We start from the raw sequence: 288,358 nt of genomic DNA on the forward strand, positions 1-288,358 counted from the left end.
CTGACAACAGTTACTATGCATCCAAGTTTTTGGTAACAAACTAAAATAATTAAATGTGTCTACACTTGATTAAGAACCCATTTCACTGTCATTTCCTGATGCTTACAACATTTTCCCTGAGATTCCTCATGTCTATCTCTGCAGGAAAGTTCGCATTATAACATAAAACAAATTGCCTGGAAGGCCTCAGGCAGTCACACCCTGCAGGGATTTAATTTTCTCCACTCCACTTTCTCCACTCTCTCCATTTCTCTAAAGGCCTGTATAGCTGTAGTTTATCTACAGGATAATAAGTACACTGATCACTAGCCACAAAACCCACCAAGCTTATTATTAAGTACTCATGTGGCCCAGAAATCTACATGAGCAAAATTGCATAGCTTCTAGAACCAGCTCCATCTGTGACAAATGACTTGAAATTCTATGACAAAAAAGTATAACTTCCACAATCATCGAGCAGACAGAGCTTATGGTATACTTTGTAGAACACTAACCATTTCTGCCCAATGTTGCATATACACAACAGGGTCCAAATGTGCACACCTGTGGGTCAGCCAAATGTTGATTAACTAAAAATTGCCCCATGCATTGCCTTCCTGTCCATGGTGAATCCCATATGTACAGAAACTGCATTGCACATAATCATTCATAAAACATGACTAACCTAGATATCATGGTTGGCAACCTTCAGTCTTGAAAGACTATGGTATAAGCTTATAACACCCGGTATTCCCAGGCGGTCTCCCATCCAAGTACTAACCAGGCCTGACCCTGCTTAGCTTCCGAGATCAGACAAGATCGGGCATGTGCAGGGTAACAGCTGCTACACGGTAACCTAGATATCTGACTCAACCTATATATGTATATTCAGAAGCGAACCTCACTGAGGTTAATGACATGTACACAAGGTTGCAGCCTCTGATTAGTGATGCCTGCACACAGTCAGCTTACTAGAAACATACATTCATTTCATAATAAATGAAAATTGGGACTTGATTGGGCCTATTCAACAAATGTTAATTGATTAGAACAGTGTTTCTTAAACTGTGGGTCAGGAGGACCCACTAGGTGGGTCATGAGCCAATTTCAGGTGGGTCCCCATTTCAATATTTTATTTTTAATAGATTAGACTTGATGCTACCATGGTATGTGACTGCATTTGAGGAAACGTTACAGACCAGTACTTTTAACAAGCTATATTCCTTTAACAATGATAGTCAATGGAACTTACTCCTGGGGACATGTGGGTAGCCTACGATTGTTAAAAATTTTCCTTCCTGATGATGTCACTTTCAGTCATGACATCACATCTGGTGGGTCCTGACAGATTCTCATTCTAAAAAGTGGGTCCAGGTGCTAAAAGTGTGAGAACTACTGCATTAGAAAACAAGTGCCTATGGAACTTCAGTCCATTTGTTACCTCATTTGTTTTCATAGTGAAGGGGTTGGGGGAATTACTTATAATACAGGCTGCCATATTTTTCCCCAGAGAATGATATTAATATTGCATTAGTCTGGGGCATTGTGGAGAATCTCTGACACATTAAATTTTTAAAGAAAAAAAGTATAATTCTGCCATGCTGCAAGGTGAGCCCCATATCACACTATGAAAATGAATAGGTAACAAAAAAATGAACAATGAACAATGCCAATTGTTCATTGTTGAATAAACCAATTATCAAAACAGATTATAATTTTTATTATGAAAATGAATGAAATCCCAACATAAAATAAAGAAGCCTTGCACACCCTTACTGTTTACCACATGTACAAACCCACTACTCAGCGATTGTAGTGGATTTTTACTGGCTGTAATGCTCAATGGCTATGTAAATCTGCTTAAGGTATTTTTCCTATGATTAAAGTGTTGCTGATTATAATCTAGCACAGCAGTTTTGTTTGTTGCTTCCAGCAACATCTGCTTTATGAGAAACAGAAGTCTGTCCATGGCGAAATGAAACAGTATCTTGTTCAGGTGTTGAAAAATCTCATCCCTCATCAGTATATCTAAATGGCATGGTGTGATGGAATGGGGGGGAAAAGGTGATATGGTTGTGGAAATGTTACAAAGTGGTGGAAACAAGGCGATTATATAGTTAATGCATTCTAGAGAGGTACAAAGTCACCATAAAGTTAAGTGGGTCATATTATCAATATTTTTTGACATTTGCATTCTGTAGCTAGAACTTGGACTTGCTAATAGAAAATTATGTTTCTAATTTCACACAAAATTCTAAAAAGTGAGATGCATATAGTTTTTAGTAGCCCATCTTTCCACGATGCCTGAGAAACTCCATTTTCTGTTTTCCACAGAGATTGCTACTGACATTTTAATTTGATAAAAACATGTGCTCGCATGTACACTGGGGAAATAAACTAAAAAGCAGAACTGAACTAAATTTGTAATGGACAAAGACAGTACAACCCTAAATCCTGCTGGACAAGGAAATAAGTCTGATATTACAGCTGTCTTTACTTAATGCTAGTCTCATTGCTTGATTGAGAGGTCTACTTCTTAAATAAGCCTTGAATACATGTAGATTAGATATATAGACAGACAAGTCTGTGGTCATATCTCATGCCAGGATGTGTGTGAAATTTTGAAGGTATCACAGATTTAATTTGCCCATATGTATGTAAAAAGTAATGAACATGTAGAAATGAAGCTGGGATCCATTACCGATTGCAGGTACTGGTACATGTATAGTTGGTGTGTGTGGGAAGCAACTCATACAAGCAGAGTAATGAGGGACAAAGAGAATATTTAGGACTATAAAAAGTACATTTAGTACAGCTTCCTGCCACAGCATGAGAACACCCAGCCACGTCCATCACAGACCAACTCACACAATTCAAACAGCACCTGTGACAAAATTGCTAACAGTTTTTATTAACTCTGTAATTGAAATTTCTTCCATCTATGCAGATGTAACATTCCTGAACTTCCAACATATGAAGTCTGTGAGCATCTGTACTTCCTCTCCATATGTCCTCTCTTTTTCTATGCCAATTCCTCTCTCCCTTACTTTTCCTTGAGCTAATCATGGCACGGTATTACAGTACCACTAATATTAAAGCTAACTATGGTTAGCTTTCAAGTCAGATTTTGGAATCAGAGAGAAGGAACCATGTATACCACCCCTGAGGTCCTTGGAGGAAGGGGGGCAAAAATGGAAAAAAATATAAAAATAAACCATGGTTAGAGTTAACATTTCAGCAGACATCATGCTGCATCATGGTTAGCTTTGAAAAGGGAAGGAATAGGATTTTTTTTTTTCTTTTGCATGATTAGGGAGAAGGGGGAAAGAGGCAAGAACTCTCATGAGTCTACAGCACACTCTCAATCTCTTAACTATAGGTTAGGACATTGTAATGCTCCCAGAATCTGTTTTATTTTTCTACTTAAATTACTAACATTTACTTTCCATTTACTAACCCAAAGGACTCTAACAAACAACTTAAAATTATAAGAGCCTGTTAAACAAAATACGTGCAAAAAATATAAAGTTTCCTTATTTTTCAGAATGCAGTGTTCATATGAACAAGAAGCTCAAGCTCAGAGCATGCTGTACTCGGGTGATTATTTGCATTTAATTAAAGAAAACCATATGTGCTACCAGAAGCACTGTCTGTCAGGCAATGACTTTCTCAGCAGATGGGATTATAGAGACAGAATAAATATTTTTGTGAGGAGAGGCATAAAGACTGCACAGCCCATTAAGAATGGAAAGGGGGGGGAAAATTGTGGTAAACTAAATATCAGTAGTTTACTTTCACATCATCTTCTGAAGTACTTCATAAGTACTTCTGCAATATCTGCACCATCAGTTCAATGGGATTAAGCTACTGCCACTTCTTTTTGCTGGGGTGATGTCAATGGGAATCAAGATACAAGTTCAAATCTTGTAAGGAAAGGCATATTTCAGGGACATGTTTACCTGTTAAATTCAAGGAACACCACAGGGTTGAGGCTTCAGTGAGCTATACGACAGACAGACATAAACACAAAATAAGAACTAAGGAATATTTTTCTCAGGATGGTCTGATCTTAAACAGCAAGCTAATCCTGGCTACAGGATGCAAGGGCTACATACTCGTTTCCCCGCATTCAACACAAAGGGAACCAAAATATGATACAGTTCCAGTTCCCTTCAGGCATTTATAGTCCGAGAGCTGTTAGAAATAGGCATGATGACAAAAAATGCAGTGTGGTTCCATAGCACTGAAACAAAACCTATGCCAAATACACAGTCCTGGAAATATTTAATCTCCAAAATCTAAAGAAGTCATAAGCTTTTGGAACCCATCCTAAGAACTGAATCATTTCAAGAATGCCTATAGTTTCACAAAGAAAAGGAAAGAGAACGTGGAGTTCAAAGGTAAAAGGAGCAAACAGCAGCAGATCTGCTTTAGTTTTAAAATTAAAGGTTTTATCAAAATGCTCTCGTACAGTGAATGAGAGAGAGAAGACGATTATGGCAGACTTGAACAGAAGGTTAATATTTATGAATCAAGAGCCTGGATGGTGTAGTGGTTTGGGAGTTGACCTGGAAGATCCAGGTTCAAGTCCCTGCTCACCAATGAAGCTTCCTGGGTGACCTTGTGCCAGTCACTATCAGCTTCACCTATGTCACAAGGTTGTTGTGAGGACAAAAAAGTAGGGGAGGAACCACATACACTATCCTGAGCTCCATGGAGGAAGGGCAGTATAAAAGTGTAAAAAATACATAATTTCGGGTTCCTGTTCACAGTCCTCCCTTTTGTGTTCCCATTGAAGTATGTCAATCATCTGATTATGTAACACCATCACACTGGTTATGGCACTGCAAATCCTAGGCAACTGTTGCAATAACAGGGGAAGATGTGGCTCTAAATGCACAATGGACACATGCCAGACAGTAGCTAGTATCCAGTCACAGCACCTTCGCAGATGTCCACAAGCGTCTGGGGCCACATGTCTTTTCTTCCCACCCATCCTCCCCCCCCCCCAGTTCCCATAAAACCAGTTATAGTACAGCTGCTCTTCTGAGATTTTTCCCTGTTTGGTTCTTAGTTGCCTACTTAAGGACCTGGGTTATATAAATGGAACCATTTATTTGAGAAAGAGATCAATGAAAGAACAAGAGTGCAACACGAATGACAATAAGGAGCAAGAAATTCCCCTGAAGTGTTCATTAGCCCAACCATATGTTCACAGAAACAGGAATGTGTTCTTTGGTGGCCCTCATAACAGAGCATCAAGCTGAAACAGAAAAAGTTTTGAAGCACTTCCTTTCTCTCTTTCAGCTCTTTCACCAACCGCTTTCAGAATACATTAAGGGCAATGAAGCTGCCAACTCACTCCAGCTACAATTACTAATTAACTGAGCAAATAGATTAAAAATAGGCTTGAGCAATCAAAGTTCTGAAATTGTAGAGAGAGTTAGGGCAGAAGAAAGGAGTTTTCTGGGCGGCCTCAATTGCCTCCTGCTGGCCCACTAATATTCTTGCCAACAGGTTTCAGCAATCTGAGTCCAAGAAATAGTCACATTCCCGTTACAAGGAGCAAAAGAGTTCCCATTAGCTTCAGCGGGGCACAGCAATGGTCCTCGGCTGTCCAATTCACGATAGACGCTGCTGTAAAGCACGACAGGCATGGAATAGAACAAGTGCCTCTAACAGCCTATACAACCTCAGACAACCAGTGCCAATACTCCAGTTGCATTATTTTCATTCCAGACATTCCTCTTCCCACTCTCTCTCCCCAGTGTCACATCCTAGAATCTGGCACCATTTCCCAGAACCAGAGACTTTCAAGCTCATCTTTATTTATAAAGGGACCTCATGTGCATTAGATGCTGTCCAAAAATAGACAAGTCTCTCTGCCGACAAGCTCACAATCTAAATACACAAACCAAGAGATGGAAGGAAAGTCGAAAACTTTGTGGTGGCTGGTGTTAGCATAACACCATAACACCTGAACAGCTGGGGTTCCGAAGACTTCTGTTAAGAAATCACTCCAAGGGATGTGGTCATAATGAAACACTTTATTTACAGGAACTTCATACTTGGACTGGGTGGAAAAGAGAGGTCCTACATGCTTGGTATCTATATGGAAAGGAGGAAGGGAGGATAGCCTGAGATTACCAATCTGCATATCAAAGAGAGCTTTACTGTAAGAGAGGAAAGCCTCATCTAACTAGCATCCTAGCTGTGCTGCCCCACTTCAGATGCAGGATGCTTTTGCAGGTGTTGCTGCACATTCCAACAGCTGGGAGAGAGAATAAAAGAAGGAAGGGGGGAAAAAACACAAAATAATTGAAAATGTTAGTTAAAAGAATTATGAGTCAGAATGTAACAAACAAAATAAAAGAGGGAAAGGCAGGAGAAGAAAGATGAATGTTTGATAATTTTAATAATCCTTTTTACTGATTTACACAAATCTAAAATGAATACAAAAATTCATAAAGCAATCACATTCAGTTCTGAGATGAATAATATATCGGATCATTGGGAGTTGCCTTATCCTATGCCAGGCCATTAGGTCAGTCCTGTACACGACTTTCCAAGGTTTGCCTCTAGCTTACTGCTCAGGAAGCAGTTAGCACCTTCAGACTGGAATAATGCATATAGACCCAACTCGATGCCATAGCTGCCATCTGGGCGTGCCACTAATGCCTGCTGCTCCTGCCACTCCTACCACATGCATGGTACAGGTTGGCTACCTAGGAATTACATCATCCCAGAGTACACTTTAATGCCGCAAGGGACAAGCAAATCATAAAGAGTACGCCTGGAAAATGCCAGGCCTCCCTCCAGAGAACTTTGCTGTCCAAAGCATTTCACACATTATGGAAACACTGATGATCCGTCACTGCCCAGTACCATCCCTGCTGGGAAATTACATGATAGGATGGTTCTAAGAATTGCTTTGACTAGTTTTTGATGTCAGGAGATGACTGGGATGGAAAGGGAAGAAAGCTGTTTGACCTTTACAGAGCAAACTTGAACTCCTCATTAGTAAGCCTGAAAAGTAAACCGTAAGACTCAGGGGTGTTGCAACTTAATTAGCTCAGAAAGGGGCTATGCTGCGAGCCTTCATTTAGAAATGCTCTTTGTAAAGTGCACTGAGACTGTGGAAATACATGTTATGGCTATTATACAGCACATTGCTTTTGAAAACACAAGCAACACCATTAAAATCTTGCCAAATGCCGTTTTAACATGTGATGGTAGCCTATTACCTAAGAACCCCTGAGCGTAGCTTCCTTCTGATGATCCACTGACAGCAAACTGCTGTGCTGCTGGAGATCACTGAAAGGGAGAAAAAAATCTTCAGGTTGCTCTAACACATAATGCTAACACTTGAAAAGGAAATAAAGAAAGAGCTAACAAAACAAAAAGGCAGTTGTGTGCGGAAAGATGGTTATACACCACTAATAGGCCAGTAGGCCCTGTGAGTTACTATAGCATCCCGTGGTTGGCTTCAAAAAGAAGGAGCAAGCCACAAGCCTGCTAGGAAGCCTCACCCACTACCTTACAGCACCCTGTCAAAAGCACGTCAGCATACTAAAGGACACCTTCTATTACGAGGCTCTTCTCCAAGCCTTCTCACCTTCTGAAGTGAGGCAAGTGGTGACAGGAGTCTTTTTTCACATTTTTATATACCACCTTTTGTTCAGTAAGCTCAGGGTAGTGTACATTGCTTCTCCCCCTCCTTTTATCCTACCAACAACCCTGGGAGGGAAGTTAAACTAAGAGACAGTGTCTGGCCTTAAGTCACTCACAAGGCTACATGGCTAAATGGCCCTTGAATGTGAGCCAAAATAGTCGAAGCCCAACACTCTACCATGGAAGTTTGCTAGTCTCCGCAAAGAGGCTGGAAAAAAGACAGATGGACAAAATGGACAGATGGACCTGGAAGCAGGCCAGAGAGGGCTGATGTGGGGACTCTCAGTTGGAGCAGAAGATGGTTAGCAGAAGAAGCAGATTTATTATTCTCTCTTGGATTGTTACACAAATCAGCCATACCAGGAAACCCTGAAGCAAAGTTCTTGCTTGAATGTGAGATCCAATTGCTTTATTGGCCAACAAAAATCTGGTCAAAGACCCAGGTTTGTACATTTGAAATTCTGTTCTTATGAGTCACTCCTAAGGTAACTGCAGGCAACCCCATTGCATGAACCCTATCAAACCACCTGTGGTTATTAGTCATGAGTCAAGGTGATTATTGGAACTTATCAGAGTTAGTCTGAAGGATGTGACCCTGGAGTTGTAGTTGGCAACCTTCAGTCTCGAAAGACTATGGTATCGCACTCTGAAAGGTGGTTCTGGAACAGCGTCTAGTGTGGCTGAAAAGGCCAATTCGGGAGAGACAATCCCTTCCACGCTGGGAGCAAGTGCAGTCTGTCCCTGGCCTGTCTCCCTGGCTATGGGCCTTCCTCCTTTGCCTCTTTGCCTCAGACTGTTGGCCAAGTGTCTCTTCAAACTGGGAAAGGCCATGTTGCACAGCCTGCCTCCAAGCGGGCCGCTCAGAGGCCAGGGTTTCCCACTTGTTGAGGTCCACTCCTAAGGCCTTCAGATCCCTCTTGCAGATGTCCTTGTATCGCAGCTGTGGTCTACCTGTAGGGCGCTTTCCTTGCACGAGTTCTCCATAGAGGAGATCCTTTGGGATCCGGCCATCATCCATTCTCACGACATGACCGAGCCAATGCAGGCGTCTCTGTTTCAGTAGTGCATACATGCTAGGGATTCCAGCACGTTCCAGGACTGTGTTGTTTGGAACTTTGTCCTGCCAGGTGAGTATCTTCAGCACTTACCCCCAATCCTGTCTGAGCCAGCCTGCTACAGACTTGTACAGAACTCTCCTTACATGTTATTGAATGACTTCTCTGCACCTGCTTTTGATTAGATTAATGGTAGGAAAGTTTCATCCTGCAGCTTAGGTTAACTTCGATTCTGTAGCATTTCTAACCCTCATTACAATTAAAGTAACAGAAGTGGAGAAACCCCCAATTTCTCCAAGACATTTTGCACCTTATTTCAGTTATTGCTGACAGGGCCTCTGAGAGGAAGCTTATGGGGGGGCATAGTTCCTTTTGGGCCCTTTCCCAAAGGGGGAGGGGAGGGTGAAGCAGAGCAATGGGAGGTTGATGACAGGGCAGGAAGAATTGGAGCAGGGAGGGAGCGAAACAGGATTGGAGGTGGTGACAGCTGGTCAACTGGGATTCCTAATGTGGAGCCCAAGTCTTCCCAGTCATGTGGCAGTGATAGCTAGATACAGTAATATGGAAACCAAACATACTCCTGTCTCTCTAAAATCTTTGAAATGCAGAAAATCATTGCAGAAAATTAGCATCATTGTATTTAGGCTCACATTAGAATGGAAAGTGCCCTGTGTACTAAAACTGCCTTCTGCAGCTGCTCTAGTACTGCAGCTGTATCCCTGAACTCCTATACACTCCTTGGTAAGCAGATCCACAAGCCAAAGATCTACTGTAGCAGACCAGTTTCCTCTCAGATCTGACACTGCATTAAGTAGTGTCATGTATGCATTCCTCAGCCCTGACATATGGCTTGCAGCAGAATCCACCACTGCTCGCCCACAGTAGCACTCCCAGCTTCCCACACAGGCCGTGAGTCCAGGTGAGATAGGAAAATGTGAGATCCTAGGAATTGCTGGGCCCCCTCTTTGATACTGGGCTCTGGTACAAATTACCCCCCCTTCCCCCACCCCCTCGTGGGCCCTGATTGCTGATAAATAACCACCATTCCCTCAGGATATCTGTAACAAGCACTAGTGTTTGGAAGCTAGCAGACACTGAATTCACCCAGACACAAGGCAAAGCAGTAAAACTCAACCTGTGAATAGCAGTTTCTTCAAGCGTCAGTACATTGAGATGACAAACAGAAGCCTCAACAACGCTCCCAATTTCCCTGAGGCAGGTTTTCATGGAGACATCTGAGGGCCAAATTTGACATGACATGCAAGTTCTGTGATTGGAACTTCTCATGTTGTTCCCTTTCTCAAATAGCAACTGCAAGGAGTGCAATTTTTATCAGATGCATGGGGGGGGGGAATGCAAATCTTCCCCACTCCACATACTAATAATGTTATAGGAAAAGCTATAGAAGCAGTGAAAATGGTGTGAGGAAAGAATGTGAGGAAAGACCCTTGCACTGTGCTGTGGCACAGATCCAAATTGGGGGTGAGAAGGCTGCCCTGTGGAAAAGCAAGAGAGGCAACAACTTCCACTGAACACTTAGTTTGGCTCTCAGAAAAACAAGAAGTAAAGTCCTTTTCTTCTGAAGAGCAAAGCAGGCATAAAAACAACCAAACCTGGCCCCACAGTCCACCCACAGACTTCTGAAATCTTGCAAGGTGATTTGGCGTCTCCTGGCAAGGTCTGAAAACGAAACAGACACTTTGAGGCTTAAGAAGGCAGCTGCTCTCACCAATTGTGTGTGTCAACAGGAGCCTTATTAGTATCAAAACAAGTCGAAGGGATGTTTCTTGGAATTAGGAAACGGTCCGAGTCATTCATATCCAACCAACTCCAAAGAGCCTGAAGCTCCAGAGGCTGCTCAGAAGTACAGCAGGAGGCGACCGAAACGAGATGCCTTGACTAACCCACACAGCAGCATCAGGTTAGGTTTCCTAGCAGGAAGGAAGCTTTTACCTCCACGCGCTTGTCATGCTGATCCCTCGCTGCCTGATCTGTTGGCACTTGTGCTTCTATTAAAAACCATAACCATGCCTGGATATGTAGCCTGGCTTATTAAAATGCATCTAGTTTTCTACAGACTGCTTACTAGCGTGTCTGGTTTTAATTAAATTGTGATTAAATTTGCCTGACTACTTATAAGCTTTCATAGAGCGTGCATCAGTCAATGCTTAATTTTCAGTCCTTTTCCTTTTCCTGTTCTGGTAGCAATGGGCAACGTGCCCTGAAATGCCACCCAATGCTGCCTCTACACTATAGGACGAAAAGAACAACAGTGCCTAACTGTGTTCCTTGCATGATTTATTCAAAATGTGGGGCTTCTGCCTTTATTTAAAAGGACAGCTTGAATGAATGAGCACCTTTGTTGCTGTAAATAAACCTGGAAGTTCGGCACTTCTGCATTTGAAGAAACCAGGCAAAGAGGAGTTGGATGATCTGCTTTCCACTTGCTTATAGCAGGCAGAGAGTGGATCAATGTGGTTCAGGTCTGTGGCAGGCTAGAGGAAGGTGCTGGCCTTTGGGTTGAAACACCCCTGCTGGCCATTCTCCTATCTGCCACTGATGCAACCCATATCAACTTACCGTACGAGTGGACCATCTCTGTCTTCACGGGGTTGTTCAGACTTCTGCCAGAGATTTAGCCTGGTGCTGATCTGAGTAGCCCCATTGGGCAGACTTCAGCATGACTTGGGGTAAGGGGAAAATATTCCCTTAGCCCAAGGAGACCTGCAGTCAACTCCTTACCTGTACTGGGCCATTCAGTCCAGCTGCACCAGTGCTAGTTAGGATTGAGTTGTCCATGTCATTAGATCAGAACCTTCAGGAATAGATAAGGTATCACAGCATAGGATGCAGCTGCTCTGTGTTCTTTCCTCTCCACTGGTGCTCCATATTTGCTGCTACTCTTTGATGTCTCCAGAAGCCTGCTTCCTGCCACCAGCACAAGTTTCTAAAACTGAAGGCAAAGAATGATTGAAAATTGTCTGAACCAGCCATTTTCAATCACTATGCCGTGGCACAATAGTGAGCCGCAAATGGCCTGTAGGTGTGCCACGGGAGTTTGGGGGAGGATCATTTATTAGTAGGGCAATTGGGAAATGTGAGCCCCCCCACCAACAGCATGGTGTGCTTTGTCAATTGGCAAAAAACTGATGGTGTGCCTTGACAATTTTAGTACCTTGTCAGTGTTTCATGAGATGAAAAGGGTTGAAAGTCACTGGTCTGGACAGCCAATTTTGCCTCTGCAGAAAACATGGATCAACTCCACCCATGGTGTTTTCTTCTTATTGACAGCTCCTTAAAATATGAGCGACCCCTAAAAATTATGAACAGGCAGTGATCCTAGATAGAAAGCAGCCCCAAAGGTAAATTACTATTCATTCATATTTGTGGGTGTTGGAACACTTTTACACATGAGTTTGGGATGCCGAATTCTTCTGGTGCATTTACATTTTTGGCCCCGAATAAGGTCAAAAGCCTAAGCTGCAATCACAGATGGAACTCAAGTTATAGTTTAATAAATGCCAATGACAAGGATACTGTGGAGAGTGGAGGATAAAGTCCTCTTAAGGAGAGCAGGAAGCTAAATGCATCATTCCTGTCAGGGTAAGAATTACACTGAGCAAGCAGATGGCTGAAGCTCATTATTGTGCAGGCTTGGAGAACTGAGGGGTGAAATAGTGGTAAATTAAATTAGTATTCACATGAAATGAATGGCAGGCTATGAGGAACGTCAAATGCAATGTTTATTTCATGGCACATTATACCTGCAATGGATGCGTGATGAAAGGCATTTAACTAATTTTGGTTAACAGCAAATGGGTTGCTAGATGGATGTGAACAGCCACCTTCCCTCATTTCTTTGCACATACAGAAAAGGGATGTTGAGTGTAACATTTGAGCAGCAGCAGAGGTGAAACAGACCCCTTAAATATTCATATACAGCCTACAGTGTCTCCAGAGGAAGCCCAAGATGGTTTTGAGCCTGAGGCAAAATATCCAGATATTGCCCTCCATGATGGTATAATATAACACCGTAATTGACAGTTTGCAGCCCCGTAATGGTACCTCAAAGTCTGCCACCTGAGATGGGCCACCTTACCCTGCCTTGTAGGGAGCACAACCCAGATTCCCTGAAGCAGACGCAGCATGACTTTTGGGAGCATGCCACAGAGTTCCAGCTGGTACTAGACTCTCTCTGCATCCGCCATTACCTTCACTGCCAGAAATCATCCCCTTTGCTACCTTGGTGGGCAAAAAACAATTCAAATTCAATTCAGGTCAACTTTCTCAATGCACCCAAATCCAACAAGCCACATCACACTCAGTTCACCTCAGCACCTGGTCATCCATGCAGCATATTTGGAAACTGCTAATTCAACATCAATGAGGAAGTTCAAATAGCAAAAAGATGCTTGTAACATCACACCTGGTTTTATTCTTCCTGCATTTACAGTTCTGTGCTAATTTAACAGCAGGGAAGCTTTCATGTATTTGTTTATCTAAAAACATATCTTTACCGCCTACCCTTCCCTTATAGGGATGCCCAAAGCAACTTGCAACAAATACATTAAAAGCACCATATGCGCACTAAAAATATAACTGCAATGAAAGTAGAAAAACTAGAGGCAAACAAAACATTCACAACAACAACAAAAATAATGAAGGGAGCAGCACACAAAGCACAGTGTAATCAACAAAAGGCAATAATAGAAAACCTAGAAAAGCTAAGCGGGAACTAAAGCTAACAGAAAACTTAAACTGACAAAGATTAACAGAAAAGGATTATGAGGACACCATCACACAGAAGGCCTGTCCCTTGTAGCTGCCAACCTGGCCTCAGCCGGGGGGGGGCATAAGCAGAAGGGCCTTCTCTATGACCTTAGGGGAACAGGCCAGGCAATATGTATACCTTTTGATACTTCAGTCCCAAATCATTAAGGGTTTTTAAGAAAACCAGTGCCTTTAATTGTGCCCAGAAATGAACCAGTAGCCTCTGTAGCGGCAGCTCAGAGGTTATTAAAGCACTATACCCCAGACACCACATGGGCTGCCTCATTCTGCACTAATTGAGGTTTTTGGACAGTGTTCAAGGTGGCTCCACATCGAGTGCATTAGTTGATGTCACCAGGGCATAGACCACCATGGTAAGGTACAAACAACTCAAGTATGACCACAGTTGGTACACCAGCCTTAGCTGAACAAAGTGCTCCCTGGTCACTACCTCTACCCCCTAGTGAGCCAGGAGAAGCAAAGAGTCCAGAACAACTCCAAGTTGTGAACCTTTTCCTGTAGAGGCAGAACAGATTGATGATCCAGCGTATGCATCATGGATTTTCAAACAAAGAGGACCTCTGTTTTGTCCAGATTTAATTTAATCCTATTCACATTAATCCAGTCCCCAGTTGCCTCCATGCAGTGCTACAGAATTTTGACAGCCTCCCTGGGATTAGATGACACAGGGTGATAGAGATGAATGTCATCCACATACTGCTAACAGCCAACTTCAGAACTCTGGGTGATCTTCCCCAGCAGTTTAATGTTACTGTTACATATATGGGACAAAATAGACCCATGTGGCATTCCACATGTCAGGGTGCAAAACAGGTGTCTGAAATCTGTCAGCCAAGGACCCAAACATCCCCCAAGTCTGCTGGTATCCCAGCAGGGTACCATGATTGAAAATAGTTGAGAGGGTCAGCAGGACCAGTAGGGATGCACTTTCCCTGTTTAGTCCCAGGTATAGATAATCTGCCATGGCAACTAAGGCTGTTTCCACCCCAAGGCACGGTCTGAAAATGAATTGAAAAGAATGCAGATAATCCTTCCAATCTTCTGGAGCTGACACCCCAACACCTGCTCACTAACCTTGCCCAGAAATTGGAAGTTGGAGACTGGCTGGTAGCTATTCAATACAATGTTGTGCAGGGAGGGCTTCAGAAGGGGGGAGGGAACCACAGCCAGATTTAAACCATTTCTGCCCAATGTTGCATATACGCAACAAGGATCAAAGGTGTACACCTGTGGGCTGGGCAGATATGGGTTAACACTGCTGACACCCCCTCTATCAGAGATGAATTCATCACCCTGTCTCATCCAGCCTCCCAATAAGCTCCCAGGCAGCTCTAATAAGCTGAGCTAGGCAAAGGTCCAACAGGCAGGTTCAAAGAATCTTGCCTGCATCTTCAGGTTGCATAAGCTAAAACGAGTCCAAAATAACAAGACCAACAGACACTTTGGGGACCGCAATTGGACCCAAGAACATAAAGTCTGACAGATGCAAGCAGTGTTAGCTGCAGAGCACTTAGCAAATTGATCACGGTGAGCAACCAAGTTATTTATTCTCACCCCCTTGAGAAACCAGATAGAACAAACTTTGAACAACCCAGAGAAGCTCAGCTGGGTGGCCCTCCACAGACACAGTGATGGAAGAGAAAACAGCCTTCTTTGCTGCCATCACCACCACTGAGTAGGGAGCTCTTACCCATGTTTGATTGAACTTGTCCCAAGTTTTCTTCCAGTCACTCAAGGCATTTGCCCCACTGTTTCATTGCACAAAGTTCTCCAGAAAACCAGGTAGCTCCACGGCAGTGGCTGTTCAGGGGCAATCCACAGCCCTGGTAGTTTCCTTATTCCAGGGATCCACCAGAGCATTCGATGAGTTGCTGTCTCTGACAGCTGGAAAATCCCCCCGAGCCATCAGGAATCTTTCTGGATCCACAAGGGGACACACCTCTGCCTGGATACATTTCTCTCTGGATAACAACAGCAGAATAGGGGTAGCATATTTATTCTAAAAGTTAATCAAGACCCAGGCACATCTTACTTCCTTAATGACCCTCCCCAAAGCTGCAGAAGTTGCTATTAATCATTTCTTTCAAACAGTTTAAAAAAAATCAGATCTGGACTGACGGAACTGACAAGTTATCAAGCAACGGGACTATCCAATAGTTCCCATCCCTGTTTGCCCCCCGCAAATCAATATGACTGTTACAGCAGATGCCAAATTAGACAAGGCAAATCTCAGTTTCATAACTCAGCCTCTGTACCTGGTGCAAGGCAGAATTGTCAGCTCATCTGTCATTTGGCTGACTTACCCACTGGCTTGTCACACTAATGGGGTGTTATATTTTGATTATTATCTAAATTTCTTTCCCAACACCTGGTATCATTCTCTTTTGTTTACCCTGGCTCAGCCTCATGAGGCTAATAATAGATCATTCCGCACAGTTGTGGATTCAAATGCATTTCTTTAACTTCCTACAAGATCGGACACAAAATCAAAAACCAGCTGAGGACTGCAACACAATTTACACAGACATCCCTTGCTTCCACTCTCTTGACATTCCGTGGTTTGCCGTCAAAATATGAGGCATCAAGGCATTTATCACCCCCAGATACACATTCTATCAACTACTGAAAAAAAATTTCTGTAACTTCTAAAAAGGATTCTAATGTCAAAAGCTTACCTGCAGGCTGTGATTATATAATGAGTAGGGCAATGCGTTCTGAATATGCTCCTGAGTGCTCCCATAAACTAATGCTTTTCTGGCCGAAGGCTGAACCTTGGCTACCAGGACAATTTCTGGTGCCAATTTCTGGCTGCACTTTAAGCTCACACACCTACAAAGGTGATCAAAATACCTCAACTTCTTCTAAAACATATCTTACAAACAGAAAGAGAAATCATTCTCTTCCAAGGCCTACTCAAAGCTTTCCTTTGAAATTAGTCCTTGTTTACTAACAATATTGTATCCTGTCTCCAGTTACTATACAACCTACCAGGAATGTGATGTATTCATTTTCAGGCCTGCCCAGTGGCCCTGAGTCTTCTGTTGCCAACATTTCAAGTTTAATATCTCTGCAACATAATTTTCAGCAATACCAACCTCCTCACCTCCCCCATTTAGGTTACAACCAACACGCACAGAAATAATCTACCGGTACATCTCCAAAGCACCACTGGAGTGGATACACAGCACTTTATAAGTTAACGTAAAAGGAAAGGGGGGGGGCCTTTATGCTAGCACATGTGCATTGCATGTGGAAGGTACTGTGTTAAATCCCTGGTGTCTCTGGTTTTTGCAAACAAGTTACAGGTAGCAGGACTGAGAAAGAATCTTGTCTGAGCATTGGGGGAACCACTGCCATTCACTGTAGAATTCACTGCCATTCACTGGGTTAGCTAGCTAGATCAGCATAAATGCAGCTTCAAGTATGACTTGCTACAAGATGCTGGACAAACACAACAAGTTCCTAGAGGACAGGTCTATTGATGGTTACTAGCTATGATGGTGATGCACTACCTCCAGGTTCAGCTGCAATATGCTTCTCAATACCAGTTGCAGGGGAGCAATGGTGGAAGTACAGGTGGAACCATTTTATGTGTGGGGCTTTCATTCCCTGAACCTCCACAATTGGGAAAATTCATGTGTTGCCTAATCAGACCCTGAAATGAGGTGATTTTACACAAATTGCATAGTTATGCAAATTGTGTACAGTTAAGCAAACAGTGCTACAGCCTGACACTTTCAGATGGAAGAAAATTAAGGCAGAGGTTGTCAATCATTTCCCCTGCTCTTTACTCAGCCCTCACCTGTTGCCCACTGTTCCCACTTGTTTCGCAGGTGGGATGCTGAGCTTTTAAGAGCCCGGTTCTATGCATTTCTACTCAGAAGACCTATTAGAATCAATAGGACTTACTCCCAGGAATGTGTGGGTAGGGTTGTAGCCCTAGTCCAGTTCTTTGCCCGCCTGCTTAGAAGTAAGTTCCATTATAGTCAATGGGGCTTGCTCCCAGGAAAGTATGGAGAGGATTGCAGCCTGAGAGCCCAGTCCTAAGCCTGCCTACTCAGAAGTAAGCCCCATTCTAGTAAATGGGGCTTACCCCCAGGAAAATGTGGATAGGATTGTAGCCTAAATCTAATGTTTTGGATTGCTGGGAAGAGTTGCTTGCTGGTCTGTTTTGTTTCCGTAGGCTGGAGCATAGAGAGCCTGCAGCATCTCAGTCTGAAGGAGGGGGGAATTAAGCAAACATGCCCTGAGTTTTTTAAAGCAATCTCCTGTGTTACTACTGCATCAGCCCCTGTCTGTGTGAGAGAGAGAACCAGAGCGAGCAATCCTCCTTGCTACACCTGTTCTGGCTACTGAAGTTTTTCCCTTGGCTTCTCCTCTTCAGCCTATTTGATGGCTCAGGGGCTAAAGGAGTCTTACTGTTCCTTCCCAAGGCACTCTTCCAGAGCCTCTTCCATTGCTCCAGGGCTATTTCTGTGCCTGTGCAAGGCACAGACTTTTTTCAGTGTTTTGGGCTGCCTTGAGACACCAGCACAGGGCACAGGTTTGTGAGACTTTGAATCCCCCCCCCCCATTCATGCTGAGATAAATCTGCAAATAAAAAATCTGTGTATAAGAAGGTTGTACCTGTATGCTCTTCTCTTCTGCTTATGGGCTTCCAGAAGTTGCTAGTGGGCCACTGTGGAAGACAGGAGGCTGGACTACATTGGCCATTGGCTTGATGGAGCAGGGCTTTTCATAAGTTCTTATGCTCAAAATGAATCCCTGTTCCAAGGAGGCTACTATCATGAGCAAGCTGGATATAAGAGAGGCAAATATTACAGCAGCAAGAGGGAGAGAAAATGGTAACAAATGCAGTTGACACTTTTGTACGATACTGACAGCAGCTGGTGTCATTTCATCAAGTAGGACAAAGGAAAAGAAGACTATAGAAACAGAGAAGGAGCATTGGACTGGGAGATTTTATCCTGTCCTTCACACGCGTGCATTTGCCCTCCCTTTTGTTTCATCTTTCATGCACATATGCCAGTAGGGAGAGCCCCATCCCACCCCAGCTTTGTAAGTTCCATGCCTGCATATGGACACTGATGGTTACAGATGCATTCTATGCAGCAAGCAAATAGTAAACAACTCTCTTATCTATGTAACCATTCATGGCTTTGTCAGTCAAGTTCTCGCTATATCTACCGTTTCCTGAATTTACAGATTATGGATGATTTCAGGTAGCTTGGTAACAGCCCATTCATATAGTGATAATTAAACTGTGCAGGTGTTTCCTTCCCCATTGAAGGGTAATGCTCTTAGTCAGCAAGCCTAGACTTTCCTGGGAGTAAACTCCATTGAACACCATGAGAACTGCTTTTGAGTACACACACACACACACAGAGGATTGCACTGCTAGGAGATGAAATGTTCACTTCCTGGTGAGTCACCATGTGATGAACCTTCAGAACAGCCTGGCTGATGTGCAAGAATTGTAACCATCATGTATAAACTTTAGATGTCTGAACCCAAACATACCATACCACGAACATATCATTAGTACATTCTGTATGGCTCCAATGGCAAATGCATTATAAGCTAATAATTTTGTTGCAAAGAGATAAGTAGCAGGATTCAGTAAAGATGACCATTAAGTTCGGGCAGGGTGAGGGAAAAGGACCACCCAGGACTCAGGTGTACACGTATTAATATGTTCATGGGAAAATAGTGGCAGATGAAATTAGAAAAACAAGAGGAAGTCTGTTTTAATGAACAAAGATGTTGTTCATTCTTCAGGTGCATGTTGTAAAAGTAACCAGTACTGGTAAAGCAGCCCATCCCTTAGCTCATCTCTCGCTTGCACCACTTATTTTCTTGCATGCTGGCACCAAAGTAACATTAAACGTAATCAGCATTTAGATTTCTAGCACACACTATTCTGGAATTTACCCCCTCTTCCAATCCAGTTCTTCTGCCAGTCCTCGTATCAATCTCCCAAAGTTGCCAGTAGCTGTTCTCCGTATATTGTTCCAAAAAAGGTGGCACATTGTCAGGATAAGAAGGTTGCCTTTGGCATATTTTTAAATCTAATATAGAAGTCAAGCTTATGGGAAACTGCTCACAAATGCAGTTTGTTAGCCAGGTTGATTAGGATAGCAGAAAAGCAAATAGCAGAGTGGGGAAACGGAAGAACACTCTCTTAACAATAAAACTACAACCAACACCAGTCTGGATAATGTCAACCTGCCCTTTTACACTTTGCAGTTTAGTAACTCTGTAACCCAGTGGCCCTCATATTAGAAATCACAGGATTGGATAAACAAAGCAAAGTCCAGGAAGTGAACAGGGGGTGATCAAAGGCCATGCTGCAGGAGCAGGGAAATATAGAAGACAAAGCGGTAGTGAGTTACCAGGCTCTTAGGGGACCATTTCCAGCACAGCAGGCCATGGGACACACTCTAACAGTATTTATGAAGGAGCTGCCTGGGTGGTTTCTCTTCACTGGAATTTTCCTGCCAGTGATTTTGCTTCTGTTGCTGCTTATTGCCTACCTCAGGATCAAACTGATGGAGGGTGAGTCAGACTCCACAGTGGGCACTTAAGGGTGGGCATGTGGGCAGAACTATTAATAAAAACAGTTTTGATTTGAATTTAACTGATACAGTAATTTAGGTACAGGCTAGAAAAGTAATTCAGACCTCTTTTGGTTTCTTAGAAACACTTCCCCACCATATTGCTAGTAACTGAGGTTATCCTCAGCACGGTTTCCCAGCACACATCCCATACATTTATCTTTCCTTCCAATAACATATCACATATTAAGAACATAAGAACAGCCCCACTGGATCAGGCCATAGGCCCATCTAGTCCAGCTTCCTGTATCTCACAGCAGCCCACATATTGTCAATATAATTAGGTTATCATGGGTTCTGGTGGGTGAGATCTAGTGCAAAGTACTAGTTTTATTACATTTCCAAACCAAAACAGAGCTACACAGACTCATGCTAAATATCAAATGGTTGTACAGGTGCCTCTGTTCTAGCCACCACTAGATGGCCCCTGATGCATTTGGCCAAATTGCAGAGTCATAGTTCTATAGAATAGTTGTGATTTAAAAAAATAGGGTCTAAAGGCCCAATCCTATCCCAACTTTCCAGTGCTGGTGCAGCCATGCTAGTGGGGCATGTGCTCCTGTGGTGGTGGGGCAGTCACAGAGGCCTCCTCAAAGTATGGAAACATTTGTTCCCTTACCTCAAGGTTGCATTGTGACTGCAGCAGCGCCGGAAAGTTGGATAGAACTGGACCCCAACTCTCTTGCACCAGTATAACACACTTGAAGCTGCAAATGTTTGCTGTATATACAGCAGTGATATCCATACCAAACCAGTGGTGGTGATATACCTGCATCTGCACTTTTAGATTTCCATGTGTATCATCCACTCTGTATGCCTGTGCTGTAGAAAACACCGGTGTACATGAAATAAGTAGGTTTGCCATGTTGGGGGGGGGGGTTGCCATTAGTAGCTAACCTAACTCACTCTCACTCATCAATAGAGTTTAAGGTCATGATGTTAAAAAAAGGGGGGGAAAGTAGCACTGTGTTTAGACCAGCCTAAATAGAAAGCTTTTCTATATGGCTTCAAGTCTCCCACTCCCCAGTTTATTTTTCCAATTCAGATTGAGCTGTGAATATCATTTATGCAGATATTTCTTTGACATTCAGAAATCAACACAGAAAGCTTGGAACTCTGGCCAAAATCTGACCTTCTGCGCTCAGTTGAAGCTACAGCTTCTGTTCAGCTGGCATCAACAGCTCTCCCTCCAGAACAGCCATGCAACAGGACTTAGTGCTAGGACTGGAGGGGGAAGGAGACAGGCTTGTTGGTCATAACTGCACATGCTGGTGAATGAAATTGGAATATTCCTGCCTGTTATCAATTCTCATAATTGTTTTCTTGCCCCTGGACCAGTTTGGCATGTTTCTGTTGCAAGCAATTTAGAAGAAACATGAAACTATATAATCCAAAACTTTGTACTATCTTTCAAATAGATGGCAGTTTCTTCATATGTAATCTTAACCATAATTTAATCTTCATACGTAAGCACTACTCATCATGTTCCTCAAGATGCAAAATGGAATGGTACAATTATGTGCATACTGGAACTTTCCTCTTTTTTATGCTTGCTTGCAATCTAAAACTGGCATTTTTTAATCAGTGAATTAATACAAATCCTGACAACTTTAAGTGAACATGTTGTTTTACAGGAGGTCCCTCCAGTCAACAAGGAAACATTACTGTACTCACTGCCTTTCAACACTCCTGTAAGCAAATTAACACACCATTTTTATTCTTTTCAGTGAACAAGGAGCTATCCCTGGCCTATAATTCCACAAATACAGTCATCCATTACAGCAAATGCAACAAGATAAAGGAGCTCTAAAAGGAAGCTGAAACCATCACTAAGAAATTGGTAACGTTTTAAGGGGGTTCACTTCAAGAAACAGGCTCAGAACTACTCTACAAATTGAACAGCAGCTTAGTGTTAGGTAAAAAAGAGCAACAAAATGTGACAATTTGATCAAAAGATGTATAAAATGAACCCACTCCTGTCATTTTAAAAAGGGTTTGTAAATATTTACTCTCTTACACAAGACCTACTTAAGTGATGGATTTCTATGGCTCATTCAGGAAATTGATTCATGCATTGTATCCAACTATTTGAAACATCACACAAAAGATGGAAACAAATACAGGAACCCTTTGTTTTACACAAATATTATGTTCAAGAAACAGCATGCATATACTCTCACCTGGAAAATAAGCACTGTCTCTTTAAAAATTACAAGTCACAGGCAGGAACTGAAACCAATGGAGGGAAAAGCAGCTCAGGCATGGATTTAGTGAGTGGAATGGCAGGTGGAACTGCCTTCACCATTTAAAACTTTTTTGGTTTTGGTTTGCAGACCATGTAAAATTGAATTTGCACAAGTCAACTGCAACTAAGATGGTAGACACTTTTCTACTATTACCCCATTTTGAAGCCTCTCTCTAGTACCATGAGTACTAGAAATACAAGCAGTGAAATTATGAAACGATGCTTCTGTGTGAAAGAGAAAAGAATTCCCACAAGAACAGGAGATGACAACTAGAAATATATAAATGCCTACTGCTGCTTATTTGTATCCGATGAGCGAATGCACTTTTGGCTTTATATATTCTTAGGATGTGACGAGATTTTATTTTAAATAGAAAGGACAGTTAATTTGTAATACTTCAGTTGCAAAGGATAAAGATGTCTTCCCTCTAGGTTGAGTGATCCTTGTTGGAAACATAGTATCTGCATGGAATTGTAGTTCCATGTGAAATAGCGCTTGTGAAATAGAACTGTTCCCTTACTATGGACCTCTTCCATGTAATAGGGTTATGATAGTGAAATGGACTCTAAGCACATTGGTGACAAGAAATCCCTCCAAAAACAAAAACACTTATCTCTCCAAAAACAAGGTATAACATTACAATGTTTTTAAAATACTTTGCAGAATAAGCTTCTCCACCTTGTAGCTACTCTGACAGGGAAAAGAGAGGTTTTTTCAACCTGAGATTCAGATACAGAATTATAAGACTGAGACACAATCCTAACAAGGTCTACTCAGAGATAAGTCCTATTTTGTTCAATAGGGCTTACTCTCAGGAAAGTGTGGTTAGGATTGCAGCCTTTAAACTATACATACTGGCTAAATTCTATTTAGACTTTATTGTTCCTCAGCAGTTTATAAATTAATTCTCAAAACGAAGTGATGAACTTTTGGCCAAGGAACACACCTTTGCCAAGTCAATATTGCATACTCTTCCTTGGATTTGGATTACCAAATCCATTTGGCTACCTAGAAAGTCCCTTAAGGCCTCTATCTATAAAGATCAATAGCAGCAAGGAATTTTGATACTAGACATTTAATAATAGGAAAGCTTCCGAACAACTGAAATGTTTAATTCCCACATGGTACGTTTTACAAAATGTCTTCCAACCGTGTAGTGATAAAAGGCTTAAACTTTCTTTTATTGTGCTTTTTGGTGTCAAGCATGTAGCGAAACATTTAGAGAATAAACAAAATTTTATTTTATAACAGTATTACAGAAAGCAAAATATCACTTAATACAACTTTAAGCTGCTATATATTTAACATGGCATCTTAACTATACACAAAGTGAACAGTGGAAAAAATAGACACAGTTAACAGGTTTTCATACAGACCACCTCAGAGGCAGCCTCAACCCATGGAGGTGGCTCCTCTCCCAAATAAAAGAATGGACCATTCTTGCACTCCTGGTTCCTTACTGTCCTCAAAACCTGTATAGTCATCAGGAAAGCTACCTGAAACAAGATAACTGCTCAACAGAAATGTCAGTCAACAAAGACAATGAGTTTTAATGCAATGCAAGCATTCTGCACGTGTATTTGTATAATGAAAGTGTCTGACATTTAACATGTTAAGAGAAAAAGCACTAAGGTTTTAAGCTGCCTAGATTATCTCTTTGGAAAGGGAGCATGTCCTTCCAACTTTATCTGGAATGTTGCAGACGATGAATTGTCCATGAAGGAATGAAACAATGGCACTGTAATGCAAAAAAGATTACCAAAACAGTGCTCATTCGGCAGAAACATCTTTATAACTCTCTCTCTTCTATATTGTACCAGCACCAGCTCCCCTTGGAAAGTGGGAGACCCCCAGAACAGAGAAAGTTACAAGGAGTTTGTACAAAATCCATACAAATCAAAGTGAAATTCTTAATTTACTTTTCTTGCCAAGTTACAGGAAAGCTTTGTTTTGTTTAATACAAAAGAGCATATTTCTTATATTATTTGACACATTTTATTTACCTGAATAATCTGAAAAAACTAAGTTATTCCAGTAAGAGACTTTGAAATCTTTGAAAAGATTATATCTAAATTAGTCAAAGATTCTCTCCTTCCTGCATCTTACACTTGCTCAAGCGAACAGTGCTTACTAAATAGTTTTGTCCACTTTCATGTAATCAAGAACCCAGTTATATAAAAACGGAAGGGAACTGTGCAAAATATAATAAATCTCTAAACCTCATAAAAAAGCCAAGAATGTTAAGAAGTGGTTACAAAAATAAAGTAAATGGCAAAGGACCAGAGAAGATAAGGTTTGGTATTGGCAATTTGTTCTGAAGATGCTTGGTTATTGTTGCCTGGCTTGGTGAATTCAGTGGAAGTGTGGTGGGACTACCAGGGTGGAATGATCAAAGTTCTTCATATTCACAAATCACGCTTTCGAAATCTAAAAAAGGCAAGCAATAAAGAATAATGTGAAACAGTTATCATAAATGTTGACAGTTGCTTAAAATCCTGTCAAATGAATTGCAATAGTAGCTAACTTTTTCTCCAAGAATCATTTTCCTTTTACAAACCATGTTTGCAAGATACATTTTCCTAGCCTTGAGAAACACTAGTCTCTCCCTAGAACAGCAGTGTTCCCCACCCATCTCTGTTCTTCAGCTTAAGGAAAGTTCTGGGGAACTGGCCATACACACAATCTTCAAACTGGGAGTAGAGCCTGCTGGTTACAAATACATTCTAGTGCATCAAGAATATCCTCATCAGCACACTAGTCTTGAGTCTTCAAGTATCACTAGACCTACTGGCATCATGGAAATGTTGTTTGCCTATGCAGACATATCCCAAAGCCTAGAAAAAGGTTTGAACCTGAATGTAGGTGATGGAGTTCTCCCATTACTCCTGCTACTCACTCAAACAGGAATGTATGGCACAGAGGGGCTAATCCCTGCTATTCTGGCTATAACCTGCTCTAAGGTCCAACCTAGGAATCCTTCTGGCATATGGGAATCATACTTGATATTTAGAACATTTATGTGCTCATTTTTAACACAGAAGTTATCAAAATGTTTATATAGCAAAGGAATAAGAAAATGGTCCTTTGCTCCAAAGGAGCTTACAATTTTAAAAAAAGGACAAAAGAGAAACACAAGCAAACAGCTATGGGGAAGAGGGAAAGTTGTTTTCCTCTGGTCAAATATAAGATATAAATAAATATCACTTAAAAGTGCCTCTTTGCCTACTTAGCACTATTTAGGGTTATTTCTCAAGGCTGGTCTGTGCTCATATCTAGTTGTACCCCAGGCCCTAGACTAGGCTCTGGTATCAAGTTTCCCATGCTACCTCCTCCCCCCCCCCCCCACTCTATAACAGTAGCATCAGGAGAACTAGGAAGTCCCCAATCCTTTTTTTTATTATTAAATTGCCTATTAACTGCCTGGGGCTCTGAACTGGCTGCCTAACTTACAGGTTTTGGGGCTTCCTTGCTGCTACCGGGGTTATTCAAGGTGGGTAGGGGGCTTGACTCTTTCACTACATTAAATGCAAGGCCTAGAATCAAGAGTGTTCAAGTTAAGGGCAAGCATACAGTATAAGATAAGTGAGGCTTTTGACTTCTGGTGGAACAGAATCCCATATCCCATCTTTGTATATTACAAAGAGTTTATCAAAATCCATAATCTAAAGCAGTGGTTCTCAAACTTTGTGGGAGCTTTACTCCCAAAGTTAAGTTTTTGCAAGAGAGGGGCAAGGGCAGCAACGCTATCCCCAGGATCATGTCACTAAGGAGACGGCGAGGGGAGTCCTTTTACTTACTGTGTGTTAGGGCAAGCAGCAGGAGGTGCGAGGAACCCCGTGCAGCCCTCTGCAGGGCTCCCCAAAGCATGGAATCTTGAGAAAGAGCAACCACAAGCCACCTCCTAACTGCAGTCACAAACCAGAGGTGGCTTGTGCTTGCTATTTCTCAAGATTCCAAGCCTCCAAGAGCCCTGCGGAGGGCTGTGCGGAGCTCCCTGCACCTCCTGCTGCTTGCCCTAACACACAGTAAGTAAAAGCACCCCCCTTGCCTCCCTTAGTAATGCGATCCTGGGGATCACGTTGCTGCTTCCCCCCTTCCCCCACCCCTTAAAGGGATGGGGGAAGCGTTACACAAACTGGTGGGTTGTGACCCAACAGTTTGAGAATCACTGATCTAAAGTATGAAATAGCAGAGTTTGTGAAAATTTGTGTTGCTCTTTATTTAAAGCACTTGTACACTGCTTGTCCAACAGTATATAAATAATGTGGCCAGAAGTTTAGATGGTCTGCTCTTCTTTTAAAACAAAGTCCCAACCTGGTATTCCAGGCAGGATCACAGAACATGTACGTATGACAACAGTAAATTTAAGTAATGTTTTTGAATTCTTGGGCTCAGGCCATGCTGTACCTGGAGGATTGTGGATTTCTTACCTTATTCTCCTTCCTCTGCGAGTTCTGTTTCCTTATGTACCACAACTCTTGTTACAGACATGTCAGGGTGCTGCTCTTTGGCTTCTTTAATGGCTTGTGCCAGTGCCTACAGAAGTACAAATAATTACACACATGAAAAAGGAAGGCTAGTTTGGTAAGGTAACAGCTAGCCTGGCTATGAGCACTATGCCTTCTAAACCTATTTTGTTTTGGATGGAGAAGTGAACTAATAAGAAAATGTTGCACTCCAAGTCACTGACATAGCCTAATGCCACCACCTAGTAGAACTTTGCAGTTCAGGAGCACTGGTGCAAACATTTCTATGGTTCTGCAAATGATGGTCTCTTCAACTAATAGTATGATTAGATAGCTAACACAGCATGACAAAGCCCTAATAATGTCTTCAGCCCAAATACATTGAGGATACTCTCTGACTCCAGTGGAGTTGAATAAGTTCCACCTTATTCAGATAGTCTGCAAGGCATACCAGTGCAACACATGCTTACACTGCCCATGGCCCAGCTGTCTCTTTAAATTGCTCCTCATGGTGAGTGCCTCTAACTGGTGAGCCATTTTGATGCTTATTAATTTCTGAGTGCGCAGCAGTGCAATGACTGGAGGTTCTTGACAAGCTTAAAAGTCATGTCTGTATGCACTCGTCTTCTTTCATTCTGAACTTATGGTGTAACTTGCAATACTCATTGGAATAAGATGCCAATTCTACCAAAATGTCTTAAAAACAAGCTACCTGTGATACATTGGGAAATGTCTATATTTATTATATTCAGTATTCTTCAGCAACATGCAGCTTCATTTAGTAATAAAAATATTTACTAGATCACAGGAAATTTTGAACAAATTTTCATCTCTTTTAAACAAAGATGATACAACTATTCTGTCATTGTCACAGTGACAGAAGCACACACATCTTCTATATTTACTCCTTCCTGCAGTTGATTAAATTTGATCTACTAGCAAAACAAATTAAACTGCACTTATTCTTCCAAACCAGCAACAATAATCAATGGTGCCCAAGTCAACTATCTGTGGAATATTACTGCAGCATCAATCTAATGTCATCGTTTGGGGGTACCATCCAGAGAGTGGCAATTTAGATTTTGAGATTCTTAATTCTGATAAAGTTAATGTATAGGCTGGTGGAATCACTGAGCAAGACTAGGGTGCTTGCCCTTTCCCTCAATCAATTCTCTCCTTTCCAGGCCTTGTCAAAATCCAATAGTTAGTCTCGGAGTCTAGGAGCAAGCCCAGATGAATGGAAAATGTCCTGGACAAATCAAATAATTGTACACCCCCCCTCCTGCTGCTGATTCTCCATTACAGATGTTCCCTTTTCACTTCTGTATGTGTTATCACAGCAATGATAGGTTTGGGAATATATATTTGCTATGTATAGTTCTGCTCTGAGACTACAGTCAATTGGGTCTCTTCCATCATTTACTTACAAATGTAACCACCGGGCAATTAGCAACTTTCCCCAAAGACCTTTAGATAACACAGTTTGGAGGAAAACAAAATCGATGACGATTTTGCCTTGACAGATGAAACAAAGAAAATGTCAACAGAAACTAAACCAACAACTGCCACTCATTTTATACTTACAATGCTAACTTTCATGATAAAATCCTACAAGATAGCATTAAGACAAACAATATTTTTTGTCTTCCTTAAACATTTTTAGTAGTTGAGCATAGAGGCTGTGGTTAGAGTAATTGTTCAGAATATAAGAAAATAGAAAGAATTAAGGGTAAGAAAAAGCCACGTACTCAAGAGTTAGTTCTTAATCATATTAATCACTACGTATCATTTCAGTCTCACTATTTTATTGTTCATGTAAGGTATACTAAATATTGTCTTGGTTTTATGGTTAAGGCTTTTCTGCTCAACGTTGCATATATGCAACAGGGACCAAATATGTGCACCTGTGGACTGGGCAAAAATGGGTTAAGGAGGGGAGAGAGAACTTAATCTGACATATACTGAAGCAAAGATCTCTGACCTTTCCAACTCCTCCAGCCATATTTGAGCCTGGGCAGACATTCCTGATGCCTAATGCTAAACAGCTCTTCAATTTAATTTCAAGCTGTCACAAGCCACTTGCCACAGGCACATCAAAATGCAAAATTAAATTTACTCCGAGTCTTTGATAATTACAATTAAATATTGAAAATTAAATCCCTGTTTCATCATTTGTGAATGTATGATCTATTCAGATCGGTGCAGCTTCACAGAAGAGGGCAGACAAAAATTAAAATAATTCAGTAGTTGTTAATGATTTGCTGCTGTTTTTCCACTCTGAGAAAGTCTTTTTGTAAATGAGATGCTATGCAAATTAGCCAATGGTATTACAATGCAGTTGAGTTTTTCTAGCTCTGCTCATTTTTTTAGTAGCTTAAATTTATCTTTTTTTGACAGGTGAAAAACTCAGCTGCCTTATGATGGGCAAAATCCTGAAGATGAGAGTAGTCAGGTGTTCCATTTCCTCACCTGGTCATGGTCAAGGTCTGCATCTCCAGTGATAACAATCCGCTTTTCAATTCGGGTTTCTGACACACCACCTTTCACTGTCTACAAGTTTTACAAAGAAAAAAATACAAAATACAGTGTTTAGAGTGATATATTCTAATCCTCTACCAAACTGAATTTTGCCCTGGGAAAATTGCCATGGTAAAAATGTTTCATTCCCAGCATTCTGCAGGTTTGGAAAAGTGATCAAGAATGTAGTAGAAATGGCAGGAAACCCATCAATGCATGAAAGGCTAGAATGCCCACCTAACATGGGCACCATGTTAGGTTAAGTGGGCACCTGGTTAGGTAAAGTGATATCTGTTTCTCCAACCCCCAAGTTGCTCAGCACCATTACACCTTGCATTTATCCTGCTTCTCTTCAACAGGGCTCCTTTCATTTTTCAGCTTGCTTTACCAAGTTAAAGAACTACGCTATCTGCTGTTTCTGGGTGTGCGAGCATTGGAATTCTGTTTTTATTGTAGTTTTGCTTTTGTTTTATGTTATTTTAATTATTTTGCTGTATACCACTTTGAAGATATTTGCAGAAGAGTGGTGTACACATTTTGTTGAAGGACTTGGAAGATAGTTTAGGGTCCAAATATACAGTGCAATAATGTGCAATGTAGTAGTGTGCTCTGTTATTTTCAAAGGGTGTGTGCGCACAAGAAAGAAAAGATGAAAAATCACAGCAGGTAGAATCTCTATTCCTGCTGCAGTTCCAATCCTAATCACACACCAAGTGCTCTAATTACATTAGAAATCAAAAGGCCTCATTTGCTTTCAATGGAACCTTTCGCCCCCCCCCAACAAAAATAAAGTGTGGGGGGGGGCTCATCAGAACTGCAACAAAGGCAAAGTGCTAAGGGGCTCTTCCCATAATTTCCTCATTTCATGCTCCCACTACTTAAAACACACACTCATAGACACAGACAGCAAATTTATCATAACGTGTAGTTTTGCAAAAATTCTGAACTGACATTGTAAAGATCATCACAAATTAACCAAAAAACATATAGATGGGGAAAGATGGGCAACATATAGATGGGCATTATCCCAACATATAGGTGGGATATTTATGAAGTATTATAGCAATTTACTTGTCTTGAAAGAGATGAGAATTGCTATTCACTGTGGTTATTTTACCTTAGTGATATGTGTAGTTGTGGTTGTAGAAACAGATTCTGATGTGATCGTTTGAGCGCTTAACAGTACACCAGCATCACCACTATCAAACTGCTAATCAAAAAGAAAGAACAATTCTCATTAACAGAGAAACTCAAAGCACCAATGCTTACATTATTTGTTAAACAGAATTTGCTTGCATTAAGGATAAACACTTTTTTTTGTTCTCCATGCCACCTTTGGTGCATTAGTGGAGTAGCAATTCTGAAACAGAAACTAGAATAAATGCCATCTAACATTGTTTAGTCATCATCATTTAGTCAGCTTCCAAAAAACTGCCATCAAGAGGCAGCATGCAAGTTGTGTGTTTACCTGCAGAAATCAGACCTGGTCATCATTATTCATGCTCTGGTTACATCCATATTGGATTACTAGAATGTGCTCTACATTATACTGCTTCTCAAAAGCATTTTAGAACTTCATTTGGTTTTAAATGCTGCATCTTGACAGGAGTAAGATGTTTTGATCTTATATACCAGTGGTTCCCAACCTTTAGGAGCCCAGGGACCACTGAAGCAAAAATTGGAATCATCGGGGACCACATGCAGCCCTCCACCCCTAAAAATACAATTAAGCTTATAATAAGATTAATCAATCAATTACCTAACGCCACCCCTGCACACAAAAAAATAAATATGTAATTACAAGAGAAGATTAATTACTAATCTGATTGTTTGGCTTCCCAATACTGGGAAGTGAATCTAGCAAGCAGGGAAGGAGAATGTTAATCTTATATAGATTAACATATAGACAGGCAGTCCTCCTTTAGGATGACCCTGACTGCACAATCCTGCGACTTTTCACAGTTGAAGTCCCCAACAGGAAGCAGCCACAGCAGGAGCTGGCGAGGGATGTTACAATCCTATCCACACTTTCCTGGGAGTAAGCCCCATTGACTAGAATGGGGTTTACTTCTGAGTAGACGTGTCTGGGATTGGGCTCCAACACTGCAATCCTAGCCACACTTTTTCTCCAGAGACCTTCACAGACCACCTAGCAAGGTCTCGCAGATCACCTGTGGCCCGCAGACCATGGGTTGGGAACCCATGCTATATACCCTTAAGCTGTCACAGCTGTATGGGATACCAATTTAGTTCAAGGCCAATTCAAACTGCTGGTTTTAAGCACCTCAGCAGTCTGGGGCCAGGATACCTTAAGAACCCCCTTGATCCATATGAACTTCCTCAAGAGCTTTGTTCCACAAGTGAGTCCAACAGTTTATCATTCCATCAGATGAAACATGGCAGGCAGGGACAGAAGACAAGACCTTTTCAAATGCAGCACCTAAATTGTGGAATGTCTTCCCCAAAGAAGACTGTATATCTACCTCACTGCTTATCTAAAACTTTTATGTAAAACTTGGCTTTTAAAGCAAGTCTTTCTGTGCTGCTGAATTGTCTTTGGCTAATAGATTCCGTTCTTTTGTTAGCAGCCATTTATTGTGTATTGTTTTTCTGTACTAACTTTTAAAATTTGACATTGTAAGCTAGCTTGAGGGTTAACAACAGAAAGGCAGGGTATGCATGTTTTAAATAACATATGACATAGTGGTGGAAGTTCCCAAAGATAATGGTAATTGATAATCATAGTCCTGGTATAAGTACTATAACCCTAGGGATATGATTTTTTTCAGGTACATATAGCCACTTGATCTCTTACACTAAGCTTAGAAGTATTGTTGATGCATCCTAAATGACATAACAGCTGTACCTGGGGAGATTCATACGTGATCGTTTTAGTCTCTGTCTGAACAATCGGTACTTCCTTGGTAGCGATTTCAGTTCTCTGTGAAGCATCTGAAATGGTCACCATCTCAGTTTTAACCACTGGAGGCTAGTGTTCAGAAAGACAAAGGACTATGAATTCAAAGTTGTAAAAGCACATAGCAAGCTATGAACAAGCTCCAGACCACAAAGTACTTAATATGTTTTTAAAAATATTCCTTAGAACAGTTTGGAAACCCAAAGCAGGAGATGAAAAGCATAACACTCACAAATGTCCTGCCTATAAAACATAAGGATTTTCTATTGCCGTAGAAGATTTTCCATGTTAAACATTGATTTTACATACATCAGTAGCATGTATAAGTAGTAACAACTCACAACAGGCAGATAATATTTGGAACATTTGAAGCATCTGTGTGTCTTTTAAAACCAGGTGTATGCTATGGCTATGCTCTCCATTGTTTGAAATTCACTGTTGATGTATGGCTTTAAAAAACTGCTAGGTGTTGAGACTGCTGTTTGCAATTTTTAAAAACTGCATTCACACAAAAGAAGAACCATAAATAGCCATTTCTCACCAACACATGTATCTGTCAGGTACACCAGATTAAAAAAAAAAAGAAAAAAGAAGAACAAGTAGCTGCTTCAAAGGTCATCATCTGAACAAATATATAAAGAAAGTCTTTTGGCAAAAAACCTTTCACATTTGAAACAGCCTGGGTATTAAAGCAGGTTCTTCAATATATTACTGATATATTTTGGCATTTCTAAGACCAAGTAAAACCTGCTCTTATGTACCCAAAATAAGTTCCTAGGAAAGCAATGCTGCAAGCCATCTCAGAAAACCTTACCCATGATAAATATGGCAATTTCAAACATAGTGAGGGATTTATGTTTGCAACACTAATAAAATGAATTCTGACTCTGTGGCGCAAGGTTGAATTACATAACCTTGGCAAACACCACCATTCTTCCAGTTTCATGATTTACACACCTGTGAGCAGTGCACCTTTCTGCCCCATTGCAGCTAGGGAGCAGCCACACATGCAACCCTCCTGGATGAGGAAATGAACCTGCAAGTGGGTGCTGCCCATAGGATTCCACCCTGATTCAACTCCCAAGGATGCATGTGCATTGCTAAAAATCTCACAACAATGCAGATCAAATGTCTGGGAAATAAACAGTTGCTGTAGGCACAACTGCTATGTGACAGGGTTGAAGATTGGGACTTCTGAATGTTGCTTCACTTTCCACCTCACAAAGTAGCCATTATGCTGTATGCCTTTGCAGTCACAAACGTTAAACATTTTCTGCAGCAAGTTTTAAAGGACCACAGAACAGTATTTTAAAATAATCTGCCTTCAAATACTCTAGTCTGCTGTTACTTGTAATATTTTGCTATTGCTGTATATTGTCCATTTGTTATACTCACGATAAGCTCTGAATGTATTAAATTCAGAATATAAATTACACAGGCCTACAAAATTGAGGGTCAGAAAAGTTTTTCCCAAACTTTATGGTGGTTTGATATGAATTTGGAGTGCTGATTCCAAAAATGGCATCCGTTTGTCCTATCACGTCTAGTTTGGAGATATAGTATAACCTCATTTGTGAATGGTTCAAGCAGCTTCCTCATGAGGAAGCCATGGTGTGGGCTTCCTCATGAGGAAGCTGCTTGAACCATTCACTAAAGAGGCTATACTATATTTCCAAAACTAGATGTGATAGGGGAAAACGGATGCCATTTTTGGAATTCGCACCCCAAATATACCCAGGAATTGGTGTAATGTTTAAGGAAGCAAAATATATGTTGACCTGTGTTATTAGATAGGTATCCTATGTTTGTACAGTATTACAAACCATGGATAAGTGTCTATATCAAGTATCTAGGGAAAGAAGGTAAATAAAAACAACTGTGCTTGGCCATTTTCACCTCATGCACAAGATGAAACTTTATGATGGCAATTGTTAAGTTACTGTTTGGTCATAAAAGACTAACAAAATAGACAGGACAAGACTCAAACACTAACACATGCAAACAAAAGCAAAACATGAAAAAGTTAAAATAACGTGATGCAATCCCAGTAAAGTTTGATGTACTGGATAATCAATCAAACTAGTAAAAAGTAGCAAGAATTCAGAAGACGTGACTGTAGGCAGAATTTGACTACAAAGCAATTTCTCCCCCTTCCAGACCTCAATCTTTGTGAAAACCTGAAGAGGAAAAAAAGGCAAAGATATTCAACCCTAAAACAAAATTGCTAAACTAGTGGCCCTTCCTCTTCTACCATTTACCTCTGAGCAACAAATTATTTGTGGTGAAACATCAATGTCAATATGCGAAGCCTCTCCATTTAGTTTGAGCTGCTCTTCTTTCAAGTCTTGATTATCCAGTTTCATTAGGTTTGTCTCCCCAGATGCCTTTTTGGGTACTTCATTTGCTTCGACTAAAACCTGTGTATGTTCAACAATTACTTGAACTGGGTTGACTTCTCTTGAAATTTCCACACACACAGTGGTCGGTGCTTTGTGTTCTTCCTCCTCTTTGGTACCTTCTTTTTCTTCTAGTTCTTCTTTTATGGCATCCGGAGCCATCAGTTGGGGTGGCCGATATTCTCCTGCTTCATCTTCACTCTCACTACTACTGCTGCTGCTATCAGATGATGAAGAGTCCTTTTTTGCTGGATGTTCTGTCTTCTGGGTCTCCTCACCATCAGAGACAACAACTTGTATTTTACCCCTGTTGGTGTCGTCTGTGACTACTGTCTCTTCTATCCCAACCTCTGCCTGCTTCTTCTGCACTACGTTCAGAGTCTCATGTGAACTCTGCACAAAACAAATGGATGAGGAAAAACAAAAAGTAGGACATATGAATAAATAAAATAATGAACACAAAATTAAGTGATGGGTGTTTCAAGTCGTATGAGGAACAAAGATGGCCATAATAGTTAAATGAAAAAAGGAAAGAAAGAAGGATGAAGATTTTGAAATGTCAGCATTGAATGGACTATGGCAAAATAGTTGAACCTTAATAGTCCTGCTGGCTCCAATGGAAGGCTCTTCTGTTTTGGGAGCAAACTTCTGTGAAGCAAAAAGCAACCAGAAGACACATATAAATAAGTGTTTCTACACTTGTTGACAAGCATTTGATTTTATCATTTCACATAATAGTACAAAGGAACTGTACACCAACAGATATGACACAGTTATGTTAAAGCAGCACAGAAAACACACACTGAAAATAGACTACGTATATTTTTTAGACTACAGAGTTGTAAAGATTGCTACACCTGGTGGACTCATTAAAAACAGCATATTTCCTCACCTTTTTGAAATGTAGATGGCATTTAGCAGTTGGGAATAAGCATTAAGAGTTTTTGCATATTTATTTTAGCTAATTTATCTAGATACTTTTCAACTGAAGTCTTCCTTGAGATGGGGCAGGTTTGACAGTGAAATAAATATTCTGGGTGGTTTTTTTTTTTATAAACAAGCAATTTGTTCTATATAAATTGGAATAAAGTGCTATCAAGTGCCTGTAAAAACTAATACACTGGCCAAGGTCTCAAACCAAAGATTCAATAGCAACTATGTCTATGTATACCAAACTACAATTTTCTAACGTTATTCTGTTTTAATTTATCATTTTATTTTAGGGATTTGTAACCCTCTTTTCTGATAACACAAATGAGAGGGGAAAAAGGCAAAAAAAAAAAAAATGCCCTAATAGTATCCTTTAGGTAATCTTAAGGTATTCTAATAAACTAGTATCAAACTCTTCAAGAAACTGGGCATCTGAGGAACATGAAATCTGACTGTACAAGTGTAGCATTTACTCTATGGAGTGCAACTGGCAAACAGACATGTAAGGAATAGACAGAACACTTAGAAAGCCATATAAATATTATCATACTACTCCAAATAAACTGAAACTAGATTTAAAATGCATTATGAACTATAGTCAAGACAAACTGATTGATGCAGATTTTAAAAGCTAAAGAAGTCACATGCATATAAAAATGGACTAAGAAAAATGAAAGATAAAAATGTAGCAATTGCTTTTATTAAACCCAGCACAGCATGTGTGACTTAATTTGATTTTACTAACTAAAGTTGGTTCAGCCACAGCTGACAATTTCAAATCAGATTAATGTAAAAAACTATCAGTTTTGAAGGTCTATGTCTAAGAAGCACCTAGACTTCTGATGATATGTTCTTAGGCAATTTTCATTAATACTACTGAGTTAACTTCTTCACCAACTACTGAGAACAAGATTAGGGGGTGTTACAATAAAGTATAAATGCTTAAGATTCAGCAAACCATGCCCACTGCACATGGAGCTGTGGCCAGTACTGAAATGATGAGGAAAGCCCATTCATGCAAGAACTACAGATACATAGCAGAGCTCCCATTAGGCTCTGAATCAGGCTCAGTGTTTGTTTGGCCTAACTGTAGCTTAGAATCCTTTATCACTGTACACAAAATGCAAACTTAATCTGGCACATTTAAAGAAAGCCCTACTTGCCATTTATGGCTTTATGTTGTAAAAAGGAAATGTGGAAAAGCACCTCAGGCAGCTGAGAGAAGGGTGAGGCAGAAAGCTTTTCAGAAGATGCATTATCTTTCACAGCAGTGCCCTCTGCTGTCCATGAGGTAGCTGAACTGAAGGCAGTTTTCATGCTAGTGGAAAAACCCTCTTTACTAAATAAAATTGATGCTATCTCCTCTTCTAGGCTCTAGACAAGTTAAAAAATGAAAAGCAACGAATTAACAGCAGAAGACAAAACAGAGAGACCTACAAAAGAAAGAAAACATCAAGCAAGAAATGAAACAGAGGACATGAAGAAAAAACGGAAAAAAGAACATTCAAACACGTTTCCCTAAAAAAGATATAATACACATTCTACATTTAAGTCAATTTTTTTAAAAAAATTAGTAGCTATATTTAGGAGTCTGCTATTATATACTTTGCTCACTTTTACTGCTTTTAAACATCATGTCATATTAAAACTAAATGAAATCCCAGTGAAAAACCTTTCTGTAGCCACTAAATCTAGCCACTAAAACTAGATTGTTTTCAAGCTTTCAGAACTGCAGTTTAACAATTTCATAATTGTATTATGAATACAATTTCATAATGAATATTTCATAATTTCATAATATTCATAATGAATATTTCACACCAAATATGAAGGAAAAAGCAATACATCTTTGGCAATGCAACAAACCACAACTGCAAGTGAATTGAGCAGTTTAGTATTGCTTAATCTTCATGGGCTTAATCTACTGTGCCTTTACATGCAAATGTACACAGCACCAGCCCCTGCTAGAAACATTCAAAACACAGTGTTCAAAACGCTTGATTGCAAAAAGCGAGGGGGTGAACTGCTGGGGTATGATTTGGGACAGGGTGACAGTGAGCAGAAAAAGAATCAAGTGTCTCTTTCTCTCACCATTTGTAGGTTTCAATCCTCACTTTGAAACCTGCTGTTCCAATACTAAAGCTTCAAGACAGCATTTGCATATAATTTGTAGTCTGTCATTACACAATTCTAAGTTAAAAACTACAGCCATGTTGTGTCAAAGCTGTTAAGAGTAAGTCCCACTGAATACAGTAGGACTTCTGAGTAAACTCATATAGGCTTAGGCTTGCTCCGCTAATATATCTAGGGCACTTTTGAACAAGAAACACAGGAACGCTTTTAAAAGGATGCTATTCACCCATAGCACTTCAGGCAAGGTACTTGCGCCTCCCATAGTAGCCTCCTGCACTGCATGCTGCGCCATTAAGTAAGGTTCCACAATTCTTGATGTATGGATTTTTAGAGGGCTTGGGGAACTGACTCAGTGTGGAATAGATTAGGAAAACAGCTTGTATAACTGTAGGATACAACTCAGAAATTATAAGTGTATTATTAACCTATACTCTGACTGTTAAAAGGTCCTGTGCATGCTTTCCTCAGTATTTAATAAAAGCAGAACATATACTATATTTATGTGTTTTTTTCAGCTTAAAAACATCCTATTATCTCCTAGAAGTCTGCTCTAGAATTCACAATGCTACAAAACAGAGTCATGTTTAAAACAGTGGTATCTACTATGCTACTGCCTAGCTGCAGTGTACACAATATGTATATACGTGTGCACATGTGTGTAGACAAGTGAGAAAAAAAGAAAAAGTGAAGAAGAGAGAGAGGTACTTGTCCTGTAGCAAAATTCTAAATAATGAAATGACATATGACAGCAACTGAGTTTGTCCTAACACTACGTTTACCAAGAAGGGACACTCCCCCCACCCCCAATTTGTAACTCAGCAACAAATATCTTCAAAATCTAGAACTGATGGGTTTAATCATTGGACCACAATTTGCATATTCTATCATACAAGTATTATCTAAAGCCAGAAAGTAATTCTTTCATTACACAGATACTAAATGATATCAAAATGTAAAAGACAAATTTATGTTTTAATGTTCCAATGCCTAATAAAAATTTTTGAAATTGAAATTGTTTTAATGTACAAAAGATATCACTACTGGAGTTATATTCTTACATGGGCACAATAACTGCTTCAGTTGCAGATTGCTCCCAGGGCAAAATGGATTCTAGCATTGCTGCTCAGTAATTTGGTAGATTTCAGTACTACTGGAGACAAATTGGCAACATAATATTATTTCACCAAAATAATTACTTGTTATTGCATACGATGTCCCTGCATAAAGCCATGAAATTCATCAATATGAAAAATCCCACCCCTTTAAAATTATATGAACAATTTTACATAATTAAGTCACATATGCTGTATTAGGAGACACTGGTATGAAAACCTGATGATCTAATCCCTTTTTACATCTTGAAAAAAAATTAAAATTGCTGATTTTTAAGCTGAACAGCCAATTCTAAAAAGGAAAAACTTCAGCATTTATTGCAACTTGTTACCTCTTACAGAAATCTTAACACATAATAAAATCTATCACTAGTTGTGAGCACACAAGAATCTGAGTAAGCACGTTTACCATAATGAAAACAAAAGTAAGTGTTTTCTACAGTACAGTGGTGCCTCGCATAACGAAATTCGTTCCGCGAGTCCTTTCGTTATGCGAGTTTTTCGTTTTGCGAAGTGCGTTTTCCCATAGAAATGCATTGAAATTTAATTAATGCGTTCCTATGGGCAAGAAAAGTCAGAACAAAGTCAAATTTGGTTTACAAAGTGTTTATTAAGTGCTCTTTAAAGGCATACATACTGTACTGAGGATTTCAAAAACGGGGGGGGGGGATGCTGGGTGGGGAGCTTGAAGGCTGTAATCCTGTGTACACTTTCCTGGGAGCAAGCATAATGGGACTTACTTACATAAACTGACATGAGGATCCTCCCCTTACTAGGGCGAACAGGGATCATAAACTGACATGAAGATGCTCCCCTTACTAGGGTGAACAGGATCATAAACTGACATGAGGATCCTCCCCTTACTAGGGTGGACGGGATCATAAACTGACATGAAGATCCTCCCCTTAAAACAAACCAAAACGAAACAAAACAAAAATTCGTCTTGCGAAGCACGGGTCATAAAAATTCGTTGTGCGAGTTATCAAACTTCGCAAAACGGTTTCGTTCTGCGAGTTTTTCGGTGCGCGAGGCATTCGTTATGCGAGGTACCACTGTACTAGCATAAACAGATTAAGAAATAAACACATGCAGTCAGAAATGCATTAGGCTCCCTTGATGTTAAAGAATCAGTGTAGACAGATAGATAAATTACAGAAAGATTGAAGGAATCCTTTGCAACAATGGCTACAATAGATGAATAAAATCACTTTTTTCTAGTAGTATATCTGATGAGCAATACCAAAGAGAAGCTACAAATTATGATACTTTAGATCTGGCAAATTAAAAAGAAACAAATCATTGTGAGCAAATCGCATTTGCTACAAGGTTTATTCTGACATTCCAGATAGAAAAGAATAGCCAGTGTGGCAACCTTCAAACCGTGAAGGAAGTATATGACCTCCACCATACTGGTTAGAAAGTCACTGCATTGCTAACTAACAAATATTCTCCAGGCAGAATTAATAACCACTTTTAAGGATCTGCAAGCAGTAGTGCTATCTGAAATAGAAGACTAAAGGAGACCAGTTGAGTGAATGACATGGGCTGGCCTCTAAACTAATTATGCAATAGGGCAGAAGTGTCAAACACAAGGCTGGGGGAGCTCTTCATCTGGTCCCTATGATAATGGAGCTTTCTCAGTTTCGCCATTAGCTGCCCTCAGCTACTGAGCTATGAAGTGATGCCCCAGCAGAAGTAAGGTTGCTGAAAAGGCGGCCACATGATAACTGAACTCTCCCAAATCTTGAAAATATGATCAAGAGTTGCATATTTTCTCCTCTGCTTTGCAGCTAATGAGTTCCTAAGTGAGAAAAAAATGGTTTTTCCCTCTTGGCTCTCACATGCTGAGAAGGGTTAGACACTTTAAAAAGAGGATTCTAGCAGTTAAGCTGTTGAGATAATTTCTTAACTCAGATTAACACTCCTTAAACCAAACTTCTTGAAGTGACTGTTCAATCTTGCAGCACCTGCACAGAAAAGGCAAGCCAAACTCATTTCCTACCTCACTGTCCAATGGGACCCTCGCATGTCAAACAGAGTGTCTGATGAAAGCACAGTCCTCTTGGGACTAAGACATTGGAGTCAATAGCCAGGCATTCTAAGAACAGCACAAAGTTTGCCACTGTCCCAAGACTGGCTGGGTACAAGCTGAATTGCCATATCCAATTTGGAAATACTAGCAACATAAATATATTTTGCATATCAAATGGTGGCCTTTAAATCCTCATTTCTAGATCAAAGCAGTTACAGCATTAGCAACTGCTGTATTCTCTGGAACTAGAACTGGAGGACGCTTGAAAGGAACTCAACATTACTATCCTCCAGTTCTCTACTAACAGAATGAATATAACTGATGTCAACTTACATTCAGGGTGACAAAACTCCAAGCATGAAAAAAAATCAACTGAGTCTCAAAATCTGATAATCATATCTATTATTTTCAGAGTGTGATGCATCTATGGTGTTGACTTTAACCTTGAAAAAAGGATGTTAGCTAATGTATTCCAAAGTTGATGTCACAACCACAGAACCAAAATGTTTCATAAGGGCATTATCCAAAATTCCATGTAGTATCATCTGCAGTTTCCTTCAGCAACCCATGAGCCTCAAAGCCCACTCCTCCCTTTTGATAGCACCTTGCACAGGAAATCTTTTTCTGTATTTGTGGAAATTAACAAGGAACAAGACAAGCACTAAGCTTTTAAAAGCATGAAAGGAAGTTAATCACAGACAGAATATAAAAAACACCTCTGAGAATCACTGGCATGGACCTGAAATTTCACACCACCACCACTACCCCACCCACAACGTTAGGAGGTTAAGGCAGAGGTTCCCAGACATCCTCTGTTCATAGCATACCTACAGTCCTCAGTAATGTTTTCATGGTGCTCCTACAGTTCTGGTACTGAGTTTCCCTTAGACATTTAAAATATCCTGCAGTGCCCTTATAAGTTTGCTGTGATGCTCCACAGCACCACAGCACAGTTGGAAAATGTTAGACCATTATTACAGCAGGACAATCAGACTAATAAAGCACCTGCTTTACTGGCACACCCAGGGGCATATTTTGGCAGAAACAAGTTATTTTTTCCCAGTAGAAAATACTCTTATAAATCAGGTACTACCCAAGTAGTAATTTTTTCCTCCCTGCATACAAGATGTAAACTACTACTGATTCTAAAACTCACTAGCATATATTTAAAAGTCTGGTTCAATGGAACAGACTTATTTATGCATTGAGCATAATTTATGCTATACAGATACTTTACTCACCTCACAAACAAATACCACCATCTGGATGGATGATAGTACTGAAAAAACCCTTCTCTTAAAAAATAAACATTTTACAGTGGAAACGTCTTGGTAAAGTCTATGAGGATACCTGGGAGTTAGTCAGTTGAAGAGCATTGCCGTAATATAGACAAATTAAAAAGTTGCATTAGGAAAGTGTGGAGATTAGTGCCACTGAATGACTCATTCTAGATTTTTGGTCAGTCAATTTGTGAACTATGTTTACCCTCATTTACTGTAAATGGGGCAACAATAAAGTCTGTTACTATTCTATACCCTTTATAAAAACTATAAAGTTGCATTGTCTTGGGCAGTTTCTTTACTTGTACTTTATTGTCTTAAACGCCTAAGATTTTGCAAACAAAGCAACATACACTGTTAATGAGCATTAAGAACAAACAAATTTCATATTAGCAGACCTCTTATTTTTATAAAATATACATTGCAACTGTTTTCTTAACTCTGTGACTATGCATGCTAACAAGGGTCTTTACTGACATACCCCTTGTGTCTGCAGAGACAGAGGTGTGATACGCCGCTTTTCCCATTCATTGGGGCGTGGCTCAGGTGTTGATTCCATAAAATTGCGCTTGAGTTCACTAATGCTAGCCTGATGCTTCAGTAACTCGTCCTGGGTCTTATCCAGGTCCTAGCAATGTGTAATGTAAAAAGAGCAGGACAATACATGACAAACACAAACCAACTTAAAACAAACAAGCCATGAAAAGTGCCTGGCATTTAAAATCCAAAAGGAATTTGCTAATTTAAATGGTTGAACTTATTTTTTAGGATAGGAAATTTCCTATTCTTATCCCTGCCATGTTGACACAATATAAATATTTTCTAATACTTAAAAGAACAAACATTGATTTTAATTGTTGCTGGCTTTTGCTTAAAAGCAGATACACATGATTAGGGGTCTCACATCCCTAGTATTTTTATATTATATAAAATATAAAAATCTCACATTTTTAATAATGTCATTTTATATTTTAGGTTTAGATAACATGAATTGAATGACACTGACAACAAAATTTATGAGGATCAGAATAGTTCCATGCAAAAGTGCCCTGTACCACCTTTTATGCTCCCCTTAAAGTTCTTGTGCTACCTGCATGCATCCTGCCATAAGAGGAAGTAGCTGAACAAATGTACAGGAAGCACAGGTTCATATCAACCTAACCAGTGGGTCCAATCCACCAAGAATTCTGCTATAGCACTTCCACTGAAGCCTGGCACTAGTCTCATGAAAATGAATGCACTGCTGCATTTTCCATTGTGAAGTGATGCTGCAACGATGTCCATAATGAATGCACCTGCAACTTTTACCCAAAGAAGGATTTGGCAGAAATTCACTACTATGGAGCAAGATTCAGCTAGAAAAGCCAGATGTATCCCTTGCCCCAGTCTCAAACATCTATGAATTTAGTGTGATGGGAGGGTGACATAACTTGTGGCTGCCATTGCTTCTATGGGGAAAAGTATAGTGATAGTGTTATATTAGATATAACACATAATATATCTATGTGTCTATATATATCTATGTAATATATCTATGAAGATATATTACATAGATATACCCTCTATGTAACAGGTCAATACATAAACACACTGACTGCTACAGGAGAAGTAACTTGTATTATTATTTGCTGAAAATGGAGAAAAAACTAGTGGGGATCAACACCTAGCAAGCTTCCAGCTGTGGTTCTCTCTATGCAAGAGGCTGATGTCCACAGTTGCTTTTAATTGACATGTTATTCTTAATGACAGAGAACTACAAAATGGGGCAAAAAACTATAAAAGCTAATTTGCAGGCTGTATCTGAAGTTGCCTCGGGTCTCACTTTCTGTTCTAATATAAAATATGTTATTCAGATTAGTTTTTAGGCCGATTCAGCTATGTTAAGGCTCAGTTTTCATCTTAGCCACAAGTGTAATATAGGTTATGACACCTTGCCACATCTCTATTCTTTGTATTTCCTAAAGCAGTGGTTCTCAAAATTCCTGGGAGTTTTACTCACCACATGCTTTAGTAAAAATAAAGGATGGAGTAGGGCAGCAAGACAACATGCACATCGGAGAAGAGAAAAAAACAGAATGTGGCAGGAGAGACAGGGAAAGAATGAAGCTGGGGTCTAAAGTGAGACTAAGGATATGAGAAGTTGGGATGAGACCGCATAAAGGGGGGGGGGCATTCTGTTGATGGAAAGGGGGCTGGATGTGTCTGTATAGCTGTCAATCAGTCCAAATCCTGTTTGCAGGTCTCTGCTAAGCACAGGATGCTATCAGAATATAAAACTATAAATGTGTAAATACAAAAGCGTCCACTTAAAAAAAAACCTAGTGGATGTGCTTATACTGAGAACTTACTGAAAATTTAACCAATTGGCACATAATTTTATCATAGTCTGAGCCTTATTTTTATTTTTTTAATAGCATTGGATTGAGACCAGGCACCTTTCTTGGATTTATTTAAAACAATGTTATACCGTATGCTTTATGGCATTTTAGTGAAGTTTATATGAAGTATATACTCAGTTACCAGAAGCTGCCAAAAAGCAACAGAACGTATTAGTAAGGTTACTGTAAGTCTGCAGATTTTCATGAAATATTGTCATATGTACATAAATAATAGATCTAATCTAACAGGAGGAATAGCCCCATTTGGATGACAAGGCTCATCCCTCTTGGATTACATCTCGTTAGTTTGCTTACAGTTATATTGCAACAGTTAAACCATATTATCTAATTGAGATGTCAAAAGAATCTCAGATCAACTGTGCGTAAAACAGCTATTTTTTCCTGTCAAAAACACTTATCAAATTATGCCTCAGAGTACCAAGGACTACAACAAAGGTGAATCCGGAGGAAAGCATAATTTTAATATAAAGTAAGATTCAGTTGTCTAGAAACCATGGAGAAATTTTTGAAATGGTTGTCCAAAAGATACATTTCAGGCAGAGAACTCAAAACTTTCTAATTTTAACTTCACTGTACCATTTCTCTTTACTCACATTTCCAGCTGTGTGTAGGAAATATGTGGCATAAGTTGTCTCAAAAATACATTTTGGATGATGCGTCCACAAATAAGATTATGGAAAGCTCTAACATTTGATAGAAATCTTAACATCTAAACAGGGCTATAAGTCCCAATCTTCACTGTAACATATCTACCAGCTACATTCTTATAATTCATTTACTTATAAAGTGACTAAGATTTTCAGCATGCATGTCCAAGTTGAACATCCCCATGCACTTCATGCACCGTGCCTAGAGCAGCCTGCAAGTGACCTCCCATCTCATGCAGCCTAGCAGCCCATGAGAACAAAATGTGCTCCTTTAGTTATACAAACCTCCAACATTAAATTGCTATGTCTGACATAAATGTTTTCCCCATCTACTCTCAAGGGGTATGTCTGTGAAATTAAAGTACACACACAAAAAGACATAAAAAAACTCATGATCAGCAAACACAAACATGAAGTGCTTAACAGCTTAATCAATAGGGCTTTAAAATTATACTGTGGGTGGCCACTATGCAAACATAAGCTACAGAAGCCTCAAGCACCAACAGTAGCAGGCAATAACTAGGTTTAAATTGAAAGTATCATCCACCTTCTTCTGAATGTCCTCTTCTTTTGTCTCCACCTATGCAATGGCACCACCAAGGACCAGCAAAAGAAAATACTCATTAGCAACACTACTGAAGCAACACAGAGGTTTTGTTTGTACCACAACCACTCATTATCAGCAAAGCAAACAGGTGCTCCATTAACAAACCTTGATTGTTTTGGCTTAAGATGCAGCTCAAGTTATTAGATCACTGTGGTCTTTTACTTACACCACTGAAGAAGTGGCTGAACTAATTTTTGGTATAAGTGAAGTAGAAGATTTGTCTGTTATTCTACATTACTTTATTTCTTATCAGCAGATATTTTGAAATAGAAGGGAAGGAGAGTAGCTTCAATTTTGATCATACAAAGTCATTCACTGCGATAACAATACAATTAGAATTAAATACAAGCAGAGTGTATTTTCCTCCAATTCTTTTGGGGGAAAAAGGTGTTTGTTAAATTAGATACTTCTTCTTTGATGCAAACCATACTTTGTTTTCATATCTGAGTTGCCCTTTTTTGCCAGATATTGCAAAATTTGTATGTTTTAAATGCATTATTATTTTATTTTCATATCTCTCTCACTCACCTGAAAGAGCATATTTTCCTATACTGTGCAACCACATTTCTAGGGTTCATTTTTGTTATCTTCCTTATCTGAGTTTTAGAATACTCATTATTAAATGTATTTAACAATTAAATGAGACAGCACCACACAATTAGGAGCACTGAAATCAGGCATAGGTATTGGACTGAGCATATGAAGCTGCACTATGTCATATGATCTTAGTTTCACCTATCACAGTACTGTCTATGGACTGGCAACAGGTCTCTAAGGATTCAGAATGTAGCTAGCATGTTGGATCCTGAGTTGGAGTGAAAGCTTTCTCTGTCCTATTTCAGGAGATTTTCCCCATCACCACCCACCACCCTCCCCCCACAGCCTCTCCATCCTACCTCCTTCTAGAAGGTTCCACAAGGTTTTTCAGGGGAAAGGATGCAGAAGGGGGTAGACAAATTTATTTGCATGAGTTTCTTTCTATTCATAACAACAACCCAGTATCTTCAATGAAGTGTATCTATCCATCTGAATTTATGATTTCTTCACTACAAAACGCATCCCATCTTATTGTCTGTGTTTAGGAATTATCATATAGCTGTTTTTGTCTGGGACATAGTTATGACTCCAATATTGTGAACTGTAGACAGATGCTTCACAACAATTATTTCAGTGTTTTAAGAAGGCAGAAGTTTCAGCTTTCAATTTTCATTAAAGTTCATAGCAAGTACTTTAAACTGCATTGTTTGTCATATGGAAAACGCTTCCAGCGTAAGTAGTCAAAGCACCAGGTACCTTAAAGCTTAAGAGCAAAATTAATAAAATGGTTTTTTACAAGTTAGATATTGTACATGCTACTCTTTCACTCAAGTGCTACCTTTCACTCAACATTGAGTACTTTAATGTACAACATTTGAGTACTTTAACTTTGGGTAAATTGAGTGCCCAAACCCCGGCCCTGGGGCCACATGTGGCCATCGAGGTCTCTCAATGTGGCCCTCAGGGAGACCCCAGTCTCCAATGAGCCTCTGGCCCTCCAGAGATTTGTTGGAGCCTGCACTGGCCCAATGCAACTGCTCTCAGCGTGAGGGCGACTGTTTGACCTCTCGCATGAGCTGTGGGATGAGGGTTTCCTCCACTGCTTGCTGTTTCACATCTATGATGCAGTAGCAGCAGCAAAGGAAAGGCCAGCCTTGCTTTGTGCAAGGCCTTTTATAGGCCTTGAGCTATTGCAAGACCTTCATTCATTCATTCATTCATTCATTCATATAAGTTCATCTTTAATATATTCATTTATGTATACTTATGTAAATGTATTCAAATTTTAAATGTAAATTAATTCTTTTTTCCCCCGGCCCCGACACAGTGTTAGAGAGATGATGTGGCCCTCCTGCCAAAAACTTTGGACACCCCTGATATATAGCATGATGGTACTATTCGTACATACCATGGTTTTCACAATTTTGGTCACTAATGTTCTTAGCTTGTTGCTCCCCCTAAAGCTTGTTGCCTAGTGCAATTGCTATCCCAAGCACCTGCTACTTTTTTTTTTACTTCATGGGTGACACAGACTTGTAGTACTAGTCTTTCATATATTTACTTATTGGTATTAAAAAAAAAAGGAAGACTTTTTAAAAAGGGACTTGGAATGAATTATGGGCAATTAAGAAAAGCATAAAAAGTTAAAAACAGTGTTCCTGAATTCTGTGCCTAATGGCCAGTTAACATAACTGGGAGCTCCCTTATGTTCACCTCAAGCATTGTTCAACTCCAGCAGCACCTCCATCAATGGATTCATAAAGAGGCATGTTTAAGCAGCACTTCCAGGTGGCAGGGGTAGCATACAGGGGCAACTGTTTTGCCAAATCTCTATCATCCTGTTTGAAATGGCTATAAGTAGTACAGTATGCCATGTGTATTAATATATTCTAGAATCTCTTTCTTTAAATTCAGTATCTGGTGAATAAAATTATATACTCGTATAATCTTTTTTTAAAAAGTGACTTGAAATCTTACGTTAAGAGTAAGTATCAAAGGAGATAAAATAAAAAATTGAAAATCTACAGCCTCAAATATGCAAGATTGAATTTACCTCTTGGTATTCCAAAGCAAATCTACATGCAAATGGTATTTAGGTAACAAAATTACACACACCTCCTCTTCCTCAGCTTTGTCTTTTAGGTCAGTGTCATTAGAGGCAGTCAGAGATGTTGCCTTAGGTTCCAGGTAGCAGAGGGATAGGGCGACAGGAAGGGACAATGTGAGTGAGAAAGGAACTGACTGGAAAGCAGAAAGAAGCAGCACAAAAATGAGGAGGAAAAAGGGAATGAAGGAGGAAGAAGTAATGGGAACATAGTGTTGAAGATCAGGTGGAAGGAAGGAGATGCACAGTGCAGGAAGGCTAGGAAAATTAATGTAACCATCCTCATCAAGCAGAGAAGGGAAACTGAAAGGAAAGCATTTGCCCAAACTAAGTAGAAAGCCAGACACAATATCTTTGTAACCAATGCTTTTACAAGCTCCTCTCTGTAGGGCAAGAGGAAGACAATGGCCAGTCACCAAGATATTCATGGGTTCCAAGGTATCAGTAAGGAACTTCTCTTCCTTTCTGCCATACACTGGTGTTTCTAACACAAGACTGCAATCCCTGCTGTCTGAGGGTGCATACACAGGTTTACCTAGATAATCATCCTCTGAAATGTCTAAAAACATGTCCATTTCAGGGACAGGAGGTAGGTTTGGGTGACAGGATGAAACTGAGTGAATGGGAGGTGAAGACTGATGCATGCATGCAGACTGAAAGGAGAGGAAAAAAGTCAAAACACATATGTAGATGAGATCATGTCATAAATGTACATTTGTGGGCAGAAGGAATACACAAGGGGAGGAAAGAAAATGGTTAGTGAGAACATCTACTTAAAGTAGGGATAGCACTACTATTATAAGTAGATACTGCAAATAATCATAAGTCCCATGTTTTCAGATCAGTGAACATGTAATCTAGATGCCTGGATCACCAACTCAACCAGCTTTTTGGTTAATTTTAGCCTCCTTGTAAGGGCTATGCTCTATTATTTGGGACTGTAGTAGTGCAGTCACAATAAATGGAAACACACAGACACTGAAGCTTTAACACAAAGTGGCCAGAGAGACAGCAGCATATGAGGACAAACAGTGTTTAAGATTATTGCTTTCACCACAGTTTTTCCCTTGGACGCTAAGGACCCCAATTTACAAAAATGTTTTTTTAAAAAGACATGTTTATATTTAACTGCCTAATCATCAAATAGCAAAATAAAAATATTAAATATCCGCACAAAATATTCAGCAGACTATGACCTGAAGGTAATTTTCTTGTACATTTCTAAGGGTGATGCCTCTTATGATTCCATGTGCCAATAAAGGTATTGAAGTGTGTGTGTGAAGTGTGTGTGTGATTCCATGTGCTCCTGAGCACCACAGGCAAACATTAGATAACCTGATGAAAAATTTGAACATCCACATTCACACACATTCAGTTCTACATCAGTTTCTTATTGTGATGTTTAAATCACCCATATTAACTCTGAAAACCAATACAATTGTCTAACAAATACAAATGTGCACTTTGCCTAGTTAGGTGTTATTGTACACATTCATAGCATAATATGTAAGTTGTATAAAATGAAATACAGGGAGCAAGTCTGAATACATCATAATAATGATTTATTTTATTTATTTTTCACATTTTTATACCACCTTTCCTCCAAGGAGCTCAGGGCGGTATACACAGCTGCTCCCCTCCTTTTGTCCTCACAACAACCCTGTGAGGTAGATGAGGCAGAGAGAAAGTGACTGGCCCAGTTCACCCAGGAAGCTTTGTGGCTATGGGGGGATTCGAACCTGGATCTTCCAGGTCTAAGTCCACCTCCCAAACCACTACACCACCCTGGCTCTGTGAATTAAAAATACACATTGATTTAAGCCTCTCTCATTATTGTATAGAATAAGATGTAGAAACCTCCAAGCAAGGCCAAGTATCAAGCTGTTCTAGAGCAGTTCATTACCAAGCGTGTTGCCTTAGAATAAGGCTGCATATGTCGTCACCACAGCAAACTCTGCCTCTGTAGCTAGTTCATCTCTAAAGATTATTCAAGTATTCTGTCCTATAGCAAAGGTGAAAGGCAGTGCACAATCTCTCCCTCCACTGCATGGGTTGGTTCATCCTAAGCCCCACCCATACATAGATAGGGCAGCCAGTGCATAAACCAAGCCGCAGATTATAAGTTAAAGTCACAAAGCAACTCTACTACAGCTGACAAAGCAATATTATGGTTTGTTAATATTCTAGGTTGAATAAATTTCTAAATCTATTACTTCTACAAAATTGAAAATGAGCATCAAGCAATCATACCTTTCCATCTTCTAACTGTGGTATTTTAGCTATGCCTCCATCCTCATCTCTTCCTTCGCCATCTTTTAATTTGGACTGTCCAGTAGCTTCCAAGATTCTATCACCAGCAGATCCCACAGCTGTAGCAGAGAAGTCTTTAAGTAGACTCTGGTCTGTGAAACCTACTGGAGCTACAAGAAAAATTGTTTAAATCCATTGTGTGGATTAATTTGTGCAATATTTACCCAGATTTTTATAGGGTAAAGATGGTTGAATAAATCTGGAAGTTCAGGTGGATTCTGAATTCAACCATGAGAACTGCATACATAACGTGTCAAAAAAAATGTTTGGACAAACAATTCTGCTCTGCTACATACATTTAATGGTTTTGTGAACAATATAGAAGCTAGTTCTGAATGGTTCATTAATTACTATGCATTAATATTCTGTACTATTTATTACCCCACCCTTAGTTCCTCTTCCCTCTCAACTCAACTCACCCTTCTCCCCCCAAGCTAGAAACCTTTGATTATTTTTGTTGTCCTCCTTTGCAGTTTTTTTCCTCGTAAAAAGTACAAGATTTTTGTGCCTTTTTCCATGCTATTCTATTGAAGATAGCTCAAATAGTACCATAACCTGTAGGATCCTTCTATCAGCGATATGCACAACAGACATTCCTGGCTTTCTTCCCTACAGTGGCTAGTACAGCACTGAGGAAGGGAAGAGATACAAGAATCACTTCTACCAGCAATATGCATATATGCCTGGTTTCTCTCCTTGCAGCATCAAGGCAGGGAGATAAAATTGAAAAATTTATATACCACCTTTCCCATGACTTAGTAAATCCCCAAGGCAGCTTACACAGCTCCATAATAAAATCTGCACTGTATAAAAGCAATAAGTAAAATCATTTCTCTCTCTCTCTCTCTCTCTCTCTCTCTCTCACACACACACACACACACACACACAGTAGAGTTATTGGGTGGGGGAAGGGTGTAACTAATTGGTCCAGAAAGAAGCAGTCAAGCCACAGTAGTATTACAGTGGTGCATATATCAACCCATCAACCAAACACCAGGTGAAACAGATATGTTTTGAGAATAAAGAGATACAAAGAGAGAGAAATAAGGGAACAAACGGAGGAGATAGAAGAATAATTGGAAGAGACAGGTGCATGGCAACTTTTTTTCAATTACACAGAGCTTTTAATACAGCTGTGCAGCTTACAGGGAATTGTGGTCTTGCAATCCTACACTGGTCAAATACTAGTATTCAGGAGTCATACACTGGATCCAATCAGTTAGTAGTGCCATCTAAAAGCAGTATTAATCAACAAGATAATCACCAATTTTGACCAGATTCTCTTACCACCATCAAGACTCCTGGAGACACGTTTGCTGGAGGTGCGTTCAAAGAACGGAGCAGGTCTATCTATGAGGTTGCTAGCCTGCCGTGTCTGTGCCTGGGTACGCCCACTGTAGCGGAATTTGGAACCCAATGTCAGGAACTTGGCCTTTGGTGGCTGTTCTGGTGATACAAGCCTACAACACAGAATCATTATATTCAGAGATATTTTTGTGATGACAAAACTATTCCCCCTCCTGGCCCAAATCCACTGACATAAGGCCACTTGGATTTGTACCAGCAATTTTGCTTGTGTTGATCCAAGTAGCCCAATAGCGGCTGCTGGGGCAAGGGAATGAGCGTCCGCTTACCCCAAGGAAGCCTCCAGCAGCCTCATCTCCCTTGCTGGATGCAGTGGAGGCTGCACTGGCCTCACCTGCATTAGGATTGGGCTGTCACTCTTCTCCCCTCCCCACACTCAGTTATTTACAGCTGCTGTTTGTCTACAGTATCCAAGGAGCACTTCAGAGATCAAATTATTTTTAAAACCAGGATGAGCAGTTCTGTGGATTTTCTGTCTATACGTATCAGTGAGAATAGGAATTTGTAGAACAGCAAGAGCAGCATAAACATTTAAGCCACTCCTCCTGTTGCTCCACTGCCAACTAAAATCATTCCCTTGAAGTTGTTTTTCTTCCTGCAGAGAGAGACATATGGAACCCATATCCAACAGTTAAGAAATACGGAAAAAGTTTACCTATAAAAAGTATGATGCTCTACACAAACTTTCCACAATCTTTTCGCAGCTCGATGATTTGGCAGCTTGAATCCAATAGTACTCTCAAACTGTTCCAGCTGGAAAGATTCCACACACCAAAGTTAACACAATTTCTGAAGAATGTTGCTAACAGTCATTCAATTGCATAAAACAACATTTCTCACTTCTTAAGATTAGAAATGTTTTCAATCCCAAAGGCTCCAACTCAACTGCACACAATAACTGTACTTCCTTGAGTACAGAGAACACACACTAGTAAAAGTGTAGCTGTCTTGTAGCTTTTGTGACTACCCGGCAAACAATGTTTCAAATTATTTCAATTATATTTTCTAACCAGTGAAAGAACACTTCTGACCATTTTCCTATTCCTCCTCCTATATTAAAAAGGCAATATAAATATTGTACAAAACTGCTTCATTTTACATAGCAAGTTTGTTCAAAGCTGTTCATCTGTTCATAGACTGAGATCACAACATGTCCTGCTATGTATACATCCTTACTGAATATATTCAAGTGTCCATGCTCCCTGCACTTGCATGGCAGTCCTACGCACATGTATCTGTAAAATACACATCTATGGGTTTTTTAATTTTATTGGTGGCCCGAGAATTTAATTATTCTGATTGTGTATTACTAGTCTAACATTTTCTGTAATCTATTGGAAGCCTTAACATAAGAACATAAGAACAGCCCCACTGGATCAGGCCATAGGCCCATCTAGTCCAGCTTCCTGTATCTCACAGCGGCCCACCAAATGCCCCAGGGAGCACACCAGATAACAAGAGACCTCATCCTGGTGCTCTCCCCTACATCTGGCATTCTGACTTAACCCATTCCTAAAATCAGGAGGTTGCGCATACACATCATGGCTTGTACCCCATAATGGATTTTTCCTCCAGAAACTCGTCCAATCCCCTTTTAAAGGCGTCTAGGCTAGACGCCAGCACCACATCCTGTGGCAAGGAGTTCCACAGACTGACCACGCGCTGAGTAAAGAAATATTTTCTTTTGTCTGTCCTAACCCGCCCAACACTCAATTTTAGTGGATGTCCCCTGGTTCTGGTATTATGTGAGAGTGTAAAGAGCATCTCCCTATCCACTCTGTCCATCCCCTGCATAATTTTGTATGTCTCAATCATGTCCCCCCTCAAGCGTCTCTTTTCTAGGCTGAAGAGGCCCAAACGCCGTAGCCTTTACTCATAAGGAAGGTGCCCCAGCCCCGTAATCATCTTAGTCGCTCTCTTTTGCACCTTTTCCATTTCCACTATGTCTTTTTTGAGATGCAGCGACCAGAACTGGACACAATACTCCAGGTGTGGCCTTACCATCGATTTGTACAACAGCATTATAATACTAACCGTTTTGTTCTCAATACCCTTCCTAATGATCCCAAGCATAGAATTGGCCTTCTTCACTGCCGCCGCACATTGGGTCGACACTTTCATCGACCTGTCCACCACCACCCCAAGATCTCTCTCCTGATCTGTCACAGACAGCTCAGAACCCATCAGCCTATATCTAAAGTTTTGATTTTTTGCCCCAATGTGCATGACTTTACACTTACTGACATTGAAGCGCATCTGCCATTTTGCTGCCCATTCTGCCAGTCTGGAGAGATCCTTCTGGAGCTCCTCACAATCACTTCTGGTCTTTACCACTCGGAAAAGTTTGGTGTCGTCTGCAAACTTAGCCACTTCACTGCTCAACCCTGTCTCCAGGTCATTTATGAAGAGGTTGAAAAGCACTGGTCCCAGGACAGATGCTTGGGGCACACCGCTTTTCACCTCTCTCCATTGTGAAAATTGCCCATTGACACCCACTCTCTGCTTCCTGGCCTCCAACCAGTTCTCAATCCACGAGAGGACCTGTCCTCTAATTCCCTGACTGTGGAGTTTTTTCAGTAGCCTTTGGTGAGGGACCGTGTCAAACGCCTTCTGAAAGTCCAGATATATAATGTCCACGGGTTCTCCCACATCCACATGCCTGTTGACCTTTTCAAAGAATTCTATAAGGTTTGTGAGGCAAGACTTATCCTTACAGAAGCCATGCTGACTCTCCCTCAGCAAGGCCTGTTCGTCTATGTGTTTTGAGATCCTATCTTTGATGAGGCATTCCACCATCTTACCCGGTATGGATGTTAGGCTGACCGGCCTATAGTTTCCCGGGTCCCCCCTCTTTCCCTTTTTAAAAATAGGCGTGACATTTGCTATCCTCCAATCTTCTGGCACCGTGGCCGTTTTGAGGGACAAGTTGCATACCTTAGTCAAGAGATCTGCAACTTCATTCTTCAATTCCTTAATAACCCTTGGGTGTATGCCATCAGGGCCCGGTGACTTATTGATCTTTAGTTTATCAATGAGGTCTGAAACATCTTCTCTTTTAACCTCTATCTGACTTAACTCCTCGGTTAGGAAGGGCCATTCGGGCAGCGGTATCTGCCCGAGGTCTTCTGCCGTGAAGACAGATGCAAAGAACTCATTTAATTTCTCTGCCATCTCTAAGTCTCCTTTTATCTCCCCTTTCCCTCCCTCACCATCCAGAGGGCCAACCGCTTCTCTGGCGGGTTTCCTGCTTCTAACATATTTGAAGAAGCTTTTATTATTCCCCTTAATGTTGCCGGCCATGCGTTCCTCATAGTCTCGCTTGGCCTCCCCTATCACCTTCTTACATTTCTTTTGCCACAGTTTATGTTCCTTTTTATTCTCTTCATTAGGGCAAGACTTCCATTTACGGAAGGAAGCTTCCTTGCCCTTCACAGCCTCTCTAACTTGGCTGGTTAGCCATGCGGGCACTCTCCTGGATTTAGTGGAACCCTTCTTTCTTTGCGGTATACACCTCTGCTGGGCCTCTATTACTGTTGTTTTAAGCAGCCTCCATGCACTCTGGAGAGACTGGACTCTTTTTACCCTCCCTTTCAACCTCCTTCTAACCAGCCTCCTCATTTGAGGGAAGTCCGCCCGTCGGAATTCAAGGGTTTTTGTTAGAGATTTGCCTGGTATTCTTCCCCCAACGTGCACGTCAAAACAGATCGCAGCATGATCACTGTTCCCCAATGGCTCAGTAACGTTTACATCTCTAACCAGGTCCTGCGTACCGCACAAAATTAAATCCAGAGTCACCTGTCCTCTGGTGGGCTCCGTGACTAGCTGATCTAAGCCACAGTCATTTAGCACGTCAAGAAATCCGGTTTCCTTATCGTGACCAGAACACAAATTGACCCAGTCAATATGAGGATAATTGAAGTCCCCCATGATTACAACCCTGTCCCTCCTTGTCACCTCCCTGATCTGTTTCCTCATTTCAAGGTCCCCATCCGATTTCTGGTCTGGAGGACGATAGCACGCCCCCAGTATTACATCGCTGCACAAGCCTGGTAATTTAACCCACAGAGATTCTACGGTGGAGTCGGACCCACCTTCAATCTCTACTTTGCTGGATTCTATCCCTTCCTTAACATAAAGGGCCACCCCACCTCCAACACGCCCCTGCCTGTCGCTCCTGTAGAGTTTATAGCCCGGGATTGCGGTATCCCACGGATTCTCCGCATTCCACCAGGTTTCCGTTATGCCCACTATGTCAATATTTTCCCTTGTCACCAGACATTCCAGTTCTCCCACCTTTGCTCGTAGACTTCGGGCATTCGCATAAAAGCATTTATACACGGAATGCCCCAGGATGGGCTGCTTATTCGTTCCTTTGTCCCCGCATCCTCTCATTGTGCCAAACCGTCTATCACATCCCATCACCCTACCTTTCCCAATTTCTTCTCCTACCCTGCCTTTGTCTTGTTGTTCTCTAGACTAAGCCTTGTCTTGTTGTTCTCTAGACTAAGCCTTCAGTCTAGATGCGTAGTTCCCAAACTGTGTGCTGCAGTGATCTGGGGCGGTACATTGAACTCACAGGGGCACCACGGGATATCTTAATTTTTTAAGGGAAACACAACGACAGGACTCTAGGAGCTTTGTGAAAAGTTACTGAGAACTGTAGGGGTGACATGAACAGAGAAAGTCTGGTCTAGATTATGAAAAATATTAAAATACATAATCAAAAAACAAAAAAATAATGTATTTAGATGTGACAGCCACAAGAACAGTGAGTGCTTGCTTCAAAGATTTTTCTACAACTGTTCTAAGGTCAAAGGGGCAACTTACTTCTAAACTAAATTATGGCTTGCCACTTTGGCAGCACAGATTCGACCAGCAAAAATTAGAAGAACCTTCTTATAAGGAGAGTTCTTGCCACCACACACATATAGTGTCTGTGGTTCATAGCCTATTATATATTTTTAATCAAATATTTAACTATAAGCATTTTACTTGTAGTGTTGAACACTGCATGCATTAGCATTACTAAAACTAGTGACAGTAGTCCACAGATTCATTTAAAAACCAAAGCAAGTGGATGAACAGCAAGTTAGAAGTTAGACTAAATAGCTAGTATAAGTTTCCTTCAAGTATCAACCTGAAATGCCTCCTTTTCACATACTTCAGCAGGTTTCAAACTTCTATTCTGCTTTCAACAACAAATACTGTACATTTCAAATGGATCTGACAATTGCTCCTGAAATATGAGGCAGCTGGAAAGCAAAGTGCTTTTGATTCATTTGCTGAAGTGTACTTCATGGGAAAAACATACGTGTCAGCTAATACCACCTTTGGTTTATGGCAGTGGTTCTCGAACTTTTCTGGCCCGCGGCTCCCCTGATCCTTATGGTCATTGGCCACGGCTCCCCATTATATCACCTCACCTCAGTTACCCCCAAAATGAGGATGAAAGTGTTATAATTATACACTAGAAACAAAAAAACAGCTGCCAGCACTGAGGTTGCAATCCTAACCACACTTACCTGAGAGTAATCCCCATTGAACAAAATAGACTTACTTCTGAATAGACCTGGTTAGGATTGTGCCCTGAGTTTGTTAGCAGCATACCTGGGGGGTTTTGGAAAGGGAGGGGGGAAGTGATGACTTTGCTGGGGGAGGGGAAGACTTTGTTTTGTGTGTATCTGCTAATTGCAAACTGATGTGACACTGAGACCCAGAGACTGTTTGGCTGCAATCCTAACCTCACTGGGAGTAAGTCCAATTGAACACAACAGGACTTACTTCTGCGTGGACCTAGCTAGGATTGTGCCTTTTGTCTTTTAATAGCAGCCAACATGGGAATTACCCCCCCCCCTCCAAAAGGAGACAGGAGGAAAAAGGGGGGTGGCTGAAAAGAAATGGGTATTTTTATATTTTAATCAATTTTTGAACTGATCTTAACTGATCAAGAGGTGGGTTTTTTTTTCCTTTTTGGAAGGGGGAAGAAAAAGAGAAAGGTGAAGATCCTTGGTTAAGCTGACACAGACCCCAAGCCTATGTAGGTCTGCTCGGCAGTAAGTCCCATTTGAGTCAATGGGGCTTACTCCCAGGAAAGCATGGATAGGACTGCAGCCACACAGAGCAAGATTACAACTCACCGCCAAAGCAGATGGGGGTGTGCTCACACACATACACCCCAACATGCACATGCCAACCCTATTCCCCCCAGGCAAGACAGAGGAATGCAGGCTGTGGCATTTGGACACCCCCCTCTCCACCAAGAGGAGGCTGGGCTCCCTCCTTCCCAAGAGGAGGAAAGCGCTGTGCTGCCTGTACTTACTCTTCCCTCCCAGCTTGAAGGCTGCCAGGAGTACACCGCTGCCCAGCCAGCCTTCTCTTGGTTTGGCGGGGAGGCTTCACAACCTCCCCCCTCCATGTTTCACAGGTTCCCCACCTCACCCCCCACGTTTCCCCCACGTTTCACACACCCTCCCTACCTCACACTGCCCCACCCAACTCGTTCACAGCTGCAGAAAAGCAACAAGTAGGGAGGCAGCACATGCAGCTGAGCAACCCAAGATGCCCGAGGGCTAGCCATACCTCCCTAGGGAGGCCCATTGTACAGATTGAATACCTCAGGTTTATGGTAAAACTTCTCTATCATAAGCTACCTTTAGCATAAAACAAAACTCTAGACCTCCCCAAATAGACCTCATTTACATAAAATTACTACTGTGCAGCATGTGGCTTAAAAACAAATTACCCTTGTTCTGTCTTGTTAGGTCTATCCAGATATTAGGAAAATGCTGGCATATTGAAACTGTAATATCACCCAAGATGGTGGTATGTCCTATACCATATGGTGCAAACATAACCCTAAGTTTTCAACTGGAACCACTAAAAGACTGGCCTGTATTTTCACATAGCTTCTGAGCTGTGGTAGAAAAGTACTTACCTCAGTTGGTCTCACTTTAATATAAAAGTTACTGCGTTTGTAAGAAATCTTCAAAATTTTGGGCCAAGCAAAACGGTTGATTCGGAGTCTGTCCTTGTAAATGTGTAGCCCATTGGCACACACTCCTAACATGATGTCCACACCTTCAGAATCCTATCAAGACAATTGTAGAAACTTTTTTAAACTAAACATAATGGGAATTCAGAAAGAAAGACAATGAAAACAGCAAGAGAATAAGCTAAAGTTCTCAGCTTGCAGGTGATCCCCACCAGAAATACATAATGTCCCACCAGTTTGGGAACTGCTGATCTAGATGGAATAGAGAGCCAGCATGATGAAGTTAAAGGATTAGACATGGATCAGGAAGATCCAGGTTCAAATTCTTGTTCAGTCAGGAAGCTCAATAAACAACTTTGGCCAGTTGCTATCTAGTCCATCTATTCCATATTGCAGGGCTACTGCGGGGATTTAAAAAAGAAGGGGAAAAGCCACATATGTCTGCCCAAGTTTCTTGGAGGAAGGGCTGTATATAAAGATTAAAAATAAAGACAAATTCATTATGATTGGAGTGATGCAAATAATAGAAGTTTGAAGGACCTGCAAGAATTTTCCGTCAGATTGATTTTCGAGGTCAAAAACAGCACTTGCTTCCTTGCCCCACATCTTATGCATTCAGCAACGATGATTTTTGGGTACTTGTGCTTTTGGATATTGTATGTCTGCATTTTAAACTTAAAAAAAAATGTAGAGGAATACCTTGGCATGGTGTAAATCCACTCCATACATGGCAAGTCTCTTGGCGTTTTCTAAGAACTGGGCATCTGCTTGCGCTGGTGTCAAGCCTCTGGAAGTATGAAGAGACAGAAAAAAGTTAAGCTAAAAATATAATAATCAGAATTGGCTTCCTGGATCACACTTAGGTCTGTTTAGTCCACTGTTATGTTTCGCAGTAATGGGCAGCCAGATACCTTTAGAAAGTACACAGTGGTGGCAATCTTACTTCCCTGAGAGAAAGCAACATTGAAATCAAGGACACTTATTCTGAAGCAAGTATAAGTCTAGGCTGTAAAACATGTTGAGACATACTTAATAATGGCTAGTTTGTCAGCTGTAAGGCAATCGAAAACCATTTAGTTTTTTAGAAATGCAAAGGAGTCTTACCATTTTAAGTACTTGCTTACTTTTTCTAAAAAGACTTATTCTAAGCCGGCAGGTTGAGTCAAAGACTGTCATTGCTACTCTGCAAGATTCTGTCAATTTCTTTCTCCAAGTTTTTCCTAACACAGAGTGTACCTTCTTTTCAATTTTGAAATTCTGAAATTCAAAATTGAAATTTCAATTTTGAATCCTTACGAAGTTAATTGGTTCCCCTTCCTACAAACACTACTTCAGAGTGATTTGGTCAGCCTTACATAAGAACATAAGAACATAAGAACAGCCCCACTGGATCAGGCGATAGGCCCATCTAGTCCAGCTTCCTGTATCTCACAGCGGCCCACCAAATGCCCCAGGGAGCACACCAGATAACAAGAGACCTCGTCCTGGTGCTCTCCCCTACATCTGGCATTCTGACTTAACCCATTCCTAAAATCAGGAGGTTGCGCATACACATCATGGCTTGTACCCCATAATGGATTTTTCCTCCAGAAACTCGTCCAATCCCCTTTTAAAGGCGTCTAGGCTAGACGCCAGCACCACATCCTGTGGCAAGGAGTTCCACAGACTGACCACGCGCTGAGTAAAGAAATATTTTCTTTTGTCTGTCCTAACCCGCCCAACACTCAATTTTAGTGGATGTCCCCTGGTTCTGGTATTATGTGAGAGTGTAAAGAGCATCTCCCTATCCACTCTGTCCATCCCCTGCATAATTTTGTATGTCTCAATCATGTCCCCCCTCAAGCGTCTCTTTTCTAGGCTGAAGAGGCCCAAACGCCGTAGCCTTTCCTCATAAGGAAGGTGCCCCAGCCCCGTAATCAGCTTAGTCGCGCTCTTTTGCACCTTTTCCATTTCCACTATGTCTTTTTTGAGATGCGGCGACCAGAACTGGACACAATACTCCAGGTGTGGCCTTACCATCGATTTGTACAACGGCATTATAATATTAGCCGTTTTGTTCTCAATACCCTTCCTAATGATCCCAAGCATAGAATTGGCCTTCTTCACTGCCGCCGCACATTGGGTCGACACTTTCATCGACCTGTCCACCACCACCCCAAGATCTCTCTCCTGATCTGTCACAGACAGCTCAGAACCCATCAGCCTATATCTAAAGTTTTGATTTTTTGCCCCAATGTGCATGACTTTACACTTACTGACATTGAAGCGCATCTGCCATTTTGCTGCCCATTCTGCCAGTCTGGAGAGATCCTTCTGGAGCTCCTCACAATCACTTCTGGTCTTTACCACTTGGAAAAGTTTGGTGTCGTCTGCAAACTTAGCCACTTCACTGCTCAACCCTGTCTCCAGGTCATTTATGAAGAGGTTGAAAAGCACCGGTCCCAGGACAGATCCTTGGGGCACACCGCTTTTCACCTCTCTCCATTGTGAAAATTGCCCATTGACACCCACTCTCTGCTTCCTGGCCTCCAACCAGTTCTCAATCCACGAGAGGACCTGTCCTCTAATTCCCTGACTGTGGAGTTTTTTCAGTAGCCTTTGGTGAGGGACCGTGTCAAACGCCTTCTGAAAGTCCAGATATATAATGTCCACGGGTTCTCCCGCATCCACATGCCTGTTGACCTTTTCAAAGAATTCTATAAGGTTTGTGAGGCAAGACTTACCCTTACAGAAGTCATGCTGACTCTCCCTCAGCAAGGCCTGTTCGTCTATGTGTTTTGAGATCCTATCTTTGATGAGGCATTCCACCATCTTACCCGGTATGGATGTTAGGCTGACCGGCCTATAGTTTCCCGGGTCCCCCCTCTTTCCCTTTTTAAAAATAGGCGTGACATTTGCTATCCTCCAATCTTCTGGCACTGTGGCCGTTTTGAGGGACAAGTTGCATACCTTAGTCAAGAGATCTGCAACTTCATTCTTCAATTCCTTAATAACCCTTGGGTGGATGCCATCGGGGCCCGGTGACTTATTGATCTTTAATTTATCAATGAGGTCTGAAACATCTTCTCTTTTCACCTCTATCTGACTTAACTCCTCGGTTAGGAGGGGCTGTTCGGGCAGCGGTATCTGCCCGAGGTCTTCTGCCGTGAAGACAGATGCAAAGAACTCATTTAATTTCTCTGCCATCTCTAAGTCTCCTTTTATCTCCCCTTTCCCTCCCTCACCATCCAGAGGGCCAACCACTTCTCTGGTGGGTTTCCTGCTTCTAACATATTTGAAGAAGCTTTTATTATTCCCCTTAATGTTGCTGGCCATGCGTTCCTCATAGTCTCGCCTGCCCTCCCCTATCACCTTCTTACATTTCTTTTGCCACAGTTTATGTTCCTTTTTATTCTCTTCATTAGGGCAAGACTTCCATTTACGGAAGGAAGCTTCCTTGCCCTTCACAGCCTCTCTAACTTGGCTGGTTAGCCATGCGGGCACTCTCCTGGATTTAGTGGAACCCTTCTTTCTTTGCGGTATACACCTCTGCTGGGCCTCTATTACTGTTGTTTTAAGCAGCCTCCATGCACTCTGGAGAGACTGGACTCTTTTTACCCTCCCTTTCAACCTCCTTCTAACCAGCCTCCTCATTTGAGGGAAGTCCGCCCGTCGGAATTCAAGGGTTTTTGTTAGAGATTTGCCTGGTATTCTTCCCCCAACGTGCACGTCAAAACGGATCGCAGCATGATCACTGTTCCCCAATGGCTCAGTAACGTTTACATCTCTAACCAGGTCCTGCGTACCGCACAAAATTAAATCCAGAGTCACCTGTCCTCTGGTGGGCTCCGTGACTAGCTGATCTAAGCCACAGTCATTTAGCACGTCAAGAAATCCGGTTTCCTTATCGTGACCAGAACACAAATTGACCCAGTCAATATGAGGATAATTGAAGTCCCCCATGATTACAACCCTGTCCTTCCTTGTTTCCTCATTTCAAGGTCCCCATCCGATTTCTGGTCTGGAGGACGATAGCACGCCCCCAGTATTACATCGCTGCACAAGCCTGGTAATTTAACCCACAGAGATTCTACGGTGGAGTCAGACCCACCTTCAATCTCTACTTTGCTGGATTCTATCCCTTCCTTAACATAAAGGGCCACCCCACCTCCAACACGCCCCTGCCTGTCCCTCCTGTAGAGTTTATAGCCCGGGATTGCGGTATCCCACTGATTCTCCGCATTCCACCAGGTTTCTGTTATGCCCACTATGTCAATATTTTCCCTTGTCACCAGACATTCCAGTTCTCCCACCTTTGCTCGTAGACTTCGGGCATTCGCATAAAAGCATTTATACACGGAATGCCCCAGGATGGGCTGCTTATTCGCTCCTTTGTCCCCGCATCCTCTCATTGTGCCAAACCGTCTATCACATCCCATCACCCTACCTTTCCCAATTTCTTCTCCTACCCTGCCTTTGTCTTGTTGTTCTCTAACCTCCCCATCCTCATCCACCCATAGGGATGAGGAGTCCCGAACCGGATGCCCCTCGGCTCCTGTCGGCCTTCCCCCAGGGATCAGTTTAAAAGCTGCTCTGCCACCTTTTTAATGTTATGCGCCAGCAGTCTGGTTCCATTCTGGTTCAAATGGAGCCCGTCCCTCTTGTACAGGCCCCGCTTGTCCCAAAACGTTCCCCAGTGCCTAACGAATCTAAACCCCTCCTCCCTACACCACCCTCTCATCCACGCATTGAGACCCCTGATCTCCGCCTGCCTAGCTGGCCCTGCGCATGGAACAGGTAGCACTTCAGAGAACGCTACCTTTGAGGTCCTGGCTTTCAGCTTCCTGCCTAAAAGCCTAAATTTGGCCTCCAGGACCTCCCAGCTACACTTGCCCACATCGTTGGTGCCGACATGCACCATAGCCGCTACCTCTCCCCCAGCACTGTCTACTAGCCTGTCTAGACGAGAAGTGATGTCCGCAACCTTCGCACCAGGCAGGCAAGTCACCATGCGGTCCTCACATCCGTCGCAAACCCCCCTCTCTATGTTTCTAATAATCGAATCCCCCACTACAAGAAGCCCCCGACCCCCCTCCCGCCGAGGAGTATCCCGAGTGCGCTCGGATACGGGCCCATCCCCTGGAGAAGGGATCCCCCCTAGGGGATTGTTTCCCTCCTCTCCAGGATGACGTCCTCCAGTCCCGAGACTTCCCACCCGGGCAGCCGAGGAGCTGCACGCCTGAGGTTGGGACGAAGCCTGATCGTCCCCGGAAGTCTCCCCACGGTCCTCCTCTGGCTGCCTGCGCTTCTCCAGGTTGGCCACCAAGGCTTCAAGGGAGCGGACGCGTTCCCTGAGAGCCTGGAGCTCCTTGCACCGAGGACACACCCATGACTTATGCCCCAGAGGCATATAATCATACATGTGGCACTCGATGCAGAACACTGGATAGCCCCCACCCTGCTGCTGGCTGTCTGACTGCATAGCTTTTTTGTTTTTTGACTGCAAAGCCTTCTGTATCTTTAGCATTTCTGCTTACAACCCAAGCAACAAGGAAACTTAAAAAGCTTGCTGGTTGAGCCTTATACAACCGTATTATTCATTATAGTTGTCAGAGGAAGAAAAGGCAATTGCCTGAAAGAATACTGCAAGTGCTTTCGAGGAATCCTGATGAGAATAAAGATATTGATCCAGGAACCAAAGAACTGGCTGCTCATGCAAAGGAGCTTTCCCATTGCCTTCTTTCCTCTGCAGTCCTTTGCACTTCCTGGAGATTGAGGGAACACTCCAGAATAGCATGGAATGTGACATAGGGACTTGAGGTTAGGGAGAAATTGGATCCCATTCTCCTTGTGCCTGCAGAAATTGTAAGCAAAGGGTACTCTGATTTTTTCCAAGTGATATTAACTACACAAATCTGATGCTCCACAGTACACAATTCTTGTAAAAGTTTCCAAGACAAGAATGCCTGCTAACTGGGCAATCAGGCATCTTTTAATGTGGTGTCCTCATATTTAGCAAGGGGACAGCAACTGTCCTTCACCCCAGTATGGCATTTACTCTAGTGGTTGTTGCTAGTGTCTCTTCTGCCTCTTCTTTTTAGACTCTGAAACCATTCGAGACAGGGAACTATTTATTGATTCATTTTGCCTGTAAACTGCTTTGTGAACTAGTGAACCACTTTTGTTGAAAAGTGGTATAAATAGTCTTAATAACAGCAATGTATTGGTTTAAAACTTACTGATTAGTTATCATACTGGCCAAATATGCTGCGATATTACTTCCAAGTAAAATTTAAAAATCAATATAGTTAAAATGCAAGCCCTGTAGCCACAGCTACAAAGTTCATTGTGAGGATGGATGACAGCAGATTATGATCTCCATGTACAAGGGGAGTTTCCATCTGTATATTTCCATCATAGTATCTTTTAGTGCTGTTTTTACTGGCTAACTCTATGGATCCAACCTTTGGCTGACTTTTGAATGAAGGTCTACTAAGTATCTTTAACAAAGAACAAAACACTCTTCAAGCTTGAGCCTTTCCAAATGTTTTAAGGATTCCAAATGAAATTAAGCATTTAAACAAACACAAAGGCGTTCCAGTTATTCAGATTCTACCCACTATTACATGTTACTAACAAAAGAAAATGAACACAATTAAAATGGTCAAAAGTGACATACTTGTGTGTTTGGTGCAATTCTACTACTTTCTCCTCCATCTCTTTCGTTTGGTTGGGTGCAAACTGGAATTCCCCAATGTAATCACTGTTATGCTCCTCGGGATCATAGTCACCTAGTTCAGCTTGCAGAGCATATGAACCAAGAAGTGCATGAGTCACAAAAGAACACGGTAGCCGGCCAGAAGCAATATCCTGACGAAGCTGTAAGCACAGGAAGTACCTGAAAAAGATGTCCTCTGTGAGATAAATCTGCCTTATTTTGAACTTGACATGGAAGGTAATAAATTATAGGCAATTCTCCCAATTTTAAAAATATCAAGCAGCACCCAGACTTATGGCACAGTGATGTGCCATTAGCATAAGCTCCTTCCATGAATTAAATTTCCACTCATGTAAAATGTCCATGCATGAATAGAACTCTTCTTCCATTCATATAAGGAGCATCTGCCAACAGTATGCCTCTGAACCAAACATCTGGATGCTACCCCATGTAAAAATATCTTTAACAGGAGCAAAAGACCTAGCATGGGAACCTTTTCCTCATTTTATATGTCTTGTATCTTTCGCAGAAGATTTAAGCTTGGTTACACAAGCCTATTTTTATGTTTTTTTAAAATGAGTTTTAGTCACTAGGCGAGAAAATCCACATGTTTTGAGCGACAGATGACAAGCAATACATCTAAGAAATAAATCTTTTTGGCTTTGTTAATATATTCATACTATAAGCATAGAAAACTATAACTGTATCTTTCAGAGTTTTTCAAAAGTCCTTATTACTAATTCAAGGGCAAATCACATTATTACATTCCCCAGGTAAAACAAAAAATAAAATGAAACATAAGAACACACTTGACAGTATTGAAAAAACAATTACTAAAATCCTGACAAATTGGTACAAAAGGAAGGAATGTAAATACCCTTACAATGCAGCTGACTGAAAAGCTTAGTTGTAAGCATGCAAGAAGCTGGTTCAAAGTCAAAAGTTAGTTTCACTCCCAGTTTGGGGTAATGTTTCTAGTAGGGGTTCCAGTGCAAGCTTCCAGGTATCCATGGCAATACTGTACCGGATTCATATCTTTTGAGGACAGAGCATTCCTACTTACAGGAGATATCTTTATTCATATCAAAATATCCTCAGTAGTTTGAAGTATTTTCAGCATAGGAAATGCTACACCCCTTCCTTACCCTTTCCATGACCAAAGTTGTTTGAACATTTGCCACTGATCAGGTGTTCCTTTTGTTCCCGTTCCTACTTTTGTCTTCTTCCCTCAACAAAAAGCCCTAATAGGTAGTGGTTGTTTTTCCTGACTATATCTAAAATAATCTTTAGCAATATACACTTCTGCTTGCTACTTTAATTTTCTCACCATCCTAATCCCAGGAGTTACCTTAGAATCAAAACTCAAGAGATGTTACAAGGAACTAAACATACATCTCAGTACAGAGATACAGACGACAAATAAGCTGTGCAGTTGTTTTACCTTGACGTGATATTCTTCTACACTTACACAATTAAATCCACAAATTCTTTTATGACTCTAAGATGTATACTTGATTCAAAATCAAGTAGTAATGCATAATAACTTACCTGGTGATGTCTTCTGTTAACTGCGAGGGATCAGGAGGATAAAACTTCACATTAAAGGTGAATAGCCAGGGCAAATCTGCAATTAGGCAGTTTCAAAGGAATGTGAAAAAAACAAGAATATGCATATTGTATGCAGAAAAGATTGTACTGTACACTGAAAATTACACTGACACACTTTTGCCAAACCATTCACCTCTCCCACTGCACCAATCATTTCATTTAAATTCCTACACTAGCTTCCGGTCTGCTCCTAAGTCTAGCACAAACTCCTGGTTCTTAACTTTGAAGTCTGCCATGGCTTTGATGTTCTGCTCTCATATCCTGCCTGCCCTGCTCCTAACCTTCATGCCATCAACCTGAGTTGCCTGGAAGTTTCCTATTCCTACATATGCTTTGCCCTTTCTCCCTTGCTGCTCATTATGCCCATAACCCCCTTACAGATCTACACAATGCACCCTCTCTTGTTCTCTTAAACTCCCTCCTCAAAACCCCATTTTCTGTGAAACTTTTCACACTATTGTTTTGACTCTTTACCCTAGTGCAGCTAAGCGTTTACTCATGAGTAGGTGACCTTGCCTTGCTCCATCGAAAAGGGCAGGCTGAGAGGACTCCAGCTCAGAATGGTCCTGATCCAATGAATGCAGCCCCCAAAATGTTTTTTTCACATTCCTTTGAAACTTTCACTTTCCATAGTGCTCCGTGCATTTTTTCTTTCTGGTTTTTTTGCCATGACTTTTGAACGAAAGGAGTGATTTCAATTCTGTTTTTTGCATTGCATTCCACTGGACAATCCACATCCAACAGTGTATAGTACAACAGGGTAGCTCCTAATGCTGCGATGTTAGCGCGTCCCCCCAGGGCACGTTACCCCCCTGGCGTGTCACCCGGTGCAGACCGCATCCCCCCTAGCGACACCAGTGGAGGTGGGTATCTTGCTGTCTTGTGTGCTTCCTGGGGCATTTGGTAGGCCCCTGTGAGATACAGGAAGCTGGACTAGATGGGCCTATGGCCTGATCCAGCAAGGGCTCTTCTTATATTCTTATGTACTTTGTTACTTTATTTTTCTGGGCAGCTCCTTGCATGAAAAGTTGCAAATTACAGCTTGTGTTCTCCCTCTCTCTGGATGGCATGGCCAAGGGGACTGACTGACCACGGCTCCTAGAGGAATTGGACAGGCTCTTCATGCAAGGAGCTGCACTCCTTCTGGTCAACCTGCACAGCAATTGGAATTGGTCACTGAGCAAGTCCTTCCTACTCTGTCAAGAAAGTAGACCCAACAAGCAGGAAAAAGCACCTTTTAATTTTTCATACTGTATTGCTCAATTAAAAACCATAAGTCAATTGAACGTTCCCTCGTCATTCCCTCTAATAGCAAAATTGGTGGCACTGTGCCAATCAACTTGGCAATAAAACAGAACTATGGTCCAACAAGAGGAAAGTGGCTAAATATTTTGTAGGGAGGGGAACCCAAAAAGGTATGCAGAAGTTCAAGACCTCCAAAAAATGTCTGAATCAGTTACACAACCACTTTTTAAACATTAGTGTCTGAACTGGAGCTGAAGCAGGGAATAAAAATACTAAAGAACCAGAACTCGACTCAAAATTATAGTAGTTCGACTCCCTGCTCAGAAAGGGAAGAAGTTAAAATAAAAATGTAAAAAAGAACAGGAATAAAGGAACTGGAACAGAACTGCATGTACTGCTTCATTCTGCTCTATAACCATTTGCTCTGTTCTGAACTTACAGGGAGCTGCTAGTTTATTTTTTTAAAATTTACAAGAAGTCAGGGGGATCGAAACCGGGAGACAGATGGAGGGGAGGCTTGCATCCTGACTGTATTCATTCTAAGTTCTCACACAAGGCAGAAGTACATGCATCAGTTTTTGTTTTTTTAGCAAATCAGGTACATAAGGGAAGTCGTCCCTGCCTCTATCTCCTTTCCTGTCCACTTTCCCTTCACTTGGGGATCCATTCCCACTGCACCTCACCCCCTCTCCTTCCTTCCTTTTATAGCTCCTCTTTCCACTGAATGCTTACGAATGTATTGTCCCATCACTACGGCCAATTCACTGTGCGCTGGACAGGAAATGGCAGAGCCCCCTGCCCAGAGTGGATGTGTTGCCGCCACTCCTTCTTTTAAAAAAAATGCCTGTTGGTTGGTGTTGAGCAGAAGACTGCGGGTCAATGACTTTGGGTAGCAGGTCAGATCTGGCCCACAAGTTGCCAACCTTGGCCTACATGCATTCTTCAATCTTTTCATGAAATCTATGTATTTACAGACATTCAGGTTATGAATGTGTGACATGAATATGCTTTGTTGGGGCTTTGAAGCAAGTGCAGCTGTGAAGACAACAGGAAACAAACAATTGCAGCTGCTTGGAGACAATTCGAGCAGGTCAGTAACTTTGGAAATAGTGACCCCTTGCTGTGGCAACAGGGAAAAACAGCTCAACAACAATAGATAACATTGAAAACCTGAAACATTGAAAACATTGAAAGGCCAGCTTGATAGCAGTTTAGGGGTATTGACTACAGCACTTCAGTTCGTAACAGACAAGCGTGGTGAATACAGTTTAAGTAGGCAGCTAACTTTAAAACAGAAAATGTGTTCCTCATTAGTCAGCATGACCAGAAACACAGAAATACTTACTTCGAATTTGCCTTTTGATTTCTTTCAAAGGATCAAGCCAATTCTAAAAAGAAATTTAAATTTAAAATGAAATTAATGACAAAAGAGTTGCATTTTATATTTTATAAAACTCTGTACAATGATAGTTACTTGTTCTAAAATCAGTCTCAACATGTCTGAAATAATTTACCAGGCTGTGATACAATTAATAGTTTCTCTTCTCATCTTTTTATTAGTTAATCAAAAAGGTACTGTTTTTCTTAACATAACCTTTGTAAAACTGAAAAGGAATCTAGATATTTAACCAATTTTTTCAGAAAATTATTCCTGGCACAGCATGCAATTTATTCTCATTTAGCATCATTAGAGCAATAATAGAACATCATGATTGCACAGAATGACCTCCTACATATTTGCCTACAATGAATGAGGAGCTACTGGACATATGAGACATTTCTCTCACATTCCACCTAAAAGAAAGACTATCTTTTTGTTGTGCAGTGGTTATTTGTGTTGCCAAAGATAATAAAATGGAATCTGATAAGGAAGTTTAATATATTGTATCTGTTGTTCAATGCAATTTTGTTCTCAGCAAACACAGTGAGCCCTCAGTATCCACAGGGGTCCATTCCCAGGTGCCCCCCCCCCCGAAGATACCAATTTCTGCAGAAGCAGAAAGCCCTCAAAGGATGGATCCAGAAGGGGTCTTCTGGTTATTTAGGAGCTCTCTGTAGCCATCCTGAAGCTATCCACAGTGGTCCTCTTCCACTGAGGAGCTGCTGCTAGCTGCCTGGTTGCACTCAGGATGCCACAGCAGCTGTTTTTGGCGCCGTGGCAGCCCTGTTCTCCCGGCAGCTCAGGATTGGGCTGCAGGTTAGCTATCCTTACTCCCAATGATTCCCTATAAATGGATTCAGTATCTGTGAGATTTACATTTACTGGAACCTATCCCCTGTGGATACTGAGAACTGACTACAGTATATATGATTTGGCTACCTAACAAAGTCCTGTGTTATGCTTCTAAATACAGTTATAATAGTTTTAAGCAGTTCTGAATGCCTTTGATTTCTGTTAAAATGAGTAGGATAAAAAAGGGTGGTTTATTTCTACCATGTAATCGATTTTTATAGTATGACAGCATACAAAATTTAACAGCAAAAGTATATACAAATGCATGGGATCGCAGCCAATGTGGAGTAAGTTCAATTGAATTCAATGGGTTTTACTTCTGAGTAGAGATGCATAAGATTATGCCACTAGATTCTGAACTGAGTGGGACTATGTAGCTGAATATTCAGTGCCATACTCTTGTCTGGATCACGGCTACATACATCATCATCAAAATGACTGCCATTGCAAAGATAAGAAAACTCATTTTATGATGTAAAGCTCTCTTTGGGAAGTTATTGGCATAGGTTACAAACAAGTCCTTATGGTTCAAGATGAAATTCTAATAGTTTTAGGCAAAAAATAGAAAAATTTGAATAGCACACACACTGGAAGTGAAGGATTATGAAACTGATTGGTTACTTACTCTGCTATGCAGGTAACAATTTTAGCCTGCTCTACTTTTGGGTAGACTCATATGGAAGCAGGTAGTCTAAGATACCCGGGGTCCAGACTGTTTACGGTAGAGGTTCCCAAATGTTCTCTATACACGGTGCCCTTGGTGTCTTGGTTATTTTTTCATTGTGCCTCTACAGTTCCATTGCTGGGCAGTGGCATAAGAACATAAGAACAGCCCACTGGATCAGGCCATAGGCCCATCTAGTCCAGCTACCTATATCTCACAGCGGCCCACCAAATGCTCCAGGGAGCACACCAGATAACAAGAGACCTCAACCTGGTGCCCTCCCTTGCATCTGGCATTCTGACACAGCCCACTTCTAAAATCAGGAGATTGTACATGCACATCATGGCTTGTAACCCGTAATGGATTTTTCATCCAGAAACTTGTCCAATCCCCTTTTAAAGGCATCCAGGCCAGACGCCATCACCACATCCTGTGGCAAGGAGTTCCACAAACTGACCACACGCTGAGTAAAGAAATATTTTCTTTTGTCTGTCCTAACCCGCCCAACACTCAATTTTAGTGGATGTCCCCTGGTTCTGGTGTTATGTAAGAGTGGAAAGAGCATGTCTCTATCCACTCTGTCCATCCCCTGCATAATTTTGTATGTCTCAATCATGTCCCCCCTCAGGTGCCTCTTTTCTAGGCTGAAGAGGCCCAAATGCCGTAGCCTTTCCTCATAAGGAAGGTGCCCCAGCCCAGTAATCATCTTAGTCACTCTCTGTTGCACCTTATCCATTTCCACTATGTCTTTTTTGAGATGTGGCGACCAGAACTGAACACAATACTCCAGGTGTGGCCTTACCATAGATTTGTACAACAGCATTATACGTAATATTAGCCGTTTTGTTCTCAATACCTTTTCTAATGATCCCAAGCATAGAATTGGCCTTCTTTACTAATAGCTAATAGCATAGCTAATGATCGTATAGACAGTGGTGTTCGGTATCGCCTTTTAAACTCTTAACACATCGTTCCCAAACTGTGTGCTGCAGCACCTTGGAGCGCCACAGCAAACTCACAGGGGCGCTGCAAGGTATTTTAAATTTCCATGGAAACCCATCAACAGTGGTGTAGCTAAGGGGATGCAGTGCGTAGCAGTTGCACCAGGCATCAAGCTTTAGGGGGGCAACAAACTGAAATTGACACTAATAACCAAAATTGTGAAAAACTTGGTATGTATAAATAACATCATCGTGTTATATATTATTGGAAAGGTAATTTAATGCAGAATGCAATGAAAAACCATTTCATCAAAAGTCATAACCAATTAACTAGAAAATGAAAACACAACTGCCTTATGGAACAAAAAGTGGATTTCTTTAACTCAAAATTGACCTTTGAGACTGATTGTTCTGAGAACCAATTACATGTTATTATATTATTGACATGTTGCAATGATATTATTTTGCAGCATGGAACCAATAATGTATTAATATGATCAGCTCTCATTTTCATGTATCATAATACAGTTACCCCTGCTAACTGAGTAAAAAGGCACTTTTTCAAGTGGCGCTCCTCTTATACGTATTTAGCAGGGGGAGAATAACCATCCCTCTTCACCCCAGCACAGTGTCTCGAACCAATCAAACTTTTTTATTTATTTACTTAATTAAATTTGATTTTGTCTGGGGGGGGCAACAAATCTTCTTCTTTACCCCAGGTATCAGATAGATGCCTTAGCTATGCCATTGACTGGGTGGGTGGTGAGCTGAGCTGCTGGGGGGAGGAGGTGGGTTCCCCCCCGATTTTCACTTTTGAAAAAGCCTGGGTGTGACATCACATCCGGTTTAGAAATCACTTCTGGGGCATCATTTTGAGCTTGACACCATTTATTAACACAACAGATGAGCTTCATCATATTCCAATATTTCTGCTTTTGTTTTGCAGCAAAGACATCAGGCAGTCCCTGCCAAGTCTGAACAGTCTTTGGTTACATAACGGCTTGTAATTCTACCAGTCTATTACTGCTACCCATAAATGCATCTTGGCTAAACTATTATTTGTGTTGTCAGTTGGTACTTGCTTTGAAAGAACCTCCAAGATGTGAATCAATCTTTTCTGGAGCTGTGTTCCAGTCGCCTCCGGAGGCTCTTCTGAGGCCCCTGGGGGCCACGCACAACCTCCATGAGTCTCACAATGGCCTCCAGTGGTCCTAGAGAGGCACTTCCTGTTTTCAGACAAAAACTGGAAGTGCCTCTCTAGGACCTCTGGAGGCCATGCTGAGGCCTATGGAGGCTGCACACTGAATCCTCAGAAGAGCCTCCAGAGATGACTGGAGTACAGCTCCAGTCACCTCCGGAGAACTGGCCTCTGAGACCTTCAGAGGCCTTTCTGAGGCCCACGGAGAATGCACGCAGCCTCCACCACCTCGGAAAGGCCTCTGGGCGCCCTAAAAGGGTACTTCTGATTTTTGCCCCAAAACAGGAAGTGCCCTTCTAGGACCACCAGAGGCCATTTTGAGAACAGCTCTGGACGCGACCAGAGGAAGGCTTTAGTTGTATTTGGAGCTGGGTGGAGCCCAAATTTCGATTGACTTGGTTCCATGCGAAATTTGGTATTTTCGTGGGTTCCAGGAACGGAACCCTCGCAAATAACAAGGCTCCACCTGTACAAAGTAGTTCAAAGAAGTCTGTAAAGCTCCCCAAATGCAGACACATACCATGGTAGCATTGAGTCTAATATATTAAAAATAAAATACTGAAATGAATAGGGACCCACCTGAAATTGGTTCACGGCCCATCTAGTGGGCCTCAACCCACAGTTTGAGAAACACTGCATTAGAGAACAGTTCTAATTTTCTAGGCAGAAGAGAGAGCCTGGCATTCAGTTTGTATACCCTGCAGTTGCAATCTAGCACAACAGCTGGCTCATAGATGGGTGGCCGTGATAAGTGTACAAGAATAAGAAAAATACATCATCCAGCATTTACTGGACTGTAGGTCAGAGCTCTGTGGCATTTTAATCTTAGGAGGCAATGGTCTCAGCAGGAAAATATGAATCAGGTGTATATATGCACAGGTGCCAAGATGTGAAAAAAATTACAGCTTACGCTGCTTACTTTCCAGGGGGAGGGGGAAGGTTAGAAACGTCATAGATTTTGTTGACTGTTTCCTTTTTCTTTGTAAAGCTGTAGTTTTGAGAGGATACTGTGTGTTCTTCAGCATCAAACAAAACACTGGCATAAAAAAGTAGGAAAATAAAAGCAAGAAACAGACAATTTTAAATATTTGTTTGCTAAAAGCCGAGCTTATATAGAAGATCTGAAATTTAAAAATCCTATCTGAAATCTTGCAGAGCTGCTGCTGGTCAGCATCAACCATACTGAGCTAGATGGATCAGTGGTCTGACCCAAAACGGCAGCTCACTGTTTTCAACTTCCGGCTACACATTGAGAAAGGAAGTTGCATGCATATGACTGTCACACTGTAAATGCTGAAAGGCATTTCATGCATGCGACAGTCCCAGTGAGAGCATGCATGTTTCATTAGGGTCAATGGGACTATTCACAACATTTCGACAATTGTTTCCTTCTGTGAAAGACTCACTAAACTTGGGATGTTCAAATATATATTTCCGAAGAGACTTTGCCGTACGAATTCCTCTAAAATTAAGCCATTGGTGATGGGATTTGTCAAGTGTATGCAACAAAGATTCTTTGGAAAGATATTCTTGAATATCCCAAGTTCAAACACATTTATTCATTTTCCTGTCTTTCAACTGACAAGGCTTCCTTACATAAAATTAAACAATGGGACACCATTACAACGGGTGCCCCGGGAGAGGGGGTATATATTTTATTGGCTTCTTTTCTCTTCTCCCTCACAGGAGAGTTGGCAGCTCTATGATCTTTGCGACAGGGAAGGAACACAGCTTGAAAAGTCAGCAATTCCTACATGGACTTCATAAGCTCCCATTCAGAACTAAAACAAAGCAAACTTTTCTACTTACCTTCTGATCTGAGTGGTCTTGATACAACAAACCAAAGTAGTCCTTTTCTAGTAGGTTAAGATGTTCACACACCTTGTCAAATAACACTTGTCCTTTCACTTTTTTCTGAAAGTTAAAGAACATCAAAAAGAATAATAGTCAGCAGAACTAAGTTTTCACAACTTAACAAAATCAATAATGTTTTTTAAAAATGTTGTTCTTGAAGTACACTGCTAACACAAAGTATAGTCGGTCAGTGTTTATCTCTTTTGTTCCATTCAATGGCAGAAAAACAAACTTACTCAAGCAAGAACCTGATCACCAAGATGTCTGAAAAGTCTGCCACTGCTGCAGAGGAAAACTGATAAAGCAGTTGTTTTTTGCATTCCCAAAACTGACATGCGCCTCTAAGGACCAATGGAAAACTACAATCAGTTCCTAAATGTACATTTAAAATCTTTCAGTAAACAGTGCTGTACTGCATCAGGATACTTATTTGTCACAGTCAGCAGTGTAATTTAGTATTTGCTTTTTTGAATTCGAGTATTAATCACTTGCTATTCGGATAAAATTAGAGACTGGTCAATATTTACGTTCTCAGTAAATAGGACAACACAGTTTAATAATTTTATCCTCTTACAGACACTAGCGCAGCAAGTTACATCTTCTTTCACTACTGAAACACTTTTGACATGCTACTGAAACGGTTTTGTGGTAACAAAAATTACAAAGTAAGCAAGCAGACAAGATTTCAGTAGTTTTGTTTTTGTTTGTTTTGTTTTTTTCCCCTTTCTAGACTGGCAATCTCCATATAAATTTTACTGACAGGAAATTAAAGAGACAGCAGATGGGCATCAGGCTTTTTGCCACTGTTTATACTGCATTGTATCTTAGCAGGGAACAGTTCTGAATTTCCATGTTTGCTTTCAGTTTACAATCAAGGACAGGGAGATCAATCTTTCCAGTTTTTAAACATTCTTTCACAAACAGGATGATTCTGCTATTGGCACACTTAAAGAAGAGCAGCATGCCACTTCACACTTCCAAGCAAGCCCTATATGCCTATTCTGCTATTTATGACATTTAGCAAAGTAGCCATAACATGACATTTTTGAGACCTGGCAGTTGAAAAGCATTTTTGCAATTGCTTGTCCTGCAGATTTCAGTAGACGCCACTGCAATTCCACAGAAACCCCATCAACTGCTTATGTGTAGGCTCTTGCGACACTAAAGTTATTGTGCGTAGCAGTCAGCAACAGAAAGCTCACAACTGAACAAGCACGCTCTGCTCTGTAAGCTATGTACTACGCTGTGGTTGTGAGCTACACTGTACAAATACAAAGGACAAGGGGAAAAGGTATGCAATGCCCCTACCAAACACAATAAATGCATTGTTTATCTCTTCCAAAAGGAATCAAAGCACATTCATATGGGTCTGAACTGCTCAATTTATATCCTAGCATTTACAGTTTGAGCTTGATGGTTCAATGTTACCTCTTATCAGCAAAAACACAAGGAATATTATGTAGTTAACGTATGCCAACAAGTACTCCAGAATACAAGCAAAATAAAATTCCAACAATGATATTCAGGTATGACAAAAAACACAAAATCCCTTTACCCTTGTTTTTTGTTCTATTGAGGCATTGTGTTTTATTTTCCATAGAATGGATAAAATTAAAATCCAATCCCCTTTTATAATTCTAATTATATTTATTGATTTAACATATTTATACCTTGCCACCCCCTCCTGATTAATGAGACTCCCAGCAAGGCTCACAAAAAAATACAGAAAATAAAAATTACCACAAGCACAATGATACAATTATACAAAAATAACTACTTAAACCAGTAAAAACAAAACATTAGCAAAAAAATTTATTGAGACATGACTGAGATAATTATGTATGGGACGGACAGAGGGAAGTTCTTTGCTCTCTCGCACAACACCAGAACCAGGGGACATCCACTAAAATGGACTGGCAGGAGAGTTAGAACAAAATGAGATATTTTTTACCCAGCAGTAATTAATCTGTGGAACTCTTTGCCACAGGACATGGTGGAACCTGACCTATATGCCTTTAAAAAGGGATTGGACAGATTTAGGGAGGAAAAGTTCATCACAGATTACAAGTTATGACAACTATATTCAACCAAGTTTTAGAGGAAGCTGGAGTACGCGGGTCCTTGGTCTGATCCAGCAGGCTCCTTCTTATGCTCTCTGGCCCAGCAGCAATACCATCTCTTGCACCTTTCCCTGTACAAAAATCACCCTCTGAAAAACAAGCCCAGTCTTAAGGTTAAATACAAACAAGTTGAATCGTTACCATCTATGAAACAAATTGAGTGGAGTCAAGTTTACCATACTAAAAAACAATGGGAAAAATCTGGTATCAAGCACTAAAAAAGAAAATGACACAAATGTCATAGGTCAGCGTTTCTCAAGGTATGTCCTCCACCATACCACTTCACATGGTCCACCTACTGGAACTATCACAGGAAGTAACTGATGATGACATCATCACCAATTACTTCTGGGCTGAGAGGCCAGATGTGATGCAACAAACACCAGTAAGAGGCTCAGGTTCGATGGAAGGGCTTTTTTGAGCATGTAAAAGCATGCTTTGGAGCTCTGCCCACTGAGCTGAGGCTCTTACCACTGTTTGTTGCAACATGTTCCTGGTCTCGCTGCCTGGTAGGTGTCCAGGAGTCCTACAAGTACCACCAAACACCACTACAAGTAGCACTGATGGTACCCATACCACTAGTTGAGAAATACTGTCATAGGTTGTATTTTTTTTTTTTACTGGGTTCCGTGTTCAGTAAATTATCATAAGCACTAGAATTCAGGAGATGCCCTCTTGTATAATCATCAGGATCATCCACAGGACCTAAATGGGGAATTTTGTATTTTTATTTTATGCTCTCCAATTAACTTCCAGTGTATTCAGTTCTCAAATGTATAACTGTATCCAGAGTACCATAGATATTTTCCATCTCACAAAAAAAACTATTTTGTCTGGTAACTTACATACGAAAAGTTCTGGAAGTTTATCATCCAATCCTACCCATATTTACTTGGAAATCAGTGCCATACAGTTCAAATTGACTTCTTACCAGGAGAGCCAGCCTTTCCCTAAGTGATCTTGCTTAGTGTCCTTGTATCAGTGATATGCAGTCAGGGGAGACAGAGCCTCACCTCATCCAGCAAGTTAAAAAAAACAAAAACCCAAAAAGTGAAAAAGAAAACATAACTTTTGCCTTTCCCAAGCTGCTTCTTTCTGCTCCAGCACACAGTCTGTTTAAAGCAGCGTGCGCGCGCACACACACACATGCATAGAGGGAACAAGAAGAACTACCAGTCCACTCAGTCACTATGGTGGCTTGTAAAGGATAGAACAGGCAGGGATGCCTGAGCAAATAAAGCCAACAAGGAGGGCTACTTCAATTCACCCAGTAATAAAGACAGAGCTTGAGTCATCAGTCACTGGAGAGGCAGCAGGCAGAGTTGCCTGCAATGGGTTAGGCTGTAATCATGGGAGTCTTACAATAATAAAAAAAAGAGGACAGCAGGTTTCCGATCAAAAAAATAGCAGGATGCCAGCAACAACAAGTTCTGGGGAGGCAGCAAGAAGTTGTTCCTATTCTGCTAAAAAAAGCCATGAAAAAAGCAGGGAGCCTACGCAAATGACCACTCTGTATTGCACCAGGAGAAGTAGCTTTTCGGCTGCTTCAGGGGGCCTATGCTAAGTGAGCAGGCATTGCCTCCCTGGGCCTGGACTTCACCACACACGACTGCCTTGTATATGTATAGAACTGGTCCAATGAAAGTCCGTCTCTTGTCTCAAACTGTATGTAATTGAGTTGCCTAATCACCACGCTCCTTAGGCTTTATAAATACTGTATTTTGTTGTCAACCAATAGGTTTTGTTTAACTGATTACATGCTTTTTCAGAAAATACATTAGTTCCAAAGTGGGAAAAACCTTGATTTGAATCCACCCTTACTAATTATTTAAATAAGACCAGAACTGCTAGATTAGTTTAAAGATCTATCTAGTCCAGTGTCCTGGACTATATACAGTTATTTTTTTTCCTTACAGGAAAAGCAGCCAGCTGAGTAAGTGTGAAGAAAAAAATGCAGTGGGGAAAGAATTTAGAACACCCTCTGTCTGACTGCCTTCATCCACTTATGCAGTTGCATTTTGTCTAGAAAAGGAAAACAGGGGAGGGGAGACTACATGCAGCTTGGTGTCACTTGTAGTTTGGCCTTTGATATGAACACATGATGCAGAAAAAGAAACCAAGAACGATTGGTTTTACTTCAAAATAAAGCATGAAAAATACAATACCAAATCAAGTATTACTAGTGAATAGAGATGAGACTTAAATCGTTTTAAGGCTTTGTTTGCTTTTGTTTAAAAATCTATAAATAAGATGGACATTAACACAGCTTCTGTGAAAACTGCATCACTAGGTAAAGGCTGCTTACTGTTCAAACAACGTTATACATTTTAGATAGGTCAGGAGTTTTATTAAATCATAGTTCTTATGGTATTTGAATACTTAATTCTTTATAGGATAGCAAGTGCACTCATCTACTCCAACTGAACAGAATCTTTAAACACTTATGCCCACTTCAATACATGTCAGCTGTTCAGACATGCATAAAATATGGTCATGTAATCATCTTTTAAATGCCTTTTGTCATAAAAGTTTAATCAGCTCAGCTCCCCAGTGTAGAAAGGCTCCAATGTAACACTCATTTGCTTTGAACACAAAGTTAGTATTAAGTCAGCTCTTCAAAATCACATGGCATTCTTCAGACTAGATAAATATTCACAAAACAATTAAGCACTTAAAATGATTTACTGTAAAGCTTTTTGGCATATTCTACATCAGAACAATTACATCATCCCAACAAAATACTAGACATCTTAAATCAATTTTCAGAATGTGCAGTTTATCAGGGCGTTGGACACTCTTTTTCAAAGTATTTTCTATTCTTGTTTATAAAGCGTGCCTCATATGCCACTGAAATCCAGTGACTCTAAGTATATATGACTAAAAGTTCTTATTAATTCCCTTAACATAATCATTTAGTTCTCTTCCATGAAAGTGATTGATGGGAGAGCAACCATCAGTGTATTTGACAGGGGGGGAAAGCTATGGGTAGAAGACTGGAAACTGAAAGATATAAGGGAAAAAGTGACCACTGCTGGCTCCACAGAATTCAAGTCAAATCTTCCTTTTTAACATTCCAAGTTTCTTACTAATATTGCTCAAAAGACAGGAATGTACAGCAATGTACATTGTTTACTACCCAAATGGAGTGAAGTTTGGGACAAGTCTACATTAGATATTTACTGCAGATCAGTACCAGTTTCACAAGTCTTCTGACATATCACTGAAACCCCAGTGGATAACAAAGCACAATCTGTACCTCAATCTATCAGCTCCCCCCGCAAAAGCTGTGTACATGCAATATATTGTTGTAAATTAGCTGAAGCAAGAGTTCTTGATTTTCACAATACTCCAGATTGCTCAGATTTAATCTCAGTATTGGCCCTGATGAAATTTCAGAACGGAACAGAAAGTTCTGCAGAAATCCTCTCCATATACTTTTCCTCTCACTTGGGAGAAGCAAATACAAGCTTACTCCTCTAGATCAGGAGTCTCCAAACCCTGGCCCAGGGGCCAGATATGGCCTGTGGCAAGCCTCTATCCGGCCCGCAGCCAACCTCTGGTCCTCTGAAAGCCTCTGGCTCACTCAGCCAAACACAACTGGAGCTGTGCTCTGGTTGCATCTGGAGGATGTTCTGAGGACAGCCTCCTCAGTCCTTAGAACACCTTTTAAAGGCATAAAAACATCACTTCCTTTTTCCCGAAAAAAACTGAAGTAACTTTTTGTACTGTCTGAAGGCCTTAGAAGGTTTCCTCCCTAGCCCTCAGAACACACTCTGGATATTTCCTGTGATGGGCTGGTTCTGAGATATTTACTCCTGTATACTTAAGTCGGCTGCTTGTGGTGTGGGGGAATGGGAGTCCCTTTAAGTGTGTGCTTTATTTTTGTGGTGTGCATTGATGCTTTTGAAATTTTGGAAATTTGAGTCCATTCATTCATTCATCTAAGTTCCATTTCTAATGTATTTATTTAAATAAAAAATTCCCAGCCCTCAACACTGTGCCAGATATTTGATAAGGCCCTCTGGCTAAAAAGTTTGGAGACCCCTACTCTAGATGGGGTAGTATCCCTCTGAAAGAGCAGGTTCACAGCCTGAAAATCCTCCTGAATCACATTTGTCACATTTCACCTGGTGGCATCTGTGGCAAGGGGGACTTTTGCTTTGTCTGGTGCACCAGCTGTACCAGAGTCAATTGGATCTGGCTATGGTGGTCTGTGCTCCAATGACACCTCACCTAGACTATATGATGAACTCTATGTGGGGTTAACCCTTGAAGATGGTGGTTTATTTAAATATTTGCATTTTATCTTGTATTTTTTTTGCTGTACTTGTATTTTTTTTTGCTCTGGGACTCAGGAGGGGAGATGGGGGATAGGGTCTGGTGACAGCCTCTGCCACTGTCCCCGTCCCCACCTCCACTTAAGCCCAATCCACTCCCCAGCCTGCCCACCCTCCTTCCACCCCCTCCCTGTCTTCACACCACTTAGAAAAGCTTCCCACTGAGTAGTGGTTTCCTTACTGCCAAGTACTCCTCTTCCTCATCCCACCAGCACAGAGGCCCAGTACCTGCCTGTGCTGGCCTCTCCGCCGACACCTCCCTCATTCTGGCCATTGTAATGTGCCTTACGGCATGTTTCCAACAGTCCAGCGTTTTGGTGCTGCCCGGGCATAGGATTGGGCTGCCCAATACCTATCAATATGCACAGCATGCCCAACTCTACCACTTAGCAAGGTTGGGCAAATGGCAGTAATCATAGATTGTTAAAGGTACAAGAGACACCTTGGCAGGACTCCTTTAAATACTCACGGTGCCCCACAGCTACACAGTTCCTAATATACCCTCTTGGCACTCAACCGGCCAGTAGGAAGGTTGAGTTAAAATAGTGCACTGAGGCCACTGTCTTAATAAGGCAGTTGGTTTTTCTGCAAGAGCATGTGCTGTTCAAATTCTCTTTCCAGTGACCTTCTAGTATTCAGAAAAGTGAACAAAGATGAATTAAGTAGACATGGATGTGTGCTCTCTTGCAAGAGGAGCCAGTCCAGCTCCTCAACAAAATGCTCCATTACATTGCATCACAGCAGTTATGCCACAAGTAAGAGCATGCTACCATGTTCCATTTAACTCTGACTAACTGCACTGCAGAATCCTGGCAAAGCAACAGTGACAATTAGGGCACTCTCAGGAAACACACTGCTTGGAATGTTTTATACAAGCTGAGAATTGGCGCTTCCTCGCCAAAACAGCATGCCTCCATCCCACCTGCCGCTTTGTTCAGGCAGTGCACATGCTTCGACCACTGCTATTCCTTCTATATTATCCTTCTTTTTCTTCTAGCACTCAAGAGATGAGCAGGGTAGTGTTTTAAGGATCTGTTGGCAGAAAAGGAAGAGAAAAATGCGGGGGAGGGGAGAGGAGGATGAGCCAGGGCAGATCTCTCTCCGAAAGCATGGCAGCTGACTTACTAAGTAGCATCTCGTACAAGATAGGTTACATGGAAAACACTGCCCAACAAACTTTTAAGGTACAAGCGGGGAAAAATTATCTGCTGGTAGAGCGGTGCTCAGTGACCGTAAATTGGAACTTCTAAAATCAGTTACTTTTCTACGTTCAAAGATTACAATATCTTGACTTCCATTTTCCCACAACATTTTTAGATATTATGGAATAGCAACATTTTAATATTAATATATTAATATTTCTAGATAAACTCTGCACAAGAGCACTTCAGCATTTAAAACAGAATATGCAAGAGTCACTCTTCTGCACTAGTGATTCATGACAAACTCAAAATTAGAGAAAAGATTAAGCTGAGATGTCAAACTAATTTTTTTGAACTTTATTAACAATGTAACTTTTAAATAATTGAGATCTATAAGCAAGGGAAAGATATCACTTGTGACCAAGATTGTCAGAAGTCTTTAAGGCTTATTTTAAAAGCACAACATTACTATGCAACCATTGTTAAACTTAAGTGTTTTAAATATTGCTTTTTAATCTGTCATGTTCTTCATCAATAAGCTTCTAAAGTAGATCTTGGTAGTTAAATCCACTACCTTAACTCTTTTTTTTTTTTCAGAAAAGTGTCAGCAGTATCATTTGGGTAACAAAAATGCAGCTCTGGGTAGGGACACAAAGAATGATCAATCAATAGAAATATGATAAAACAGAGAAATCCAGACAAAGGATTTAGGAAGCCTCCTTTCAGATGCCATCAATAATTTAAGATGAGTATTTACAGCTTTAAAGAATTCTAAAATAAGATCATGTACATAATGCACTCAAAAACCACATTAATATTGTCACAAACCATTGAATTATTTAAAGATGGCAGTGGCCAGCTGGTTTCCACTATTATATTTCTCTAGTAAATTTTTATGGTAAAATAATTACTAGTTTTACAAATCAAGTTGCTTCATATCCAACACATCAAGTTATATTCTCATAGAAGGTGCTTTAAAATAAATGCAGCCTCCGGCAAATTCAGAGTACAATTACTATTGAAATCAATAATTCAACACCACATTGTGGAAAGTGCCTGTCCTCCCTATACATCTACATGGAGATACAACAGATGAATAGGGCCTCTTCACATAAAATCCACATTCCAAAGGCTCGCTCCACTCAGTTAATTCCCAGATTTTATCCAAAGCAGTGGTTCTCACACATTTAGCACCAGGACCCACTTTTTAGAATGAGAATCTGTCAGGATCCACCGGAAGTGATGTTATGAGTGGAAGCAACATCATCAAACAGGAAAATTTTTTAACAATCCTAGGCTGCAATCCTACCCACACTTACCCAGGAGTTAGTTCCAAGTCTAACGTTAAAAATAAAATATTGAAATGAATGGGGACCTACCTGAAATCGGCTCGCAACCCACCTAGTGGGTCCCAAGCCACAGTTTGAGAAACATTGCCATAGACACTCGCCTCCAAAATTTCTGCCAATAAATCAAGCTTAGATAATCACCTCGCCTTATCTCCAAGGTCGCTCAGGGGGCTGAGTTTTCATCTCTGAAAAAGTTGCCTTTCAAGCTGCATTGCTTTTCAAGCACCTGAGAAGCAATGCAAAGATAATCAGAGGGCCACTAATCTCCAAGGCAACCCCTAGAAAGCTCCAGCCAGAGTTAACCTTTTCACTGCTCCCAAGACTTTCACTGAATTGAAGCAAGCCTTGTTCTCTTTAGAAGACTCTGCTGTAGCCTCCTTTCATTTTGCAAATGCATTTTGTAGAGGCCTGTTTTTTTTAAACACCAAGATGTAATCCTCGTTTTCATTTGAAACAAAGTCCTGGGCTACAATTCAGCAGATGTGGACCTGCCATAGACTTAGATGGGGCAAAAAGCCCCAGACACGAGCCTTTAGGACCCTGCAGTGGGCTTCTTGAGGCTCCCGACAGGGTCGGAAACTTTCCATATTATGTTTCAGCTTTTTTTACTGTGCTGGTTTTCAATCACTGATTGATACATGAATTGATGACCAAAAACAAGCTATTGGTGGGGCTTTCACAGTCAACTAGCTACCTCCCCTCCTGCAAGGCATTCTGGAGCACTACTTGCCTTTTTCTGCCATTATTCAATTCTTTGTCAAGCACCCCTAAAGGTCCTGTCGAGGGCCCGTGGGGGTACATTTAGCCCAGTCTGGGAACCACTGTTCTACTGGTATATTGTTTACAGTGCGCTTTGATAGTGTTTACAAAAAGGTTGTGAAGACCAGAATTTAAGAAGATAAAGAATAAAAATGTATCTTATGATCTTTTACTATATTTCTAATACATTAGAGACTGTACAGTTCTTAGGTAACAATTACTGGTAGGTTATTTTTCAGGATCTGGCCTCACGTAAAATCAGACAAAACTATAAGACATGCCCCTTAGTTTAAGCCCTGACTTATCCATAGAAAATTCCATGATTTTGGCTCAAAATTTTGACCCCGACTTATCTGTGAGATCAACTCATAGGCAAGTGCCTGCGATAACTGGGCCTGTGTGTTTTACTCAGATAGACCCTGTTCAAACATTACACTCCACATGGATGTCTAAAAATATTGGCAACGGAGATATAACTGGGAAAAGCCTCTAGGAAGACTCAGACCTTTAGCTCATGTTGAACAGCAGGCAATTTTCACCAGATATCAAGAAATCAGTATGAGAACCTCAGCTCCACCCCAAAATCCAGCTCAGGAGTCTGACTGAAGTAGAATACAGTAGCAATTCTAATTTAAATAAATCAGACAAGCAGTGAAACCGACAGTATGATGCAGTAGACTTAATGCAGACCTTGAACTAAGTTACCCTGTGTTCAAATCCCTCCTCATTTATAAAGCTCACTGGCCTCAATCTGAACTAGGAATAAAAAATATCCAGGAAACAGGCTATAGTATATCAGTCTTTAACTTAGCCAGGATACCAAAATACATTATTTTTTAAATGCTCAACAATTCCATCAGTATTTATACATATTCTTAATTATCAATATCAGCTATTAGCTCCTCATCCCAAGAAATATCCTCAGCCATCATGAAATATACCATTTGAAGCCATAAGAGATTAGGTTAGTGGAACAAGTTATTCTGTTCCCACCTTCTCTCCACAACTGCTTCAGATCCTTAGCAGACTTCAAACTTTTTCCCAAAATTTATAAAGCATTCATTTTGACACTCAACATCCTACCCATATAACTAAGGTGGTTTAATAAAAATTAGAAGCTCTAGAGCTACACCAAAAAATGTTTTTGTGTAGCACACAATGGCGTTATTTTTCTTCCACCCATTCCTAAACCCACATCCCCAGGCTTTTCTCATACTAAGCCATACAGAACCCACCAACCATTCACTGATGAGCACTGGCTCAAGCTGGAAACATTAAAAGCTTTTTCTAACTACAAAAGGATTATAGATTGACCGTAACATCCCTCTACTTTTCACATCTATATTGGACAAGGACAGCATCAGTCAGGATAGCATTCAATCAGTACAAATTCCAATTTTAGATACTCTCTAAGACTTTTTTTTCAAAACACTGTACAGAGTATTAAGCAGCATAATTTAATCTTACATAATACGTCTACATAAATAAAAGAAATCCATTTTGAAGCTATTTTTAGAAAAAAAGTACTGTCTCTACACTGGCCTAGAACGTACTACTCCTAATTCCTTAGCCACAATTAAGGGACTAGGAGCAGATTCAGAACCACAATCTCTTCTAGCCCCTTCTTTCATGCAAACCCCATCTGTCAGTTTCAATTATTTCTACATCACCACCATAGCTTACTGTTATTAGAATCACCCAGAGCTGGTTCTTCACCATGATTGTTAACCAGTTCCAACCCTTGTTCAACTGTGAACCCTGGTTCTATGCTGACCAGCTGGTCCATCAGTGGATTTTTGCCAAATGACTAAACCTCATCAGTATTTGGTTCAAATTTTTTTTTCCTGTAAGAGTTGGGATTAGAAATCATCTTCTTAAAATATAGTGGTCTTGGAGGATAACTTCTCAGAGATATAGCTGTAGGAAGAGAGCAGTTTACTTAATATTAAGACAACTCTCTTGTCTGTTTTACAGAAAGTCAATTGCATCTAGCTATAATATAAGCAATATATGCGACCAGACAGTGTGGAAGGCCTCAAGGAGTTTAAGCAGATAAATAACCAAAAATGAAAGATAAAATCCATTCAGCTCAATTAAAGATTGGCCTAAAACTGTCATTTCCCAAGAGGTAAAAGTTTTTGACATTTGCCTTGAATAAATATATTGAAAATAGGTTTGTAGTCACATATATGTCAAACACTTCCAATACTCAATAAGAATATAGATTTTTTGTTTGGGTGTATAAGAGAAAATGGAATAGATATGCCACAACCGTTATGTAAAGCTATGTTTACAAAAAAAGCTAGCTACTCTGATAAGGAGATGCCCCTGAGCCAGAGCATCTGGGGACAACAGCAATAAGCAAGTAGAAGCTGCTGTTTTCTGAGGATGCCTTCTTTGCAATACCCTTGAGGCAGGAGAATGCCAGTACTTATTGCCCCCATCCCAGCAGTCGATAAAAACACAACCCACTAATGTTAGGCAGCAACATAGATCTTGAACATGCTAAGACTGGCCTGTTATTAAGAATCCTTAAAATAGGCACATTTAAATAAGCCACTAAAACATAAAGAAGTTGATCTCATTCAAAGCCACAGTATATGCTTTTAAGAGAACATCAGATTACCTATGAATACTCCGAGATGAATAACTGACCACTACAAGAAAATGTTGCGATACATTTTCTCCTCCTCCCCCAAAATAGGGTAACATTGTTTACAACACTGGTTCCCAACCTGTGATCCATGGACCACAGGTGGTCCACGAGACCCTGAGAAGTGGTCCACAAGGTCTCAGGGGGGAAAAAGATAGCCTTTTATCTCTTCTAGTGTCTTGCTGAGCAAGCACTCCCCATGGACCACCAGAGGGCAGAGAATGGGCTGCCCCGCAGCTAGCAACAAAAGCAGCAACTCACAAATCACCTTTATAAATAATAAGTCTAATGAATCTTCTCTCATTTTTACAAATTGCATTTTTTGTGTGCAAGGGGTTGGATGAGAGGGTTGCGAGGGGTCTAATACTATTCCAATTTTTGCCTCTAGATTCCTATAGGTTGGGAACCACTGTTTAAAACAGTGGTTGATTTTTAACTAAATGTAGTAATTACATTTACTCAGAATCCCAGGTTAACGTTGCCACAATGCAAGTTTTTGCCCATTTGCCTTTGACTTTCCAAGTACTCAGTTGTTTCCTGAATTGATGGCACTTAAACTCAGACAGTAAGTTATATTTAAGAACACAAGGCTTTAAGGAGATTGTAGGATCTCCAACATAAATCAGCTGCCTTTAAAAAATATGTATTTTAATAAAAATATTGTTTGACTTAAAGGCATACAAAGACAAAGTTTAAAAAGGTCACAGTTGCTTCCTTAGATGCAACGTACAGATGTGACATAGTGAACACCTCAGCACCCCTCCGGCCCAGCACAGCTTTCGCACATGATCTTTACAGGCAATACACAAATCCAAGAAAGGTTAAATACACACACACCCTTCTCAAGTAAATTCTTAGCCTATCCCTAAATAGACATACAGGACTGAAATAAGGGATATGATTTGGACTGAACACAATGATGGGGAGAGTGAAATACTGCCTTTTCAGCATGACTACACTGCTTAAAATTGTCCTTCCCCACACCATACCACACCCACAAAATATTCTATCAAAAGATCCAACCACATCTCAAGCATGTCTGCCTTGACCCTCAGAATGTCTCTCTGCTGCAGAGCCAACCTGCCCCTTAGATATTTTAGCGATTAAATCAGACAAAAGTTGGATTAAAAAAAAAACATCAGGTCCCTGTAGGATCACTTTCAGGACATAGCTGCAACTAAATCTTTTTACTAACTGTCCAGTTTGAGAAAATGTTTGCTCACCTATGCAAAGGAAAAAGCACAACAAGATCAAAAAGCAGGGGCTTACAAGAACTGAAATAGGATCACTGACCTTAATCTACAGAGGAGAGGTCATAACTGTAACCTATGTGCCTAATCTGCTGTTGACATATGGTTAAATTCTGCAGGTCAATAGATTTAAGATGAGAAGCTCAACCACGAGGTAGGATGAAAGGAGAAGGGAGGGAAAAATGCTATCTATCTGTACCATCACCTTCCTGCTCTCACTGATGCCAGCATCCTTGAAAGATCAGCAAGACCATGGAGGATGAAGATGAACAAGAACTGAAAAAAACAAGTTTTGCCCTTGGCTCTTTATGTTATATCTGTCACCTGTACAACTTGCTGCTCACATCATATTCGCTTTTCTTCTGGCTGGAGAAGGAGATGCTAAAGTGTATCTAGTGTCCTAGCTCATCACTCCTTGGTAGTTACATAGTCTCAACCTCCCCCAGACTCAGCCACCATCACAGTCAGCTGCAAGTGCCACCACTCCAGGGAAGAGTCTTCCAGATGGCTCACATCTGGGCATGCCAAGAACAGATATTTTGTTCAGGACTGTCACACTTTGTTTATTCACTGTTTATGAATAGGAGGGGTGTCACAGGATGTTTCCTGCCCATTGTCCCTCTGCATTTTCCCTGTGCTTAAGTTGTCAGCAGTAAAATCTGACTGAACACTGAAGTACAGCAGCAGTTTTGGATAGTTAGTGTTACTTTATTTTTTAGTTAAAGAAAGATGAGATCATGCCCAAGTTCAACAGTCCAAAATAGAAACAGGAAGGGTCAGCGTTCAGTGTCCTCAGAATGCACTACTGTCTTACTGCAGTGTCAAAACAGCGTCACACTGGCTACAAGCAGAATGGCTGATGCTGCTACAAGCACACCTGAAATTCCCCGTTCTACAGAAATCTGTGTCAGTAGAGTATGACGTTGTTGATTCTTCTGAACCTCTCAACAGCTTTCAATACCATTAATCATGGTACAGGCATCCCCCCCGTATCCGTAAGGGTTCCGGAATGGAACCCCCAAGGATTCATGAATCCATGGATACATGAGGATGTTCCCTCCCTTTGAAGGTGAGGGGACTCTGCTCCCCTCGCCTCTGGAGGGTCTTCTGAGCCCAGCAGAGGTCAGAGCATCTACCTGCAGCCTCTGCTGGGCTCAGAACGACTGCAGGTACTGGAAAAATGCTATTTCCGGTTTTTATGAAAAACTGTGACATTTTTAATGCCTTATAAGACATAGGGAGACCTGGGGAAGCCCTCAAGGGTAGCTCCCCTTGCCTGGAGGGGGCATGTATGGGGTATCCCTGCAGACCTAATCCACAGTTAATTGAAATTGCACATACGGGATTCACAAATAAGGGGTGGCTGTATACTTCCGGCTCACCTGGGGGGGCCGACAGGACTGCATCCCCATGAATGGCAATTCCACTCACACAGTAAGTGGAGTGGCACTTCTCCCTATAGCAATTTCCCTGTAAGGTGCTGCAAGGTTCCATCGAGTTTCCAGGTATCTTGTCCCCAAGCTGCTTATCCATGCAAAACCACTGAAAGTAATCATTCAGGAACTGCTGTGTGGCATCATCAGTATCCAGATGACATCCAGCTCCTTGACTATTTTAACTGACCCACACAGCAGTTGTCCTGAAGAGGTACTTGAAATCAGGGATTGACTGAACTGGTAGACAAAGAAGCTAATTCTCAGTTGATGCAATGCAGAAATTTGAAGGGAAACCTGATGGTGTCACACTCCCCTCCCAACGGATAAGATTTACAGTGTGCCTCTATTGCCTAATTGGGTAACAACCAGAAATGTTTTGCTTCATTTGGACCACCAGCTGTCCAGAGTATTCCGCAAGGATAATCTGATCACAGGATGAATGTCCCTTAGTAATTCTGACTGACCTACCACAATATGTTATGAAAGCTACTCTTGAAGAGCACTCAAACTCCAGTTGCTCCAGTTACAGAGCTGTTTACCGTTTCCAGGCTCAATTCAACAATTTGGTGCTTACTCTTAAAACCCAAACATGGTCTTCAACCTAAGTAGTTGAATGGCTGCCTTCACCCAAACTGCCCTCTTCTCCAAAGTCATTAGGATGGTCCTGCTCAGGGTATCTGGTTTTGCAACTGCAAGTAGTATGAGAACAAGCAAAGCCTTTTCAAAAGTAGAAGTTCTGCTGTGGCACTCCCTTCATGAGAAGGCCAGGTCCCTAGTGAGCTGTGGAAGGCTGATAAACACTTTCTTTTCCAAGAAGGTATTTCAGAAGTCATCTTCAATTCTATTTGATCTACTTATGAGCTATGTTCTCTAGCTATTTTGATCCACAGTTGTTTTTGATCATTTACCACTTCATTTATGAACAGTCAGGGAAACTATTGCTATGTCTGTAAAGCCTACTCCTTGTTCTCATGACCAAGCTGCCTAGTTTCTGCTGAGAGAGACCATACTGGGATTGGTGGGAAGGAACACTGTGTGTCTGAGGAGCTCCCACAGATACACACAAAATGTTAGTACTGTACCTTATCTATGCTCTGGAAAGCAGCTGAAATAGGGAAAAATACATTTACATGAGTTTCAGTTATAATCTATACAGCATCTCAGATAATGCTAGCATTGAACAAACTGTTACTAACCACTCTGAATTTTATGGGGAAAAAATATTTGTTAGCTCCCATGTTAATGAAAGCATGCTGCACTTACACCTTTCTATCCATATAAAATGTCTTTAGGTGGCTCACTCACCTCTAGGTCACAACTGTATTCTGTACCATCCAGGAGCACCACTTTACATGGAACAGTTCTGATTTTCTTAGGAGTTTTCTGAAGCACTTTCTGAGCGTTGACTTCCCCTGTCTGTACCTCTTTGGTTTCCCTTTTGCCTTCCTCTGCATCTTTGTCTTCCTGTTCTTCAGAAACAATTTCACTGTCTTCTTCAGCAAGCTATGCAAGAAAATATGTATTAATGTACAGTAAGACTATATATACAAAACAGTATTGCAAATTAGGGCTATTAATATATCATCTTGCTGATAATTTTAAAAAGAAAGCAAAAATCCCCTTACAAATGCAATAGAAAACAGTTTAGACGGTCAATTTTTTAATGTTCATTTCTGATTTGATACTACAATTGCTTCTTGAAATTTCAGTGTTATTGTTTTTGGCACTATGAACCCAATATGAAAGGCTACTCTATGGATCAATTGATTTGTCCTTATCAAGTACAAACTGCATTTCGTTTCTTTATACATGTGGATCACTCATCATAAGGAGATGAGTTATCCACACACACTAAAGAGCCTACCACACCAATTTGTGTAATAAATGGGACAGGGCAGGGTGGTAGGCTTGGGTATTATGTATGAATTAATCCTAAAATAACTTTAAGCCATTAATGTGAATCCCTAGCTAAGGAAGAGAATGAGTGAAGCAGAGGAAGGTACCTTCTCAATTGTCTCACACCACTTATGGAACACTTCCCAGAAAGGTTCACTCAGTGTCCACTTTAATGTTATTTCAACACTGGTAAGAGCATTTTATTTTTCCAGGCCTTTTGAATTTATTTAATTGATTTTTATCCTGCCTTTCTTCTGGTGAAGGGCATTCAAGTCTGCATATACCATCCAATACACAATTCAAACAGTAATCAAACAATAAGAACAATTTTAAAACTCCACTGTATCAGTTAAAGCTGTCAAATCAATTAAATTTGTAATTTCTACTTTTAAGCTTATTTTAATTATTTTGATATTTTATCTATTTTACTCTTTGTTAGGTACTGTAAGTTGCCCTATAAACCAGGGGTGTCAAACCCATTTCAAACAGAGGACTAAATAGCATTCAATATGCCTGCTGAGGGTCAGAAGTGATGTCATTAGGCAGAAAGTGATGTCATTAAACAGTTCATAACAAAAAAAGCATTTTCTCACTTAGGAACTCAGCTGCAATTGACAGAAGAGAAAATATGCAAATCCTGATCATATTTCAAGATATGGAAAAGCCCAGTTTTCCTATGGGCTGCCCTTTCTGCACTGCTGAAGCAGCTGAGAGCCTGAGGGCCAGATAAAAAGCTTCCATGGGTAACATCTGGGCCCCGGGCCTTAAGTTTGACACCCCTGCTATAAACTAAGGTTTTACAAGCAGGCTATAGTTTATGTACAGGGAGGAGAACAAACTGCCTCCAGGGAGGTAACTAGAGCCTCCAATTTGCCATATGTCTCTAGTAAGATAGTATGTAAAAAATTACAGAACAAGTTAGCTTACTGAACACAGTAATCCCCCTCCAGAACTTCTGCTTTATTTTATAGGAGGAATCTTTTCATCTGTTTGGTGTGAACCAAAAGTGGTTATTTTGTTTAATTTTCCTTGATTGCCCTGAGTCAGAACCAAGCATAGCAAAAGTCCCAAAATCAATTTATCTTGTAAACAAAACATTCCTGGGGGAGAAAACAGTAATTTTGGATACCATTTGTCTAGAATTTTGAGGTACTTTCCTAGTCTTAAGAGGATGTGAGTTCTTTATGATTGCCCAGTGTTTGGTAAACAACTCTGCACAATTCTTCAACACCCTCTGCTATTTCAAGTGTTTGGATTAAATTCTGGCACTGAAAAACTACCAAATTCAAGCTCTGGATCGGTTCTAAAAGGGCAGAAATGCCTCCCCCTTTCTTACATGTAGCATTAGGTTTTTGAGACTAGAAAACATTTTACATATGTGGCAACCTCTGTATTCCAGGTCTGGTTGAAAGGCAGTCTGCATGTGTTCAGAAGTGTTTTATCAACATACTATTAGTTGGAGCTCTGGCAGTGGAAACAGGTGCTGTTGCTGTCCTTGCAAATTAAAGCTGCAATCCTACACCCACTTACCTGAAGTAAAGTCCCATTGAACAAAATGAAACTTACTTCTGAGTAAACCACATAGGACTGTGCTATAAGCCTTTAATGGGGGGATTGTTCCTTTCAAATTGCAACACTACTCCTTGATCTGCTTTAAAAAAATCTGATTAAGTGGCCTGTAACCCCAAAGACTTACTGCATACACTCGCCTACAAGTTGAAAAACTTATGTCTAAAAATTGAACCTGAAAACCTGGGTCAACTTATACACAGGTCAATACAGCGAATAAAGCAGAATCCTCTGGGAGCCTTAGCAGCTGTCTGGTGAACTGGGCTGAGAAACAGGACATAGGTGGTTGAGGAAAAAGAAGAATTTTTACTAGTAATTATGGTATTCAGAGGCAGCCATATTAGCTTCTTCTCCAGACAAGAAGAGAAGTGAAGACGCTTATGGGAATTGTAGTCTGTATGAGGGCTGCTGTTATGGAAGTGCAGCACTTACACCTCACAAAGCCTCCTCACAACTCCCACAAGCACCTTCATCCCCTTTCCAGTTTGGAGAAGAAGGGAAAATGCCTCCTTTTTTTCCTTTTAGCTGCTGCCTCAGAACAGTTCCTGGTAAGTCATTTTCAAAGCATTTCATATACCCCACAGTTTAGGGGTCTGGCTTTAGAACACTAGGATGGAATCCTTGTTTCCATTTGAAACAAAGTCCCAAGTTACAATTCAGTACACCATTACTTAAGAATATAACCCATAGAAAGCAATAGGTCTACTTCTGAGTAAATAGAGTTGCAACTATGTGTAGCTGCGCTTGCTCATACTCATTCCTTGTTGCTTGTCTTTCCTCTGTGAACTGAATTGCACACTCCCAGTTATGCATTTTATGTTGCATGTTACATGTTGAGCCTCTGCTTAACACACCAGGCACCTTAAAGAAGGATTTCTTAATAGTTCTACTTTTATGTTGTTTAAAAAAGGTTGTGAAAACCAGAATTTAATAAGTTAGTGAATAAAAATGTATCTTAGGATATTTTACTAAATTATTAATATATTAAAAACTGTACAGTTCTTAGGTAACAATCACTGGTAGGTTATTTTTCAGGATCTGGTCTCAGGTAATATCAAACAAAACTATTCAGGAAACCCCCCTAAGTTTAATTCCTCGCCTGACTTATCTGAAGGTCATAGAAAATTCCATGATTTTTTGGCTCAAAATCTGCCCTCAACTTGTCTATGAGATCAACTTATAGGCAAGTAACTGTGGTACACAGAAACAAATATGTTAAGCTTTAAAGTGCTACAAGAGTCTTGTTACAGAAAGGTATAGAGACATGTACTGAACCATTACAATACTACAGCATTTTTAGAAGTATTTTTACATCCACATGTGGGTGGAGTTTAGAAACTTTTATGGACTCATTTTCAACTGTGTTTTCAATAAATGGTAGCTATAAGTATATTATGCAAACCATTTCCCAAGATTATGGTTTGTAGGTATATTTCTTGTATTTCTACAAACATGTAAATACTGCTTAAGCAGCTAAGTAAGTAATCATGATACACAGACTTTGTACAGTACAATAACAGAGTGATGCTCAGAACTCAGTGGCAACAGAAACAGAGCAACACTGTCTTATGCAATCTACTTCTATTAGCTAATGAGAGCCAGCCATTTCAGAAAACAGAAAATAAAAGCAACCTATAAGTACCTTGCTGAAAGATTTGACTTAATGGATCAGACCAAGTTTTATCTAGTACATTCACATCCCACTTTCAACAATGAGATGTGCAGACATGAGATGTGTACCTTTTATTTATATATGGATGTTCCACTTAGTTGTGATGGTTAACAGACATTGATAGCTCAATTTGTTGTGAGCAAGAAAAGGGGCCGCAATCAGGAAAACCACAGAATGTGTTACTATCCATCTGTCAATTGGGTCTGCAATGAGGGAAGGGCATAGCACAGACTCAACTGGTTTTCATTATCACAGCCTGTTACTTCACACAAACAAATAGTATAAATTTAGTAAGTTGAACATGCGTGATTAGGGATTTGCCATGGAAAACCACAACTAGGACTGAACAGGAGACAAATCTATTAATTAATCAATTAATTACTTTTAGTGTGGAGATCTTATATTTAGCAGATGGACAAATGTTATTGACAACATTTAAAAGAGGAAACAATGCAGATGTTTATATGTGAATATCCCTGCTGGGATAAGTAGAAAAGTGATCAAGAATAAAAAAGCTAATATTATATTGCTCCAATATAAATCTTTAATCTGGAATTTGAAATACTATTTACTGTTCCAGTTCCAAAGCTCTAGGACAGGGGTTAGCAGCCTTTGCTGGTTTAGGGCTGGACGTTCGGCAATGACATCTGAACATTAGGTGATTGTGTCACTGCCAAACTTTCGGGTTGCCAAGCTTCTGGAAGCGGCAGTGTGGAGCTCAGCTTGGGAGGCAAAGCTTCTTGCCTAATTTGCTGCCATGTGCAAGTGGGGCAACACCAGCATGCACCAGGATGCTATACTCTTTTTTTCAATTCTCCCCACCCCTTTTCTCTCCTCAGGCGTACACTAACTATATAGTTGGCATGGATCTAAGCAAACCCATAGGTCACAGGGAGCCTTAAACAGAAAATATTTTACTTTCTTCCAGCAAGCCCGCCGATCGCCCATTCACTACCACCACCTAATGCAGTGCATGCTCCATCAGCACAGTTGCATTGTTGGTAATGGTGAGGGATAGGATTGGGCAGTAAAATACTTCATGTCGGAACTTTCATTCATTTGCTTTAATTTCCAAAATGTACCTGTGCTGCAGCACTACTGACAGGAAGTATTTCTTCTTTTTTGTCCTCTGCTTTAGCTTCTCTCCCATTCTCAGCAACTTCTTCTAATTTTCCCTCTTCTGGAAGAGAACATTCACCCTCCTCTGCTACCGTCTCTTCTTCAGATGCCAGCAGTGTCTTTTTCTTAGCTTCATCTTTGGGTTCAGCTAAGCTGTATGATTTTTGTTTCTTAAGCCATGGAGGAATGAAACGCGAAATGCCCTTTCCTTCCCTTGATTTACTAGGGCTACTTTGGCTGACTGGAGTCTGGAGAGTAGGAGTATCTTGTTCTATTTCGGATGTCTGCTCTTTTTGACTCTCTGGTGCATCCCCAGCATCTTCCCTTGATGGGTCTGTATCCAGCTTCTCTGATTCTTTCACTTCCGTTCCTGAAACAACTTCAGTTGTCATGGTCACAGGATATGCTAGAAATATAATATATATAATTTTTAGAAGTGATACATTTTTAAACTGTCAGCTCTTTCAGATCCTAACTAAACCATCTAACCCCAAAATAAGGATTGTCTTTTGCTATGCTGACCACTAAAACTTGAAATAGTTCAACCAACGCTATACGAATCCTATCTGCAGATTGGAAACAAAAATACAAATTCTGGCAGCTAACCTTCTACAGCGGGGGTGCCCAAACCCCGGCCCTGGGGCCACTTGCAGCCCTTGAGGACTCCTCATCTGGCCCACAGGTAGCCTCCAGTCTCCAATGAGCCTCTGGCCCTCCAGAGACTTGCTGGAGCCCTTGCTGGAGCCCACGCTGGCCCTATGTAACAGCTCTGTGTGAGGGCAACTGTTGGATCTCTCACGTGAGCTGTGGAATGAGGGCTGCCTCCACTGCTTGCTGTTTCACATCTGTGATACTGCAGAAGCAGAGAAGGAAAGGCCAGCCTTGCTTTGTGTAAGGTCTTTTATAGGCCTTGATTGACCTTCATTCATTCATATAAGTTCCATCTCTAATATATTCATTTATGTAAATATATGTAAATTTATTCAAATTTGAAATTTAAATTAATTTTTTTTATTCCTGGCCCCTGACACAGTGTAAGGGAGACGGCGTGGCCCTCCTGCCAAAAAGTTTGGGCACCCCTGCTCTACAGGAAACATTTTGATTATCTGAGCTGCTTTGGAGAGATCCAGTGCTGAGTAAAATAGCACCAGCATCAAATTTGTACAAACCTGTGTGATCAGGTGCCTCAAACCTCCAGCTTGTTCAAGGTGTAATTAAAATGAACTATTACTTCTAAGCATTTTCAAAATGTTAGAGCTCATGGAAGGTACCTAAAATCAGAAGTGCTTCAGCTTTTCCATCCAGACTATACTGTAATGACTTTCTAACCCACTATAGCATTATTCCTCTTAACAAGGTGAAACCTGGAATACTGGTTTATAAATAAACTATTTGCATTGAATATCTTACTTCACAAAGTGAGACAGTTTGGGTATGTAACTTCAGATTAGACTCTTTAAAAGTGAAGACCCTCAACAATGCACTCCAGCTCCTAACAGGTGCCTGTTTAGAGTTCCACCCAGCCTAGGATGCAGGGGAGGGCACCAGGACGCAGGTTGTGTGCTCCCTGGGGCATTTGGTGGGCCACTGTGAGATACGGGAAGCTGGACTAGATGGGCCCTTGGCCTGATCCAGTGGGGCTCTTCTTATGTTCTTATGTTGTGTTATTTGGAGCTTGATGAAGCATCTTTTTAAAATCTTCCTCCCTACTGAAGTCGTCTCCCACTTTAACTGCTAGAGAAATCAGGTTCAGGGCTGGCCACCAGCCCCAAACCGAAGCACTTTGCTTACTAGATGGCAGTGTAGAATTTGAGTGGAATAGGTGTCCTTATTCTTGTCCTCTTTCCTGACACACTCTCAGTTAAATTAGATCGGTGTCTAATTGTGAAATTAGACCTGATAGAGGTTTAGCGTTAGTTATAAACAGCAATTGAAGCATGAAATAGGAAAAAACAACAGAAGTGCAAGAGTGGTTGAAATTTTGATTCTGTGCGAGGCAGCATCAAATGTTGCCAACCTTCCCTACATGCCTCGCAAACCCAGAACACAGCTATCTAGAGCCTGCCCCTGTGCCTTCTTACCTACAGCTCTGGCATGGCTGCCGTTCACTGTGCCAAACCATACTGATGCCGAGGAAGATAGGCCATGCCAGAGCTGCAAGTCAGGGAACAGCCTCTAGGTCACTGTGTTCCAGCTCTCCATTCTACCTGGCTGCTTAAGGCAGCAGCTTCCCCCATTTCTCCAGTGCCAATGGAGGAAGAAGTGGGCCACCACTGACCCAATTCACTTCTTAAAGAGAACTGGAATTCGGTAAGTGCAGGCTGGAAGGCAGATGCAGGAAGCCCTTTATCAGGTAGCAACTCCCCGCAATTCAGTGTGAGACTTTCAGTCCACATCACAGGCAGGCCAGGCTTCAGCAATTTGCTCCCATCACAGTTTTGATCCTGATCACACACCTTTTCCTGTGTGCTATTTTTAAATGTAAAAAATTTTCACTAAAAGTTGATGAAATTATTTTAAAATATTTATTCTCCATCTTTCCTTGTAAATGGAAAATCCAAGGTAGATTACATATGTAGTTTATATGTCTAAACAAGTAACAGCCAGACACAATCACATAGGACTGAACTAAAAAGCAGAGAGTAAGAACTAAAGGCAGTCAGAACAGAAAAATTCTCTTTAAAACCCAATAGCACCAAGACAACAGTCCTGATCTCATTTGAGAGAGAGCTGATTTTCATATTATTTAACAATTCTACCCCATTTCCTCCCTTGCAATGCAGCACCCAAGAGAGCTTATAATAAAATACTGAATAAAATGCAAGAACACCTCAGAGAAACAAAAAGCAGCATTTCCCAATTCCACTAGCTGGCTCCCACAAGAAAAAAGGCCCTGTCATGAATATTTGCAAACCACACTGCCCAGGGAGACAACATCTATAATGAACTCTTGAAGTGACCCCAAAGAACAGGCAGATTTACATAGGGAAAGATTACCTTTCACGTACCTAGATCCCAGGCCCTTAAGAGTATTATATGACAAAGCCAGCACTCTGAATAGTGCCTGGAAAGCATACTCTTAATTTATATGCTTCTCTGTATAAAGTTTAGAGAGGCTCTAAACTACTTTATGTATAAACTATAACCATACTTTTGCATGAAACTGTTTTGCTTCCAATCAGATAGTAGAGTTTGTAATCAGAGAACGAGTGTGAATAAACAATAATTGTCATCTATGTATCATTAGTGCTATTCAAAGTCAAATTCCGTAAGCCAGGAGATAGAATCTCAATGCAAAGTTTTGGATGCATCTGTTTTATGCTTAATACTGTCAGCCACAATTACATTATCTCATTGCATTGTTGAACAACTACAAAGAACGTGAGAGGTACTGTGGCTGAGAGGTAGAGCACCTGCTTTGCATGCAGAAGGTCTCATGTTTAAAGTATGGTACTGAACAGCCCAATCCTATCAGGTGTCAGCCCCAGCAGTGGTGATGGACAACACAAATGTGCCAAAAGGCATGTTTGCACCACCCATGAGTAATCAGCAATGGTGAAAAGGCCTGTGCCATCCACTGATGCTGCAGAAGAACTCCTAGTCACTGGTGGAAAGGATGTCAATGCTGAGCAGCATGGGGAGGGCAGGGGAAGGTGTTTCTGGGCAGAAGAGGGTGGAACAGGGGTGGGACACTCCCGGGAAGGGAGCGGGACAGCTGAATCCTTACCTCCCTCTCAAGCTCAGAAGCCCAACATGAGGCTTCTTCAGTCTGTGCCAGCTAAATCGCTGGTGCTGCCTCAAGAGCCCCGCTGAGCAGATTGGGATGAATGTTTCCTTCCCCCAAGGAGACCTCCTGTCTGCTCAGATCCAGCACAGTAAACATTTGGAACCAACACTCCTGTGCTGTATGGGACTGGCCCTAAAACTCTAAAGCATTGTTTCTAGTCAGTAGATACAACACAGAGCTAGATGGCCCAATGGCTGCTTCCTTGATTCCTACGCAATGTATTGATTAATTTGACAAGGCACTCTGACGGGCATACTTGGGGTTCCTGGTATGCTTGGTGTTCCTAGAAGCCTCCCATTCAGCTAGCCAATTGCAAAAATGGACTAATTCCTGAAGCCTGGATACCTCAATAAGTATTTTTTATTAGCTTGAAATATTATAATTGCCCAACTAGTCTTTAAGCCAAATCAAACAAAACATTGCTCCCATTTCATAGCTTTAACCACTGATCCAAATACTTAACGAGTTTGTAGCTTTTGCAGTGCTCCAACAAACTAAGATATACCTTTTAGCATTTCAATATAATGTTACCAATGTTTATTTAAACAAACATTTAAACCCTGTCTTTCGTCTTCAATAGAGAGATGGATAGACAGGCTTACAATCAAGTTTAAAAAACCAAAACAATAAAATTAGATAAAACAAAAACTAAAATAGTCTTAAGAACAAAAGCACAAACAAGTACAAATTAACTGCTTGCTGAAACAGAGCTGAAAATCTTCCAGGATTTCTTCTAAGTTCAATGGAGAAAGCCCTCTCACGCTTCACTGCCACTCATACCTCTGGACAGAGGCAGAATACACAGAAAGGCTAGCTAAATACTGAAGCCACGGAAAAGATGATAATTTTGGGAAAGATTAAAATTTATTTATTTGCAAATTTATATCCTGCTTTATCTCCCTGGAGGGCATTCAAATATCTGCAATAGTGATTGTCATATAAAGCCTAAACTTACTGTTTAGCAGCATAAAATGCATCATTTATATAAAACTATTTGGCATACAAAGGACATTTACAAGTATAAAAGTCTTACTTTTGTACATGTACTTTTATACATGTACATTCAAATGCACCCACAAGAAAGCTGCAACTACTGCACCCTATGCTACCTAAGTGTATCAAATTTTTGCCATGTGAGAAGGAAAAAAACACAAAAACCACAAATTTGGTAATAAACAAATATTTTGTAATAAACAAACTTTGTACAGAAACTAAAGTATTGCAACGATTAAAGATTCAGCTAGTAACATGTTTAGATATAAAGGTTGACTTTGAAATTATTGAACCCTTATACATGAAATATTTATTATGGACAAAATGTGATGCTTGCAAAAAAGCAAGAAATATGCATATCAAACCAAATACTTCATCCCACCCATTCTTTTCTAGGACTTCACATTCTATTATTGAAATGCTCTGCAAGTGTTCACTCTGTCCAGTTTCAATAATTCTGCAAAATCTGACGGAGGTGTTATCAAAGTTTATGATTCCTTATTCCCTTACATTTGTCCACCTGTCTGTTAGTGCTGCAAGACAGTGCATGGGAGCATGTATTGGAAAACTGCTGTTCTGCATCTTATTCTTTCCTCATCCTACAGTAAAGTCTAATAGTAAAAAAAAACCATTTGATGACATGCAGTTCTGCTCCATTTCTCTATAACTGCACTAATTTTGCATTAGTAAATTTACAGCAGAAAATAAGGACAGTGATGCAGGATTGCTGTTTTTGGTGACAGCACTTTCTATAGTTAGAGAAGGGGTGGTCAAACCACAGCATGCCATGTGCCACTTTTTATTTAGAGAATATTGAACATGCCACTTCACCTTAACACTTTTAGCTATTATCACAATAGCTAACTAGAGCCTCCAAGTTCAAGGGCAGTATTGAGTGCCAGAAGGTACAAAGCAAGAAACACAGGAGGGCTGTTTTCTATTTGAGATTTTCCAAAGACACCTGGTTGACTGCTGATGACACCAGAAAGATGGCCCTCATGGACCTTTAGTTCAGCCCAGCAGGTCTTTTTCCAAGGTTGTTATAATGTGGCCCAGCCCCCGCTCACCTTCTCATCCTCAAAGATTATCTTAGCTGGGATCTCTTTGCAGATATTTTCCTGAAGATGGTATCTCTGCCTGGTTGGGCCACCTGGACCTTGCTGATCTCATTGGCCACCTCTATACTCCCAGCTTCTACTGCCTTCTACAAGCTGCCCTTCGCCTCTTCAGCGCTGTACCAATACTGTTCTTTATTCATTTTATTTACAAATTTATATCCCTTTTATATCCTTCCCAGGCATTCAAATCAGCTTCTCCGGTGAGTGACCCACCAGGAATCCTCCCAGCAGTATACAATAGTAACAGCCCTCCCCTTCTCACACTGAACCTCATTTGCCATTTTGTTGCTCAATTACCCAGTTTGGAATGATTCTCTTATTATACAGTTGGCCTGCACCTTATGCAGATTTTACTTGTATGAACAATTGACAAACAAAAAACAGAAAAACAACCATTTAAATAGGGGCAGGCAATTCCACCTACCATTTCACTTACAGTTACATAACCCCTTATCTGGACATCTGAAATATGGTCTAGTCTGAAACCCAGACATTTTTGTCCATGACTTTTTTTTAAACTTTCTGTAGCATGAACACTAGAGGGTCTTGTGCTCATTCCTACATACAGTACAGATTGTAAATTCTATTCTCTGCTATGTGGTGTGTACCTGAATAGACATTGCTTAAAAATGTCAGAAGCCAGCAGACGTCCTTATGGGCAACAGTGAAAAGAGCAAGAGGAAGCATTTCTCATATTTATGCAATTATTCTGAAATCCGGACACCTTCCTTTCCCAAATAGAGGTTCAACCAGCAAAAAACACTGACTGTTTTATACACTGATTTGACTCAACACAAATGGCCACTGCAAACGAGAAGGAATGTGCTGATCCCTGGAGAAGGGGGAAAATGCACCCCTTTAAAATCACAGTTTAATGGCTTTTCTTAGTGTAGAAAGACAGTCATGCAAGTGATTACAAGTATAACCTAATTATCACAGATTTTTTTATCTCAATGCAATGAGAAGGGTTGAGAAGAGCCCTTTAAATTAAAGGAAAAAAGTCATTTAACAATAGCCTTGTTAATGCGAGAGGGCAGCCAGCTGACAATCCATCCATCAGTCATTCTCTCTCCAAGCAGCTACAGCTTCACTCCAAGGCAGCAACCCCTCCCTTACCACTGAGCACATGAAAGAAAGATAATCACTTCATACTAGTGAAGAGAGGGGTTGCTGGCTGGGAGTGAAGCCTTTCTAATAGCCTGGAGAGAGACTGATTGATGGATTGTCTTCTTAATGACTCTATCTTACATCACAAAAGTCAGCAAGGCTGTTTTTAAATTGCCTAGCAAAGGGACATTTTTAAAAAAATGGATTTGCTTTAATGCGTTTTTTGCCATCCACTGTGAGTTCTGTAAGAACGTTCGTGGAATAGTGAGACTCAACCTGTAGTCTGGCTAAGGGATACTCAACCCTAACTAAACATTTGTTCTGCAGTAAGCATCAGATCAGAGACTGAAGCTGCTGTTCCCTCAGTAAGTTCCCATGTGCCTCTTTTAGTTTTTAAAGACACAGTATGTATTTTTTTTTTGCTGTAAGGGTTTTTTTCAAGGGAACTTTTAGTATACATGCTTTGGCTTTAAGGCACCAACTCTGGAAGCTAACCTTCACATAACATGTGAGCCAACTGTACATTGTTCTTACTGGTGGTAATTATATAACCACACAATTTTTCTTTTGAATAACTAATCAAGTGAAAACCTGCAGTAGATTGAATAACTACACTTGGTTCAATAAAAAGCCTGGAAAACTCAATCTTAAATCACTTGAGAGGTAAAATAGATCAATGTTTTGCTAGTAGTTGAAATTGAACCTTCAGAGGCCGTGGTGATTTCAAACAGCTGACCATGAAATGCAATTCCACAGTCCCAGCCAGCATGGTTGGTTAAATGAGCATATACTTACACCAAACAGGTTCAATAGATTCCCACTGAAATAGAGAAATTACTGTAATGCATTCATTGTTGTATTTGGAGCCCAGAATAATGTTTTAGCATATGTCAAAATATTTTCCTTATGTATGAAGAACAGACTTCTAGTATGTTCTCTAGCAGCCAGAACTTTCTTTGATGTTAACTCTGCAGCCAATTCTATCCCCAAAATAGTAAGCAACCTTATGATTGAAAAAGGGTTACCATCTTCAGAAGCGGTTGCTGGAAAAAAAGCTTGAAAAGCCTTGCTATGCATATGGAACCTCCCCTGTATACTATTATTTCTTTGGATTAAGGTCATTATCAGTACTGACAGCCAACTGTCCATTTGTGAAATGTTAACCAAAACAAAAAGGAAAATCAACAGTAAGCAGAAACAAAAAATTGCTCTCCCCCCTCTCTGGCACATATAAAACATCCTAAATCACAATGTTTTTAACTGAGTTTAAAAGTGTTCCTTCCAAGTTCAAGATTTTATGCAGAACCCTACATAAACATGAGAAATAAGAATGTGCGAAACTGATCCTGTACGTTTGAAACTTAAGTATACAATACATCAGTGGTTGTCACACATTTAGCACCAGGACCCACTTTTTAGAATGAGAATCTGTCAGGACCCACCAGAAGTGATGTCATGACCACAAGTGACACCATGAAGCAGGAAAATTTTTAACAACCCTAGGTTGCAATCATGCCCACATTTACCTAGGAGTAAATTCCACTTAGTATCACTGTTAAAAGAATATACATAGTAGCTTGTTAAAAAAAAGCCTATAACATTTCCCCAAATGCAGTCACATACCATGGTAGCATCAAGTCTCACATATTAAAAATAAAATATTGAAATGAATGGAAACCCACCTGAAATTGGCTCACGACCCACCTAGTTTGAGAAACACTGGTCTACATTCAAAAGAACTTTTGAATACTATTGTCTCTGTGCTAAATACACAAGAGTCTAACATTCCCTAGAAATGATGTGCCGAGAGATGGTTGTCTGAGCAGGAATTGTTTAATGTAAGAATTATATTACACAAACTAATTTAGCCTTGATATTCCAAGAAGTATAAGAAATATAACAATCTGATAGATTTTTAACATATTAAACTTGTGTACTCTTGACTCCTGCCAAAGATAAATGCTTTTTTTCAAAAAGTCAGGTTATACTATTTTGAAGAGGGAACCTGCATTAAGATCAACTCTTGAAAACATACTCTAATTCAGTGCTTCCCAAACTGTGGGTCACGACCAAATAGTTGGTGGGTTACGAAACCGACAAGCTGAGAGCTGACTAGGAAAATAGCCTAGGAAAAGCCTAGCCGAGTTATGCTGAGATATTCCACCTGTTCTTTGGCCGCTGTCAGCCTGTGTGGGAGGAAAATGGAGGCCAGAATGTGATACCAGATCATAAAAGATCCATCTGAAATGTTGTGGTTCTTGAAAGACAGAACCTTCTTCAATTGTAAAAAATCCCTATTGGGATTTAGTATAGACTGCCTATGTAAACCACCTTGAATTAAAGTCTGAGGAGAAATCTGACGACCAAGAAAGGCAGTATATAAATATCTGTATTAATTATTATTATTATTATATATTGAGCCCTATAGAAAGTAGAACTAAGCAACATGCACACATTTACTCCCAAGTAGGCAAACGTGCCTCTGTTCACTTTGAACAGCAGGCCAAGAGGAATGCAACACCATCAGAATAGTTCCGATCCAATGAACATAGGCCCAAAAACACTTGAGAAGTCCCATTTCATACACACGCACCCCCAGCTGACAGGGAAAGTATACTGAGCCTTATGGAAACTGATCCACATGTACATATTTGTTCATTAGTAAGCAAAGATGCCTTGGCTCCTATCAAAGGCCAGGCAAAAGGGAATGCAAGGCTCAACAAATGCTCAAGTAGGCAGCCCCTCCAACAATGTTATCTATCATACAAACCAAGATAATGTGAGTCAGGTCAGCAGGGGAGGATAGCCCTTGCTTTCCCGATAGCAGAGTGGCTCAGGAGCATAGGAAGACAGCACAAGAAGCAGGCAATCCCAAATAGAGCCAGAGAAGCAGACATTGGCTTGTTTGTTGCAGAAGCATGTATTGGTAAAAGGAGCAGGCAGAAGAGTAGTCAAACAGTTCAGAAGTCAGGGATACAGAGAGGCACAGTCACAAAAAGCACAGTCCAAGTCAGAACACAAACCAGCAGCACAGTACACAGAAACTCCCACCACAGCAACCCACACCTTGATGTCTGCACTTACCCCATAAATACCGGGGTCAGCCAATCAGAGTAGGGTGACCTCCTAGTCACAAGACAGTCTTGTGACCCACTCTGATTGGCTGTCCAGTGGTGCATTGTACCACTCCACCATAGCCTACATGACTCTGCACACATCTGTCCCCAAGTCACGTGACTCCCACCTGTAACAGGTGCAGCTGATTGCTAATCAGCATACAGTGCTGCTGTTCCTTTAAGTACATTTTATACCAGGCCTGGACATCAAGGCCCCTCCTGCCACATCCTGGCTTATAACAATTCAGGGCCTGGGGTGCCAAAGGCCTGACAATGTGCATGTGAAGAAAAGCTCTACAGAGCTAGTAAAAGCAGCCAAGTTTCTCTGAAGTGGAGTCTCTAGTTAAGCTCCCTAGGGAGGCATGGCTAGCCTCCAGGGGTGTCCTGAGGCATCTCAGGAAGAGAGGTGGCCACAGCTGCTCAGCTTAGCTGCCTCCCTACTTGCTGCTTTTCTGTAGCTGTGAATGAGGTGGGTGGGGCAGTGAGGTGGGGAGGACTTGTGAAACATGGTGGGGGAGCCTCCCCACCAAACCTAGAGAAGGCTGACTGGGCAGCTGCAGAGGTGCTGCATCTTATCAGCACAGGGCACACTCCTGGCAGGCTTCAAAGTGGGAAGGAGGGAGCCCAGCTTGCTTTGGGGGGGGGGTGTCCAAATGCCACAGCCTGCATTTCTCTGTCTTGCCTGGGGGGAATAGGGGTGGCACCTGCATGTTGGGGTATATGTGTGTGAGCACACCCCCATCTACTTTGAGGTTGAGTTGTAGTCTTGCTCTGTGTGGCTGCAATGCTATCCATGCTTTCCTGGGAGTAAGCCCCATTGACTCAAATTGGACACTGCTGAGTAGACCTACATAGGCTTGGGGTCTATGTCAGCTTAATCAAGGATCTTCACCTTTCTCTTTTTCCTCCCTCTTCAAAAAAGAAAAAAAAGCCACTCTTGATCAGTCAAGCTTTATCTCCAAAAATTGATTAAAAAATAAAAATACCCATTCCTTTTCAGCCATCCCCAATCCCCCTTTTTAATAATAATAATAATTTATTATTTATTTTTATATACCGCCTTTCTGGTCATCGGATTACTCCTCTGACTTTATTCAAGGCGGTTTACATAGGCAGGCATTTCTAAATCCCTCAAGGGGATTCTTACAATCATAGAGGTTCTCTCTTTCAAGAACCAACCACATTTCAGAATAGATCTTCCTGGTTTGGTCTCACTTCTGGCCTCCAGTTCTCCCACACAGGCTGACAAGCAGCTCCATCTCTCACACGGAGGGCAGCCAAGACCTTCTTGCTCACACCAAGAGCAGGTGTAATCACTCAGCTTGGCTTGTCAGCTGCTTCAACATCTCGCCATTCTCAGGTGTTCAGGGAGCTGCCAGTGTCCTTGAACTGGGTACCTTCTGATGTTATCTTTGGGCTAACGGAGGCTCTACCCTCTAGACCAGACCTCCTCCACCCAATCTGAGTGGGTCTGCTCTTTCCCGCATTTCGCAAACTGAGCCAGAGAGGAAAGTGGACCAGCAGGGAGGAAAACAGTATGGGGAAGATCAAAGGAAGTCAGTGGAGGGGGTGGGGAAGGAGTTGGACCAGACCAGGGAGAATGAGGGGGAAGACAAGAATTTGGAGCTCAAGGGAATGGACCACAACTAATTCCTAGTAAGCTAAACAAGCATTATATTAAAGTTGATATAATTTAATGGATTTAAGACATTTTATCACTGTATTTAATATTAGAAAGGCTCTCCACCACTTATAACTTTTAGTTGAATATTCAAACATAACACATAGCTACTTAACCATTTTTTATTTTGCTGGGTTTGCTAAATCAAATAATTACCAGAACTCCAACAGCTATAGTGCAGTTTTAAAATTTATTCTCTTATATGCAAGCAATTTAACATTTTCCACTGGAATAGTTGTGATATATCAAAAGGTCAAATTCAAGTCAAAGGAGACAACTGCTATCAAGTCATACAAGATTACCAGAAATATGTATTCACGAACTAAAATCTTATTCAAATGAAGACTAAAGGAGCCTTCTGTAATGATTATCACATGATGAACCATGCTGTGAATCACAGCAGTTTCATTACAACGATACCCAAACACTGAATGGTATACATTTGTAAAAATTCAAAAAAAAAGGAACAGCAAAAAAGAACTCATGTTTTTCAAGTTGCAAAAGTGTTTATGCACACATTTTGTAATTCAGTTCCATACAATTTGCTGTCAGAAATGATCATTCGGGTAGCCTAATTCTCAATGAAATGGGTAGAGTAGTAAGAGGGATTTGGGTACATAAGAACATAAGAACAGCCCCACTGGATCAGGCCATAGGCCCATCTAGTCCAGCTTCCTGTATCTCACAGCGGCCCACCAAATGCCCCAGGGAGCACACCAGATAACAAGAGACCTCATCCTGGTGCCCTCCCTTGCATCTGGCATTCTGACATAACCCATTTCTAAAATCAGGAGGTTGCGCATACACATCATGGCTTGTACCCCATAATGGATTTTTCCTCCAGAAACTTGTCCAATCCCCCTTTAAAGGCATCTAGGCTAGACGCCATCACCACATCCTGTGGCAAGGAGTTCCACAGACCAACCACACAATGAGTAAAGAAATATTTTCTTTTGTCTGTCCTAACCCGCCCAACACTCAATTTTAGTGGATGTCCCCTGGTTCTGGTATTATGTGAGAGTGTAAAGAGCATCTCCCTATCCACTCTGTCCATCCCCTGCATAATTTTGTATGTCTCAATCATGTCCCCCCTCAGGCGTCTCTTTTCTAGGCTGAAGAGGCCCAAACACCGCAGCCTTTCCTCATAAGGAAGGTGCCCCAGCCCCGTAATCATCTTAGTCGCTCTCTTTTGCACCTTTTCCATTTCCACTATGTCTTTTTTGAGATGCGGAGACCAGAACTGGACACAATACTCCAGGTGTGGCCTTACCATCAATTTGTACAACGGCATTATAATACTAGCCGTTTTGTTCTCAATACCCTTCCTAATAATCGCAAGCATAGAATTGGCCTTCTTCACTGCCGCCGCACATTGGGTTGACACTTTCATCGACCTGTCCACCACCACCCCAAGATCTCTCTCCTGATCTGTCACAAACAGCTCAGAACCCATCAGCCTATATCTAAAGGGTATCAACAGGCTACGGCAGTGATTCCCAAACTGTGACCTGTGGCTCCCCAGGGAGCCACTGAAAGCAGCAGCAGAGTCGCAGAATCCCTTGAAGTCTTCCACTTCCTCAAAGCCAGCATTCTCAGAGGAAGAGGAAGGTGGAGACCACAACATTCTCTCCACTTTTTGGCTTCCTGGCTCTGCCTTAGCCTGGTTGGGCTTCCACTCCTGTTATTTTACTTTCAGCTTTTTGGTGCTATTTTTAGCAATAAAGGTGTTCTCACAATGGCAAACTGCAGGAAAGCAGGTGGGAGGATAAGAGATTGACATTCTGAAAGGCTAACTATGACCCCTCCTCCAGGAGGCAAGAGCAAAGCGCCTCCTCTGGTAGTGGGCATCAGGTTTTTCTGGTTTACAAAGGTAAGAGAATTCTAGTAAAACTTTGCGTCCGCACCTTCCATCGCTGGCGTCAGTGGTTGCCAAAAGTCTGTTGCCGTTGCGAGGGAGATGCAAATATTTCTCTTTCTGAAGAAACAGAGAAAAAAGTGGGAAAGGAGCGGGGACAGCTGAGGATTAAATGGCCAAGCGGAGAACAAATGATGCTACTTGCATGCATTTGCCTCACAGTGCCACCAAGCTGAGGTTATGAGTGTCGAGAGAACTGGATGCTCAGCCAGACATGCAAGTGCTGGAACTGCTTTATCCGCCTGCCGTGAAACATGAGCGCAACTGACTGGTGGAAAAAGAGAGGCTCTAATTGGTAGCAGACACAGAGCTGCCACTGACAGTTGCACTCAAGTCAGTTGTGCCCCCCCACCAGTCAGTTGTGCTCATGTTAGCACTTGCACGTGCTTTTTGCACACACTTCTTCCTTTCCCTTTGCAGTGAAATCCCAGTGTGCATTTCTCTAGCAGCAGCACAACTTGATTACCTCGTTAGCCAGACACCACCAGGAAGGAAATTCTGTGGCCTAAGTAAGCCAGACTCTTACTTCTTTAGGTCACATTCTAGAGCAGTGGTTCACAACTTGGGTTATGTGTACCCCCAGGGGTACTTGCCAGAACCTTTAGGGGTACTCAAGAAAGAACTGAATAATGGTGGGAAAAGGTAGATCTGTATTAAAATGCCTTGCAGGGCTGGCAAGGCAGGAAGAAAGGCAGTTAGCTGGCTGTGAAAGCCCCACCAATTACTAGTTTCTGGCCATCAAATTGTGTATTATCAGATATGGATCAGTAGTTGAAAACAAATTTGAAGTAGAAGCATCTATATTAATTACAAACATTCTGCTAATATGAGGGGTACAATTTATGGAAAAAGGCTACCAAGGGGTATGCACATAAAAGAACATTGGGAACCACCGTTCTAGAGCAACAAGCAAACACACTGAACTCCCTTCATCCCAATTATTTTCAGGGATCAAAATGGAAGTACTACAGAGGCTAGGCTTACCCCACCTTTAAAAGAAGCAGTGGGGATCAGTAGGTCAAGGGAGCCATGGGTCAAAAGAGTTTGGGAACCACCCTTCGCATTAATATAACTCTAGGAACTGAGCGATCAGCATGGCACAAGGATATCCACACAGACGGAAACACCAATTCCCATAGGCTGGCATATGTCACTACTAACTATAAGTAGCAATGATAACCAAGTATTGTAGGAATTCTTCCCCCATAATATCAGTCCTTGTGCTATTTGGATGCCTAGAAGCACCCAGATGAAGAGTCCCTGAGGGGAAAAAAAAACTTTCAGGATTCTTTCTCCCTTGTCTTATTTACTTATTTAAGAACCCACTTGATCATCAGTTAAATAGACGAACAGGCCTTGCTGAGGGAGAGTCAGCATGGCTTCTGTAAGGGTAAGTCTTGTCTCACAAACCTTATAGAATTCTTTGAAAAGGTCAACAGGCATGTGGATGCGGGAGAACCCGTGGACATTATATATCTGGACTTTCAGAAGGCATTTGACACGGTCCCTCACCAAAGGCTACTGAAAAAACTCCACAGTCAGGGAATTAGAGGACAGGTCCTCTCGTGGATTGAGAACTGGTTGGAGGCCAGGAAGCAGAGAGTGGGTGTCAATGGGCAATTTTCACAATGGAGAGAGGTGAAAAGCGGTGTGCCCCAAGGATCTGTCCTGGGACCGGTGCTTTTCAACCTCTTCATAAATGACCTGGAGACAGGGTTGAGCAGTGAAGTGGCTAAGTTTGCAGACGACACCAAACTTTTCCGAGTGGTAAAGACCAGAAGTGATTGTGAGGAGCTCCAGAAGGATCTCTCCAGACTGACAGAATGGGCAGCAAAATGGCAGATGCGCTTCAATGTCAGTAAGTGTAAAGCCATGCACATTGGGGCAAAAAATCAAAACTTTAGATATAGGCTGATGGGTTCTGAGCTGTCTGTGACAGATCAGGAGAGAGATCTTGGGGTGGTGGTGGACAGGTGGATGAAAGTGTCGACCCAATGTGCGGAGGCAGTGAAGAAGGCCAATTCTATGCTTGGGATCATTAGGAAGGGTATTGAGAACAAAACGGCTAATATTATAATGCCGTTGTACAAATCGATGGTAAGGCCACACCTGGAGTATTGTGTCCAGTTCTGGTCGCCGCATCTCAAAAAAGACATAGTGGAAATGGAAAAGGTGCAAAAGAGAGCGACTAAGCTGATTACGGGGCTGGGGCACCTTCCTTATGAGGAAAGGCTACGGCGTTTGGGCCTCTTCAGCCTAGAAAAGAGACGCTTGAGGGGGGACATGATTGAGACATACAAAATTATGCAGGGGATGGACAGAGTGGATAGGGAGATGCTCTTTACACTCTCACATAATACCAGAACCAGGGGACATCCACTAAAATTGAGTGTTGGGCGGGTTAGGACAGACAAAAGAAAATATTTCTTTACTCAGCGCGTGGTCAGTCTGTGGAACTCCTTGCCACAGGATGTGGTGATGGCGTCTAGCCTAGACGCCTTTAAAAGGGGATTGGACAAGTTTCTGGAGGAAAAATCCATTATGGGGTACAAGCCATGATGTGTATGCGCAACCTCCTGATTTTAGGAATGGGTTAAGTCAGAATGCCAGATGTAGGGGAGAGCACCAGGACGAGGTCTCTTGTTATCTGGTGTGCTCCCTGGGGCATTTGGTGGGCCGCTGTGAGATACAGGAAGCTGGACTAGATGGGCCTATGGCCTGATCCAGTGGGGCTGTTCTTATGTTCTTATGTTCTTAAATACTGTTTTATTTGTGTTAAAACAGTATGCACTGCTAGTAAGTTATGCTGAAGTGTGTCAAAAGCTTGGCATATGTCCATACATATTAGTCCAGTATTTTGCTTGTGAACAAGTTGACAATGATTTCATACACAAGTTGAATTTTTTGATGTTGGAAAGCATTAATTAGATGTTGGAGCCAAATACCTCTGACCTGTGGGGAAAGCTTTTGGGCCACCATACCACACTAACGAGAGAGATTAAAACATCAATGCATTTGTATCAAAATATTGCTGATCCTTAACTGTGCTAAAGCATTAACATTTATGTTAGGGTTGTGATTAATGGCATAACATCAGAGCTAATTCAGATATTTTTAAATAAAAATGAAAGGTACTAAAGCTTAGGTTTTAAAGTGAGACACAATGTCAAAACTGAGCATTGGAAGAGTTAGGACAAAATACTATTTTACCCAGCAGGTAGGGGGGTGGATTCAAGATGGCCACCTGGTAGGATCCCTGCTACTGTGCTCCTGCTTTATGCCCTGATATTTCTCTTTAGTTGGATCCTTTGATTCTTTTTCCTCCTCTGGATGCTTCCTGAGTCCTGGTAGAGCAAAACAACACTACCAGTTGTTTCCAGTCTGCACCCTTGTCTTTGGATTACAGTGGATTTTAAAAAGCTGCTTCGATGGGGAAGAGGAGAAGGCATAAACACTCCCCTGGACAGGGCAACTCTCCTATCAAGTCAGCCAAGCAGCTACGTCTGGAGGATCTCCCAGCATGGTCAGACACAGTAGGTGAGCTCATGAATCTCGCTTCTCCCAACAGATATGAAGCTCTTCATGTTTCCAAATCAGAGGCAGAGAGGAATTATCAGTCTCCCCTCAGTCATACTGGCACAGCGTCAGCCTGCCCTCCCTCACCCACCCTTTCAGCTCCCTCTCCACAGGATAAGCAGTCATTATCTCAGCAGAACGATCCCAGTAACTGCTTCTTGACCTTGTTGGGCGATTACAATATTATCATTGGAAACACGCTCCTTTTTGTATGTAAACAGCTTAATACTATTCTTGCGCAGCTGGACTCACTTCACAAGGCCATTCAACCGCCTTTACCTTCCCTCTCTGCTCAAGCTTTGGGTCTGAACTTTAACAAGCCAGGGGAAGCTGAACTGCTGGGGCTGCGTGAGAATCTGGATTGTGGAGAAGCTGCCTATTGTTTGTTGAAAAATCAGATACTGCTGGAATTCCAGGATTCTCCCATTCATAAGGGGCGCTGGGCCAATAAACTGAGGGCAAAAGACTCTCTATGCAGATTATTATACCTTGATCCATCTCAGGCTGACTGTGTTGATCTGCAGGAAATCATAAAACTCCCTTGGATTCCCCAGTCTCCAAATTGGACCCGGCTTCTTTTGAAGTTTGGCACCTCTCAGATCCCAGGCCAGCTGCATGGGAAGAGTTTGTTTCTTCGGTCCTTTGGCATTTTCTTGCGGAGGGTGTTTACCGACTTGATTATTAAACCTCTGCTCCCAAGGTACAAAATGCAGCCTCCCCCTCCTCTCCTTCCATCCAGCCTTGCGCAGGCTGGCTCTGTGCCCAGTCACTGGAGGAGAGATCATCGTACCCAGAGCGTGGGAGTTGCCAATTGCTTTTCTCCTGATTCAAGCCCCTTGGTGCTGCCTTGTGCTAATGAGTTAAGGTCTGCAGCTGACTCTCTTGGAAATGCTTTGCTTCACCTGAAGTCTTCACTGCACAAGCCACAGGCTTTTGCTTTCTCCCAGCCAGTTAATTCAACAATTGGCTGTTCAACTGGTGCAGCTTCTAATAGCAAATGGCAGGTCCAGCCTTCTGGCACTGGCACCGAACCTCAAGCACCAGACCAGGCACATTCTTCGTTGATTTCTGAGATGATGGGAGCTCCGTCACCCTCTGTCTGCATACCCCCCCTAACTGGAGCAGATGAGTCTATGGATAGCTCTCCTTCTGAAGCCTTTAAGCCTGTGCTGATGAATGAATCAGCCAGTGAGGTGGACTATCTCAATGGAGTGGGTTTGCAGTGCCATTCAACTAACACGGAGGAGGTCCTGCATCATGTTGTGGCTATCCAACAATTGCCTAGAGACTCAGCCCAGGTCTTGTCATCTTCCCCAAGCTCATCACAGCCTAATATGAACTCCTTATCTAAAGCCCTGGATGGGGTACCATCAGGGGCAACATCTGCTGCTCCCTGCGATGAGGAATTGGAATCAGCTCTTGTGTCCTGTAAAGCTTTGCCAAAGATTCCTGGCTCCCACCTACCCTCCAGGTTCCTTGGGGACATAGAAGTGAATGACCAAAATTCAGGTTCAGCTAACGCAATTACTACTGCCCTCCCAATGCATTTACCTACTGACGACCATTCACTCATTGCAAGGGCGCTCCCAGCCCCCAAAGGCCCCTTGTCAACGGAACAAGGCCCTAGGGCAGATCCTCCTGCATTGTTGGCTAAAGATCTGATAATGGAATTACAGCTGGAGGGGGATGACATTGTGGAGGGTGCCATCAGCGCCTTTAAGGAACTCACAAGACCAGAACAAATAAATATTATCAGATCCCTGGACAGGGTTAAAGCAGAACTTCTCAATTATAATACGGAAACTTCGACCTATGAAATCCATTCTCTGACCCTTCCAGTGCCAGCATCTGCTCATCAATCTGCTTTAGAAGTAGCCACTGAGGCAATTCCCGTCCCTTATTCCAGGGATTTTACACCTTCTCCGGTGACCAACTTAGCCCTGAGTAGCTGCATGTCTCATCATCCTTCTGGCGCTGAGTGTCCATCAGGAAGCAAAGATTGACTAATTAATGCTTCTCCAGCCCCTGCTACTTCTTCCCAACTAAAAATTCTTTCCTGGAACATTGCAGGGTGGAAGAATAAGAAAAATGACAGTGGTTTCTTAAGCTATCTTAGAACCTTTGACATTATTCTGTTGCAGGAGACATGGGCTTTGGACCATCTGTATATCCCTGGCTACAAGGCTTTTGTAGTACCTGCAACTAAATCCACCTCTAATGGTCGTCCTTTGGTGGGCTTAGCCAGCTTTGTACTGAAGCAGTTTAAGTCATGCCCTCTAGACATCATTCCAGGCTGTTGCAAGATACAAGCACTGAGGGTGTCTTTTGCAGACATTGACTTAATTTGCGTCAACACTTATATCCCTCCTTTGCTTAATAGTTTACAAAGGACCCAGCTCTGGAATGATCTATCATCATGTATGAATGACCTCAAGAGGGCCCACCCCCATGCTGAAATTCTTTTGCAGGGCGATTTAAATGCCAGGGTGGGAAATTCAGCAGATATCTTTCGCAGAGCCTGGGATGTGGTTGATGACAGCTCCCTCCCCCCCATTTGCGCATTAAGCAGGCGGTCCAAAGATGCATACTATAATGCTAATGGTATGGCCCTTGCTAAGTTTTCCATCAGCTCTAACATGATCTGGCTCAATGGTCTAAGAGAGTTCCCCAACGCTGATGAATTTACTTTTGTATCCTCTCGTGGTGCCAGCGTTGTGGATTACATTTTAGTTTCCACTAAAATGAAACATCATGTGAAAGATTTTGCCATTGGGGACCTAACCCTTAGTGACCATCTACCTTTAATCTTGGTCCTTGACCTCCATTCTGGGAGTGTTCCATCACAAGCTGAGATGGATACAAATCCAGAGGGTAGGTATAAAATTGTGGCTAATAGCGCCCTTTCCCCTAATTTCCATCGTCTAAGTACGGAACCAGCAAGCAGAGATTTTTTATCAGCCATTCTACAGGATCCGGATCCTCTTGTTCAAATCAAATCCTTTGAAGGTTTTATTGGTCACGTTTTTAAGGTTTTGAGTACGAAGCCTAAGTTGGTTGAATCCTGTGGTGCATTTGACAAAAAGGATTGGTTTGACAGTGAATGTAGGAATCTTAAGGTGTGTATTAGGGCTTCTTATTTAGATTTTAGAAAATACAATGACTCCAAGTGTTTGGTTAAATACTCTATCCTTAAAAAACAACTAAGTGTTTTATTGACAGAGAAAAAGAAAAGGTTTGTTTTAACTCAGTGGAACAAGCTGCATCAAGCAATTCAACAAAAAAATAATAAACAATTTTGGGCAGTTGTAGCAGGTTCGTGTAGATCAGAAACATACGACCCTGCTATTATTCCATCATCTACATGGGTTCAACACTTCACAGACATTTTTTACGATAAGAGCAAATCCCCAGACGCCTACCCTGACTTTACCTCTGTGGATCTGCCTATCTGGCCTCCTGTGACCCCTGAGGAAATTAAAGAACTAATTATGCAATTGAAGCCAGGGAAGGCTGCAGGTCCAGATGAAATACCACCTGAGCTTTTAAAAGGCGATCCGGAATGGTGGGCCCAGTTACTTGCCCACGTCTTTACAGTGATTGACAGTTCTGGCCTATTGCCCAATGTCTGGCTTACAGCGACAGTTATTCCTATCCATAAAAAGGGTGACCCTACCACACCAGGAAATTTTCGGCCCGTTAGTTTGCTTTCTGTAATAGGTAAGATTTATGCTAAATATCTATGCAATAAACTTACTCTCTGGGTTACTTCGCAAGGCATCTTAGGCCCCGAGCAATCTGGCTTCTGTCGGGGCAAATCAACTTTGGACAATTGTTTGATCCTATCTCATTTGGCCCATAAGCAGGTTAGGATATGCAAGGCTCGCCTTTATGTAGCCTTCCTTGATCTGAAAGGTGCCTTCGATTCTGTGGATAGGGAGCTTCTTTGGTCCAAGTTGGAAAACATGGGGATTGATAAAAGATTGTTGCTACTGATTAGGTCCCTCCATCTAAATACTTCATGCAGGGTTAGACGCTCCTGGAGTGGGAATCTAACTCATTCCATCGCTACCAACAAAGGGGTCAAACAGGGCTGTGTCTTGGCCCCCATGCTTTTCAATCTGTTTCTAAACGACCTTGCCCCATCCCTGAAGGAAATAGATAGCCATTGCCCGAAGCTTGGCGCAAGCCAAGTGCCGCTACTTCTGTATGCGGATGATGCAGTACTGATATCCCGTACTAGGATTGGCCTAAAACGTCTGCTGAATCGCACTGAAGAGTATCTTCTGTCCAACAAATTGCAAATCAACTATGCTAAATCTAAGATAATGATATTTGCCAATAGATGGAAGGCTTTTAAGTGGTCTTGTAATGGCAATAAAATGGAGCAGGTTAAGCATTTCAAGTACCTGGGAATCAACTTCCATTACAGGCTCACTTGGGCTTTTCATCGTAAGGCAGTGCAGAACGCATCCAAACTGGCGTCCTCAGCTATTTCCCGTTTCTTTTTTACCTGCGGCAATGGTTATGTTCCAGCTGCTCTGGAGGCATTTAAGGGAAAGATTCTTTCCCTGGTCCTTTATGGCTCTCCCATCTGGTATAAGGCTATTACCCAACCATTAGAACGCATTCAAGCCTCCTTTCTGCGGAAGATTTTGGGTTTACCCAGGTGCGTTCCCTACTCGGTTCTGTGTCTTGAGGTGGGGTTAATTCGGCTAAAGACGACTGCTTGGCTTAGATTATTGAAATTTTGGTTTAGGACTTTATTTAACCCTACCCCCTCTGGTCTAATGCTCCAATTATTGTCGGATTCAGTCCTGCCATTAGAGATCACTGATCTTCTAACCAAGCTCAAGTCAATAGGGCTGGACACTGCAGAGCTAGGCATGATTGGGTGTGATGCTGCTTACAGAATCGTCAAAGAAAGAATTCTTGACATCGAACAACAAGAGCTGTTTAGTGCCGCCAGAACCACATGCTCTCCACTCTATCTCCATGTTCCAATCAGTTTTGGGAAACTGGCCTCCTTCTTTTATCACTTGGAGTGCCCACAGGCTCGGAGAGCATTCACACTTGCAAGATGTAATGCTCTTCCATCAGCCGTGTTATCGGGCAGGTTCAGTGGTATTCCCTACTCGGAGAGGAAATGCAAGTGTGGTAGGGATTGTATTGAGACCATAACACATACCCTTTTCTACTGCCCACTTCATGATGTCTCACGCAAGAAATATCTAGGCCCTTTGCTAACTAGGATGCAGGGCTGGGAGGACTCAATCATGCTTCAGTCTCTCCTTTCCACATCTGACTCTGAGACCCTTGATAGGGTCGCTGCCTTTTTATCTGGGGTAATTGCCAGGCAGAGCTCTGGAACTCTGGGCAGTATGTGAGGAAAAGACTGATGTCTATGTTGTGGTGTCTTTGTATATTTTTGTTTTGTTTTGTTCTTTCTCTGTATTTTATGCCAATAAAGGTCTACTGAACTGAACTGACCTTTAGTTCAGCCCAGCAGGTCTTTTTCCAAGGTTGTTATAATGTGGCCCAGCCCCCGCTCACCTTCTCATCCTCAAAGATTATCTTAGCTGGGATCTCTTTGCAGATATTTTCCTGAAGATGGTATCTCTGCCTGGTTGGGCCACCTGGACCTTGCTGATCTCATTGGCCACCTCTATACTCCCAGCTTCTACTGCCTTCTACAAGCTGCCCTTCGCCTCTTCAGCGCTGTACCAATACTGTTCTTTATTCATTTTATTTACAAATTTATATCCCTTTTATATCCTTCCCAGGCATTCAAATCAGCTTCTCCGGTGAGTGACCCACCAGGAATCCTCCCAGCAGTATACAATAGTAACAGCCCTCCCCTTCTCACACTGAACCTCATTTGCCATTTTGTTGCTCAATTACCCAGTTTGGAATGATTCTCTTATTATACAGTTGGCCTGCACCTTATGCAGATTTTACTTGTATGAACAATTGACAAACAAAAAACAGAAAAACAACCATTTAAATAGGGGCAGGCAATTCCACCTACCATTTCACTTACAGTTACATAACCCCTTATCTGGACATCTGAAATATGGTCTAGTCTGAAACCCAGACATTTTTGTCCATGACTTTTTTTTAAACTTTCTGTAGCATGAACACTAGAGGGTCTTGTGCTCATTCCTACATACAGTACAGATTGTAAATTCTATTCTCTGCTATGTGGTGTGTACCTGAATAGACATTGCTTAAAAATGTCAGAAGCCAGCAGACGTCCTTATGGGCAACAGTGAAAAGAGCAAGAGGAAGCATTTCTCATATTTATGCAATTATTCTGAAATCCGGACACCTTCCTTTCCCAAATAGAGGTTCAACCAGCAAAAAACACTGACTGTTTTATACACTGATTTGACTCAACACAAATGGCCACTGCAAACGAGAAGGAATGTGCTGATCCCTGGAGAAGGGGGAAAATGCACCCCTTTAAAATCACAGTTTAATGGCTTTTCTTAGTGTAGAAAGACAGTCATGCAAGTGATTACAAGTATAACCTAATTATCACAGATTTTTTTATCTCAATGCAATGAGAAGGGTTGAGAAGAGCCCTTTAAATTAAAGGAAAAAAGTCATTTAACAATAGCCTTGTTAATGCGAGAGGGCAGCCAGCTGACAATCCATCCATCAGTCATTCTCTCTCCAAGCAGCTACAGCTTCACTCCAAGGCAGCAACCCCTCCCTTACCACTGAGCACATGAAAGAAAGATAATCACTTCATACTAGTGAAGAGAGGGGTTGCTGGCTGGGAGTGAAGCCTTTCTAATAGCCTGGAGAGAGACTGATTGATGGATTGTCTTCTTAATGACTCTATCTTACATCACAAAAGTCAGCAAGGCTGTTTTTAAATTGCCTAGCAAAGGGACATTTTTAAAAAAATGGATTTGCTTTAATGCGTTTTTTGCCATCCACTGTGAGTTCTGTAAGAACGTTCGTGGAATAGTGAGACTCAACCTGTAGTCTGGCTAAGGGATACTCAACCCTAACTAAACATTTGTTCTGCAGTAAGCATCAGATCAGAGACTGAAGCTGCTGTTCCCTCAGTAAGTTCCCATGTGCCTCTTTTAGTTTTTAAAGACACAGTATGTATTTTTTTTTTGCTGTAAGGGTTTTTTTCAAGGGAACTTTTAGTATACATGCTTTGGCTTTAAGGCACCAACTCTGGAAGCTAACCTTCACATAACATGTGAGCCAACTGTACATTGTTCTTACTGGTGGTAATTATATAACCACACAATTTTTCTTTTGAATAACTAATCAAGTGAAAACCTGCAGTAGATTGAATAACTACACTTGGTTCAATAAAAAGCCTGGAAAACTCAATCTTAAATCACTTGAGAGGTAAAATAGATCAATGTTTTGCTAGTAGTTGAAATTGAACCTTCAGAGGCCGTGGTGATTTCAAACAGCTGACCATGAAATGCAATTCCACAGTCCCAGCCAGCATGGTTGGTTAAATGAGCATATACTTACACCAAACAGGTTCAATAGATTCCCACTGAAATAGAGAAATTACTGTAATGCATTCATTGTTGTATTTGGAGCCCAGAATAATGTTTTAGCATATGTCAAAATATTTTCCTTATGTATGAAGAACAGACTTCTAGTATGTTCTCTAGCAGCCAGAACTTTCTTTGATGTTAACTCTGCAGCCAATTCTATCCCCAAAATAGTAAGCAACCTTATGATTGAAAAAGGGTTACCATCTTCAGAAGCGGTTGCTGGAAAAAAAGCTTGAAAAGCCTTGCTATGCATATGGAACCTCCCCTGTATACTATTATTTCTTTGGATTAAGGTCATTATCAGTACTGACAGCCAACTGTCCATTTGTGAAATGTTAACCAAAACAAAAAGGAAAATCAACAGTAAGCAGAAACAAAAAATTGCTCTCCCCCCTCTCTGGCACATATAAAACATCCTAAATCACAATGTTTTTAACTGAGTTTAAAAGTGTTCCTTCCAAGTTCAAGATTTTATGCAGAACCCTACATAAACATGAGAAATAAGAATGTGCGAAACTGATCCTGTACGTTTGAAACTTAAGTATACAATACATCAGTGGTTGTCACACATTTAGCACCAGGACCCACTTTTTAGAATGAGAATCTGTCAGGACCCACCAGAAGTGATGTCATGACCACAAGTGACACCATGAAGCAGGAAAATTTTTAACAACCCTAGGTTGCAATCATGCCCACATTTACCTAGGAGTAAATTCCACTTAGTATCACTGTTAAAAGAATATACATAGTAGCTTGTTAAAAAAAAGCCTATAACATTTCCCCAAATGCAGTCACATACCATGGTAGCATCAAGTCTCACATATTAAAAATAAAATATTGAAATGAATGGAAACCCACCTGAAATTGGCTCACGACCCACCTAGTTTGAGAAACACTGGTCTACATTCAAAAGAACTTTTGAATACTATTGTCTCTGTGCTAAATACACAAGAGTCTAACATTCCCTAGAAATGATGTGCCGAGAGATGGTTGTCTGAGCAGGAATTGTTTAATGTAAGAATTATATTACACAAACTAATTTAGCCTTGATATTCCAAGAAGTATAAGAAATATAACAATCTGATAGATTTTTAACATATTAAACTTGTGTACTCTTGACTCCTGCCAAAGATAAATGCTTTTTTTCAAAAAGTCAGGTTATACTATTTTGAAGAGGGAACCTGCATTAAGATCAACTCTTGAAAACATACTCTAATTCAGTGCTTCCCAAACTGTGGGTCACGACCAAATAGTTGGTGGGTTACGAAACCGACAAGCTGAGAGCTGACTAGGAAAATAGCCTAGGAAAAGCCTAGCCGAGTTATGCTGAGATATTCCACCTGTTCTTTGGCCGCTGTCAGCCTGTGTGGGAGGAAAATGGAGGCCAGAATGTGATACCAGATCATAAAAGATCCATCTGAAATGTTGTGGTTCTTGAAAGACAGAACCTTCTTCAATTGTAAAAAATCCCTATTGGGATTTAGTATAGACTGCCTATGTAAACCACCTTGAATTAAAGTCTGAGGAGAAATCTGACGACCAAGAAAGGCAGTATATAAATATCTGTATTAATTATTATTATTATTATATATTGAGCCCTATAGAAAGTAGAACTAAGCAACATGCACACATTTACTCCCAAGTAGGCAAACGTGCCTCTGTTCACTTTGAACAGCAGGCCAAGAGGAATGCAACACCATCAGAATAGTTCCGATCCAATGAACATAGGCCCAAAAACACTTGAGAAGTCCCATTTCATACACACGCACCCCCAGCTGACAGGGAAAGTATACTGAGCCTTATGGAAACTGATCCACATGTACATATTTGTTCATTAGTAAGCAAAGATGCCTTGGCTCCTATCAAAGGCCAGGCAAAAGGGAATGCAAGGCTCAACAAATGCTCAAGTAGGCAGCCCCTCCAACAATGTTATCTATCATACAAACCAAGATAATGTGAGTCAGGTCAGCAGGGGAGGATAGCCCTTGCTTTCCCGATAGCAGAGTGGCTCAGGAGCATAGGAAGACAGCACAAGAAGCAGGCAATCCCAAATAGAGCCAGAGAAGCAGACATTGGCTTGTTTGTTGCAGAAGCATGTATTGGTAAAAGGAGCAGGCAGAAGAGTAGTCAAACAGTTCAGAAGTCAGGGATACAGAGAGGCACAGTCACAAAAAGCACAGTCCAAGTCAGAACACAAACCAGCAGCACAGTACACAGAAACTCCCACCACAGCAACCCACACCTTGATGTCTGCACTTACCCCATAAATACCGGGGTCAGCCAATCAGAGTAGGGTGACCTCCTAGTCACAAGACAGTCTTGTGACCCACTCTGATTGGCTGTCCAGTGGTGCATTGTACCACTCCACCATAGCCTACATGACTCTGCACACATCTGTCCCCAAGTCACGTGACTCCCACCTGTAACAGGTGCAGCTGATTGCTAATCAGCATACAGTGCTGCTGTTCCTTTAAGTACATTTTATACCAGGCCTGGACATCAAGGCCCCTCCTGCCACATCCTGGCTTATAACAATTCAGGGCCTGGGGTGCCAAAGGCCTGACAATGTGCATGTGAAGAAAAGCTCTACAGAGCTAGTAAAAGCAGCCAAGTTTCTCTGAAGTGGAGTCTCTAGTTAAGCTCCCTAGGGAGGCATGGCTAGCCTCCAGGGGTGTCCTGAGGCATCTCAGGAAGAGAGGTGGCCACAGCTGCTCAGCTTAGCTGCCTCCCTACTTGCTGCTTTTCTGTAGCTGTGAATGAGGTGGGTGGGGCAGTGAGGTGGGGAGGACTTGTGAAACATGGTGGGGGAGCCTCCCCACCAAACCTAGAGAAGGCTGACTGGGCAGCTGCAGAGGTGCTGCATCTTATCAGCACAGGGCACACTCCTGGCAGGCTTCAAAGTGGGAAGGAGGGAGCCCAGCTTGCTTTGGGGGGGGGGTGTCCAAATGCCACAGCCTGCATTTCTCTGTCTTGCCTGGGGGGAATAGGGGTGGCACCTGCATGTTGGGGTATATGTGTGTGAGCACACCCCCATCTACTTTGAGGTTGAGTTGTAGTCTTGCTCTGTGTGGCTGCAATGCTATCCATGCTTTCCTGGGAGTAAGCCCCATTGACTCAAATTGGACACTGCTGAGTAGACCTACATAGGCTTGGGGTCTATGTCAGCTTAATCAAGGATCTTCACCTTTCTCTTTTTCCTCCCTCTTCAAAAAAGAAAAAAAAGCCACTCTTGATCAGTCAAGCTTTATCTCCAAAAATTGATTAAAAAATAAAAATACCCATTCCTTTTCAGCCATCCCCAATCCCCCTTTTTAATAATAATAATAATTTATTATTTATTTTTATATACCGCCTTTCTGGTCATCGGATTACTCCTCTGACTTTATTCAAGGCGGTTTACATAGGCAGGCATTTCTAAATCCCTCAAGGGGATTCTTACAATCATAGAGGTTCTCTCTTTCAAGAACCAACCACATTTCAGAATAGATCTTCCTGGTTTGGTCTCACTTCTGGCCTCCAGTTCTCCCACACAGGCTGACAAGCAGCTCCATCTCTCACACGGAGGGCAGCCAAGACCTTCTTGCTCACACCAAGAGCAGGTGTAATCACTCAGCTTGGCTTGTCAGCTGCTTCAACATCTCGCCATTCTCAGGTGTTCAGGGAGCTGCCAGTGTCCTTGAACTGGGTACCTTCTGATGTTATCTTTGGGCTAACGGAGGCTCTACCCTCTAGACCAGACCTCCTCCACCCAATCTGAGTGGGTCTGCTCTTTCCCGCATTTCGCAAACTGAGCCAGAGAGGAAAGTGGACCAGCAGGGAGGAAAACAGTATGGGGAAGATCAAAGGAAGTCAGTGGAGGGGGTGGGGAAGGAGTTGGACCAGACCAGGGAGAATGAGGGGGAAGACAAGAATTTGGAGCTCAAGGGAATGGACCACAACTAATTCCTAGTAAGCTAAACAAGCATTATATTAAAGTTGATATAATTTAATGGATTTAAGACATTTTATCACTGTATTTAATATTAGAAAGGCTCTCCACCACTTATAACTTTTAGTTGAATATTCAAACATAACACATAGCTACTTAACCATTTTTTATTTTGCTGGGTTTGCTAAATCAAATAATTACCAGAACTCCAACAGCTATAGTGCAGTTTTAAAATTTATTCTCTTATATGCAAGCAATTTAACATTTTCCACTGGAATAGTTGTGATATATCAAAAGGTCAAATTCAAGTCAAAGGAGACAACTGCTATCAAGTCATACAAGATTACCAGAAATATGTATTCACGAACTAAAATCTTATTCAAATGAAGACTAAAGGAGCCTTCTGTAATGATTATCACATGATGAACCATGCTGTGAATCACAGCAGTTTCATTACAACGATACCCAAACACTGAATGGTATACATTTGTAAAAATTCAAAAAAAAAGGAACAGCAAAAAAGAACTCATGTTTTTCAAGTTGCAAAAGTGTTTATGCACACATTTTGTAATTCAGTTCCATACAATTTGCTGTCAGAAATGATCATTCGGGTAGCCTAATTCTCAATGAAATGGGTAGAGTAGTAAGAGGGATTTGGGTACATAAGAACATAAGAACAGCCCCACTGGATCAGGCCATAGGCCCATCTAGTCCAGCTTCCTGTATCTCACAGCGGCCCACCAAATGCCCCAGGGAGCACACCAGATAACAAGAGACCTCATCCTGGTGCCCTCCCTTGCATCTGGCATTCTGACATAACCCATTTCTAAAATCAGGAGGTTGCGCATACACATCATGGCTTGTACCCCATAATGGATTTTTCCTCCAGAAACTTGTCCAATCCCCCTTTAAAGGCATCTAGGCTAGACGCCATCACCACATCCTGTGGCAAGGAGTTCCACAGACCAACCACACAATGAGTAAAGAAATATTTTCTTTTGTCTGTCCTAACCCGCCCAACACTCAATTTTAGTGGATGTCCCCTGGTTCTGGTATTATGTGAGAGTGTAAAGAGCATCTCCCTATCCACTCTGTCCATCCCCTGCATAATTTTGTATGTCTCAATCATGTCCCCCCTCAGGCGTCTCTTTTCTAGGCTGAAGAGGCCCAAACACCGCAGCCTTTCCTCATAAGGAAGGTGCCCCAGCCCCGTAATCATCTTAGTCGCTCTCTTTTGCACCTTTTCCATTTCCACTATGTCTTTTTTGAGATGCGGAGACCAGAACTGGACACAATACTCCAGGTGTGGCCTTACCATCAATTTGTACAACGGCATTATAATACTAGCCGTTTTGTTCTCAATACCCTTCCTAATAATCGCAAGCATAGAATTGGCCTTCTTCACTGCCGCCGCACATTGGGTTGACACTTTCATCGACCTGTCCACCACCACCCCAAGATCTCTCTCCTGATCTGTCACAAACAGCTCAGAACCCATCAGCCTATATCTAAAGGGTATCAACAGGCTACGGCAGTGATTCCCAAACTGTGACCTGTGGCTCCCCAGGGAGCCACTGAAAGCAGCAGCAGAGTCGCAGAATCCCTTGAAGTCTTCCACTTCCTCAAAGCCAGCATTCTCAGAGGAAGAGGAAGGTGGAGACCACAACATTCTCTCCACTTTTTGGCTTCCTGGCTCTGCCTTAGCCTGGTTGGGCTTCCACTCCTGTTATTTTACTTTCAGCTTTTTGGTGCTATTTTTAGCAATAAAGGTGTTCTCACAATGGCAAACTGCAGGAAAGCAGGTGGGAGGATAAGAGATTGACATTCTGAAAGGCTAACTATGACCCCTCCTCCAGGAGGCAAGAGCAAAGCGCCTCCTCTGGTAGTGGGCATCAGGTTTTTCTGGTTTACAAAGGTAAGAGAATTCTAGTAAAACTTTGCGTCCGCACCTTCCATCGCTGGCGTCAGTGGTTGCCAAAAGTCTGTTGCCGTTGCGAGGGAGATGCAAATATTTCTCTTTCTGAAGAAACAGAGAAAAAAGTGGGAAAGGAGCGGGGACAGCTGAGGATTAAATGGCCAAGCGGAGAACAAATGATGCTACTTGCATGCATTTGCCTCACAGTGCCACCAAGCTGAGGTTATGAGTGTCGAGAGAACTGGATGCTCAGCCAGACATGCAAGTGCTGGAACTGCTTTATCCGCCTGCCGTGAAACATGAGCGCAACTGACTGGTGGAAAAAGAGAGGCTCTAATTGGTAGCAGACACAGAGCTGCCACTGACAGTTGCACTCAAGTCAGTTGTGCCCCCCCACCAGTCAGTTGTGCTCATGTTAGCACTTGCACGTGCTTTTTGCACACACTTCTTCCTTTCCCTTTGCAGTGAAATCCCAGTGTGCATTTCTCTAGCAGCAGCACAACTTGATTACCTCGTTAGCCAGACACCACCAGGAAGGAAATTCTGTGGCCTAAGTAAGCCAGACTCTTACTTCTTTAGGTCACATTCTAGAGCAGTGGTTCACAACTTGGGTTATGTGTACCCCCAGGGGTACTTGCCAGAACCTTTAGGGGTACTCAAGAAAGAACTGAATAATGGTGGGAAAAGGTAGATCTGTATTAAAATGCCTTGCAGGGCTGGCAAGGCAGGAAGAAAGGCAGTTAGCTGGCTGTGAAAGCCCCACCAATTACTAGTTTCTGGCCATCAAATTGTGTATTATCAGATATGGATCAGTAGTTGAAAACAAATTTGAAGTAGAAGCATCTATATTAATTACAAACATTCTGCTAATATGAGGGGTACAATTTATGGAAAAAGGCTACCAAGGGGTATGCACATAAAAGAACATTGGGAACCACCGTTCTAGAGCAACAAGCAAACACACTGAACTCCCTTCATCCCAATTATTTTCAGGGATCAAAATGGAAGTACTACAGAGGCTAGGCTTACCCCACCTTTAAAAGAAGCAGTGGGGATCAGTAGGTCAAGGGAGCCATGGGTCAAAAGAGTTTGGGAACCACCCTTCGCATTAATATAACTCTAGGAACTGAGCGATCAGCATGGCACAAGGATATCCACACAGACGGAAACACCAATTCCCATAGGCTGGCATATGTCACTACTAACTATAAGTAGCAATGATAACCAAGTATTGTAGGAATTCTTCCCCCATAATATCAGTCCTTGTGCTATTTGGATGCCTAGAAGCACCCAGATGAAGAGTCCCTGAGGGGAAAAAAAAACTTTCAGGATTCTTTCTCCCTTGTCTTATTTACTTATTTAAGAACCCACTTGATCATCAGTTAAATAGACGAACAGGCCTTGCTGAGGGAGAGTCAGCATGGCTTCTGTAAGGGTAAGTCTTGTCTCACAAACCTTATAGAATTCTTTGAAAAGGTCAACAGGCATGTGGATGCGGGAGAACCCGTGGACATTATATATCTGGACTTTCAGAAGGCATTTGACACGGTCCCTCACCAAAGGCTACTGAAAAAACTCCACAGTCAGGGAATTAGAGGACAGGTCCTCTCGTGGATTGAGAACTGGTTGGAGGCCAGGAAGCAGAGAGTGGGTGTCAATGGGCAATTTTCACAATGGAGAGAGGTGAAAAGCGGTGTGCCCCAAGGATCTGTCCTGGGACCGGTGCTTTTCAACCTCTTCATAAATGACCTGGAGACAGGGTTGAGCAGTGAAGTGGCTAAGTTTGCAGACGACACCAAACTTTTCCGAGTGGTAAAGACCAGAAGTGATTGTGAGGAGCTCCAGAAGGATCTCTCCAGACTGACAGAATGGGCAGCAAAATGGCAGATGCGCTTCAATGTCAGTAAGTGTAAAGCCATGCACATTGGGGCAAAAAATCAAAACTTTAGATATAGGCTGATGGGTTCTGAGCTGTCTGTGACAGATCAGGAGAGAGATCTTGGGGTGGTGGTGGACAGGTGGATGAAAGTGTCGACCCAATGTGCGGAGGCAGTGAAGAAGGCCAATTCTATGCTTGGGATCATTAGGAAGGGTATTGAGAACAAAACGGCTAATATTATAATGCCGTTGTACAAATCGATGGTAAGGCCACACCTGGAGTATTGTGTCCAGTTCTGGTCGCCGCATCTCAAAAAAGACATAGTGGAAATGGAAAAGGTGCAAAAGAGAGCGACTAAGCTGATTACGGGGCTGGGGCACCTTCCTTATGAGGAAAGGCTACGGCGTTTGGGCCTCTTCAGCCTAGAAAAGAGACGCTTGAGGGGGGACATGATTGAGACATACAAAATTATGCAGGGGATGGACAGAGTGGATAGGGAGATGCTCTTTACACTCTCACATAATACCAGAACCAGGGGACATCCACTAAAATTGAGTGTTGGGCGGGTTAGGACAGACAAAAGAAAATATTTCTTTACTCAGCGCGTGGTCAGTCTGTGGAACTCCTTGCCACAGGATGTGGTGATGGCGTCTAGCCTAGACGCCTTTAAAAGGGGATTGGACAAGTTTCTGGAGGAAAAATCCATTATGGGGTACAAGCCATGATGTGTATGCGCAACCTCCTGATTTTAGGAATGGGTTAAGTCAGAATGCCAGATGTAGGGGAGAGCACCAGGACGAGGTCTCTTGTTATCTGGTGTGCTCCCTGGGGCATTTGGTGGGCCGCTGTGAGATACAGGAAGCTGGACTAGATGGGCCTATGGCCTGATCCAGTGGGGCTGTTCTTATGTTCTTATGTTCTTAAATACTGTTTTATTTGTGTTAAAACAGTATGCACTGCTAGTAAGTTATGCTGAAGTGTGTCAAAAGCTTGGCATATGTCCATACATATTAGTCCAGTATTTTGCTTGTGAACAAGTTGACAATGATTTCATACACAAGTTGAATTTTTTGATGTTGGAAAGCATTAATTAGATGTTGGAGCCAAATACCTCTGACCTGTGGGGAAAGCTTTTGGGCCACCATACCACACTAACGAGAGAGATTAAAACATCAATGCATTTGTATCAAAATATTGCTGATCCTTAACTGTGCTAAAGCATTAACATTTATGTTAGGGTTGTGATTAATGGCATAACATCAGAGCTAATTCAGATATTTTTAAATAAAAATGAAAGGTACTAAAGCTTAGGTTTTAAAGTGAGACACAATGTCAAAACTGAGCATTGGAAGAGTTAGGACAAAATACTATTTTACCCAGCAGGTAATAAAGCTGAGGAACTCCTTGCCATAGGATGTGGTGATGGTGTCTGCCCTGCAGATGCTTGTGCAGGGCTCCCCACACACCAGGACGGCTGCTGCAGGGACTGGTGAATGCATCCCAGTCCCTGCAGCCCCGTTAGCAACGTGATCCTGGGGATCGTGTCACAGCCTCCTCCCTGCCTCTTCGCTGCCCCCGCCACTTAAGGAGGCAGAGGCCAGGACCTTCAGGCTGAGGCGTCGCCCCAGTTTGAAAACCACTGCCCTAAGTGGACATCTTAAAGCACTCCTGAAAGATAGACATGGAGTGTGTATGCCTTTCTGTAGACTTTGAGAGTGTGTCTTGTTTTGCAGTCTCCAATTTAACCATGTGATCCCCAACAGCCAACTGTCAAATCTTAATTTGCTCATTTTAGCCTTATTTCACTCAAGTGTGTTCAGTTTATGAACAGCAGTCAACCACATGCCACAGTCAGGAGAGAGCCATTGCAAAGTTGCTAGAAGATTTTTGTTTATCACAAACAAGTTGTTCTGACATTCCAAGTCTAAGAATATTTGCTAACATGTTTTGGTTTGAATTCACCAAAAGCTACTTTTTCCAAATAAGACAGAAGAAACACATCAGTATTGGGTTTATAATTCCGCAATCTTCAGGACTTCTGTCTTAAACTGAGGTGCTAGTCCTGTGGTGCTCAATATTTAATGCATCTCTGAAAGGTTGAATTTTCAAACAAAGTGTTTTCTGGTTATAGAAAATAATCATTCCATGTTGTTATAAGAACAGCATTAAAACAAAAAACAAAAACCACACACCGCTACATCCCAAAAAACATAACTTACAGCACAACCCAAGGAGTGTCTGCTCAAGAGATGTCCAATTGTGTTCAGTAGGGCTTATTCTCAGGAAGTTGTGCATAGGATTGCAGCTTCAGCTAGCTTTGATGTAAGCCACAGCAATAAATTCATCCTGAGTGAACATTTAGCCAAGCACACGTGGCATAAACACTTTGGTTCAGAGCAGAAGTATACATCTATACAGCCAGTGGTGGACCAGGGTTTCCTTGGCATGAGAGACATAGCTCTTAGTCTAAGTCCTGAGGAGGTATAAACAAATCCCAAGAAACTCCAAAGCAGATGGTCACAAACTTGATGAACTGCTCATGAAGGATCCAGTCCCAAGGATTAAGAGTTCAAGGGCTGATCTAGTTGATTTAGACACTGTCTTCTCTTTGATGACCAGGGTCCTCAGGAAGGCCACATCGTTCTCCACCCAATCAAAGAGCAGGCTAACTGACAAAGACCAGAAGATCTTATTTCACCCTGTTGGCTGATTTAAGGAAGTGTGGACATACTGTCAGAGTGGATCATTGTTTCTCTGTTCCATATGGTTTTTTGGACAGGCAAGACAGGCTCCTTGGACCACAATTCATGCTAACCTGTCCCCAAAACCACACCCCTAGCCTCACAGAACTGGCATCTGTGGAATTATTCTTCTGCAAGGTTCTGCCTGGAGAAACTCATGGCCAGAATTAACATTTGTCTAGCCACCATGCTAGAGATGTATTGAGGCTAGGCAATGGCATTGCCAAGGGCCAAGACAGCCTCCTCCTCATTGTGTTCGGTATTTACACATTCCATAGTTGTTAGGTCCCAGACTGGTGCAACATTCTGGAGGCACTGCTATCAGGACAGAGGTCCCTGCAGGTCCCTATAAGTTGACCTTCTTATTTCCCACTGTTCTTATAATAGACATGTCTCCTGGATCCATGAGCTTGGCAGTGGAGTGCCTAGAAGCTCGGGCTGCCTGAAAGGGTTTCTCATAGCGTTTACGGCCTTGACACTGGTTTTGCTGCAATCTGCACAGGTGTTACTCCTGAACCACTGTTTTCTATGTATATGGCTATACCCTGTGTTTTGACTTTTTGGAGAGGCTGATGGCAAACACTGTCCATGCACTCCCCACATAAGCTGTCACCCTCTAATCTGGTCACTGTAAGCATTTGCTATGTGGCTAGAGGTTCCATCAATGGTTGTAGCCAGAGGAACCTCATGAGGCAATAGCAGTGGCCTTGGACTTGTCGGCATAGGGTAAAGAGGCAAGTTGCATCACAGAGATTTGAAAGTGTTTGCCTTCCTATTTCTGACAGGATCTCATCCTGAAGATGCTTTTCCTAGATGAATGATGCCTTAGACCAGGGGTCTCAAAACATTTCAGCCAAAGGGCCACATGAAATATCTGACACGGTGACAAGGGTCAGTAAAAAAATATAAAATGTAATAAATACATTAGAGATGGAATGAGTGACATTAGAGATGGAATAAGTAAATGGGCTAAAAATGTCCAGAATTTCTCGAAGCACAAACACAGCCCAAGAAATAAAGCACACACTTAAATGGACCCCCATTCCCCCACTTCACAAGCACAGCTTTGGTTGCATTTGGTCAACTGGGCCAGAGGCTCTCAGGGGATCAGAGGCTGACTGCAGGCTGGAAAGAGGCTACATCTGGCCCCTGGGCTGGGGTTTGGAGACCCCTGCCTAGACACCTTAGACACCAGTGACTTGGTGGCTACCACAGCTTGTCAGTGATTACAGCACCCTTAGTAATCCTCTTTAGGATCACTTGTAAGGATTAGAATCCTAAGAATCCTCCAATGGTTAATCTTCCGCTGCAGAGAGGAATCTTGCCAGATCACAAGCCAGCTCATCAACTAAACGGATTCAGAACTTCTTGCAGTCCAAATTGAATACATAAATATGGTAGAGGACCTTGCTAAGCAGGACACCCTCACAAGGTGCTCCCAGGATGCTGTGAAGGTCCTCATTAAGACTGGAGAAAGGGAAACCCAATTCTGGGTCTTGGTATCCCAATGGAGGCTCAGACTTGGTTGCAACATCTCAGGGGAAGAGAACTTTCAGCAATTTGGTTGGAAACTTCGGGAAGGGTGAAAGTGGAAACAGGCTAATCATTCTTCGTATCTTGGAGGTCTTCATATCTGTGTGGCTAGCAAAGAAAAGCAGCAGTGCTTCCCTTGTGACAGATCTGATGTTTGAACTTCATGTGTTTCCACACATCTCTGACACTGCAGATATGACTGAGAAAAAGTTCAGATGAGGAGACCGCATCAAAGGGCACTTTTTGGTTCAATATTTTGAGTGGCATGATAGTACAAGTGTGCCCTAGTGGATAACTGAATCTGTGGATATCAGGGAATGCCTCCCACCCTCTGGAGGCGATGGGATGCCAGGCTCAGAATGACTCAGAGCTCAATCCTGGGCTCAGTGCACTGGCTCATCACTGGCACGCAATGTTGCAAATGTGCCATAAAGTACATCTGCAGGTCATACTGCCGGGTGAGCACCAGTGGTAGCCCAGCACCGGGCTACCACCGGGTGCTCAGCCAACCGCCACCACTCGGTGGTTCTGCAGACTGCTGAGCAGCAGAGAGGTAGGTGGGGGCATGGGGGGAGGCAGCGTTCTGGGGAGGCGAGCGGAGGATGGGCGAAGGGCAGGGAAGGCATGCCAGAGGGAACGAGTGGGGAGGGAGGGAGGCAGAACCGGTGGAGCTTTGCTGCACCGGATCCAAAGCCTACAGGTAGAGCTCACCACCTTACACAGAGGCTCTTGATTCACCACCCACTTTTGGTAAGCTACTGCACTTACCTGGGGAAAGGAAACAAAGTCCTCTTCTCCCAAGGTGCTGCCGCCAGCTGCCTTGGGAGTGCAGGATGCGGCAACAGCCATTTTCAGTGCCGCTGCAGCTGTGCACCCCAGACAGCTCAGGATTGGTCTGCCCGAGAGGAAAAAAGTGACTTTCAAAAAGTTTTTTGAAAACTGGAAGTCGCTTTCCCCCCCCCCTCTCAGTGTCATTCTGAGTCCAGCAGAGGCCACGGGAGGATGTAAGCAGCCTCTGCTGGATGCACAAGACCCTCCGGACAGCTCCCCTGGCCTCTGGACGGGGCACGCACAGGGACACATGTTGAGGTGGTTCTGCAGACCCAATCTACAGATAAATGAAACAGTGAATACAGGATCCACAGATATGGAGCGCCCCTATAGATGCTAAGATTGATGCAAGCAGGGAGCATTGGGACTGGTGGGTCTGGGACCAACAGACAGAGATGGGTGAAACGCTTGTATCCTAAAACAGCACTGGGGTACCTGTACACCCAGGAATACTAAATAAGAAGTTCTAGAGATAAAATGGAATCTGTGACTGTGTAGAGGTCAATAGCTGCACTGGATTTTCTGACTGTTTCCACCAAAGAAGGTATCTTAGAAAGAGTTGATATGCAGCCCTGTTGGAAAAGGTGCACTTTCAAAACCAATACCCAGAGCTGCTGGCTGAACATCCGTTTTCCAGCTCTAATGGGTTTGCTCTCATTTTTGTCCATGTTTCAGCTTGGAAGACATGTACACAGGAAGGTGAACTGGAAAAACTGTGCCCAATAGCCCCAAAGATGCGGAAGGTGGAGTGTGCGACATGCCCTCCCCAGGCAGTCTCCAAAGAGACCAGATCCTGAGGAAGGGACTGATACATTCTTTCATCAGAAAAGACCAGAATAGAAGGTGAGTGTACTTCTGTGGTTTAGATTCACCACCTGCAGGGACAGCTCCTGTCAGCAGCAGCCATACCAGCAATTGAAAAAAAAACAACTGTCATACATTTGTTTAAAATATTTATCTAAAATGAGATATAAAAAACCTAATTATACAGAAGCACTTCACCACACAATTTTTTCAACCTCCAGTGAATCCCTTGATGATGTAAATAACTAGAAACTCAAGTTAAACTAAACTAGTATCACTAGTGATTAAAGGTTGCATTAACACAGCCTAAATGATACATCTATTGCTTAATTCAACATTAATAATAAATTAAGATGACATCTTACAGTTTCCAAGAGATAACTAACTCAAAGGTTGTTGCTAATAAGTTCCTAATTTATCTCCTCCCCTAGGTCAATACGTATGGATAGGACAAGGTCGAGGCCTCTACATTATGCACTTGATGAGAATTCTGCAAGGCTTACAGTTCATTTCAATTTTAGTTCTTTTTTTCTATATGAATTTATGTTGACATCCTACAGTTAATGCAAGACAGACGATTTACAATCCTGTGACAAAGCAGTTCTCTGCCCACAGCTGATTTCAGAATAAGACCTCATGACTAATGAGAAATCAACACAAGTTACAGATTTCTTGTTCTGCTTTAAATTTAGCAACTGTCAATATATCCATTCAAGCCCTGACAAGAAAACAATCGCATGAGGACCAAAGTTAAACAGTTAAGAAGAAAATCTTATCTTCAGAATATCTTGGTTGCAACATTTTTTTTTCAAAATGTTAACAAGGCCACCTTCTAGATCAGTGATTTTCAAACTTTTTCATCTCATGGCACACTGCCAAGGCACTAAAATGGTCAATGGTCAGCTTTTGAACAATTTGCAAGGCACACTGTGCTGTCAATGGGGGCTCACACACCCCAATTGTTCTATTGAAAAATGACCCTCTCCCAAATTCCCATGGCACACCTGGAGACCATTCATAAGAACAGCCCCACTGGATCAGGCCATAGGCCTATCTTCGTAGTCCAGCTTCCTGTACCTCACAGAGGCCCACTAAATGCCCCAGCATTTGCCCCAGGGAGCACACCTGATAACAAGAGACTTGCATCCTGGTGCCCTCCCTTGCATCTGGCATTCTGACATAACCCATTTCAGGAGGTTGCACATATGCGGCACACCAGTGTGTCAAGGCACAGTGGTTGAAAATGGCTGTTCTAGATAGTCACTGTAAGTAGTGCTTTGCTACTGTGTGAGAAATTTATACAACGCACAAACATTTTTGCAATCAGGAAGAAAGATTTAAAAAGAATTCTAATGAGTCTACCTGACATATTTGTTTTAAGCATTTTAGGGTCAAGCTACACATGACATTAAGTGCATCATTGTATCTCTGCCTTTTTAAATTGCTTGGTCTACATTTAAAAAATGTAAGCAGCCACAACCACAACGTTAGGGAAAAACATGTCAGGGAACATGATCTGGCTTGGGCCTATCCCAAGAAAGGGTTGATTTCCCTGGAGCAAGTAGCAAGCAATCATGTGACTTTCTAGAGCAGTGGTTCTCGCTCTTTCAGCTCCGGGACTCACTGCAATTCTACCAACACACACCCAGGAGTAAGCCCCATTGGCTATCATTGTTAAAAGCATATAAAGAGTGGCCTGTTAAAAGTACAGATCTGTAACATTTCCCCAAATGCAGTCACATACCATGATACCGTGTTTCCCCGATAATAAGACACTGTCTTATTATTTTTTTTGGACAGAAAAACACCAGAAGGCTTATTTTCAGGGGAGGGCTTATTTTAATGAACATTGACAGCAATTTTAATAAACAGGTAAATGTGAACAAATCATGCCCCCTGAGTTCTTCTTTTATCCTCCATCATGCCCCCTGAGTGCTTATTTTATCCTCCATCATGCCCCCTGAGTTCTTCTTTTATCCTCCATCATGCCCCCTGAGTTCTTCTTTTATCCTCCATCATGCCTCCTGGGTTCTTCTTTTATCCTCCATCATGCCCCCTCACTCCCACTTACATACCGGGTTTTTATGTTGTCCTGCCTCAGCTCTCCTCCGCGGCACTGCTCTCAATGGCGCCAGCAAGCAAATCACTGGGGAAGAACAGGATGACACGCTCACTGCTGCAGCTCTGATTGGATGCAGCTCAGAGCGCGGCGTGCGTTTCACCCGGGGGGGGACGGTGCATACAGAGGGTACCGTAATGTAGCGTGTAGCGCAGGGGATCACCTTCACTACAGTAGCAATCTCAATAGGGCTTATTTTCGGGGGAGGGCTTATTTTAGAGGAATCTTACACAGTAAGGGGAGGGCTTATTTTCCGGATAGGTCTTATCATCGGGGAAACACGGTAGCATCAAATATATTAAAAATAAAATACTAAAATGAATGGGGACCCACCTGAAATTGGTTCGCGACCCATCTAGTAGGTCCCAACCCACAGTTTGAGAAACACTGTTCTAGAGTGATTGATTGGTTCAGCTCTTGGTAGGCTGCTGAGGGCTAGTTAAGTATAAAGAACCACTCCTTTGGAAAGAAAGAGCGCCTGATTACTCCTCCTTGAGATGAATGCCTGCCAGGTCACACCAAGGCAGGCAAGTAGCAGCTCTGTTCTCAAGCTGTAAGTGTAACTTTTGGGTAAACATTAGCAATTAATAATAATAAGTTATTAATCAATCAATCAATTAATTAATTTAAACAACATTTAAGACTGCTGTGTATTGTCCACATTTTGTGCCAGTTTTTGTTCTTTTGCATATTTCTGTAACTTAAAATTCCTAAATAAAACTGTATAACTTCTGTACTCTGCAGGGTATATGAAGGGTTTGGGAATGTATCTAAATTCAGTCTTGGACATGTAGCCGCTACCATATAGACACCCTGTTTAAGCTACTGTGGGACGCTAGGGCCTCTGGCCAGAGCCAAGCCACAGGTTGGGTCAGAAGTTACTTGGTGTTAAGTAACCCATTGTATTATTGGGATATTTTTTCTGTATTCCAAGTTGGAGTTATAGAATTATTAGCTGCTCAGGGTTAATTGTTTATTGCCCTGGCTGATCATTAATAGATCAGGTGAAATTGACAGGGCCTCAAGATAGATATTTGCTCTGAAAGTGAAACTGCCGTATGTGCCAGTGGCACACACTTCCAATGGCAAATAGCAGCTGCAGCAACCAACCATGAACCAGACTGGAATTATGGGAGGGAGAAAGTGCTAACTCCCTCTTTTCCACTTACCACCATTCTAGTCCTTCCCCTCTAGTCATTGGTATTTCAAAACAAACCATAAGATGGAATAGCAATGACACATTTAATGCCACATATCGTTTGAACCTTAGGTGCAGACCAGTAGGTAGAGCAGAATATACTGCACATGATGCAGCAACATCTAGACCAGGGGCAGCAATCTTTTTGTTTAAAGGTGCTGAGCGTTCGGTGGCTACGTCAGAAGTGGCCTGAACAGAGCTCAGCTTGGGAGGCAACACTCCCAAGTCACTGTGCATTGAATTGGGAATGGGGGAGTCCAGAATTGCAGAGTCCAAGTACTGCTGCACTCAGGACTCTGCAACCCCAGGCAGGTGGCTCCACCATTCCCTGTCTGGCACACAGTGACTTGGACAGGCAGCTTTGCCTTCCAAGCTGAGATCCCCATGGGCCAGATGACTTCAGCTGGACGGCCATAGGTTGCTGACCCCGATCTAGACCCTATTGCATCATAAGTCAAGACTAAATTTCAAAACATCTCTAAGATTTTGTTTAGTTCACACACAGTTTTATTCACCAACAACAACTAGGTTCTATTAGTTCTCAGTTATATTTGTCTACACAGTGTTTCTCAAACTGTGGGTCGGGACCCACCAGGTAGGTTGCGAGCCAATTTCAGGTGGGTTCCCATTCATTTCAATATTTTATTTTTAATAAATTAGACTTGATGCTACCATGGTATGTGACTACATTTGGGGAAATGTGACAGACCTGTACTTTTAACAAGCTACTATGTATATTCTTTTAACAGTAATAGTCAATGGGACTTACTCCTGGGTAAGTGTGGGTAGGATTGCAGCCTAGGATTGTTAAAAATGTTCCTGCTTAATGACATCACTTCTGGTCATGACATCACTTCGTGGTTCATAACAGATTCTCATTCTAAAAAGTGGGTCCTGGTGCTAAATGTATGAGAACCACTGGTCTATTAGCAAATAGAGGATATGCTCCTCAGTACATTTGTCTTCTTAAAGACATTATTAAGATTCATTTTTAAAGGGATTCAGTTTGGCTACCCTCTCCCATCCCTTGCTAATCATAAGAAACATAAGAAATGAAAGTTGAATGTTTAGAGTCAACCACCACCATAACAGCTAGTTTTCAGAAGTAGAGCAAAAGCTTAAAATAGAACGAAATATGGCAAAATTGAGGATGGGGAGATAACAGGCAGAACTTGTCGTTTGAGAACTCTGCAAATAGATGTCATAGCAATTGAAATTCCTATTGATTGGGCAGGTTAGGGGCACAGCTAAATTGTAAGTTGGATTTCTTCTTCACGGATTTACCAAATAAGGTATTTGGAAGTGCAAATGCATTTAAAACACAAAACAAAAACCATGCTCATTTTTTATACACAAAGATTGTTTCTTGCCACTTATAAATCCTGAGGGCTAATTAAATATAGTTTGGCCCCTAAGTACTTGCCTGTGTACTCTAACAAAACTCGTTTTGTTAAAAATCAGCCTCCCCCCAGGAGGGGTCCTCCTACTGACACCAATTAGAGATCTCCTACAAATAACAGCCATAGGAACCCCCAATCTGAATGAAAACTGCAGAAGGAAAAGGGCTAAAACCTCTCTCTGCCATGCAGTTCTCTCACATTGATTTTTTAATTTAAAAAAAATGACAAGCAAGGAAGGTCTACAAAACACAAGATAAAAGTTGGGCCTTAAATCAAGATGAACACTACTAGAAGCCCAGTACACTTGCAGAGCTTTAGTTTTAAGTTATATTTGAAGTATTCTTTCGAAGAATATATTTCAGTATCTCATTCATATAAAGAGAAGGACAAAGAGCAATACTAAAGTTATTTGTTTTCTTAAACAGGGAAACTAGTAGGAACATTGGATTTTTGAATATGATTGTACAGTATTTTCAAGCTGGATGGTTTGACTATTAGAATCTTTGTGTTGGCCTTCCATTTCTTCAAGGGCTCACTAACTGATATTTATCCTGTAGATCTACTTTGGAAGAGAAGGGAAAGTGCCTATACTGTTCATAATTCTGCCAATCACACAGGAATCTTTATTATCAATTTGGAAATGAGTGAAGGTGTTTGATTAAAAGTCTACCTCTTTTTAAAATCAATCAATCAATCAATCAATCAACAGTATTTATATACCGCTTTTCAACTAAAAGTTCACAAAGCGGTTTACAGAGAAAAATCAAATAACTAAATGGCTCCCTGTCCCAAAAGGACTCACAATCTAAAAGATGCAAATGAATACCAGCAGACAGCCACTAGAACAGACAGTGCTGGGGTGAGGTGGGCCAGTTATTCTCCCCCTGCTAAAAAGAGGAGCACCCACTTGAAAAAGTGCTTCTTACCCAATTAGCAGGGGTTTTCCTTTCTCAAGTAAAAGGTTTAGCAGAACCACACAAATGCATTTTCATGGTACTGCAATTATATTGGGCTAGCTCAAAATAGATATGTGCTACTATACTTACCTCAAGATCTCAAGCATAACACAATCTCCAATCATTTTTGAAGACTTTTCCAAGTGTTATATAATATACTCAGCATTTTGAACACTGCAAGTAGATATTTGTTTTTGGAATGTAGCCATATCCGCAGTCATCTCTAAATCAAGCCCTTCTTGCTCGTAAGATCTGGAAAGAGATCTGGAATGTTTCTCACAAACATGAGAAAATTTTTCACATTTGTGACCTAGAATTTTGTAGTACATCTTCAATTTTTATTTTCTCTACCTAGTAAAAACTATTAGTGTAAACTGTATAAATCAGTTTAAATGCAGACACACATAGTGTCCAAGGACATGCATTGAAACATTTTGCATACCATTTCAACAATTGCTAAGAGCAAAAATAAAATTAAAAAAAATAAAAATCAGTGTACCAGCAACATTTCTTAAATTTTTTACAAAACTACTTACGCAAGTAAAAGGAAACAAACTAAAATCAACAGGAAACAATAGTGCAACTTACTGACCATACAGCACTGTGCTGACAGCTATTTGATGCAGTAGTTTTGGCCAGCACATTAAAAGTCAAAGGTTGGACTGCAAACCAACTTGCTTCCTCCACTTTCAAGGACTATCTGCTTCATAATCATGGGGGAGGGGAGGAATCTAACATTACATTCTCCATGTGTGATTAACAGTGAATACAGAAAAGGGAAATGATCATGCAGAAGGAACAGACGGAGTTTTGGACATGACTAGGAAGACTTGGATTCAAATTGTCACTCAGTGCACCTCATGGCTGAGCAGACTTTCAGCTAGTAAGCAACATACTTTTCCTCAGGGATTGTTTATACAGTCCCAAGAGTCTTGGAGAAAGTGCAGGATATATTAGATTAGCCAGAGCTATGAATTGTAACATTACCATCTCACAAAGACATCCTATTGCATTGTAGGAATCTGTCCCCAGGAACATATCTTTATCTATGAACAGTACAAAATGAAAGTTAACTTCTTATTCTAGGACAGTATCCAATAACATATATGTAGCCTATTTTGGCCACTCCAACATTTGAGCCTACCTCCTCCCATTCCAGATCTCTTGTCCTTGAAAGGTGCAAGAGTTTATTTTTAAATTAAGGCTGCAATCCTATATAAACATATAAACTTGTGTACAACGGGACTTCTAAGCAAACCTGTCTAGAACTGTGCAGTAAGGCAGTTTGTTGCAGAAGAATAAGCTGCTAGATCAGTTTCCCAGCTTTCTCAACCAGTTGTACTCATACCACCGGTTGTATCTGAAGTGGTCTCCTATGGTACACATGGTACCCCCAGACCCCTGCCACCTGGCAGGGAGACCAGCAATGCAGTGTGACAAGAAGCAGTAGGAGGCTCGGCTTGGCGGGCAGAGCTCCAGCGTGTGCTTTTCATGCGCTTGAAAAAGCCCTCCTATCCACCCTGAGCCTCTTATGAGTGTTGGATGCATTGTGTCTGGCCTTCCAATCCGGAAGTAACTGGCGATGACATAACCATGAGTTATTTCTGGTGGTACTTCCAATAGTTTCATAAAGTGAAGTGGTATGGCAGGGGACAAGCATAGAGAAACGCTGTGCTAGATGATCCTATTCTATGTCCCTTCATTTAATCATATTTGCTAAAAAATGACTGCTGAGAATGATCATATATGCAATATGTTCTGCTGCAGGCTATATAATTCACAGCAAATAGCTATAGTTGCTTAAGACTTTATAACTGCCCATATTTCCTGTTGCTATGAATGAGAAGGGGAAGACTAGTAAAGAGAAAACCATGGAACCTCATACAGGATGTTTATACAATGGTTTGTTGCCATGTAGGTATTGGAATTAACATAGAGTGGCTAAAAATAATTAAATTTTTTAAATTATGGTTAAATTCCAATTACAGAATCTTTCAAAGATAACTGGTTGAACATGAAATGTGAATTTACTATCAGCAGCTTGAAGCACATAGAAAGTTGAATCATGACCATTCAAATGGATTGGCTCAATCTAGTCAAGTGCAAGTACAGTGCCCTTAAAGGAAGAAGGCCCCACCCCAATCTTCATCATACGGAATTCCAAGGCAATTTGCTTTCTAGCTTCTGAACTTGACATTATGCTTTCGACAGTTTCAGGAGGCTCATCCAGCCATTTCAGAGCACACAAAATATTATTATATTAGCCTACAAAGAAGTCACATCTAGAAATTTAGAACGTAGTGACAGTACATCAGAAGCTGAAATGCTAGGACACTTAGTTTAGTCACATTCCAGGAGTGCTACACTGCCACATATGCAACATGTCTTGCTTAACTTCATTCTTACTGTAAACAGAGTCAACAGATGCAGAATTTTATGGCAAATTAGGCTCTTCGTAGTATACATTGCCTTGGGGATGTGCTTGAATTTAGAAATTGCAAATAGTTTCATTTTACAGTACATGGACACCATGTACACATGATGGTTAGAGACGCAGAAAAAGTGCTTTAAAAAACTTCAGTGATGCACGATCCTATAAACTTGAATCTCAATCTCAATTGTACATTTTACACTCATTGTAATTTGCAAGAGCATATGCTGAAAAGCTGCAAGGGGGAAAGGAAAAAAAGACAGAGGTCTGTGAAATGAAGCTTTTTCAGCCAATACTGGATATATATCAAGGATTTGGCAAACCCACTCTTCATTAAAGCAACAATGTTCGGCCTGGAATGCACCAGTTTTAAATTATCAGTTTCTGCTTATTGTTTTTAGATAGAACAATTATATTAACCAGTCTGGTCAATATTTTTTAACAATCCAGTGAAGTACAGATAGTCAGATGTTCCTATTATGAAATTACATGACAAAAGCATACAGAGCAGAGACAGATTTGTTGCAGTTAAATATGAAAGAGGTAAACAAGGTATATAGTCCTTCAAGAGGAACAATATAGGTTATAGCCCATTTTAGCGTTTGATCCTGTTGTACATCACCTTGAGCACAGGAAAATGAGACTAAGCATTATTTAAATATGAACAACACTTGTCAAAACTTGAAATGAGAGACTAGTTTCCATCATACTAGTTGCCATAAAAAAAATCAAACTAAAATATGCTTTCAATATCATACATGCATTTAATGGCTTTAATTCCCATATTTCAGGTATTCAGCTCAAAAAATGATTTTGCTCAACTACAAGCTGATTGTTTTTATATCTTACATAATTTTTAATATATTTCATAATTTTTAATATACTGTATATTGCATTTTTTTAAAGAATAATTTTTATTTATATTTCTACACACACACACACACACACACACACACACACACACACACACACACTCCTCCCCAGGAGCCTACAGTTTCATTCATCACACACACAGACCCATGGCAAGTGTTTCACTGCCCTCCAACAAGTCTGATGAGATCCACTTTCTTTCCCAATTTTGGAGTTGGAGAGGCTGGTGGAGAATAGCCCTAAAGTTGCACTCTATTTCAAACAGCACCAAAACACAATCTTCAATGGGAGGCAGGATGGGACGTGCAATGGGTTTCCTTTTTGATCTGTTCTTCAGATGCACTCTTGTGTAAAGAGCAACTGCTAGAACAATTCAAGTCTGGAGCTGGGGAAGTAAAGGGAACATCATCCCTAACCTTGCACAGCATGAGAGATCACAGCCCTGGCAATCATAAATTGTATGGTCAGTCAAAACACATGGACTGCTGTACTGTTTAACATTTCCTGACATATGCCAAGTTTTTATGAACAATGAGAGCATTTTAACAATCATCCATGGATGTACAACAGCCCACACTTTATCTAGCCTTCATAAACAGTCATTTTGTGATCATTAACAAACTTGTCCTTCCCCTATGGCACAGACAGAGGGCTGAGGGAAGGGGTTAGTCTTTTACCAGTCTGAGCCTGAGACACTTTGAAAGCAGCAAGACCTCAAAAAGTCTGGAACAAAGTCCAACTGACCCAGATCCTTCTCCACATGCACATGGCAAGATAGGGACAGGGTAGAAACTGGATTCTCCCACGTGGTACACACATACACAAACACAGACATACACCGGTACTATGTAATGCAAAAATAATATGTGGAAATGGAGAACTCACTTTGTGCTGAGGCACCCAAGGATAGGCAATCACCATATATTTATAACTGTTTCTGGAGATCTAGCAACTAGATTTGTGGATTCATGGGTGCACCCCTTAACCTTCAATTTTGAAAATAACATAAAAGGGAGTTTGAAAATCACTTCTGGAACGGTCAACCGTTTCTAAATCTTTCCTATGTGTGTATATATATTGTTCATACACAGTCCATCAACATCATATGTGAATATGCACACAACTATGTTGTATACAAACAATAACTTTTCAGAGACTTGGTTATAGATAGTAGAGTTGTCACTGTTTGCAGTACAAGTATTCATTTTTTCTTGTTCCACCATAATCTCTGGAGACACTGGTTCTGTAATGTGTCCAGCAATACTCAAGAAAAGCCAAAATAGCTCCCAGCAGGACAAACTGCACTGCTCAGTAGATATATATACATGCTGGTATGCTTGAGCATCTTTTGGATAGTGTGAATGACAAATAGCTCACTCTTTCACTACCACCACCCCATCTATAACAGTTTTAGAACTATTTCATGAAGATGAGTGAAATAGTCTTTCCATTTTAATCTGAGTTCATTTTAGAACTGACTTTACCACATTTTCTAAGATGACAAAATGAAACACGGTGATAAACAATGGCAAAGAAAATTTGCTTACCACTGTGTGAAACACAATGAGATCATAGATGCAAAAGAATGAAAATATTTACTTCCTGGAACTGAAAATCATTTAATTATCTGTGTTGACAGACCATATGCCCCAACCATCAGAACACTGTAATGACACTAGGCAGCTAGAGAACTATGGCTAATTCACTGCCGAATCATGTATGTCTTATAAATTCAATTCTAAATTAACTTTGGAACAGAACTTAAATGGAATTGTATGTAGGTACTTGACACACTACATTATTTTCATAACTGGAAATTAAATGCACACCCAAGTCATGGTATCTATCTATAAATATACAACACTCAAATAGCAAGGAACCTTTCATTCAACAAAGTTATTCCATTGTACATTCAGGACCAGCACATGAAGATAGCAGCAACAGGCTCTATAAGTGAAAGTAAGTTATGTACTTAGCATTAACCAGAAGGTTAACTTTGGTTTAAAAGTTGGGGCGCATATGGGGAAGAGAAGGTAGTTCCACGCAGTTCCATTTCCAGAACTACACAGCTTAAAATGAAAGGGCATGTATTAAAGGGCAAAATTCGCACATTTTAACCCAAAGATATATCACAGTCACAGAAAGCTCTAAGCATGCTTCCTTCCCCACCTCTCCTTTCACAGCTTCATCATCCCAAACAGAGCTCCGCCCTGGTAACAGAAATATACCATCTACCTGGACACCACTTTCAAAAGCCTTTGCATGGCTTTTGGTTAAGAAATCACTTTTCTGTTGAATTTTGGGGTGGCTGGGTTGTAACTGTATCATAAGGTAGGCAGATGCCATTCAGAGGAAGCCAGTTTGTGTTATTTTAAGCTGGTCGGTTGACTTTATTCTTTTCTGGTACTCCCCACTCATTTTGGATTTTTATTTGGATTATGATTTTGAGTTTTTTAAAATATATTTTTATTGCTGCTAGCTGTCCAGGATTGGTGACAAGAGGTAGAATATGAATTCTGAGAAACAAACAAAACAAAGCTACTCCTGAGTTTTGTTGCTCTTACAAAGTTTCTTACAAAACACTATCCCGTTCAGCAGGAAAGCTATGTGGTAAACACACATATGGCACTCCTGGCTCCAAAGGTTCCTGAAACCCCCACTGACCCATTCACACTATGAGCGTGGCCTCCCCATCTATAAGAACTTCATAATTGAAACATAGCTGCCTACATTTACTTAAATTGAGATAACTATGAATATAGTAAAATAAAGAAACAAAATAAGGAAAGCTAATGGTGTGGTTGAAGCTAATATTTTCTAGGAGGACACTCTCCTCACCCCACCTGCCCTATGTTATACCCCTCACAATATCCCAAATAGGACCATCCTACTTTAGACTAGACAAAAACTACTAGATTACAAATGATGCCTCTCCATAGCTGCCAAAATAAGTTCCCAAAGAGGGTGCAAAGAACAGGCTCCGAAACAAGTGAGTTGCGGTGAGCTGCCTTGTGTTCCTTTAACATTCCCCAACCACCACTCTTTGGAGGAAGGCTACTGCCAAAAAGTTTGTTTTTCTCCCTCCCACCTTTGGAAAGAACAACAGAGAAGGCTCCAGATCTCTGGCTCTACAGCTATTATTATTATTAAAGTCTGTGTTATCCACAGACTTGATGCCACACCAAGAAATGCAGTGACACACTGTTTATCCCCCCCCCCCAAAAAAAAAACTAGTGTCACAGTTTAGGAATGTCACTGACAACACTGCTAGGGTCCAGCTACACAACACCTAACTGATTCAGCCCAATCTTGTGCCTATCAACTCAGACATAAGTCCCATTATAGTCAATTAGACTTACTCCCAGGTCAGCGTGGATAGGATTGCAACCTCCAGCTACAATCGCATACACGCTTTACTGGGAGCAAGCCCCACTGAACATAATGGGACTTCCTTTTGAGTAGACCTGCTGAGGATTGGGCTGTCAGGCTGCAATCCTACACCAGGGAGTAGGTCCCGTTTCACACAAGGGGACTTACTTCTGAGTAGCTGTGCACAGGCTCGGGCTTTTAGGCCATGGCCCCCCGAGTGCCTGAAGGGCTCTGCACGGGAGAAAGAGGGATCCCAGGACAGTCGGGGATGGGGTGGGCCAGCCCCCCACAGGTTGCTGCCGTGCACCCCTCCCCACCCACACACACGTGTCGCAGACTGCGTGTGTGGAGTGAGCGTAGGAGGGCGCAAGCGAGGGAAATTTGAACCAGAAAGCACGCAGGCGACGACCACAGCGCGGCGAGAGGCCCGCCTGCTCTGATGCCAGCGGAGGCGGACCTTTTACTGGGTCGGCCGGTTCTGGAGGCGGCTTTCCACCCCACGAGCCGCACCCCACGGCTGGAGCGGGGCAGGAAGTTCGCGGCCTGCCCGCCCGCTCCACGCAGCTCCCAGGGAAGGAAGCGCTTTCCCGACAGCAGCAGCCCGAGCGGACGCGCACCTTCCTCGGAGCACAGCCCCGCCCTCGCGCTCTGCAACAAGCCCGCCCGGAGAGGCGCTCGAGCGAGCGGAACGGAGGCGGCATCTCCTCCTCACACTCCCCGCAGCTCGATGCCTCCACTCCCCCGGCGGCGGGAGCGAGCAACAAACAGGAGCCTGGCTGGGCGAGCCGAACCGAGCCGGGCTCGGGGCGGAGACATGCGAGCCGCCACCCCCGGGGGACCGGCCGGCGCCCGACTGAGAGCCCAGTCCGCGCCTAGGCGGGTCTCCTCGGAAGTCCCACCGCAGTCAACGGGGCTCGCTCCCGAGAGAGCGTGGGCAGGGCTGCAGCCGGACTGAGGCGCCGGAGAGGACCCCGAGCGTCGCCTGGAGCCGCTCCCTCCCCAGCGGCGGCTGAGGGAGGCGCACTCCGCTCCCACCGCGACGGCGGAGGCCACGATCCCGGCCGCGCTTACCCGGGAGTAAGCCCCGCTGTCGAGAACGGGGCTTACTTCCGAGCAGACGTGCCCAGGACGCGGCTCTGACCCCGCCGAAGTGTGACCAACTCTGCCGGGCGGCGCCTGCGGGGCTCCCCACCCGGCTTCCTACCGTCTCCGCTCTCCTCGCCGCCCCGCGCGCCGCTCCCTCAGTCTCATTCGAAATTGAAATTCCCTGGCCGCGGCCGTCAGCGCAGCCCGAGCCTCCGTCGCCGGCCCCGCCCCCTCCGGCCTCACCGCTCTTCCTGCCAATCGGGGCGCCCGCCAGCGCAGGCCCCGCCCACTCCCTGCGCGTTCTGCTCTCCGCCCATCAATCACAGCCCGGCTCTGGCGCACCGGCCCCTCCCGCCTCGCCCGCCCCCTTCCAAGCCGCGACCGCGAGCGTCGGGCCGGAATCCTCAAGCGCTGCCTTCGCGCCAGGCAGTCCCGCTCGGAGTCCGAGCGTAGGCTGGTCTACTCGGAAGTCATTCCTATTATAGTCAGTGGGGCTTACGCCCAGGAAAGTGTGCATAGGGTGACCTCGGGACATCCGTTTGGGCTCCTGTTCACCGAATTAGGGCGCGCTGGGAACCGAGGCTGCAAGCCTAGCCACACTTTCTGTGGCTAGAATGGGGCTTACTTCTGAGTAGACATGCCTAGGAGTGGATATGTGCAACATTGTGGTTTTAGAAGTAGGCTACCTCACAATGCCAAGTGCAAGGGAGGTCACCAGGATGCAGGTGTTTTGTAATGTCTTGTGTGCTCCCTGAGGTATCTGGTGGGACACAGTAACAGGAAGCTCAACTAGATGGGCCTTTGACCCAATCCAGCAGGGTTCTTCTTATGTTCTTACTCTATTTAGATTGAAGTAAGAGCCACTATCTTCAAAGGGCTCAATTATTTTCAAGTAAGTGCTGTTCTTTGCACAGTGAACTTTCACTTAAGTGTAAATGTAAGTAAAATTAAAAGTTTGCTAAAAATGAAGATGTTTAAATAAAAAGTTACTTAAGAATAATCCTCACTGAAATTGGTAGAACTTACTTTTGAGTAAATATGTGTTATTTCATGTGTACCTAGGATTAGCTCTAGGAAAAACACCATTAAAAATATTCAACTCCCATCACAATGCTTGGGTAAGCACATTAGACTTTGAGCAGTGACATGTAAGGGCCCAATTGTATCCAGCTTTCCAGCACCGGTGCATCCAAAATGCAGACCTGAGTTATGGGAACAAATGTTCCCATACTTGTGAGGAGGCCTCTGTGATTGTCGCCCCACTACAGGATGCAGTGCACACCTCATTTGCATGGCTACACTGGTCTTGGAAAATTGGATAGGATTGGGCTCTAAGATACCTTTATTTTTGCTGTCTGCTGAGTTAAACCTTTGGACTTCACACCTAGCAACAATAATGTCTTCATAGTTTCTAAAATGTGCTGTGCAGCCCAATTCTATGCATATGTATGTGAAAGTTAAATCCCATGTTCTAGTAAGTTCCAGCTTGTGGGAAGGCCTTAGCACTGGGGTTTCAAATATAAGGCCAGATGTAGCATCTGGAAGTTCTTTAATTGGGCTCTCCCAGAGCCACCCTTTCAGCAGCACTGCTTCTGCTGAGACTGGGAGGGAGAGATGGAAGGAAGCTACAGAAGGCAAGGAACACTAGAGGGGAAGGAGCAGACCAAAGGGGGTGAGGAAGAGGCTGCTGAGGTACTGGGGGAGCCCAATTATCACACAGGCCACTCATTCAGCAGTACTGCTTCTGCCAAGGCATCGCTTCACAGATCACCTCTTATCTGCTGATCTGTGAAATGACACTGTGTGATAATTGGGCTCTTCCATATTTTGAAAATATGATCAAGATTTGCACTTTTTCTCTTCTTTGATTTGCAGCTAATGAGTTTCTGTGTGAGAACAAAGTTTTATTTCCGTCCATTGTCTGTGTAATGACATCACTTTCTGCTTAATGATGTAACTTCTGGCCCTCAGCAGACACCACTGAATGTTGTTCGGCCCAGTATATGAAATGAGTTTGACACCCCTGCTTAGCAAAATGTAAGCCCCTCACATCCTCACTCTTTTAATGGGTCCAATCCTAAGTACACCAATTCTGTCCAGAGAAGTGGGCAGAGAGATAGCACCTGTTCTTAGGACGTATTGGATCTGTTAGATCCCATCCCAATCTCCCCAGAAAGAAAAAAACTACCTCTCCCTCCTTCTCTGGATGGCACAGTGGTGGGGATTGGATGCAACAAGCCAATTCCTAATTTCTACACACCTAGGGGAAGTGGACTGGTGAATGGTTTAGGGCAGTTGTCAGCTCCTCACTGACAGCTTTTGTCAGCTTTTCACAATGGAGAGAGGTGAAAAGCGGTGTGCCCCAAGGATCTGTCCTGGGACCGGTGCTTTTCAACCTCTTCATAAATGACCTGGAGACAGGGTTGAGCAGTGAAGTGGCTAAGTTTGCAGACGACACCAAACTTTTCCGAGTGGTGAAGACCAGAAGTGATTGTGAGGAGCTCCAGAAGGATCTCTCCAGACTGGCAGAATGGGCAGCAAAATGGCAGATGCGCTTCAATGTCAGTAAGTGTAAAGTCATGCACATTAGGGCAAAAAATAAAAACTTTAGATATAGGCTGATGGGTTCTGAGCTGTCTGTGAGAGATCAGGAGAGAGATCTTGGGGTGGTGGTGGACAGGTCGATGAAAGTGTCGACCCAATGTGCGGCGGCAGTGAAGAAGGCCAATTCTATGCTTGGGATCATTAGGAAGGGTATTGAGAACAAAACGGCTAGTATTATAATGCCATTGTACAAATCGATGGTAAGGCCACACCTGGAGTATTGTGTCCAGTTCTGGTCGCCGCATCTCAAAAAAGACATAGTGGAAATGGAAAAGGTGCAAAAGAGAGCAACTAAGATGATTACGGGGCTGGGGCACCTTCCTTATGAGGAAAGTCTACGGCGTTTGGGCCTCTTCAGCCTAGAAAAGAGACGCCTGAGGGGGGACATGATTGAGACATACAAATTTATGCAAGGGATGGACAGAGTGGATAGAGAGATGCTCTTTACACTCTCACATAATACCAGAACCAGGGGACATCCACTAAAATTGCGTGTTGGGCGGGTTAGGACAGACAAAAGAAAATATTTCTTTACTCAGCGTGTGGTCGGTCTGTGGAACTCCTTGCCACAGGATGTGGTGATGGCGTCTAGCCTAGACGCCTTTAAAAGGGGATTGGACAAGATTCTGGAGGAAAAATCCATTATGGGGTACAAGCCATGATGTGTATGCGCAACCTCCTGATTTTAGAAATGGGTTATGTCAGAATGCCAGATGCAAGGGAGGGCACCAGGATGAGGTCTCTTGTTATCTGGTGCTCCCTGGGGCATTTGGTGGGCTGCTGTGAGATACAGGAAGCTGGACTAGATGGGCCTATGGCCTGATCCAGTGGGGCTGTTCTTATGTTCTTATGTTCACTGTTGAATGAGCAACCAAGCAGTGACAGCAGCAACCTGCTGCTCATGTTTTTACTCTTGGTGGTAGTACTTAGCCCAATCCCTACTGCAGCCCAAAGAGAAAGAGCAGGTGAATGAGTAGAGGCTTTTGCTTATTGAAACCACTATTTTCCTGCTTTGACTAGTAGGCAAGTAACTGAGCAGCACCTGGGCTGTGCCACCTACCATTTGTGACTAGGAAAGAGGGAAAGAAGAAGGAGTTTTTGCTGCCCTCACTTAACACAGGCGGCCTCAGTATGGCATACAAACATAATGTAGGGGCCCAACCCTTCCAGGGAGCCTTCTGTTTGTCATGGCTGCTGCTATTGCACTGACAGTGGCTCCAGTGGCTCTACTGATAAGTCCACTGGATTCATTGGGACTTAAGCAGCTGCTTATGAGCCTGAGTATTAACACTGACCCTATTCTGAATTGTGCTTGCTCAGAAGCTTCAGCTAGTGCAAAATGTGGTGGAGTGGATTCCTCTCTACACTGGTTTCCTACGGCATTCTGGGCTTAATAGGATGGCGGTTTCACTCTCCAATGCCTCTTTCCATGTACCTCACTGTGATCCATATCTTTAGCTATGAGTCTTGGAGGAACTGTCTTTGTGGCATGTGTGAATGCTGGGGTCTCAGATGGAGACTTTATACTCTGCTTTATAACACACACTCGTGTAATACCACTTTAACTGTCACATGTTTCCTATGAATGTGTAGTTTACTGAGGTATTATAAATTCCCCATTAGTGGACCCTACTCCCCCTCACACAACTACAGTTTCCAGGGCCCCTTGTGAGAAAGAAATTACTGTGGTAGCAGGATGTAGGTAGTAGCAGATTTGGGATGAATAGTACCACAAATCTGCTGCCCCCTCATATGCCATCGAGGCACACCGCTACAGGTCACCTCATGGTTGGGCTGCGCTGTAATTTTAGCACATTCATTTTTTGTGTTTACTGAAGCACAGTTGTGCATTTGATGGTTCAGAAGTGATTAATCCTGAGTGGCCATGTACAGTAGTATTTGTCCCAATTTGTACTCAACGTTATGTCAGTACAGCCTCTACCTTTCTGTTTTTCTTAAGGCATAAAGAAGTTCAAGAATGGCAAAAAAAAAAAAAAAAATGGTTCTCCAGAAGAAGCAGCCTTTTCTCTAGTAGCTATCATTAAACTCTAAAGGTACATAAAGAACAACAGAAGGACTTGTTCCTCTCACCACAGTTTTGCTTTGTTCTACTTCTGCAGCTGCGGCTGCCAGTGTTTTTAACACCAGTGGATTGAGTAGGTTTAATTGGCACGGTGTTATAAACAACTGGAGCTCAGGGAGCTGTGTCTCAATTAGGCCTCCCAAGGAACCGACACCATCAAGATGTTTTCCTGTATTAGACAAAGCCAGAAAGAAAAGACTGAATGCTTCCCCCTTTTTTTCCTACAAATTGTCCTTCTTAGCTGTCATAGAATTTTAAGCTCTGACATCCCTTCCACACTCAGATTTTAAATCCCATCGGAAATTTATTCTCATGTTATACGGGCATTTCTCTTGTGGTGACCCCGTGACATACGCTTATGTAAAGTGAAGACAACCATGGCAGAAAAGTAAACAGTCTAGCTGTTAGGATTGTTGGTTTAGATGACAATGCTGTCTCCTTGCGCATCCATGGGTCTGATTTATACTTCACCAGTGAAGAATTTATGAGCTGTAAAGAGCTTTTGGTAACTGCTCCTTCCTCACAACCCTTACTATAATAAATATGTTTAAATTAGCTACTAGTCCTTTAAAATGGTGGTCTCAGCGTAGTCCCATAGATTCCAGTGACTTTATTCCTGAGTTTGCAGATTTGAGACTTCGCTATGCAAGCCATTAAGACCATTAAGCCGTTTCCCATTAAAACAGGAAAATGTTCTTAACCTATGAGATACAAACCCCAATCCTATGCATGTCTATTCAGAAGTAAATCCCATTATAGTCAATGGGGTTTATAGCCAGCCAGGTAAATTTCATGTACTCTCAATCGTGGTTTTGTTCTTATTCTTTTTATGGACAACATAACAAGTGCTTAAAGTCTGCCTTTGTCTGTATATTGCTAAAAATGAGAGAAAAATATTTTAGATTCTTATCTAAGTGGGTTGTTTTCTCTACTTTTTGTCACTTGGCAGAAGCTAGTCTATTATATAGGTAGCATAAATATGCGCAGTTCTACTACGGAGTGGAGAAAAAAGGGAAGGAAGCAAACTCCAGTGTGCAAATAATATATTGCATAGTTTATCATGAAAATGTACACATGTGAGTTAACTAGCATGTATTCTAATTAGCTGTGATGACCCTCACCTGAGCCATGAGACTTACAAAGTCACCACAGCTAGTGGTACATAGCCTTTGACTTTTGTTGTACTCCTGAAGGAAGGAATCTACCCCAAGATATGTTGGGCTCACAGACTTCCCTTTTCATAATAAACTTTTTTATTATTAATACCCCTTGGAGTTTATCTCTCCCTTTTTTACTCCAGTTTCTCTATGAACCTCAGTGGCACTGGTTTTTAGTATAATGATCATTTTCAGGTCTTCTCCGGGTAACATTTTCTTAACAACAGTCCACAGAGTGGAGTTCAAAACAGTTGCAGGACAGCCCGCTTTCAGAACCACATCCTAGTAAGATGACACAGGGCCCAATCCTATCCAATTTTCTAATGCCATGCAGTGGGGCATGCACTGCATCCTGTGGTGGAGGGACAGTCACAGAGGCCTCCTCAAGGTAAGGGAACATTTATTTCCTTACCTTGGGGCTGCATTACAGCAGCACCGGTGCTGGAAAGTTGGATAGGATTGGGCCCACAGATAGCAATATAACACAGTCTCTCCTCACTTGTGTGGGTAGTGCTGCACAGGAAACAAAACAGTGCTTGTGCCAGGTCTTCATGCATTATTCCATCGCTTATCAATGAAGTGCTACTGGCCATAGCAGACAATGTGGTTATATCTTATGTAGCAGTCTTTAGTAGTGTCTGCAACAAACTGTTTAAGCTGAATTACTTAAAAATGATTTATTCTTATGGTGGATATGCCAGTACCATACTTTATGCTGCTCCACAAGATGAAGGGCTAGGCTCCTATCATTGGTGCCAGCTTCATCCCCATGCACAAGCACCAGAACCTACCATGTCTGCTACACTGAGTGGCAAAAGGTATTCATGTTGCTAAGCCAGCACTGTGAGGTAAACCATAATTCACACAGCCGTCCCCACAAAGGAAGGGCTTCTGCAGGCTTGGGAAGGAGACTGGGGCCTCTAGCAAAGCCTTACACTGCACCCTAAAAATTAGCAGCAGCCCTGTGTCTCAAGGTTTGGTATAACCTGGAATACAAGGGAATAAAACTGCTTTGCTTTACCTCACTTGCTTGGGATAGATAGAGCATCCCATTTACCTGCTACAGCTCAAATTTCCTCTTGCAATGTAGAGGCCAATATGAGGATATAACTGGAGTAGGTGGGTGGAATTCAGTCAAGTGAATTGATTTGAAGTTCAGGCCATTGGATACCAACAGTGTGGAAAGTCAAAAGCAATTGAATGAACAAGATTATTTACTAATAGAAATATTTTTGATACCTTGAGGTAATTGCACTACCTCACATAAGCCCTGTAGGGCACCCTATTTCATGGCTCAAAGGTGGGGCCAGTTTTCTAGGAAGTGTCTTAGAATGTGAAAAGGAATTATGATGTCTCATCAGTGCTTTCTTTGTGTGTAAATTGTGGGGTACAAAATAGACTCAGGCACACCCATAGCTTCCAGCTGCAGGATATAAATATGTGGAAATATGGATAGCATCTTAATTTTCAAACAAAGGTGCACTGAATCAGAGGTTTATGCAGATTCTTCTAATTTCCACATAGCTCATTATTACTAGTAGCTGTAATCATGTTATGACAGCAACAAATGAGCATTTGTAATTATTAAGCATTGCTCATGGCAATGTTGGATAATTGTTCAGGAAGAATTTAAGGTGTTGTTTTGACTTGTAAAACTGATGTAAAGGTTTTAAAGCTAGTTATCTGAGATGATGCTTTTAAGCAGGGTTTTAAAGAATCATATGTGGAGAGAGACCTTTTATCAACAGAGAAACAGCTGGCCGAGTGTCTTGATGTTAAAAATGTCTTCCATTTCCTCCCCATCTATCAAAATCCAGGTTGTTAGCCTTCATAGTATTGGGAGAGTATTTGTATATACAATGTACTGTGTACTTTGTATCATTGTTTGGTATACTTAATAATATTGGAAAAGAATGTGGGAATGTAAGGCATTTTACCATCTAGTTATTTTAACAATTACCAATTTTGATCCAACCTTCTTCTTTTTTTTTTTTTAGGCTTCCGTGGTCCTTTAAAGTCTAAGATTTCACCAATTGTTTTATAATTGATAAATATTGCAGCCGCAGTGAAGTTTCTTTTTTAAAAGATATCAGTCCAGGGATGAAGTACACAAAGGACTTAGACTTAGGGCCTGTATACATGTTAAAAATGTCACGTGGTAGTTGTCCCCATGTGATCAACTATTTACAGTATATGCAGTAGTAGTTCCCCATGATGATCTTGTACTACAAAATCATCTCCACCCCAAAAAGGTTGTTTTGAAGATAGTTTTAATTTCATTTGATTAAAAAAGATATCTTAATTTTGAGGCAATCTGTGGATCCATTGCAATTACAAAGAATGTTCTGATGATCTACTTTCAGCAACAGCTACCACTAACTGAAGGGAAATGAAGGCATGTGGGATGGCTTCTAGACATATTGTGAAATATCACAATTTTTTTTACATGCATATTGATTTTCATTTTGAAAAAAAGATTTGTTTTGTAATGTTAAAACTGGGCAAAAATGTCCTTCAAACTTTTACATATGAAGCGTACAAATAATAATGTGAAGTACAGTATAAGCACACTTGTTTGTGGGACTGGGATTTCAGAATACAACTAATTCATTTATGATCAATCTACCCGGGAATTCTAACTCTTTAATAAACAGGGTTTTCTCACTCAGTAACTATGTATGTTCTAGAGCTTCTTATATGAGAGGAACTGTTGCAAAAGCTTAAAGGCTGCTTGCCCTTCAGTGTCTCCATTAACACTATTATCTATTTCCTAATCAATAGTATGAACATTAGCATGGCTTTGGGGTCTGTTTGCTGCTGTGTATTTAAATAACTTTAAATAACACTAAATCAGCCTTGAGGTTTGAGTGAGTCAATTCCTGGGGAAAATGGTGATTGATATATCAAATACATAGCAACCAGAGTGGCCCCTTCACAGACTGGGACTACAGGAGAGGGGCTCAGTATGCCCTGCCCTAGTCCCAATCCAGAGTGCCCACCCCACAGCTGCTGTTTACCCTGAGAAGAAAACCCTATTACAGGGTCAGATTCAAGTACAGTTTAGTTTTTAAAAAATTACATATAAGCATATTCGAATTCAGCATTGCTTAACATAATGTTTAGCTTGACCTTCAGCAGGGAAAGGCAGTCTAAAGGCATAATTGGTTGGTGGTATTTTTGTTGCTCTTTGTAGTTTTTATCCTTTATATGTATGTCATTAGTGGTGTTGTTGCAGCTGTAGTAAGGCAGTGGAATTGTATTTTTTGACCTCACCTGCACTGGCCTGCCTCTTAGCTGGTAATTCCCAAATGTCATTAAATCTGTACTAGGGCTTCCCTGCATTAGCATGGATTACCAGTGTTTTACTATATATGTTGTGAGTTTGACTGGATTGTTTTCTGTGAATGAGTGGTCAGGGTTTCAACAAAAGAATGTTCATGTTTCTTGGACTGTTCCCTAAATAGGCAGTCCTCTAAATGACAACGGTGTGATCTCAGACTACACCTCAGCAGGATGGATGTGTATATAAGGGTGTAAGATGCAACAATATTAAATAAATCGAAGGGGTGTGTGTGTCAATGAATTCTAGCTGGCATGAGCTAGGTGCAGCCTTGGAAGATGGTATGGACAAGTTACCATCTGGGTACCTACTGCCTGCTGCAGGAGTGCCTATATGTTTCCTCTTACAATCTGCTCATATTTTTTAAAAACTAAATAAGAAGTATATATTACAGATGCACTGCTAAATCTACAGTCCAAAGAATCTAAACCCAGAATTAAGCCCCTAGAACAGTGTTATTCAAACTGTGAGGCTCGGCTCGTTAAGGAGGCACCAGGAGCTGAAAGGGGAGGCACGGGATGACCACTCAAAGTGATACAGTCACACCCCTGGGCAGAATATGAGCCCCTCTTTTGCCCATCTGCGCTTTTTTTAAAGCAGAAGAAACAGGAGTTGCTCAGCTGCGAGAGTGGCTGCTGCCACCCCACCCTCTTCTCCTTCCACTCTGTGTTGCTGCATGTTGTTTGCAAAGCTCTTCCACTCCAGCCCCCATCTGGCAAGTACCGAGCATGCTCAGTTTGCAGTCCTTGCCCTTGCTGACCATCAGAAAGAAACCCTACTTGATCCTTGTCTGGTTGGTTCCTAGTTCCCAGCCTGGGATTCTAATCAAAGTGAAATCTCTCTTTTCAACCCCTCCCTCTTCCACTCCCCCCTTTTGATCTCCAAACCTTCCCACTTTCCTCCGCCTCCCCTTAAAGTTTTTCCCATGCAGTTGGCAAAGGGGGAGGGGAGAGACAAGCACACACTTTACTTGGCCAGGAGCAGAAAAAGGGTACTGTTTTTAAAGTGATTTATTAATCTTGTTGTTTGACTGAAGAGGAGAGGCTGTATTTTTAAAGTGATGACTCTTGCTACTTGAAGGGAATAATCAGTCATTGATGAAGTGATTGCCAGCCCAATCCTATCCACACTTTCCTGGGAGTAAGCCCCATTGACTCTAATGGGACTTACTTCTGAGTAGACATGCATAGGCTTGACCTGTGCATCTCTTAGTATAGGAGACAAATCGGCCTCCTAACCAAACCCTTATCAGCTCTGATATATTTTCATGGTCTATTTTTGTTTTTCCCAGCAGCTGCTGGAAAAATTTAATTAAATTAAATTAATAAAGGGTTCAATCCTATCCAAGGAGAATGGGAGAAATGACTAGTTGGATTGGGGTCCACAGGGGTGTGTGTGTGTAATGTTGGTCAGACTGGTTGTTCACAAAGTTCATTTGATAAAACAGTTCTATTGGTATGCTTACAAAGTTTAAAAAAAAATGAGTCTTCCTGGACCAGACAAAATCTACCTACTCCAGTATCCTGTCTCCAACAGTGATCAGCAGCTGATCATTTATAAAGCATGTATATTGCTGTGTATTAATAATATATTTTTAAGATCTGCATTTAATTAATGATACGATTAATATAATTAATACTAATATTTCTGGCCACTTTCTTTTTAATGATGTCACTTCCAGCCCTCAGGAACATGATGGGGAGTCATGGCCAACAGCCACGGGGGTCAAGGGAGCCACTGGCCGGAAAGGTTTGAGTACCACTGCCCTAGAACATCTCACCATTTGGAACTTGAAAGTGCATAAGAGCGAAGTGTATTTAATGTGCTGTCTGCAGAGCATGTAGAATTCAAGTGAAACTCTCTTGGCAGCTTCTTGTGCTATCAGTCTGCCCAACCTGCCTATTCTTTGAAATTGCAGAGAATGACTGTATATTGGCTGCATTGATGTGACAATTTAAAATCTACCGATTATTCCAGAGACAAAATTGCGGTCCTTTCAGACTGAAGAGGGGCTCATAATGATGTTTCTGTCTTTCTGTTTTCTGAAATCAAAATGAATCAGTGCAGGCTGTTCATAGCTCACACGCTTACGGTTCACAGAATACTGCACAACAGTGGCAACAATTTGCCATAAGTACGCTTTGTTTACTTTTTTGTTGAAAAGCGCTACTGAATACAAAAATTCTTAATACTAATTTGTAATAGTTATATGAACCCTAACATTGAGGGGCCTTTTCAGTTATCTGGTTTGAAAACAGTAGAGATAGAATATTGGGCAATGTGGACTTTCACCCCAGTGACTCTTTCCTTTTGCAGAAATTTAGTTGAGACAAAGTCAAGGTTCAACTGTTTATGAAGCCACTTATTTTCATAAATGTATTTTATTCAGCCAATAAACATGTAGATGAATTATTCGTACTTAAAATGTAACAGATGAAAATGCGCAAATCAAACTTGGCTCCCGTACTTTCCTGAATCCTTTTTTTTAATGAATTCCTAGTTAGAATCATGTCTTCCTAATTGCATGCATTCATTGATTCTTTTATTGCTCAGTTCACAAAAGCACAACTGCCTTTGTCCAGTGTCTCATTATGGATGCTCATGCTACCAGCAAAGCTTGTCCCACATGTCTTTGATGCCTCTAATGCAACCCCTAAAATATTTAATATGCAAGCACCCCAGTCTTGTTGATTTAACTTTGCCAGTAACCTTGTACTTTGAAGTGAGCAGCATTGAAGTATAGAAAAGATGTTTCCATTGATCTGTACTAAGTCACTTTGATCTTAGACCTATTTTTGTTTGACCCATGTGTCCCCTGATTCGTTTACTTGGTGCTGTCTTGATTGCCATATTCTAGTAGAAGCAGATGTCTTTTAGCAGGAAATCAAAATGGTATCTTGGAAAGATAAAATGAAATTCATTTAGAAAATCGAGAGGTTGGAATGAGCACAAAGTGGTTTGATGCTATATGAATTTGGCATATTGTTCTGAACTGAGTAACCCAGAAACTTGCTGAAATCTGAAAAACACACACACACACACCCAAATCCCTGCTGTTTTAACTTTTTGTGGAACTAGGAAGTGATTCTAATGACACTCATAATTTGTTTCACCTTTTATTCTCTATGTACATACTAGTTCATCTCTGCTGCAATAATACTAGCTCTTTCTGAAATATTATTCAAATCTGATCAAAGCTAGATGGCCGTGTTAGAACAAAATACATAGAGATAGTAAGCGCACAATCCTAACCAGGTCTACTCAGAAGTAAGTCTTATTTTGTTCAATGGGGCTTACTCTCAGGAAAGTGTGGTTAGGATCGCAGCCTAAAAGAATTACCTTATTGATTGACCTAATAAAAATACTGCAAATTTTATTAAAATTGCAGCCCAGTTCTATTATACTCTTACAATTATTCTGCAAGCATTAAATGACAGGTTAACTGCCTTACAGCAGTTATGTATAACATCCTAGTCATGTACAACAATCTGTCAGCATGTGGAGTTTTGTGCTGCTGGAGTACTTCCAGGAAGGCCAGAGCCTTCCCCCAAGCGAAGGAGAATCATTGCAGACCCACCAACCCAGCACAATGGTGGGAAGGGATGGACAGTGGAGGGTGGAACAGAAAAGCAATGGAGGTGGAGATAGGAGCAGATTGGGTTCAAAGGGAGGATGGGTTTGGCAGCAAAGGTGGCTTCTGAATCCAAACCCCCTTTCCTGACCTGGTCCTGCATCCTGTATATACCTGAAGTTGCACCAGCAACTAGACTCTCCACACTGTGGAGGCTTTCCCCTGTGTAAGGAAACAAACATTCCCTTACCCATTGGAGACCTCCTTGACTACTCCTCCCTCAGGATACAGCACAAGCCATTTTGACTTGAATAGGATTAGGTTGTCAGAATGATTTATGCAGACATAGGGTAAAGAAAGTTATACAATGGATTCTGTTTATCACAACTTTATTCACTGGAAGTGGTAGTTCTGATTTTGTGCAGACCCGTGGAAAGGTGGTTAAGGGGTGTAAGGTCATTCATTTTCTTGATTTCTCTTCTTTGGGAGCATGTGTAATGAGTGGGGAACACCTCTGATGACATACCCCTTCTCCATTTTAATATGGATCTGAACAAAATCAGCACTGCTAGTTGGAATTACTTGTTGTTTCCATCATACAGAAGGTGCCTGTGAAGTCTTCTAATATGTGCTACCAGAATGCAGTGGAAATGCATCTGAGCAGCATTGCAATTGCAAACATAAAATAATCTCTAATTGGTCAGGCCTGAGTCTAACAAATCTGACATTAGTAGCAATGATTGCTATTACTACAAGCCCTCCAGAAGTACCCATGCTCCCACTTACATATTCAGGGTGATAAAATGAGTTGAAACAGTTCACTTCTGATGAATGGATGATCAGCCTTAATGATAGTTTAGAGTTTTACATAATATATAAATAATTTACAGAGCCCTCTGTGATTAAGAAAGCATGTCCAAATGCTTTGTTTGGCCATCTGTTCAAATGTAAGCACTACAATAGTTTAATTACAGATTGTTGCCAAATCAGAGGCCACACTCATAGGACTCATTAGCATGTTTAGTCTGTTTAACATATCTGAATACCCATTAGGGCTGTATTAGTCACTTCAATTGCATGGCTCCGCTGGAGAGGGATGAAGAAACTGTTCATAAAAATAAATAAATAAAATAACAGCCCAGTCCTAACTAACTCCCCCCCCCCCAATGAAGCAGCACATTCGTTTTTTTACCTTGGAGTAAGCCTCTACTTGGACCTGTGCCAGCTCTTAGGCTGAAGCAACTCCTAGTAGACCTGAGAAGGTGGATTGATGCTGGGAAGGGGGATAAGAGGTCAGCAGAACTGCCACCAATAACCACCTCTTCCCATCCTCAACATAGACCCTCTCTGCCCCAGTTCCCACCCCATTCCACCCACCCCTGCCCAACCCCCACACCAACTTAGCTGTACTGGGGCATCCTTGAAGGCTGCTGCCATGTGGTCACTGTGGCTTGCCATTCTGGTGGCAGCCTTTTTGTATGTGACAGCATGTAGCATTTTGTGATGCCGGAAAGACTGCTGCACCGCCAGAACCAACTTCTCCCAGCACAGCAGCCTGTTAGGAGTGGGCTGTAAATAAAAGTGAGTTCACAAAAATTCTGGATATCATTTTGGGTCCATGTCAAAATATTCCTGATTGCATTAGTTCCAGTGGTCAAAGAGAGAAAGGGAGCAGGGGTCAAATCTGCTCAGAATGGCATAAAAGCCTTCTTCCTAATCCCAGAAATGTAGGAACCAACTGTAGTCATTTAGGAATGAAGGAATGACATCTAACCCATGCTGATTTCTCAAAATGCTGAAATCTTTGTGGACAAGCTCTGGAACTGAACTCTGGCTATGTTGTGGCTATGTTGTGGTTGTTAAATCTGTTGAGTTGGGCAGACTAGTATTACAACTGAGTAACTCCAAATATGCAGAATGTGAAACATAAATACCAATCCCATGTCCTGCTGGATCCAGTGTTGTCAAGACTTGAATCCACAGCAGGTCCTGGACCTGGGACTTGAAGGGAAGCCAGGTGCAAATTCAGTCTGTGACCTACAATCCAATGCTGGTTAGAGGAAAGAACTACAAGAAACTAGCTTCTGAAGAGCAATTCACTGAAGTCATGTGATACTTCTTGACCTCTCTATAAGTTTCTGGTTCAGGCTGCTCATTGATTTGAGCAAAGAGGGGACTATGCGCCTTATGTTCTCTGTAGAAGACCACCTTCACTGTTGTGCTTCCTTGTCCCATCCATCTTGATAGGAGTTGGCTGTGCTTCATGACGTGGCACATCCTTGTCCTGAATCATTTCCCAGGTCATTTCAATTGAGGGAACCGAATGAGACATACAAAGGAATATGCATGAAGATCAGCTGCTTCCTCTAAAATGCAGGAGGACACTACACACAGAAGGTCTATGCAGGTATTAAAGCACAGATGGCATTCTGGATTGGGGCAATATGAGTGCAATCCACCAAGCTCTGTTTCAGCTCATTAGCCCTTCATTTTAACAAAGTGTGCTTATATGCTTTCCTAAAGCACAAACAGCCATTAGCATAGCTGGCTAATCTGATTAAGTGGGAAAAGTGCTGAAAAGACACGTCAGTGTAGAGCATTAAAAATCAGCTCTCTTGACAAAACATCAACAAGAATTCTTCTCTAGAGAGCCCCTTCTTCTTTATCCTTGGATTTAACTATGCAGATCTCCCTCTCTAGGCACAGCCTTTGTAAACCTGTCAACTTTGTTGTCACACCTAAAAATATGACTGAATACAGCTCAATGATTGTATCACTGTAATCAACTCTGAGATGTTTAGACATCTCTCAATTCCTTGTCAAAACAAAGGGGGGAGAATCCCTTTTCACTGATAGTCTTAAATGACTCATTTTGAAAGAAGAACTTTAGCTAATGTGTAAAATATAGACACATTCAAACACACTCCAGTGGCAGTGACCCATTACAGTACTATCCACAATAGCTGCGGCTGTGTGCGTTTGTGTGTGCTCAAATCTCAAAGCACTACTCTATGGAGTTTCTAAGTGATTAGTGCAGAGTATTATTGCTTTCCACCATCTGGCTGTCTAATATGGAAACACCATTAAAGAAATGAAATGAACTATAGAGATCTCGGCATGGTAGACACAGCACCCTGTTGTGGAGCCACAGAATGAAAGCTAAGCCAAGACCCCCTCACAATGTGAGACATTTTAAAATGTAACTTGTGGTTGCAAACAAGCGTCCTTTCTGTCCATCTCCACTATAATGACTTGAGCGTTTATTACCCCCGTGTACTTATATATCACTACAAAAATGTCTCAGCATTCAAAGACTGCCTGGATATTTAGCAGGCAAGGAGACTATAGTGTTAAATCTGCTTTTGAAGAGAGCGGTTCAGTTTCTGACCTTGCCACAGCTAGTTCATGTCTCTCGTGGCTTTCTGAACACAGAGTCGTCCATGTTTTAAAATCTTTTTATTTTCTGATGAAAGTGACATAAAAGAACCGTCACAAATGTAAAATATTAACTGCATTGCATTTTAACCCACCAGCTCTTCTGCAAGTCAGTATACTGTATATCCTTGTGAATAAATATCCCTTTATAAGCCGGAACAAAAGATATGCTTCTTCACTCTAGTAATGTTACCCAGAATAAAGAGCCTCAGAAAACCTCCCAACCACAGAATACAAGCTTGTGTTGGCAGAGAAAGAGTGAAAGTCTATCCATTTTCCTCTTTATCCTTAGTGTAGATGCTGTGTCAGGAAAGGGAGTCTGGAATTAGAGTCAAAAGACTACAGAAGGAAAGCAATTCAGTGCTGAAGGTGCAAAAGGTATAGTCTCTCTTCTTGACCAACATGCCATTGGCCAACCAGTGGGTATTTGGAAAACCAGCTCTCTGCTTTCACCACCTTCTCCTGCTGAGATACCGTATCTCACAGTTATGGGTAGGAAATAGTGCAGGCAGAAAGAAAACCTTGCTAGTGAATAGTGGATTTGAAAAAATAAGAACATAGGTCACTATGATGGTCCATTATAAAAAATTCCAAAATCTCAACCTAATTTGGGTTGGTCCTAGAAAAGGTATTAACAGTCTATGACATTTGCATTTTTAAAACACCATTTTGTGGCTAAAACATCAACTTCCTTTTCCCTCTGAAATGTCTTGTGGTCCAATCCTATCCAACTTTCCAGCACTGATGCAGCCCCAAGGTAAGGTCTCTTACCTTGAGGAGACCTCTGTAACTGCCTCCGCTTGCAGGATGCAGCGCATGCCCTTTTGGCACAGCTGCATCAGCCCTGGAAAGTTGGATAGGAATGGACCCTTAGATGTCTTGGTGCCTACACTTGGGGCAGAAGAAATCCAGATACTTTGGCTCCAGCAGCACTGCAAACTGTGCCACTGCAACCGAAGGCCCAGGCTTAAGAGCACTTACTATGAAAATCCACAGTGCAGAGGTGTCATGTTGAATTAGCAATGTGCTGTATTAAGTAGTCCAAGTTAAATATAATCCTGCGCTATATTTGTGCCTGCCTGGGCCTCCATCCCTAATAGGCCAGATGGCATGTAGCTGCTTCTTGCTGCTGCTAACTGCTGACTCTTAACTTCCACAGACATTGGCGATTCATCCCTAATGTGTGTATTCCTGCTAGGCTGTACCTGAGTCTGTGTCGCTTTCTGCTGTATATGGAGCAGACAGGCACTATGACATAAGTGGCAGCTTTCAGTACAACTATCATGGCCACTCCACTACACTGCTTCACTTTCCTGCATCACTTTGTTGAATTCCCAGAGCTGGAAATGATGTCTACGAGTTGTGAAGTCCATGGAGAACAGGTCTCAATCACAACTCAGAACTGTGACAACCTACGGATTGTTTATGGAGCCTTCAGGCATAAAAATCACCCTATATGGTTTGTGTATATGCCCATATATGGTAACTGCAAGGCTCCTGTACCAAGCAATATCACCAAATTAATAGTGATTGACACTGACGTTGTGACATTTTGGCCCAAATCCTAACCAGCTTTCCAGCACTGGGATAGCTGTGCCAACAGGGCATGTGCTGCATCCTGCAGTTGGGTGGCAGTTACAGAGGCCTCCTCAAGGTAAGGAAATGTTTGTTGCCTTACCTCAGAGCTGTACTGCTCTTACCTTGGTGCTGGAAAGTTGGTTAGGATTGTGCCCTTTACAGCATTTTGATTTACTCATCAGGCAACTCCAACCAAAATGTCACATGCATGTCTGTAGTCCAAAGGTTAACAGAAGACTTGCACTTTAAGGGCTCTGCAAGGGCTTCTTATAATTTGGTTGTTTGTATGCTCCAGGCTGCAGGGTGAGAGTGGAGGCTGAGCTGTCTACTCCAGTTTGCATCTACTGTTTCTGCACCTACTATTTATATCATGAACATATAACATCCACATGAAACTGGAAGTAAAATGAAATGAGAACTAGTGTACCGCAGTGGCTATGAAACAGAGCTGCAAATCAAGATTAAGTTGGTTAGCATCTTGTCTCTGCCATGAACGGACTAGGTGGTCTTAAGCAAGTCCTCAACTTCATTTTCCAACTGAAATATGGGGATAATGCTACTTTCTTACCGTACAAGGTTGTTATAAGGATTACATAAAATAATACATAGGATGTGCTTTGTTTGTGCACTTAGAATACTATACAAAAGTGTTATTATGAAATCCAAGCCTAAGACATGTGTATTTTTGACGCTACTCTGCTTTGGCTCATTGTATCTTTTGCTAAAGCAGTGTGTGGTACTGCCCAAATCTGCTAAACCTAGCTTCTTCTTATATGAAACATGAGGGTCAAAACTAGATTCTTCCTTCCTCAACTTCTTCTACTTGCTGGTCCATGTTTAAGGCCAGTCCCACAGCCTTTAGTCTCTTATACTAGGAGCCAGGGGTGGACCTGCTCTCTTTAAAATCCCACCCCATCCCTCAATCTCAGGTCTTTTTATACACACAGGAGAGATTCCTAAACACTAGGATAGTGGTTCTACAGTCCTCCCAGCTGCAGTTGCCAACCAGCCAGAACGTTAGTGGTTCCTTAATACAACAGTGTTCTGCCACCTAACTATTACTGGCTTGAAAAGCCAGGTTTCACAAGGCTTCATGTATCATCCAACAGGTTCTGCCAGGCTCCACACTTGATTTGTCAGGCTGTACCCCTGAACTGATTCCACCCTAGTTTTCCATGTACATCCTCGATGCACTGGGTTCTCCCTTGGCTTTGCAAGGGAACCATCAAACTCTACTCTAATTCCCTCTGTTCTAGCTGCATTCAAGGGGCATTAAGTATTTCTGAGATCAACACCTGGCAACCCTAGTCTCAGCACAGGGAACAGTCTTGCTTCAACCATGAAGCAAAGATTCAAAGGATGTTTAGGCACAGTAGCTCTCATTTTGCTCATGAGGCTGAGAGACAACGGCCTCCCTCAGGCTAGCTAGTAAGGTCCTCCTGACTCCGCAGATATTGGAGTCTGCCAGTTCCAATATGCTAGCCTCTGGACTAAATACAAAATGTCAAACATAACTAACCTCTTCCGACATTTAAGGTGTTTGACTGCAACGTAAGACACTGAACTGTTGTAGTAATAGTCATTGACAATAGTAATAGTCATTGACATTGATTGTAGTACTTATACAAGGAGTTGCTTTTGATCAGCACAGTTGTCATGTGTCCTATGTGCAAGACTGAGTTGCACATTACAAACAAGCACTGGGGGGACAAGAAGTAACACTCGTAGCATTTTTGCACAGGCTTGTATGCCCAGATTTTCCCTAATGTGGAGAAGAATGGTTTGCATGCATAAGAAAATGTCATATATGGGGGGCTCTTTTTATTGTAAACATAGAACAAACTCCTACGGCATGCATTGTGTATTAAAAAGAAAAAAAAATTCCACAGATGAAGGACATGAGAACCAGTGGAAATCAGCGGAATGATGCAGATGGTAGGAATGATGCAAGCCTAACCTCTGTTCCACAGTTTGACCTTTTGGCTGGGAGGGTGGAAATAAGAGGGGCCAAAGTGAAGGAGGCAGAAAATGAAGCCAGAAACAAGATAGTAGCTGCAAGGGAAGAATGGTAAAACTGCACAAAAGCAAGCAAACAGGCAAAGGCTGAGAACACAGCGCTCTGCAAAAACTCACACTGTGGCAGCTGGTTTTGCAACTGGGATTCAGAATCCTAAAACAATGGTTTTACTAGTTTGTCAATATGCACTTTTTCCATCTGGAACGGCACAGAGTTTGGAAACAGTTCTGCATTCCTCACTAGCCTAAAAATCCCAGTGAAGTCAATTAAAGGCTTTTTTGGGGGGAAGGGGGCGGGTGCGTGTGTGTGCGCATGCACAAAAATGCTAAATTGCTCTTTGGTTGGAAAGGAAACAGCTAAAGGGCTTTCACATCTAGCTGACATGATTTGTTTATGCTGGTATTGCTTTTTAACTACTTGTTTGACATGTTTTTTCAATACACTGTTTCAATCAGACTACTTTAGACAAACGAGAGATGTTGGATCACTTCCATCAAAATTGCTTTTTGCTCTGGCTCAAAAGCCCCAAACGTGTAGCTGGATAAGAGGCATTTTTTTTCTTTCACTACGCTGTGTCTCAGAATGCATGAGAATTGCAGGCCTCTGTGAGGTGTTCCATTACATTCTGCTTTGGTGAACGGCCTCTGATAATGTTCCTCTGAAACTTGCATCCTTTTACTAGGAGAGGTACGTTTTCTTTGGCAAGGGAAAGAGACAAAAATGCAGTATCAGACATCTCATTTAAGTCATTTCCTGCTTTGTGCTTGGATTGTACAGCAGTGCAATGTGGCATCCTGAAATGGTGTCCAAATGTAGAAAGTATAAGTTATGTGCATTGTGCCTGGAGGTGTAATAAACCTTGCTGTGCTCTGCTGATAAAAATTCCATGGAAATCCATAAGGCGGTTTGCTTTGTGTTTTTGGATCTTAAGCACACACAGCCTTTGTAAATGATTAATGCTGTTGACCAAACAGAGTGCCTCCACTCTAACAAGATTACATATCTGAAAAGTCACATGGCCCTGCATCACAATTGAATGCATGGCCACTTCTCATTTTCAAAAGAAGATAAGATGACTTGCTCTGAAGAGTATACAATACAACTGATTGTCTTCTTTGGCGGAGGTGAAATATATGCATAATAACAGGGTGTCTAAGGGCACTTCCAGGTGTTTAAATCTGGGATTGTCACATTTTGTTCACTCACTTTTTACTGTCAGGAGGAGAAAGGTTTCACATGACATCATCATCCATCTTCCTTTTCCCTGTGCTGAAATAATCACGTTTATTAATGGGGAAAATCTGAAGAGTGGCTGTGTAGTGATTACGTGTGAACTACTGTTCCATTCTGTTTGACAGGCGCATATCCAGATATAATAAAATACAACAGGAACATGAAAAGTACAAACACACTACATCTACTGCTGAATGGAAGGAACATCACAGATCCAAACATGGCTGCAAGTGGAAAAGCAATGACTGGTTGGCGCTCCAGGGAGCATGTCTGGAAATACCCTCAGTAAATACACAGGTGTGAGGTAGAGAGGAAATGACCTGAAGTTGGAGATAAGCAGTGAAGTGGCCAAGGCTGTGGATGGCACTAAATGTTTCCAGGTGGAGGAGTCCAGAATGGATTGTGAAGCATTCCAAAAGGAACTCTCCAGATTGGGGGTGGGCGGGTGGCAAAATGGCAAATCCATTTCAATGTAAGTGTAAAGTGATGCACACTGAGGCAAGAAATCAACATTTCACATATATAGTGATGGGTTCCAAGTTGTTTCTGATGGATCACGAAAGAAACCTTGGGGGTGGCCAGCTCAATGAAAACATTGACCCAGCATGTGGTAGCTGTGAAGAAAGCCAATTCCATGCATGGGGTTATTAAAAGAGAGATTGAGAATAAAATGTCCAATATTACTATACCATTGTACAAATCGATTGTCAGGCCGCACCTGAAGTAGTGTCCAGTATTGTGTCTGATCACCACATCTCAAAAAAGAACTGAAAAAAGTGCAAAAGAGAGCAACCAAAATGTTTACTGGGTTGGGGGCACCTCTCTCACAAGGAATGGCTACATTTAGGGCTGTTCAGAATAGAAAGAAGGTGCCTGGGGGGATATGATTGAGATCCCAATCCTATCCTCCCTCCCACTAATGCAGCCATGCTTAAAATGACCATGCTATATCCAGTGAAGGGGGGGAGCAGATCATGAGGAGAAGGGTCAGGGAGGCTTGGAAAAGAGGGATAGGATTTGGCGTGTACTATTGCCAGTGGATCCACCCCCTCTTGATGCCTCCCCATCCCTGTTCCTAGATGGGCCCTTGGCCTGATCAAGCAAGGTTCTTCTTATGCTCTTCTTAAAATGTTGGGGAAGACTCTTGACACAAAAGATCCTGATTAATGAGGGCTCACCAGTCTGACCTAGGGCCCAATCCTATCCAGCTTTCCTGCACTGGTGGAAAGCAATGCAGCCCAGAGGTAAGGGTACAAATGTTCCTTAATATTGAGGAGGCCTACCTCCCCACCAAAGGATGCAGCACACGCCCCATTGGCATGGCTGCAACGGCCCTGGAAAAGTGGATAGGATTGGGCTCCTAGTCATTATATTAAGTAGGAACATCCCAACAATTCTAATTAGCTCATGTATAACACTTTGAATGCTCACAGTTCTTCAGGAGTATTATCTTATTGCAATCTTCGCAATAATCCTGTAACATAGGTCAGTATTATTAATTCCATACTGCAGATGGGAGAGCTGAGAAGCAGTGGCTTGCCTAAGGCCACCAAGTGAGCTCTGCTGCACATACTATAAATAAAGCTCCTGCAGCACTTAACAGAAATCCAAGGACAGGCGTACCCGTGGCTAGTTCAGTGACGCACAGGAAGCTGTGGTATAGGGTTGTGGGTTTTTTGACCAATCCTGCCTGGCTCAGAGAGAGTTGCAGAAGACTGTTACGTGGCACAGCTGTACTTTGGAGACAGGAGAACAACGCTGACATGCCATAGCTGTTGGCTGCGAGTGTGACTACAACAGTGAGACTCTCTGGCCAATGCTGGGAGCCTCCAAGCTGCTTGGTTTTGCAGCAGATCAGGTCAGATAAAATGTACTGAAAGTAATACTGTAGATTGTGTACATCCACCTTATGCTTGGAACCAATCATGTGATTTTGACAGTGTAGCTATAGTGTGTCGAGGGCTAACAAAACTGGGTTAAGCAATTTTTAACGTCGCAATTATGAGAATTCAAAGAAAGCTTCCTCCGGGGTCAATTATGGCATATACTCAAGATTAATTCAAGCGTATTAATTTAATGATTTTATAAACCACTGTTTTTCTACTTGCAGTCAAGATTGCAACCTTACATTCTACTCTTGGTGCTTAGAAATGTTTTGATCCCATTCGAAAGGTCCAAAGGGGCAAAATAATTGTTTCTAAGGTGTTGCTATGCACTTGATATATTTGTATTATCTACATTTAACAAGACCGTCATATTTATGTATTGTTGTCTGACTGATAGCCGACTTGCCATTCACCTGGCCTACTTTTTCTAAGCATCTTTTTGGTTTGGATGAGTCTCCTTTCCTCCAGTGGCTTTTAAAAGCCCCTTTCCCTGCAGTGTTATGTAAAGTGTGCCAGTCACTGTAATGGAAGTTGACTCCTCCCTTTGTGATCAGCAGTGACAGTTCATGTGAACTCCTGTGAACTCCAAGGTTCAGCCTTTCATACCAACTCTCATGAGCCACCTTGATGCTTTAATTTGTGTACAGACTTCCAAACAGCACGGATTAAAGAAACGCTGTGTGCATTTTATACACACACACACACACACACACAGAGGCCTGCAGATGTATGATTTGGAGGAGTCACTCTATATCTGAAAAGTAGGGGATGTGTGGCTTCCAACATTACTTTTTTCCAAAATGGAGTTTTAATTTCATGCCGTAGCTTGCATTTTTTGAAAGCATGATGGTCCCCTGCCATGCATACAAACATGTGGAAAATCTGCTGACATGTGTTAAGGTAATCCAGGGCTTCTCAAACTAGGGCATTGCAACACCCCAGCCTGAGGGCTCTGGCCTCTACCCCCTTAAGGGGTGGGAGCAGGGGGGAGGCAGCAACGCGATCCCCAGGATCGTGTCACTAAGGGGGCTGCAGCGACTGGCATTTACTTACCAGTCCCTGCAGCAGCCTGCTGGGGGTGCGGGGAGCCCTGTGCGACCCTCCGCAGGGCTCCTCAGCCTTCATAAAGTGAAAGCAAAGCGATTGCGCTCCGCTTCCACTTTCTGGAGGCTGGGGAGCCCTGTGGAAGGTCACGCAGGGCTGTCCGCATCCCCAGGAGGCTGTAGCAGAGACTGGTAAGTAAATGACAGTCCCTGCAGCCTCTTTAGTGATGCGATCCTGGGGATCACATTGCTGCCTTCCCCATTTCCCTGCAAGGACTTACTGTGGTCCTCAAACTCCCTGAGAGTTTGAGAACTGCAGAGGTAATCCATAGATCACTGAAAAAAATCCCTGTGCAGCAGACAGGCAGCCCAATCCTAAAGGTGTCACTGTCCGCTGGGTGCAGTGGCACTGCATCTATTGGCAGCCGCCAGCTGCCAGAGGTCTCCTCTTCTTTCATCCCCTTCCCCCAGGGAAAGGCCCAAGCCCCACAATGGTGCTTCTCAAGTCTGCACTGGTTCTTGTGGCAGCCCACACTTGAAAGATTCCACGTGGGTCCAGAAGGTCCCACCCCCTCCCTCCCCAGTTCCCACCCAGTTCCTCTGGTCCTGCCCCCCCTCCAGCCCCAGTTCCTCCCTCTGCCCCTTTTCACTTTTGAATGGTTGCATGCATTTCATATGTGAAGAACAAGGAGCAGGCACAGATGTGTTGTAGTTGCAGTACTGTGATGATCTATCTTGTTGATTTTTTCCCCCCTCTGTTAAAAAACTGGAAACACTGAAAGAAACAAGTTTGCATTTACCCCATCCCTGTCCCAAACCATCCCTCTTCAGGAACTTGCTAATCCTGTCTAGTTCGTCCTCCCCCTTAACATGTAAAAAGGACTTAAAAGCTATCCCAATTCACTGCTGGTTGCTTGTGACTGGCCTTGCCACTTTCCCAGAAAGATATCTCTTCCATTAGCTTTCTTCCTCTGGAGAGAACATCCTTTGTAGAAACTGTAATTGGTTCCATATGAAGGTTCTCCCCCTTCTTATTTCCAGTGTCTTATTAACTCCTTCTTTCCTTCTCAGGTTTCTGGTGTGGCTACTAGCTGTAGTTTCAGGAGTATGGTAGCAAAATTGATGCCCCCAAAACAACTGGTGCAAGCCAGATAGCCTAAAATTAGGTAGTAAATATTCTTTAACAAAAAACTGACATCACTATCTATTTATATTTTATAGAAAAAAATATTCCTTAACTAGTTGAGCCAGACCAATATTAGTATGTTTCTTTGTAAATCCTATGTCCTATGAATCCTGCTTGCCAGATGTGGCTTAGCCATTTTCCTACACAGTGTCTGGAAATAATTTGCTACAAGCAGGGGCCCTGGGACAAGAAATACTACCAAGGATCAGTATGAGCCAAGCTCTCATGAGAATTCAGTCCAGTTTTCAATGCCAAGAAGCCCACCCCTCCAACACTTAAAAAAATAATAAAGATGAGGGTGTCTTTAAGCATGTGCCAAGTTAAATTTTCCTTTCACCAATAACACTATCCTGATCCTATTCTGCTTGATTCAGTAGGCAGGTCACATGGCATGACTTAAGGTAACCTTGAGGGTTACTGGTCTTTCAGAGGTACTGAGCCACTATACTCCCCAGGTTGAAGTATCTACTTGTACTCTTCAATCAAAAGAAATCTAGTTTAAAATCATCCAGATACTGAGGGGAACGAAATCATGCACATTGCTATAATTAGAAGTAATTGTGTTTTCACATAATAGTTTGGAAAAACTACGATGGTAAACAGAAAGGGAAGCATAGAACGGGTGGACAGTGGCAACAAGCAAAAGAGCCAAAAGATAGACAAACCAGTTGAAGATCAGGAGTTCTGCTTTTGGCCACTGGAAGACCTGCCCACTAGAGGACTGTGACCCTCCCCTGGCAGTATGGTTAGCTAGCTGCCACAAATGTGTGTCCATCCAAAAGTAATCTACATATAGGATGATACTACTGAGGCTTAGAGCATCCCAAAAGATTGAGCTGGTCTGTGTCCCTTAAAAAGGGCTCAAGAAAAATGCAAATCTAAGGTCCCAAAGAGTCAGGATGGGAGTAAAAGGGTAAAAAAGAATGTTAAAGTAGTGATCTTAAAAAGTAGTTTAGTTCTGCAATTTGTTTAAACACTAAAGACTGCCAGAAGGACCTCCCTGCTGAATCATTGCTAAGTGTGGAGTCATTGCCACTTTCCTTTCCAAGTCTTACTTTTGCAGGGAGGAGATTTGTATCAATCCTGATTTATTCTTTTAAAGTTAGTCATGAATAAACTTTATATATAGACTGCTTTCTAACCACTTAGGATCCTTCAGAATTGGCTTTTAGAATATAGCATCTTATTTAATTAAAGGGAAAATATTATTGAAAACCAAATTCTTAAGTTCCTAAAAGGTTAGATAAATTCAGGTAGGTCTATCACCAGTTATGAACTAGGACAGCTACATGGTTCCTCCAAGTTCAGGAGCAGTATGCCTCTGAATACAAGATGCTGGGTTACAAACAAACCCTTCATCCTTTGAGTTTCCTAGAAGGATTTGATTGACTACAAAAGGAGATAAAATGTTGGAACTTTGGTCTGATCCAGTTGGGCTGTGCCACTGCATGTGGAAAGTCATGCAACTGAATATTTTAGACAAAAGTGTTGGACAAAAGTTAGACATTACAGAGCAATTTTTGCCTAAACCAATCACTGATGTCCTAATTTTGTATGCATATGGAGTTGCATTGAATCATGAGCCCCCCACCTGCAATATGAAATGATATGGCACAGATATCCAGGTTACAGCACAGATACCTAGTGGGGAGGTGGCCTTGGGCTGGAATTTTCTGAGTAATGCCTTAAGGACTCATATTTGTGGTTCACACTTTATGCACCTGCTGTAGTGAACACAACTGCCCCACACAACAGCGTGGTGTCAACCCTTAGACTTTTGCCAATACCTGACCACAGAGACTTTGCATCTTTCACAGTTTCAGGAAGAAAGCTATTCATTGGGCCTCCCCACTGGTATTCATCATGATCCTCACCCTAGCAGAGGAGGATTTGTTCCTATGCTTATACTTTCTGAGGAATGCAAGAGCCAGTTCTGCTGTTTCAATGAGCAAATAGCAGGCCTGCAGGACTAGGATACACGAGTAGCAAAGGAGTTGCAGGAGACGAGGGCTGTTGTCAGAGGATAGCACCACTGAGAGAGCTGCCAAGGCCCCAGCACTTCAGGAGGGGCCAGCAGCAGATGCCCATCAGCTGCTGCTGAAGAGCAGTAACAACAACTGGAAATTTGGGACTGCTAAGGTGGGCAGGCCCATCTCCATTGTGCTTCTGCTGGTAGCAGTAACACCAACCGCCTACCCTGCAAGCAAGGGGTAGTTCAAAGGAGTAGCTTTGGGGTCATAATGGGAATTGGACCCCAGATGATGTAGGAAAGCAAGCAGAGGCAGTTGCTTCTTGGTGGTTGAGGGGGAATGACAAGATGCTACCATCCACTCATAGAGGATAAGGCCTCTGCAGCTAATTCACTCACTCGTTAGGTTGAGTGGCCAACCCTGTTGCAAGAAGCAGCTGCCCATTTAGCTTGTTTGCCCTCTCTGGATAGCAACACAGGCAGGATTGGGCCCATACACAGGGTTACCAGATACCAAGGGGATAGAGTGCCTATACCTTTAACCATTGTGTAGAAGAGGGAATTTTGGCATGTGCAGCTCAACATGGAAAGGTTTAAAAAGCTGTTCCTGCCAAAATTCCCTCTTCTATACAATGGTTAAAGGTATAAGCACTTTGTCTCCCTTTGCATCTGGTAACTCTGACCTTAGGGCTCAATCCTGCTTAAATTCTGTCTAAAAAGAGAGTAGAGGGGGTGACATTCTCCACTGCTTATTTGCAGCTGCCCAAGCAAGCAAGAGAGGAAGGGGGGAGGGACCACTGCTTCTGCTCTCCCACTGTGCCCACCAGGCCACACAGAGACAGCTGTTCCTTGCAGCTGCTGCCTCTTCCCTTCTCTCACCCTCTCCCCTTGGGCAGCGGGGTTGGATTGGGTTCCTCGGGAGAAAAGGATCAGGCTGACTGTGGTAGCCTGAGCCAACTTGCTAACTGCAGACCTAAGAGCCCAATCTATGCATCTCTACTCAGAAGTAAGTTCTATTATAGTCAATGGGGCTTACTCCCAGGTAAGTGTGCATAGGATTGCAGTCCAAAAGCCCAATCCTATAGGGCTTCACATATAACCAATGAATTAGTTTAAGAATGACTCTTGTCTCAGTGTGAAATCTGTAAGGAAAATACAGAGTTCAGGCAGAGTACAGAGGATTGCAGATTTTGAGCCCAATTCTGGGCAGGTCTACTCAGAAGTAAGCCCCATTATAGCCAATAGGGCTTACTCCCAGGTAAGTGTGCATAGGATTGCAGTCCAAAAGCCCACTCCTATGCGTGTCTATTCAGAAGTAAGTCCCATTATAACCAATGGGACTTACTCCCAGATAAGTGTGCATGGCATTGCAGTCCAACAGGACTCGCTCTCATTGCAACCACTGCCTGCGGGGTGGCAGCCAAAGAACCCAGGCGGGTGCTAATCACGAGCCCGATTGTGGCTCCCGACTACCGCGTTGCATGCTGGGATTTGTAGTTTCCCGAGTACCCCGGCACGCGAGGGCGTAACCCCCTCCAGCCTCAACAGCCTTCCAACGTTCGGGCGCGTGGTTTGTTTTGGGCCGTCCGCCTTTCCGTAGCTGCCTGCTTAGGACCTCTGCAGAGAGGCGCGAGCCGGCGGGCCATGTTGCCGGGGCTGCGGTGGCTCTTTCGCACCGCTCGGTTCCTGGCAGCAGGGGCGGGTCGCGGTCTCCGAGTCCCGCTCGGCCCGCGGGGCTTCAGGCAGGGCATGGCCGTGCAGGAGCGCTCGCCCTGCCAGGCGGAGCCCGAGGAGCTGAGCGGGGAAGCCACCGGAGGAGGCGAGGACTCTCCCCCCGGAGGAAGCCCCTCGTGGCCGCAGCTGAGTGGTGAGGAGCCCGCAGAGAAGCCGCTCCCTCCCCACTCCCCCTGACTCCCCTGGCTGGTCTCTGGTCTGCTCCATCCCAGAGCTGGCTGCATGTGGGGAAGCTCCATTGACCCAGGCAGTTTTGGGCAGGCACTCCCCTCACCACGTCCTGTTCCTCCTCCAGTAAACATATATACCTCCCCTTTTAACCCATTTCTGCCCAGCCCACAGATGTGCGCACACCTTTGGTCCCTGTTGTGTAAACGCAACGTTGGGCAGAGATGGCTCAAAGCGGCTCAAAAAGCTGCCCAAACAAAGCGACACAGTAACACAATACAGCACAGTACCCCCGTTTTCAGTGTGTGTGGATTCCCCAGGGCACAGTTGCTGGGCAGTGGGTGCCGGCAGTGGCCCTGGATCTTGCACATGGAGAGGTGCATCAACCAGATAAACAGGACACTGCTGAACGGTGTAGGAGAGAAGGAAGCCCCTGCACCTGCTGCAGTCCATGAATGTTCAGCCTTGGGCCATGTGCAGCACAAGTCTGTATTGGGTTTACTCAGAAGGAAGTCCCACTGTGTTCAGTGGGGCTTCCAGGGAAATACAGGATTGCAGCTTTAAAATCTTAAGAAGATCTTGCCGCATTTATGAATGTGTTTCTGAAGTGGCTGTTTCTGGCCTTGATTCAGCACAGAGGCATACTCAACCACAATGTGTATACAGTGGGCTCTCCTTATCCACAGGTTCGGAACCTATGGATTTCACCCAACATGGGTTCCTATCAGGAGTCCTGAGGGTCCACAGAGGACCTCAGGACGCAACTAAAAGTATCTTCTGGTCCTGTCTGGAGGTGTTCTGAGGCATAGGGAAACTGCCTGTGGTTTTCCCACACCTCAGAATGCCTCTGACAGGCCTCTGGGTGAGCTTCTGAGGAGTTAGGAGGCTTCTGTGCAGTTCAGAACACCTCTGGATGTGACTGGAAGGCACTTTCAGTTATGTCCAGAGGTCCTTTGTACCCTCCCCATGGATCTCAGTGTCCAAGGGTTTGATATCCATGGGGGAAGATCCAGGAAGATCCTGGTGGATACTGAGGTCCAAGCTGTATGTTTATAGCACCATCAAAACTTTATGTATGACTAATTCTGAACCTTAACAAGATATTCTGATGTATCAAGGAGAAGGGCCTGTAATAGACAAATCTTCAGTTACGTAATAGAGTGTGCTTCAAAGGAGAGAAAAGGAGTAGTACTACAGGTTGAGCTGTTACATGAAAATCCCCCCTTTTGTCTTTTAGCCTTTGATTTTCCTTGATGTCCTTTGATTTTCTCTTTCTATACCTTGTTATGCTCTGTTATGGATTCTAATTTCATGCAAGCTAAACTGTTCTCCCAGCGTACAGGCCACATTTCCAGGACTCTGGTCAAGCCACAAGCTCATTGTTAGTTTACACAACCTCCCCCCCCCCCCCAATAGTCACACATTCTGGGAGGAATTGTTGTGTCTTAATCAAATCACCATTTAAGCATCTTCTGCAATAGTGTATGCAAACTTGAACTGCCTTCCATGAACTCCCTGTATTTTGGTGTTGAAACTCTGTTTCTGATTCATTGTACCTACATCCTATATTTTTTCCACACAGTCTTTGTTAAGTTCCCCTTTCTAAGAAGTCAGTCATCAACCCCCTGATTAACTTTTGCTGATAACTGTTACCTACATTCAGATCCCCATTTAGACTTCAGGTTACTTGTGCATATTTATTTATTTATACAGGTATTTATATACTGCCTTTCTTTGGTAATCAGATTTCTCCTCAGACGTTAATCCAAGGCGGGTACTTCCGGTTGTTTCAAACTGGCAGCCTCAGATCTTCAGGCATACAAGGCGGCAGCTCTACCAACTGAGCCAGACCTCCTGCCCTTACAAATGAAAGCAGTACTCCAAGCACCCAGCATTTAGTTAAGCAACCAGAAATCAATCTGTCTTCCAGCTCAGCATGTAGGCACTATCTCTCAACCCTTATAAGAGAGGTCTTTCTCTCTCCCTCTCTCTCTCCCCAAGGTCCAACTCTTGTGTTATGTCAGAGTGTCCTCTCCACAGGACTCTCTCTCTCCTTCTGACTGCTCTACAGGACAGGTAACTATCCTTCACCTTGAACTCTTTCACTTCTCTCCCCATCTTTAGATAGCAGCTGAGGTTGGCATAGCAGGGATCCCTAAAATACTTCTCTACAACCCCCTTCCTCTTTCTGATTTCTTCCGATGCACCAAATACACTTCACACTCCACCACTATGAAAGCTAAGTACACTGTATTCAGTTATTAGGAGGACCAGGAAACATAGCCCTGTCATTCCTCCATGTGCATTATTTTTATCTTTGTTCTTTTGTAATAAAACCATAATCTTTTATTGGAAGTTATTTTTCTCTCAGCCTCCTCTTTAAGCAAAAGGGAATTTCTTTGCATTACGCCATCTTGTTATCCAGCCTAAGGTCCTGATGTTCCAATAAGGGCAGTGTAATAATTCCCCTAAACAAAAACATCCCTTTTTGGTAACAGAGCATCCCAAATTTTAAATGCTCCAAAATCTGAAACTTTCTGAGGGCTGACATGACACCACAAGTGGAAAATTTGACTCCTCTTGTGACGGGTCTGTGTCAGTCAGAACACAGACACAAGTTCATTCAGTGTCCCCAAGGGAAAAAAGACCTTTCAGCCTCCTTCAGCTGCAGTATATCTTTTCTGCGTACACCCAGTTTCCCCCACGTCCACATATGTGTAATAAAATGGCACATGTGCAGGCTTAATGTGCCAGTGGCAGATTCTTTATAATGCCCCACATGGGGCCAAGAACTATATGTATTGCTGTGTTTTATTTTTTGCTTTGATTTATTTATTTATTTTTGTTTATTCTCTGCTCAGTGGTATAAAGATATTGGGTCCCAACCCGAAGATATGTATATGAAAATATTCCAACTTCTGAAATCTGAAACATTTCTGGTCCCAAGCATTCCAGATAGGGAATACTCAATCTCTAGCACTGTATCCTCTGATGTTTAGTAGGGGGAGAGCAACTATCCCTCTTCATCCCAGCATAGTGTTTTTTTCTATGAGTAGTAGCCGCTTGCCGGTGATTCTTTTGCAGCTTTGTAGGTTGTGGGCCCTTTTGGGACAGGGAACTATTTCTTATTTACTAAATTGTTTTGTAAACTCTTGGTTGAAAAACAGATGCTGTAAATATAAGCCTTTTAATAACAATAATTTGTTTAGTATCAGTGATTTGCTAGGTTATAATAATAGTTAGCATTATATAGCATTTTCTGAGTGTGCAAAGTGCTTTGCGTATATTATCTTAATGTTTTCCTTATAACAGCCCTGTAAGGTGAATATTGCACCTTAGGTGGCTTGCTTAAAGTCACCTATGGTGTTTATGGCCAAAGCAGTCCTGATTTGCAGCTGTACCCATTTACCATTCTGTCACACTAATTTAGGTGCCTTAGAGGCTCCAGCACAATATAGGCCCTTCCCTGTGGATTTGGAATCTACATTAGAACAAGATCTGAAGGCCTTGCAATAAGGATTGACAGTTGAGCCAGGAGTATCAAATGGCAGTAAAGGGGCAAGTAGGAGGAGGGTTTGTGCCAAAGAGAACATTCATACGCTGTACTTGCGATATGTCTAGTACAATAACCTTTGACGAAACAGCTGGTGGGAAACAGGACCATAAAAAACCCCAATTATTTATGCATAATTAGCATAGAAGAATGAGTAAATGTTGTTCCATGCTACTGCTTCCCTGCTCCAAGCTGGCTCTTAAATGTCCAGATTGACCTAACTACTAATGATTTAATTGTACACAAACTTTTATTTATTGTATTCATATAGCCAAAACTTTCTTCAATATGCCTGGGGTGGGTGCAAAATGATTTTTCTTCTGTCTTCACAAATACTCTATAAGGTGGTTTAGGGCTAGGAAAAGTTTATGTCCCATTGCATTGGCAGTGCAGACAAGCCATTTTCATCCAACATTCTCCCCCTGCGCTTAGTGACCATATGAGAGGAGAGTAGGATTGCACCTACTAGTCATGTCTCCCAATCCAGTATACCCACTGGAAATACACACACCCGCTCACTGTGTTATGCATTTGTCTGCAGGAGGCAGCACTGAACATGTAAAAAGTTTTCTCCGAATAATTTGGGTGTTGCAGGCCTGATCGCTTTTCCCTCCCCCACCACATTCATTGAAGGATGTTGTATGAAAAAGGACAACTGAAAAGGAGTATTTTACTGCTGAAGTAACTATTCACTGCTCTTTGCAAGAGGGGTATGAACACACCTGTGGATACAGTCCCTCCAGTTCTAGCAGTACTTAGCTGACTTGTTTTAACAAAGCTACTCCAGCCACATTTCCTGGCAAAGCAAGACACTGGTTTTGTTACATATAGGCAGTGAATTAGTTTAAGAATGACTCTTGTCTCAGTGTGAAATCTGTAAGGAAAATACAGAGTTCAGGCAGAGTACAGAGGATTGCAGCTTTTGAGCCCAATCCTGTGCATGTCTACTCAGAAGTAAACCCCATTATAGTCAATGGGGGTTTCTCCTAGCTAAGTGTGGATAGGATTGCAGCCTCAGTGTTAATGCCCGAGAACCATAATAGAACATTAAGGGACCTGTTCTCCAAGTCTTCTTCCATTTACATGTCAGCAAGTAGTACAGCAAGTTACAACCAAAAATTATGTCCTGAGGTAGGTGTTTCTGATCTAGAAAGAATTGCACCTACAATTGGTTGATCTGCATCTCTGCCCAACAATATGACTCACTTGTTTATCTCATACTCTAAAGAATTTCCCTGGTGGTAACTCCTGTCTCGCATATTACTACAAACTATTATGTCCAAATTTGCCTGGTTCTTTGGAGATCAGTTGTCTGTAGTGTTCATGCTCAATTTGTTTTATGGTAAAAATACCTACTTGATTCTGTTGCAAGCAGAATCTGCTGCAATCCTATTCACCTGCAGTTTTTAAACTCGGAGTTTGAAACCCACAGTAAGCCTTGGCGGGGGTGGGGAGGAGGCAGCAGAGGCAGGGGGAAGGCAGTGACGCGACCCCCAGGATCACGTTGCTCAGGGGGCTGCAGGGACTGGGGTGCACCTTCCAGTCCCTGCAGCAGCCGTCCGGGGTGCCTGCAGGACTCCCCAGGTCAGGGAAAGTGAGAGTGGAGAGATCATGCCTCGCCTCTGCTAAACCAGAAGTGGAGCGCAATCTCTCCACCCTCACTTTCCCTGGCCTGGGGAGCCCTACAGGCACTCGTGCACAGCTCCCTGCACCCAGGGATGGCTACTGCAGGGACTGGAGGGTGCACCCCAGTCCTTGCAGCCCTGTCAGAAAGGAAAGTGGAGCAATCGCGCTCCGCTTCCAGTTTAGCGAAGGCGGGGCACGATTGCCCCACTCTCACTTTCCCTGACCTGGGGAACCCTGCTGAAGGTTGCGCAGGGCTCCCCGCACCCCTGGGAGGCTGCAGGAGGCTTGGGCAAGTGTACCCAAGCCCCTGCAGCCCCCTGAGCAGCGCGATCCTAGGGATTGCGCCGCTGCTTCCTCCCTGCCTCCTGGCTGCCCCTGCCCCTTAAGGGGAAAGAGACCAGGACCCTCAGGCTGGGACATTGCGACACCCCAGTTTGAATACCACTGCTATACACGAATGGAAGTTGAATCCCATTGAATTCAGGAAGGGCTTACTTCTGAGTAATGCATGCACTGTTAGCTTTTTTCCCTGTTAGGTAAAAGTGGATACTGTATTTTGTTAGACATTTTCAGGCAAGTACCTTGTCCCGTCCTGTCTCTGCAGTTGCCCATGAAATTAACTATAGGCCATTCAGTTGACAACATTGCCTTTTGCTCTTAATCCTGGCCAATATAATAAGTTATGCAAAGGCAAATTCAACAGGAATCCTTGGCCAATCATGTTTACCTGATGACTAGCTATATGATATGCATGCTTACAAATGTCTGTTACATTCACACATTACAGTTACAAGTTTGCACTGAAAACTTTTTAAACATTTCTGTGCAAAAAATGCTTCTATGAATAAATTGGTGGTGCATAGATGCTTTCCTGTACAGAATTCTGTTCCATAGAGGCAGATTCGGATACTGGTTGGCAGAATATACATAGTTATGTGGATAGGACAGAATGGATTTCTACATGATGTTGGCATGATGATTTCACCTTTATGTGCAGAAATAGATGTGCATGTCTGTTTACCAATTTGTAGGGGATTCTTTTTTTTGTGTGGTGTGAGTAGGCTTCCATGCAAGTTTTCACACAGTGAATGCAGAACAGTAGACCTGCCTGTTTTTCCTGACTGATAAAGGATCCTGTGTAGTTATGTGTGTGGAGCGGTTCCACAGCTGCACTGACCCTACCACATGGAGGGTAGAGTTGCTGGATCAGAGATCCTGCCTTTGGTATCTTACACAGCCAAAGCAATATTCTGAAATACCATTTTTTAAATTCACTTTGCAGTTAACAGCCACTTATTTATTTTAAAAAAGTCTGTCCCATTCTATCAGGCAAAAGCCATAATACAGTAGTTTCTGCTTTGTTATTCTTCCCTTGCTGCTTTATGCTGAAGCCAATTAGCACTTAATCAGGTGACATATCTCCCCTAGCACCATGGTAAGGTATCCAAGAGACACTATCCAGGGCACTAATAACCTGCATCAAGTTTTTTTTCCCCTCACTTATTTTTACTCCTCACTTTACTCCTCACAGACAGTGATTTCTTTGCATGCCACAAAAACATAATGTGTCTGTCTGTTGCCGAATCCCCCCCCCCAATTAAATTTGGAATGTCTGCACTTGCCTGTGGAGATTTGAAAATACAGTACTGTATACTGGTCTGTGGTAATGAGGTATTTCTGGATACATTGAAGTTCCTGTGTGAGGCTTCTTTACAGTACACAAATATAATTGTGTTGTCTTTCCCATGAGATTGCAATTGGCAGTTTTCATATGCAAGTATTTGTTTTTGAAAGATATTACCAGATTTTTTTGAAAACTTTTTTATTTTTCAACATTACGTATTCATTTTATGCCTACAAATTGACAGAGCTCTGAGACAAATATGTTAAATATGGTTGTGTAGGTAAATGTATGGCGAATTATTAAACCTAATTGAAGGTCCAATCCTATGCGACACTCCAGCACCAATAGGGGTAGCATCAGGGTTCAGCCAGTCTAGGCACTGAGTTTGGGCCCATGCCCCTCAGAAGGTTCATCTGGCTTTACAAAAAACAAAATGGCTTTAACAAATACCTACAAATAATAGTAGAAAAGAGCAAGCAGTTAATGAAAGCAGCAGTAAAATAATACGTTCCACCAAGTAAAACATTAAGCCACAGAATAAAAAAGCTTACTTTAGTTAGATTTATGTCTGTGGTATGTTACAGCACAACAGCTCTCTTTCCATTGCTGGTGCTCTGAAAATTACAGGTTGGCAGGAAAAGGAATAATGTTTTAATTACGGTTATAGGAGTAAGATGACTTCTAAGTAACCTGTTTTGTATATGGCTGACAGAGGCCGATTCCACCCCCAAACCAATAAAACACTGATAAGTAACAGCCCAATCCTATGCATGTCTACTCAGAAGTAAGTCTCATCAGAGTCAATGTGGCTTACTCCCAGGGAAGTGTGGTTGGGATTGGGCTGTGAGTTAGTTAGCCGTATATAGAAGGGGCAGGGGCTTGGCCTGGGTTAAGAGGTTTGAAAAGCAAAGCAACAATGTCAGAAAAGAGATCTTTGCAGTTACATGCACATTATTTGTGTGTTTCAAATGGGAAACCAAGGCACACCGATGTGTTATTTTGGGGCAGTTTAATGAATTGTATTGAATGCTAAAACTGAAACCTAACATTGTAATATAGAAAAACAAGCCATTGCTTTGTGAGTGCCTCTGGCATTGTACTTGAACCATTGCCTTGTAGGCGAGCAGTGAGCCTGGAACAGAGTTTTATTGGTGATGATTTCATCAGCCTTGAAATCTAAAACCCAATTCATTGTTTCAAATGTATTCCAGATGGCTGTCAAATGGTGGGGCGGAAGGAAAAGCTCAGAAAGGAACCACACTGTCCTGATGATTCCATAAACTGCTTGATGATGGAAATGCCCTTTGCCAGAGCAGACTCTGAGAGTGAATTTAGTTGTAAGTAAAGTATACAGTAGGTTTCAATCCAGACTGGGTAGTTGACTTTAAGTTAGATTCCCATAGTGATGTAAACATGTATATAGAAATTTATTTGGGCCAGTTTTTTTCAGGTTTTGTACTTTGACCTTTGCAATTCCAAATGCAGGTTTTGCAGTCCTTGACTATTAATTTCACTTCTCCCAAAATGCTCATGTGTTGCAACCACAAACATGTTTGTTAGTACAGCACAGAAGATATTCAATAAACTAGAATCTCTGTTGCTTACTGTTTAAACATTTACACAAAAATGATGCAATAGCAGTATTGAAAAATAAAATAAAAATTAACTGGCAAATAGGAAGCAGCTAATTTAAAGGTTGCCTGTGATTAGGAGGTACCAGAAAATAACTAATTAAAGGGCCAGTAGCAGGAAGAACCCTCAACAGCACTTTGCCAGTCTGAACCGTATAGAGTAGCATTAAAATTCCGTTTTAAGTAAAAAAATTTCCGCCAATGAAGTCCGAAAAAAGATGAGATGATAACCCAGAAAATACTGGAATGCAGTGGTTTGGCAGTTATGTTTAGATTCTCTATAAAAATATTTTTTTCTGGAAAAAGCAGCTAGAAGCAACCAAGTCATTTGATAATCACACTGTTGTTTCACTTTCAAGCTCTCATGCTGTAACTCTGAGCGCTTGAAACCTTTTTTCAAAAATATGAGTTTTTCAGTGCTCTCTAGGCCAGGGTTATCAAACTTTTCATAGAGTGGGACAAATAGCATTCAAGGCATCTGCTGAAGGCTGGAAATTATCATTAAGCAGGAAGTGTTTAAGCTGATGATGGCCAGAAATGAGCACTTTGTTCTCACCTGTAAACTCGTTAGCTGCAAATGACAGAAGAAAAATGTGCAAATCTTGATCATATTTTCAAAATATGGGACAACCCAATTATTACACAAGGAGAGCCCAATTATCACTCAGGCTGCCCTTCTAGCAATGCATCTTCTGCCACAGCATCACTTTGCAGCTCATCAACTGAGGGCTTGTCTGACATCTTGGCAGCAGCGGCACTGCTGAAAGGGCAGCCTTCATGATAACTGGGCTCTCCTAACCCTCAGTAGCACCTCTGTCATTCCTCTTGGTCTGCCTCTTAACTCATAGTGTTCCTCGCCTTCTGAGGCTTCCTTCCATCTTTCCCTTTCAAAGTCTCAGCAGAAGCAAAGCAGCTGAAAGCATGGTTCTGGGAGAGCCCAATTATAAGTGGGGAGGGGGGTGAATTTTGCCCATGAGCCTTATGTTTGACTCACCTGCTCTAGCCCATAAAAATGGTCCTGCAAACAATGGCTTTTATTTCACATAGAACTGTAGTAACATGTTTTAGCCACCAATTTTGGAGAGATTGGATATTAATATAGGGAAAAACTATTAGTATTAGACACAGGGTATAACTAAAGACATATTTCTAACAGCCAATTCTAGGCATGTCTACTCAGAAGTAAGTCCCATTGTATTGAATAGTGCTTATTCCCAGATAGGTGTGCATACGATTGCAGCCAAAATTCATAACTTTGTTAGCTTTTCAGACCTTTAGCTCTATACTTTTGATAAGCTAGAAAATACAATGTCTGAGTTTTCTACTTGCCAACATTTATGGATTGTTCTATCTGTTTGCACAGGGTAATTACTTTTTTTATTATTCCCTCAGCTAGCAGCACACCTAAACCAAAAGTTAAAGAGAAAAGAAAGAGAACTACAGGAAGGGAAATTGAAGAAGAGACTGTAATAAAGAAGAAAAAGAAAAATCAGCCAAATTATTTCATCTCCATTCCAGTTACAAATCCAAAGGTGGTCTCATTTTTTATTATTCGGCTCATATGTGGACAAAATGACTTAGTCTTAAAAAAATGATTATTTTGTGTTATTCTCACAGAAGAATAACATTGTACAGAAATATTTGTCTTGCTCTTTTTCCAAAGAATACCTAAGAAGAGAGAGAGGAAAAGGGAGAAGGGATTTGGGAAACCTGCCCAGCAGAAAGGTTTGGGAGAAGTAACCATTTGCTCAGCTTTGCCTGTCTCTTGGTGGTTCAATAGCAAGGCCTTTTTAGGTTGTTCCCTTTTCCTTTGTAGGACATGGGACAGGACAAGGTTCCCCGGAAAGCCATGCTGTGCTTTGCCCCACTGTATATTTCATTTTGCAAAGCAGAAGCTGTTGTGGGGAAAGGGGCATTTATGGGGGGCAGCCATCCTTTGCCATGGCGGGTGTCCCTTCCATTAATTTGTATTCATATAGGTCATGTCTCATTATCTACTGGGGTTCCCCCAGTGGATTAAAAAAATATCAGTGAATACCAAATCAGTGGAAAAATAAATTTAAATTTCTTGCTCCGCCATTTTTGCCTCAGAATGCATTGGTATCAATGTTATACCACATTCAGCCACTAGATGGGGTGAATAATGGAATCTAATGGAATGAAATTATTCTAGTGGCTGAATACAGTATAGTGTCTATACCAGTGTTTTCTCAGATTGTCGGTTGGGACCCACTAGGTGGGTCACGAGCCAATTTCAGGTGGGTCCCATTCATTTCAATATTTTTAATATATTAAAATGGATGCTACCATGGTATGTGAAAAGTACAGATCTGTACTTTTAACATGCTACTATGTATATGCTTTTAACAATGATAGTCGCTGGGACTTATTCCTGGGAAAGTGTGGGTAGGATTACAATTCAGGATTGTTAAAAATTTTCCTGCTTGATTATGTCACTTCCGGTCATGACATCACTTCTAGTGGGTCCTGACAGATTCTCATTCTAAAAAGTGGGTCCTGGTGCTAGAAGTTTGAGAACCACTGGCCTATACCAATGCATTCTGGAGCGACAACGGAGGAGCTAGAAAGTGGGTCTTTATCTTTAACCCTGAGAAGCTTGCAACCAGTGCAGTTTAACAGCATAAAGGTAGGAAATGGAATTTTGGTGCTTTTTCCCCCTTGTTACAAGGCATTTAAAGATGGACCCCCATATCAGTGGTGAGTCAAATGAGTGGATGCCAAATCAGTGGCTATGGAGGTCCCAACTGTATTTGGTTGGCAACCTTCAGTCTCGAAAGACTATGGTATAAGCCTACAGCACCCGGTATTCCCAGGCGGTCTCCCATCCAAGTACTAACCAGGCCTGACCCTGCTTAGCTTCCAAGATCAGACAAGATCAGGCATGTGCAGGGTAACAGTTACTGTATTAAATTTGGCATTATAATTATTGTTTTTCTAATATAACGGGTAGCCAAACTTGCTTAATGTAAGAGCCACATGTGATAAACTTCAGGTGTCTGAGAGCCTCAAGTGAGATACTTGAGAGCTGAAATATTTAAGAAGCATTTAAATTATTAAATATATTTCCTCACCATGAACATTAAACCTAGGTTTTAATCCAGTGGACTCTCAGTTTATTCTGGGTAAATAACTATAAAGCTTGAAAATTCCTTATATACCTTTCATATTAACTGTGAGGTAAAAAGGAGTTCAGTCAACATATTTCTGAGAGCTGCACATTATATATGAAAGAGCTGCGTGTGGCTTGCAAGCCGTAATTTGGCTACCCCTGTAATATAAGACTGTGGCAGTGAGCTGGCAATTCCTGTTTAATGCATTTGTGGACGTGGGCATTAACAGTAGGGATGATCCAGTCCCTTCCTTATTCACTGTAAAGTGGTCATGCCACTCAGATCACACAGGAGCAGGGCTGCTGGTTCAGGAATCATCTTGTGAACATAAGGGGAAATGGATTTGTATTGGATCATCAGCTTTCCTTTCATAAATAGCAGTCTTTTCATGCCACGTTGAAGGCTATTTCTAACAGTTTGCTGACAATGCCAATGTCAGAAGGAACTTCCAGTGTGTCATGGAAAAGCTCCTGTTTGAATGAAATGGCAAGCATGGATCTTGGCTTGCACACCTCTGCATCAGAGCCAAAGGATGTTGTAGATTTTCCCTTCAGCTAAAAGAAATTTTTTTTTCTGATGATAGCTTCTTTAAAAATGTTATTTTCATGCACGTGTTTCACGTAGAAATTTGCTCCTGAGGTCTATTGGATTACTTCCTTTAATTTGATTGTAGTGTCCAGTGGATGAAAATATATCTCTGATTTACTTTGTTTAGGTCAGGAAATTTCCAAATTAAACATTTCTAATAAAAATAAATCATCGGTGCTTGATTTAATTTTCAGTAGTGTTACAGTTGAATTTACTTTGTAGCAGTTTTTCTTCTTTTGCTTCTGTGCACAGCAAAAATGGCTGAGCATATTTGAGAAGCAGGCATTTCCTGTCAAGCGGGTCCTCAGCGATCCATCGGTGCACAGGGGAAGGCTCCAGCTTTCCTGCTAGTGCTCTGGCAGTGCATGGGCTGTTAGTCAGGTCCTCAGAAGAGAAATACTTTTATTTTATGTTGTGCATTTGCCCAAGGTGTTTGAACTTAAGTCTTTGTTAGGGGCTTCTCAGGTCTTGCAGCTACTTCCCATGACATAGAAGCACAGATGCTTTTGCCCTTCCATGCCCTCCTTTTTGCATTAGGAACATAAGAAGGCCATATACAGAATGAGATCATTGGTCCATGTAGCTCAGTGTTGTCTAGTCTCTTCTGACAGCAGCTCTCTAGGGTTTCAGGTAAGTATCTTTCCCAGCCCTACTTGGAGATAACAGAGATTGAGTCTGGGATGTTCTGCCTATAGAGCATGCACTGTTATCACTGAGCTAATGCTCTTTTTTTAAAAAATTAATTTTTTAATTATTTTCCAAAATAAAAACAAACAACAAATATAAACAAACACATAACAAACACAAACTCAATACACAACACAAAAACCCCCACAAAAACATACCGTTGAAGGGTGCAGGCAGTTGTATATCAATATATCTAATCAATCAATACATATCTTCTAATCTTGTTCTTCTTCTAGTTTAACCTCTTAATATCATTTATCTATCATATCATATCCTGTATAATATATCATGTATACAATGTATTCATCTAAATGTCCTATCTTATACATCTACAACTTCATTTTCAATCGAGCATAAAATGGTCTCCGTTGCTCTATCTGTGTCGGTTTACGCTGTTGATCCAAAATCTCTGTAAGCCTATCCATTTCTGCCACATTCATTATTTTCTCTATTAATTCATCTTTCTTTGGAATTCTAATATCTTTCAGTATCTAGCATATAAAATCCTTGCAGCAGTTAATATCATAACTAAATACACATCATTTTCTTTATCTATAATATCTAAGGTGATATTAAGCAAAAATAACTCTGGTTTCAGCGGTATCGTAAATCCAACAATCTCTTGTATTAGATTCCTTACCATTTTCCAGTATGCTTGCATTTTTTTACATGTCCACCACATATGATAAAACATCCCTTCTTCACATTTACACTTCCAACAATTTTTTGATATGTTCTGATTCATTTTTACCAGTTTTACTGGTGTCATGTACCATCTATAAAGCATTTTATATACATTTTCTTTAAAATTTGTTGCTCTAGTAAATTTTATATTATATTTCCAAATCTGTTCCCATTATTCTAATGTAATATTATGGCCTATATTTTGCGCCCATTTTATCATACATTCTTTTATTGTTTCTTCATGCATCTCCAAATCCAAATGGAACATATACATTATTTTGATATGTTTTTCTTTTGTTTCTAAGAGTATTCTATCAAATGGCGTCTGTTCTGAATAGAATCCGTCTTGTTTATCTTTCCCAAATTTTGAATCAAGTTGCAAGCCAGTCCACCAATCCATCTCCACACCCTGCCTTAACAGTTCTTCTTTTGTCTTTAATTGCCCATCTTTCTTCAATAAACTTTCATATCTAAGCATTTTTGTTATCTCTAGTAAATTCGGCCGAGTACATGCTTCTAGTGGTGCCACCCATTGTGGGATTTTGGTATACATCTGTCTTTGTATTTTAGCCCAGATCCATAATAAAGATTTCCTTAATATATGATTATTGAATTGCTTATATTCGTTTGCTTTTCCATACCAAACAAATGCATGCCATCCCCATTCAAGAACATGTCCTTCCAGTTTAAGTATTCTTTGATCTTCTAATATAATCCGCTCTTTAATCCATAGTAGCGCTGCGGCCTTATAATTTAAAAACCAATCAGGAAGCACCATGTCTCCTCTTAGTTTCACATCTCGCAAGGCCTTCATTTTAATTCTTGGTTTCTTTCCCTGCCAGATGAATTTCAAGATAATTTGATTAGTTTCTTTAAATGTATCTTGCTTCAAAATTACAGGGATTGTTTGGAAAAGAAAGTTTATTTTAGGCAAAACATTCATTTTCACTGCAGCAACTGTTCCCATCAATGAAAGTTGCAATTCTTTCCATTGTGTTAAATTTCTTTTTATTTCTTCAGTCAATTTCAAATAATTATCTTTCACTAATGTGCTTGTTTTCTTCATTAATTGAATTAATATTTAATTTTTCTTCTTCTTTGAAATTTGTTAATTCCACCAATTCCTGTGTTTTCTTTATTTGCATATTCTTTGTTAAGATATTCGTTTTCTTGACATTTATTTTCAGTCCTGTCACTTCAGTATATTCTTGCAACACATCTAACAAATTTTTGGCAGATTCTAATGGTTCTTCTATAATCGCCATAAAGTCATCCTCAAATTTTAAATTCTTCACCTCTTATTTTTAATCCTTTAATCTCTTCTGTCTTTCTCACTTGATTCAAAAGTATTTCCATAATCACTATAAATAATGACGGAGAAAGTGGACATCCCTGTCTCGTTCCTTTTTCAATTTTTATCTCCTCTGAAAGCTCTCCATTTATTCTAATTCTAGCAGTTTGATTTTTATATATAGCTTTAATCATAGCAATAAACGGAGTTCCTACATCCATCATTTCAAATTGTAAAAACATCAAATTCCAGTTCACATTATCAAATGCTTTTTGAAAATCTATAAAAAACATTGCCATTTGCTTATCAGGGTGCATTTCATAATATTCTAAAAAGTTCAATATCTTTCTCATATTATTTCTAATTTGTCTTCTTGGTAAGAACCCTGCTTGGTCTTGATGAATAATGTTTATCAAAACTCTTTTTAATCTTGAAGCTAATATTGTTGCAAAATTTTTTGATCCACATTAAGTAGTGAAATTGGTCTTTAATTTTGAATCTCTTCTTTGTCAAGCCCTTCTTTATGTATAACTGTAATAATTGCTTCCTTCTAAGTATCAGGAATTTTATCTTTTTGCTGTATTTCTTCTATCAATTTTTTAAATGGTAACATCAACTCTTCAAAACATTTATAAAATTCAGCTGGTAATCCACCGCTACCCAGCGATTTCTGATTTCTTTGTTTAGCGATTGCTTCTGAAATCTCACTAACTGATATCGGTTGATTTAAACTTTCTTTTTGTTGCTGCGACATCTTTAATTCATTATTTTTTTGTAAATAATTCCTTTGAATAATGCTTGAGATCCCTTCTTCCATATATAATTTTTCATAAAAGTTTTTAGCAATATCAATCATATCTTTTACATTCATAGTATTTTTTCCATCTTCGTTTTTAATGTGTCGATATAGAATTTCATTTTCTCTCTCTTTATTTTCATTCTCTCTCTCTCAAACTTACCTTTGCTTGTGCTTCCTATGGTGCTGGGAGGGCGGTGTGTGTTCTTGCAGCAGCCTCCCCAACTCCTGCATTTGCACAAATATGCTTTGCGGCATGTTTCATGACACCCAGAAGCCTTGCGCCAGCTTAAGCGCAATCTAGGATTGCACTCTAAGTTATTACATCGAATTACATACAATTTCTCTGGTACTTGTGCAGTATCAATATTTATCTGAGCATGTTAGAGATGAATTATTTTGAAAGACTTCTGCTTTCTTTGCCTTTTGGCATTTCCAGTAAACTGACTATATTGTCTGTCAGGCACGTAACATTTTAAAATCCCCAGCGAATTTCTACCAGACCACATTTCAACCAATCACATTTCTGACCATTAGATTGACATAGAAATAGATTGTTAATACAATTTGTAAGTTTTATTTTAGTCCAGGGACAGGCCAACAATTTCCCCCTTTCCCAAAGAAGATGTCTTCTTCCTTTGTTAAGCGACTATATGATATGTATATTTTAACAGGAAATTCTGCGTGCTCCTATGGCTTTTATATGAAATTTACATATTAACTAATGGAATAAATATTTGTGAAAGCACATCATGGGCGAGTGATATGCACTTGGCATGTTTTTGCTGGGAATCAACCAGTACGGAGATGTGAATGTGGAGTACCTTTATATCCCTAATTACTCATTAATACCCACCAACTTCAAGATTACTGAAGCAGGCTAAAACTGTTAATCAGAAAAATAACACACTCCACTTGAACAGGTTTGAAAGGAAACACAATATACTGGGAAATCTCCTGCATATCCCATAGAAATTGTGCAGGAGCATTGGTTGCATTCTTTTACAATTCCTATTCATTTCAATAGGGTTTGCGATGAATGAAACATGCACTTGTGTTTTCTTTGTTTTGTTGTCGACTACAATAATTTTAAAGAGTGATTTTTTCATTGTGTGTATGTGTGTGTGTTTCTGTTCTGTCTCAGATCACAGGTGGTGTTCAGGCTCTCCAGGATACAATAATACAAAAGGATCACAGGCTTTCCAACGCAATGATTCGTTATGGTTCTTTTCATGTCACCCTCTTAGTGATGCATTTGTCCAGTGAAGGAGCAATTGACAAGTATGTGTTTTACTTTGAAACTGTACTGTTTTAAGATCTACTTTATTTTGGGTGAGACCTGAGAGAAGAGTGATAATGGAAAAGCAGGGTGTAAATACTATAAATAAATGCTATTAGAACACCATTGTAGTTGAAGGAGAGACGTTTCTGTCACTCCATTTCCATTATTCATAGTATTTACACCCTACTTTTCAGAATTACAATCAAAGCTGCTCACAAAATACATGCGTTCAAAAAATAGAAACAATAATATTATTAAAACACTAAAAAGATATTATGGCATAAAGAGCTATAAAGATTTATATTCTGCTATTTCTTTTTTAAAATGCTGAAGGGATTTTAAAACTAATTATTGCCATAGAAAAGTGGTGGTATTCTTGTGCTGTGAGAACAGGGTGGAAAGTGAGGACCCCCAGTTTGACAGATAGGGCCTTTGTAGCTTCTCCATGCAAGATATACTTAAAAATCTAAAAGAGATGTGCTTCATGGCAAGTTTTTAGATGTTTCTGACCATCAGTCACAAGCAGAGTCATACCACATTCAAAGCCATTTCACAGCTTCTAAAAGCCCCAAGATAAAAGGGAAGGGTATCAGAAACATCACCAGATCAACCCAGCAGAGCAGAGAAGACACCAACGGGTTAAGGAGAGGATTCTTTACAAGTCAAAATGCTAAGAGGAGTGGGTCGATGTCAGGGTTTGTGATTTCTAGTAGCTACCACTCTGGTGTTCCAGTTTAAATATACAAGCTGTAGCATAAAACCTTTCCTTTCTCTCAAGGAATAACAAGTGATTCAGAATGATTTCAAATTATCTGATAGGAGTAAATCCTCTTAATTTGAGCCAACCAGAAGTTCATGGAAAGGAGAAAAGGAGGGTGGGGTGAAGATTTGAAACTGCTTATGGGAGAGATTCAGAAAAGGAGGTAAACAGACATTTAAAGACTAACAGATCTATTTTGGCATTTGAGGGCTATTGTGTGTTGGAGGAAATTAAAATAGCTTCCTCTTTGGGGAGGGAAGCAGAGTAGCTTAAGCAGCAGACCCCCCCCCCCCCTTTTGGGTATCACCCCAGGGAACCTCCCTCACCCGGCTGACTGCTAATCTATAAAAAAGACAAAGAGGCAATGGCTTGTTAAAGTTGCAAAAAGGAAGTTATTTACTTACAGTTCCATTGAGTGTATATTTACAGCATCTGATTAGGATCACAGGTTCAGCTAACACTTAGAGATAGCAAGGCCCTAGAGCTACCTCGCCCTACATGCCTTGTGCTCAAGATGGCCTGGGCATCAGAGCCCTGGTTTGCACATCTTAACAGGTCAGTGGTCAGAGGACAAGAGGAAGTGCTCAGAGGAGAAGGGAAGGATAAAGGGTTAGGGCCACACCCCACAAGGATCACAGAGAGAACAGGTAGAAAGGTCAGATTCACTGGGCCCATAGCTTGACCCCTTCTGGACAGCATCCTGCCCCCTCTGGACAGCAGACAGAGTTGCACCAACTCCAACATTGTGCACTTCTTACTATGCGTGAAATGTCATCCTCTTTTGGCATGCATATGTGGATACAAAGAGAAAAATAAATTGTAAATATTGGGACCAAGATACCATAAAATGCAAAGGATCGCAGTAGGGCTGTCTCAGTTCTGTGTAGAGCCCAGATGTGAGTTGTCCCTTCTGTTCTTATCCAATATACAACAGCAGTTATTGGTAATAATGTTCTTATTCTTTGTTCTGCTAATAGAACATCTGAAGAGAGACAATGATCCCTTGGAAACTATAATTTGTGTATAGCAATTATATGGTTGAGCAGCTCCTTTAAATCAGTTGTTGCATCAAATACGATTTGTGGTGTTCTTTATTAGAGTAGGTTGCAATTCTGTAAACATTTACTTGGGATAAGACCCACTAAATTCACTGAGGTTTATTTTCAAAGGAGCCTGTGTTGTAAGGCTGTCCATATGATGAGTGAACTGCTGAACTCATCCACCTTTTATACTACTCTGCTTCTGGCTCCAGGCTGCACAGGATTTGAAGGAAAAGACAAGAGTTAAATTGTTTTTGACATATTGCTTTTAGCATAATACAGTGTGGCCTGAAGTTGCTCTGGCTTCTCAGCAGTACAGCTAATGGCTAGTAATTTAGTGAAAGTAAATCATGGCAGAGAAGTGGACAAGGAAGTGTATACTATAATGAGTCCGCATCTAACCCTTTCATCATAAATACGCTAAAAGCGAAAACACTTCAATTTGTTTTGCTTCCTTTGTATTTGTCTGCCTTCCTTGAAGCCACTCAGCAGCTGTTGAGCTCTGTCAGAGCATGCTAGAGTATAGATTATGAGGATCACCAGCATAATTAACCCATCACACAACTTTTAAGTAATAATTAAAAAGGGAATACATTTTTTATTTTTCTTAATCTTCCTTTATTTTTGTTTTGTTTCATAGTCTCTCAGAAAATGTGCTGTGCTCTTAAAATTCTGTTTTGCCATGTTCTTAGAGTTCTCTTTCTCCCCTCCAATATCTTTGCTTAGTTCTGATAGCTCTCAGAAGTAAGAATTGAGGAAATGTACATTATGGCTATCTTAATGCTAGTAGTTCTGTGAACCTAGTCCTGAGTTTCTGACAAGGTAGATGAAATATAGATGCTCTTCACGTAAACTTTCAGTTTAATACAGGGGTGCTCAAAGTTTTTGGCATGAGGGCCACAACATCTATCTGACACTGTGTCGGGGGCCAGGGGGGAAGAATTAATTCACATTTCAAATTTGAATAGATTTACATAAATGAATATATTAGAGACGGAAAATGAATGAATGAATTTAATCCAGTTTATGATTCCATTCACCCTAATTGGGGGGGGGGGGAATCTTCATGCCAGTTTATGATCCCATTCACCCTAATAAGGGGGGATCATGCCAGTTTATGATCCCATTCGCACGCACACAAATGGAGGGGGTTCTTCCACACTTTCAGACACATACACCCGCCTGCTCACCTTCCCCCTTGTCCTCCCTCCTTCCCTCCCTCCAGCAGAGCTGTTCAGTGTGATGCGGGGCCTCCATCAGGCCCCTCTAGTGGACCAGGAGGAATACACGGTCAGCCGCTGTGACGGGTTTGCGCAACACTTTGCAGATAAAATCGATCGTATTTGTCGCAACTTGGATGCCACATTGACAATGTCTGACGATGTCCCCTTGGCAACTGCTTGTCCAGTGTTGTGGGATTCTTTTCAGCTTGTACAGCCTGAGGATGTGGACAGACTCCTTTGGAGTGTGAGGCCGTCTGCCTGCCTGTTTGACCCTTGCCCAGCTTGGCTAATAAGAGCTGCCCGGGGTGGACTGGCTGAGTGGACGGGGAGGGTGGTTAATTCTTCCTTGATGGAGGGGACGTTGCCACTCGCTTTGAAACGGGCGGTGGTTCGCCCCCTCCTAAAGAAGCCCTCCCTGGATTCCACGGTGTTGGATAACTACCGGCCAGTCTCCAACATCCCGTTTCTGGGCAAGGTAATTGAGCGGGTGGTGGCGGCCCAACTCCAGAGGGTCTTGAATGAAACGGATTATCTGGATCCTTTTCAATCTGGTTTCAGGCCGGGCTTTGGGACGGAAACTGCCTTGGTCGCCTTGGTGGATGACCTACGCCGGGGACTGGACAGGGGGAGTGCGTCCCTGTTGGTCCTGCTGGACCTCTCGGCGGCGTTCGTATCCTTCGACCATGGTATCCTTCTGGGCTGATTGGCCGAGTTGGGAGTTGGAGGCACTGTTTTGCGGTGGTTCCGCTCCTACTTGGAAGGTCGGTCCCAGATGGTGGTGCTGGGGGATGCCTGTTCGACACCCTGGCCTTTGAGGTGCGGGGTGCCACAGGGTTCAATTCTGTCCCCCATGCTATTTAATATCTACATGAAACCGCTGGGAGAGGTCATCCGGGGGTTTGGAGTGGGGTGTCATCAATATGCTGATGACACCCAGCTCTGTCTCTCCTTTCCTCCAGACTCCAGGGTGGTGGTTGAGGTCCTGGAGCGCTGTCTGGAAGCAGTGAGGATCTGGATGGGGGCTAATAAACTGAAATTAAATCCGGATAAGACAGAGGCTCTCCTGGTTCAGAAATCCTCAATGCAGGTACTGGACTATTGACTTGCTCTGAATGGGGTTGCGCTCCCTCTGAAGGAGCAGGTCCGCAGCTTGGGGGTCCACCTGGATTCGCAGCTGCTCCTGGATTCCCAGGTGGCGGCTGTGGCTAGGGAGGCCTTCGCTCAGCTTCGGCTGGTGCGCCAGCTGCAGCCGTACTTGGATCGGGCAGACCTGGCCACGGTGATCCATGCCACGGTGACATCGAGGTTAGATTATTGTAACGCGCTTTATGTGGGGTTGCCCCTGAAGACGGTTCGGAAACTGCAATTAGTGCAGAATGGGGCAGCCCGTGTGGTCACCGGAGCTAGGCGGTTTGACTCTGTCAGCCCGCTTCTCTGGGGGCTGCATTGGCTGCCCATTCGTTTCCGGGCCCAATTCAAGGTGCTGGTTTTGACCTTTAAAGCCCTATACTGCTCTGGGCCAGGGTATCTCAGAGATCGCCTACTTCCGTACAATCCGGCTCGTCCTCTTAGGTCATCAGAGAAGGCCTTTTTACAAGTGCCGCCGCCTAAGGAGGTATGTGGGGCAGCGGCAAGAAATAGGGCCTTCTCAGTAGTGGCACCAACATTATGGAATTCCCTTCCCCTTGACTTGAGAATGGCTCCCTCTCTTGAGACTTTTTGGCGAGGCCTGAAGACATTTTTGTTTAAAGAAGCCTTCTGAGTGCATGGCCTTTTTAAACATCTTTTCTGTATCTTTTTAGTATTTTTACAGGACTGATTTCCTCTGATTTGCTACGTTTTGCTTTTTTTATCTGACTTTTTATCTGACTATGGTTTTTATGGGTATATGTTAATGTGTTTTTAATATGTTTTTATTTGTGGTTAAATTATGTTTTTAATCTGTTTTTAATGTGTTGTGAGCCGCCCTGGGTCCCTTTGGGGAGAAGGGCGGCATATAAATAAAGTTGTTTATTATTATTATTATTATTATTATTATTATTATTATTTGCTTGGGCTGCCTGCCTGCTCGCCCAGCTGCATGCCTGTCCACCTAACCGCCCTTCCTCACTAGCTAGGGCGGCATGTTCTGCTGCCGCTGCCTGCCTGCCTGCCTTCCTGGCAGGCTGGCCAGCCAACCAGCCCTCCGTCCCTCGGAGACGTGCTGCGGCTTGGGCTGGGCTCCCCTCCCTCATGCGGGATCTCTCTCTCTCTCTTTCTCTCTCTTTCTCTCTCTCTCTACTGCACTCCCCTGGCTAAGGTTGCGGGAGGGGAGGGGAGCCGAGCCCAGCTGAACTGAGCCCAGCCCAGTCCATGGGCAAGGCAGGGAGAGACCTCTCCTCCCCCATCTCTCTCTCTCTCTCTCTCTCTCTCTCTCTCTCTCTCTCGTTCAGTCCCCTGACTCAGGTTGCAGGAGGGGAGGGGAAGGGAGCAGAGCCCAGCGGAGTGGATCTTAGCCCAACCCATGGGCAAGGCAGGAAGAGACCAGCCAGCAAGTGCGCAGGGTCTTTTATAGTGGGAAGGTAACCTGCAAGTCTCACGTTACCTTCCCACTGTAAAAGGCCCTGCACACACGCTGGGCTTGTCTTTCCTTCACTGCCACTGAGCTCATTACTTTCATTAATTAAAAATAGATAAACTTTAGTGCTTTTAAGTCGCATCTGTTCAATGACTTCGGCTGGTGCGCCAGCTGCGGCCGTACTTGGATCGTGCAGACCTGGCCACGGTGATCCATGCCTCGGTGACATCAAGGTTAGATTACTGTAACGTGCTCTGTGTGGGGCTGCCCTTGAAGACGGTTCAGAAACTGCAACTAGTGCAGAATGCGGCGGCCTGTGTGGTTACTGGAGGTAGGCGGTTTGACTCTGTCAGTCCGCTTCTCCAGAGGCTGCATTGGCTGCCCATTTATTTCCGGGCCCAATTCAAGGTGCTGGTTTTGACCTTTAAAGCCCTATACTGCTTTGGGCCAGGGTATCTTAGAGATCGCCTACTCCCGTACAATCCAGCCCGTCCTCTTAGGTCATCAGAGAAGGCCTTTTTGCAAGTGCTGCCGCCTAGGGAGGTACATGGGGCAGCGGCAAGAAATAGGGCCTTCTCAGTAGTGGCACCAACGCTATGGAACTCCCTTCCCCTTGACTTAAGAATGGCTCCCTCTCTTGAGACTTTTTGGCGAGGCCTGAAGACCCTTCTGTTTAAACAAGCCTTCTGAGTTCTCGGCCTTTTTAACATCTTTTAATATTTTTTATAGGCCTGATTCTTTTATGATTTGCTGCTGCTCTATGCTCTTTTTACCTATTTCTTATCTGACTGCTGTTTTTTTTGTTTTTTATGATATGCGTTAATATGTTTTTATTTGTTTTGAATTATGTTTTTAATCTTTTTTTACCTGTTGTAAGCCGCCTTGAATCCCTTTGGGGAGAAAGGCGGGGTAAAAATAAAGTTATTATTATGATTATGATTATGATTATGACTTAGGAGCTAGTAAGCAATGAAAGACTTGTTCGTTTATTCCCATATTTAGGCTTTTTCTTTTTATACAGTCCCTGGACAATTATTGCATCTGAAACTCAACAGTAATCAAGTCAATTATCCTTCAGATCACAAGACTGAGATCTAGTTAATATATTATTTCTTTGTATGTTTGCCACCAGCAAAAGTGGAGGAGAGGAACTTCCATATGGTCAGGGACTTCACATTTAATGTATACCAGCATCAATCAAATTGATCTCAGGTTGTTTGTATGCTTACGATGCCAATAGCAACTTGATAACCTGTGTGATTGGTGCTTGCATATGTTATCACTGCAATGTGGAGCTTCAGCCATGTGGAAACATGCCTTCAACTCCAGTTCCAAACACTGAAAATTAACTGAAAAAAACTGAAAATTAAACACTAAGGTGTTACCTTTCTTCAGGAAAATGCTTAGTCTTAGACTAAGGTAGGCCTCCAGTGGAAATGGAACCACTGGTTATGGGACTGTCTTTGAAAATTCACTTTTGAGTGACTTGTTGAATTTTGCTGCTTTTATCGCTTCCTTCCTCACGCAAAGATTTCCTAGTTCTTAAACCATTGGTGCCTCTTCTGTGCACACAACCATAGTTACACACTGAAAGTACGATCCTAACTTTAAGTTAAGCTGGTGCAGCCCAGCTGTGCCGGCCCAGGAGTGCCATGAACATGTCATAAAGCACATTTGCAACTACTCTCAAGTGACTGGGCCAGTGCAAGGACATGCACCAGTCTGTTGGCACCAGATCCATGCCAAAGGGGTACGTTTGCACCAGCCCAGGCAGACCAGTGCAAGGGGTGGGTGAGAGTGGCAGGAGGGTGGAATGGAGGTGGGGAGGGGTGTTTTGGGGGAGGGGAAAGGTGAGATGGGAGGTAGATTGGGCCTGGGAGCATGTTAGAAGCATTACAGAGAATCTAGCATGGAGTTCTTCCATGTAACACACAGGATCTAACCCCTTCTTATATTTTTGTGTATTCTTGTTACTCACATGATATCAGATGCCTTCTGCATTCATTATATAATTATCTAAATATCCCATGAGACCTGCTACTTTTGTACTCGGTAGGCAAGTTACCTTCTGCTCTTCAAAACTCTGATTAACTTCATTCTTTCTAATGGACTCACTCAGAACAAATTGCATGTCCAGCCAAGTGCAGCTCCCTCTTCTGTGGTGACATCCTTATCTTCAAGAGTACTGCCGCAGCAAGAGCATATACCAATATGCCCCACTGGCCTGTCGTTGTTGAGTAAGCCTCAACAGTGGCTCATCTAATAATTTTATTTATGCATGGCTGCTTTAATCATAATAGGAATTTTGGGTCACAGCCTCTTTACTTGTTAAGCTTAGCATTGGAGTCACTGGAAATACTTGCTGGAGTACGTTGACCTGAATTTGACTCTGTCGTTAACACAGCAATTCTTAGGCTTGAGAAAAAATGATTAGAATAAAAGGAAATTGAAAATATTGAGAATACATCTTGTAATTTAAAATGACCAAATTACTTCATTTTATTCTGTTATTCCATAGGTTTGCATAGAATAGAAATAATTATGTTTCAAGTGCCACAATGCTTAACTACAAATGAATCCTAAATCGGCAAGATTTATTGCCATCATCATCTGTTGACCTTTGTTCCTTGCTTCTTTGTGTGGGTATTTGAAGTGACCTGCTCCTCTCATCTTCTAATTCTTCTCATTATTTTATCTCTAGAATATGTCACAGAGCATTTATTGTGTAGGGACACCAGAGGTAATTTATGGCTCCTAAATTAATACATGGTACCATTGAGAATATTTGAAGCCAACACTGTGTTGCCAGTGTGATGTTTCTGCTGTAATGTGAGATCCAGCTAACTCCTGAGCTGCCTGGCTGTCATCAAGGGCAAGGATTTCAATTGCTACTTTGCACCTTATAGCAGAAGTGGAGATTGACAAAGTGAAAGTCACTCAAGCCTCTGTTTTTCCCACTTCTAACTTATGAATCTACTATTGGCTGGATATAGAGACAGAAAGTCTCTGAGGGTAATTTAGTTTACAGAACAGTTGTACCAGGATTTTTGTGGTGAGAAAGCAAGCGAGAGTGCCAAGGGAGAAAATGAGGGAAGGGCATGTCCAGCTTGGAAGATATATGAGAGAACAAGAAGAGAGGTATATCTCAATGAGGACCATATTCTGTATGTTATTAGTTGCTTACAAATGTTTGATTACAATGTGCCTTTCTGCCTGACCCTTCAAAACAAAGTGAAATTCAGAGTCAAATAATGTATTAAATTATTTTTCATTTCATTTTATTGTGGGGGAAATGGTAGACCTGGTTTCCAGTTCATGAATGTTTTCTGGAATAACCTACACACTGTGCTGAGGAGGATCATGCAAGCTTCCTTCAGTTCCTTTTCACCCATGATATTTCATCAAGGGTTGATCCACACACTCCAGGCAGCCCCTCCCTGTTGCTCTTGGATTTGTGATCATGTGTGAACTGAAACATCAGTGTGAACTGAGGTATGCAGAGATACAGCATGCCCTGTAATTTTGGTGGATCAGTTTTATGGGCTGCTATAATACAGAAAACTGTTGCCATCCACTGCTGGCTGTCCCAGTGTATAGGCTGCTTCATCTTGATGTTGTCAGGACCCAGTGGACCAGATTGTCAAGAGATCCCATTCTGGTTTCATGGGAGCACTGGTAGCCATTTGGAAGTATCAGAGGTAGGTGATATGGTTGATGGCAGGTCCAGGTCAGTTTCCAGATATGTTCGTCAGAGGGGCCAGAAGCAGGTAGCACAGTCTGAGATTGGCAAGGAGTCAGATCCCAAAGGCAGCAAAGATGAAAGGGTGAGAGGCAGGTGCTATAATACTATCCAGTTAGGTTCCCTAAAGACAGCAGTCCAGGGACAGGCAAAGCAAAAGTGTCTCTAGAGCAGCTACTCAATTTAGCCAGGAATCAAGGCTGAGGAAGAACAATTGCATAAGGCCAGATGGGCTGCTCAGATCACCTAGTCCAGCTGGACCAATAAATTTTTGTTGTTATCATATAATTTTTGAATGACCTTTAACTGCTAGGCACAAGGCACCTTACAATGAAATATGACAAAAACCACAATAAAGCACAATATAAAAGACCATGACCATTAACAATCAATATAAAAGCAGCAGTGTAAAGCAAATTATAGTTTCACTGATCAAAAAGATGTTTGTCAAAAGGTCTTACAAGAACAATAGCTCTTCAGCTGTAATTAGAAGGTTGTAAAGAAGAAACCTGATGTATCTCCTTGAGGAGTGCATTCCACTGTAAGTTGTAGTCTGCCTTTCTCAGACGTCACTGCAGGGCAGCAGGAATCAGGCCAGTGTACTTTCTGCCTGAGAAGTGCCATGGTGGTGCAGTGAGCAAAGTACACAGCCCGTTGCCAGGTTCTGTGGGTCAGGAATCATGATTCTTAGCATTTGTATGATGCTTTTGAGATTTCACAGTACTTCACATGTATTATCTTGATGTAGCCATCACAACAACTCTGTATGGTAATTATTTTTATCCCCATATTGCAGCTGGAGAGTTGAGTGGCTTGCTTAAGGCCACCTACTCAGTTCATGGCAGAGGCATGAAGATGTCCTGATTCATAGTGCTGTCTTTTAGTTTTGCTACACCAGTTCAAAACTCCCCCTTGTGTGTGTGGGAGAGGGAGGATAAGATTCTAAAATCTTGACCTGTACCCCAGCTAAACTGTTTATGTGCTGTAGAATATGTCCTATAATCTTCTGGAATTCACAGGTTTACCCTAGCAGATCCTTAAGGGTTCTCCAGGAAAGAAGATAATGGGGAAAATATTCCTTGAAAGCAGCATGTTTGAAAACCACTCTCCTAAAAGAAGTGATGTTAGGTATGCTTTCTAGATTTTGTTGGAATCGTGATTTTTTTTAACTTGGCCACATCACAGCCCAGAGCTAAGACGACCATACTCGCCATGCAGGTCAAGATTGGTTCAGTTTTGTATGTTGGTGCATCAGACATAAGGTTAAACTGTTTAACCTTTATGCCTTGGTTCTGTGCTAACTTAGCTTTTTACCATTAGGTTTTTTTTCTTGAATTTTCCCTTCAGGGCTGTAGTGTATAGCAGATAAGTTGTGGTCTGTTGAGAACCAAAATGAAAATGACAGTATATTATTCAGTAGAAAATAACTTGCCTGGATTTTCTCTGAGCCTTTGAGGATGTCTGCTCACCAGGTAATTACTGCCATCTAGTGAATATTGTCAGTGCCTCAGCAGTAATAATTTATAACAAGGAAATAAATGTTCTGGCAGCATGAGCATGATCCAGTCAATGTTTCCCATGATAGCCCTAAGCATGTTTGTGGAACGGTAAATAACATTGAGCTCTCTGGGACTTAATTTTGAATATTACATGTTTATCCTGCTATTCCTTCAAGGATATAGAAATGGCAAAAATCTTTCCCTCCCACACTGTGAGACAGGGTTAGACTGACAGATGGTGATCTAGGTCACCCAAGGAGCTTCACGTTTGAACTGAGGTTTGTATCTGTGCCTTTTAGGTGTAGTACTGCATTCCAATCTACACTAACAAACATGCTTAGGATGTGTAGGTTTTATTTCATTGATGAGAAGATATTTAAAATGTTTAATTTTGCTACAGACCGTGCCATATTATTTTAACATAAATTGTTTGGCCATGTTTATATTAAGAGGCAAATTACGTGTTGTGCACAAATACTTCTGAAAGCTTACCTCTTTGTGGGTAGGAGATTTGTAGTTTTTTTGAGCATAAAACAAATTTTTTATAGTCAGCAGTGGTATCTGCAACAGCCAACAGGGAAATAATTCTTTCCTCTTGCTGGTCTTCCATTCAGGGTCTGTTCAGCCCCATGAGATGCATTTCCAAACGATGTGTAGTTTACCCATGTTCATATCAGACTGTGAGCTGACATTATACCATAGTCTTTCGAGACTGAAGGTTGCCAACCAAATACATGCAATAATATTTGAACAGTGTCATGGTCCACACATGAGCTTCAGGAAGGAGAGTTGTTATTAATGAAAGAGAGGAATAAGAGTTGAATTATATAGGGTTTCTACATCAGTTCTGATAGATATTTTTCCTTTCTGACAGAGCAGTTGGTGCTTTCTTGGAGAGTAAAGATTTAATTGAAGAACTGCTACAAGGGAAACCCTTGGATTTAACTTTTCAAGGAACCGATCACTTCAGAAATCAAGTTGGATTTGTGAAGCTAACAGAGAGTAATCATACAGCCACACTTTTAAAGATAGCAGGTAAAACTTTTTATATTGATTTTATGTGCATAGGAAGCAAGCCGGATGCTCTTGCAATATAGATTGGTTTCCAAAAATGCTTCTCCTGAATATGGAATAATTAACTGAAAGTCTGACCTTTTTTCCTTATGTTGTGCTATTAAGAGCAGTCTGTCAGGTAGCCTGAACCTAATATATTGGTCAAAGGTTAATTCTGTTGACTTCAGTGGTCCTTCCTGATAAGTATGCTTAATATTGCATTTGATCCTTTGGTCATGGTACACTGGCAGTTGCTATGTTAATGCTTGCATAAACGTAGTATGATTCTGTGCACACATGTCAGCTCAAGAGAAAGCAAAATAATAACATAAGAAACGAGAGAGATAATTGAATAGCACCAGCAGCCATTTCTACAGCAGCAAGTCTGTCATGATGTTGCACACTGAGAATGTGCCCAAAGTGGGAATGTGGAGAAAGTATCTATACATGTGTGGTAATGAGAGGGATGCCGTGATGATATACAGTACCTTCTTTGTCAGAGGCCATGAATGGCTTAGTGATAAGGAGTGCAGCAACTGACACCTTTAACCACAAGCTCTGAGGTTCCTTAGACACCTCTCTAGACTAGAGGTTCAAGTCCCTTGATGGCCAAAATGCAGCCTGCAAGCAACCCCTTACCAGAGAAAAAGTCAGAGCAGGGCAGAGAAGGAAGGATTGTGCTGTACAACATATTTTGAATTGGTGTCTGTGTGAGGAAAATGAACTTGTGTGAAGGGAGAACTAGAAACTAACAGCAACACAGCTGGACATCGTGACTTAATGGGATAGAGCAAGGCAGTCAAATATGAGTCTGAGTCCCATCCTTGAGAAATGGAAGTATGGCTCCTACATTTTAGGAGTCATGCTAGCAACTGTGATTTGTAAACTGAGAAAAGTGAAGACCAGGAACAGACAAGAACCAAGGTCTCCCACTCTTCAGAGCAAAGTTGCAATTGTACAGACAGAAGACTCCTGATGGAGTCTGTGTAAAATCCATGGGGCCTAGCACATGCCATACTCTTTTTCTCACTCTCTGCCTCACAATGCACAATCCCAGAATGCTGGGATTCAGGCTGTATTGTCTGGTCCTGAAAGGGGTACTGGTGAACTGTAGTACAGTTGAACAACACAGGATTACCATAGAATGGGGGGGGGGGTTGGAGCCTGAGGTGGCTGAGTAGTCGTATTTTTCTGAGTTCCTGGAAAGTGCTTGGAAAGCACGCTATTTCTTCCCAAAATTGCGGGTCTGATGAGATCCGAGGATCAGTGGTCAGGAGAGGCCTTGATCCTACAGATGGTGTACGGTTTCGGAGAAGAAGGGTCCAGCCAGGGACTGTTTTTTCTCCAAGAGAACCCAGCCATCGATGTCGGTGATGGTGAAGATTCAGTGTTGAATTTCAGTGTTGAAATTAAGCCGAAGGCTCCAAGCAAGGAAGGAAGTTAAAGCAAGTGAGTGTTGTTCTGTTGTGTGTGTCTAGCATTAATTGATTAATTGACTGCCTGATTAAGTTTTTGCCTGAGAGAAGGAGAAGGAGGGGCAAGCTTTCCCCCTCCTGGGAGAAAAGGAAGGAGTGGGAGGCTTTCTCTGCTTATTTGTTTGTTGATGTGAGAAGAAACTTTGGAGGAGATCTGCTGAGCTTGTTTTTTTTTTTTTTTTTGCAAAAGTGGTTGATTGTTTACATTCCTTTGATTATCGCCTGGAAAGGAATGCAGTTGACATAGAAACAAATATAAATAACAGAAATGAGATATAAACAATAGAAATAAGAACATCAGGGACATCTAGTGGACTAAAAAAGATACTACAAGGACAAGAACAGGACTTGACAAGTGAAGTAAGAAGAAAGAAGATATAAGAAGGAAGAAAAAGGATGACAGTTCAGTAAGACCTTTATTGGCATAAAATACAGAGAAAGAACAAAACAAAACAAAAATATACAAAGACAACACAACATAAACATCAGTCTTCTCCTCACACACTGCCCAGAGTCCCAGGGCTCTGCCTGGCTATTACCCCAGATAAAAAGGAAGCAACATTATCCAGGGTCTCAGAATCAGGTGTGGAAAGGAGAGATTGAAGCATGATTGAATCCTCCCAGCCCTGCATCCTAGCTAACAATGGGCCTAGATATTTCTTGCGTGACGCATCATGTAGTGGGCAGTGGAAAAAGGTATGCATTAGAGTCTCAATGCAATCCCTACCACACTTGCATTTCCTCTCTGAGTAGGGAATACCACTGAACCTGCCCATTAACAAGGCTGATGGAAGAGCGTTACATCTTGCAAGTGTGAAAGCTCTCCAAGCCTGCGGGCACACCAGGTGGTAAAAGAAGGAGGCCAGTTTCCCAAAACTGACTGGAATATGGAGATGGAATGGTGAGCATGTGGTTCTGGCGGCACTAAACAGCTCTTGTTGTTCGATATCAAGAATTCTTTCTTTGAGGATGACAGGAAAAGGAGAGAAAGTTAGGAGCTCTCCTGCCCCGGAGTCCAACTTGGGAAAACTAACACAAGAGGAACCTAAAGGGAAAGAATGGAAGCAGACAATACAAGACAATATAGAGAAATAAGTGGCGATGGGACAGCAACATACAAATCAATATCTGCGGGTTCAAGCTAGTTTGGATGTGTTAACTACACAACTAAATGATCTTAGTGTGCAACTTAAAGATGTTATATCCGAATCACATGAGAAAATACAAAGGATTATGGAAAAAGTACTGGAATTGGGAAAGCAACAAGTAAATTGATATTTACAAATCCAAATTAGCCTGGAAATCTCAATTCATCAGACAAATGAGTCTAATACGCAACAAACAGGAGAGGATCAACAAAAGAGCAAAGAAATGGAAGATAAATCCAAAACACTGGAGACAGGACAAAACAAACAATTAGAAGAGACATTGTTAATGGAGATAGCTTGGAAGATAAAGACTCAAAAGTCACCAGACCAGAAAGGAGAAGAAATATTTTGACTAATTGATGCAGATTAGATTGATCAAGTGAAGGAAGAAGAAATACTTCAACCAACTGACATAGATTGGAATGATCAAGTGAAGGAGATGACTCATCAAGATGTTGATTTAGCAAGAAGAGCGAGTACATTAAACCGTGATCTGTTAAGAGGAATTCACATGAAATTTATTAGAAAAAAAAGATGGAAAGTTAAAGTCTAGAGAGGAGAAGAGATTTGGCAGACCTGTGGATATTTAGGTTGGAGACAAGGGAATAGATAAAAAGAAAGACAGTAATGTATTAATTTTGTATGTTAGAAATTAATACTTATTAGATGTCAGTGAGAAGCTATATGAGTTTTATAGGTGATATGTAATATGTATAAAAATTTTAGTTAGCTTGATATTAATAGATGTTAGAATTTTAGAGAATAATTTTAATGAATTAGAATTAATTTTAGGTGATATTGTTTGGGATATTTACGTATATGTTAATGTATTTAGTCATGAGAATATATTAATTTTGGATGTTATAGATAGAGAAATGATATATGTAATTATTAGGATATTAAAAGTTAGAATTTAGAATGTTAGATATTGGATTATGATATTAATTGTTGTGAGGATTTTATATGCTTGATACAGGAAAGACATGAAGATCCCAATGAAAGATGAATTAATAGAGAAAATAATGAATATGGCGGAAATGTTTTTTGAGAGCTTGGATCAACAGTGAAATCGATGTAGATTGAGTAATGAAAATTATTTTATGCTTGGTTGAATATAAAGTTGTAGAAGTATAAGATAGGGTATTTAGATGAATGTATTATATATATGATATAATATGATAGATAAATGATAAATGATATTGAGAGGCTAACGTAGAAGAGGAACTGGATTAGGAAATATGTAATGATTTATTAGTTATAGTGATGTATGATATCTTGCACCCTCTAATATTGCTTTTATGAATTGTATGTATTGTATTATGCAATACGTTATGAGTGTTCGTTATTTTTGTTTTTGGAAAAATTAAAAAAATCTTTAAAAAAAGGATTACCATAGAATGGCTCTTAAACTTGATTCCTCTATACCCAGGAGAGAGGCCTGGAGAGAGTCACAGGCATATCTTGAGAGACAGAGCAGTGTGACTGATAGGTGAACCAGTGGCCACACTCAGGTCTGGCTCCTGCAGGGAAGAATGAGAGTGAAGGGAATGTTTGGGGTTCACCAGCAAAGGTGGCTGTGACCTGCTGTAGATTTTCCCAGAGTATGATAGATGCTCATCTGAGTTTGTTGGGAACACGGACCTCCTTAATGCAAACCACAGACTGAGCCTGTCTTCTGTTTGTGGGAAACATAGCTAAGTTCTCTTGAGTGAGGGAGGGTTGTTAGTCACTGCACAGATTCCACACATTCCAAGGGAAGAATAGGAGGCATTCTGTGGCCTTGGGAGTTCTTAGCAGGGTGGGATGGAGGATGTTTTGGAGCTAGAGTTTGAGATGCCCTGTCTCTCTGCTTAGCCTCTCTCTTGCTTACCTGTGTGGGTGCCTTGTCTTTTTAGCTCCAGCTGCAACAGTGGAATTGTGTTTGTTGACAGGTGTTTGTATCTGAACACCTGATTCAGGGTCACATCAACAACTCCCGACTGTTTATATGGGAATATTTTGACAGAGGTTATTCAGCCAGTCTGCTGCAGCAGACCTGAATGCCAAAATTCCATTAAGCATAATCACTCTGAAGCATCAAAGTAACTAGACATGCATTTGTTATAATTTGATTTTATTGCTCAGTGTCATGCTAACTACCAACTGCATATTTTAGAGCACTATATCATTAGACTTTATGCTGTAGTTCCATTAGAATTTTTTAAAACTAGCTAATTAATGGATATGCTAATCATTCTTATGAACTGCTATAGAGTCCAAGAAGATCAAATCTCAGTTTATAACTGGCTGACCTGTATCTCCAGAAACTGATTGTGGCTGGGCATACTGTATTTTCATTTCTATACAGCATAATAGTGAAATCAACAATATGTTCACAAGATGCCTTTTCTCTCTACAAATTTGAATCTTTGTTAAGTATGACCATTGGATAGCCTGATTCTATCAGCATAGTGTAGGATTTGTACCTTAATGCAGAATGTCTAAATCAGGGGTGCTCAATAGGTGGATCGCGATCTACCGGTAGATCGCGAGGCAAAATGAGTAGATCGCGGAGCCCTGTCTCTCCAAACTGTTAATATGTCAGTTTCGTCTAGTGACTAGATGAAACTGACATATTTAGCTGATACTAAACTGACACTGAAACTGACACTTTAGCTGCTCTTCAGGCATGCAGCAACAAAACTGACAAAACTGACTAGACTCCAGCAGGGGCTCCATACATTAAAGGGGTTGTCTGTCAGATGCTTCCTTCCCCCCTGGTAGATCTCCGGGCCTTGCTGGGTTTCAAAGTAGCTCTCGAGCCAAAAAAGTGTGAGCACCCCTGGTCTAAATAGTCAAGAGATAAAGAACTTCGTAGAATATGAAATTATGCATATTTTCATTTAAATAGTGCATTGGTTGAAAATTCACTTGTTGCTAGCCTGTCTACTGTCGTAACTATTGTGGTAGAAATACAAACTGACATTGTCATCCCCACATTCTGCACAAGGTGGGTAAGGACTGGGCTGGCAACATTTGTTCAAGTTGACCTTTTGCCTTTTAAAGTCCTACATGGTCTGGGCCCTGAGTATTGTAGAAAGTGCTTTCTTACATTGGCCTCTGTTGTCATCTATCAAGTGCATGGCCTTTTCCGTAGTAGCCCTGGAATTACAGTATATATTTCCCAGAGAAATTCATGTACAGGTGGGGCCTCGGTATCTGTGTGGGATCTGTTCTCGGATGCCCGGTGGATACTGAAAATCCTGGATAAGTGAATCCATGATCTTCAGCCCCTTATGCCATCTGGAGGGGACCAGGCCTGTGCTTCAGTCCCCTCCGGAGGGCTTTCTGAAGCCCACAGAAAGGTGGATGGACACGTTTTGCCTTTGTGGGTTTCAGAAAGCCCTCCAGAGGCACTGGAGCACAGCTCTGGTTGGCTTTGGGGGGTTCAGTGAGGCCAAATTGAGACAACACAAATCTGGCCTCAACAGTGAGGCCAAATCTGGCTCATCCATGGTCTAGTGGATCCATGTTGGACCAGATCCATGGATATAAAATCCATGGATAAACAGGCTCCACCTGTATGTTATTTCCTGATCTAATTTTTTATAAGCAAGTGAAGACTTCCTTTTTTCATCAGACATTTGGAAATTAATTTGAAATTTTTCCTGTTGCATTTATGTAGTTTTGTATTAGTCATGCCTCCCATAACGCAGCTTCCTTTAGTGCTGATGCATTATAACACTCATTGCCCCAGTGTGATTGGCAGCTATTTGAAGCAATAAGAGCGGTGCAGCTCCTATTTTTTTGCCTGTTAGATTGGTTTGTTCTACAGCGCTGTTTCACGCAGCATTTAACTTATGAAAAATGTATCCTCCACTCCCTTGGAAATATAGGGTGCTTTGTGAACATTTTTTGTTGAGAGGTGAGCTAGAAATACTATAAATTAAATAAATAACAACATAAAGGGACCCCTCCCTCCCCTGCCTGCAGTGCATCAGCTTAGAAGTTCAGGAATGCTCTGGCAGAATGAGTTGGCTTCCCTTTCCACCTGAAGCTCTTTATGTGTTTTTCTTAAGCCATATAGGGGCCACACTGAACTCTAAGAGTAACAGTGCTGGAAGTGGGATTTGGTGATTGGATCCGATGTTCAGCTATGCTTCCACTGCTCAGGAGAGCTTAGGGTTGGATGTTTTTTACTGAATATATCCCATTGGGTTCTTCATAAATCTGCCTAAGATTTCCAATTCAAGATCTGCTCTCTGAGGAAATTGGATATAACAAAACAGGGTGCAGACAACCTGTCAGTGAATCATTCTTAAATGACATTTAACAAAAAGATCTCAGTTCCGAAGAAATGCCTGTAATTTGTCATTGTCCTGTTAGACAGTCCCCTAAATTCCAACCATTTCTTGGAAAGGTTATTAAAGGCAATGAATGATCTTTTGTCTCTAAGGAATTTGAAGTCATACCATGCTTGAACATTGCGTGACTCATATTAGGGCATTTTTCTGAGTTGCAAAGGCCACTGCCATCTTGGTTATCATTTGCATTGCCTAATATAGCATAATTTCAGTGGCTTCTAGCATTGTTATTTCAGGCCTTCTACATTATACCTTTATTGTTATGCCCCTGCTCAGCAGCCATATTCACTAGAACAGGGGAGTAGGGAACCAGAAAAGTGTATGTGTGGGCAGGGAGGGGGACAGTGATGGTGCTGCAGCAATCACAGCTCTGTTGCTACCAAGGGGCTTGTTTCTTACCTGAATGGCAGAGTTGGCCTCTTGCAGGCTCCTGGAAGCTTGCAGCCCCCTCCACTGTCATCCGTGGCTATGTAAGCAGCCTTTATCTCCAATCAGCAGTTACTTCTGGTTTCCCTGCAAAAACCTGAAGTAACTGATGATTGGAGATCATCATGCCTTGGTAGCAACAGAGCTGCGATCGCTGTAGCACCATCACTGTCTTAAGGGAGAATGCCCTGCTTCCGGTTCCTGTGGTGGGTTGTGACCCATGACTTTGAAAACCGGTATACTAGAACATACTGAAGACTATAATAGAATATTGTAGAAAGTCAGGATCTAGCTTCAGTGTTGTGTGTTCTCTTGCTTTCCTTGTTTGCATTAACAGTAATTAACTGCATGTGCACTGACACTAATCACGGTAAACAATCTGGCCTTCTTTAGCCAGAATTTGAAAAAACAGTTTGAAGTAGGTTAGTAAACCCTAGATACAAGGGAAGGGAGGGGATAATTCACTCTGAACAGAAGAGAATGGAGGGAGAGGGATTCCTAGTCTATGCTCTGATTTGCAATCTGTGTTTTGCAGGGAGCCTAGCATTACATCCATACTGGATCATTTACTCTTTTGGACCATTTACTCCATTTACTCATACCGAACCATTTACTTTTCTGTATCAGAAACCATTGGACCCCAAGGCTAACTTTTTGTTTTAATAAATTTGTTTTATGTGGTTCATTTAATAATGGAATGAGAAAGAGGGCTGTACCACACAGCAGAATGAAGAAAAGTTAAAATGCCAGTGGGGGCAAGGCAGACTGCTTATTATACCCCATGCACCTCTAACCAAAGTGTTCTTTTCCTAAGGGAGTGCATTTATGTTCAAAATATATCTTGCACCAATTGGTGTTTCATGTAATACTGTGTCATATTGATCTCCATTATAGCTAAATAGTTACTTATTGTAAAAATAGGGTGTTTCTTGAGTCTCAGACATCTTTCCTTTCTTCCATACTTACAGTAAGTATGCTTACGCAAGACCCCTCTCTGACATGGGATGATAACTTGCCATCTTTAATTTCTCACTATCTCTGGTTCATTATGTAGACAAAGAGACCTGCAGGCTGCAGTGGAATTTGTGACTAAGTAATGCAAATGTTTGACCTTAAACTTGCACAAAATGACTTTGCTTTAAAACAAAGACCAAATGCTTTGAGAAATAGCTATGTTTAATATAATCCCTCGCATTTCTCACTTTACTTGTTCTGATTATTTAAAAAGTTTTCTAAGGATACACAGTTCTATTTTCATTCAGTTATTTTTTTATTACTCAACTATGACATTAGAATCCCTCTCAAAACCAGTACTTCTGTAAATGTTATACATGCCCCAGAGCTGAGTGTTTTTAGCTTTGCATTAATGTTGTGGCCTTTGCACTGTTGTGTGAGGTAACCTCTTGTTTGCCACTTAACTAATCTTTTCAAATAAAATGTTGAGTTAAATGATCTACACATGTGAATTTGAGAGTTGCCTATAAATAACAAACTCATTGTGGGTGAACATGATACCATGAAAAGAACCATGAAATTCATTTTGGCTGCATCCTCCAGGGAAGATTCCTCTGGGAGGAATTGGACAAAAACCAGAAGTAGATCATGATCACATTTTTGAGCAGCTTAGAGGTTCAGTAGGCTCACAGAGGGGATCCACAGGCTCCCTGCACCCTCCAGAGAGCCATAGTGACCCCCGGTAAGTTTTTTAAAACCCCTTTTGTCCCTGGCGGCAGCATGATCTCAGGAGTGCTCTCGCCCCACCAATTAAGGGGGCAGAGACAGGGCCTTCCTGGCTGGAGTGTCACAATGCCCCAGTTTGAGAACTTCTGCCTTTGGTGATAGGAACTACATCAGTGCATCTGAACATAGATCTTTCCCTTGTAAATAATGAGTATATCAGATTTCTTTGCCGATCCAGGATTGTGGAATCCTTATCAATTTTAATTAGTTACATAGGGTCTATCCCACCCATCCTCCATAGAGCATGGGATAGTGAACAAGGTTCTCCCATGCCTTATTTCATCTGCACCAGCAGTGTAACTGAAAGGAGTACTGCCCTGGGAGGCACCTTCTTGGGCTGGGGCATCGCTCTGGTCACGTCCAAAGGGTATTCTGTGGGTTTTCAGTTGAAAACCAGAAGTGATTATTTTCAGCCCTTAAAATGCATTCTGAGAGTTGGGGAGGCTGCCTGCAGTCTCCGTGGCCCTCAGAATGCCTTCTAAGCCCTTCTGAGGGCTGAAAACCTTTCCAGTTTTTGACTGAAAACCACTTGTGAATATTTTCGGCCCTCAGAAGGCCTTTGAAGGAAATTTAGGCCTTCAAAGGAAATCCTTCTAAGGAAGGATATTTCCTAGCCCTATGTGGAGATATGAACCTGGAACCTTCAGCATGCAAACCTGGTGCTCTAATACTGAGCTACAGCCCCTCCTTAAGCTGTACCCCTCCTTATGATCCACTTTTTTCAGCTTGAATCCCAATACACATACCAAACTACATTTACATACAATTGTTTCTGGATGGCAGAAATTACTGTCCATGGGTCAGTCCTAAACTCTGGATCAGCCATTTTCAACCACTGTGCCATGGCACACTGGTGTGCCACAAATGGTTCGCAGGTGTGCCATGGGAGTTTGGGGAGTGTCATTTATTAGTATGGCAATTGGGGGATTTGAGCCCCCTACCAGCAGCATGTGTAGCAGCATGGTGTGTCTTGTCAGTGGTCAAAAAACTGATGGTGTACCTTGGCAATTTTAGCATCTTGTCAGTGTGCCATGAAATGAAAAAGGTTGAAAATCCCTGCTCTAGATGGAGCTAGATCAGGGCTTTCCAACTCTGACCCATGGGCCAGATCTGGCACCCACGCTAATCCTTCCCCTGCATGAACAGAGCTTATTGTTCTGCAGGTGAGGCTTCCATTGTCACCGCTGATTTCCTCCCCCCCCCCGTTCACTCCACCTCTCCACTTCCACGTTCTGCTGCCCCTTTAGGCTCTGCTCCAGGATTTCCTGGCAGACACAGCAGGGCAGAGCAAACATGAGGGTGATTGGTGGCCATAGTAGCAGCCTCCCTGGCGGAACAGTAGGCTCCAATTGAGCTCCAGAAGGATCTCTCCAGACTGGCAGAATGGGCAGCAAAATGGCAGATGCGCTTCAATGTCAGTAAGTGTAAAGTCATGCACATTGGGGCAAAAAATCAAAACTTTAGATATAGGCTGATGGGTTCTGAGCTGTCTGTGACAGATCAGGAGAGAGATCTTGGGGTGGTGGTGGACAGGTCGATGAAAGTGTCGACCCAATGTGCGGCGGCAGTGAAGAAGGCCAATTCTATGCTTGGGATCATTAGGAAGGGTATTGAGAACAAAACGGCTAGTATTATAATGCCGTTGTACAAATCGATGGTAAGGCCACACCTGGAGTATTGTGTCCAGTTCTGGTCGCCGCATCTCAAAAAAGACATAGTGGAAATGGAAAAGGTGCAAAAGAGAGCGACTAAGATGATTACGGGGCTGGGGCACCTTCCTTATGAGGAAAGGCTACGGCGTTTGGGCCTCTTCAGCCTAGAAAAGAGACGCTTGAGGGGGGACATGATTGAGACATACAAAATTATGCAGGGGATGGACAGAGTAGATAGGGAGATGCTCTTTACACTCTCACATAATACCAGAACCAGGGGACATCCACTAAAATTGAGTGTTGGGCGGGTTAGGACAGACAAAAGAAAATATTGCTTTACTCAGCGCGTGGTCGGTCTGTGGAACTCCTTGCCACAGGATGTGGTGCTGGCGTCTAGCCTAGACGCCTTTAAAAGGGGATTGGACGAGTTTCTGGAGGAAAAATCCATTATGGGGTACAAGCCATGATGTGTATGCGCAACCTCCTGATTTTAGGAATGGGTTAAGTCAGAATGCCAGATGTAGGGGAGGGCACCAGGACGAGGTCTCTTGTTATCTGGTGTGCTCCCTGGGGCATTTGGTGGGCCGCTGTGAGATACAGGAAGCTGGACTAGATGGGCCTATGGCCTGATCCAGTGGGGCTGTTCTTATGTTCTTATGTTCTTATGTGCTGGGTGACTATTTGTAATGCGCAGTGGTCTCCAGTTTGGTCTCCAGTCACTCATTTTCAGTATCATCTAGCTTAGTGGTCTCCAGTTTAGAGACCACTAAGCTAGATGATACCGAAAATGAGTGACTCCCGCTGAAACATCATCACCACATCCCCTCCCCACCCTCATGTTTAGTAAAAGAAAATGTGTGTTAGTCCATCATTGCATTGTTTCCTCACTCTTGCTCTAGTTCAGTGGCTGCTGTTTGCAGGAGGACCAGGCAAACTCAACACAGCACATCGTACTCCATGTTTTCTTTTACTCGATGTAATCGGGAGAGGGGGAGGAGGAGACATGGGGCTGCCTCTTAAGTTGGCAGCCACATAGATTCGATATTTGTCTATTTCCACCTGCAGGTTATGTGAGTTACACTTGTAATGTTTAAACCTCAGATTGTCCCTTCTGTACCTTGTGAAATCGGTTTTGACTTTGCCTGTTTATCACTAGCTGTCCACAGTATGACAGAAGCCATAACAGGAAGTTTGAGATCTTTAGACCAGCAAACCATTTAATGCATGAATCTAATTAGGCACAACTCTAATGTAGCTGCTGTACATGTTACCAGGAGCATCTGGGTTTTCCAGGGAAGCATTTGCCTGTTCTTGGCAGCAGGTCTCTGAACCAAATCCCAAAGAGGTAAACACTGAGATGCAGACTAAGTGGGGTCTGAATATTTAAGCAGATAGAATGTGTATTTCTTGCTCAGTATACATCTGCTGAACACTTATAGTGCCAGGTGATTATCTGCAGGAAGCAACAAGTTGCACTTGTACGAAAACTTTGATCCAGAAGTGATTAGAAGTCGTAAGTAGTGTCTGCTGATATTATTCATCAGTTTGGATCATCTTCCAGTAAGGATCAGCCCTAAGCTGACAAGACCAACAGTTTAAAAGCTGTGTTACGTGAGACCATCTGGCTTTATTTTTGTTTTGTTTATACGGCATCCCCGAATGAACTTCTGAGACAGATTTGACGTCCTTTGCTCCATTAGGACCACATTACAGTATTTCTTTCAGTGGTACAGTGGTAAGGCATACACGGATTGCTGGAAAGCAAGATAGATCAGTTCCACAGTACAGTGAATTTTACTAACAGAAATAATCAGTGACATGAACCTCAATACTGTAAACCAGCTGTGCAACACAAAAGAGTTATCTTGTAGAATTGGCAGCTGTTGCTTAAGATTCCTGCTGTTTCTGTACAAAAAAGTGGTGTTCTGGCCACAGGGGGGAGCCTATATTTCATGAACCGAGCAGCTCACGTTCAGGAGATCTCCTTGGAGATGAATAATGGTAAAAGAAATCAGGTCAGTTTTACTCTTTGTCTTTTTTTACAGACAAGATATTTGCCTTCCTTTTAGCCAGGCAGTATACAGTATATTTAGGCTGGATACTTTGTGAATGTTTTATATGGAGGATAGCCACCGGGTAGATGGGACTCGTCAGCCTGGGAAGGCAGCTCATCTGAGAGAAGGAAAACTCTGATCCCAAACCTCCACTACCTTGTGGCTACATCCAGTTATGGAAAAGGCTTCAGGAGTCAACCTCAAGGCAAAATCTGGAGCCAGAGTCCCTGAGGCAGTTCATGGCTGAATACAGTCACGTTCTGGCAACTCCTGCGACGCCGCTGGAACCAACCGTATTGGCCTCTGCCTTTCCATTGGACCATTTCAGTGACGTGGAGAGGGGGGATTTGCTGCATGGGTAACAGCCTATCCTCCATACCTACTTTACCCAGGCTTCGCGCACTGGAGAGGACACTCTGTTCCAGAACCACCATTCAGAGCGTGACACCGTAGTCTTCCGAGACTGAAGGATGCCAACAAGATGTATGGAGGATAAATTCATTTCTATTGCTGTATGTTTTCATATAAGTGCTTGTTATTGCACTCCAGTATAGGGGGCCCCCATATCTGCAGATTCACTTCACAGATTGGGTTGAGGACCCCGCAGCGCACGCACCCCTGCTTGCATCCCCTCACCTCTGAAGGGATGTCTGTCCCCAGCCTCTGGTGGTCTCAGACTGCACTCTAAAGTAAAAAAAAAAAGCAATTTCTGGTTTCACGGAGAAACCGGATGTGATGTTTTTAATGCCTTACCAGGCATTGGGAGGCTTGGGGAAGCCCTAGAGCAGAGCTACCTTCATCTCCGTAGGGGTGGTGGCTCCCTGGAACCACAGGGACAGGCATTTGCCTTATCTGCGGTTTCGGTATCCATGGGGGTTCCAGAACGGAACCTCTGCAGATAAGGGGGCACGCCTGCATATAAGAATATAAGAACCACTCTTGCTCCATCAGAGTCAATCTAATTCAGGACAACGTCCTATAGCGGATGCCTTCTTGCTCCTGGTAAGCTCACAGGCAGTGATGGCCGTCCCTGTGCTGTTTGCCCACAACTAATATTACACATGCTCATAACAAACAGTTGGTTATGCCAGATGAACATTTGTAACAGTTTTGTTTTGTACAGTAGTCGGTTATGAATAGGACAGATACTTGCATTATCCAGATATGAAATGATCAGAATAGTCCTCTCACAGCACAAACCTATGCACATTTAGTCAGAAGTTAGTCCCACTGTGTTCAATGAAACTTACGCCCATGAAGGTGTGCATAGGATTGCAACCCAAAAACAGACCCAGTGTTATAACCAGGTTTGTATGTTAAACTGAAATATATTTATTACAGAAGGTTCACAAAAATTGGGTGCATTTTACGAAGTAAATAATAGTTGATGCCAGTATTTGAACCAATGTTTGCTTACTTAAGTTTCTGATGGTATGGACAAGTTTCCAAAAACATAAGAGTCTCTATTAATGATATGTACTTTCTGCAAGGCCATTGTCTGATGCTGTCCAGAGTCTTTTAGCCCTTATTAGCGCTGATCAGTACAAAGAGTCAACTGTTGTTGTTATCCAAATTGATACCTCATCTTTCCTAATCCAGGTCACCTCAAGGCAGTTCACAAGTCAAAAAACATACCATAGCAAAATGACTAAAAAACATTACTAAAGCATCAGGAAAAAAATAAGTCAGAATATATCCATTAGAATCACACATTTTAAAAGTCAAGCTTTTGCATGATTAACCAGAAACACCCATGGCAGGGATAAAAGAAGAGGGGGAGGCAGACTCACCAGCTATTCCACAAAGCTGCTCTCTTACCATCCAGCCACAGCAGGAGACAGCATCTCCTGCCACAGCCCAGGTGTTCACAGAATAAGGATGCTGCAGACCTTAGGAGCAGAGAGGCCCTTCCCCTCAGAGTCCTACCCTTCAGCCATCAGAGGTAAGAAACAACCAGAGTGAAAAGAAGGGATTCTAATCTACCCAGTAGCAACAAGTGTTGATCCAGTAAATATTTTTATTGAAAAATAGCAGTGATAGAGCAGTATCTAAAAGAGAAACACACAAATGGGTTTGCAAACCATCTCCTCCAAGCAAGGCTGTATCTATCACTGAAATTTCCCTTTGAGAGACTAGAAAGGTATAGTTTCATATCACACATTTTTGTTGCAGTTTCCCTGGAAGGGGCTTTAATACTGGGGTTGGTGTGCTGTGACTGGCTCAGTCATAGGAGAGTGAGCAAGGCAGGTTGGTGGCAGAAGGTGCAATTTTCTGCTGTTTTTCCCTTTCCCATTGTTCCTTATATGGTTACTTCCTACTTGCACCACCTCTGTTGTTGGCATAACATTTTCCTGGTGTTTGGGGCATGTCCATCGTCCGAAGGATATGGTTAGGATATGGCACACCTTGATTCTTCCTCATTCCTCTCATGTTATGCCACACTCTCCACCCTGTTTTAGCCTCTCTGCCAGCAGAGTTGCTCCGTTGACAAGGTGTTTTTCCAACATTGTACTGGTCTCTGGCGTCAGCGTGTAGACTTTTATGCCAGCTGGGCTGTAGGTGCTCCAGCATACGTAGAAATAAACTGGTGTATCAGGAATTTGGGATTGGGCTGCTACCTTCATATCTGTACTCAGATTTACTTGGTTTTCTAAATAAGTTATTTAAATGATGCCACAGATTCATGCTGCTGATTTTTCCATATGCAAGTAGCACTTCTTTTTTGAGGCTGGCATCTTAGATTAATAGAACAGGACAGAAATGGAGCAACCAGAGTATTGCACATCAAATATGTATGATTGTACATAGTTGTGGTCATTCATACTTCAGTGAGTTTTGACACAGCTGATGGAATATTTAAATATATTTATGATGATCATGGAGCACATTTTTGCTGAAGGAAAAACCACTGAAAGGAGTGGATGCCTAGTATATGAGTTAATAATTAAACTTAATTAAAAGAAGCTTGCATAGTAATAAAATTATATTAGTAGTTAATTTATGGCAAGGAAAACAAGGTGATGAAGAGATTAAGGATCAACGGTCTACCTCCTTTGATACTGTGAAATGGGTCATTGTTTTAGTTCATATGATGTGAATTAATGTCTGCTGTGGCAACAAATATGTATTTTGTTTTACACAGTTGTATAGCTCTGTTAAGTGGCCAACACTAGCATGTTTTGCGAACATTACCCTACCATTGGCAGTGTGTTCCCCTTCTTCAGTACAGGAACACATAACTCCCACAATCTGTGTGTGTGTGTTTTTTTGTTTTTTTTAATGCTGTGAGCAAACTAGGTTCTGCAACAGACCAAGCATTGCAATGGAGATGTGATACTGTGCTCTTGGCATCATATTATGTTCTTTTTCATCACTGTGAGAGGCCCCAAATGACCAATTTTTACTGTAAATACAACTGATAATAAACAGAAGTTAATGACACATTCCATTGATATTTCTCCAGCAGCAACACTCATCTAAATGCTGATTTCTTTTTAACTTAATTCTGAATTCTGTAATCTTGAGATACTGCAAACATTAATTTGAAATGCATTTTTAACATCATAAGCCAAATTTATCTCTGTAGTGCTTCTACAGAAGTTAACGAAGTATGCATGTAGCCCATTATCTTTAATGTGAAAACTTGTTCATGGAAAACAGTTGCCTGAGCTTTGTCCTTATTATTCCCCTAGGCAGAAACGGCTTAAATGAAGGAAAGCAAATGTGCACTCAAATATGTGTATGTTTGAAATAAATTAAGTATGGCTACTGTCATTTTCTTTGTACAGTGGGAATTATTAAAGAACTATCTCACTAATACCCTGTTTTTTAAAGAAAAGTTTTATACGTTTTCTTACTTTTTAAAGTACAACATGCACATGTGCACACATGTGCACAAGTTTCCTTCCGTAGTGCTCAGACCCCCTCCTCTGGCCCCAAGTGCTGACAGTATCAGGATCTGAAACAGAAGCTCTTAATCCAGACCACATGATAATTGGGCTATCCCAGCACCAACACCAGCTGCTCAGCTCCAAAGTGACACATTAACAGAAGTGGTGCAGCTGAAGGGGCACCACTGAGAGAACCAAATTATCATGCTAGCTGCCCTTTCATTGGCACTACTTCTGTTGAAGCACTGGGCGACAAAGACTAAAGGAGGCTTCAGAAGGCAACAAATGGTACAAGTCAAGAGGCAGACCGGGAGGAGCGAGAAGAGAGACACTGCTGAGTTGCTGGGAGAGTGCAATTATCACACAGGCCACCCTTTCAGCTGTGCTGCTTCTGCCAAGGCATCACTTTACAGAGCACCTCTCAGCTGCTCTGCTCTGCTGTCCTTGCCTCCAGAGGGGTTTTTGAGTTCAGCAGAGGCCATGGATATCTGTCCACGGCCTCTGCTGGGCTCAAACTGAGCTATAGAGCTCAAAATCCATGACTTCGGAGGGTCCACCAGTGGGTCCAGACTGCATGTACAGGCATTCACCCATGTCTGCAGTTTCAGTTTTCCGTGGAGGGTTCAGGAACAGAATCTCCATGGATTAGGTGGCACACCTGTATATGGCCAAAACCAAGCGTGACCGAGGCAAGACAACTCACCTACATGCTTGAAGCTTTTTAAGCCACCACAAATCTTTGTTGGGGTAGGTGGGACAGTGATCATCTCAAGCATCATTGGATGGGTCTATCCGTTTATAAAGAAACAATTTTCATGTGAATTTTATGTGATGTTTATGTTAGGTTGCAAGTATGAAATTGTTTGGTTTCCAGATGGATTGTTCTTTTTTCCCACCCATGGATCAAATTTCGCTCATATTTTGGCATATGTTTCAGCATGCTCAGTACTTTGTATATTAGAGCCTCTCCATTTATCCCTATCTAGATATTGTGAAGAAGGTATTTCAAGAAAACGGCATCTTCACTGGAGATGACAGAGCTTTTAAGCCTCACATGACCTTCATGAAGCTGTCAAAGTCACCAAAACTACGAAAACAGGTGCAGTCACTTCTTACATTGCATACATCTATACAACCAGGAAAAGAAACCAAATTCAGAGGATCAGAGGGAAATGTATCCGGTTTCCTCTTGCTATAATCTGATTACAATCTAATTGGGTTTTTTCTCTTTGAAAAGAGAGAAATTGGTAAGGCTTTGACTACTAATGTTTTTAGGAACCATCATTTTAAGCAAGAAAATTCTGCTTTTATTTAAAAGCAATCTTTGTAACTCATATTCAAGTACTGTATCTGGCTTTTGCAAGTCTCACTTTCTTGAGAAAATGTTTTTTTGATCTTGCTTGTCAGCCAATTTTCAGAGCAATTTAAAGACCATATAGGGCTTAGGATTAATTCAAAAATTAATTGCTCCTTTTGTGAAATATCTCATATGTTCATATTATATGAATATGAACCAGGATAACTCTACACTGTATTTTCTGTTACTTTCTGTGTCTTGCCTTCTTTGTTACTATAATTTTTTATCTCTGAGTCCTTTTATTTGTTTGTTAAGTAGCAATGAGTACTGTGGACCAAATTTGACCTCTGAATTAGGAGCAAGTGTCCTACACACATAGAGTACAAATGTTGGTAATGTAAATCAAACAGTTATACTCATTGGTCATTATGAGCATGCTCCTATGATAACTAACAATTATAACTGGTTTCAGTGGACTGACCGAGGCAGCTTATACAGTCGGACAGTTGGTCCATCTATCTCAGTATTGTCTTCACTGACTGATAGTGGCTCTAGAGTTTTCAGGCAGGAAAATTCTCCTATCTGGAGATATTAGGAGTTGAACCAGCATGCCAAGTATGTATACCACTGAACTACAGTCCCTTCCCAGTGTGATAATGACTCAAGAACATATATAGGAACTCATGCTAGGAGGCCTCCTACTTCAGGCAGGAGAGAGACCAAGGGCACTGATGCAGGGGTGGGAGACGCCTTAAAGGATTTGGGCACCTTCTTGTGCCAGTCCCGTTTGGTCCTCATACAGTTCCCTTCTGGCAGGCATCCAGGCAAGACCTCTGGAGCTTTGACTGGGGAGAGAGTTAATGCACCTGGTACTTTTGAGCTCCAGAGCACCAAGGAATGCTGAATGCCAGGTTGGAAATAATCAGTAGAAGAAAGGCCTGTTCAGACAACTGCATTAGTACCTTAAGATGTTAAACATTCAGGGCGGGGGATCTGAAACATGCCTGGGTCACATGATAACTTACTGGTTAAATTATTAATCTAATCCAGTATTTTATTTTATTTATACGAATATGAGAATTCATTGTTGATGATCCAACTACATAGTAGTGTCAAGTCATTCAAGACATAAACCATACTGAATTAAATTAAAACGTTAACTTTAAAGGGTTATATCCATAAACCATTTTTTCCTCCCAAGTTTGGAACTGGTAGAACCTTGTGCTGCTGTAAATGAAAACCATGCAGTGTTGCATGGAAAACCAAGAACAAAACAGACCTCAGAATACAAGTACATGCTAATATTGTTGTACTAGGGCTTTGCAGCCTTAACCTTTCATTATCTTGCAGGGTAATCCTAGGCATTTCTATCAGGAAGTAACTTCCAGTAACTTCCGTTCAGTGGGATTTAACTCCCAGGAAAGGCTGCAATCCTGTACACATTTAACATGGAAATATAGTGAGACATATTGAATATACACTTATATTGAATACAGTGAGACTTACTTCTGAATAAATATGCATTGGATTGCTCTGCTAATGAAAAACTTTTGTGTTTGAGCACACAGCTTCAATGAAAACAATGTAATTTGTACAGGTTTTCAAGGATTTCAGGTTATGTTCAAGGATTTCAGGTTATATTAAGTGCTCAAACACAATTTTCTGCCATAAATTAGTTTAGGCTTATCTGCATTAAATTGCAACAATTGCTGTTCCTAGTGTATTCATATTTGATGTGTCTCTATGTCAGTGGTTCTCAGTTTGTGTAAAGCTTCCCCCATTCCTTTAAGGGGCAGGGCAACAACATAATCCCCAGGATTGTGTCGCTAAGGACAGCAAAGTGTGTGGGTGCTTTTAGTCACAGATGGCCAGCGCAAGGTCCAGAAGGTGTAGGAAGCCCACACAACCTTTTTCAGGGCTCCTCAATGCTTAGAATGTTCAAAAGGAGTGATCAAAAAGCACTACCATTTCCAGGAGGTGCTTTTCGATTGCTTCATTTCAACATTCTAAGCATTAGGGAGCCCTCCTGATGCTTCCCACACCTTCTGACTCTTGCACTGGCCATCTGTGAGTAAAAGCACCCCCTTTGCCACCCTTAGTGACGCAATCCTGGGGATTGCGTTGCTGCTCTCACGCCTTCCCCGCAAATCTTACCTAGGGAGTAAATTTCCCTAAAAGTTTGAGAATCATTGCTCTACACAACTGCTATTAGACACTTGCTCCAGAACTGTCAGTGTGTGCTGTGACAAATATTATGATAAATATTCCAGCGTTCATCTGTTTCAATTGTGTAAACTGTTCGTCATACTTTCCCCTAAGCACAGTAAGTACTGTTGTGAAATCATAGGTTAATAGATAGTGCAACAATAATTCAGCTGAAAAACATGGAAGCGTCTGATAACATTGAACAGTAGGTAAAACATTAGAAAATTGAAACATAATAAACACAGAAAATCTCCAAGTTTGAATTATCTCATTAAATTATTATTTAGTAAAAATTTTAATAGTGTAGTTAATTTAGGAATAGCAATTGATTTGATAATTTCTTATTTGTTATATGAAACCTTGTACTATTTATTTTACATATCTATAGATTTATCCTTGCCTTAAATCTAGAGTCTTACCAAATGATTTCTGATCCAGTCAATTTTCACCATTGTTTATAAATAAGGAATGCTAGACAGGAATGTTTGTAAATAAGGAATGCATCTAGTTTTCTCTTGCTAGGATATGAACAGCATTAGTCATCCTTTTCTCTCTATAAACTCCAAAACAGGGCATCTAAGAGAAGGTTATCCTACCCCCTATATATGTCTGGTTGTGACTCATGGGTTCTTTTCTTTTTTTATAGGTTAGGAAACTGGGGGAAGGGAGAAGATATAAGTACTTTCCCCCAAAGTTTTACTTTTGTACAATGCAGTTTGAAAATACAGATCGGGCCTCTGTATCGGGATCCATTCTCAGGGATCCATTCTCAGACACACACAGCCCCCCCCCGAAGATACCCAAAACCGCAAATAAGCAAATCCGCTGTTTTGGCTCCTTCGAGCCTTCGAAAGTGACGGGAGCTGGGCTCTGGTTGCATCTGGAGGATTTTCTGAAACCCACGGAGGTTCCATTCACCCCAGGGCCTCAAAATGCCTTAAAAGGATTAAAATCATCACTGGAAATTGGAAGTGATGTTTTTCAACCTGAAATGGCCATTCTGAAGCCCACAGAGGCTGAGGGTGGATGCACACAGCCTCTGCAGACTTCAGAAAGCTGTCCGAAGGTGACCAGAGCACAGCTTCAGTCACCTTCAGAGGGTTCAGGTCTGGATCAACACAGGTCAAACGCGTTGAGTCAGATCTGCAGGAAGAAAATCTACGGATACCAAGAGTCAGTCTTTATGGACAAACAGATGTAATGTGTTCATGGTTCAGTGCTATGAAACTAGAAGAAGTTTTGGGATCACTGGTTTGATATCCTGGAAGGCAAACACAAAACATAGTGTGCTAGTTCAGATGTTATAGCAAATGATAGGTTGTTGAAAATCAGAAATTAATTAATTAATATGAGAGCTAAAGAGGAGCAGGGAGGAGGTTTATAAGGCCAAGGCTCCTGGCGGGTTTGCTCCCATAACACCAAATAACATTTGAACATGTCAGTTTCTTTATGTATTGCCTGGTTGCATCTAGTGTATCAATAGTAAGAAATAGTTACCAACAAACAAAACTTAAGAGTGTTTTTAAACTTTTGAGGCTTTAAGATTGTTTAAGAAAAGTGTACAGAATTTAAAATTGAAATCTAGAAACTTTACTGAGGGAATCATAATTCTGTAAGATATACAAATGATAGATAACATGAAGCAGAAGGAAATGTGACTCACAATGCAATCCAAACTCATGCTTGAGACAGTGCAGCCATCCCCGCTGCTCCAAGGAGCCCTATAAGGGTGGCTGGGGCTTTACCCAGGGTAAGGGGAAATATATCCCCTTAGCCCGAGGAGACTTCCAGCTGCCCCCTGAGCTGATTGGATGCAGCACAAGCCATGTAGCCTGATTGGCTGCGCAGCACAGCTTAGGATTGGGCTGCCAGTGGAATGCCAGCTCATAACATGTGCATGAAAATACCCCTCCCCCCACACACACAGAGCCTGCCAAAGATCTGCTGTAACAAACTGCATTCATTCTATTTTACTTTAAAATTGTAGATTTCCCTGGGCTCTCTACTTAAATAACCTTCTAGACAGGCGCATATTGCTTGGTTGAGTACAGGGACATTAAGATAACAAAAGTGGAGGAAAAGCAGGTTGCTTAAATTGACTCCAGTTACATGACAAAATATCACTTCGTAGACAACTATGCAGGTCAGTAAGAGAAAAAAGAAAAGTCTACAAACATTTGTGTTTTAAACATACATATTAGGGGTATCGGTTTACTAATATGACTTTCTGTAAACTAAGTTTGTTTGGTTTGCTGCTATACACATTTTATTTCAGGCCCACGCAATTTGCAGCCTACCATCAGCATAGCTCACTTGCTGTAGATGATGGGTCATTGGGGACACACTAAACATGGTTCTGCTGCCTTTCTGGTACTGCACAGATAGAGGGAAAAGGGTATCAAGCACCTGGCAGTCCAGAATGCGTGGCCAGTAGGCTGCATTCAGCTTGGTGGATTATAAATTGTGCAAGTTAATTTGCCATCTGGAGAGGAATTCACTTGAGAGAAACTGTCAATTACTGTTTCTGGTTGATGTCCTAAAGAAGCATAAGCCAAGCTCTTTCATTTAGGAATTCACTGAATACACCATGTCATCTTAATAGGTGAGGCTGAGGAGGATAGCACTTCCTGATTCATAAACTCCTTTAAATCCAGTTGGGGGTTACTGAGATCTAGAGAGAGGAATTTATCTACCAGAGATCTGCAACTTTTCAGCTGTTTATCTTTTGAAGAATGATCAATATGTTGGATGGGCTTTCCACTGCGGAGCAGCTCTGACACTTCTGTTCCTCTGGAAATCACTTTAGGTGGCATGCCAGCCAAGGCTGCAATATTCGCTGCGTGACTGACTGTGGATACACCTTCTTTGATCTGATAGAAAAACACAAGTTCATCACCATCTTGTTGGGTGTCCATGGTCAGATATTGCACAAGAGGAGTATCAGGTAGGAGTTTCAGCTGCACAAGGCTATGGAAATTAGTGGCAACAAAAATGTGAGGACAGTGTGTTACTTGTCCAATCCAATGCCTTAGCACAGCAGCCAAAAGAGACAGACCATCAACTGTGTTTGTGCCTTTGCCAAACTCATCAATGAGTACCAGTGATCTTTCAGTGGCATTGTTCACTGCCTTGGCTACCTGGTTAAGATCAATCATAAAAGTAGACAACCCAAGAGATACTGATTCTCTGCTGTGGATCCTGGTATATATTCCATCCACTGCTCCTATCTCAGCCTCAGCAGCAGGTACATAGCTGCCAATGAGGGCCATAAATGTAATAAGGCCCACCTGCTTTAGATATACACTCTTTCCAGATGAATTGGGCCCAGTAAGGATCTTGATCCGACCATAACCTTCACTACTGTCCGCTGAATTGGGCACAAAGGTTTTTGCACATAACTCTATCAGTGGATGCCTTCCATCCTTAATACGGATCATATGGGAGTGAGAGAAGTGGGGGCGGGTGTATCCATTCTCACGAGCCATCACTGCTAGAGACAACAGCACATCCAGGTGTGCTGTGTATTCAATCACATCACTAAGCACTGCAGACTTTTCCAGAATCTTAGTCTGTAGTTGGTACATGATCAGTGTTTCCTGATCCCTTATTTCACAGTGAAGGTCACCAAGCAAGCTGTCTAATTCCTTTGTCCTAGCACTGCGATAATGCAGCTTCTCTTCTGACAAGAACATGAAATCCAGACCCTCAATCTCAAAGTCACTCTTGTCCACCATTGTGCGCATCCATGGAATGCAGAGTAAAAATCCTATCAAGGGAATATAAATAACACTACATGATGGAATCCGATCATCCAGATCCTCCAGTTCTTTTCGGGCCACCTCTGTAAGGAAGTCTGAGAGCCCCATCAGTTTCCGTTTCTTTTCATCAATGGTGGGATCTACATTTGGTCTGACAATGAAGTGATTTTCTGAGATGCTGCTTTCAAAATCAACCACTTTGCTGATTAGACTGGCAATATAGTGCAGATCATCAGTGAAGACCTGTGAAATAGTCTGGAAGAGTTCAATGGTGCTTGGCAAGGAGCGACATGCATCTCTGAGGCACACAGCACTATAAACAGTTTTATACAGTGCCTGCCAGTCACTTACCCTTGTGTTAGAAAGAGCCATTCTCCTAAGAATTAGAGGTACATTTTTAATATTTTTGAGACACTCCTGTAAGGTCAGTACCGTTTCATGATTCCGACTTAACAAGAAGAACTGGATAACATCCAGGCGTTTGTTCAGCTCAGTCAAGTTACGGGTGGGCCTCATAAACCACAGTCTCATCAGCTTCTCCCCCCACTTGCACCTGCAGTGGTTCAGAATTCCATATAAGCTGAGTCCTTCTTTTTTCCCAGTGGCTTGTTTATACACAGAAGGATGTACTTCACTTTTAAATATTTGCAGAACACAGTAAGTATCTTGATCCACATTTACAATATCTGTTAATACAAACTTTTTAAAAGCCAGAATGGGAACTCCAACACTATTGTCTTCCAGTTCAACTCCAACCCTTCTTCTGTCAAGAAACTTCAGCAGCCCTCCTATTGCTTTTACCATGAGTGGGCTCTCAAACGGAATAATGGAAGACAAATAGAGAATGCGCTCAGTTGCAGTCATGTGAGAGGGAACAAAGGGGAATTGCCGAGATAGGATCCTTTGTTTACTTACTTCTAAGCCAAAATCCATATTTGGATAGAGTACAACCTCTGGCTTTCCTTCTTCCCTCATGTCTCCTGTAGTGGCACTTATATTGGTCAGGAATTTGGCTATGCTATGATCCTGCTTAGCGCTGCTTAATATGTATTTGGGGAGTACCTCCTCAGTCACTTTCTGCAGCAGCTTAAGGTCTTCATTGTCTGGTGTGTCAGGCATATAGTAGATTGAGCAGTCTGCTGTGTCATAGTAAGCAATTCCCAACTCTCCTCCATACCACAATATGCACATATAGATCTCAGACTGCCTTTGTTCATCGTCTTCTTCAGAGACAGGTATTGGCGGATGCTCGCAGTGGGTGCCAGGAATAGCAGTGGCACTCATTTTTTGATGGTGACAATTCTAGAACCTGTGTGGCTGAATATACAAAGTTTGTGTTAGGCATTCATCCTGTGAGACACCTTCCCATCTGCCTCTAAGTTATCTTCTATTTCTTATAAATTTCTGCCTAAGTTTAAGTTATAATTACTTTTATTATTCATAAGAACATTAAGGGTCCAATCCTATCCAACTTTCCAGTACTAATGCAGCTGTGCCAGTGGGGAGTATACTGCATCTTCCGGTGGTGGAGGCAGTCACAGAGGCCTCCTCAATGTAAGGTTTCAAAAGAGTTAACTAAGGGCACAATCCTGGCTGCGCCCTAGGCCAGGGCAAGTCCCTTGCACTGACCCAGCAGGGTTGCAAACGTGCCGTGAAGCACGTTTGTGCTTCCTTGAGCGTTGGCTGAGCTGACGCAGGGTCGCCCGCCAGCTCATGGAGGCTGCATCCAGCCTCCATGCCCATTTGGGAAGGGAAGGTTGCATTGGCCGAGCTCGGCCGACGCAGGGGTCTGGGCTGGATGGGGAGAAGGCGGGAGGGAAGCGTTCCGGGGCGGGGGAAGGGTGGACGGAAGGTGGTCCTGGGGGTGGGTGGGGAGTGGGTGGTGGGGCTGGGACCTGGCTGTTATGCTGGATCCCAACCCCGTTCCCTGAACAGCACAGAGTAGCTTGAAGCCACTCTACTCTCTTCGAACTTACACCAACTCCGGGAGTGGTGCTAGTTTGAGGAGACCCATTGGGGCTGTGGTGGCTTACCCGGGACTAAGGGGAAGAGTTTTCCCTTGCCTCTGACTGAGCCACTTCTGGCCCCAGTCTTGCACTGGATACAGCACAGGCCTCCTGGCCTGCCTGTTCCAGTGCAAGATAGGATTGCACTGCTCATCACACAATGATCTCTTTTCAACATTAGGGTGTGTGTGTGTGTTTTCTGGACTATCATACTTAGATGTATATGATAAAAAGATTGGGTGGTAAATCTATATTTTAACATAGTTCTCTTACCCAGTGGAGCCTCCTGGATTGCCCACCCTACTGCAAGATGCAGCAGTAGCCATTTTGGTGCTGCTGCATTGGTGGGGGAGGGTAGAAATAATAACAGGGCTCTAACTCCATTAGAAACAAGGAAGGCTTCCATAGAAACAATAGGGTTCATGGAGAGCTAAGATAGAGAAGGGAAACTTGGATATTCAAGGAAAATAAATATATTCTTTGCTGTAGATGATATTGAGAGATTTGTTATATTCTTACCTGATAAATGATATTCTTACCTGAATTGTTCTTTTAAGGTATTAATTCTGAAGTATTATATGACATACTCATTGAGTAGTGTCTAGAGAGAATAAATTACATAAAGGGAATAGTTAGAATCTGAATCTTTTGTCCTAATATCCATCATCTAGTCTTATCTCTAATATAGAAATATGAAAAGCAGCTATGAAAGCAGATTTGTTTGTTTTTTTAAACAACTCCTGAAGTGATTCTAAATATACAGGAGCTGGACTTTGATTCTGATCAGCCACTAGAAATTACAGTTATGAACAGATTCATGATTCTTTTTATGAAGGTGATATACTAGGGTAGACAATACAGGGCTTTTGCAAACATCATTATATGAAGAAATATGGAGTAGAACATTAACAATATAAAAATATGAAGAAGAAAGTTGGTTACCGTTCACATTATACACATAGAGTGTATAAGTATGAAGAAACAGCATTTTTCCAAAAGTGTTAAATCTGTGACACTCAAATATTGTAATATTGTCTGTGCTCAGTATGATGCACTATAATCGACTTAGCACCTGCAGCTGTCACACCTAGACCTGAGTTCTTCTCAACCTACTCTGCAGCATTCTTTTCAATAGTCACCCTGAACAGTTGGTACTGCTGCTGGGAAAGAGGATCCATTGAGGAGCTGGGACTCAGCACATGCCTCCTTGCTGTGCAGAGTCTCAGAGGTTCAGTTGTAGCTTGGACTAAGCTCTGAACCAATTTTCCTTTATTCTTTATGGGCGTTTGGAGGAGAAGTTGATGCCTGTCCTCTGTGCCACTGCAATAGTGTTTTGGCTCTGCTACCTCTTTTTAGACCAAATAGATTTAACTTTTTGGTTTTATATATTTTACATTTTATTATGAAACTTTGTAAGTTGCCTTGGGTATTTGCTTTTTCATGGAAAGGTGGGATATACATTTTTTTAATTAATGGTATTTTTGAATTAATTTGTTCTCTTAATTCCTGAAACTTTTTTTTTTTTAAAGATTGTGAGTACCTTGGGGAATAGTCTATTAACAGGTAGAAAAAATGCTTTAAGCCACTCAGTGTGCATGGGGGTATAATCAAAATAATAATAATAGTTATTGTGAGCTATCCTGTTACTCACAAATATAAACTTCTAGAAACTCAAACTAAAGACTGGTTCACATGCTGCATTTGGGGGCTTAATGCTCAATCCTAACTGAGGGCCCAATCCTAAATTGGCCCAGTGCTGGTTCTGAGCTTTAGTGCTGGCATTGGGTGCCATAAACATGCCATAAAGCATGTTTATGGAACCCTCATGAGTAGGGAGGCCCATGCCAGTCAGGTACTGGGCCCAGCGGTGGCAGAAGGCGGATGCTCTGCCACCAGGGATAAGTGTAACTGCCAGGTGGCAGTGTGGCCTCTGGGGGTGGGAGAGGGCTGAAGGAGGGTGGGGAGTAGGCAGGGCGTGTGGGGTCAGTGGTGCTCTGCTCTGCTGTATTCTGAACTCTGTGTAGCCGGTGCAGACTTGAGAAGCCTCATTGTGGAGCTTGGGACTTTCCCTGGGGGAAGGGGATGAAAGTGCCCCTGCTCCAGCAGGCGCTGGGAAGCTCAGAGTTGAGCTGTAAGTTCCCCCACTGATGCAGCTGTGCCACTCGAGCATATGTTGCATCCTGGGTGGGGAGCAGTCATGGAGGTCTCTCCAGGGAACATTTGTTCCCTTAACTGAGGGTAAGTTTCCGTAACCCCAGTGGGTCATCTTGGATCAGCACCAGCTTCTTTGCTGGCACAGGAACAAGCTGAGTAAGGAGGGAATGGGAGAACATTGGGATGTGGATATTGGTGCAAGTTACAGTAATATTCACCCCCTTCCACCCACTATTCTGCCCCCTCCCCTCCCAGACACTCCCCCATTTCTCCCACTCTCTGCCCATGTTCCACCCCTCCCCCACTACTGGCTCTGGTGGGGCAGTGGGCTCCAGCTGCAAGGCGGAGATGCTGTTCACCTCTTGCAGCAGCTCCCACAAAATGGCCGCTGATGACATGCTGTTCATGCCATTGGCAGACATTTTATGGCAGTGGAATAGTGTTCCACATTTTTAAAACCCCCTGTGCACTGTCCCAATTGCAGTTAGGATTGGGCTGTTATCTCAGACTGGTATACTTGTTTCTCTTTTGTGTGTAGTGGAAAGTTTATCTTCCAAGAGACCAGCTCACTGTTGCAGACACTTGTGATGTATGCTGAGTGAAACACTACAATGCCCATCATGTGTTTGGTAGTGATCTGTCACACGAGCTGCTTGCAGAAAGAGAGTCAACTCTAGGTTTTATTATATATATATATATATATATATATATATATATATATATATATATATATATATATATATATATATATATATATATATGGTTTATGAATTGTTTTTAAAAAATGAATTATTCCTGAGAATAGAATAAAAATGCCTAAAAGTAGATGCATTGATTCTAGTCTTGTACTTTTTGGTTCTGTCGGTGCCAGAGGACTGCTCACTGTTCAAAGTCACTAACTTTACATATCAGACAAATTAAGGCTGCAATCCTAACCTCACTTTCCTGGGAGTAAGTCCCATTGAACACAATAGGACTTGGTAGACTTCTGAGTAGACCTGGTTAGGATTGTGCCCTATATGCTTTTTCTCTAATTTGAGCTTCGGGGGAACATCACACTCCTCATGCTTTCCTGCTTTAAGCAGAAGGAGAAGAAACCTACATTTTTTTTTTTTAAGTAGGAAAGATTTCACTTAGATTTCAAGTTTTAGAAAGTTCTCTCTTTTGCTTATTATTTCCTTCTCTGCAACCTTTGTTCATTAATTCTTGCTTAATCTTGTCTTCCCATGGAATCCCTCACCGAACCTCTCTCATTCATAAGAACATAAGAACAGCCCCACTGGATCAGGCCATAGGCCCATCTAGTCCAGCTTCCTGTATCTCACAGCGGCCCACCAAATTCCTGCCCCCTCATCATAAATACTATGATAATCATGGTATCTCCTCACAAATATGGTTTTGCCCCTCCCTACTCTTCGGAACAGGATCCTTTCTTCCTCCTCCATCGTTTCAGAGCCCAAGGAGCCGGTGCGGTGGGAGCCAGCTCCATTTTGCTTAGGCAGTCCCTTCCTCAGCCCCTCAAGCCCCTGAAGAAACAGAGGAAGACCTGGCAGGATGAAAGGGCTGTTGGCTGACTGGAGCTTTAGTTACCAGGCCACACAAGAATAGATTTAGAAGCTGACAAAAGCAAGGAACTTTTTAGGATGTCATGTAAAACAAATGAATTCTCCTTGATTATGGTTTGATCATTACTGTGTGAATAATATGATTGGGGGAGGGGATTAAATGAAGTCCTTTTCTGCTTCACTGAGTTTGCTGAAGTAAAATAGAATAAAAACACAGATTGACCGTGAGAACATTCTTTAAACAAAATAAGGCACTTTGCCATTTTGTTGTTGTGAAGAGGGTTGTGAATTATTATTGTGGGTTATCTTTTCTTCCGCAAAATGATTCCTCATCCCCCAGGCAGATAAGTGTGCTGAATTAAGGCAAACCAGGTAGAAACAGAAGTCCCTGACAATGTATCTGTGTCTGGGCTTGACCATTTCAGACTGCAGGTGTGGAACAAAATGTCAGCATGCTTTCTCATATGTGATACGGCCTACAACAAAACTGGGTGCATCAAGGGGAAGGATAACATACCCCAGTCCTGCAGACCTGACCTGTTTTCAGGCCCAAGCACATTCCTGTTCTATCTCCAGTGTTCAGGCCCCAAAACTAGAAGGAACCTTTAAGTAGCTCCTTCTCCAGGATAAAAATACAGCTCAGTGCCCAAAGCAAGGCTGAAACTGGTCTTAGCAGCTTCAGTATCCAAACTCCTGTGTTCAGACTCTTTATACCCTTAGCACAAATAGGGCCATTCCCTGTGGTGAACATTCCTTGCCTGAATTTAATCCTTACTTTAAAACAGGGGTGCCCAAACCCCGGCCCTGGGGCCACTTGCGGCCCTTGAGGACTCCCAATGCGGCCCTCAGGGAGCCCCCAGTCTCCCATGAGCCTCTGGCCCTCCGGAGACTTGCTGGAGCCTGCACTGGCCCGATGCAATTGCTCTCAGCGTGAGGGCGACTGTTTGACCTCTCGTGAGCTGTGGGACGAGGGCTCCCTCCACTGCTTGCTGTTTCATGTCTATGATAAAGTAGCGGCAGCAAAGCAAAGGCCAGCCTTGCTATAGGCCTTGAGCTATTGCAGGACCTTAATTCATTCATATAAGTTCATCTTTAACATATTCATTTATGTAAACGTATGTAAATTTATTCAAATATTAAATGTAAATTACTTCTTTTTTCCCCCCAGCCCCCAACACAATGTCAGAGAGATTATGTGGCCCTCCTGCCAAAAACTTTGGACACCTCTGCTTTAAAAGAAAATCCTTATTTTAATAAATTTACATTAATAAGCAGTTTTTCTACAGTTAGTATCTAAAATATCATGCAAATGAAATCTGTAAGAAATCCTGTTCAATAAATAGCTCTCTCTCTCTCTCTCTCTCTCTCTCTCTCAGACACACACACACACACACACCCCAGCACTGACAATTAGCGTTCAAACTATAGCATCAGTTGTGCAGTACTTCTATTTGGACCTGCATACTATCACCACAGTATACAGCATGAAGAATAAAACAAGTGAAAGGCCTTCACTTGCTGAAAAAGTAGTATATGAGGTTGCCTTTTTCATATCCCATTGCCAAAAGAATGAAGCCTAGAAACTTAAAAAAAAAAATCACTTTCAGAAACACTCATGTGGCTCATGTTTATTGTTTATCGATTGGATGCTTGTATCACTTATCAGTTATGAGGTAATCATGATGTATTTTTCTTAATATCTGACTGACTGTGTGACAGGACAATATTTATATGAACCCAGTCAATACTTCTCTAGTCTCTGCACGTTATATTTGAGTTGCAAGAGTCTGTGAGGAATTAGGAAATACCAAGGGCAACTCACTTGTAGTCCACATAATTTACCACTAGATGTCATCACCATTTCAAGAATTAGAAAAAGGAAAATAACATTTTGGACTGTGTACGGGACTAACCACATTTTGAGATCCTTGTTTCAGCTTTCTCTGGAAACTTTCTCAAAGTTAGCAAGTTCATTGTGTAGTTAAACTTATAGGGAACTGAATATTGTGGCTGAAACATAATAGATGACCTGTATTATAATTAGAACTAAATGTAAAGAAGTTCAGTGTATCATTTTTCTTTAACTTGTATTTTTCTTTTATTCTAATTGATCAAAAGAAATTTATTTGCATTGTATACCTGTGTTTTTGAGGAAAGTACACATTAAATAATCAAAGTCCATTCAAATAATTACATATTTCTTTGAAACAGGCTTAGGGCGCAATCCAGACCTGTAAGGCACATTTGCGCCTCCTTGAGAGGAAGTTGGGCCAGCGCTCCAAGAAGCGCCGGCCTGCAGAGGCTGACATAAGCCTCCGCGCCGGCTTCCTCTTGAAATCTTGTGTTGGCCTGGCTGGGCCGATGCAAGCAGAAAAGGTAGGTGGGGGGAGACAGGGAGGAGATGGAAGGGAGGTGTTCCTGGGCGGGGGGAGGACTGGCGGTGGGTGGCCCTGGGGGCGGATGGGCGGGGAGCTGGCGGTAGGGCTGGGATCCTGCAGTTATGCCGGATCCCTACCCCTGTTTCCAGGGAGAATGGAGCAGCTTCAAGCCGCTCCACTCTCCTTGGACTTGTGCCACCTAAAGAGGTGTCGCATGTCCGAGGAGACCCATAGAGGCCAGCAGCCCTTACCCATAGGTAAAGGGAAATGTTTCCCCATACCTCTGACTGAGCTACTTAAGGCCACTAAACTGAGCTGGATGCAGCACAAGCCTCCTGGCTTGCCTGTTCGAATGCAGGATAGGATTGTGCCATTAATGTCTTAGGACCCAATCCTATCCAACTTTCCAGCACCGGTGCAACTGCAGTGCAGCCCAAATATAAGGGAACAGTGTTCCCCTATCTTGAGAAGACCTCTGAATGCCTCCCCACCACAGGATGTAGTGCACACCCCATTGGCACGGCTCCACCGGCACTGGAAAATTAAACCCTCATAGGATTAGGCCCTCATTCTTCTGCTGTTATATATTCAATACTTTCCCCATATACCATAACATGCTTAGCACAGACAGCTTCTTAGGATAAACAAAAACTGGCAACAATTTCTCACACACAGAGCAATGATGGAAAATATACTACACAAAATGAATGCACCAATGCATCAAGTACAGGAGTAGAGTACATGATTTAACAAAAGTGATGCACAGTTGATAATTGGCTTCTGTTCATGGATCTCCTCTACTGCGTAGGCAAAAGAACATTGCAGGAGGAATTATTGTCTGCTTTGACTATGACAATATAGCTTAGTGCTTCATTTGCTGCAACTTATATATACATTAGATGATTAACCAGAAAACAAACAATTTTATTTAAAAACTATTTTGTTAAAACTTGTTCAGGAGAAGTGTAGGAAAGGAATATCAGTTTATACAAGAACAATTTCATTATAAATTACTATGAACACTGATGGTTCTATACTGGTATTGTAACTACAGCTAATAATAATTTTACTCGTATGTGCTTTTTCTTTGATATTTCAAGGGAGTGAAAAGAATTGATCCAACCTTGTTTGAGGATTTCAAGAGCCATTATTTTGGAGATGAGACCCTGAATCGTCTAGATCTTTGCTCTATGTTGAAGAAGAAGCAACCAAATGGCTACTATCACTGTGAGTCCTCTATCAGAATAAGTAAGTACAATATATTTCTTAAGGTTTTCTTACTGTGGTGGAAACTGAAAGGAAGTTTTGTTACGTATTATCCTACCTTTTCTTAAAGATAGGCTGATGTGTGTGAAACATTAGCTGATTTCTTTGAGAGTTCATGTAGAATACAGTGTAAGGAGGCAAAAAATAGAACTCTAGGCTAGTCTTTTGTTTGCATAATAGTATCTGTTCTTCAGCCACTTTAGAAGAGTCAAGCTAACGGAAACTGTTTGAATTTATAATTATCAAGCTGATGCTTTAATCAATTTGATTAATAGATTAATAAACTAAATCTATAATTGCAGATTAAAATAGTGGATTAATTGGACAAGCTAAGATTGAAGGGCACAGTTCCATGAAGTATATACTTACATTCCTCCATGCTGTGCCAAATTTAATGGAAAAAATACATAAAGGTTTTTGAATCCTATTTTGAATGCTATTTGAATCCTATTTGCATGGAAAGTTATTTTGCATTTCTAGATGAAACTATTGCTTTCTAGCAGTGAGAACAAGAGGTAACCAAAATGGACAACACTCAGTTTGTTTTTTTTCAGACACCTTTATTAGGCATTATGACAACACTCAGTTGAAAACAATGTTAAGAATTTGTTTAAACCTATTTTTTCCATAGTACTGATAAGAACTTGCTTTCATCGGGATGCACACTTGGATGTGAACCCTGATGCAGATGTTGTCCGTTATTTTTATTTGTTGTCATTTGTTTCCAGTGCAATATGTAGTCTGTTATTAAACCTAAACAAGAATGTGCACATCTAGGCCCCTATAATTCATGGCTCACCAACCCCTATTGTCCCATTGCCCAGCAACCACTGTGGGGCAGGATAGCCTACCAATGTAAACCACCTTGAGTAATATCTGAAGAGAAATTAAAAGATGAGAAAGGCAGTAAGTAAGTAAAATAAATGAATAAACTTGGACCTGCTCCAGTGGTATCGCAGTGAATCTGAGTTGCTCTTTGCAGGCGGATCAGACTTAGAAAGGCTTGGATTAGTGTGCACCACTACCACTGGACCCTACACCCAGTTTCGAACCATTCTGCCCTCCTTGTTCTCCCACCGCCTTGTTCCATCGCTTGTGCTGGGCTTACCTGCTCTGGCAGGCCTCCTGACGTCTGCCAGAGCGTTAGGGAAGACTTCGGTCTTACAGGAGGCGCGCCACCTGATAACTTTGCTGCAAAGCACTTTACGCCTGCTTTGTGGCAGCCTGTGACATCCTTCTGATAAGATTGGGCTGTAACATGCCTAGACATACATAGCTTGAATGCTGAGCCTACCCTGAATTTATACTCATGCCTTTTTGACCAAACATACAACTTTTTTCAGAGAACAAATATCAAATTCAACTCATTCTTCCTATTTCCAGCAGAAGATGGTTGTACAGAGAACTGATTAGCCGAACCTTGTAACAAATGCAAAGTCATTTATTTCGCCAATGGTCAGACATGCCTTTTTAAAGAATGAAACAAAACACTACCCTTTGAGCAAGAAGCAAAACTCTGCACTGAATTTGGGCTAACATAGGAAAAGCAAATGGGGGGGGGGATAGAGCTCAATCAAGCATAACTCCAACCCTGTTTCTTATGGGTAGGTAAGTTTGTATGCAGACGCCCTAAAACAATATTCATCTGTAAACATTCTGTATACAAACGCAGCAACAATGGTATATTGTTATCAGACTGCATCTCAGAGCCCAATCTTAAGCTTATTGCCAGTGCACATGTTGCAAATGTGCCATAAGGCATGTTTGGAGGGGCTTAGTGCTAGGTCAGCGCAACCTTGTGCTGGGCTAGCACCAATAGTAAGTCACCTAAACCACGGAGAGGTAGGTGGGGGCATAAGGGGAGGCAGGGAGGAAGCATTCTAGGGCAGGGGGAGGTGGGGGGAGGATGGGGAGAGGGCGCGGAGGAGGGCGGGACCAGTGGAGCTCAGTTCCACCGGATCCTGACCTCTGTGTCAGGCCATGCAGCCTGACACAGAACTCTTTGATTCTGTGGCAGCTTCAGAGCCCCATTGCAGGGCTACTTTCCTTAGAGCTGCCAGCAGCTGCTTGGTTGTGCTTAGGAATGCTGCAGCAGCCATTTTCTGCGCCGCAGCAGCCCCACACTCTAGACAGCTCAGGATTGGGCTGTTAGTCAGTTTGTATCTATCAGACTGTATCTATCAGTCATGACAAATGGAACTAAAGTTTTATCACTTATAAACATAGAAGTACCAACATTAATTTTAAAACATAGTAAATAAAACACACCATGCTTAAACTTTTCTTTCTGCATATGTGTGTTAAGTATTCAGTTTCAAAGAAAGAAAATATTGACTTGTATAAGAGTGCCAAGTGTGAATAGTCAGCCATTAGAGGGCTTAATTTCATCTGAGAAAGTGGAATTCTATTGAGTCTCATGCAGTGGATGTTTTTCTTCATATTACACTGCTTGTAATCAGCTAACTGGTCCATTGGGTTGGACAAGTCAAACGCATTCAGTGTTTATGGTTATCCCCTTTGTGAACTTAGAGCATAATATGTTTCTTGTATTGAACAGCTTGACATGGATTTTGACCTCAGGATAAAAATTCTTAGAAAGATTCTTCTCTCATATACCTGAAACAACATAGAGCAGATATTTCTGGAAATTTACCCTTAAAGAATTTATAGAGAGGACACAACAAACCGTAGAGCAAAGGGAACTGTTTCATATTGTGACTTCTTGAAGAGTGAATGCAATACTATTTTAGAATTACTTGTGCTAAAAGTTTAAGGAACCAGGAAGCTACGCTGCAGAAGTCAACACTACGAAGGCAATTCCTTGTGATTTCTAGGAAACTTATCCTCCAAAATAGATCCTCCAAAAAAGTAAAGTCTCTGAAATTGCATTGCCTTAATGTTTCTGTACATCTGAGCTTTAACAATGTCCAATCATATTTTAATTTAAAATATAGTGCTTTAAGTCTTGCATTTGAATTTCTTTTATGTTGTATATAAAATATCTAATATATGCTTTACAAAATATGAGATAAGAATTGTAAAGTATAAATTTACTTTATATAAATTATTAGGTGATCATTTCTAATAAAAATATTGAACAATTATACTTGCATTGTATAGTTTATCTGATTACCCCGTTTGGTACCAGAACTAAGGGCAAATATTGTGTGTATTTACCTTTATTAAAGTGCAAAGTGCTATTAAAATTTACCAGACTATTACGAGCAGTAAGCCTACGCACCCACAGAGACCTTTGGAGACTGGCAGTCTCCCTTATGTATATTTAATTGGAACGAAACCCAATAAAATTCAATACTCCCCAGTAAACATACACAGGATTGTTCCCTATGATTAATAGTGCATTGTGACACAAACTCTACTCCATAGGAGTGTAAATAATATCTTAGGGCCCAATCCTACCCAACTTTCTAGCACCAGCGCAACTGCAATGCAGCCCCGAGGTAACAAATGTTCCCATACCTTGAGGAGGCCTCTGTGACTGCTTCCCCAGCACAGGATGTAACACATGCCCCATTGGCATGGCTGCACCGGCACTGGAAAATTGGTTAGGATTGGGCCTCATTCTACTCTGAAAGTTGCATATACTGTTTACTCATCTAGCTAGTGTCTCAAAAGTGTAACAGCCCAATCCTAACCATCCTTTCCATGGCTGAAACTAGTGTTCCGACTCACATGGTCTAAAAAAACAGCCACAGTTAAAACTCTAGCTGCTGCATTTTGCTCCAGCTGAAGCTTCCAAACACTTTCAAATGTGGGCTTACAATGGTCAGATCTGCTTTCTCCAGGAATGGAGAAATGGATAGCATACCAGTCTCAAAGGTGCAAAACCACCCATCTGATTACAGTTGCCACCTGGCCATCAAAGAACAAAACTGGATCCAGGAACACTCCCCAACTGCAAATATTATTCTTCAAGGGGAGTACAACCCCTTAAAAAGAGGTTACAGGTCATGCCTTGTTATCCACTGGGGTTCCGTTCCGGAACCTTCAGTGGATTAAAAAAAATCAGTGGAAACCAAAACTGGAAAAATAGCTTTAAAGACTCACTTCTAGGTTTCTTGCTCCTCCATTGTCACCCCAGAATGCATTGGTATAGACACTGTACTGCACTTAGCCAGTATAGCATCTATAGCAATACATTCAGGAGCAACAATGGAGGAACAAGAAACCCAGATGTGGGTCTTTAAAGCTATCTTTAACTGTGAGAGGCTTGCAACAAGTGTGGTTGAACAGCGCAAAGGTAGGAAATGGGATTTTTATGCTTTTTGTTCCTTGTTACAAGGCAATTAAAGGTGGAACCCAGTATCAGTGGATAACGATGCACAACCTATATACTGTATACCTTTCCCCATGTCAGTTTTCCTACTGACCAAAAATGCCTTGGTCATCTTTGGTTTACAGCTATAAAGGGGCTGTGGCATGAGAAATGAGCCTTAAATTCTGCAATCCAAAGTAGAGTGATACCTTTATTTTAGCAGAGACTCTGAGGTAAATGAGAATAAGGTATAGGAGAAACAATTTTCTGTTAAGACGGCAGGGTACTCTTTGTTTTTGCTCAACATCTGATGGCTATCCAAATTCTCCTGAGATTACTGTGAGAATGCAACATGATTACACAGAGATTCTGTCTGCTGGCTGTCAAAGCCCTCTGAGGTATTCTAAAATAAGATACACAGTTGTGCAGGTCAGTGCTTCAGAAATAACATGAGCGTTACCATCAGAATATTTTTTAGTTTAATATCATTGTTAAACATAATGTCTAGGCCAGTGGTTCTCAAAGATTTAGCACCAGGACCCACTTTTTAGAATGAGAATCTGTCAGGACCCACCGGAAGTGATGTCATGACCAGAAGTGACATCATCAAGCAGGAAAATTTTTAAATAATCATAGGCTGCAATCCTACCCACACTTACCCAAGATTAAGTCCCATTTACTATCATTGTTAAAAGCATATATATAGTAGTCTGTTAAAAATACAGATCTGTAATATTCCCCAAATGTACTCAAAATTCCAGACCTACCCTCCTCACAGATTATTGAATCCACAGAGGGCTAGTGTTGCACTGCAACAACTTACCTGAGTTCTGTGCCTGGCCTTCTACAGGTTGTGTGCAGCCTCCTCAGAACATCTCCAGACGCTACCAGGAGTGGCCAGTGGAAACCAGAAGTGCCTTATGGTCATGTCTGGGAGGCCTTCTGAGGTGCAGGGAGGTTGCACCCAACCTCTCCATATCTCAGAACATCTTCAGAAGTGTCTGGAAGTAGCCGGTGTGAACTGGAAGTGTCTGCCAATTGTGTCCAGGAGGTCCTCTGAGGCCCTTCAGCTGTGGGCTCAGCATTTGCAGATGATCAAATCCACAGATGCTGAACTCACTGGGATAAGGAAGGCCCACTGTAGTTATTAATGTGAATTACGTCAACAGTCAGATATTGATGGATGCTATATGTCAACTGTCAACTTACAGTCAAATATCATTGCATATCAATTGTCAGACACCAACTGTCAATTAGGGTGAACTATTAAAATTAAATACTACTACTACTACTACTACTACTACTACTACTATACTCCCAGTGTCCCTTTGCTCAGTTTCACCTCTGCAAGAGGCAAGATGGGGAAGAGCTCAACTGTTTGATGCACTGGTGATTAAGAGCATTTGCTGCTTCTGCTCTGCTCACTGTTCAAAGCTCAGGTGGCATCTCGCCCATCTCACTCACCCTACGGATAGTCTGGGATTAACTGGGCTGGGAGGAATTTTTTTCTTTTCATTCTATTGGCACTAAGTTGGAAGTCTTCCCCCCCCCCCCCCACATACCCGAGATTGTTTCCTGAAGAGTGATGTTAGCCTAGACAGGGTGGTCACCTCTGTCAGATATAAGGTGGAACTGGGAGTAGGTATGCAAAGGCCAGAGGGGAGGCAGTACCAATCTCAAAAGGCGGTCTGGCTCAGGGATGCTATCTTGTGACCCCCTGAACCTGAATTGCAAAGTCCATTCTAAACCTTTCCAGCTTGGAATGAGCTGAGCAATTTGGCTGCCTTGATCCCCTTTCATCATTTGGTTGGGAAAACCAGACATGGGCATGAGTCAATCTCTGGTTAGAGACAAGGTGCTAATGACAAAAGGGAAAGTGAACAGGTGCATCTGTCTCCCTAAGGGTAGGTACCCCCACAAAAGGGGGAGGAGTTTAACAGGATCCTCTGCAGGATTTATGTTGGCTTCTGTAATCAATGAAGTGGCCTAATTCATATCAACCAATTATCTTGTTTTAAGTCATTTGTGGGTGCATGAAGAAATGCTATTTCAGTTAATTGAGAATGAAAGGCCAGGGTGTGTATGTGTATGCTTAACCCTTTCCCTACTCATATTTTTCACTCCAAATTGCATGTGCTTTATGTGTTTGATGCCCTGTAAATAAAAATGGCACTGAAGGGATGATTTTGTGTTGGAAGAAGGGTTGCCCCTGCCCCTACGTCTTCAATCTGTAGTATCCCTTCCTGAAGTGACTTTTCAAACAGAAATATAAACAGGTCATCAGGCTTTAGCTCCATGTGTTAGTACATTAAGTTTGTCCCCAAGGTATGTGTGTATTTTCTTCAATAACTGTGTGTAAGATTAAGAGCAAAGGAAATAGCTACTCAGCTTACTAAATATAGCTGGGGAAAAATTGCTGGCAAGAATGGCAGGAAGTAGAATTGCCATAACAATGCTGTCCTATTTACCAGAATGGATAGTCCCACTGGTAAACCATGGATCTTCTTAAGGTTGAAGCAAGCAGGACTTGATCTGAGAGACCTGAAAATATTTTTCTTTGTGAATATTTCTAGTATATGTGCTGCTATAGTAGCTGCTGATGCATTTTAAGGCAAAGGAGTTTCATGTTGTCCTTACTGTAAGACCCCAATATTACAGTAGGGATTTGAAAAGATGCAAAGACACAGAACAAAGGGCTTTGTGTTAGCATTTCTTAATAATTAAAAATTAAAGCATGATAACATTTATAGTATTACAGGTACTTTCAACTTTATAGTTATTGCTTGTATCTATTAACTATTGTAATAAATTCAGCATAAATTAGCTGCCAGGACCATTCTCTTCTGGCAAACCTTTTATAACTATGGCGTTAATTTAAGACTGGCTCTCCATTTACTTTTTCTGTTTTTCAATCTATTCTTGTTAAAGTTTTAGTGCCATTTCTGTAATTTAGTAACATATTTTTTTTTAGTTGTAACTCACTTTGAGAAAAATGCTGAAAGGTGGGTTATACATTTGCCAAATAAATAGCATTAAGAATTCATCAATTTCTACTTTCTATAGGAATATTTACTGTAGAATATCTCATCAAATTAATCTGTAGAATTCTTGTCCTTTTGACAATTTCTTTCAGTAGATATGAGTATAGTGCATAACTATTTGGTGTGTAATTTTGTATTGAGTTCAGTGATGTGTGAATTTTGCCTGCTAAATTACGTTTTGAATGGGGGCATGAAATAACTTATTTTTAATAATTAAGCTCCTTGACTCCCAACTTGAAGTCCTCTATTTGTTATTGACATTCTGATACATAATGGCAGCAAGGTATAAGAAATACATTTTAATCATTCACTAATAATTTCTGGTGCATTTTATTTTTGACATGTTTGTTTATCCCAATGGTTTTAATTTAAATTCCAAAAGCACTGAATGATGGAGTAGTCAAAAGCTTATTTCTCAGAGCACAGAAATGGCAACTATGCTAAGCTCCTAAAATATGCTAGGATATTTGGGTTAAAACCTGAAATAGATTCAAAGTGGTGTGTGGCTAGGGAACAATCTTGTTAGAAAGCACTAAGATAAAGCTGCCTTTGAAGCTGGTTTTGATTTAGTTAATATACTTATAAAAGATTTTCTTTTAACAACTTTGATATGTTCTGCTTATTTGAGAAATTGCTCTCAGAATATCAGTTTTGGTTTCTGCAAGCACTATGGCCCAGTTTTGAAAATGTTTTTGTTAAGAAAAAAAAAAACACTGCAAACCAGGGGAAAAAACAAATAACAATCTGCATTTTAGGGAAGCATTACTGTCTAGGGATTTTCAGTTTGGGAATAACATTTGAGAAGTACCAAGTTCTTCAAAACTATCAAAATTTCTGCCTGTAAAAACAAGGCTGAACTCAGTATGTTACATACATCTAAAACATGTGAGAATTGCTGTTTATAGAAATTCTGTGAAATAGGTTTAATTAATTTCTGTGAATAAATTTTGGAACAAGGGAAGACTATGTGATGATTTTTGATTCTTAATACTTGCAGCCTTGTCTAAAATCTGCCTTCTTATAAAATACGCATATGCACACATGCATATTTTTTGTGCTGCTTATTTGCTTTAAGATCAGAATAGAATTGTTTTTAACTGTTATTCCTCCTCATGCATGTACTCTCCTCTCTAATGCTGTGCAAGTAGTTTTATATATTGGAATTCATGTCAGCAGAGAAGGGGGTTTCCAGGTGACTTCCTCTCAAGTGAACTTATGGCCCAATCCTGTCCATGGAGTGCGCCAGCAGAGTACAGGGTCTGCTGGCACACGCAAACATGCCATAAAGCACATTGCAACAGCATGCCACTTAGTAGCACTGGTGGGAAGGCCAGATTCTTCCTACCAGCGTCAGCATGAAGAATGGCACCTGCTGAAGCAGGTAAGTGTTGCCCTAAACAGTGCAGGGGTGAGGGGAGGGTGGGGAGAATGTGTAATGGGGGAAGGTGGCAGGGGGTAGGGAGGTTGTTGGATTTGGCCCTGGAAAGGGCAGGATTGGTGGCACCAGCTATATAGCTGGTGAGGTCCAAGTTGACCCATGGCTGCAGGTGGAGCTTTCCCTGGGTCATGGAGACGAAAGTCCCTTACCTCATGGAAACTTTCTGCCTGTTAAACTTCCCCACTGGATGCAGCGTAGCCTGTGCTGGCACCACTGCATTAGTGTGGGGAAGTTTAGGTAGGATTGAGCTATCTGTCATGAGATTATAACTTATAGCAAGAAAAATAGCTTTCCTTACCTACTGATTATGAAGTCACATAGGCTTATGTATTCATGGAAAAGACTGAGGGGTTTCATCTCTAACAAATGTAGTTGTGAGCATATTCAGGGCTAATCTGGGAAGAAAAATATGTGGAGAAGGAGGAGAGGAGCATGCTGCTAGCTCCACCCCACTAGGCTTTTGGCTCTTCTTGTGTTCACACAGGTTCACACAGAGATTGTCTTCAGGGGCAAGTAATGACTATACAGAGAGCATGGCAAAGTACCCATTGGCATGGTGCAGGGCTAGCTGGCCCATTCTCACTCCCATCTCCATATGTTTCTGTCCCCAGATTTAGAACTGGGGTTATTTCTGAACTGAACTTCTGTGCATACATTAAAAAGATATGCCTGCTGTATTTGTGTAGTGAGAGCATCAGAGAGATTGTCTTGGGTGTGTGCATGCATGTGAGTCTTTAAAATTAAAGCCACTTCTTGAACTTCAGAAAGTTCTTTTACATTATGAAAGCTCATTACAGCTCATGACTCAACACAAATGGCCCCTGCAAATGAAAAGGAATGTGTTGATCTCTGGAGAAGGGAAAAATGCATCCCTTTAAAATCAGTTTAAAAAACTGAACAGCCCTTTAACAATAGCTTCCATAATGAGAGAGAGAGAGAGAGAGGGCAGCTGGCTGACATTCCATCAATCCTCTCTCCAGCAGAGCCTTCCCTTTCCTCTGAGCAGTGAAAGAAAGATGCTTTGCATTGGTGAAGGGAGGGGCTGAGTGAAGTACCTTTGTAAGCTCTTGGAGGACAACTGATTGATGGATTGTCTTCTTAATGACTCTTATTTTACATCACAAAGGTCTGTAAGGCTGTTTTTCAATCACTGGAGCAAAGAAACTTTGCTACTTTGAAACTTTGCAGTAAATTGATTTGCTATAGTACATTTTTTGCCATCCACATGAGTGCTTGGAACCCACACGAATAATGAGAATCAACCTCTATTTTCAATTCAGTTATTGTTTCATTTTAAGTTACTTGTAAGTCACTATCATTAATGTCTTCTCCTACCTTGCTCCATTTAATAACATTTTCACATTTTTGTCATTTTGTAATTCTGTGAAAATACCTTGTGTGTTGTTTATAAGAGCCTGAGAGCCAGGTGATGGCAGGGCACTTTAATATTATAGTAGTGTTATGCTAATGTTTTTAAAAGCTAGAAAATAAAATATAATAACTGCTTCCATAAATGGTTGGAGTTTAGTGGATTATGGTGTATTACACAACTCTTTTTGATAAGTCTTTTGCAAACAAATTCCTAATGCTATGAACGTTTCAAATTCCAGTGGGTGACAAATCCAAACATCCATTAAACTACCTGATTTTTTCAAAGATAGCTGGAAATAGAAATATACATAACTTTTTAATTTCAATTAGATGATTTCAGTGGATATTTTAATTACATGTTAGATTTTTCTTTAATAAAAATTTGACATTCATTGGTCACTCCTGGACGATTTTTAATGAGCTCACTTACAGTACATAAGAACATAAGAACATAAGAACAGCCCCACTGGATCAGGCCATAGGCCCATCTAGTCCAGCTTCCTGTATCTCACAGCGGCCCACCAAATGCCCCAGGGAGCACACCAGATAACAAGAGACCTCATCCTGGTGCTCTCCCCTACATCTGGCATTCTGACTTAACCCATTCCTAAAATCAGGAGGTTGCGCATACACATCATGGCTTGTACCCCATAATGGATTTTTCCTCCAGAAACCCGTCCAATCCCCTTTTAAAGGCGTCTAGGCTAGACGCCAGCACCACATCCTGTGGCAAGGAGTTCCACAGACCGACCACTCGCTGAGTAAAGAAATATTTTCTTTTGTCTGTCCTAACCCACCCAACTCTCAATTTTAGTGGATGTCCCCTGGTTCTGGTATTATGTGAGTATCTTGAGCTCACTTAGAATTTCAACAAAAAGAGTTGAAAAGAAGAATTTACTTATTTAGATAGCACTTTTGTGTATATGGCACTTTACACATAATGACTGGGCAGGTCCCTACATCAAGATGGTTGCAATGTAGATAGAGACACAGGAAACAAAAGAAGAAAAAGGAGGGGAGACTGGGAAAGATTATGCCATTGTTGCAGTTTGCTGTTGTTTGCATGTACTTCAGCTTAGCTGCAGTGAGAAAAGACTGATGGAACAATCCTATACTTGAAGAACGGTGGCGCATCAACCTCAGTGCCAGCCTAGGGTATCGCAAAAGCTCTGTAAAGTGCTCTGTGACCCTCAGTGAGTAAGGAGCACCAGCGGGAAGACCTGCTTTATCCCGCTAGTGCTGGATCTAAAAGGAGTGCCTGATGGATCAGGTAAGCTCCTGCCAGGCAGCACATGGATGAGAGGAGGGCAGAACAGGGATGGGGAAGGGGTATAATGGCCCAGGGATGGGCCATACCCGGGAGGAAGAGATCAGTGGTGCTGGCGTGCACCAAATCCTAGTCTCCCTTCCGGACTTGAAAGCCCAACAAGGAACTTCTTAGGCTTGTGCTGGCCGTTTAGCAGGCGCAAATCCGAGTAGTCCCATTTCACAGGCTTGGGCTTTACGCAAGTTAGAGGATGAATGTCCCCTTACTCTGAGGAGATCTCCAGCCTGCTGCTTGCCAGTGCTGGATACAGCATGAGCAGCATGGTCCTGCTGCACCAACGCTGGTTAGAATTGGGCTGTCCAACATTTACTGTACAATTACTCATTTCTCTTTAGGGAGGAATATTTCTGCATTGCTAAAAGGGAACATTTATCATTTATACAACGATTACATTTGGGCAAATCTAGAATTTTAAGAACAGCCCCTGAGAAATATGTAGAATAAATGACTGAACAGAAAAATAATTATAATAATACCTGGCCTTTATATAAGACTTTAAAGCAATGTTTCTTAATGTTTTTTCTCCATCATACTACTTCACATGGTCAACCTATTCAAAAACACCAGAAATAACTGGCAATGACATCATTGCCAGTTACTTCTGGGTTGGGAGACCAGATGCAATGCGTCAAAACATCAGTAAGAGATTCAGGGTGAATGGAAGAGCTTTTTCACATACAGAAAAGCTTGCTTTGGAGCCTCCTACCACAGTTCGTTGTGTTGCATTCCTGGTCTCGCTGCTGAACAGCAGGTGACATGGGGTCCCATGAGTACCATCAGACACCCCCTCAAGTACCACTGGTGGTACCTGTACAGCTGGTTGAGAAACACTGCTTTAAAATATTCAGTGCATTTTGTGCATAGTTTCCCAGTATTCCTTTCAATAATTCTGTAAGTTCAGAATTATCACCCCCATATGCATATACTGAGACTAAAAGATAGAGGTCTGCCTACGGCTACTCTTAGCCTGTTCCTAACCTTTGGTAACACAGGCATTACCTGCGTTAGCACTGGATATATCCGTGCAACCCCACTGCACCAGCACTGAATAGGATTGGGCTATCAGTGAGCTAACAGCAGAGGTGCAATTTGAACCTGAACTTCCAAACTCAGCCTGCAGTCTTACTAGCTACACATCACCAACTCTCATATGGGCACAATTCAGCAAAAATTATTCATACTGAACTCCTTTTAAATTCCATGTGAAAACGTTCAGCACAAGCTTAACTCCCCCAATGAAATCAGTTATATTGCATATTACATTCATTTGAAATAGAGATTTGTGGCATTCATTAATAAATTTGGATGCATTAGTCATCAAGCAATGGCCAAGTTGCAGGATGTATAAATTACCTCCAGCATTTTTTAAAACTTGCTTTGTATATTAATAGGTGCATGTGAGCTCCTTGAGTGCCCCTGAAAAGAATGAATGAAACTAGTTACTGCCAGAAATAGTCTTGCCTGATTTAATGACTGATTTTTACTTATGCTCTGTAAATGTGTGCTAAGCAGTCATGTTTAATTCATTTGTACTTTAGAATATGGGTCATGTGATTTTCCCTTACTTGTGATTAGACAGGCTGACAGTTTTTGTTGGATAGGACATGTTTTATTACAAAATGGAGATGAACCTGTTAACATGCCTGTTATAGTTTTTCAATCTATCCTGTCATATCAGAATAATTTAGCAGGCTGTTGTCTTCTCAGCATTCTATTTTTAAAAAGAAAATACCAACATTTCCACAAAGGCACCATCTGACTTCTCCTGTTTCTGTGTTGGCAACAAAATGATAGAACAGTCCTCAACGTTGTCAGGATGTTATGTGCTGCTCATTCAGAAATTGGTGTAATATAATATTACAAAATAATACCTTCAGCCTTAGTACACTGATGATACTGAAAGAAAGCAACTTCTGTTGCAAGTGGCTTTTATAGCTGTTGTTAGTGACTCATCATACTTCATCCTGAGATTATTGAGACTAGCTTCCAAGTTTAGGATCAGGAAAGCCACGTGTTTAGACCCAAGTGAACATGCTGTCTCATAAATTAGTGCTTCCATATGACCTTTCTGGGTCATGAGCCTGTATGCTCCTTTGAGCAATCCTGTGGAGGTTGCTGACTATCTGAATTGGGCCACATAGTTTGGTTATTTATTTGTGTGTTTGTTTTCTACCCTACCCTTTCTGTCTTGAAAACAAGGATAAGGCAGCTTACAATAACACAACCCGTATCAGAAAAGAAAAAATATTAAAGCCAATACAACATACAGTAAACCCCCCAAATCATACAAAACAGCAGTCAAAAACAGGTCAGGGTCATTGATCCAAAAGACATTTTTTTCAGAAGCCTTAACCAAAAAGATAGGATGTCAGCCACCATTTTAAGACAGCAAGGAAGAGAGACCAACTGAGGAAGAGGAATTTCCCATATGTGATGCTGCCTCCAAAAAGGCCCCGTCTCTGGTACCCACCAAATATATCCCACTTAAATGTGAGTCAAGAAAAGCCTCTGATGCCTCAACCAAATCCATAGGGGAGCAGTTACTCCTTGAGATAATCTGACGTAGTAATTGGATGAAGATTTTGAAGCAATTCAGTAGAGGAATAAACTAGGAGGTTGTGAATTGTCTGCCTTGCAACTTTTCTAGCAAATATCTTTCTCCTGGGAATGCTCTAAGTCAGCCTGAGATCAAAAGTCTGAAACAGCCAACCCTTGGCTATCTCTTCTAGCACTTAGCTCTATACATTCATTTCCTGCCACTGTTTCTCCTATTTCACATGTCATGGTGGAGGACATGTTCTAATAAGTATGTTCTCACTTCTAATTAATGTTTTTCCTATAATTAATTATGAAATGACCGTGAGATGCTATCTAATCATTAAGTGTTAACTGCAGTCTAACAGGATTTAATATTCTTTCTGAACTTAAGAGAGAAAGAGAAAGCAAAGTTGTAAACTCCAAGTAAAATGTGGCACAATTTGGGCACTATGTGCAAATGTGGCACTATGGGCACAATCCTATGCTGCGCTGGAATAGGCAAGCCAAGAGGCTTGTGCTGTATCCAGCACAGGATTGTGGCCAGAAGTGGCTTAGCCAGAGGCAAGGGGAAACTTTCCCCCTTACCTCTGGGTAAGGACTACTAGCCCCTATGGGTCTCCTTGGACTTGCGCCACATCATGAGGTGGCACAAATTCAAGGAGAGCTGAGTGGCTTAAAGCTGCTCCATTCTTCCCGGGAACAGAGGTTGGGATCCAGCACAACTGCTGGATCCCAGTCCCACCTCTCTCTCCCCACCCGCCTGCCCCCCGGGGCCGCCCATCACCTGCCCTTCCCTTGCCCAGGAACGCCTCCCTCCCGCCTCGCCCCCACCAACTGTTTCCACTTGCCTTGGCCGAACCAGGCCGACACAAGCATCTGAGAGGAAGCTGGGGCGGAGGCTTATGTCAGCATCCGCAGGCCGGTTTTTCTTGGAGCGCAAGTCTGACTTCCTCTCAAGGAGGCACAAACGTGCTTTACGGGATGTTTGCGACCCTCCCAGGCCGGCTCAAGGAACTTGTGCTGGCCAAAGTAGTTGCTAGGGTTGCTTCCTAAGTTTAGCAGAATCAACTGAAAATGCCGCTTTTTGTGGTAGAGCTTTTTTGTGGTACTGTTAAAAGTTGTTTTGCTGGCAGGAATGTAGCTTTTTCCAGTAATGTAATGATGCGAAAACCTGCACCTTTTATGTTCCTTAAAGGCCCAGAAGTCTGGTTAAGGAAAAAAATGTGGCAAGGCAACCTTAGTTTTAATTTTTTCTCAACTCTAGCTATTAGTACAAAGAATTTAACAAGCTACTGTTTATGCACATATTTTTGATGGTGACAGACTCCTGATTCTCTTCATTTCTGTGCAAGGAAGCTGTGAAATGAGTGTGGCATGCATGTTTGGAGGAAGAAACTATCACTGTTAGCCAGCCCGATGGCAAAAAGTGACTTTCCCCTCCCTTCAACTATCCGTGCGAAAGCATTTACATGAGGACAAGGAGGTGGAGCTGTTTTCGTTCATCTCAGCAGCACACAGCTTGCTTGCTCGCTTTCAATCCCTGCATGTGCTTGCCTCTTTCTCTCGGAGTAGAATGAACAGTTTCATTCTACAGTTTTATTCAACAGTCTCTAGATCAATCTCCCGCTTGCAGTTTGGGGTGTACACTGAGAGGACAAGAAAGAAAATAAAGCAGTAGATGCCATGGGCCAGCTCTGTTGCTATCCCTTTGGGAGAGAGGACGAGAAAACCAGTAAGTCTGACTGCTTTGTACTATACTGGAGTCTTCCTGAACATTGGCTGCTGTTATTTTAGCATGCAGTTTACTGCTAGGAAGAGACAGGATTGATTTCTTTGGGGGGCTTTCCTCCCTTTTCAAAAAAATCACTTAGTAACTGAGACAATTTGTATTTAAAATTGATTTTCCTTTTTAATTATGGAAGATTATTTCTGTTAGTATAAATGACTAAGGTTACCATACAAGCAGAGCATCAGGATGGTGTTTTTCTTTTTTAACCTATCAGATGTACACTGTAGGACAGGGCAATATTTTTATACTGAAGGCTAACGCCTATTGAAGGTTATGCTAGCTTGCAATATGTAGCAGACATGGAGGTTTGAGAGCCTGAAGATTTTTCCTTTGCTGTTCTACTTTAAGCATAACAGTGCAGTCTTATATGTATCTCCCATTGATTTCAGTGGGACTTACACCTGGCTAGGTGTGTGTGGAATTGCAATCTAAGAAAAGGAGTCACTAATTCTTTAGTTTCTTAGAATGTATAGCAATACTGTATATTATTTCCCTATCCTGGAAACATAATCTTCTGTTTCAAATAATTGTCAGGCATATTTTCATTTCAGTTCAGACTACAGAAACTAAATAATAATAAATAAACTTTATTTTTATCCCGCCCTTCTCCCCAAAGGGACCCAAACATTTTGCACCAAATATTTAAAAAAATTGTATTAACAAAATATAACTGGTTCACTAGAATACTGAGCTTTTAAAGAATTACATGCTTCAGAGCAGTATTTGGCCACACAATGAAATATTTACTTTTGTCCTCTTACTAACTGAAATGTTTTCAGTCTTTCTGACAGAAAATCAAACCAGATGCCTGTCACATTGTTTCCAAATTCAGTTTTAATAAGGTTCATATAATCATGTTTATATATTTGAGTTTGAAAATCCAGTTTTTTGACATCTGGTTTGTCTACTGGGAAGCTGTCCAGGAACAGATGCAGTTAGTCTTAATGATTTAACAAAAGATTAGTGAACATGATCTAGGACTGGCAGTCCCATAAATTAGCCACTTTAACATCTCTGCTTCCAATTCTTAATTCTTGTTGTGTCATGCAAGGAAAACACAGGCTTGTAAATGTGGAATAGAAGGTAACAAGCTATCTTTCAAATCAGTTTTCAAAACTTTAATGTATAAAAATATATCTACAAGGAACCGGAGTGTGAATACTCTTTGCTAGACTAAGTTGGACACCAAAGACTAAGGGTACAGCAGGTGTGTTGCTTGATGTCTGTGTGCAGGAGGACAAGTACACAACTGGAACAGACAAGGAACCAGACCTTGAAGTAAGACTGGAGGGAGGAAGAAAACTAGAATGTGGGTTTCTAGGTTGAGCACACAAGACTATGTCAAACCTGCAGGATCTTGAAATCAAAAAGGAGAAGAAAAAAAGGTTTAGGGGATATACAAGCAGATGGTTTAGCAGTGGTTCTCAAACTTTTAAAGGCCCAGAAGCTGATGCCTAATTTATAAATGCCAAGGGGTGTGGCTGTGTTGGTGATTGGGCAGCAGTGCTTCCCCCCCCAGTAGCAGCTTGTTTAACTCATGAAGCACAGAGATGAGTGAGTCCAGCACAGCTTGACCTGAGTTCAGTCATGAGTCTCCACCCCCACAACTTGACTTAAAAACAAGTCCTAATGGGTGAACTTTCTTAATCACCCAGAGCGTTTTGGCAACTCAAAAAGACTTGAGTCACAAGTCTTACCCTTTAAAAAGCTGGCTACGACTCCTTAGAAAAAAGTGGAGCTGCTGCAGTGTGTGTGTGTGTGTCAGAGTTCTCTTTAACCACTTCCCTGATGTCCCCATCACATCTGTAAACAAGGTGGGAAGGGGGTGGGACGAACTGTGTGAGAGCAGGATGGAAGCGGCAAGAGGGAGGAGGGTCAGACACAGCAGCTGGGAAGCTTTCCAATCCTTTGCAGCTCTACTTAGAAGTAGGCCCATTTGCACGAGTCAGTCAATGAGGCTTTCTTCTCCCAAGTGACAATGGAGCCCTTAGGAACCATGTGGTTGGAAAGCCTACCCCGGCTTCTACCGCCTACCCTGGCTTCTCCACTTCCTTCTTCCTCCTTCCTGGGCTTCTCCAGCCAATTCTAATGCAAGAACCCCCTTGGGCCGCCCTCCCTTATACAAAAATCAGACTGCCCATCCTTCATTCAGTGATCATCAGTTCCTTCAGAGATGGACAAGAGAGCCTGCTCATGTCTCCCCTCCTTGCTCAATGCAAGACCAAAACATTAACCCTTCTCTGCCTGCTGGCTGGAAATTCCTTGCTGTTCGTCTGGTCTGAATGTTGACCTCACCAGGTCTTTTATGCCATAAAAGAGTAAGCAAGCAGACACAGACAGGCTCAAGTCTGCATGCATGAGGAATCAGTGTTGAGTCAGTGGCCTCAGACTTGAGTCTGAGTGGCCTGCCCTGCTTCCAGAGCAGGGTTGGGGCTGCCGATGACTCAGCCCAGGACAAGGGGAGTTCATTCCCCTTACCCCCGGTAACGCTGCTGCAGCCCTAAAGGGGCTACTTGGATCTGCATCACCTAAGCAGGTGGCACAGATCTGAGCAGCCTGGAGCTGCTCTGGGCTGCCCAGAACTGGAGTTAGGTCTGACACAAGTGCTGGATCCTGGCCTCACCCTCTGCTCAGTTGTGGCCCACCCAGTGGTCAACTCACCCTCCCCCTGCCCCAGAATGCCTCCTCCTCAGTGGTGCAAATGTACCTTACAGCACATTTGGGACACCTCTGGGCAGGTGGAAGGGTCTTGGGCCTGCCCATCTCCTTTTTTTGGATTGCACCCTTAGATATATAGATTAAAGATGAGTCTGTGGCCTGGAACTTACTGATTTGGTACCTCTATATCTGGGCTGAAAATACCCTTGAGGGGCAAAGACAGCACACATAGGAGCAAGGAGCCATCAAACAGGGATAGCAATATGTGCATCAAGATGTTAAAGAAATGGAAAAGAGCAATTTAGGGCATAATCCTAACCCCTTATGTCAGTGCTTTCCAGCACTGACATAAGGGCAGTGCAGCTCCAAGGTAAGGGAACAAACATTCCCTCACTTTGAGGAGGCCTCTGTGAGTGCCACCCAACTGCAGGATGCAGCACACGTCCCACTGGCACCACTATGCCAGTGCTGGAAAGCATTGACACAAGGGGTTAGGATTGTACCCTTAGCCAGTTGCAGAACTTTGCTGACATTTTCATGTACACTTATCAGATATCATGAATTTTAAAGATTTGTCTTTTGGGAGAATGGTACCATTGGGTAATCAGTTTGGCACATGTCAACTAACCAGCTCAGTTTGGTTCACGGGAAGGGGGATTTAACTGAGCACAATATCATGTTGGTTTGCATATATGATAAGGGGATTAGTATCATTGTGATACGTCATAAGAACAGCCCCGCTGGATCAGGCCATAGGCCCATCTAGTTCAGCTTTCTGTATCTCACAGTGGCCCACTAAATGCCCTGGGGAAGCACACAAGACAACAAGAGACCTGCATCCTGGTGCCCTCCCTTGCATCTGGCATTCTGAAATAGCCCAAGTCCTCTTCTAAGTTTGTTTATATGTCCTAAGAAAAACCTAGAATTTGGAAGCTGTAATGAAGACAGAATGAGTATTTGACAGGATAGAAGTACCAGGAAAATTGTGAGTTGATCTCACCAAAAAGAGACACTTTGTCAGGTGTTGTTCCTCTTATATTTAGCAGGGGGAAAGTAACTGTCCCTTTCACCCCAGCACTATCTTTTCTAGCAGCTGTTTGCTGGTGTTCTGCATATTTTTAATAGTGAGCCCTTCTGGGACAGAAAGCCATTTGTTGTTGTTGTTGTTGTTAAAAATACTTATATACTGCTTTCAACAAGAATGGTTTACATAGTAAAATAAATCAGTAATTGATTCCCTGTCCCCAGGGAATCACAATTTAAAACATATAGAAGAGACAACAGCACCAACCTCTGGAAAAGATGCTATTCTGCTCCAAACTAAATTCCCACAGGGCAATGCATTGGCACCAGTGCAGGCTCTGTTGCATCCCATGGGGAAATTTAAGCTGCTGGAGGTTGCCTTGGAGTATGGGGACATTTGCTGGCAAGCGCCAGCAGCTTCAATGGGACAGCTTGGACCTGCACTAGCGATAACTTTGGCGCAAATCTGCGTTGATCTAGGTTGAAAGATCAGGCCCAGGGAGTAAGATAGGATACACAAGTGAGGTGGTCGGGGTGGCAAGTCACGCAAGTCAGGTGGCAGCCAGTGGCACACTTAGTAGATACTTGTATTTCACAAAGGATCAGAGACATAGATATCAATACACACATAATAATACTTATTGAGGAAATAAATACACCATAATAAGGAGGGGGAAGGAACGATTAACTTGAAATGAATGAAAAGTATGTTCTAAATCAGGGGTCTCTAAACTTTTTGGCTGAAGGGCCGCATCAAATATCTGGCACAGTGTCAAGGGCCAGAAAAAATAATTAAATATAAAATTTAACTAAATACATTAGAGATGGAATTTAGATGAGTGAATAAATGAATGGGCTCAAATATCAAGGATTTCTCCAAGCACCAACACAGCCCAAGAAATAAAGCACACACTTAAATGGACTCCATACCCCCACCCCACTAGCACAACTTTGGTTGTGTTTGGTCAACTGGGTCAGAGGTTCTCAGGAGATCAGAGGCTGGCCGTGGGCCGGATAGAGGCTCACTGTGGGCCACATCTGACCCCTGGGCCTGGGTTTGGAGACCCCTGTTCTAAACTGTCAGATTGCCAACACTATGGAGGAGATGCTGTAGTGTCTTGAGGGAGAGAAGAGAAGGGAAGGTAGGGAAGAGTGAAGGAAGGATTTGAGAGGTGGGTTGAAAAACACTGGCATCTTACATATTGCAACCATGAGGCTAGAGTGCCCAGGAAGCTCCTAGGAACAAACATGGGAAAGCACAAACAAGGAGGCAGAGAGGAGCATTCACAGGTACTAGGCTGAGACTTGTTCAAGATTTTTGGGAAGAGGTGGGTTGAGGGGAAGTCAGAGAGAAAGAATGAGAGAAGACTGAGAAAGCTACTTACTTGTCCTAATTGCCTGATGACATGGAGAATGTTGGTGGCAAAGATGGGTGGCAAGTGCATGACACAGCATGGCGAACAATTCTAACACACAGCTTTGTAGGTTGTGGGCGAGAATCAAGAACAAATTGAAGTCTGTGACCTCTACTCTTTGTAGAGACATGTAAGAAAATGTTTTTATACCTCTGTGACTGGAGTTGGCAGATCATTTACTAACTGCATAGGGAAAGACTTTTAAACTCCCTCACAAATTAAGCTGAATTATTCAAAAGAATTGTTCTCTTTTGAAATCATTCCCTTTTTCTACCCTGTCTAGGTTAGAAATGATTAAATTACTGAATTAAAGTTGTCTGGCTTCCTATATGTTACATCAACTCAATTGAGTACATAACTGGAGCATTTAGTCTGGCATTGTCTTGATGTGGCTCTTGAACTCAAAGACAGAGGATGGGGGAAAAACAAAAACCCAAAGAAAGCAAACACTTGCCAGATAGATGAAGTCCCTGGAGTGGGCAAAATGCTGGTCCAGTCTGTTGCATGCAATCCTGAAACAAATGAGTACTTAAGAAGGAGACTGGCAGCATGCAAGAGTCATATGTAGATGGAACCCACAAGCTAAGGTAGCATCTATACCCACTGGACCAGTGGTTCTCACACATTTAGCACTGGGACCCTCTTTTTAGAATGAGAATCTGTCAGGATCCACCAGAAATTATGTAATAACCGAAAGTGACATCATCAAGCAGGAAAATTTTTTGCAATCCTAGGCTGCAATCCTACCCACACTTACTCAAGAGTAAGCCCCATTGACTATCATTGTTGAAAGCATTTACATAGTAGCCTGTTAAAAGTACAGAGCTGTAACATTTCCTCCAATGCAGTCACATACCATGGTAGCATCAAGTCTACTATATTAAAAAAAAATATTGAAATGAATGGGGACCCACCTGAAATTGGCTTGCGACCAACCTAGTGGGTCCCGACCCACTGTTTGAAAAAACATTGCACTGGGCAATGGAAACTACAAGTTAGAAAGGAATTTGATAAGTATAAGAAGTTCAGTATAGTAAGCAAATCTGTATAAACCCTAAGTAGTTTAATCAACAGCTATGTAAATGAATGCAAACGTACCTGCACAAAGGCAAAGGCAGTGGAAGGCAGAGAAGACAGCAAGAGACTGTTGGCACACTTATTCAGATAAATGAAGAAAAAAAAACTTGAAAAGACTGTACAGTACTAAAAACTGATGAGTCTGCTATAAATGAGCAAACCACAGCCTTGGGTGAATCTATCAGCATTGATAAGCACAGCTACAGTTTTATTATAACTTTATAGTTTGTATCCTAGCTATACTAATTCCCAAGTTAATTATTACTATGTTGAAAATGTATTGCCACCATCTTTTTCACTCCTTAATAAAGGTTCCACTGTTCCTCTTTAGTAGAGACCATATCAGTTTTCTCTCTATGTGTACCAGTTGCTGGTGCGTACTGAATTTGTACCTAATTCCAAAGCCCATCATTCGCTTTAAGAAACGGAGACCAGTTCAGCCTATGAAGAGAAGGCTGAAGAGTGGAATTGCCTTGAATGATTCCTTGCCTACATTTCAGCAATATGCCCTCTCCTCTTTTCAAGGAGGGTTAGCATAGGCCAGGTTCTATCCCTGGCATGCTGAGGTAGGGCTGGGAAAAGAACTTTGTCTGAAACTCTGGAGAGCCACTGCCAATCACTGGCCCACAGGGCCCCACCTGTTCCACTCCCTCCTGCCCTTCTCTGGTGGATCCTGAACTCCATGTTGGGCCAGAAGGCCCGACATGGAGTCTTTCAAGTCTGCACTGGCAAAATAGCTGACCCAGACTTGAGAAGCCCCATTGTAAGGCTTGGGGGCATTCCCTGAGGGAAGGGGACGAATATCCCTTTCCCCCAAGGACACCTCCAGCTGATTTCTGGCACCCATTGGATGTAGCGGTAAATGCTTTGGTGCTACTGCTCCAGTGGGCACCAGGGAGCTCAGGATTAGGCTGTTACTCCCGAGTGAGTGTGAATAGGATTGCAGCCTTTAATATGTTTGGAGAATTTTTTTAACAGATTGAAACTGCTTGAAAGGGGTAGGAGGGTTCTTTATTTTAAATAAATTTTTAACTTATTTTAAACTTTTACTTAGGGCGCAATTCTAACCCCTTATGTCAGTGCTTTCTAGCACTGACACAGTGGTGCCAATGGGACGTGTGCTGCACCCTAAGAACATAAGAACATAAGAACAGCCCCACTGGATCAGGCCATAGGCCCATCTAGTCCAGCTTCCTGTATCTCACAGCGGCCCACCAAATGCCCCAGGGAGCACACCAGATAACAAGAGACCTCATCCTGGTGCTCTCCCCTACATCTGGCATTCTGACTTAACCCATTCCTAAAATCAGGAGGTTGCGCATACACATCATGGCTTGTACCCCATAATGGATTTTTCCTCCAGAAACTCGTCCAATCCCCTTTTAAAGGCGTCTAGGCTAGACGCCAGCACCACATCCTGTGGCAAGGAGTTCCACAGACCGACCACTTCTGTAAGGGTACACACCCTGCAGTTGGGTGTCACTCACGAAGTCGTCCTCAAAGTCAGGGAGTGTTCCCCTTACCTCAGAGCTGCATTGCCCTTATGTCTGTGCTGGATGTCTGTGACATAAGGGGTTAGGACTGCACCCTTAATTGAGTTGATTTGATTTGGTTGTATGGGGGGTGTTAAAAACTTTTCAGCTTGATTATGTCACTTCTACCCATGACATCACTTCCACTTCTAGTGGGTCCCAACAGATTGTCATTCTAAAAAGTGGGTCCCAGTGCTAAAAGGATTGAGAACCACTGATGTAGACAGTGGACTCTTTTAAACACAGGAATGAAATATTTACAGTGCCTTTTTCAAAATACAATTTTGTATTTTGGAAAATACAAATAAATACAATGCATGTGCCCTTGAAAACATTCCATAGTATATTTTTTATTACTTTATTTGCACTGTTGGTACTCAGTTGTTGTACAGAATACATATTCTTTCTTTAATGTGGTTATCAGATTTTCCTTGTGGTCTATTATATCTTGTTGCTAGATGAACAGCGCAGTTTTTTTTTTCTGGCTACAACTTCCAAAGGAGGATCTCTCAGGGCTGCCCCACCATGAGGCAGGGTGAAGTAGTTGTAGACTAGAGGCAGTGGCAAACTAGTGGGGACCACTTCATGCCTGCCCACTACCTCCCCTCGCCTTCCATCTTCCTGGCAGCGCCAAGCAGCCACTGTCCTCATGGGAATAGGATTGCGGTCTCCCTATGTCCTCTCCTGCTAGGAAGATCTTCAAAACAAAGTGAATGCTGAGAATTCTGGGAGTCCCAGAATCCTCCCTGCCCAGCCAGTTTTGAAGAAGTACCATGCAGAAATAGTAAGGAAAAAGTGATGATGGGAGGATGGTGCAGAAGAAGATCACTGCCTCTACTTCCCCTTTCCTTCTCTACCATCTGGCGCAGCTTCAATACAGGCTCCAAACCCACATCATATAAGATCCCATAGGGCATGAAACATCTGCCAGCATGTCAGACTTGATTTCTTATTCTTACTTAATGGGCGTGGTTCCAACTAGGTCTGCTAGTAACAAGCTGAATCTCAAATGTTACACTGGAAAATAATAGTATTTAACTTTTAAAACTTATTGCTTTCTGGAAAAATTCTCCAAGCAGAGGATTGGTGGTGTCAGTGCTGATCGCCTATTTGGGGAAAAGGAGTTCATACCCTTTCTTAAACAGAAGGCACCGAGTACAATGTCTAGCTGCTGAATGAGTTCTGAGTGCAAAACCCAATTGCTTTTACTTAATCAGAGCTGTAGAGACACTCTTACTGTTGATAAAGCACCAGAGCACCTTTTAATCAAATACAAAACTTCACATCACTATCTAAAGCATATCTAATATAGATGCTCAATTTTTTTCTGTAGAAATGATACAAACTTTCTTCCCCACTCCCTGTAAAAGATAATACCACAATATAAGTAGTGACATTTAAAAGAAAGTAAAATGATATGTGATGCAGAAGAACGAAAGCTTTCAATGTGATGGAAACGTTCTAAAAGACTAGTTTGAGAAAAAATGTTATGTAGCCAAAAGCATCACATAAAACAAAAAAGCAAAAACTTCTGTAAGCAAAACCTTCATGAACTGGCACCTGGGAAATGGTGTACATCTGTAAACACTTCTAGAAGCAATATGGGAGAAGACTAGAGAAGAGCTGACAAAATGTCAGCTGCCAGCACTGATTAGAAGAGAAATAAAATAACATATATAGTTAGCGAGCTGAAGGGCCTTTCAACAGGATCAGTTCACTTTATGTAGAAACAGACCACAAGTGGTACTCAGATAAAAAGGAATAGGAAATTATTCACATGATGGAACTCTGATGGAACAGGAAAGCCTTTCCCACTCTGTCAAGTTCTTACAGGGCGTTGGTCAGGCGATTTATTTGGGAAGCCTATTCTACAGTACTCTCCGAGATGATGTCCCAACATCTCTCTCAGCATCGAATAGTGCAACCACTATTTGTGTTCTCAATACATCTGTGGCAGAGTGGAGGGAGGGTTCCCTGTGTCATGCCTGGAGCTTGCCTGATGTCACATCTACCCTGGCAATAGGGGGAATAGGCCCTGTCCAGGCCACTTGGGGGAAGGGCAGGAAGAGGAGCAGCACAGACCCAGAAGTCAGGCTTCAAAACCTTGCCACTAGCCAATGATGGGGACAGGCAGCCAAAGGCCTGGACAGAGAACAAGTGGTGCAAGCCCACCATAGCCTGGCGCAGCTTGCAAATACCACTATGCCAGCCTGGCCTGCTGCATGGAAGAGGGCTCAGGTGATAAAGTAACCCCTTTCCAGTGGCGTCGCTACAGAGGTGCAGGGGGTGCGGGTTGCACCGGGTGACACGCCAGGGGGGTGACATGCCCTGGGGGGTGACGCGCTAAAACCGCGCCTTTAGGAGCAACCATGTCATGCCATACACCTTTGGATGTGGAATGGCCCAGCGGAACACAATGCAAAAACCCCGTTGAGATAGCCCCTTTCGTTCAAAAGTTATGGCCAAAAAACCGGAAGGAAAAAAGGCATGGAGCCCTATGGAAAGTGAAAGTGAGCCATATTGCGCATTTACTCATGAGTAGGTGACCTTGCCTTGCTCCGTCGAAAAGGGCAGGCTGAGAGGACTCCAGCTCAGAATGGTCCTGATCCAATGAATGCAGCCCCCAAAAACACCTGTGGAGGAGCTCCCTCCCCCCAACTGCTAGTGTATGGAGCCCTAAGGGAAGCGAAGCAGCCTCACGGTCACGTTTACTCATGAGTAGGCAGACATGCTTTGGCTGGTGGTCAGGCCAGGCAAAGGGGAATGAGAGGACACCAGAATGGTCCCGATCCGATGGGACTGAAGTGCAACAAAAGCCCCAGAAGGCTGCCTCCCCCTCCCCACTAGAAAGGACCAACAAAGAGGCTTGAACTGGTAAGGGGAAAGTTTTCTATTTTGCACTTGCAAAGTTTCGCTCACAGCCCAATCCTGCCCACACTTTCCTGGGAGTAAGCCCAACTGACTCTAATCGGACTTACTTCTGAGTAGACATGCATAGAATTGGGCTCTGAAGCTGGACTCCTATCCCCACTTTCCTGGCAGTAAGCCCCATTGACTCTAATGGGACTTACTTCTGAGTAGACATGGGCTGAGTAGGCATAGGATTGGGCTTGTAAAGCCAGGTGGGTCTTTGATGTGCTTGAAATAGAAGGACTTTAAAATGGGCACTGGGGAGGGCTGAAGATCTCACTGATTCTTTTGGGGGGTGTTATTGCAGGCAGACTACAGAGAAAACTCACTTGATGGAACAGGACTGGCTCCCCTTTATTTAATTATTTCTTTTATTTTAATTTAACTATTTATAATTATTTTAATTTGCTTGATAATGTCACTTCTGGCCATGACATCACTTCCAATGGGTCCTGGACAGACTCATTCTAAAAAGTGGGTCCCAGGGCAAAAAGTATGAGAACTGCTGCAATAAGGTGTTAGTAAGTTGACACCGGTGTGTATGTGTGTGTGTGACTCCACAAGTTTTCAAAATCACTAAAATCAGAGTTTGGAGGAATAAGACCATCATGTTATATATCCATCAATGCGTAATTTCATGCAGAATGCAATGAAACCAACCACATTGAAATATCTGTGTTCTATCAAAAGGTACTGCCAAAAAGCCGGTGGGAGTGGGGCGATGGTACATCACCATGCCCCCCACCTGGGGTGTTGCCCCACCCACTGCATGGGGTGACGCGCAGGTCTCCCGCACCGGGTGACGCGAATCCTAGTGACACCACTGCCCCCTTCATATGGCATCCTAGAGGCTTCTGTAACTGGGTGCAAGGGGGGGGCAAATTCACATTTACCTTCTGTATTGCTCAGAGGTTTCCAAACTGAGCCATGGCTCCCGGGAGTCACAGAAACTAGCCAGGGAGCCATGGTATGCTCAGAAAACCAGCCCCCTATACAATATATAGGACTGTAGCCTTAATGGGAAGCTGGGGCCATTGGCCCAGTTGGTCAAAGGAGTTGCCAGTCAAAAAAGTTTGGGAACCACTGGTATTGCTACTTGGGCATGCCTCTTGCCATCAGTGGCTGTGTGGGGCACCACACTCAGTATTGTTGACACGGCAGCTCCCCAAAGTCTCACAGGAATTTTTCTTTGTCCTAACTGAAAGTGTCAGAACTGAATCTGGGACTGTCTGCATGCAAAGCAAATGTTCTTCCACTGAGCTATGGCTCCTCATAGCTCTGCGGAAACCAAACCCAGAGATTTGTAGCCAGCAATGGTATACAGCATCTATGTAGCTGTTTCCAATTTCAAGTTCCACAGTGGTAGAAGACAGTGAAAGCCGGTTTCTTTTTACATCCTGATGTGTAAGCTGAATCAGTAGAAAGGACCACAGGCCCCACATGTAACTGAAATGCATTCACTGACATGTGGCACCCTCCTGGCTCCCAGGGCTGGGTGATATGGAAACACCATCCCCACATCATTGTGTCACCCCTACCTTGCACCTGATACACCCCCTGCTTCCGCAACAGCTCCATTTTGGAGCCATTCAGACCCAAAGCCCATGCACCCTCTACAATGAGTCCAGAGTGCCACAGAAGGGGAACATGTTGCCCCACTCCTCCCCCACACACCACCAGTTACCCCCCCGTGCAACCTGACACTTAGGGCCCAGGGACCCCCAACCAGCCCCTTTGTCTGCTGCTGAATGTATTAAATGGTTTATTTCTGGGGGAGATAGCAAGGCTGTACTTTTGTTTTGTACTGTATAGAAGGTTATTTGTTGAGTTGTGTTTTAAATGGTGGATAAAAAAACCAAAATCCTAAACTGGCCTAAGCATTTTCAGGGTCAAAATGTCAGATCAGGAAAGAGAAACTTAAAGGTTAAATTTAAAAAATAGAAGATAGTTCTGCAGGAAATGTTATGATAAGAACCATTTCTCAGGAAACAGGAACTTACAATTAGCTACCAGAATGGTCCAAAGCTAGAGAGTGGGGCTCAACTCTTCCTAGTACAAGATGCTGCTGGAGTGGGAAAAAGGACATACAGAGAGAGGTAATTTTGGGAGCTTGGAAAAAAAGAGCAGAAGAAACCATTATAACTGATGCTGCTGGGTGAGACACTAGAAGTAATTAGGTCTCAAAGCTGTGCAAACTTTGCCTCTATTGGAGTCTTGGATAATAAGAGAAATCAGTCTAGTTAAGGTCACCTAAATACAGTTTTCCCTATCTATTTTTTTTGTCCCTTTATACTGTCTTTGATGCTGCTGCTGCTGTTTTTTCTTCACACTGATTCTGATATATATAAAAAAAGAACATACAATTTCAAAAAATTTAGTAAAAGTTTATTCTTATTAGATCTCGCTAGATCTCCACTTGGTGGCACTGGGCAGGACCATATGAGGGGACAGTTCAGAATGGGCAAACAGTTGGGTTTTGTTCACTTTCCTTTACTCTCCTAAAGGAGTCTTGGGGTGCCCTGCCAGTGCATGCATAGAGTCTCAAAGACCCCCAGAGCACTGGCATATGTGCAAAGTGGTGCAACATTGAACAGATGGTGACCAATTACGGTGTGCTTGTGGAGCCCCTGAAGGTTCTCAGGGAGCCCCAGGGCTCCTAGAAGCGTACATTGAGCAACACTGATATAAAGAATATGCAGAAGCAAGCCCCGCAAAACCTTTTTGTGATTGTGTCTTAGCTCCAACCTGGAGCCTCATAATCACATGAAATGACTGTAAAAATTGCCCTTGTCATGTGCATCACATTGATTTACAGTAGGGTTTTTTGTTTGTCTTTTCTTTTTCTATCAACACTGAAGTCAGCGATCTGTGTGAATGGAATGAAAAACCATCTCTGACTTTACTTACAAAATACATGAACAGCATACTTATTTACAAAAACAAATCAGTATTGTTCTTGAATTCTCTCATTCTGCCCTTGGGTACTTACTAGATTATGGAGAAAGTGCTGTCACCTAAATGTGCAGGTAACAGAATGGGGGTTGAAGACAGAGGTTGAATACATTACTCCCCAAATTCTGGCATTTGACCAAAATGTGACATGCTTTGTGAATGTGCTGAACTTGTTGCCATAACTCAACTTCCTGGTTTCTATTTTGGGAATCAATACAGAGTAGAATAATAATTGTACTTAATGAGTAGTTTTCTCCTAGTCAACTTTAAATAGAAATAGAAAATGCGCAAAATGTTAAATACACAAAAACAAATCTACATTGTCCTTGAATGTCCTTATTCCATCTGATTACAGAGATAGTACTGCCTTCAAACAGTGGACTTTAGTATAGAAGTCACAATAATCCAAAATATTACAGGTAGGGCCTCTTTATCCGTGGATCAGACATCCACGGATTTGCCTTACTGTGGAGGCTGGATCCCCCCCACCCGCAGACCTCCCAGACACGACTGGAGTCTTGTTCCGGCTGCATCTTGGAGATTATCTGAGCCTCGGAAAGGCTATGCACTATTGTGTGCGGCTTCTCCAAGGATCAAAATGCCACCCGGAGCCTTTCTAACATGCTTTCCAGTTTTTGATGAAAAGCGGAAGTCATGTTAAAATGGCTCCGGGTAACTTTCTGAGCCTTGAAAAGGCCGTGTGCAGCCTCTCCAAGGCTCAAAATGCCATCTGGTGCCTTTTTAACGTAACTTCTGATTTTCGTGTTAGAAAGTCTCTAGACAGCGTTCTGAGTTTCAGAGAAGCCGTGTGCAGTGGCACGCGGCCTCTCCAAGGCTCAGAAGGGTTCAGGATGCAACTGGAGCAAGGTTCCAGTCATATTCAGAGCCCAGGTGGACTGAAAATCATGGATTTAATTATCCGCGATTTTCAATATCTGCGGAGGGGTCCAGGAACAGATTCCCTGTGGATACAAAGACACCACCTGTACTTCAGAAATTATGCATCCTTACAGAAAAGAATAATTACTAGGACTTTGACAAACTCATTGTGATCATTAATGCAGGAAACCAAGGGGAATCCCCATGATACTTTGGTATTTTTATGGCATTTTCTGCAGAATCATTTCACTTGAAGGTTTTCACATTTCTATTGTCACACTTTCGATATTCTTCGTCGTACTTTTTCTAAGGTTACAATACTAGCCTTAGAATACTGGGAGTATCAGACTGAACACAAATGGAACTTCTGAGTAGACATGCATAGGATTGTGCTGCAAAACTCTTAATGCCAAACCATTTCAGTGGCAAAGCACACATGTTGCATGTGGAAGGCCTCAGGTTCAATGCCAGGGGTCTTCGAGTAGGGCAGAGAAAAATTCAGTTCTGGAACCCAGAGCCATTGTCAGTATTTTGCTTGATTTTTAACATGGTCACATTTTAGCTTACGGTTTTGTGTTAACAAAAATCCTCATCTTTCCCCTAATTCTATCTAATTTCCCTACGTTTGGACCTCTCTGACCCCATCCCCCAAAGCTTCTGTGATGTCCCAGCATCCTAAAACAAGCTGAGAGATCCTCTAGTAAACCCTGTCTTTTTGTTTCTGAGGGTGTTTTTTTTAGTGCAACACCATTATAGAAGGACCACATGGAATTCCAGACAAGTACTATGTGGATTTGGTGTCTTCATGTCTGGGCTTCCCCAGAGAAAAGGGATGTTAATAACTCTTGTTACTGGTATTGGTGTATGCCCACTGTCTAGCTGACTGGGCTAAAGGGGTGGGTTAGTAGACCCTAGTGATCATCATTCTTCCATCTGGCTGATCCAATTGAGTAGTTAAAGATAAGAAAATATCTAGCATCTCACAGATTTCACGGGTTGTTGTGAGAACAAAAGGAGGGCAAGAGCACCTTGTACACCACCCTGAGTTTCTTGGAGGAAGCTTTGGATAATGGTAGTAGAAGCTATTGGTGTTACTCAGTAACTCCTAGTCCAGCCAGTGGGAGAATAGGAACAGAGGGAGAAAGGGCCATTGCTTTCCACTAGGCACTGCTTCCATTTGGCCCCCTCATTGCTGTCACCACCACAAGGTTCCTGTTTTTACTTTGTGCTGTGTTAAAGCAAATGACAGTGCTTCTGTTTGGCTCTTTAAAAAGTTTCAGCTCCCCGGAATGGCTTTGGAGGTTACACTTCTGTCTGGTGTTGCTGAAGATCCCTGTAATGCAGCCTCATTTGATACTTGTGGCTACTCAGATCCACATGCTAGCAGAACAAACTCTTTACTTGTACAGTATTCAGATTTGCATCAGTACAAAGACCTTCTAGCAAGGTGTGCTGTGGGAGCTTCATTTGGACAGGATATTTTATCTGCACTTCTCGTTGTCAAGGAGTTGCAGGAGTGACGTATGCTTAACAAGAATGCAATAGTTATTGCTGTTGCAATTATTATTGGGGCCTTTCAGTTTATTATTGAATAAACAGGAGGAGGTCTGGTCTAGAGGGTAGAGCCTCCATTTGCCTGAAGATTAACATCCACAAGGTCACCAGTTCGAAGCCACCGGCACCGTGCGACCTTGAAGCAGCTGGCAAGCTGCAGCTGAGCTGTTCCATCTGCTCGGAGTGTGGGAGGATGGAGGCCAGAATGTTAAACCAGATCGGAGTGTAACATCTCGAATGTGGTGGTTCTTGAAAGAGAGAACCTTCTTTCAATTTGTAAAAATCCCTGCGTGGATTTAATAAGCCTGCCTGTGTAAACCGCCTTGAATAAAGTCTTGAATAAAGACCAAGAAAGGCGGTATATAAATACTGTATATTATTATTATATTATTATTGTTACTTAGTCATTCTTAATTTCAGTCCAGGTAGCTGTCTGAGTTCCCAATCCTATCCAGTTATCCAGTGCCAGTACAGTTGTGCCAATAGGGTGTGCACTGCTTCCTGTGGTGTGGGGGCAGTCACAGAGGCCTCCTCAAGGTATCGGAACATTTGTTCCCTTACCTTTAGGCTGCACTGTGGCTGCACTGGTGCTGGAAAGTTGGATAGGATTGGGCCCTGAGGCAATTTTTATGTTCTGTGCTGCTTAAAGAAAATTTCTCATTCTGGCTCGCCTCTAACAAGCTCTCTCTAACCATTTGCAGGTCAGAATACTTTTTTCATCTGATGGCTCAGAGAACCCTGAATTGGCCAGGCTGCAAAGTTCATTTGCTTGGTACTGCATTACCAATCATTCACACTATATTTGCAAAAGTAAACAGAAAGACTTCTTTCATTGGAGCTATTTGCTCTGCTTAAATAGAGAGTGAGCTGCAAGCCAAAAGCCAATCACCAACCTTATCTCTCCAGGTCATTATACTGTAATTCATTCCTCACTGTTGGAGGTTTATTTTATCTGCTTCCTCATATTGTGCTGAACTTCTCCGATTCAAACCATGTTGATGAAAGGCATTAGAGGCTCAAACAAGCAGGAAGTTTGGTGACATTAATTGTGTCAAGACTGAGTTTGTGTTCTACATTTTCTCCTTAAGACCAGCTGTAATAATTGCAAGTGTTGGGAACTGTCTTCAGCAGAACATAGTGTGCCTTTTTTGAGTAGACTACTTAAAAAAACAAAATATTTATATAAAATACGTGGTTTGATTGTAGGAAAAACAAGGTTCCCTATTCTGTGCAGTTGGCTAGAACATTGTGAGCAAAATCATGTGCTAAATGGTTTTAACAAAACCATGTGATATGGTAAAATATCAAGAATCTCATTGTGACTGTGGCAGCTGAGAACTTTTCTAGACACAACCTCAGTAGATATGCTATTTAGAAGCATATTTAAACAGCTGAAGACTGAAGAGCAAGCCTGAGGAGCAAGCCTGGTGCTTCCATGCTTCTCTTACCATGAGTAGAAAATGTGGAATGAACAAGGGCTTATGTGATTCTGTCCGCATGAACTGCCTGTTCTAAAAAAAAAAAAAAAAGTGTGGGTGGGAGGTGGTGGTAAAGTGATATGGGGCTGCCATTAAGCTGTAGGGCATAGACCTTGCATGTAGAAGGTCCCACACCCAATCCCTAGTAACTCCCGGTAGGTCTGGGAAAGAACACTGAAGATGATACTGAGCCAGAGAGACCAATGGTATAATAAGGGATCTTGAGTGTACAAATGTATTTTACTTACCTTGTAAATAAGTTGGCTATAGGATCACAAAGTGCATGTGTGCCACCGCATCCTTCCATGACAGTTGCTGGTTTTTCTCTTCTTTCCTACCTGTTTTGTCCCATGTAGCACTTCAAATGATTACAGTGTGTACATACTTGCTCTTTCTGTGTAAGAATAAGCCATGAATTCTGCAGAGTTGACTTATGTTCTTTTAAATAATATCTGCTGTGGACATGGACTGCTCCCTGCCCCTGAAGATATTGCTGGTTTTTCTGGGTTATGCAGTTCAGGGAGATCTTCAGCATTTCCACAAATTTGCAAAACAAGTAGCAGCCATGCAGTTTTAAAGGAGAAAAGCAGCACTGAGGAACTTGTGGTCAATGAAACAGGATTATGTAAATGTTCATTGTATTACTTCCATTAATATTGTACACTAATACAAATCACAGGGAAATGGGCTGGTGCAGACCAACTCTTACACCACAATCTTATGCATATCTACTCAGAAACCAGTTCCACTATGTTCAATGGAGCTTACTCTCAGGAAAGTGTGGATAGGATTGCAGCCTTAATAAATGAAACCAGGCAATAGTTTTCAAAGATAGTTTATGAAACAATGGGAGAACGGTCAAGATGAGTCAAAGCAATATTGCAGCAAGACTGCTTTTGATCAAGACACCAAGAAAATACAAGCTAAATCTGACTTGTGTTTTCTTGTTTGTAACTACAAACTCATAGTGTGCACCCAGGGTGTGCAGCCATTCTACCGTGTAGCTTTCCATATCAGCACAGGAAGAGCGTGCGATTACTGAGATACCTTGGCAGTGCAGAAAGGCCCTCCGGCGCATCATCCTTATTTAGATTTTGAACAAAATTTTAGAACGTGCTGTTTCTTCTGCTGAGTGAATGGATGGTCAGTGAACAGCATTCCTGCAGCCATTATTCAACCCACTGAATGAAGAGACGAAAAACCTTCAAGCTTTGTGTAAGCCCATCCCTTTTAAAGAAAGCCCTTTCTGTGGCTGTGCAAGAAGGGAATAGGAAGGGATCTTGGATTAGTCTTCTGATAGACTTCTGATAGAGAGCCAGGGTGGTGTAGTGGTTTGGGAGGTGGACTTAGACCTGGATGAACCAGGTTCAAATCCCCCTTCAGCCACAAAGCTTCCTGGGTGACCTTGGGCCAGTCACTTTCTCTCAGCCTCACCTACCTCACAGGGTTGTTGTGAGGACAAGAAAGAGGGGAGGAGCAGCTGTGTAAACCGCCCTGAGCTCTTTGGAGGAAGGGCGGTATAAAAATGTGAAAAATAAAATAAAATAAATAAATGATATGATGGCTTTGAGTAGATGTAGGAACAGGCAGCAGAGTGTTCAATATTGCTGTTTCCTGCTTATTGTTTGTGTACGCACCTGTATGCAAATGTGACACATTAGGAACCTGTTAAATAAATACATAAAGAAGCCAGGAAACAATTAGAGCCTTTGAATAATTCAAAACAGTTGTGCTGAGAACAAAATAATATGCACCCCTCCAAATGTATTTATCTAAAAGACAGCTTGTTGCCTACATAATCATAACTACAGGAAAAGCTACAGTTTTCTTTTAAAAAAGGAGCAGAATTCTGTAGTGTATCCTTATTTATAGTGTATCCTTATTTATAGTGGAGCAGAATTCTGTAGTGTATCCTTATTTATAGTGTATCCTTATTTATAGTTAGTCCAGGTGTGGCCAGTTTGGAGCTACTACAGTTGCAATCCTGTACCCATTTGCCTGAGAGTGTCCCATTGAAATCAACATGGTTTGCTTCTGAGTAGACTTGCATTGGGCTTCATTTGGATAAACTGAAAATGCACCAGGAGACATAATACATGGACAGTATTCTTAGATTCATAGATTGTGCACAATGACTCAGTTTTTAAAATGTATAAACTACAGTTTTATAGAAAAATATACATTTAAGTAGCTAATAGGGTATTTTATATGTTCTTGCATGGATAATTAACTTACAAAGGATGTTACAACTTAATATAAAACATATGAACATCAGTTTAAGAGGTATCTGTGAGACTTTGATTTGCTAGTTCAGTTTTATAAATGTGTACAATTGCTCAGAAGTTCTTGTTGTGGGTTGTGTGTATGTTTAACCTGCTGATTGTAAAGCTGTATGGGGATTTTAGTATACTAAATTTATCTATCATATTTATAGTTTGCTCTTACACAGAGTTCCTGGTAGTCTCACATCCAGGTGTTTAATCAGGTCCACCCCCTCTTGGCTTCAGCATGAAATGCTCACAGAGCATTCTCTGGATCCAAGATTAAGGTCCTGTATCATAGTGATTGTCAAAGCAGTGGCGGGCCTGGAGAGGGGGCAGGGGGGCAAATACCCTGAGCATGGTGTTCAGATAATGCTCCAGACCTTGTGGGAAGCCTTTTGAGGCTCCCGATGCAATCGGTACATCCAGTTTTCTGGAAGTATCGTTTAAGGCTGTGGGGAAGGCTCAGAACGCTGTCCCAGTCGATGCCAATGTCATGCAAGGCTCTGTTATGCTGGATAAGTATGGGGGCGGCATTATGAACCTTTGCCCTGGAGTGCAACGAGGGGCAGGTCTGTTACTTTGTCAAAGGATCATCTGGGACCCAGGTGCCATGACTGGATCAGAAAAATGGCTAAGTGCAAAGCAGGCAAGCAGAGCAGCCAAGAGTCAGGGCAAAGCAAAGCAAAGGAAACAAAAGAGTCAGAATTAGTTGAAGGAACAGCCAAAGATCTGTTCCTGTTTCCTTTTAGGGAGGCTGGAGCTAAAGAAAACAGAGAAACTCATGTGGCCTCAGATGAGCAGGCATTTCAAGGCAGGTTGGGGCTGAGGAGTGAATCCTAATAGAGTTACATTTGCATGCCATTTTCCAACTGTATAGGTTTACTGATTTTTGTTTGTTGTGGTGTATAGGTGAAAAGAGAGGGGCAGAGCCCGATGATGCGGAATTGCTGAGCCTCAGCAAAAGACTGGTGGAGAATGCTGTCCTCAAGGCAGTGCAGCAGTATCTAGAAGAAACTCAAAACAAAAACAGACAGAATGATCTTGGAAGACCAGTGAAAACCGAGGAGGCGACCATTGGCAATAGCAAGGAAAGCGAGCATGACAATAGAAAATGAGTGTTTTGAAGGCCATGGAGGCACAGTTTCTACTGCATATGCTCAGTAGATGACGCTTCTTCCCAAGGATCAGCTCTGCTAAGCAAGGCCTAGCTAACCTGAGTTCTAATTGTTATTGTCTGTTATCAGACACCTCTTCAGAACCAAAAGATGCTAATTGAGCTTCGTGACACAGGTGTCAATGCTGCTAAGAATAAAAAACTGCTGAATGCTGGGAAGGAAGACAAGACAGAGAGAGGGTAGGAGAGATGGACAGGCCTGACTAATAAAGAGCATGAGCTTCTTGTGTTCTCTGAAAACTACTGAAAATATCTCCATTGCTTTTGAAGATCAGAACACTTTGTATTTCCTGTGAGATGAAAACTGAATAGCCAAGGAAAATGGGCTAGGAAATGGAAAACAAGGCCATTAATTATGTTTTGCAGAATTGTACAACTATTTACTTGAACTGTATTTGAAAAGACATTTTGTTGCATTGAAAAAAGGGACTCAGTGCTCAGGAGTGTCACTACTAATATGAATCACAGCTACTGTTCCCAATATGTAATGGAAGGGGTATTGTTCATGAATATCATATCACCATGCTTCATTTTTGAGTAACATTTGCACACATAAATTATCTATTTTTTTGATTATAAACATCTTTTTATATTTAAGAAAACCACGTACTGGCAAGCTAATGAATTTTTTGAAGGCCGACATCTCTTTTGATACTTCAATTCCATAACGATTTAGGCAACAATTAATGATATTCAAAAATGTATTGTGTTATTTTCTTTTCCTCTAGGGAACAGTCATGAATCAGACATAATAAAGGAAGCTTTGCACAGAGCACGATTGGCCCTGTTGTCGACACTGAAACAGATAAAGGAACTTTTATCAAGCCAAGAGATCCGCATGAAAATGTACAAGGAACTGCTTGAACAGCGGCAGCATCTTGGAAATCCTCACTGATGTTGCGTCTCCAGTCTCTGAAACACATTGATATTTATCATTTTTATTGTGCCATCCGTGTATGTGGCTGTTTATGTGTCCCAATCCCAAAAGCTCACAATTTAAAAGAGAAACAAGGGAGGCTACAAAGGGAGGACTGTGAATGCAGGGGAAGATTGGGGAAGAGTTTATTGGGTATCCTATCAGTTATTGGAATATGAGAGGCTACATTTTCATTTTTAGATGAAGAGCATTTATTTTTCTTTTTTTTTTTGTTCTTTGACAGGGATGAAGGGTTCTGAGTTAAAATATTATAAAAGAATATAAATCATAGATTATATGTTACATAAACACTTATTTCCATAATCCATCTATTTCAGCAAGGAAAAACAAATCATAAGTGATTCTGCTTTTATAGAATCCCACGTAGTGGTCAAATCTATTTTGAGTTCTGTGTTTCTTTAGAAACACTACACATAATTGCACATAATTGGCACACATAATTGGCACCATAATATGCAAGGATACTGTTTGTTCTTTTATAAACAAGGATACTGTTTATACTTGCATAATATGCAAGGATACTGATATGCAAATTTGTTATACCAGCGATTGTCAACCTTTTTCATTTCATGGCACACTGAGAAGGCATTAGAATTGTCAAGGCACACCATCGATTTTTTGACAATTGACAAGGCACACTACACTGCTGGCCAGGGGCTCACATCCCCCAATGGCCCTACTAATATATGACCCTCCTCCAAATTCCTGCAGCACACCTCCAGACCATTTGCAGATACCAGTGTACCATGGCACAGTGGTTGAAAATTACTGCATTATCCTTTCCAGCATTGCCTGAGCAATGTTATTCTTTATGGCCCAGGGACCATTTGCAGCCCTCAGGGACCCCCAATCTGGCCTGCAGGGAGCCTCCAGTCTCCAATGAGCCTCTGACCTGCTGAGGACTTGCTGGAGCCTGTGCCTGCCCGACTCAGCTGCTCTCAGCATGAGGGCAACTCTTCAACTTCTTATGTGGGATCCCTCTGTGAGGCAGCAGTGGCAGCAAAGGAGCAAGGCCTTTTATAGGCCTTGAGCTATTGCAAGGCCTTCATTTATTCATACAAGTTCCATCTCTTAATATATTCATTTATGTAAATTTATTCAAATTTGAATTTTAATTAATTCTTTTTTTTTTCCTGGCCCCCAACACAGTGTCAGAGAGATAATGTGACCTTCCTACCAAAGTTTGGACACCCCTGATCTTATCCTGGTTAGTCCTGTGCAGTTATTGCTAAAGCAGGAAGTCAAAGGACAAGGCCATTTAGAAACTTGGTACACTCAGAGCACAATCCTAACTGCTGCCTGAGTGGACATAGCTGTCCCTGCGCCAGCTCAGAGTGTCACAAATGTGCCGTAAGGCATGTCTGTGATGACTCGAGAGGCAGCAGCGCTGGCCTCCTAATCTGCATTGGATATAGTACAGGCAATGCAGCCTGGCTGTGCTGGTGCAAATTAGGATTGAGCAGCCTATGTACCATTTTAGTGCAAACCTGAAATTTGAGGAAGTTGTATCAGGATGATGAAGGGGAGGTGTCCAGTAGACTGTTTCAGCTCACTTGACCCAGTGATTTCCTTTCCTCCACACCCCTCACCCCTAATTTCACATACAGACTGCTGGGAAGATCTGGTAATGCATAGATATGATGTCAGTTATAGATATCAGATGTTCTGAATTAGCACATCAGAGACTTTAAAAAATGATAACCCAGCCGTATGTAAGCACTTGAAAGACTCATAGATTTCAATAAGATGGTCATGAATGGTCTCGGCTCCTTTCTGTTGAAACCATAATATGCCCAACAAAGTGCTCAGCATTGCTGGATCAAATCTCCTTTGCCGACAGGTCTTTAGGCTGAGGTCTATCATTCACTGTTCTTTAAAGATCGTTTCAGTAGTCATCGAGCAACATTTTAAGGCACACTAACCGAATCTTCTAAGTGATTTTAAATTGTACAGCTAAGGAAATGATTTTATATTATGCTGCCTTTTCTGTATTTATGCTCTCATTTTGTTTGGGCAATGTTTACTTTTTTAACAACTTGAAATCATATATATAGATGCTGAAATACAATTTTTGCTGTCGTTTACATGCACAACAGGAATGTTTGAAAATTTTCAATATTTATTGTTTTTTGCCAAACAGAATAATCTTTGTATCGAACCATTTCTTGATGGAGTATGCTTCATTTTTTTAAAAGGGAAAAATTCTGTTTTCTTTTTCAGTACATAGCAGTCTTCTCACATTTTAGAGGAGCTAGTTTTGGGGCAGTTTGGCAATTCAGGTAGAAGCTCTATGCCTCCAGAAGGATCCAGGGACATTATGGGAAAACCTCGGACTCAGCCAGAAAGACCACTTGATCCCCAGAATCTTCTTCCCCTCTTGGCAGTAGCCTCTGGGGAAGTTGCCTCAAGATGGGGGCTTCCAGTCCTCTTGCCTGGAACCTTCTTCTAGGGAGGTGCTCACCCCAAATGGTTTGACTCTTTTCAGTGTCCTATTCCCCTTCATTTGGTTTCCTCTGTCTCTGCCTGGTTCCAACCTTTGTCATTTTGCTCTCCTTCCCCCTCCTTTGCCTGTATTTGTCTCTCTCCTGAGCCTGCTTTTGGAGCATTTCCTATCTCTCCTCCTTTCTTGCATCCTTATTCCTTTCCCTAGTAGCCCCTTTTAAGGGCAGGTAACAGCCTTCAGCTTCTGGCAGTGGGAGCTGATGAGAGTGGTCAGCAAGCTGTCAGTTGGCCTTGTCTTGGAGATGCATGGTGATGATGTCAACTCCAGGCACCTCCACGAAAGCTCCTTACCTGCTTCGGGCATACAGGGCTCACTCAGACCATTGGGAATCTGCAGCCCACTACAGTTATCTAGAATAAAATATCACACATCATACAGATCAGTATCTCCCATCTCTTAAATCTTCAGGATTAATGCATTCATTATATTCTGTCTTGGTTGCTGTATGAAATGAAATACCTGGATACCTGCAGCAGATCTGCCCCTAGCAGTGTTTGGAGACAGATTCAGGAAGAATGGTGTACTTACATCTCGGTGTAAATGCTAGGAAATGTAATTCGTTAAAACCCTCTGGGGACTGGGGAAATCCTACATTTTAAGGGGAACATTTTATATCTCTACATATTGCAAGAAAGCTGACATTCCTCTGATTTCATCAGTTTAAGGCTTTGGGGGGAAAAATGATTTGCTTCCCAATGTATGAACAAGTAATCAATACATAAATAAAAGGTGTGAGAACTGCCACCTTCGCTGCTCTCCTTTTGGCACCATATCAAGTTGGGGTGCCAAAACAAAGAGACAGGTTTCCAAAGTAAAACATGCTTTTATTGTCCTGCTGCAGTAAGTGACAAGCATAACCAATTGTAGATTCACATACAAATAATGAACCCTTTATTTCATTCTGTGTAGCCTTGAAACCTCACTCCAAACTAGACAAATACCAGTTTTCTTATGCTAACGATGGCCTGAATCACATGGTTTCCCCCCCCCCCAGGACAATCTGGATTACTCAATTTTCATCCACTAGTTAACAACCCAGCAATATTTATCCTTCTGCGTTACTGCACACTACATATACCTCAAATGGGTTAATTGGGTTAGTTTCCCATAGCAGAGGAAAACTTTCCATAGGTAGGCAGTACTAATACAATGGGTGGGAAAGCACTCAGTGCAGAGTACATGCAAATAAATGGAAGGCTTGTTGCCAGCTGTGGCAGACAGAGCAAAGAAAAAATGCATGGAGCTCTTTCCTTGGCCATAGAAGACAATGGGAAAGCCGCAGTTATAGATCTCATCTGATGGAATGCAGCCATTGTGTTGTATTCTTACAGCCCATCTCAAACATTTTTACATTACTAGAAAGAAAACGATTTGTTGCATGCCCTGCTTCTGTTGGCATGAGGAGAGGGTAAAATTGTATTGCCAGGTGTATCTTTATTTTAATTTCCCCACTGTATACCTTTGATTCTGAAACCCTCTTTTCCATTCAGCTCCAAGGAACAGGCATCTCAGTTTCATCGTGTCCTGCATTACCTTAATTTTGATCTTGGGGAGAAAGGCAGTATACAGGCAAATAGATACAATTGTTCTGTGGCTTATAGACAAATTAAAAATGGTCCACCCGAGAAAAGTTTGACTTTTTAAAAAGTCAAATGTAAAATTGGTTAATCAACATCTGCCCCAGGAAAATTGGTGAAAAGAATAAAGATAAGATATCAAGCATATAGAAGCACAAGCTTTTGCCAAAGAAGAATCAGCTTCTGCAAAGGTAAGTCCTTCATCACTAATCTTTTAGAATTCTTTGGGGGTGTCAACACGCATGCAGACAGGAGTAACCAACACTTTGAAAAAGCTTTTGACAAAATCATTAATGTCTCTTGAGTAAACTTAGCAGGCATGGGAAGAGGCATTACTTTCCAGTCCAGATGCAACAGCAATGTAGCCCCAAAGTAAGGGAACAAATGTATGTATGACTGCATCAGTGCTGGAAAGTTGGATAGGATTGGACCCTCAATCTGCACAATGGAGAGAAATAAAAAGTGTGGTCCCTCAAGGAGACATATTGGAACCAATATTTTTAAATTTATTCATAAATTATGTGAAGTCAGATGTGAGCAGTTTTTCTAAATCTGCAAATTCCATGAATTGGGCCCAATCCTATCTAACTTCCCAGTGCTGATTCAGCAGCAATGCAACCCAGTGGTAAGGTAACAAAAGTTCCCTTACCTTGAGGAGGCTTCTGTGGCTGTCTCCCCCCTGCAGGATGCACCACATACCGTGTTGGCACAGCTGCAACAGTGCTGGAAAGTTGGATAGGACTGGGCCTTAAATTATTCAGGGCACCCTGTCAAACAGATGGTGAAGAGCTCTAAAAGGATCTCTCCAAACTGGGCGAATGAACCACAAAATCACAAACATAGCTGAATGTAAGGAAGCATAAAATTGCACATACGGGCCAACCCCCACCCAATTTCATGCATATACTGATGCGGTTTCAGTAATCAGTAATTGAACAAGGAAGAGATTTTGACATTGTGGATAATTCAACAAAATGTTAACTCACAGTGCACCAAGGGGATTTCCATTGTTGGGATCGTTATGGAAAGAATAGCATATCAAGCTGCCAATATTGTGATGCCCTTATGCAAATCTATACTGTAGCCATACCTGGGATACTGTGGAGCAGTGGTTTTCACACATTTTGCCCTGGGATCCAGTTTTTAGAATAAGGATCTGTCGGGACCCACTGGAAGTGATATCATGACCGGAAGTGACATCATCAAGCAGGAACATGTTGACAATCCTAGGCTGCAATCCTACCCACACTTGCCCAAGATTAAGTCCCATTTACACTTATTGTTAAAAGCATATCCATAGTAACTTGTTAAAAGTACAGATCTATAACATTTCCCAAAATGCAGTCACATACCATGGTAGCATCAAGTCTAATATATTAAAAATAAAATATTGAAATTAATGGGGACCCACCTAGTGGGTCCCAACCCACAGTTTGAGAAACACTGCTGTGGAGAATTCTGGTCACCACTTCTCCAAAAATATCCAGGAGAGCTTAAAGGGCTACTGAAGAAAGCAACCAGAACTATCAGGGCTCTAGAGCTTCTTCCAGGCGGAATACTTCTGAATTCCGATTGCTGGGAAGAGGGCTATTGTCTTTGGCTCTAGTTTGTGGGTGTCCTGGAAGCATCTGCTTGGTTCACTGTGGGATGCTGGACTAGGAAAACCTTTAGCTTGATCCAGCAGGGCTCTTCTTAAGTTTCTTTGTAAAGAGATAATTCACTTTGGTTCAATAGTTGTACTTTAGTTTCATGAAATATATTCAGAAGTGAACACTTAGCTTCTTTTTGAAAGATGTGCATTTCAGCATTTTAATGCTCTTTGGTTCTTTTATGCATTTCATTTCATACAAAACTGTCCTTTGATTGTTAAAAAGCAGTGCTGCCATACAGATCATTTCGTGGAATATCAGCATACTCCCAATTCTGATGAGGCTTGCCACACAACAGTCAATAGGTCATCTAGTTCTTGCAGGAAATGTGAAAGCTTTGAAGTCTCAGAAAGGCAAAGAATAAATATTGGCATGTGTTTTGCTTCACTGTTCCTTTGATCAATATAAAAAAACTCTAAGCTTGCACAAATCTCATTTATATTCTTCTCATGTTAAATGTCTTCTTAATGAGAACATTTGTACTGAATGGAAGCTAGTCCTGGAGAGGCTAAAATGTACATCTACCGCCAAACAATAATTAGACTCCTGCAGAGATGGGGGGAAGGAAAATTCTTTATCTACAGAGATCAGAAAATACCAGAAGAATAATAAGCTAAAATTATCTTTCTGTAGCATTCTCTAATCTCCTCCCAGGGCCATACCCCATCATGAGTTCCTCTGGCGAAGGTAATTTATTCTTGATAGCAATGGTTAATCAGTTTTAAATGAACTTCTGGAATATATATACATATGTATACATTTAAATACTTGAAAGTCACAAATTGATTATACAGTAGTTGTAGAAGAACATGACACTGCAAAATGAAATTGCTGGGGACAGTGACACCATTCTCAACCTTACACCTTTCTCAATTTTACACCTTACACCAGGCTCTTATTTGAAGGGATTCTCTCATCATTGCACTTGAATTAGGTCCCAATCTTAGCCTCCCCAGTGTGAACCGCCAGCACTGGGTGTTGCAAGCAAGCTGTAAAGCACATTTGCGGCACCTGCTGGAGCTGGGCCAGTACCAGTTGGCACTGGGTCTCAGTGCCAGGAGGAGAACACCAATCCACTATCTGTAAATAGCACTGCTGGGTGTCGGTGCAGCTTTTCAAGGTGGGGGAGGTGTTACGTGGTGGGGGGAAGGTAGGAACAGGACCTGGGAAAGTTAAGCTATAGTCTTACATGGGTAGTACTCAGATATTTGTTTGCTTTCCTCCAGACTGAAAGAGAGTAGTCAAAGACTACATGACGTGCTATTTCATCATTCTGAATCAGTTCATGTTTATTGTTTGTGCATGAGAGAGTGCACTTTCTTGATCTGAACTGAACAAGGTAAATTTACAATCTGGGATTCTTGCCAAGCATTCTGCAAATCGAAGCAGTTCCACAAATACCTAGGAGACGAACTACATGTGACACTGGACCTATGTGGTTTAATGCAGCTTTCATTCTGGGAAACTTGCATGTTAACATTTTATATTTCTGTAGCTCATTTTTCAATACTGTAGTCTCATCAGCATGGCCTGTAAAGTCTCTTGGTAGGTGAAGTAGAAAGGAAGGAGTTGAGCCCCAGCTTTTGTTTGAAAAATACCCTAATGAGGAGAGTCTAAAATGATAATGAGCAAGCTCAATTGTAAAGAGTCACCTTCATTTTCTGGTCCTTGCATGGTTCAGCTGAGTTGAGTTTATTGTGAATGAAAAAGGTTTTAATCATTCTTTGAATGGCAAGTGAGAGATTTTAGGTGGTAATTTATTTTGTACTTGAGGGACAAGCTACACATAACCTGCTGATATGTGTAACCCATTTCTGACAGCCTCATTTTCTGGGGGAAAAAATGCTTCAGGAATGACTCATTTGAGTGGAGAAGTAGCACATGGCAGGAAGCAAGTAACCTTTTTCTTGCTGATCCAAGTTGTCCCCAGCTGCTTTTTCCCTAAGGAATTCCAAGGATGTTTGCCTGAGTTTGGAACTCTATGGAGAAAAGCAACTGGGGGGAGTCATTTGTAGTAGAAAAATAACCAATTGTGAAAGCATTGAACACTCCATCACTCAAAATGTCTCTTCCAAAGAAAATGTCTTCAGAAAGAGTTGTCATCAGAGCTGTAAACCACATTTGTGTGTAACAAGCAGTTTGCCCCAGGTGTGGACCTTCTTTCTTATTACCTCTTTCCTTTATATTTCTGTCCAGAAGCCTAAAACTTTCACAGAATAATACTCAATTTTCACCTGAGCTTAACAGAAGCCAGTAGTCCAGGGTAGTCTTTGCTGTGTCAACCATAGCATCCATCGAAGAAACAAGAAATGTGTCCCTATAAAATACAGATGCCTCCTGCACTTTCTAGGTCATCCCCAATCCCTCTGCTCAAATAAGAAAGCTAGCCATGCTCAGAACCTGCCTGTGATATGAAGACAGGAAGGTGACCTATGCAGACTGAGGGTCCAATCCTGTCAAATTTTCCAGTGCCAGTGCAGCTGTGCCAATGGGACATGTGCTGCATCCTTTGGTAGAGAAGCAGTCACAGAGGCCTCCTCAAGGTAAGGAAATATTTGTTCCCTTACCTCAGGCTGTATTGTGGCTGCACAGGTGCTGGAAAGTTGGATAGGATTGGGTCCTGAAACCCTTGGCCCCTTATGAACCATAGAGATCAAGTGCACTGATGTGTATCCAAAAAACCTGCAGGCTGCCAGGCATAGGCTAGGGTCCAGTGTCCAAACAAGGGCAAAAATCAGACTTCTGGCATTTATGCTCTGCTGACTAATCCAAGGCCCCATAATTCTTGTGTATTACAGGGGTTGATGTTGCACACCCCTGCTTCCTTCTGTGCCTGAAGCAGATTCTGCACACAATCCTCAGTGACTCCCTGGATTAGACACCATCCTCATGCAGTGAGATTTCCTGTTTCAAGGCTGGAGTCCCTGGCAACATATTCCCACTCCTAGTAGTTGTGGCCTCTGTTTCATCCTGTTTGTAATGCATGAATGCCAGATCGGTTCAAGGGCAGAACAGCATTATGTGGGCTACGGAAACAATGACAAAGTAAAAAGTGTGCTCACTGGTGACCTTGTGCCGGTTCTCAGCTACTGAGAGTAATTTTCTTGGAAGCAATATTTCCAGTAAATACTTGTGTGGGATGGTGCCTATATCTGGTGCATGGATGGTTGCCATGGAGAACAAAGTGTATGTTTTGTGAACAGAAGCAAACTCTTCATTACACAACACTCTCACCTGCTGAGAGGTGGGCACAGCGATTCTTCATGGACCAGGTTCAAAGGCAAACAAGACTGGACAGGATCATGGCCCCATAGTCACCAAGCAGCAAAGCTCAGATGAACCCTACTTAATATTATTCACAGGGACTTTTGCCAGCCATGAGCCTTTGGCCTGGTTCTCCGAGTGTCTGGGCTGTACCATTTCATTCCCCCCCCCCCGTGTGTGTGTGTGTGTGTGTGTGTGTGTGTGTGTGTGTGTGAGAGAGAGAGAGAGAGAGATGATTGAATACCTTAAAGTCAATTATTGCTGTAGGTTCTATTTTTTTCCTGTGCCAATTGCTTTCTTATTCCTTTCACTATTGGAGTAGACTCCTAAACCTACTCCTTGGTTCGCATTATCTTCCTACAGGAGGAATAAATGTACTTAAATTTGCCTTCATCTGTTTTGCAGTGTTGGAGAATAGAGCAGACCCCCTTCTATCTGTAACCACTACAGCTGGGTGTAATGCGTCTTTATCATTTGCACACAGGGCAAAATTCTGTTTTCTGAACATCTTCTCCTAGCTTATCAAACTGTTCCTGGCAAATAGGACAGGTTCATGGACCTATTCACCTTAGGTCTAGGAAAGGTAATAGGATATCAGTATCACCGATCCAGGGCCCCATTCGCCCCCATCACCACCCTCCATGCCCCATTTTGACCTTCCCCGCCCCATTCCACCATTTCCCACCCCCTCCCACCTGTCATGCTGACTTACCTCCTTATCTGCTCCTGTGAGTGGCAGGAGATGCAATGGAGATGGTGGGAAGGCCCAGGCCATCCAGGTGGCACTCCTGACAGCAAACTAAGTAGCATACTGTTGGAGTAGCTTTTGTGACAGGTGCTGACTGCTTTATGACAATCAGCACCAGCGGGACAACGCACAACATTGGAGGTTTGGACCCTGAAGCATGAACAGACAAGTTACTGCCAATAAAGGTCGGTCGGTCGGTCGGTTGGTCTCTCTCTCTCTCTCTCTCTCTCTCTCTCTCCCTTAAAGCAGGATTTCTCAAACTTCTGATAGCCAAGATAACCTTTTTATCCAAATTAAAACTTAGGGAACAATTCTTCTCTTTACAAGGAAGAAGTTACTTTTTGGGCTATACTAGGCATGGCATCAGTGTTGCACCTGCTTGCTGGAGGCCCTGGAGGCAGGCCTTGCACTGCCCCCACCCCAGAACATTAGGTCCTCATGTTCTCTGGAGGTGATGGGTGATCTACCTCAGCAGACCTCCTAACAGCCCCACTAGCTAATGCGAGCATCCTCTAGCTGTCCCGTGATGAAATATGGGCCTTTGCAAAATGATCTCATTTGTAGGTGGTGATGTCATGTGTAGAAATAGCATAGGTTTCTCATTCAGCTCATACCCTTAACCCTTCCTATTCCTGTTTACACTTTCTCTACCACTCCAAATGACACCTTCCCAACCTGCTTGTCCTTTATCTTTTATCCACTGGGAAAATAACAGCTTGAAAAGGAGAATTTTGTGCATAAAATGACCACAGAGGTGAAAAAACTGTAGCTTCTGTCCATCCTCTGCTGAGTCTGCATAGGAAAATAGGGTGTTAATATGAAAGAGAAGGATTAGTCACATAAGAGGAATCCACCCAAGGTGCCTGCATGTGTATTTCCAAGGAAGTCCAAGCAGAGGTCTGTATCCCTAGCCCTTAGCAGTGCCAGAGGACATAAGCAACATCAGCTGATTCTTGAGCAAGGAAGCCTTGACCAGCCAGGGAGCTGTCCACCAGATCCCTGGAGTGCACACTAGCAGGACTGCACACTGAGGAAGGAGGCCTGGAGTAATGGAAACACTATCCAGCATGAGCTGGGAATAGGGCTCAGCAAGGAGCTGTCCCTCCCTACAGAGCTGTTACACTAGCACCAAG

At 42.0% G+C, this 288,358-nt stretch overlaps 3 protein-coding genes and 2 pseudogenes across 10 annotated transcripts; 1 reads left to right on the forward strand and 4 right to left on the reverse strand.

Moving 5' to 3' along the window:
• Positions 1-712: 712 nt before the first annotated feature.
• Positions 713-830, reverse strand: LOC136637256 (5S ribosomal RNA; annotated as a pseudogene).
• A 22,743-nt stretch (positions 831-23,573) lies between these two features.
• On the reverse strand, positions 23,574-148,931 carry EPB41L2 (erythrocyte membrane protein band 4.1 like 2). 5 transcript variants are annotated; one of them, XM_066614549.1, is made up of 21 exons: positions 148,845-148,931; positions 96,805-97,247; positions 91,891-92,088; positions 75,495-75,599; positions 69,995-70,037; positions 67,345-67,420; positions 65,758-65,976; positions 59,799-59,886; positions 59,043-59,195; positions 52,764-52,861; positions 52,031-52,203; positions 50,684-50,853; positions 45,471-45,533; positions 42,621-42,767; positions 35,247-35,300; positions 34,515-35,045; positions 32,206-32,328; positions 30,457-30,546; positions 29,292-29,372; positions 26,787-26,892; positions 23,574-24,783 (listed from the first exon to the last, which is right to left on the reverse strand). In XM_066614549.1, the coding sequence occupies exons 2-20, from the start codon at positions 97,231-97,233 to the stop codon at positions 26,788-26,790; spliced, it is 2,946 nt and encodes a 981-aa protein (XP_066470646.1). In that variant the 5' UTR covers positions 97,234-97,247; positions 148,845-148,931; the 3' UTR covers positions 23,574-24,783; position 26,787. The 5 variants fall into 5 exon arrangements, with proteins under 5 accessions (XP_066470646.1, XP_066470637.1, XP_066470656.1 ...); XM_066614540.1 differs by having other exon boundaries at positions 30,457-30,549; XM_066614559.1 differs by lacking the exon at positions 45,471-45,533 and adding an exon at positions 45,733-45,765 and having other exon boundaries at positions 30,457-30,549.
• A 28,531-nt stretch (positions 148,932-177,462) lies between these two features.
• AKAP7 (A-kinase anchoring protein 7) lies at positions 177,463-279,637 on the forward strand. 4 transcript variants are annotated; one of them, XM_066614597.1, is made up of 8 exons: positions 177,463-177,695; positions 185,745-185,870; positions 187,557-187,696; positions 194,486-194,622; positions 206,316-206,476; positions 224,209-224,321; positions 239,686-239,833; positions 277,276-279,637. In XM_066614597.1, the coding sequence occupies exons 1-8, from the start codon at positions 177,473-177,475 to the stop codon at positions 277,440-277,442; spliced, it is 1,215 nt and encodes a 404-aa protein (XP_066470694.1). In that variant the 5' UTR covers positions 177,463-177,472; the 3' UTR covers positions 277,443-279,637. The 4 variants fall into 4 exon arrangements, with proteins under 4 accessions (XP_066470694.1, XP_066470684.1, XP_066470703.1 ...); XM_066614587.1 differs by having other exon boundaries at positions 276,283-277,369; XM_066614616.1 differs by lacking the exon at positions 177,463-177,695 and adding an exon at positions 179,757-179,806 and having other exon boundaries at positions 276,283-277,369.
• LOC136637711 (5S ribosomal RNA) lies at positions 188,974-189,093 on the reverse strand (annotated as a pseudogene).
• On the reverse strand, positions 229,298-231,766 carry MSH5 (mutS homolog 5). Its single transcript, XM_066611826.1, has one exon. It carries the CDS (start codon positions 231,764-231,766, stop codon positions 229,298-229,300), a length of 2,469 nt encoding a protein of 822 aa, XP_066467923.1.
• Positions 279,638-288,358: the final 8,721 nt, after the last annotated feature.

This window comes from Tiliqua scincoides, chromosome 1 (genome assembly GCF_035046505.1).
Source record: "Tiliqua scincoides isolate rTilSci1 chromosome 1, rTilSci1.hap2, whole genome shotgun sequence".
NCBI classification, from domain to species: Eukaryota; Metazoa; Chordata; class Lepidosauria; order Squamata; family Scincidae; genus Tiliqua; species Tiliqua scincoides.

Excerpts from the sequence above, each read along its gene's own strand:
- EPB41L2 (XM_066614540.1), bottom strand. The coding sequence starts at position 97,233 with ATGACAACTGAAGTTGTTTCAGGAACGGAAGTGAAAGAATCAGAGAAG. Across the intron at positions 45,534-50,683 it reads CACAGTTAGAAGATGGAAAG|ACATACCCCTTGAGAGTAGA; the intron begins GTATGATTGCTT and ends TTAATTTCACAG. Across the intron at positions 35,301-42,620 it reads TGTCTCTGCAGACACAAGGG|AAGTTTGCTCCCAAAACAGA; the intron begins GTATGTCAGTAA and ends TTTGCTTCACAG.
- MSH5 (XM_066611826.1), bottom strand. The coding sequence starts at position 231,766 with ATGAGTGCCACTGCTATTCCTGGCACCCACTGCGAGCATCCGCCAATA.
- AKAP7 (XM_066614587.1), top strand. The coding sequence starts at position 177,473 with ATGTTGCCGGGGCTGCGGTGGCTCTTTCGCACCGCTCGGTTCCTGGCA. Across the intron at positions 224,322-239,685 it reads CACCAAAACTACGAAAACAG|GGAGTGAAAAGAATTGATCC; the intron begins GTGCAGTCACTT and ends TGATATTTCAAG. Across the intron at positions 239,834-276,282 it reads TGAGTCCTCTATCAGAATAA|GTGAAAAGAGAGGGGCAGAG; the intron begins GTAAGTACAATA and ends TGTGGTGTATAG.